At 39.4% G+C, this 231412-nt stretch overlaps 5 protein-coding genes across 10 annotated transcripts; 2 read left to right on the top strand and 3 right to left on the bottom strand.

Moving 5' to 3' along the window:
* Window positions 1–17333: 17333 nt before the first annotated feature.
* LOC120506744 (matrix metalloproteinase-20-like) lies at window positions 17334–26110 on the top strand. Its single transcript, XM_039718704.1, has 5 exons — window positions 17334–17549; window positions 18079–18277; window positions 18862–18987; window positions 24315–24476; window positions 26073–26110. Exons 1-5 carry the CDS (start codon window positions 17433–17435, stop codon window positions 26108–26110), a joined length of 642 nt encoding a protein of 213 aa, XP_039574638.1. The 5' UTR covers window positions 17334–17432.
* Window positions 26111–32932: 6822 nt separating this feature from the next.
* On the top strand, window positions 32933–48667 carry TMEM123 (transmembrane protein 123). 2 transcript variants are annotated; one of them, XR_005628546.1, is made up of 7 exons: window positions 32933–33058; window positions 38037–38105; window positions 40161–40223; window positions 43604–43795; window positions 45192–45345; window positions 46444–47085; window positions 47564–48667. XR_005628546.1 is itself a non-coding variant. In XM_039718283.1 (6 exons), the coding sequence occupies exons 1-6, from the start codon at window positions 32995–32997 to the stop codon at window positions 46466–46468; spliced, it is 567 nt and encodes a 188-aa protein (XP_039574217.1). In that variant the 5' UTR covers window positions 32933–32994; the 3' UTR covers window positions 46469–48667. The 2 variants fall into 2 exon arrangements, 1 of the variants encoding a protein (XP_039574217.1); XM_039718283.1 differs by having other exon boundaries at window positions 46444–48667.
* Window positions 48668–51653: 2986 nt separating this feature from the next.
* On the bottom strand, window positions 51654–61655 carry LOC120506584 (inhibitor of apoptosis protein-like). Its single transcript, XM_039718282.1, has 9 exons — window positions 61448–61655; window positions 58110–60176; window positions 57902–58001; window positions 56623–56701; window positions 56028–56076; window positions 54838–55080; window positions 53429–53683; window positions 53234–53275; window positions 51654–52403 (listed from the first exon to the last, which is right to left on the bottom strand). The coding sequence occupies exons 2-9, from the start codon at window positions 58975–58977 to the stop codon at window positions 52210–52212; spliced, it is 1830 nt and encodes a 609-aa protein (XP_039574216.1). The 5' UTR covers window positions 58978–60176; window positions 61448–61655; the 3' UTR covers window positions 51654–52209.
* A 25635-nt stretch (window positions 61656–87290) lies between these two features.
* On the bottom strand, window positions 87291–183319 carry YAP1 (Yes1 associated transcriptional regulator). 4 transcript variants are annotated; one of them, XM_039718385.1, is made up of 9 exons: window positions 182712–183070; window positions 179554–179801; window positions 132299–132414; window positions 124443–124556; window positions 112087–112280; window positions 110515–110562; window positions 103323–103453; window positions 99317–99429; window positions 87291–98845 (listed from the first exon to the last, which is right to left on the bottom strand). In XM_039718385.1, exons 1-9 carry the CDS (start codon window positions 183033–183035, stop codon window positions 98607–98609), a joined length of 1527 nt encoding a protein of 508 aa, XP_039574319.1. In that variant the 5' UTR covers window positions 183036–183070; the 3' UTR covers window positions 87291–98606. The 4 variants fall into 4 exon arrangements, with proteins under 4 accessions (XP_039574319.1, XP_039574321.1, XP_039574322.1 ...); XM_039718386.1 differs by having other exon boundaries at window positions 98607–98845; window positions 112099–112280; XM_039718387.1 differs by lacking the exon at window positions 110515–110562 and having other exon boundaries at window positions 182712–183319.
* Window positions 183320–183738: 419 nt separating this feature from the next.
* On the bottom strand, window positions 183739–204808 carry CFAP300 (cilia and flagella associated protein 300). 2 transcript variants are annotated; one of them, XM_039718771.1, is made up of 7 exons: window positions 204665–204808; window positions 204032–204113; window positions 202340–202412; window positions 196883–197049; window positions 194512–194684; window positions 189070–189136; window positions 183739–184128 (listed from the first exon to the last, which is right to left on the bottom strand). In XM_039718771.1, exons 1-7 carry the CDS (start codon window positions 204772–204774, stop codon window positions 183997–183999), a joined length of 804 nt encoding a protein of 267 aa, XP_039574705.1. In that variant the 5' UTR covers window positions 204775–204808; the 3' UTR covers window positions 183739–183996. The 2 variants fall into 2 exon arrangements, with proteins under 2 accessions (XP_039574705.1, XP_039574706.1); XM_039718772.1 differs by lacking the exon at window positions 183739–184128 and adding an exon at window positions 184585–184701 and having other exon boundaries at window positions 204665–204782.
* Between the last annotated feature and the right edge of the window lie 26604 nt (window positions 204809–231412).

A 231412-nucleotide genomic window follows, 5' to 3' on the forward strand; every position in this document is an offset into this window, starting at 1 on the left:
GGCTTTTAGGAAGAGTAGAAGATGAAAGGATTGTTGCTCTTCTTCTACTAAATTTGAATTTAAACCCACTAAATTGATGTGCCCCAGTTTCTGTAGATTACATTCTCTTGGCTACAATGCAGAAAGTAGGGAATAAGATTGTTCTCTGTCTGCTGAGTAGAGGAACATTCAAACAAAAGCACTTGTTTGCCATGAAACAAATTGAGCCACATTACGTACATCCAGTACAAATGGTAAATACAAATATTGCCAAAGAAATTCCTATAGAAGAGAAAAGGTGTTGGTGCCTGCATCCAATACACCAAACTGCAGAGAATTCAAGTTAAGGCTGACTGTCCAAAAATTGCCCTTCTGTGTGGTGTTAGTCTTGCATTAACTATCCTTCCTAATGGTTTAAGACAATGCCAGAGGTACATCCTGTTAATGCACAGGAATGACTCTAAAGATCACAAAGAGTTAAGCATTCAAACCATGTTTTGACATAGCTTCTTGAAGTTTTGACATTCACCTTATCTCATTTCAAAGACAAGGAACTGGTTATACAAACCTCAATTTCCAGTCAAAATACCCATTGTCCCAATCAGATCCCTTTAGAAAAATTGTGTACTTTCCTTTTCCAAACATAAAAAAAATATTTGAAGGTACATCTTTATTCCAACAAAAATATTCAAATGTCCAAGAATCAAATCCTACAAATATTTACAGTCAGGGTAGCTGCATTAGTAGTAAGATTACCAGATAGGGTGATCAGCTCTAAGTGTTTGGAGCAATATCTCCCCTTGAGTCTCTCATTAACAGGAATTTGCGTTTGGACATCAGATTACAGGTAAACTGGTTTGCGTCAACACTCAAAAAACCACTTTTGTAGGTCTGCTGATGTTTTGGTCAGACGAAATATTTTGTTTGACCTGAAATATTTTATTTGCTTCTTTTAAAATTTTAGATACTGTAGCTTTGGAATATCATGAGTAGCATAAAACTATTTTATCTCAAAGTCGCAAAATAGCCAAATATTTGGGAAGGGCTAAAATTATTTAATGAATTGGGGCTGAGGTCACAAACTGTTCTGTGCAACATGAAAGTGCATTTTTTAACAGATGGCTCATTTCTCTGGAAGAGTTCAGTCCATTCTGCTCCTTCTGTGATTTGAAATATATTAGCAAAATGCACCCTCTCTGTTTCTGCACTGCAGGTACATTTGCACAAGGTGTATCCACTCATGACCAGTTTTTAGTGACAAGAGACAAAGCGTAAATTTGACTGGACACAATTTTTGTTTGGATTTAGTTATCACCAGTTATGTAGAAGTGTAGAAGAAGACTTCAGTCTTTGAGTACACTCCCAACAACTTTCTTCCTAAAATATTTGATCCATCTATTGTCATACTGCTATCTCCATAACAGTCTTGGGCTCAGAAGTGGACTCCAGCTTACACAAAAAATAAGTAGACATAAATCACTTACAGAAAGATTGAATCACATCCACAGAGCCAGAGAAAGACAGTGGGGGAAACAGGTTGGGAGAAGAAAGTTCTCTCAGAAGGTAAAAAGATAGCAGTTCAGTTTTCCTCATTTTGTTAAACTCTGGACTGTAATTTTGATTAGACTTGCAATACAAAACTGAAGGAATAACTTAATATGATTTTTCCTCAGCAAAAGGAGGTGCAAACTTTCACAACCTGGAAGGCCACCAAAATAAAGAAGGCAGGATCTTTGGGTCCCACAAATGCTATGTGAGGCTCTGAGGACTGCTGCAGACTGTGGGCCAGATCCTGATCTCATTGCCCTGACTAAGCTGCAGGACCAAAAGCAGCCCTAGCCAAGCTAGTGGAAAAGGGTGGAGAAAGAAGTTATTTATTATCAACATGAGTTGATGATATCTATGATGCAGTGCTGTGTTCCTTAGACAGGCAGACCATCTCTTTACGGACAGAGCTGAATAGGCCTACAGTAGATGAAGGGCACTGAATTTACTCCCAGGAATTGGTTTGACTCCAAAGGGTTACTTCAGGTTGATTCACAAGACAGCTGAGGCCCTCATAAGTCAAAATCTGTGGTTATGTTGCAGACATGAAAAAGCAGAACAACATATGCGTCACCATCAGACAGAAATACCACAGTACTTCTGATCATCCTTTTAGATATTTGATTTTGGAATAACCATGGATAAACACTATAGAATTTTATTTTCAAACATAACCTTAGATACTATAGTTTCCTCAGCTGCATTAAAAGCAGAGTAGCCAGCAAGACAAGGGATGTGATTCTCCCATTCCCCTCTGTTCTCATAAAAAGCCACTTGGAGAAGGATGTAAACCTGATGGAGTGAGTCCAGGAGACAGCCATGAGAATGGTCAGAGGGCTGGAGCAGGCTGAGAGAGCTGGGGCTGTTCAACCTGGGGAGGAGAAAGCTCTGGGGAAACCTTCGAGACACCATCAAGTAGCTACAGGGTGGCTGTAGACAGCCGGCTACAAGACAGGTGGAGGGGGACTTCCTGCAAGACCACATAGTGATAGGACATTTAGGAATGGCTTTACACTGAAAGGGAGGCGATTTCAATTAGATATAAGGAAAAAATTATTTGCTATGAGGGAAGTGAAACAATGGAAGAGTTACTCAAAGAAGTAGTGAATGTCCCATCCCTGGAAGTATTCAAGACCAGTTGGATGGGGCTCTGAACATCCTGACTGGGTGGAAGGTGTCCCTGGCCATGGCATGGTGGGCTGGAACTAGGTGATCTTCAAGGTCTCTTCCAACCCCAACCACTCTATGATTCTATAAGTACTTGTGAGGTAGGATTTTCTCTTAATGACTGACTTCCGTGTCCTCTGACCCTAACACATGCCTACTTTCAGGCAGACTGGCTCCTGTCAGTTCCCTGCGGTACTTGCAGTGTCCTTCAGCTCCCTCCAATGCTAATTCTGAACAGCAACTCACATCCAGAAATGGCTTCGTGTCTTTCAACAGGATAGCCTGAGATGTGGGTTGGAGTAGCAAATGTGTGTCTCAGCATGATGTTTCCTCTGTTCCCCAGCCTGCGTTGACAGCAGTTTCACTCATGCTGCCTTCCTTACCCACCACTACTCAGTCACTGTTAATGGAAAATAGAAATGACAAAATTTATATATTTGCTTGTGAATTTGCATTTGACTTTTTTGCCTAAAATACCATTAGTCTTAGGTTTTCTTTCAGAGGCAAGACATATTGCCTCTTGTTTTGACTATCTAGTTCCTGCCATGAACAACCTCTGAATCTGCTGTTTTCAAACAGCAATATCTGCCACAGGTTTAAGGATAGTTCTTCAGGGAGAGCTAAGATCTATGTTCCATGTCTCAGAAATATGACCAAATTAATGCAAACTTTCAGTTTCATATCTCTGGAAAGTTGGATGCTCAGAAACTCACAAAGATAAACAGTTTCACTGTGAAATTTCTGATGTGGAGACATAACAATTTTCTCCCTCTACTTGGTTTCATATGAATGTGACAGCTTGCTCTTTGTCATCCACACGCACTGGCTGCAGAGCTAACACTGGCTTCATTGCTCTAGAGTTGTAGAATTATAACACAGTAGAAAGGTGTGCTCTTTTGGTAATATGTGGAATGCTTTACTCTGATGAAAATTTAATTGACTAAAAATTTTAGAAACAAAAAAAATCTATTCAACAAATAGATTTCTGCACTGTCAGTGTGATTGCCATAGTCATACTCACATAACCTCACATCTTTTGAAATCTCAATGAAACATCAACTAATAAGGGGTCAAAACATACATGGACATTAAATAATGGAAGTGAAAAAGGAAAGAATAACCATGGTGCCCAGCTGAGCACTATGCAGTGTGTCTGTCAGCAGTTTCATGCTGTGATGCCATGGTGTGCTGCTGCACCCCTGGGAGCTCTCTGCTTGGACCTCTCTCATTCCCCAGCCCATTTCCTTCTCCCTGAACTATTTTCTTGGGAATCAACCTGAGCATCACTTCCTGGTCCTGCATTGCAAAAGCACGTGTTCCCATTAGCATTTAATATTTGAATTTTGACCCTCAAAAGGGCTGGTCAGAAGACATCAACAACATCTCTGTTTACTTTGTTATTCTGAAAGCATAAGATGATGACATTACCCCAAACATCCATAAAGTGACACAGACATTTTCCCAGAATTGTCTGAACAATAAAATACCACTGCTTGTAATTCAAAAGCACGAACCCTTTTGCTCTGCCAGCTAGGAAAATGCTGTTATTATCATCCAAAATAAATATTTGAAATAAATCTAACTAAGAATTTTACTTTGACAGAAAGGATAGCAAAAGATAGAGATGCTGAGCATTTTTAGGGGAAAAAAAGCTTTTGACTTTTTTTTTTTAATTCTGAAGCCACATAGTCAGTCAAAATTCATCCTGGGCCAAGCTTCATTGCTCTGAGAAATTAGACCATTAGGCAATGCTCTTTTAGAACACTCCATTTTATGGTCAATATGGTCACTATGGAAGAGATGCAGGCCAAAAAGCTAATTTTTTTAACCTATTACCAGATTGCAACCTTTCCTTTATGATATGTGTAGGCTTTGAGCAGTGCTCTATACCTTTGTCACCTCGATTTGAGATTGTAATGCAGCATTACCTTCAGGCTAATAACTGCATAATAAAATAAATGTAAAGAACACATTTTGTGTCATTCTCTTCAAACAATACCTAAAGGTACATTACAGTAACTCTCCAGGATGTGATGAGCACTGGTGGCTTCCTTATATCAGCAGACAATTTTCCCCACACAAAGGGAAATTGCAGTGACAACAGGTTTGGATGTACTTAGTGCTATTTTTATCAGACTTTAAAAAAAGCAGAACTTCCTAGACTGGATAATAAAATATTTGTATATCAACACAGTTATTTTTTAACTTTCCTTGTATATAGTAATACAGATGTATCAGGAAGAGGTGACAAATAGTCAAAAGGAACTCTAAGGAACTCAAGGCATGTGAGACCTCTAAACTCCTTATAACTGCAAAAGTGAGGACACCAATATCAAAGGAACAGTTTCTAAAGGTATTTTATTTCTCTGTGTTAGTGGTTGTTTGGTTCTTAGGTTTTGGTTTTGGTTTTGTTTTGTTGCAGTTTTTCTTTTGTGTATCAGCTTTCAAAAATAAGGTTTTTTTCTTAGAGAAGTGATGACAATCTTCCTGCTATGTTGATGCCTTAAGTTTTAGCTTTCATATTTTCCAGATTCTCTACTGCATTAGTAGATATCTCTGAACTTCATATAAAGTGTTGGCAAGTTCTCCTCACAGTTCAGTTAGACAAAACAATCCTTTTCCAGCCTGAGAACCAAGGACACCACTGAAGCTTCAAGCCCAAGAAAGTATAAAGAAAAGTGAATTGAAGAGAGCAATCTGGGACTGCAGAAATCTGAAGCTCTAATTGGACAATTAACCTCAATATGTAAATGGACCAAAACTTATAAAAGAGTGAAAATTCATGACTTGGTGTCCAACTTGAGTGTAGCCTCAGCTGGGTTCTGTATTGCCCAAGGTGTATCCTTTGAAAGCCTTTTTTATAAATACCTACTTTATTCTTCAACTCTCTCTAGCCTCTGTTCTGGGTAGCCTCTCCAGGCATCAGTGTCACCTTCCCATGCAAGCACTGCTGAGGAAGGACAACTTATTTTGGTCTTAGCATGTACAGGGGATTTGAAAGTAAGTAAAGTTAACAGGGAAGAAAAATACAAGGATTATTATCCTCTAAATTCAAATTACACTTGTTTCTGGTCGAACTGAGTACAAGAACTGCCAGCTAAAATCCAAAATGCATTTTGCTACAGCAACAAGACAACTTTTTCTTTCCATTTGATGGATGTCCTGTTGTGCTAGCACATGCATAAGGATGTGAAGGAGAGGAAACAGGAGACTATACTCACTGAGATGAAGAAGAACTTTGGACACAGACTATGTCCTACAAAATTTGTCATCTACCTCCTACCAGTAAAACCTTTCTGATGATTTCCACAAGCTCTGGATCCTGACCAGAATGATGAAGTGGCAAACCAGGAAGTGTGAAAATCCAAAGTCACTTGCGTTCAGCAGCTAACAGACCTGTCAGTCAGGTAGGTCCACATTGGCCTTCAGTCAAAACTGGGGGTTTTCCACCATGGGTCTTCTACTGCAATATATGCCAAAGGGTTGAAGACCAATCAGTTCAAAAGAATCAGTGGGTTAAAATAAATATGAAGTTTACCATTTTCTTGGTCATGTCCCCAATATAGAAATTTTTCAGCACAGAGGAAATGCTACCCTTTCTATTGTGTCCTTGGGCCAGAATACACGTCTTGTATGGCAACTTGAACTGAAATGCTCCCTATGCGTAGGGCTAAACTTCTTTTCCCCTCAAGTACATCATAGTATAATAGCATTTATTCTAATCTATGTATGGATTAGTAATTTGCCAAGGCTTGGAAGTAATATAATAATTATAGGTAAATGGAATATGTGAATGTCCTTTAAGAATATTAGTCCTCATTTAAGAAAAAAAAAATAGCAAAAGTCAGCTTGCCTAGTGAGGACTTCCATGTCCTTTGGAAAATTAGCTCAAGAGTACCTTTCACTGCATAACGTTCTGGAACAAATTTAAGTATTTTGGTACATATATAACAGATTGAACAAAAATCCAGAATGCAGAATAATTAATAATTTTTATACAGTTATTTTTGCTGCAACAAGAAAAAAAATCCTGCTGTTATGATTACTTGCACAATGACCTTACTGAAAACCTTTAGATTAAGTTCACATTCCTCTTCACAGTATTATTTTCTTCTGTTTCTTCTACTTCTCCTTTAGGTGAGAATATTTACTATATATTGTTGGGAAAGGATAGTTCAATAAACTGTGGACAAGCAATGTGCCACCTCTGCAAGCTGGATCCAAAATAATAAATCCCTATTCTGCATTTGGTAAAATTGTCTTAGGCTTACAAAGAGATGTGTGAGCTCTGGCCTATTATTTTTATTTTTAAGGCAAATCAGTGTTTTTTCAGTGAGTTTTCATCATTGCTTCAAAGTTTTTCACACCTCTGGGCTCCCACTCTTCAGGTCATCTGTGAATCAACACTCTCAGCAAGCCCCCAGCACTTCTTGACTCTTTCTAACACTACAGGAATGCTCCCAGTAATACGTGAATGAAGGATACAAATGACCTGAGGATCTCTTGGATGATTTTCTAGTAAGAAATACCACGGGAATAGTTACTTGAATATGGGAATAGTTATTTGATTCAGCTTTTTCCATGAGGTTTTGATCCAGTTCTCTCAAGCAAAACTAGATACAGATTTTTTTCATTGTTCTGATGAAATTCACAAAATACTCCAAAGAAATATAGTAATTTTTCTCTGGGATTAGCAGAAAATTCAGGCTTTGAAAGAGGAGTGGTTGTCAAATGTAATGTTGAGAGAAAAGGTGTAAGTGTAGTAGTTTTTTTACATGTACACTTCACTTTGGAGAATAAACCAACTGGCTCCATCAACCAGCTCTCAGTAACCCCTGTCAATTACTTCCAATGTGCTTGGAACAAAACCATGGTTGTTTTATGATGGCTGTAGACTCTTAAAACTACAAACTGAGGCTACTAACATGCTGCAATCATTGCTACAGAACACAGGGAAGGAAAAGCAGATGTTCCGCGTCCATTTACATTGACATCATGATGGTGTGTGGTCCAGAAAATCAATTCTGGCTGTGTTCCAGCACATTTTATTTCCTTGACCTCAACAATGTTCATAGTCTTACATAATTCATAGGAAATATGAGCAAGTAAAAATCAATTAAGGTTTGGTCAGGGATGTTTCTAGATTTCATTTTTTTTTATTCACAACTCTCATGAACATACATACAATTACAAATAGGAAAAAGTCCTGCCTGGATATTAGCATCCAGAGGCATCAAATGGACATCAAATGCATATACTGAGCACTCCTTTACATGCATGCAGCTTCAAGCACTTGTGTAGTTTGCACAGGTTCTTTCAGGATACTACCACCTCTTGTACTGCAAGAAAATGAAACATGCAAAGTACATTTGGTCAGGAAAAATAGTACCTGAAAAAATCACTCATTTTCTTTTGTACTACAGATCTAAAATTCAGACAATGTAGTTCTGGTTATCTTGCTTCTGTTGGCCTTAAACCAAACTGTTCCTTAGGAATGAAGTTCCAGGTCTCCAGAGAGTGGTAGGCAAATGAGTGGTGTCTTTTAACCCACATTTCTTAAAAGCAGCCTCATCAAGCAATCTGCTGCAACCTCAACTATGTTGGTGTTCGAGCATTTGCCCTACCCTACCTGTTAACCTGGATCTATTCACAGCAGACACTTCCTTCCCCTTTGCCAGTATCACTCATGTAGCTGTGGGGTAATTATCACATCTTTCTTCAACCCTTTCTTCTCTAGAACTAGAAAACCCATTGTCTTCATCATTTCCTTGGAAGTTATGTTTAAAATAACATTCCTGTGGCTCAGGGGTCTGCCCCCTTCAGCTGCTTCCCACTTTTTTAGATATATGGTGCACATAACAGTGTGTGAAACTCTCCTCAGAGATGTACCAGCACTTCTTGGAGAGAACAATGACTTCATTTGTTTCACTTCCGGAATAATGTTTACCTTTTTCAAATGAGAAAAACACTCTTTTACTCCCATTCAACTTGTGATCAACTATTAACCAGTTACTCATTATGCCTGGTGATGAGCAATATTTAACCACAATCACAGCACATGATTCTAATTCCTTTTAAAACTGCACTGTTTGACTGGATCTTGGAGGTCAAAGGATAGGTTTCCAACTAAAATGTGTATCACGTATCACTGATTTAAAGTGCGACAGCAGATTCTTCAAGTCTCCACTGTTTCTAACTAAGATACTTGTACTTCACATGAAATTATTAATTTAAAAATTCATTATTCATTCAAATTCTCTACTTGATTTTGATTTGGAACTTGACAACTTCTGATTGTCTTATTTTCTGTTACAGTGACTTCATACCAGCTATCTACTACTGTAGGATTCTCTACCTTCAGTCTTACAGGGATAAATACATTCTATAGTCATTAGAAGCTAATGAAGCTATTGGAAAGGTGCTGGAATCTATGAAGCAGCGGATTAAAGTCCTAGTTCACACCAGACTAAGTACATCAGTGCAGCTCTTGCCTATCTAGTCCAGCTGCAGTGCTTGTCCATCTTCATCCACCCTGCAGCACAGTAAGCATGCTATAACCCTGCTCTGTTTCTAAGGTAAACATAATTTGAGAATAAATAGTTATAAATATTCAGATTGTTGTATTAGAAAAAAACCCAAACAAACTGCTAAGAATCCTAAAAAAACACACCCATTTTGCTCCTGCCTTACCACCAGGCTGCAGCTGCGCTCCCTGTCAAACTAGAGCAGATACGTGGGTTTGAGGTGTCTCGGATTCTGCTTCTACAAATCCACAGACTTTTTCTAATTACCAAGTAATCTCATTCATACATTTGAGATCACCTTTAAGTGCTTGAAACATACATCTGATATCTAGTCACCAACCTCAGTCTAGAAGTTCTCCCATCCATGACAGTGAAACAAAAGCTGTATTTTATTCTCTTTGGTAATGTTCAAAATATGCCAGTGGCAGGAATGTACACTTGCCTAGTAGAGATGAAATAAGTAAACCACTCCTCCTCCCCACAAAGAAATTGCACTGCAATGTCATTGTCTGATAGTGGCTAGAAAACAGCTGAAGAAGATACACACTCATGTGCAAGTGGATTGCCTTCCCAGTTCACTGAGGAAGTGAGGATAGCTTCCTGATCTCTGCAAGGGTGCTTTACATCCCATGTTAGCTCAACAAGTGAAGCATTCACACAGTTCAATTGGTAAGTCAGTAAAGTTGCATGAGGTTGCAACCCTAAAGTGGAAGCTGGCAGAAACTGTTTCAAGCAGATTCATCATTACAGAAATTTTCCTTTTCACAACTCACAAAATTTTTCTGATTAGGCAGAGGCACATTCAGGTCTTTTCTCTCCACAATTTCTTCTCCTGTGTACATCCAACCATAAAATCTCATCATTCAAGTAGCATACTATCCCCTTAGCTGCTCAGTGTATTCATTTCCTCCTTGTTCACCATATGAAGAGTGTATTGCCATCCTGACGTATACTGATGTCACACTTTTTTCCATTCATAGCATTAAAATCTACCCATTTCATTTGCCTTTATGTATAGAGTCCTTAATGACAGAACCTCTTTCTATATTGTATATATTCTTCTATTCTTCCATTACACTTGGCTTGCAAGTTAGGGTTGTGCCACTATAAAATTACATGGTGTGAACTGCCTGCTACCATATATGCACTCTATAAAAAATAAGTAAATAACCATATCTTCTAATTTGTTTCTCCTCAGTTCAAGCTCCTATTACAAGACAAAGCTGCGAAGAAATAAGGCACATACAAATTCATAAAAATATTATGTAGAAATTAAGAATCATGGGAAATGTCTGACTGCAAGAGAGTCAAATTTTGTAGAGGTAAAGAACACACTATAAGCCATAGAATAGGCCAGTTGTTCATCAGGCCAAAAACCGTCAATAACTATAAAAAGAGTTGATCAAACATTAAACCAAATTTGCATCTTGAAGAGCTCTGGTTCAAGCATGTGAACTTTGTTTTTATGCAACAATGCTCACAGCTTTGGCTTGTTAGGCATCTCTAGAGCTGTTTTATGATCAGCTGCAGGTTTTGATTGGGCACGTAGGGTTTAGGGGCTTTTTGAAGCCTGGGGGTAGGTGTTGCAAACCATGGCAGAGCTCTCCAGAAGCCCACTTCTGCTCTTACAATTAATGTAATTGCCCTCAGTGTTTTAGGTCAGATGTCCTGAGTAAAATTAAAGATTTTTATTTCTTTGCAAGGAACAATGATAATAAGGCAAGAAATTAAGTCTATTAATTCTACAAATACTGGTATCACCAAGCACATGATGTGATTGCTCTTTAAGGATCTGTCACTTTTATCTATATTGAGTGGGGGGAAAGTCACTTTGCTTGCCAAAAACATTTACATTTTTTAAATTGTTGCATATTTCTTCTCAGAATTTGGGAAGCTGTCAGAATCCACAGCGCAAAAGGTACAACATCCTATACAGTCCAGTGCTCTGCTCTGACCTGGACAGAGAGCACATCCCTAGGGCAACACTGTTGGTTTTGGTGTACACAAGACATGAATTTCAACTAACTGTAAACTACAGAAAAATAGCTGCATTGCAACTGTGTAAAGCATACTGGATTTGCTTTTTTCCTCCCTCTTTGTCGTGGTACAGCCATGGATTTGTCATTAGTGTGGTGGAGTCAAACTCCTTCCACCATTTGCAGAGTAATAATTGACAACAACCTCCAAAGCAAGGCAGCAGGCTGGAGCAAATTAATTCTGCCTGAAAAGGTGCTGCTCATTTGTAGGAAGAAAAAAAGAAAATAAACCAAAAAAAAAACCAAAAAACAAGCATACACAACCCCCCAAAAACATAAGCAAGTAGGCTAGTTTCCTTCTTTCATAAAAATTTAAACTTGCATTATGTAAAAATGCAAACTTGATTTACAGTAAACTTCTGGGACATAGAATGAGGACTGGAGTGAGTCCTCTTTCAACATGCAATCTCCTCTTGTTACACTTTAATGTAATGGATAATTAAGGATTAACATATACAAAAGCCTATTGTTCCTGACCTGTGATCAGCCATAGTCACCTGGCAGTGAAAATTGCCTCTGGAGAAAATGTAATGATGTCAGTTAGACTTTAAAGGGCCAGGGCACTGGGTGTGCTTCTAAGAGTGTTCCACACCAGACCAGGTGTGTGTTTCCAGCCTTGTAACCATCTGCACTTGTTGCAGTTGGGCTCACACCAGGATCAGCTGAGGATGAGCCAATTGCGACTCTTTCGGATGGTGCTGAGCATTCCACTGAGGATACTCAGCCTGCTGGACCAAACCTGAGCTGGTCTGGGACATTCCCCTCCCACACAGGCACCCAGGCCTCAGCACTCACTGTTTCACCCTCTACAGCCACTTAATGCCTTAGAACAGACAGACACCTTGGTTTACTCAAATGGGGTTTGGTTAAGCAACCACTCAGGCTAGTGAGCAGCTGCATGAAAAAGTTTTCTAAAGTCAGCAAGGCTTCCTTGTGACTCACTCCTCACCATCTCAGTGCTAACAGTCCTTATTTGGTTGTGCACTTTTTAATGGTTGGATTGCTTTTTAATGGTGCCAAAGTAAAAATCCACCATGTTGGAAAACTCAGTGTAATGTGTTTTGTGGGACACAGCGGCTGCAGGAAGGAAAATTTTTGGTGAAAGAGAACGTCAGTGATACAACCAGATTTACCAACAAAGTATTGTCTTTTTTTACTCAGTTACTGGAAACTAGACAGGGCAATAGAAAAGGACCTGTCCCACACGTGGAGTGGTGAGCAGCAAACAGCTTCCAGACATGAATCAGTGCTGGGAATCAGGAATCATTTGAATAGTGACAATAGCATGATGAAACCTGACAACTTCCAAGGAAATGGTGTACAAATTTTTTCACTTGTGTTCACATACAGCTGGTTGTGGTCTTTTGCAATCCTCATGGCTGAATCTCAGTTCTAATACACATGAGATAAATCAAGCTTTTGCACTGATCTTATATTGACTACATTCAAATTCAATCTCACGCCTTCTGTACCAGAGTATAACACCATGGAGCTAAGCCTGTAATTCCTCTGGAATTGCTTTACTGCATGTCAATTTGCAATGAAATCTTGTATCAACTCTTTGGCATTTCAGGGCCTTTGAATTTTTGTATAGAAGTAAGATTTTTCAAATCAGGCTAAAAGCAAAATTTTGGTTAATGTCATCTATACTCCCAGCGCCTTTTCCAGAGACTTATACAAGTCTATGAGGCTCAGCACATGTCAAGTTCTGCAGTGTCTGTCCTCTCTTTCAAACCCTGTTCTTCACAATCACCAAAGCCCAAACTCACCATGCTGTCCCAGCATGTACAGACCCTTGCAGATCATTAGGGTGAGTCAGGAGGAGCTGCAGACATTGGCTGCTCCTCAGTTTGGGTTACAGTCAGTGTGGACAGGCTGAGCCCAGCGTGCCTCCCATGCTGTCACAGCTTCTCTTCCTATCTTTGCAAGCACCACTACAAGCTCACTGTGTCTTAGGTGGGACTCTGCAGCTCATTCACAGGGTTCTGCTTCAGGATTACAGGCAGTCTGAAGTTGCATTAGTGCAAATGCTAAATTGGAGGGCTCCTACACTAAGTAATATGATTTCATCAAGCCAAGATGCATGCAGTGCTCCAGTTTACATCTTGTTTCAGTCATTTAAAGTATTGAGACAGACATACAAATGGATGGGGATAGCCGACTGTAAAAAGTGAATTCATGAATGAAAGATGACTGTGGGAGGTTATGTAACTTTTCCTACCCAAGAAGGTTTCAAATCACGCTGCAGTGAAATGCAGCTGACTGACCTCTGGCACTCTTCCCTTCCCCATGTCCTGTGCATTGCTTCTGGAAGACAGAATGACTAACTGCATACAACTAAAGGTTATGTCTTCTATTAAAATGGAGTAAATTCAATTATTACACTGACATTTTTGAGAGATCCACATGTCTGTTAGCTGGAGGAAAAAGACTACTTGTCATTGACCAAAGGACAATCTAGACAAATCTAATTCAGGGTGTCTGAAGGTCACACAGGTAGGTTACACTTACAGGAAAGCCATTTCCCTTGTGGTTTGTTACTCAAGATTTTTATTGTAAAAACTTATCTCTATAATTGTATCTTTTCCCACAAGATGTCCCAATTAAACTATTGTAAACACAAAGTAATTAGAGAAACAAAGCAAAGCAATTCTAGACACTGTGAGAAGATGGTAAATCCACAAGTTGAGATGTGTTAAGTCTGATTGCTTAACTATTAGTGACATAGATGTGCTAGTTGTCATCACATTGTTTGTGCTGAATCTGAACATCTAATCCCTTCCTCGGGCCTTTCCTTCCCTAAAGCAGTGGGACCTTGCTGAGAAGTATATCAATGCAGCTTGATCCAGCCAAACAGGAGAGAAGAACCGGCTTGTCTTTCTCCTGAGACAAGCTGACGCAATGCCGAGGGGCCCGGGCAGGAATGACTGGAGGGTTTTACCATCACCCAGCCTGCAAAAATGATACACAGCCCTGTATAACAGGTGCCAAGGCACTCCTTTGCAGAGAGCCCCCTTGGGTAAAATCTATGGAAATGATCTGCAGAAGCCAGGAAGATTCTGAATCGGACTGTGCATCACAGGGCTTAGCTTCAGAAATTGCAATGCAAAAAAAAAAAATTTTACTCTGCAAAGATATTTGCTGTGTTTGAATTTTATTTTTAGTTAGTCAAATTGAATAACCAGATAACAGAACAAAACCAATCATGTGTCCTGCAGATCCTAAGAAAACAGGTCTATCCTGTTTGGTAGGACTTTTTAAATACAATATTGCATAATTCACAAGTGACCCAAAACATTTCTCAGGAATTTTTGGCAATACTTTTTTGCTTGATATTCATCATAGTGGGTAGAAAACAGCCAGCATCTGATCATCCATACAGCCACTTGCTCGCTTCCCATGCACGGTGGGAGAGATTAGGAAGTGCACAGTTTAATAAATGAAAGGATGGGATGGAGGTGGAGGGAAGTGTTGCACAGGCTCACCACCTGCTGCAAAAAGATTGATGTCCAACTAGCCTTCAGGCAATAACCACCTTGGAAGACAACCCTCACTCCACTTCCTTCTTCTGCTAGCCCAGTTTTATTGATGAACATGACATTATATCTTATGGAATATTCCTTTGGAGAACTCAGGTGAATTGTCCTGGATGTGTCACTTCCCAGCCACTTTTTCACCCAGCCGCTTCCATACAGTGTGAGAGCTAAGTGTGAGCAGAGAAAGTCTTCACATTGTGGGAACACTCTTCACAATACCCAGAGCATGATGATAGAGCATCATAGATGCTGCTAAGAATAAATTTAATCTATCCCAGATAGATCCAAAACACTCACAAAGATATTTGAGCAGTTCTCGACTTGTATGAACTCTTGTCTGCATTCACACTGGGCAGAATTCAGCTGAGCCTTCTGCCCAAGTCAAATGACCAAGACAGTGATCATTCACTACTGAATCATTCATTTCTACTTCACTTTTTCATCCTAGTCATGGTCAAAGGAGACTCTGGTATTACTTTATACAGAAGTATTTTTCTCTAGAACTCAAAAGGTCTGGTGTCTGTTAATGAGTTCCACATAGTTTTATGCAGCATTCCTGATCAGAGCAGGGTTACTCTCCTCATGGCAATGTTGTAAGTCTCCTTAACAGAATTTACAGCAACTTCTATTATTAAATGTCTCTACAGTGTTACTTCAGATCTCCTTGACCTTTGTTTACACAGGTTATACTCTCCAACACAGACACAGGTTCTCTGCTGAATACGAGTCACATGACTACAATGTCATGTCAAATTATTTTTCCTGACCCATAATATTTTTTATTATTCAAGACAAAGACAAAGCAATAAAGTCTGCAAAATTCACACAGCTAAATCCAAAGAAACAGAATCTGTTCCTTTTTGATATTGATCTTATCAGAATTTGATTTATTCATGCTGATTTTGAGCCCGAAGTAATGAAAATTCTTTTCACTGAATTTTTTAAATTTCTATTCAAGCCTCAAGTTCTTCAAAGTCTTCTCACTTTTTTTTGAAAAAACAATACCAGAAATGGCAAGCTTCCAGCAGAGAATGAAGTACAGCATAGAGCTTGTCCTTTTTCATCTGGATCTTGTCTTTAAACTCTCCTTTTTAGTTTGCTCATAGCCCAGTCAAAGATATATGTAAGTTGCTCAACAGTCCATCAGCTGTGAAGCCCTCAAATTCCTCTTGTGTCTATGAGGAAATAACCAGTCCCACACACTGAAGTCATGGAGTTCAAAGTGTTTTAAACACATCCTCATCTCCTGTAACCCAGAACCTGGTCCAGATCCAACTTTATTACCACAGTCAGACATAAAGGCAGCTGTTGAGGAAGAAGGAGGTGAACCTACTCCTAGCAATAAAATGTTTAGCTTTTTTAAATCAAGCCTTAACATTTGGACATGGATTGATTTTCTGTAAGGTACAAAAACATACAGAAATGATCACATGTTGGTAACTAGGCTGTTTTCAATAGTAGGTGACAGCATCAGTCCTTTAGTAGCTGTTTCAGACATTGTTGTACACTGTAGTCCTCTCCTGCATAATTCAGCTGTGTGAGAGATAGACCATCTTTCTCTGAAATGAAATTTTTTCTGATCACATCAGTCAGAAGTATATTGGATACAAGATAACACTTCCATACACATTCAGCTACACATATAGCCATAAAGAGCTCTCCTAGTGTGAGAAATATCAACCTTCTTTTCCTATTTATGCACATTTCCTTTCAGATTAGAGGTAATATGGTCACAAAACTGCACACCCTGAGGAAAAAAAAATCATAAACCAGTCCATGGACTGGTGCTTCCAGGCCTCAAAAACTATCCAGTGGAATTTAGCAGAGTGAAGCTGGTACCAGTGTTGGCATCAGGGGGCCAGGGAGGTTACAGCTGCCCTGCTCTGTCAGTGCTTCATGCAGCTTTCTCAGGTTGCACTGGTACAGCAGGAGGTTTAAGATAGCTCCACATTTGTTAGGGAAAGCTCCTCTCTTTCCCCTGAGAGCTTTCACCTACTCTTATAAGCTGCTATATTCTATAACAAGTTCTCAAATGTGAAGAGATTCTTCTGATAGGTCATCCCCTTTGGAAAGAAAGGGACAAAGGCACCTGAGGTTCTCCTAGTTCTAGAGGGTGCTTTTAAAGAGCTGTCTTCTGAACTGCAGGAGCTACTGAAAGCTAACAGAAAGGCAGTGCTGTATGGCAGTGGTTTCAGTGAGACACTGCTCGCACCCATCTCCTCTCTGCCTCTACATCAACTGATACAGGCAGGCAGCCAAAGGGCTCTTGCAAAATGCCTTTGTGTATAAGGAACATGGGAAAAGCGCAGGGTGAAGTGATTACACAGTAACTGTACCGATAAAGTTACAGAAAGTGAATTTCCCTATGACCCTGTGGTTTCACTACTGGAATAATATGAAAAGAGAGAGACAAAGCTGGCTGCTAGCTGTGACGTGACATCAACAAGGAAGTTACAGGAAAGATTTGTTTAATATGATTTCATTTACTTCTTAGAGCATTGATGACATTACACTAACAAAACCAAAAAGTGAGTCACATGCGTAATTGCTGCTTGGAGCTATCAGGATCTATATAAGGGTTTTAGCTCTGGTCTTGGGAGACAGAAAGCCAAACCCTTTCTGCACCAGCAAGGTTCCTCATCAAGATGGGCACCGTGCACTACCTCCTGCTTTGTGCTGTCATCTTCCTGCCTGAGACTCCTGCTTTTCCAATACAACTGAGACCAGCATCATGGAGCAGCATAGATCTGGAAAAAGTAAAGGTATGTTACAAGGGGAGAAACAAAACTACATTATGAATAATCTGATTTTTGATTCCATTTCTACATTCCTTTCCGACCTGTTCATATTGTCCCTGTCTCACATTACAACAGTTTTTGCACATGTGATTTAAAACATTTTAAACGTGCTCACTAGGTAAAACCTCTGAAGGCTGACATAAAAAAGAGACCAAGTTCCAGCTGGTAAATAAAGGGGAGCATGTAATTTTAAAAATAAGTCCAATATTTTATGTGTACTGTGTTAGAAGGCTGTAGATTTGAATGCTCAGTAAATGGTGGTTACTTGACAGGGTTTCTTACTTACAGTGTTTCATTGCTGTTACAATTCTTTTTAGATATGCTGATCTCTACTACTGAGAGAGCAGAATTTGGTAAACTGAAGTGGAAAGATACAAGTAAAACTAGATATGGATGATGCAGAATGATGAAACAATTCAAACAAATGTAAAATGCAATTACCAAAACATCACAGATACACGTATTAATCTTTATTTTCCCTCTCTTCCTCTAGAGATATCTTGATACATTCTTTCCAATTTTGTCAAAAACACAACACCTAAGCATAGAAGAAAGGATTAAAGAAATGCAGAAGTTTTTCCACCTGACTGTAACTGGAAAATTAGACAAAGAAACTGAAGAAATAATGACAATGCCCAGATGTGGTATGCCTGATGACATTCATGATGAGGGAGACAGAAATTTCCGAGTTGGTTCAACTCTTATCTAACTCTTACACTTGAGGTAGTAAACATCTGCACTATGACAGAAGTAGATAATAGACCATACCTCAAGGCTGAGAATAAATGAATTTATCTCTTCAGAAACATGGTTATCTATCCCAAATCACCATCCACACTGAAAGCAGTGCAAATGAGAATGTCTGCAACTAATATTGCCCTGCACTTTTTAACATCAAACACATTCAGACATTAACAATAGTGTTGTCAAGCATTAACTACTCATTCTGAAATCATCCCTGAATGCAGCCTCAGGACCACACTTCTGACAAAAGCTCAGGCAAAATATATTCAGCTCTTCCTAAAACATGCAGCAGACCAAACTATCAAAGACAAGATTTGAACTTCAGTCATTAATATGGAGAGTGTTTCCCTAAGCCTCACTTCTCATTTTCACAACCTTGCTGCCATTGTAAGATTTTTTTGAGGACTGGCAACCAACAAAACTAGCACAAACCAACAGCATGATTCTACTTGCTGAAGTTAAATATGACAACCGATCTCATTAAATATGACAACTGATCTCATCTGATTACATTGATTTATTTCAAATGCAGCGCATGGTGATGGATCTCCTTTCGATGGAAGAGGTGGCACGCTGGCCCATGCATTCGCACCTGGAGATGGGATTGGTGGAGATGCTCATTTTGATGATGATGAGAAATGGTCAGATATCAATCAAGGTAAAGCTCACATGTGTAGATGAAAGGGGAAAGCAAATATTGTACATGTTGAAAGAACACAGCCACAGGAACTGCTTTCCATTCCTCTTCATCCTTCAGTGCTACTTCAGTACTAACATTTCTACCCTTTTCAAAGTTACCTTTATAACTATATATATGTAACTATATAACTATATATATATATAACTATACCTTTTAAAGTTACCTTTATAACTACTGGTGCTTCATCACCATAAACACCTACATAATGTCTGTTCTGTCCATCATTTAAAGCACTTTTTGCAGGCTAAACATGGACTGTGAGTCCCTGTTTCCTACATAAATTGTGAACACATAAATTGACTTGCTTCTAGGAATGAGGTCGACCATATGCAAGGACTCAGGAGATGTTTAATAAAATATTACTGTAATATATGAAAGCTTAATGATAATGGATAAAAATTCTGGGGTATCATACCAAGACAGATTGAAATAGATAAATTCTCCTGCACTTTCAATTAATTGTATTTCAAAAAGAAATGCTATACCTTTAACATCTATTTATGTGTTTCTATGCTGCAGATGTCAATTTGTTCCTCGTTGCTGCTCATGAATCTGTTTCAATTCCCATGCCCGTCCTGCCACTTCACAGTATTGACTCCTCAGAATCAGTGAGCTTCCCATATGGCTCTCACATACAGGAGGTCTCCACAGTGCTTCCTTCAGTATGGGCTGGGATGTTTTCCCAAAGGGAAAAGCTTTTCATCATCATGTCCTCCCCAACTCTCCAGAGAAGCAGGTTCGAGAAGCAGTGCACTGGCATTCCCATGATCCTTTGTGCCAAGCTTCCTTGAGTGTTTTTTAATGGATTAAAAAAAATAATAAAAAATAAAAGAAAAAAAAAGAAAGAAAGAAAGAAAGAAAGAAAGAAACAACAACAACAACGAAAAAACCCCAGGGACGCTCCCAAGGACATTCAAAGTCTTCAAAAACCACAAGGTAGACGGTGTATTTATGAATAGTTTCCAACAGATGGCTCCCTGTGCACAGAGATGAGGAGCACAAACACCAGCTCAGTGTCACTCCCAGCATCTTCACCATCTCCTAAACCAGTGTTACCCAGTACAAGGAACGACCTTCAGCCAGCCCCCAGAGGGAATGTGGTGCTCACAGCAGGGAATATGTTGCTCACACTACAAAACTCCGAGAACACACAACACCTCTGAGAGCAAATATATCAACACTCTGACCAGTGACTATTGAACTAATACTGTGGATACTTATAAAAAATTTGGTTTAACATGCTCTGGTCAGATCTGTTTTTATCTCAATCCTTCCTGCCTCATGTTGCGTGGTCCAAAAAGGACTGACACCGTTCAACCCAACAGGTAACCAAGCACCACACTCACTATGCACCCCTCAGTGGGATGTGGAGAGAAATGCAGAAAAGAAGGTAAAATACATGGGTGGAGACAAAGGCAATTCAATAAGACAGAAAAGGAAGGGGAAATAAAAATAAATAGTCAACACAAATAGAAGAAAGCAAAAGAAAGTAGAAGAAATGTCAAGGGAGAAGAATATGAAGAAGAAGAGGAGGATGAAGAAGAAGGAAGAAGAACAAGAACAAGAAGAGGAAGAAGAGGAGGAAGAAGAAGGGGAGAAAGAAGAAGAAGAGAAAGAAAAATAGGAGCAAGAAGCAGAAGATGAAGATGAAGAAGACAAAGATGAAGACAAAGATGACAAAGAAGAAGACAAAGAAGAAGAAGAGGAAGAAGAGGAAGAGAAATAGGAATAGGATATACAAAGCAAATTATGAACAATGCAGTTATTCACCACCCACAGACCAGCACCCAGGCAGTGCACAAGAAGAAACCTCTGGCCAGCTTTCCCTCTAGTTTTTACACCGAATATGACATCCTATGGTATGGAATATCCCTTGGCCAATTTGGGTCCCAGCTGTGTCCCCTTCCAGCTTCTTATGCCCCCCAGCCTGCTCAGGGCTGGGCTGCTGTGAGAAGCTGAAGAGTCCCCACTGAATGTAAAGGCTGCTGAGCAAATACCAAAGGATCAGTGCAATATCAACATTAGTTTGAAAATGCTCCCGTCAGTAATCAGCCATTTCTTCCACACAAAGCTCAAAGATGAAGTAGCTGGTGCTAAGTGTGGATATTATTCTGGGGGCACAGCTGTCTTCAGGTGAGAAAAAACTTGAAGACCCAGAATAGAGAGATAAATAGCCTTAATACAGATCCAATCTGTATTAAAGGCTATGAAGAAGAGCTCTCTAGGCTATGTGGATGCTCAGTCCAAATGGGTTGACCTGGAAAGATGCAAGATTGACAGAAAATACCCTCTGTTCCCTTGGCCAAAGTCCCCACAGGGAACCAAACACAAAACAGAGACACACCATGATCTCTATTAAGCTCAAGTCACTTGCTAAAGCTTTATAAAGAGAAAACAGCCATGGAAAACAGGCTTTATCAAAGACTCTCCAGAAAAAAACACTCCTAAGGCCACACAGAACAATTCATGTACAGTGCTGGAAAAGAGACTCTATCAAATGAAGCCAGGAGAACAAACATTTGACTGAAAGCAGCTGGTTTGTTTTCTAGTGTAAAATTAACATCCTTATGAATTGAGACAAATGCAGTAGAACCCAGAAGTGTATTGCTAGGAATACTATCCTGGCAATGGGATGCATCTGAGAGACAGCTTCCTGCGACCACATGAGGTGACTGGCCTGCAGTAGGGCCAGCACTGGTGGCAGTGAGGCACCCTTGTGTCTTGAAGGATCCATCTCAAGAGAGGCAGCAGCCCCCAGTTAGCATCACCACAGCAAGTGAAATAAAATAGAAGCCAGGAATTTTGACCTTAGAGACAGCCACTGACGAGGCTGCCAGAAGCATTTTACTGCCTGTTGAGCTCCTGTTGCCTTTCCATCCCCATAAGGGACCTCTCCTTTGGGGAAAAGCGCTGCCATCGGCACACCGAACCCTGCTCAGCAGAGGGGAACTGCGCAGCATTTGCCTCCGCCTAGTGGCACCGCTCGGCAAACTGCTCTGGCTTTGCCCCTGGTGTAAAGTGTGCCTTGTCTGCCAGCACACAGCTGGGCAGGCGCTACCACACACACCATCGCTGGGGGAAAGCAGAGACAACAGCAAATCCAGCAACCTTCTTTCTTCCCTTTATCCCACTGCATTCCGTGTCAGCTTTTACATGCTCTCTCAAACACACATCTAGGCACCTTAGGTTACTCAAATAGCAACTTGTCCCTTCTTTTCCATACCAAAGAAGAAATGGCTAACCACAACATATTTTGGTTCGTTGGGAATTTGAATCTTGCTTTCACTACTGTTCTTTTAAATAAAATGATTTTTAAATTCTTCTTTGCTGTTCCAGATAGTACAACAAGCAGCAAATGAATTCTCAAATGTCTTAACATTTCTCATGGGTCCTTTGACCATGCATGTTTAAAGGATAAGCTCTACTCCTGCACTATCTAGAAAAGCTATTTTGGCAACTTACCCAATCACTTACGTACCCTGAGCCCACTCCATCAACATGGACTGATATTCTGAGAGGGCAAAATCAATACCTGCTATACCTGGTATTAACAAGGGAATAAGATCTCAGAAAAAGAAAATTAATTATATCATCAGCCTTAGCAATGCTTATTAAAGCTGCTACACATGAAAAGTTCACAGATATGGGATGGGAAAGACCTGATGAGATGAAAAAATGCAAGTGTGTCCGTCCCCAGTGATATCCTCTTGAATTTTTCTTCACAGTGTAAACTGCAAATTTAATGCCAAATCTTTCATCTTCTAATTTAAAGCATATGAATAGATATTATTCTTTTTTATTTTTTCAAAATTATATCTTCAACAAAACAGAATGCTCTTAATGGCATCATTATGCTTTTTTTCAGTTTCAGCAATGCCTCTATGAAGTGGCTCCATTAACATCAATGGAATTATTTGGGATTCATCTCTTAGAGTAAAAATGTCAGCAAAGGACTAGAGAAAATATTATCTATTTTGGCTATTTTTTACAGCAGGAACCACCACAAGCCAGGTAATCACTCTTTGTTGAAGAAGGCTGAGGAAAATTATTAAGGGGTAAAAATTGTTACTGTTTTCTCTCAGCCCTAAAAGTAAAGTTAACAGACAATAAAACAAAAATCATAGAGAGAAGCAGCAGGCTGCTCAAGTGTACAGAACAATATACACAGGAAAAATATGCACATCAGGAAAACAGAAAACATTAGAGGTCTTCTACTTGGCCACATGAAATGATCTGACAGAGCTGCTGTACTGTGGGCAGCGAGAGAGTCACTATTTCTTGCAACTCAAAAAAAAAGACTATCCCAAGAAAATCTTGCGGAAGATTTTCAAAGAAGAAGGATATATTATCACGTAGCAAGCAAGACAACTCTGAAATTCAATCAAAGCATATTCAATGGAAATGGTGACACAAATTTATACAAGGAATTTAGAAAGTGAGTCACATATAAAATTGCTGATTGGCACTGTCAGGATCTATATAAGGGTTTTAGCGCTGGTCTTGGGAGACAGAAAGTAAAACTCTTTCTTCTCCAGCAAGGCTCCTCATCAAGATGGGCACCGTGCACTACCTCCTGCTTTGTGCTGTCATATTCCAGATCTCCTTTCGATGGAAGAGGTAAAATACTGGCCCATGCATTTCTACCTGGAAAAAGGCGGAGTGGAGATGCTCATTTTGATGATGATGAGAAATGGTCAGATGTCAATCAAGGTAAAGCTCACATGTGTAGATGAAAGGGGAAAGCAAATATTGTACATGTTGGAAGAACACAGCCACAGGAACTGCTTTCCATTCCTCTTCATCCTTCAGTGCTACTTCAGTACTAATATTTCTATCCTTTTCAACTACCTTTATAACTACTAGTGCTTCATTACCATGAACACCTGCATAATGTCTGTTCTGTCCATCATTTAAAGCACTTTTTGCAGGCTAAACACAGACTGTGAGCCCCTGTTTCCTACATAAATTTTGAACAGGTAGATTGACTTGCTTCTAGGAATGAGGTTGACCAAAAGTAGAATCCAAAAGAGACTCAGGGTCTCTAAATACATATGCAAGGAATCAGTAGATTTTTTTTATAAAATATTACAGCTATATGTAAAAGCTCAACAATAATGGATCAAAAGCCTGGGGTCTCATTCCAAGATGGATTGAAATACATAAATTCTCCTGCACTTTCAATTTATTGTATTTTAAAAAGTCATTTGAAGCAATTGTAAAAAGTCAATTGTAAATCAATTGTATTTCATAACTTTAACATCCATTTATGTGTTTCTATGTTGCAGATATCAATTTGTTCCTCGTTGCTGCTCATGAATTTGGCCATTCTTTGGGACTCACCCATTCCAGTGACCGTGGATCTCTCATGTACCCTTACTACTCATATCAGAACCCGAAAACTTTCACACTTCCAGAAGAGGACAAGCGAAGAATTCAGAAGTTATATGGTAAACATAATTAAATTTGATTTTTAACACAAAACCCCCTGAGGTACAGCTTTCACTCTCCCTGATTGCTAGGGCCTCATCAAATTACCAGAAAGAAATACAATCTCAGAAAAATAAAATTAATTATATCAGCAGTCTTAGCAATGTTTATTGAAGGTGTTACATATAAATGTTCATAGATATGTGAGGGGAATGACCTGAAGAACTACAAAAAGTGTAAATATGCTCTACCCCCGTGATGTCCTCTTGAATTTTTCTTCACAGTGTAAACTGCAAATTTAATCCCAAATCTTTCATCTTCAAATTTAAAGCATATGAATATATAATTTTCTTTTTTGTTTTTTTTAATAAAATAATTATCTTCAACAAAACCTGCCTCATACAGGATGCTCTTAATGGCTCTCATTATGGTGTTTTCAGTTTCCAAAATGCCACTATGAAGTAGCACCATTGACATCAATGGAATTATTTGGGATTCACGTTAGAGTAAAAATGTTAGCAAAGGACTATAGAAAATATTTTCTGGTTTGGCTATTTTTACTGCAAGAACCATCACAAGCTACAGGTAATCACTCCTTGTTGGAGAAGGCTGAGGAAAATTATTAAGGGGTGAAAATTGTTACTGTTTTTTCTCAGCCCTAAAGTTTACAGACAATAAAACAGGAATCATAGAGAGAAGCAGCAGGCTGCTCAGGTGTATAGAAAAATATGGAAGTCTATCCACATCAGGAAAACAGAAAACATTAGAGGTCTTCTACTTGGCCACATGAAATGATCTGACAGAGCTGCTGTACTGTGGGCAGTGAGAGAATCACTATTTCTTGCATTTCAAAAAGAAACACACTCCCAGTAAAACATTGTGGAACATTTTAAAAGAAGAATTAGGTACATTTTTACACAGTAAGAAATTCAGTTATGGAATTCATTAACACATAGTATTCAATGACAGTGGTGACCCAAATTCATAAATGGAATTTGGAAGGTTTAGATATATTTTTGTAGCATAACAGCTACTAAGCATGAGGCTATGGTAGGAAGTAGTGCCTCACTGTTTTGCTGAATTACAAAGGAAGGATCCATCTAAATTGACCCGGTTGTGCTAACATTGCAAGACTTTCTATAGGGAAAAGGAAGCACCTTGTCTACTAAGGCTGGTTAAGGAGTGCATCTAACATTTCAGTGACTGCCTCACATTAGAAGATCACCTGGATCTACTTATCTACCAAGATTTCAAATTCTTTTCTTGGAAATGACTTGGGACAGAAACACTGCCCAACACCAAGGCACACCACCCTGTTCCAAAGGCCATAATGAGGCTGAAAGGGATCTGTGGTACTGCTGTGGCCTTTCTCTAGATGAGTTCTTGCCTCAAAGCAGAGATATCTAGGAGCAAAGTAAGGTGGTGCCAAAAAAGCAGTTTGCATTCAACATCAATGGACACAGTTCAGGCATGAGTTACAGAACACAGTATGAGTAAGCATCCTCACAGGAATGCCAAGAGCATCGGAATACCTTTCCATTAGCTGCTGTTTGTGCAAAAATCCTGAAGGTAAAACTGAATCTCTAATGTTAAATATCTTTTGTTTTCAATTACAGGACAGCATGGTAGTGCTCCTGACTGCATACTTCTTTAGACAATAAATTCACTCCAAGTTCAACCAGTACTCTGAAATGAATCGTTCCCCAACTAAAAATCAATTTGTGCATTACAAATATGAGATTCATAAAAGATCAAAAACAATGTTCTTGTCATTTGTGACTGGACATAGGATGAGGAACAGCCTGAATCAGTACAGTCTCATCTTTCCTTAAAGGCAATCACTCTCATTATAATCGTAGTGTTTATGCCTAACAAACCCTTTCTTTCTCAGAATGGTTACAACAACTCACAGCAGTTAATGATGAAAGGCAAAAGTATTGCAAAATACACTAAAAGATTTCCTAGTGTTACTTTAATGCTCCCAATGTGGCTCTATTTTTGAATATTTGGGGGAATATGCAGTATGAACTGACATTGCTTTGAGCTTGAAAAATATACAAAAATGGTGGTGTTGTTGGTAATTTGGCTCAGCAGAGAAATTTTTGCCTCAAAATTCTTGTAAAATTTTCTAGGTGTTCCAAATATGGATGGAAAGAGCAGTAGAAGAGGTGGGAAAAAATCATAATGAGCTGAATTTAACTTTTTCTCTCTGATTATGTTATTTTCTTCATTCCTACCTTCATTGCCAGAAACAGGAATAAGGATTGATTCTTTGCATAAAAATATTAAGGCTTTTACCTCCTGGGAGCAAAAAGTTAGGTAATAATTTGAGAAGAAGTCAAAATGCTGGCACTACTCTAATACTGGCACAATATTCTTTTAAGTGTGCCTTAACTTTGCAAAAGAACCACTGAGTTCTCCTTGAGAATTTTCCAAACCATTAGGTGATCATCCAGTCCTGATTCAAAAATACACAATTTTAATTTAGCAGTGAGTAGAATACTTTATGATAATAAGAAATATGATCAAGGAAAAAAATCACTTTTCTTATTCATGTTTGCTACGGGTATGAAACAGAATGTTTGTATCATATCACTATCAGGCTGCATCCATAGTTCCAACAGCTCAGAGTTCATACACACTGCAAATCACCATCAAAAAGGATGGATGATTAATGGTAAGTACTTCCCACTGAGTACTTCCCACATTTGCTCCCACAATATGACGTCTACAGTGCAGAAATCTGGATGTGGGATGCTCTGTACACACTCCCTCTATGGAAAATAAGGAATGAGACCACCTATTTGGAAGTGTCTGCCAGCTGTGCAGATCTAAGCTGCTTGCCAGGTCAGCTCAATAACTTCTCCATGTTCTCTCATACAACCTTTAGAAAAGTCCACACAAATTCCACCTCCCATTACACTGCCCATCTTCATATCCTGGTTTAACACTGGGTTTCAACAAAAAGGTGCTTAGGATTCCAGCACACCTATCACTTAATGCACTAATCCTAACCTTTGTACGCTGTCAACCTGAAATTTTTATTACCCTACTATCTCTTAGCTCTTATTTCTGTTGTAAATCTTTCGGTTGTTAGCTGTGCTTTCGTCATGTTTATATGGTACCTAAAATGATTTGCCCTCTGTTCTGTTTGTTTGGCCTCCTTGCTATTACAGAAGAGGAAGCAGTAAAAAATAATATTCACCCCTTTCCCACAAATTAATTACATGCTAGAAGTAGTACCTTGGCACTAGTTTATTCCTTGGCACTAGTTTATTTAACAATCTAAAAAATCACCTAGCAAGAACTTCAATGTGAATACCCTGGAAGTGCCTGATCAGACCAAACACTGATTTTAAAAGGATCCTGTATCCAGAGTATTTTTGTCAATCTGATTGACATTCTTCCAGACACCTGTAGCATCTGCACTTCACATGTAAAATGCTGCCACTATATCTATTTGAATAAAATATATTGCAGTGCAATCTACCCATTCATTCTGAGAATACCACAGTTTTTTCACATCTTTAATTCCATTTATTACTCATGAGATCAAAGTTCTATTTTACCAAGCAAACGATGCACTGAACATGCATGAAAGTAACCAGAAGTTTTATAAATCAAGCCTTAAGTGCCTAAATGCTTTTTTTATGTCAAGCAGTAATTTAAAGAGTTGAAAAAGAAACATCACCTGGTAATTTGTGCCATAAGAGAAGTACAAACTGTGAAAGTTACACTATTCCCTGTTGGCACTTCATTTCTAGGTTATGTCTATAAAGCACAGGAAAATCTTTGCAATTACTTCAAATTTAATTTCAGGTATCAGATTATATAAACTGTGCATTCACAAGTTGATGTGCATCATCCACAGCCACAGATGCTTTGAAGTGTACCTGCTCCAGCATTGGCCACAATCCCTTCTATAATCACTGCCAGAGAGGCTTCGAGATATGTTCTGCTGGGCACTTGGCCACGGTCACAGGTGTTTTGGGGTGTCCTGATCTTGAATGGATTCATCCACAGGTCACAGTCCCCTCAATCCGAGTTCCCACTGGAGATCCAGCCCGTCCAGCACAGCCATACAGAGAGCAATGATGCTCAGGCCATCTGCCAGCCCAGACACATTTCCATTGCTGCTATCAAACTGTTCCCAGGCACAGCAGAGCCAGACGACAGCCAGCAAAACACTACAGCAAGTAGCAAAAGTAAAAAGCAGCCATTAATGAGCACTGGGCTCTAATATACAGTCAGGCAAGCCAGCACAGGGGTCTGTCAATCAATAGCTAAATAGCAAGAAGAGCTATTAATTCAATCTCACACATTCCAATGAAATCAGTCGTTATCGCAAACCCTTTGAGCCCCCTCATTAGGTGTCAAAAAAGACTGCTGTCATTTAACCTCAGAGGATTTCCAGGAATTTGTGTCAGCAAAAGACTTAAATGAAAAAAGTGAGAATAAGAGAGGATGGATGTACAGGCAGCCACAGTGAGAAGTTCGGATATTTGGAATAGTTGTCTCAAAGTACCAAGTGTTACTGATGGAAAACAGCTTCTTGTGATACTGATTTTTCCCTTCTTGAGTCCTGCAGCACATTTTTTCAGTTCAGGACCAAAGTCTGATATTTCACCCTGGCTGGTTGAGGAGAATGTGCTTTCCAGCTGCTTTGTGTCATTGCTACAGTATTGGCCATGTGTGCCAATATCAAGGCACTCACAATGAGCAGTGTATCAAAACCCCAAAGGAGTTTGCAGCTCACAAACTGTTAATTCCCTTAAAGGTGACCCAATTTGTCAAACAAAATGATGGCCTGACCAAACTAATTCCAGTATAAATACTTCGTCTTACTATTATGGTAGATTTGAGCAGAAACAGAAGTAAATCCTCTGGAATGTAAAACATTTACAAAATGGAGACTCACATTGCAGCATATTGCAGCAGTGACCTAGATCACTTGCATTTTCATAGCAACAACAGACATATCTGCAGTATTGGCCTAAAATACATCACTCATAATTACTACCTGGAAAAAAGGATTCAGTTGAAGTGGATGAAAGCATTTTAAGACCATCAATACTGAAAGCAAAAATTTAAAAAATCAGTGAGCACAAGCCAGCCTCAGCTCCAGTACAAATACAAGAGGGCAAAATACTCCTTGCAACAGCAGCAGTCATGCATGACCCGCAAAGGCCAGAATTAGGGCTCAGGCTCTTTTTGAGCTGATGAAATTGTCATAATGCAAAGCCAAGCCAACAGATTGGTAAGAAAATCAGGATAGTTTAGCAATGAACACTGTAAGGTACTGATGCTTCATGTGGCCACTGCTTCTTAAAAAAAATACGGCTAATCATGGTTGTGTAAATATAATTTAGAACTTAATTCCTTACTTAAAAAAAAAGGCATGAAGAATCCCAGATTTGCTAACGGTCTGGATTAAGGAGATTGACATTTTGATCAACTTGTGTTCTTATCTCTCCTTCTACAAAGCTCAGGTGTTAATTTTACATTGCAAAGAAGCACGGATTAAAGCTGTTCTTGCTAGTATTTCAGCAAAACCCATTGCATGTTCCTGTCTTTTCCTGATTGAAATACTTTGCTGTAAACTAGCAGTGTTGCTCTAACTCCAACATCTAAGAATATAAAAATTACATGGGATGTGAAGCAAAGTGTCATCTATTATGTTTGGAATAAGACATTTAGGGGTGGAGAATAAAAACTAATTTAAAAGTGGGACCTGTACAGAGCAAACACCAAGCCAAGTACAGCCTGGGAGTGACTGCTCTGGTTGTAACTTAAATTAACATTCCTTCAGAGAGCAAGACAGCTCATCAAGTATGTCAGCTAGGAGAGATGAGAGATTATAGAAGTGAACTTCCATGGCACAACAATGGGATACCAGCTGATGAGATGTACAGAAAACTGCAGTGCTCATAAAACTTTTCCTGATCAAATACTGAGTCCACAGTTTTGAATACTGACTGGAATTGGCATTTTGGGTTCCCAGGTTTGTCTTTGTAGGTCTTTCCTGAGGAGCAGGTTTCACCATGTGAATAAAAATAGTTTTCCTTCTTCAAGCTGGGTGGTCTGAGATGTTTATGTTTAGGGTGTTTAGGTTTTTGATAATGTTGTTGCGAGGCTTTAATTTATAATCCTTGTGTGAATGTCCTAAGAGTTACACATCTACCTCAACAACACAAAAACAACTCTTACCAATCAAGGACATTCCTCTAAGAGGTCAGATTGTACCTCTGAATGAACTGCCTTCAGGCACTTCTGTCAAGGCTCTGAGTGCTCTGACAAGCCTAAACTGGTAACAATGAGCCCTGAGTCCTGACCAGTCTCACCTGTGACCTCCGTGCACATGTCTATGCTCATTCTCTCAGCAGCTCAATTTCAGCTCTTGCCTGAGCCTTCAGTCCCTGCCTAAGCTGCAGTAGTGCCTGTCCCCAGCTGTGCAGATTTAGAGACTGGTTTTGCTAAAGGGACTCCAGACTGACAAAGGTGGTAGCCTTATATCATGTCCCTTGGAATGACATTAGATTTATGACATAGTCCTATTTCTAAGCCCTGTCCTGCTGTTCCTTCCCAACTGGACTCCCAGGATCAGGCTCATCACCTTGACTGGGGATGCTGTTGGACTCTGTCATTATCACCATCCTGCCCTGCTCAGCTCCTGTGGAAATGCACCAGGTGAGCTCCTGTGGTTACCATCAGCACCCATTCTCACTGCTCCCTGCCACTGGATATCATACAAAATTGAGGGGGGAAATTCACCAGTCATGTCTTCATATGGGAATCTGTATGGGAAATCATTATTTACACCATGTACCAAAAGCGTATGATTACTCCTATTAAGTTTTCCCAGAATGTTTCCTTCACAGTGTAGGAACAACTTCCAGCTATCCCAACACTTTGAAATTCAGCTCCCACAAAACAACAAACACCAAAATGAAACAAAACCACACAAAGCAATCAACACAAGAACTTCCAGCACCTCTGCCTTTACGCAGCAAAGATTCTGTGCAACTGTGCCTCAGTGCCTGCTAACTCATCACTTCTAGGTTAGCTACACTCCTATCTCCCACAATCCCATGACTGTTCTTTGTTCCATCTATCTTAACTACTCTTTTCCTGCAGATACGCAAGTTAAGCAATGTTAATTAGGGTATTCCCAAATAAATTGTTTCCAGTCTGGTTAAGCCTGATATTCACCGGAGTTGTGCAAGAGCTGAAAGACTTAGATATGTTAAAGATATGGATATATGTTATATAGAGATATATCCTCTAAATGTATGTTAGTTTATTAAATTACTATTGTTTTTCTCACTCTAATTTTGCCTCTGTAACCAGAGGCCCTTATACTATGTAACAGATGGATTACTAGTATTTCTAAGCTTTTCTGGAATTAGACTAGCTGGAGATACTAGTCCTACAGCCATCATAAAGAAAAGTTTTGGAGGATCATCTCAGAAAATCCACAGTAAAAAGGTGCATACTGATCCTTGGGTACCTTAGTCATGAAAACCACACAGGAAGCTCTGCAGAACAAAGACATAAGAGAATGCTGGAAGTATAATGCATGCAGCTATTTTCTCTGAATGCAGACTGAGGGGCCTGAGGAATAAAATATCTATTCACCACTTTCTTGCTGAGACTTACAGAGTAAATACATGTCTGTCTGCAGGAAAGTGAGCCAGGTTTTACAAAGTACCCAAGTACAGCTTCACAACCTGCCTGTGAGCTCCCAGGTGAGGCACTTCACCCTCTCGACTCTGATATGTGGCTTAACATGGGAACACTGTTGTGCTGCAGTGAACATAAGTGTAGTAGTACATGCAAAATATTCTACTGTGGCTTTGCTGCTGATCCTTAATTATCCACATTAAAAATGGTTATTTCCTCTGATAAATATTTTTCAAGTTGTTTTCACTCTTAAGAACATAGTGACAAATTCCCTTTGAAAAATAAGTTCTCAGCACTACTTTTATGTTAGAAGTTCTCAGGAAAGTTTTGAAAGAACTGAACATAATTGTTCCCTTTTACTTTTCCCTATCGCCTTTGTAGTCGGTTTCACAATTTTCCAAGTACATTGGGAAATTTCAGGCACCTCGGGAAGGCGTGCGCAGTAAATCCAGGTGTTGGTTAGGTGGATACGATTAACAAGGAAGATAAATCCACGGAGTTGAGGCTCTGCCGGCAGATGTTGAATGGCATTTGGAAAACAGCCTGACATCGCCAGCCGTGAGCGCTGCTCGCAGGCGGCGCTCCTGGAGCTCGGCGCTGTTTCCACAGGTGCTCGCAGACCGCTAGAGCGCCGCTCGGGTGTGCCCTCTGTAGCACCTGGTGAAGCACACACATCTCTCCCCTTGGGGGTACCGCAGCCTTTTGCCACCCAGCCCGCCGGAAAACTCTGGGAGAAGGGAGAGAGGGAGAGGAGCCCACCTCGCCGCGCCCACCCCCGCCCCGCGGCCCCGCCCCGGCCCGCCCCTCGCCCGGCAGCATAGACCGCGCCCGGCAAGCTCCGGCGGCCCCTCCGCGGCCATGCGGCTCCTCGGCGGCACCTCCTGCGCTCTGTGGGCGCTGCTGCTGCTCGCCCGCGGCTCCCGTGAGTAGCGCCCGCGGGGCACGGGCCGGGCCGAGGCGCTGGGGTTTCCAACCAAGAGCCGCTCTGCCTGGGGCTGCCGCCACGACTCCCCTGGGCCCACCCAGGCCTCGTCCCGCCGCTGGCGGCCGGAGCGGGGCCGGGGCCGTGCCCTGGCTGCCCCCGAGCGCCCCGGGGAGCGGCAGCGGGACGGGACGGGACGGCGGTCACTGACGCTGTGCTCCCGAGCGGGAGCCGAGGTGGCCCGGCCGGCGTGTCCGGGAGCTGTGACAGAGACAGGGAGGATGAGGGGGAAACATGGGAGGTGTTTGTTAAGCAGAAACAGCAGCGGCAGACCCCCCGAGGCGCGCTGGGGTCGGGGCGCGCACGGCCGCGGGGATGCGCGGCTCGGCTCCGCCCCGGGAGCCCCGGCCGGGCCGGGCCGGGCTGGGCAGGGCCGCTCCCCGCGCCCTCGGGGGCTGTGCTCGGGGCGGGGGGCTTGGGGCTCGTGTGGCGGGGCGGGGGCACGGCCGCTGCGCTCTGTGGCGCTGCTGGCAGGCGCTCGCTGCGGTGCCCCTTTGTAGCGGCCGGTTCTAGCAAATGCGCAGCCTTGTGCTCGGGACACCACAGCCAGGGGATCAGCGTTGACAGGCGCTCAAATAAACACAGAAACATACAGGTCTGAGCTGCCGGAGTTGCCTTTTCGGAAGACTGAAGTGTCCCATACGGTGCCACACAGTTTTCCAAAGTAAAGAAGCCAAAACGTGATGGGTACTGGAATTAACCTGCTGTAAATACTGCCGAGGAATCTCAGTCCAGCAGTGTTAATATGCTGTTGTTTAATCTGGTGAAGTTGTAATATAAATTGATTTTTTATTGTAAACAGCTTTATAGTTACCCTTCCAAAAAGAAGGGCAAGTTCTTTTTAAAAGTTTGAGTTAACACGTAACCTGTTTATTGCTTTGCTAAGATCGTATGGCCTCCCTTTAACAACAATAGCCTGTCATTTCACGTGATATAAGATTGCACTGATCTGTCTTCTGTCATGCTGCTTCCTGAGTGCATGTGGTGATCTAACTCAAAATACAGTCACTTCTGTCTCCTGGGGCAGGGGTGCTCTCATGTAACTCCTCAAACTCAGTTGTAGTCCTTCGTCTGTACGTGAGCTTCCTCTGGAGCTCAATTATGATATGCTGAAAGAAGTTGTGCCCTTTTAAGGCTCAGTTTAATGTATCTGTTGAAATAGCTTTTTTTTTCCCCCTTTGTCCACGTAGAAACTTCCAGAAAGGACTGCTGAGATTTGTGTTGATTTCAGCAGAGATTTGTGATTATCTAATCAACGCTACAGGAGGAAGTGTGAACCCCATAAAACACTCCAATATGCAAAAAGTGAAAGTGGCAGATGTGTCTCACTCCAGTTAATATTTTCGTGTTATTTCAATGTAATCCTGTTCTTTTACTCTGCCAGACAGTTTTATTTCTATTTGTCAAGTCAGTGAAAGAAACGTTATTAACCACAATAATATGGTTTACTAAAAATCCTTCCCACTATTATGTAAAATGCATCTGGATTCCTGGTACCTGAGTAAGGGGAATCCCCTCTCCATGTCAGGAAGTGGCCCCCACCCCTTTCCCGTTGTGTTGAGAAAAGATAACTGGTGACATCTTCCAAGAGCTTACTTGTATACAGAATTACTCACAGTAAAAAAATCAGCAGCAGCAGCCTCCAGGCCTGAAAACAGGCATGATATTTTGATTTTACTGTATCATCTTCTCTTAGAAGAGGTTACATTCATATTGCTCTAAGATCTCTGCTTTAACTGTTCCAGCACCTCAGCTCTTCCTTGTCTGGAGTTCTTAGAGATTACTGAGCAAGTGGGTGATCTTTCTGATGGACTGCACATTGTCAGTGCTTCTGTACTTTTGGGGTTTTAAACCAACAACAGGAGAATGATTTGGGCATGAAACTCCTCTCTGTGCCTGCTATGCATTAAGCTTGAAAAGAGAAAATGCCCAGAGAGAGTTTTATGTATGACTTTTGCCATGTCCCCAAAATGAATACGTAAAGCTGTGCTTAGTAAAAATGAGCGTTTAATATACCAGCATTTTCTGCAGCATGAAGTTTAGCTGCACTAGACATAACATGTGTGAGTCCTTAGAAATAAACTTATCTTTTATGTGGCAGTTGGAGTGAACAAATTGACCTTTGTCACATGCAGGTAGTTAGTTGACTGACTATTGGCAATTGTTTGTGTAGGTCCCTTCTACCGGGGTGCAGCTAAGGAGAATAGTAATTTGGTATGTGTCTAAGCTGGAGACTACAGATTCCAAAGAATCTGTGTTGATTTTCTGTTTGTTGCAGAACCTGGCAAAATCAAATCTGTTTAACATCCTGTCCTTTTCATTCTTCGCAGGTATCAGAGCTATCCCTGTCACTCACCCTCTATGTATTTGTTTAACACACAAGGACAAATCTTCTGTCTCTGCCACTTTAAAAATCCCACTTCCAGCTATGAAACTGGAATAACCAGACTGATTTTGCCCTTTTGAAAGTTTGCATACCCAAATTGTCTCCAGTTTGTGACTTTTGACTCACTAGAGCAGCAAAACCACAAGAGGCCCTGAAAGCCCTCAAAATGCCAGACTCTGACAGGGCCTTTCACAGGAAGCACACTTGCCTTCAGATACACCCAGCCAGCCACAGGTCTGTGTTTTTTTAGCTGTATCTGTGCCTGATCTTAACCAGAGCAGAACGGAGTTGTTGGACAAAAATCATGTTGATCCCACATCTCTGTCCTTTTCTGGTATCCAGTTTTAAGTTGTGATCCAGTTTTAAGTTTGGTATATCCTTGTGCTGGTTCCTTTTAATTGTGAAAAATGAAAAGAAGAGATTCTTTCTGTTCCCTCTCTTCTGGGTCACAGGGAGAGTAGACCTCAGCACAGCGTTTCTCTGCTGAATATTCCTAGGCCTGATGTTGCAGCTGATGCTGTGGCCCAAGAGCTCTGCTTCTGTTCATGAACAGGATGCTGCAGCTGGCTGCTGGCTCTCTCTCCCCCCTTCCTTCCTGTGCTAGCCATGTGTGTCTACACCTGGGTCAGTGTGGAGTTCTGACCCTTGCACTTCTGCTTCCGGGAGAAGGCCAGAACCCCTCCCTGTTTTGCTTTGGGACAGTTGAACTGTGAAGTCTGTGGTCTGGGATGAGAGGTTCTACTTGTGAGAACCAACACTGCATAAAAGCTGTGGTGCTTTTTGCCTTGCTTAACCCAGGAGTCCTTTCTGCCTCTTTTTGAAGTTTCCTTCTTGCCACTGCAGTGATACATGCAGTTTCAAATTCAAAGGCACAGTCTCAGACTAGAGAACACTTTGGGAATAGTATCATTTTAAGGTGTTCTTTTATCTCCCTGTCCCTTTCACTGCCATGTGTTCCACTGTGGAGTATGTTTATGCAAAACCCCATTTAAGGAGTCTTTGTATTCTGGAGCCAATGCACATTATTCAGACTAAGAAACTTAGCAGTGTTTGAGTTTGTTTAAGAAGAAAAAAAAAAAAAAAAAGGAGCATCTTTTAAGCTGGATAAGGTCCGTGACATATTTCAAGGTGTGCAGTCCAAGCTGATCTGAATTAAATTAATATAGTCCTGCCTTTACTTCCACCTCTATTTCCTGCCCCTCTCTTTCAACCAATAATATACTGAGCCCTTTCTACTGGTTAAAAAATTTATCACCGGAAAAATCATTGTGTGCTGTTAAAGAAGGATGTAATGTCAGTTTTGTGGTGGCTTAGCTTTCCCAATCAGATCATTGTTTAATGTGGGGGAACTTGCTGTGATATAGAAGAGTTTTGCAGGATTGGGTCCTCTCTGGGGAAGCTTAGTTTAGCAGTGTCCCATCCTTTGTTTGTCTGTTTTCTCTAATCTCACTAATTAAACAGTGTAACATACTTTGCAGTGCTGCCCTTGGTCTTGATATTGTAGGGATGAGATACAATGAGTTATTTTGCCATTTGTATTTGGAAACTTCACCATTTTGAGACCTTGACTAAGGTTTTGTAAGCATGAAGAAAATGCCCTATTTCTGTGACACTCAGTTCAGGTTATTTGCTTGTCTTTTACACAGTATTAGGTGATCAAAACTAAACTGCTTGTCAAAGGCAGAATCCACAACTTATACACACTCTTGTATGTGTGTGAATGTCAGTCTACGCATCCTCTGTGGTTTGTCTTTAAATTTTATCACTTCTTTGGAGGTGTAGTCATTCTAAGTCCCATTCCCCACCTGCCAAATGCTCAGTGGATGCATTAACATGCTCTTAGTCCCAAACTGGATAATGTAACTTCGTGGTGGAGCTAATTGTGTTATGATGTTGTCCATTTAGGGCCAGAGAAACACGTGTGTGCCTGAAAAGGCCTGGCACACTTCACAGGAAGAGATATAAGTGAGAAGTTCTTTCTCTTCAAGGTGTAGTCATTCTAAGTCCTATTCCCCCACCTGCCAGATGCTCAGTGGATGCATTAACATGCTCTTAGTCCCAAACTGGATAATGTAACTTCGTGGTGGAGCTAATTGTGTTATGATGTTGTCCATTTAGGGCCAGAGAAACATGTGTGTGCCTGAAAAGGCCTGGCACACTTCACAGGAAGAGATATAAGTGAGAAGTTCTTTCTCTTCTGCTGTGGGTGATGTAGGTCAGATGTTATTACTGAAGGAAAGTGCCTCTTTTGGTCTCATTTCATCTAAAGGAAGATGAAAACTTGGGATGGGGATGATGAAGACAGAATGGGAGGAGTTTCAGTTCATTTGGTGGTTGGGTAGTATAAATGATGTCACTTCTGATGCACTCAGAGCAGGCTATTGTGCTAACACGCTTTTATGTCATCATTATGACTGACTCCTGTCCATGGCAAATTAGTCATTTATATGCCCAACGCAAGTGGCAGATGCTGTACCTTTTTTTCTTCTTCCACCTAAAACGATCTTGTTATTCCTGTGTTTTCTGATGTAGGTAATGAATACACAAACAGCTCTAAAGATGTGAACAGCACTATTACGATTCCAGGCGGTAGGTTGCCAGGTAATACTTTTGACATTTCTGTTGCTGTTCCTCAGTAGATTAAGAAAAGCAATATGTATTATTGTGTGTCTTAAACTGTCTTTAATCATTTGCCCTTTATTGTATTTTATTGAATTGTGAGCAGCTGTAGGGCAAAAGGGAGGTACTCTGATTTCCACATCTATTCTGGGACAACTAAAGATGTTTAAGGGGAATGGTAAAACCCAATTAAATTCTCATATCCTTGGGTACCCCAGAGTAACAGAGAGAGGGGAAGTAAAATGGGAAAATATTGTGTATAGAACTAGAAACACCTGACAACGTCAATTTACAGTTAAAAGGAGAACCAAGAAGTCTGCTAGATTAGAATTCAGTGATCTTCAGATAAAGACAAGGCATTTTTTCATTTTAGTCATTTTTGCCCTGTACTACTTCAGTCATCTCATTTGCTGTTGGCCAACAATACTCTGCTCATTAACTTACTCTGTCTTGTGTTATTTGCAATACTGACTCACACCCAAATTCCAGGCAGTAGATGTGGCTTCTTTTTACCTGTATGAACATGCAGTCCACATCCAGAGCTGTCCGAGGGTTGCCAAAGTAAGCACTTAGAACCTGGGGAAAACTGAAAGATGTGTTCTGGTTACAGTGTTGGGCCTGTGTGGAAAAGATGTAACCCCAGGCATATCCATAGCTTATGCTAGGATAAAAGGCAACATATGCAAGAAAGAATGTGTTTGTAATTGTACAATCATAGACCCTTTCTCAAAGGCAGTTAAATCTGCAACTTCATGTCCCAGTTATGTCAGTATGAGGGTTGATTGTGCAGTACACAGTGTGGCTACTTGTGTGTGATTATACCAAAAGCAAAGTAATGCCCTCTTTAATTTCCAACCCCCCTACCATTTTTTGGTATGAAGCTGTAAATTTGGTGCATTTGTTCTTAACCTGACCTTGCTCATAGTGTATTGCAAAGAGTTTTAGACTGGACTTCTCCAGTGGTAAGAACAGCAGATCCATTCAGAGGAAATAGGTGCAGGTCTGCTTCTTGATTGCAGTAGCTCTGTTGCTCTCCTCTTAATCTCTAGGTTAAATGCTTTGTTCTTCAGCCATGCTGAAAAGCAGCAGAGCTGCTGCAAGGCACATAAGCCTGCCAGTGTGGGAAGGTGCTGTAAAAGATGACTTACTTCAGAGAAAAGAATGATCACAGAATGGGCATTCACAATAGTGCAGAATGAAGGGAGGAAGGTATGGGCAGTGACACTCCCAGGAACAGCCCAGTAGATCTTTGCCAGGAGGAAGGGGCACTTAATGCATGAGAAATACAAAAGAGAGATGCAACAATATGGAGAGAAGTGAATGGGAGGGTGCCTGAGAAGCCTAGAAGTAGGAAGGAGGACCATAAGGAGGAAGGAGGGACAAGAAAATGAGAACTGGAAAAGGAGAAGTGAAACTGAGGAGAGAGACACAAAAACACTAAGACTGGGTTGCATTTTATGTCTGGAAACAAGTACATTCTTGGGACTTTTTCTGTGTGGGGAACTGAAGTATGCAGTTAGGTGTTTCTCAAAGTATCTGTCTGCCCCTACTTGACTGCAGTATATTCCCAGTATCATCCCAGTTTGCAGCAGAGATGCAACAAAATGAAAGAAAAGATGAAGGGACAGAAATGGAACTGAAATAGAGGAATAAAAATACAAAGCTGCTTTCCCTCATAGTGAATAAGTAGGTTAAGAAAGTTAGTGACAGTATGGCTATTTTACAGCAAATGGAAGAAAGCATGACATAGAAGTGGAAGGCAACAGAGGATGTGTAGAGAATCAGATGCAAGCCATTTGGGAACTGCTGTGCATACAGTGTTAACTGTGTTCTTGATGCACTGAGATCTGGAAGCATTTTGCAGAGGAGTAAAAACTATCTGCTTTGGGATGGGCTGCTCTCTGCTGTGTTTCCAATTGTAGTTTCCAGGCACAGACACCCTGAGGACAGTATTGTGGTGTGGGTACTTTAATTATAGTATGTTAAAATTAAAATCAAGAATACTGATTTTCTTGTTGCCTTTTTTTTCCCCTGAAGACAATAGCAGTTCACCCAATGCTACTGCATCATCCACACAACCTACAGCAACATCTGCAGGAGGTATGTATCTGTGCATTAACTTCTTCTGTGAACCTAGAAGTTCGTTCCCAACCTAACCCTGATCATACTGAATTCTAAAGAACAGGTCATCAAAAGTGGGTATTTGGGACAGGTGTTACCATTTTAAGGCTGGGAAGCAATATGTAAAACAGCTCTGAAAAGAAGCTATATTGTTTCTCAAATTTAGGTACCATACTTCATCAGTAATTATATTTGTGTTGCCATTTAAACACAGGAATCAAAATTTACCTTTGAGGAAGAATTGCTAGAAGTTGGGGTTTTTTAATGTTTATTTTCATCTTTAAGCAAGCTTCTTCCATTTTCATGAAGTAAAGAGGAATAGGTTGTTATGCAAACAGTGCATATCTGTGTAGTGTTATTTCACAATAAACAGATTTAGGGTATAATGAAATCCTGGGAGCTTGAGTTTCAAGAGTAGGACTCCATTTCCTTTTACATAAGACTCACAAAATCACAGGATCATCAAGGTTGGAGGAGGGCTTCAAGATAGCTGTCCAGCCATCAGTGTAGCACCACCACAATCACCCCTAAACCGTATCCCTATGTGCCACATCCAGGCTTCTGTTATTTTTTCAGGGGAGGTAGGAAGCTCTTCGTGAAGGAAGCAAAAGTCTTTTTCATTCGATCATTTCCATGCAAGAGAAAGTATTTGTTTTAGGAAGGGCATTCCATAATAACCTTGCATGTTAGCACAGTGCTTGCACAGTTTGAGTTTTGTGCTCATTCTTGTTGAGTTAGCAGCACATGCTACTACTCCTTTAGTGCTCTGAGGATTCTTATCTATATGCTATATTTTTTTTTAAATTGATGATTATAGCATAGCTATTTAATACTTGAAGACAGGTGGCAAAATATGTAAAGTACTTGTCTCTTAAAAACAAAGCATCATAAGCCTGAACCGTATTACCGGCATGCATCCTTTTTAAATAATAAAAAATAACTCAGGCAGTCAGGGTTTGTTTAGTGCACTGTTCAATGAAGTCCAGCTGGTCTTTTGGGGGAAAAGTAAGTAGGAAAATAAAATATAAAAGGACAGATGTTGCTAGCAAATATTCTTTCATCTTCACTCTGTTTGTAAAATAGTACAGGTAAGATTTTTCAAAGGTGGAGAAGATCAGATTCGTGCCTGATTGATGTCAGCTTCCCAAATTCTCCAGCTGCCTTAGATAGCCTCCCAGTGATGTTTTGAAATGACTGATGCTAAATACATCATGAAAGATAGGTCTAGAGATTAGACAGATTTTACTGTTAAAGTTACATCACCAAGGGCTGTAATCTTGATTAAGTAAAAAAAAAAAAAAAGGATTGCTACTAGAAAACAGAGGGGGAAAAAGTAATATGCAAATGTGCTGAAATTCCTCATAGATGTTTGGATTTTTTTCATCATGACTCACGTGTTCTGTAGGGTAATGTAATACCCATGGAATGAATACCAACTTTGTGTAACATCTCATTTTATAATGTTACACATCTAACAGTTAGCCATTGTACTGCTCAGAAACAGAAGGCTCTTTCACACTCAGAAATCTCAGTTCAAAAACAACCCACAGAGGACTGCTTGACACTTGCATCCACATTGGTCCTTTTTTGGTATCACTTACGTTAGGAATGTGTTTATATTTACCAGGTGTGGTTTCATGACGTGTAACTGTAGATGGTTTCCATGTAGACATTTCCTTGCTTACTTCCTACAATGAGGAATCATTTGATATTTTTTGATCATTGTGCCTTTGGGGAGTTTTATCTGTCAGTATTAAAACGTGCCCTGAATTTTATCTGATGTATTTTACACATGCTTCATAGAGGAGCTGAATTTTCGTAATTGTAACAAGGTAAGCAAATGAATATAGTGTTCCAATTGTTCCACCTCAATGAATGCTCATTTCAGAAGGTTTTCTGGGTTTATGGCACAACACAGTTACAACATTAAAGAACAGGAAAACAAATAACATTTACAAAGTAGTCTCTATTTTGGTATTTTAGTAGTTTTAATGCTAAATGTCTCAGAAGTGTTTTGTAGGCTAGTTACTTTCTGCATGTTTCCATTGTTATATTGATGAGTTTTTTTAAGTTTTGGTGCTCATATCAGCACTGGAAGCTGTGATACTTAGATTTTAGCAAAGGCACAGTTTTGTATGTAGTTCTTCATGTTTTACACAACAAAAATTTTGTTCTACAGAAGCATTTTAAATGCTGTATAAACAAAAGGCAGGAATTGAGTATCAAGGTTACTCTAGAATTGAGATGAAACTATCCTCCAATTTTTCTAATTTTAGACAATTTCAAGAAAACATGGATATATTTAGATATTTGAAATTCCATGTTGAAAAGCTTTTGAGGTGTGTAAAATGAGCCCAACTTGTGTGAAGCTATAGAAACAATACAGAAGTAGACAGCTGCAAAGGAGCTGTTTCTGTCTAGAATTCTTTCATACATAAAAACTATTTGCATACTGCTGTTTGCTTACAGAAATGTTAGTTGCATAACAGACTCGTGTTTCCTGTTAGTTCCTTCTTAGAAAAATAAGTAATTGTCTTACAATCATTCTATCAGGCTGCCTTCCATGAAAGTTCTAAGAATTTTGCTATAAATAGCAATTTCTATTATTCTTGAGTTTTGTATAATGGTATTTTTATTCTGAACAGTTCATTTGTGTTTTCTGAAGAGGGAAGGGGAAGTGTAAGTTAAAAGTAAAGTAAAAGACACTACGTCAATGAAACTTGAGAAAAAGTATTCCAGCCTTTGTTTTAACCTTGGCAAAACCAAATAAATTACTTAAGCAGTACTTTTACTTCAGTTAAAATTTTATCATGTTTTATCCTTACCACATAAATTCAGAATTCTCTGTGGTATATTTTAATGTATGGAGCCCTATTAATGCTGGTGTTTCATTCAAAAGCAAATGAAAGATCAAATCATTACTAAAATTGGAGGGTGGTGTTTTCATGTAAACCCTGTTCTTATAAGAGCTTTGTTGCCTGAAAATGTAGGCACTTCAAATCAAAAGTAACTCTTGATCCAGAATTTTATTACATTTTAACATCTTGTCAGTTAGGCATGATTCTGTGGAGCTAGATTGTTACCAAAAAAAAAAAAAGCTGACTCACCTAAAAGTCATCATATGTTGTCCAGGTTTTCTTTATAGCCTTTCCTTTAAAGAATTCTTAACCTTGAGGCCCAGAAATCAGAAGTTAGATCTTCCCAAAGGAAAGTCTGTATGCAAGCCTGGATACCATGCAGTGGCATTTTCATTGTTACTCTGTCATTCTGTTTGGGCATGATAAACGTGGTCTTACTCAATGAGTGTACAGTTGTTTATTTTTATTAATTTTTCTGCGTGGTATCCCAAAAATTTCCAGGTGTGTCCAGCAATACTGCTAATCTGACCAGTACCAGTCAGCCCAACACCACCACCACATCTGTGATCCCAACAACTCAGCCCCCCAAAACCAACCAGACAGCAACACCCACCACAGCCTCACCAGTCACATCGCCACAAGGCAACATTACAGTGGTGACCACTTCTAAGACTTCCTCCACTTCTGTAACAGGTGAGTTCGCAGCTCAGGAAGCTCAAAAAGGCTTGGATGGACGTTCACATGGGTTGTGGAACAGTTGGGTTTACAGCAATGTGAAAAAAAAGGAAGAAAGAATGCATTTGCATTCCCACAAGACTAAAGTGAGAATTCCTTACTAAGCTGGATACAATAATGTTGCTCTGAGCACTCCACTTACTTAAAACTCACTTAACCTGAGAGGTCTGACAGATTTAGGGAAAAGGAAAAAAAGTGCAAGTGGTCTTATCCAGCAGCCACCAGCAAGGAGATCAGCAATGCAAAGGAGAGCCTTGGTTTTGAATACAACTTCTGTGTTTGTTCATCTCTCCTTTCTGCAGTTTATTTGAACTCATCTCTGATACTTCCTTTTTCACAGCTGACCTGTATCTCAAAATATGTCTACTGGCTTGTAAAAAGACTGAGTTCTGTTAGCAATGTAATGAATTTTACCCTAAACAGAGAGTAGAGCATGACTGTGCATGAGTCACCCCTTTTGTAAAAGTTGTCAAATACAGTTTAACTGTACATGGTAATACAAAAACAGTGAGTGCAGAATTCAGTATTTCCTTGCACTTGGCTGTGTTCCCATCACTTCATGCTTGCACTTCTGAACACATCAGGAGTGCTCACATATCAGTGGAGCATCATTGGTGAAGGTGTTACCAGAAGAACTTGATCATGTAACACTGTGTGTAGCAAGTACAAATAGAACTGGGCACAGACTGGTCTTTAGGTGGGAGTTTGTAGCAGATGTAACCAGTTCTAGCAGCGAAACAGCTATGGCTTATCTGAGGCCATGTTGTCTGTGTCAATGTTTGTGTTGGGCTGCAGAGCTGATCTCACTTGGGACTGTGAGGGTACAATTCCATGAGACAAGGTAAAGCAATACCAACAGCTCATTGCCACCAGGTTTTCTGCTCCCACTACAGTGATGGACTTGGAGGTTGTTGCAGCCCCTCTTGCAGGATGGCTCAGTATGCTCATCTGAATGAAAGCAGCTTCCTTTTATGCTTGGGTTCATTTCAGGCCACCTTAGTGGCTCGTGGAGGGTATGAGAAACACTAGAAGTGGCCTAAGAAGGGCAGGAGCTCCATGTGTAGAAGGAGGGGAGAGAAAAGGGGAAAAAAGGGATGTGGAGAGAAGGAGCAGTTGGTCTTTCAGAGACAGCAAGTAGTTGGATCAGCTGTGTCCATGTCACCAGGATATGGCACTTAAAACCAGAGCCTTATGTTTATGTGCTTGGCTTGTATCTTGTCAGTTGATCGTGGTTAAATTTGTCTAATTGGATATTTAGGTGATGAATCAGTGGTGAGGGCAGGATGTAGAGTAGTCCCTCCAAACATAATTTTTCAAGCTCTGTAAAATGTGCCTTTTGTTTTCTTCTTTTCAGCCACATCAAAATCCGAGGCTGTTGTAAACACAACCTCCAGATTTGATGTGGGCAGTTTTGTAGGTGGCATTGTGCTGACTCTTGGAGTCCTAGTCATTCTCTACATTGGATGCAAAACTTACCACTCTAGAAGAGGCATTCAGTACAGAACCATGTAAGTTCCCAAGGGGTTGTGCCTTGGCCATTTATTACTTTCTTGAGGGGGAAAAGGAAAACCAAATGGGTAGAATGAACTCTGGTACATTTGTTTAATGTACATTATATTAATATCATTAAGTGATTTAACTCTGATGTTTTGTCTTTCACCACTTCTGCCATTCCTCATTAGTATTATGCCTCTCTTCTGTGTGTTTTTTTCTATGATCTATTATATAAAATAATTCTATTCCTTTTAAAAGGATCTTTGTCTTTTAGCTAGTCCATGAATAGTTAACATTTCATTGAAACTTTCTGCAGTTTGCAAGATTTCTTTTTTCTCCTAGACTCTGTCCTTTCTTTCATGTTTTCCTTTCCCTTGCCATTAATGTATAGCAAATTCTAATAAAAGTTTCTTATCTTTACCAATTTCTTATCTTACCATCTCACGGGCTCTTTATGCTCAGCTCTACTCCGGGCTTCAGGACTCATCTACATTTAGTTTAAGAACTAGGTTGCTTTTCTTTCCCTTTCCCTCTTTAGTGCCATCCATCTCAGTCAAGAAGCTTGTTTTAACTGAGGTGATGTCATTAGACCTGTTGGGATACTGTGTTCAGTATCAGTTTTTTTTTCTCTCCATCTTGACTCCTCTTTACTGGTCATGGAATGAAGCCAGTCCCTGCTGCACCTTTACCCAAAGTGGTGTTTGTGAATAGATATTGTAAAATTCACATCAACAGCATCTTCAAAACAAAGGGGACTTGCTGCTGAGCTTGTGCAGTGGCTTTGATTAACTGTACTACTGGTTATAGGTGAGACAGATACGATAAACAGGCCTGAGCAGCAGCTGATGTAAGAATACACGAATGACACGTGAAAGACAAGGTGTTAATGAGGCAGGTGAAGCTGGAGGAGTGTTGACAAAACAAAACTGTTCAGCTAATGTCAGCCTTGGCTCAGACAGGTCTGTAATGCCCAGATCAGTGTGTCCTTACTCCTTCCCAGCAAGGCGTGCTCTGCTCACAAAATAACCTTCTCAGCAGCATCTGGGTGGCTCTTTCTCATGTGGACTGTTGCTTTGTAGTGCAGAACATTAATTACTGTGTTTCTGTTACAGTGATGAACACGATGCCATCATTTAAAGCAGACTTCAGAGAAGACAGTGTTGGAAACCCACCCTGTCACAGCTGTTGTAACTTCTGAAAGTTTCTTTCATAAAGATTATCTGTCTTGGATGTTATCCTGCAAAATGTTGAGCTTTTAAACATCTTGACTTTTTACATTGGGTCTTGAAAGAGGAACTCAGCACTTTGTAGAGACAGTATTCTCTTTTTCCAGTACTTGTAATCAGATTTAGAGAAAATCACATATTGAGTCATTTTAAGGTACACAGCTCTCTGAAATAGCTAATTACTAGCACAGGCAATTGCATCAGTGCAATTCTAAGTAAGTTCAGGGTTTTTTTTCTAAAATTTTGTATTAAACTGTATTTATTTTGAAGTTTGATGTGAAATTTAGTTTAGAAATTTCAGGTTTTGAACAACTCAGTTAATTTTTAATAGGCTTCAAAGGAGTTGTGGTTAGATAACTGTATAGAAAGTGATAATGAGTACTCTAAATGTCAGTCATTAGCTCGTGAGTGAGCTGCAGATGCTTTCCTTAATAGGCTGTGTAAGGAGAGTAGCTGCAGGAAGCATAGACAGAATGGAAGTATCCATCCATAACCCTTTTCTCTAAAAGCTGCTTTTTTTTCTAGCAGGTTGTAAGGAAGCTCATGCAATTGAAGATTTAATGCAAATGGAGAAAAGTAATTTTGCCATTATAAAATAATTCTAAAATTGGCTTTTAATTTGAAGGTAACAATCACTTAGCTCTTGGTTTTTATTATTACGAAGCTGTCTGCAGTGTTTTAGCAGCATTTTTGATAATCATTCAAAGTTATATAGAGAAGGGAAAATCTATAAGACAGCATTTTAGCAGACTATAAACTGCATTTTTACAGCTGTTTTCAGAACTTGGTCTTGCTGCAAAGATGTACAGAGTTCTGGTCAAAAGCCCAGCCGAAGGCACTGGGGCATCTGAGCACACCTTTAGCTGAAGGCTCAGATGCTCTTGGGGTCCTGTGCAGGATGGCTGGTGCTGTTCCCATGTCACTTCTGCAGGTCCACTCAGGTAAATCTGCTGTCTTCAGTAGCTGGTGTCCTGACTTACACTACTGTAAGGAAAACTAGGACAAGGATCAGGAAACACAGGCCTGTGTCTCTTTAAGTCACTGAATGATTGTTCAGTCTTGCTCAGGCTTCACTTGTAGACCTGTCCCCACTGAGGAGGGTTGGTGTGTGGGGTTTGACTGTCCTGGTTACTGCTGGCACCAGTCGCTCATGCTGGGCACAGGGGAGATGGTGACAGGTGAGGAAAGTCACAGTGGGAGCTGCACACAGGTCTGTTGGGGAACAACCCATCAGGGAAAATGTAACTACTCTGGAACAGATTATTTTCTTAAGCAATAGTTTATTTCGACATGCACTGTTAAAGTGGCTATATGGGGGTTTTTCCATTTTCACATGGAATAAATAAAACTGTTTGCAAGGCACAGGCAACTCCAGCAGACCATGACTAAAGAATCATCTTACTAGCTACTCACCTGAAAAGGGGGTAAAAAGGCTGTTTCATTTTTTTACTGCATTTGAGGGTCAGGGCAGAGAGAGTGATCTGAAGTAACTTTTGTATTTTTTCTTAATTGTTTTGTTTGGTGGAATATTACTGGATTTGACTTGAAGAGTTATGGAAACAATTATTTCATAGAACTGTAATTCCTTACTTTGTAGAAATTAAGATAGTTAAGTGCAACTCAGTTACTGGGATGTCTCACCTCTGCTGTACAAATAAAATTAAATCTTTGGAGTTACTATTAATTTAAGTTGAATTTTTCATTTATTAGCTGGTTTTGTAATTCTCTCAGTCCTTTCCACAGTCATAACCATTTGATAAGAAGGATCCACTATATATACTTTTAAATTCTAGAATACCAAACCTAGTTCATTTTTGCCTAGTTCAATAATTTTTAATTTTTTCTGTAATCCAATTACTACAGTAAAGCAAAAGTATGTGCTTAAGACTTCAGAAGTGTCAGTGCAAACATAAAACCAGACCTCCTTTCAGGTGTTTGGAATCTAGACAAAGGGCAGTGCAATTGATGAATTTTACCTAATCTTTGCTTTCCAACAGGAAGTGAAACTCCAGCTCTGTTACTGATTTATAAAGGGAGCTGATGCTGTGGTCCTTCAGCCCTTCCTTAACTGAGTTTACTAATACTTGTAAAGATTATTCAGTTGTTTCTAGTCTGTCCACTGTGTGTGTGTGTTTTTGTTCAGTGCTGGTGGCTGAGCAATGCAGTTCCTAATTCCATCTGCCTTAGGAGCCCCTCTGCTGACACATCAAGGAATTGCATTTGCAGGGTCACATTTTAAGCCCGTTACCAGCATTCGATTCATTATTGCAGCTCTTCCACACAACCCTTATGCAAACATTCTACCCTTCATATTCATGGTTTGTGCTTCATGTTAAAGTGTTTCTATTTAATATTGCAGTCTGAGTGACAGGAGGAGTCACTCACTGACCAGAACATGGCCAGTTTAAGTTAGCTTTCATAAATGTTACTTTTGCCCTTCAAACATATCAAGATCAACCTTATAGTCATATCTCAGGGCTGCAGCATTCTGCCTTCATCTCACAGGTCTTTCCTTTTCATGCAGCTCCTTTAGCCTGTATGCCAGTACCAAATCATAGCATCATAGCACTTCCAGCTCAATTGATTTGATGGGGCTCTGCATCAGAGGCTTCAAGGCAGTCTGGAAATGCAGTGCTATACTTTTTATTTAAAAAAAAAAAAAGCCCATACTGTTAAAGCAAGAGCATGTTGCTGTGATAATATTCAGTAACTTGAACATTATCCTTTTGTAAATATTTCATACCTTTTTTCATTGTTCAGAGCTCTTACATACTCATGCCACTCCATTTTTGCCCTAAAGAGTTACACAGCATTCTTAACATGCTTTGTTGAAAAAGATGTAAGCAGCAATGTGACAGTATTACCAAAAGCAAAGTGGAAGGCCATCCGAGACTGGAAATTGCTTAGAGAACTCAAGAGGGTAAAAATATAGCTGTGATATGGACGTAGAGGGAATGAGAATGGACCTGTGGAGGAAGTAAATGCATTTCCTAGCCAGTACTGAAGGAGTCCCAGTTGGTGGTCCTCACAGCTGCTGTGTTATTTTCAAAAAATGTTTGTGCTCCAGCTGGGAATACTGCTGTGCTCTGGACATAGGATGTATGCAGTCTATTTGCATACATCCTTCTATCTGCATCCCACAGCAAGTCTGACCACTAAACTCCAGTGATTCTGATGTTCACATCCTCCACACCCTCTAAGCCTTGCAAACACATGCTGTCACCTCATGACAAGCCACAGGGCTGAAACACTGATGTCCAAGAAGTTGAGCTGCTCAGTCAGCAGAGCTGCACAGGATGCTGGGGGTAGGGGCTTTATTTATTGTTTAACCTGGTCAGAGCTCTGGAAAAAGCTTTCAAAGAAGGAAGTTGATGCAGAATGAAGTGTGAGCATGGTCAGCTGGTTCACAAGTGACAGAAGTCACTTGACCCTCTCCCAGTGAAGCACTGGACTGTTACCCATGGTTTAACCTTTTGCCAGGGTTGTTTGCAATGTGCTGCAGACAAGCCTGACTAGAGCTTTCTTGGGATTAGTCCTATGGAGAGTGTAAGTGCTCACATGCACAGCATTATCAATCAGGACACCCAGTCATTACAGCAGGGTGTAGCAGAGTCATAACCTACATCAGCCTTCCGGCCAAAACTAGGTCACAGAGTTTTACCCATTAGTTTCTAGATCAAGTTCTTCCACTTCTCAAAGCAATTCAGGTGTCTAGTGCAGAGACCCAGTTCTGTTTGCAGCTGCTATTTGAAGGGATATTCAAAACATTCAGTGATGGGCTGACTGGTGTTACAGGACCTGAGGGAGATACAGGCATCACAAATGACACTGAACAGTTTTTAAAGCCCTGAATATCCTCTCATCTCATTTATATGTAGTTAATTGCAGTGTCTGAAAAACTCTCACCCCACACAGTTCTGAAGAAAAATTCATTGCTTAAAAAGTCTGCCTGCTAGTATGTTTTTTTCTATCCTCTTCCCTGCTAAGAAATAAGGTGTACCTGCTAGCAACTCCACACTCTTCAGGTGAGCCTGACCTCCTCAGCTCCCCCTGCAGGTTCATCTTAATCTGCAGAAAGTACACTTGGTTCTAATATTACTAATTTCTCACCTGGAACAAATTAATGGAATTTCAAGTCCTGAGCTTTCTTACTTAAAAGTTGTCAAAGGTTGTGAAAACTTCTTAAATTGTTACACAAAAAGCTTTTAGAGGCATTTCAAAACAAGGAAAGGAAAAGCACATGAATCAAAGCTTCAAAGTTTACATAATAGGTTTGAAACATTTACATTTTTAGTAATAAAAATAAATGGAAGACATGTACATGTAATAAAGTTGAACAAAAGTCTGCATTTGAAAGAATTACAGTAAGCCAACCTACACGTAAAGAATCCAGGTCTGGACTGAAGACTCTTAACCACACTCAGGCTCTAAGTGTGAGCAACTGTGGATTGTGGACGACTGGCTCTCACGTAATGTCAGACAAACTGACTCCACCACTGCAGGACCTGTTGCCATTAACCTGGCAATATTCTTCCAGTGACTGACATGAAATCCTTTCAAACTACCTATGAACACCTCTCTTTGGAGGTATCCACCATGCAAGCCAAGGGATATAAAGCTGAAAAAGGTAAAAACCAGTAAGGGAATAGGAGCTCCCAAAATATCAGCTTATTAAACAAAATCCAAAACTTCAGAGGTGCCTGGGAGATCCTATTATTTAATTGTACAATCCCTATGAAGTTCCAAACAGAAAAGTAGCTTTTACATTTAATTCCTAGCACAAACTATAGCTACCCTCTGTCTCGTCTTTAAGGTCACAAGGACCAGAACTTCTGTCATTTGAAAAATCAATTCAGAAGGAAGTAGCAGATGCTGTTGGGGTTTTGGGGGACTACTGTTTGTTTTTAAATAAAGAGGAAATCACCAAACAGCAGAGAAGTTCACTTCCCTGTTCAAAAATGAAAGAAAGATGAATGAAGTTTCCCTGTACTTTTGCAGGCAAACAACCCAAAACTTTTGTCAGGAAAAGACAGCATTCTAATCACTGCAGTCTACAGAGAAAGGCCAACAATGGCAACAGAGTAAACAAGCCCAAGTTTGAGAAGTAGAAATATTTTAATTCAGTCTTCATAAAAACTATTAGTAATATACATTACACATATCAAGACATGAAAAAACTTTAGAAGTCCTGCTGTTCCTGCAACAGTTAGTCTCTTTTCTCCTTAAGTCAAGAAGAAAGCTACACCAGAAGTAGCTGAAGTTAATTAACATTAACTATTAATAACAGCAATTTTAGTATATTTCCTCACATCCACATGGAGGAAACTCATCAGAAGAGTTATGACAAACACCATTTTAGGATCTTAACAAAAAACTTCTTTGAATAAAAGTGACACGAGTGAAACTACTTTCCCTACTCAGAAAGGAACGCCACAAAAACCTCACCCTAATATCGAGTTAGTTTTATGAACGGAGAATCTTCGAAGGCCTTCTATACACACATCACAATTAGGTTACACTTTACTATCACAAAACTTTGTTAGGTAGTTGATTAATCTTCTGTACCACAGTTTTCCATTCTTAAGATACTGCTGTGTTAAGCCTCAGCAGCTGGAGCATGGCAGAACAAAGACATTTTGCAAATTTCCCTCTTTATGAAAGAAATGTCCGGACTGTACCCTTTATTGTCCCCCTGCAAATAGGGCATTTCCTAAGGGATGGTGCACATTCTTTGCACACCACTAAGTGACCACATGGAATAAAAACAATAGAAACTTCTCTGTCCATGCAAACTTTACACGTTCTTTCCTCTTGCAATCTTCTTAATTGTTCTTCCATAGGTAAACCTGGAAAAAATAGTTACATTTTTGTCAGTTGAATATATGTGAATAGATCAAAATGTATTTATTTAGAGTGTAGCCATGTCCCTTTTCACCTTTTTATTTCCCTACCTATATTGACTAAATACAGATAGCAGTGAGCATTCTTCAGAGCTAAGAAAGCAGCATGCAAGGAACTAGTCTGTACTTGCCAGTTCTGTGAGATGATGGACACAGCCCAGGGGTTGGAGGCCAACCAGTGTTTACATTTTAGCAAATGTTGTACTTTTCTAGGTTGGATATCAGAAACACAAACACAGCCTGACTGGTGGAAGTGGGCTATATCCAAGCTTGTATACTTTTCTGCAGTTTATTAACAGATTAAACTGCAGGACCAGAGCAAACTCAATCTCATGTCTGACAAGTTTTTATCTACACATCTGTTGTCAAGCTAGATGTCAGGACATCTACACCCACTCTGGAAAAGCAGAGATAATACCTGTTCTGAAATGCTAACCATTTATTCTCCAGGCTTTACCAAATGCCTGAATGCTTGTATCAGGATCAAGTCCAGCATGTGCTTCTTGAATTGTTGAGCTCCAGAAAGCTCTACATCCTGTGATGTGCAAAAGCATGAGCAAGGCACAGGATACAGATTAGAGCTGATAGACTTACTTCCAAGTATGCACATACACTTAATTTTTGGTTAACTTTTTCAGTCCATATTACTAAAGCAGAATTAGAGAGGGGGTAAAGCACCAAACCTTTTTCTTTTTTTCTTAACCAAAGTAATTTTCTTTTTTATGTTAGCTGTTTGTTCTACAGTCTTTAAGATAAGAAGGTAGAATTTAAGGTACCTGAAACATCTTCTGTGGGAACATACTTGATGGTCTTCTCCACTAGAATAAAAGAAAAAAAACCCTTATCATTTAACTAATCTATGTTCAAACGGCATCTGTTTGTTTCTTTTTCTTTAGACTGTTGTGAGAGCACTGGCAAGACTTCTATAAAAGGATATCCTTTAAAAACAGAAGGAAACCAGAGAGACATACCAAATAAATCCTTGTAAAGCACGGGGTCACAATCTCGTAGACAGTTCCTGAAGATGCTGGCTGCTTCATTTCCTTTCACTAAAATTGTATCTATCAGTTCCCTTGCCTGCAATGGTATCTGAGTCTTCTGCTTAATAACATCATGCTCAAGTTCTGTTATCACTTTAGCTGACAGTAAACTGCCGAGGATTGGGAGTACACATGTTAAACGTTGGAATAAAGCCATTCGATTCTTCTGGATCAGGTACAAATCATCTGGAACATAAGGGGGAATTAGATAAAAGAATTAGGAACACACTACTCCAAGCTGCACTTCTTTTTAACAATAACTGATACATTCTTTAAACTCTACTTGCAATGTTTGCTTATTACACAACATTAATAAACACTAAGCAACTTTCAGTGTTATTTACGTAACGAACAGACTTAAGGAAACCACATACAAGCAGCTTCTGAGCCAAAGCCTGTTCAGCAAGGAAACTTCCTCCTCCCACCTCTAGGTTAAATGATCAGAGAGGATCTTCTGTAATTCCATATTAGTGAGATTTACACTCTCTGGACGATTGCAAAGAAAAAACTAACTCCTCGACATGCCAGAGGTCAACTTTTGGCAGTGCTAGGCTGTATATAAAAGAAAGCTCTTCTACAAAGTGTCCAACACAACTACCTACAAGAAAACCAGAAGTACAGAACAACCAAACTCTGGAGACTATTTTAATGCTCTACCACAAATAAGAACAAGAAAACTTCCAGCAGAATTATAATGCTGATCCATCTATGGTTTTTCGAGAGAAACACAACTAAGAAAGAAGCATCCTTAATTCCATTTATAATTGAGAAGTTTCATTATGCTTCATAATGAAAGAAGACTCAAAATCAAAATTACTTCTTCAGGCTTCAAAACTTACACAGCACTGAAGCAACAGGAAATGTTGAAGACACATCAAATAAACAAGTTGCTGACACACATGGGCTGAGTCAGACAGAAAAGCAGATCTTTGGCCATCTTACAGAATCTGAATTTGTAAAAGTTTATGGCTTGTCCTTAGGAGGTGGATATGGTGGCCTACTGATTCAAGCAGCTTAAAGAGCAGGCAAATTTGTATAAAAATAGTAGTGTACCAAGTGTTTCATTAACAGCAATACAATGGCACACAAATGGAAAATAAAAGGCTTTGGGAAAAAACCTTGGTCTCTGCTATGAATCATTCTCCTAAAAGGGAGTGAAACAATTCTCAGACTGCTGGTTCCATACAGATATCCTGACAAGGCTTTTTTCCTGACAGAAATTAGAGAAGCTGATCCTAGCAGCAATTAAACTAAATCACTTAGTGCATAAAAACAAATATAAAAAGTATACATATTACTAACTGCTGCAGATTTCACTTTTATTTATGCCTGATGCCTACCTGATGCCACTTCTTCCAACTGCTTTTCTTTCTCTTCTTCAATCTTCTCATCTTCAGCCGTGAGCAGATCAGACACCAGATCATTTACAGTCTTGTAGTTTTCTCCAGTGGCCAAGATTTTACTTTGCACTGTTTGCTTTATTAGCCTTCTACTGAATCCCATCTCCAAGGCAGCTTTAACCACAGGTGTGTTCATCATGATTGCATCTTCTGAATGGCTCTCTCCAGGTTCAAAACGAATAACTAATCAAAAAGGAAAATCCTCATGTATAATATAAATAATAAAATATCCATATGACCCCAGAAGTCAGACACAGTCAACAGTACCTACACACATGGACACTGAGCAGTAAAAAGTTTCAAGAAGAATTTTTTAAAGTAGTTTTAAAAATGGAAGCCAGTGACTCAGTCATGGATTGAATCCAAAATAAACATCAATCCATGTCAGGCCTTTGTTAAAACCTATGTTAATCCAGAGAAACCACTGAGAATTCCATTGTGTTCTAGCAGCTTTTTTTATACTTAGTTATTTCTAACTTCAGCCTTGAAAAATGGCCTGGGGGTGTGCCAGCGGTGGGGGAGGGAAGTCAGAGTTTATAGTACAAACAATTGCTCTATTCCAACTTTTGATCAGTAATTTGCATTCAGTTTAGTAAACACCAGACACATGGGATTCTGAGTCATTGTTCTCAGTCAGCAGGGACTAGGACAGCATAACTCCCAGAGGGTGAGTGGGTTTTTCCACCATAACTAGAGTCCAGCCTAGAAAGGCTTCACTGTACCTAGGCTTGTCCTACCATCTTCCTTAGCTGCTGCTGCTCAGCTCAGAGCATTTACCTAGTTGGGTGCCTAGAGATGGAATTGCATAACTGCATAGTCATGACACCCTCTAGCAAATGTCCCACCATGCTCAACACTTGCTTTGCTTAACCCAGCCCTGAAATGAAAAAAAAACAGCAACCAAGTGCGCAAACCCAAAAACTTCAGTATGAGCTGCTAGTATGAAAATAAGGAAAATTAAACACAAGATCTCTCAGAAGCGTTTCCTCGGAGTTTGTCAACACAACATCAAAATTATCAAACTTTTAGGAAACAAATCTAAGAATTGGCTATCCAAAGCTAACTCACTTAGCAATCATCAAGTTTGCAAAATGCTGAGGGAGATTAAAAACATGCTCTAATATACATACTTGGAGGATCAAGGTTTTCATCTACAGGCGGATCAGACGTTGACAAGAGCTGTAGAACACAAGAGAACTACATTAGTATTGAAGTATTGCTCTTCCCTCTATGTACCTTTCTAACATATTGTTCATCACCAATCCTGCTAAGCTTCCTATCCATTAAATATTTCACCTGCAGCTACACAAGTCTGCAAATCTGTGCAACTGTATAATCAATACAAAGCTAGTGCTGACCACTTCCATGAAGAGGAGTCTGGTTACTCTTGCCGTAAGAATACAAATAAAAACAATTCACATTGTCCAGGAGTGATTTCTAAAATAATAATTACTGATCTGCACTATTTAGTGTATAATCAGAATTTCCCTCTGCTAACACAAAGGAGCTCACTGCTTCATACTCTCCATAAGTAATCTGCAGAGGTTAAACTCTACTAGTCCAAGACTAACCATGGTTCAGCACTACCTTCTTTTATGTGCTCATGAAGAGCATTCATGATGTTCGAAACCCAGGAGAAACATACACAGAAATACGGCAGAGAACGAACATAGCACTCACTGTTCAATAAAGGAAAATCAAAGTTACAGGACAGTAAAAGTTTACCTGTTCAAGGAGATGGGGGAATCTGGCCTGAATTTGATTTACAAACTCTCTTCCTTTTACACGAAGCAGATACTCACACCTGAAACATTGACAAAAGTGTATCAAATATACTTTCTACCTGCCAAAGGAAAAAACAAAACATAGAAGAACAAACAAGTTTAAACCCAGTGTAAGTTAAATACATTTCTCTTCCTTCAGAAGAGAAAGAATACTCTTAATTGGAAGCTTGGTGCAGCCTAGTGTCCAGTGACACTTAGATAAAGTTTTTCCATGACATCCAGCTGTCAGTAGGCTTATGTACATAAATGCAGCAGCTTTACATTCTGCTGCCACTTGTGATCAAAATGGCATGTCATGAGAAGAGATACTGTGTCAAAATCACTACAAAGTGCAGTGATGAACTATTTCTATCTTGCACCTCACCATTCTTATCTCCTACTCAAATCATTCAAAAGAAAGAATTTAACAAAATAGAACACAATTATCAAAGCCAGACCTGCTTTAGTAACATAGGTTTATCTCTTATGTAGATATATTGACAGGCTTAACACAGTAAGAAACAGCAGTGACATTTAGCCCTACATACATCATAGAGTCCAGCAGTAGCTGATAAATTGCCCATGAAAGCCTAGCTGGAGATCTACAATGAGAAGAACTATTATTAGCTTTCCTGAAATTAAGTGCAGCTATTTCTGTAATGGAGGTGGTGATTTCCAGGGGCATAGATAGCAATTAGGTATGAAATTGCCATTTAATTATAGGTGACATTAAAAAGTTATTTCTGTCCTTTTTCCAGTAGAGACATGCTAAAGAGCCACTGAAACCTTCTTCACAAGCCCTTCTACATATAGGAAACGAAACTGCACAAGCAGAAAAACTGGTTCAAGAGCATTCAGGGCACAAAACCAGAACCAATGAGTTAAAACATTCCTTCTACTTCCTTTCTCAGCAGCCTTTGCTCCCCTCGATCTGCTACTGACTGCTTCTCTTACACAGAAAAGTATGCTCATTAACAATGCAGTCTCAGTTGCTGTTAGTGATCTGACAGCTTTTAATAATGAAGGAGAAAGCATTATATGCTACGGTTAATGAAGAAATGTTTTAATTACACCCACCCACACTCTCCAGAGCTTTTAGACATACATGCAATACATCCAAATGAAAGAGTGAATCTGTACATCAAATAAAGTTAAACAAAACTATTTAGTGCAGTACATATCTGCCAAAATTAAACCACTTAGGAATATGAACAAATTATGATAAAGATTTTGCAAGTTACCTTGGAAACCACTTTGCATGCTCGATCCATGGATCATCTCCAGATTCCCAGCACCTTAACCCGCCATCACAGCAAAAACACTTCACATCATCATTGCGACCTTAAAAAAAACCAAGGCAAAATATCTAGCAAACCTTGACACAACTTACTTGAAAGTAAATGCTGACATGGCAGTATGAATAAAACTGGAGAAGTCTGGGTTTCTTACCTACATAGTAAAAGCCAGCATCTGCAAGCTGTTCAGGCTGAACTGGAATTCTGGTTGGCCAATTTACGAATGTTTTAACACGTGCTTCATGGGTTTGCATGCTCACATTTGAAACATTGAAACTCTGCTGCTCTCGGATAAGGTTTTCCACAAAGGGGCAGTTGGGATAGTGTCTCCGATGCTCTGACACAGCATTATCTTTTGGTTCCCAATTACACAGCTGACCACCACAGGTAAAACAAGCAACTTTGTCTGCTGTCCCCAGGTAATAAAGTCCAGCCTTTGCCAGATCAGTGGGTGAGAGAAACGTCAGTGGCCATGACTGAAAGGTGCGTAGCCTAGCATCCTCTGTCCTCATAGAAAGATTGTGAAGCTTAGGGCTCAAGAATGGAAGGTCTTCAGCTGCCCTAGTAGTTACTGGGTCTTGAGGAAAACTGGAAAACGAGCCACTGAAATATCCAACCTGTTCTAAACTTGGAGAAAGTGCTATGGAATGTAGAGACGGTGGGAGACTGTTAGAGTGTGAAAAGGCAGAACGAGATGACAGTCCAACGTTGCTACCTGAAAGCATTCTTTGAACAAAACTGCAGCCAGGATACAGCTGCTTATGTTTTTCCATAGCATTATCTCCTGGCTGCCAGTTATCCAATGTCAAGCCACAACTGAAGCACTTAACTTTATCTTGCACACCCGTGTAATAAAACCCAGCCCGGGCAAGGCTGCGCTCTGACACTGGCGTGTTTGTGGGGAAGGTCGAGAACGTTGACATTCTGTAGAGCTCACAGGACAGGTCATACTTCAGCTCATCACACAGAGCACTCTGCCTCATCATGCTAGCCAAGAAAGGGCTATCTTCCACTATGTTCATAATGGACTGTTTTGGGAAAAATGGGACAAGTCTTCCTCTGGGAGGTAGTTGTGTGCATTAAAGGCAATTTGGAACAACCCCAGCCTGTACAAAAGCAATAAATACTTTAAAGTGTAACTTCAAATGTGCATATGAATAGAACTGACCTCATGATTTAACAGCCTATAAACATTTGGCAAGTTCTTGTACCTTAGTTTAGCAACTGCTTTCAGTGCAAAGGCTTCTCCATCCCATTTTAACAATTGAAGAAAGCATGTTGAAAAGCAATTTCCACTGAATCATATAAGCATCACATACTCTACTTGTTCTGTATATCTGGGAGAGCAGTAAAAATTTGTCAGGCTCGTGGAGGTCGGATCAAAAGAGGAAAAACCGCAAATGGGTTTATCAAAATCCTTTGTTAATAAAGAAACTAAATGGAGGGGGGAGAACTAAAACAATATTGTTCTTATCCAAAACATATGTTAGGTGATTTAAGGACAAGATTTCACCCTAGACAGCTGATAAATATATAGCTTATACACACACAAAGATTTTAGTTTGTAAAACCTCACTAAGAGGCTGAAAAGAAGGGTTTATCAAGTTCAAAGAACACACAAAAAATAGACACCCTGAACTGGTGGTACTAAACTGATCTTAGTATATTTGCTACTACTGAACTCCAAAAAAAACACCTGTCAAGTTCTGCATATTGTTGTAACAAGTCTAAAGAAGTTAGTTTATACTCAACTTCACACATACAGAATATTCAGCTATTAGAGAAACAAATCCTATAACTGTCTCAGACAAGGATGAACTCTCTTTATTAACAAACCTGGGACAGATTTGTCTACAAGTCAGCACCAAATTAATAGAGCACTTCAGTTTTAACCTGGTGCCTTAGTTACAAGTACAGAATTATCAAATTTAACATTAATTAATTGCCTTGTGTTGAGACATTCTGATGCTTTATCCTGTTGAATTAAGTTTTTCCTGTATGCCATGTTTATGACATACAGAAGCAAACAGAACTCTCAGATTAAAAAAAAAAAGTATTTGATGCCTTAGTTTCTTTATTTCTGCACAGAACTACCTCCCAGAGGTAAGACTGAAGTCCCTTCTAAGGTGCCTACGCCTCCATACTGGTATTGACTGTCCTCAAGAAGAAACTGTAAGTATCTGTAGTTTCAATCCTTCAAATTTTTGTGGCAGAACAAAACCTGTAAGGAAGAAAAAGTATTTTAAAATACACAATGATGAGGTGCATGCAATCAGGTGATGAGGTCTATGCAAACAGCAATTACACAACTTGAAACAGCACAAAGCTTTTTGCAATTACAGAATGTTAAGGGTTGGAGGAGACCTTAAAGATCATCTAGTCCCAACCCTGCCATGGGTAGGGACATCTTCTAGTAGACCAGGCTGCCCAGAGCCACATCCAACCCAGTCATGAACATTGCCACTATTGGGGTGTCCACAACCTCTCTGGGCAACCTGTTCCAGTTCCTTCCTAATATCTAACATCAACTTCCTCTCTTTCAGTTTGTACCCATTACTGTTTGTCCTGTTACTACAGACAAAGAATCCCTCTCTGGCTTCCCAGCAGACCTCCTCCAGACTCTGGCAGCTTGCTATGAGGTCTCCATGCAACCTTCTCTTCTCCAGGCTGAACGGCCCCAAGTTCCTCTGCCTGCCTAATGTCAGCCGGAAAGTTTCAGGGAATCAACTTCCCACACTGTGATATGGAGTGATTTCACACACTTCATTTCCCTGTTATTGACGCAATGTTTTACCCACAAGGAGAATTTTTTGGCAGATGGATTAATCAGGATCAGGCTGCTTAATCACAAGCTGTATTACTAAAGGTAAGATCCTGTACTAAAGAAATTGCATCCATTTAAATTGGTTTAAGCTTGCAGATTCCCAAACAATGAAGACACAGTTTTATAACACTGACATAAAGAGTACTGGACTTCCTCAAAAATTCAAGGAAGGGCAAACACAAAGTTCAAAGGGTTGTTATGTACGTAGCTATGAATTAATATAAAATTAGATATTTAGTAGTCTGGTCGATCGGTTTTCAAACAGTTTTTCCAGGAAAGACTCAGTCACGATGACACAGCACTGCAGAAACAGTCCCCTGCGCTAAGGGACCAGACCCTGAGCACCAGACCCGCATGGCGGGTCCCGAGCGCGGCCCCAACCCCGGCAGCGGCAGCCCCACGTTCCGCGTCCCCCGCGGCTCCCGGGCCCTCCGCCCCCTCTCCTCCCGCGGGGCCCAGCCCCGCTCCCCGAGCGGCTTCCAGCGGGGCAGCCGCGCTCGCATCCAGCGCCGGGGGCCACAGCCCGGGGCCCCACAGCTCCTTCAGCCCCCGCCGGCGACGCCGGACGGGGCACAGGCACAGAGCGCAGGCGGCCCCCCCGCCCCGACAGCCGCGCCCTCCCGGCGGAGCCCCAGCCCGCTCCCGCCCGCAGCACCCCCCGTACTCACGGCTCCGAGCGGGCCCCCGCCGCGGGCCCCAGCAAGGCCCAGCCTATATGCGGTGCCTGGCAGGGCGCGGGGGGAGCGGAGCCAGCCCCGCCGGCACCGCCCCGCCCAGGAAACTCCGGCCCGGCTCGCCCGGGAGCGCCGGACGGCGAGGGCCGGCCGCAGACAACGCCTGACGGAGCGGGCACAGCGCCGCCTTTCCCCGCGCCCGCCACCGCCCTCGTACGGCTCCGAGGGCCGGGCACCGGGGCTGGGCCGGGCACCGGGGCTGGGCCGGGCACCGGGGCTCCGCCTCTGCGGGGGCGTAGCGCCCTGCCGGCAGCGGGGAGCTTGGGTACTTTCCTCGGCCCTCTTCCTCGGGCGGGGGAATCCCGAATGTGCTTCCCGGTCCGGGGAAACCCGGGTGTGCGTGCCGGGCGGGGATTTCCAGGCCCGGGGCTGGCGAGCAGCCGGGAAGGGAGCGGCCGGAGGGGCGCGGGCCGGCCCCGCGGAGCCCGTGCTGGGCCGTGCGGGGCCGTGCGGGGCCCGGCGGTGCCGGCAGCGAGGCCGGGCTGGCCGCAAGCCCCGCGGTTTCACCCTTGCTCCCCGACACCGCCGTGCATCGCAGTTGGCTCGGCCGCACTTCCTAATATAGGCAGCTCTGCTGCCTGTGAGAGGGGAAACAACATGACCGGTGAAAGCCTTTGGTCACTTGAAAGCACTGGGGAAGAACAAGAGAAAGACAAAATAACACCATAAATTTCCACTGGAGGGGTTTAAGGCCGTATCTCTGCATATCGAAATCTCAAAAATTTCCGTAGCACCTACCAGAACGCTGACCAAAAGCTCAAAATGTCCCAGCAGAGTCATGGTCTGGCATTTCCTATGAACAAACAGCAGATAAGAGATTTTAAAAAGCCCCGTTTTGTGATGACAGATTGGTAGTAGGGTGTTTACACAACTGAGAACAGAAGAGTTAAAACAAGGAAGTGTAACGATGTTATGACACTGGTGGGTAATTCTCTGTATCAGAGTTCCAGTAAGATGAGTTTTAAAGAAACTCATTCATATATTTTCTAAAACTCTTTCAAAATTCCTGCCATATGTGGTGACATTTATCATATATAACAATACTGTCAAATTTGAACTGTGGCATCGACATCTAGTACAGCACAGCTTCTACTGTAACATACTTAACATTATCATATAATGATAGAGAGAAAAACATTTGCTTTGCAGAAGTTGCAGAAAAAAAAAGAAAGTTTAAAACTTCCTTTTAAAGATTAAAATGGTTGTCAGAACCCTGATACATTGTTTTAAGGAAGCTGCTGACACAGGGAAGAGAAGGTTAAAAAATGGAGAGCTGGTCAAATAGCTTATGTGAAGAGTGCTGAGGTGTGGTTTTGTTTGACATCGGGAACTGTTCGGTGTCACACAAGGAGCTGACTCTGGATTTTTGTGTGGCTTTAATTGCAAGTGCTTAAAGATTTACTTTGATTGATTAACCCCTTTGACTGATTAACTGATTACAGTTTCAGAGCTTCAAGCAGGACTCCCCAGATGAAGTTATACTGATCTATTATAACAGATTCTTGACGTTTTACCGTACATTCTCCCAAAACTAGTTAACCCAGTGTTCCTCCTTAACTCTCCTCCCTCCCTCGCTCCACACCCAGCCACTATCTGCCCTTGCCCCTCTGTACCCTTGGCCTCTTGCTAATCTGGCAATAGAAACTGCTATTTCCTTCCCTCCCAGGCCTGGAGGCAGCAGTTTCAGGTTCTCCCTTTGTGCTTGGCAGTTTCATGTCGCAGTGGAGGAAGGGAGGGGAATAAAATAAAAAGCTAAAGGCTAAATAAAAGGCTAAAATTCTTGTGATAGGAGAAAAAGAAGTGCAGCTGCCCTGAGCTGTGGGGTGCTTTCTGCTTGCTTTGCCTCATTCAGTACAGTAGCAGCCACCCATTCCCAGTAATGCCTTAACTTTTCAGAGTGAGAAGTTAAGAGGGAACTTCCCCCACTTAGCTGCAATGATGGACTGTCCTTTACCCAAAGGACATGAAGTAAGAATGTAACTAAAGGGTTCTTCTTAGGGCTGAAATTCCTGAGGAGCAATGCATTATCATTAGTTCTGTGTCCAGCTTCAGCCTGGGGCCAGGATAACTCTCCAGACGCAGAGTAAGAGGACAGCAGTGGTGCTTAAGCCCTACCCAAGCTAAATTCAGACTTTGGCTTTGGTTCTCAGGCTGTGGCATACCACTAGGACTGTTGCTTATTCCAGCCCTTTCATCTACCTTCCAAGATCAGTCTTGACCTGAAAACTAGTGAATGGGTGGGTGAAACAGGACCCTCAGCTCTGGAGAGGGAAGAAGAAGGCGGCTCATTCAGATAAAGCTGTCCTCAGCCAAAGGGAACCACAGAGGTCAAAGTGCTAATAAAAGTGCCACTGCCACATTACCAGGGTTTGTGAAAATAAACCTCCTGGTAGTGTTGACTGAAGTAGCAAAGGTGAGAGAGCAAATTTCTGGAGGTGGAAGGCAGTGACCTGGCAGCATGAGTGCATTGTCACACCAAGTAGCGCAGCCAGCCCTTGAAGTACCTGATGCAACTGCCAGTCAAGTCCAGAAGTCTTCTCTCAAAATCCTGCTGAATGTCAGTCTCTCCATGCTGTCGTCCATCATGTCCTTCTCTGATGCATTCTCCAGCTTACCAGCTTCCACATCATTAAAGTGTCTGGCTTTAATGGTGCCTCTCTAACACACCTCTAAATATCTATGAAGAGGAGAGATGGAGAAAACACACATTGTTATTTGCCTTTCCCTTGCTACTGACTCCTGTTTCCACTCTCCCAAAAATCTAAAACCCTCTGTAAAACCTGTATGAAAAAATAAAACCAGTTATCACTGGGTAGTGCCCACATTTTTCAGCTTTCCAAAGGTATCAAATGCTGCCGTGGGACATGACCTGCTTATTCTGAACTCTGTAGTGCTGGCTTCACTGCAAGCATCACCCCTCGTTCCAGCAGTAAGGTATCCTCTTATAAACTGACCTAACATGGTGATTAGGGATCCACAAAAAAACTTTAGAAGGAATTCTTCAACTCCTTCAGGACATAAGGAGAAGATAATGATGAGAGAAATAAGCAAAAAATATATATTAAGGAAAACTTTGTAAAAGCTGATTTGAGGCAAACAATACCAGCTGTAAAGTTGCATTATCTATTCAATTTACAGATGAAGCCAAGTCCCAAAAGCAGAGTAGCTCTAACATCCTGTAAACATGAGATCAGATAAACTATGTTATAATAATCTATGTGGGTGCAGCTGCCCACTTTGTTTTGACTAAACACAGCAACTTTAATTTTTCTTTAATTTTTTTTTAAACTTTAGTCACAGGTTTGTTCGCCTTTGCCCAGGGGGAGGGGAATTGAAGTTTCTCTTCAAAACCTTTATTCACCTCGAGAGGCCTGATGAGTTTAACATCCACAGATTGGGAGTAGCCAGAAGATGCACAGGAGATAAGAGAACATTAAGGAACATTACCCCTGGTGTAGCCGGAGATAAGAGAGACAAAGTATGAGGACCAGATTAGCAAAGGATCAATAACCAATAGGAGATTGAATACTAAAAGTTGTGTTATTTAAGACCAATGAACATGAATTTCTTTGGGGTTTTTGTATGTAAATATGTGGAAAGTCTGGTAAAGAACCGTGTGAATGATTTTCACTGTACAACCTGGGCAGGTGTCAATGAAATAATTTCTGTTGCACATCCTGGCCAGAATAAAGTAATGCCATGATTCTCTAACACTGAAAAGACGTTGTTGTAGAGTTTCTGTTTTTCCCACAGTTTCAGTGACAAGGGCACCTACATCTATGCCACCAATAATGATTACTTTTTTTCTTTTTTTTTTAATGAAACTTTTAAAATTGCATTTGGTCATATAGCCAAAAAAAAATAAAAAGTCACAAGGGACAAAGATCTAGATATTTAGGGCATCCCTGACTCATTGTGATAACCCTAAATGTTCAAGGAAAAAAAACAACATCTTGTTTCTCCCTTCTGAAGGTCAGTGCGTTCAAAGTCTGAAAAGTTTCCATTCCCTTTGCACACAGACAAGAGTTTTCTTTTTCACATCCTCCTACGCAAAGGATCACGAGTACAAAAGTTTAGGTTTACTTACATCAGTTGTGGGCTTTCTCACATTTAGTGCACAGATAAATTCTCCTGTAAGCCATAAGTAGTCTCAAGAAGATATCAAAGCCACACTGAATAAGTTGAGGCTTCTAAATCCATCAGAAACTCTCATTAATATTTACTTGGAAGATAAAGAATAATCAGAATGAGTTGCAAGAAGATCTTGGTAAATGTTGTGTTCAATTATGTTTTTAGACTGGGGAATTGTCTCACTTTTCAAAGTTTTAATTTCTGCTTCTACGAACACCATTTTGTTCTCCTGGTGGTATAACTAACATATATTCTGCAGGAGATAGGAATGTGAGGAATGCCAAAGCAGAGATGACTTGACTAAAATAAACCACAGTCAGGTGGAAAGAGGATCACTTATATATCAGGGAAATAAAAATGCTTCTATTCAACTGCTTCAAATTGTGTTAATTCAGAGCCCCACATTCCTGGTTTTTTTTCCAAAGGAGTTGTCTTTCTAAACAGCAGGTTGTCTGCTTTGACTCCAAGTTACTTCCTGCTGTCAGAGTAAGAAAATTCCCCTAGATCTGATTTCTCTCATTTATTCCTCATTATCTCTCTGCAGATTTTAAGACCTTCCCAAGGTGTTTAATTTACTTTAGTTGAACCAGCTGTTGTTATTCCTGTTCTCGCGGATTTTTGTTTTTTTGTGTCGATATTCCTTCAACTGAAAGAGTATCAAATGTGGCACTGTTTAATTTCCTGAGGATTATACTGGAGGTTTTCTACCAGGACTGGGCTAGGTCCAGGAAGATACAAGTGATTTGTAAGTCATGCTAAATGTGATTCCATCACACTTTACCTAGACAAAGGGTGATTGCCTTGACAAAGAGTTCAAAGAGTTTAAAAGGCCAAATACCTCAGAAGTCAAATCAGCCATTCAGAGGCTACAGATACAAGATGAAGTTTCCCGAAGTATCTACATCACCGTTTCAACTGGCATATAATAAGCACATGGGAACACACTAACTTCCACAAACCCACATACAAAAAGGAGCTTAAGCCTTCTGTTGCAGCCCGCAAAATAAGTCCCTAATTCTGTAAGCAAAACCAGAAATCTGATCTCTGTTCCTGCCTGAGATCCCAATGCAGCTCATGGGGAACTGATTTCTGATTCACAGCAAAACCAAAAAAAACCCCAAGCCCCTGTGTGCAGACTGAACAAGACATAAATCAGCTCTCCGTGAACAACAATGGCACAAGCAGTCGTAGCAGACACAGGGTTAAATGACAGGAGTGGGGGCTGCTTAGGTTAATCCTGGTGCCAAATGGTAATAAACTGCAGCCTGAGAGAAGCTGACCTTTCCATTTTTGTATTCTGCCACACAGTATAATGTTTTTTAAGAACAGAAGAGAAATAACAGGAATCATAGTTGTACTGAAAATGCTTTCACTTTCATTTCTTAGGACTTACAGGAATAAATAAATTAAAAGTAATGTAGTATGCACTACTGAAAAAAAAGTTTCTTTTAGACATTAAATTGTAATTATAAGAGTATATTAGAGGAAAAACATAGTGAAAAAAAGAGTGATGCATCTGTGATAAGTGGTATTTTTTTACATTGATATATTTTTTATATTTGATTTGATATATTTCGATAAGAGGTACGAGCTTTATAAGCTAGTATTTTTTGGCTACTAGCTACAAATTAATTATTAACTTACATATTATGTTACATGGATACATGTAACAGGGAGGGGATTTGAGTGAGGAACAAGTGCCAATTGAGTGAATATCAACGGCTGTTTATGACAAGGTTAGAAGACTGGGTTTCTAGAAGCTGGAATGTGCTGTGTCAAATTTTGACAGATTTGCTGTTAAATTGTTCAAAGAATTGAAAAGTTATTGGGGTGGTGTGGACAGACAGATACTTTCTTATTTAAAAAAAAATAAAAATTGCATAAATGAGATGCCAAAATCAGGCTAAAATGACACGAGATGCCATGCTGAATACTCACTTGGTGTTTTTTAGTGGACTAGGTAGAAAAACTGCTCTGTTCCTGGTGTACTTATTCTGAAGGACCACCTCAGACTCAGAAATCAAAGAGTATACTGACGGGGCTTAATTCAGCATCAGTAACCAGTGGCTGCCCTGATCTAAAATCCATCTATCCCAGTACCAGCCAGTACCAGACATCTCTGGTATCAGCTAATCTCCTTCTGTAATGAAAACCATCTCAGCCTTTAGTACAATAATCTGGGCCTGTTATCTGAAGGTCAGTGTTACTAATTGTGATAATCCAAAAGATCACTCCAGTCCTTATGAACAAAGATTTTTGGGGGAAAAAGAAGTTTGCATGCAAATTGAAACATTCTCGGGTCAGGAATTCAGAGTGGCAGTGAGCACATCTGGCTTGAGAAACAGGAGTTAGATGCTTTGTTCATTACCCCACAGTGCTGCTGAGACAGAGGGTACAGTAGCCTTAGAGGAGTAAATCTGGAAAATTAAGCTCCAGCCTCTGTGGCTTTAAGTCTCTACTTTAAAAATCATTAATGTCTTAAGTTGACATGAGATGGATTTTATCCTGCTCTGAGAATAAAGTAGATATTTAAAACAGACTAGACCACCAGTGCTGAGACATAAGGTGCTGTGCTCCCTTTAGCCTCTGGAATAGTGGAGATTAAATTACTATCTAAGGGCTGGCACAGAAGAAGTCTCAATATCAAATTGTTGAAGCCTTAGGCACACAGCATGATTTGTAGCACAACCTGCACATTGAGTAGTACAAATGCAAGGGTCTGAATAAAGTACCAGTGTCTTGAGGCTTGATACTGGCCTCTTGCCTCTTCCTTATGACTTCCTTAGTTTGATTTTAAAGAAAACTACCTTTTATCCTGTCTCAAAGCTCTTCCTAATAGAGTTTTGAATGTATATCTAACTAGGAACATCGTTTGTGTCTGATCTTTGTCAAACACACACTGTAGGTCTCCAGAACACTGTCTCTTTCACTTGGCCACACAGTTATAAGCTACTGTGAGAACATTTCCAAAGTTAAGCAGGTTATCTTCCTTTGAAAGTATATACAAAAGTTTGGCATTAGCCCAGGACTGTAGGAGTTTCTTGTTTTTGTGATTCTGTTTTTCTTACTTGGAAACAATAGTTGTATTCATGCCTAGGCAGTTCAGGAGGTTACAGTTTCTGAGGCTGCGTTCTCAATATGCAGCAATCGCTATAAAAGATGCAGCATACTTCAGTGTTACCACAGTGATTTCCCTTCTGCTGGCTTCTGCAGAGTAATTAAAAAATGTATGTGTTTTAAAGTGAAACATTGCTTATACATATGAAGCTACTCAACCCTGCATCCAGACATGTAGACCTGTGGGGCAAGACTTGGTAAACTGGAATACATGTACTTTGTTATTGTGAGTGCTATTCTTTTGTTTCTGTCCTTTCAAATCTCTTCCCCCCTCCAGTCGACTCCTCTCTACCCAATGCTAATCTCCTGCACACAGAGGGCATTTATACAATATCCTGTTTGTCAAACCTTGTTTTGTCCCTTTAGTTATTACACACAAGCACTCTTCAGCTGACAAGTTGTCAGCTGCATTGTTCGCAGGTTGTCAGGCCTCCCACATTACAGTGTACTTGCCCAGCCTCAGAGAGAAAGACTATGGCTTTTTCATAGACAAAAATAAGAAAAAAAATCATTGTAAACCAATTTCTTCTGTTCAGTAAATAGCTGAACAAAAGACAAGTGTCTGCAAAGCGATGTGTGTTTGTCTTCTGTAACATAACACTATGGCAGGCACTGTAGTGAGCTGGAGAAGGCAGGCATGCCACAGCAGCTCCGAAAACAAAAAGAGCTGCTGACCAACAAAGCTCTCATGAAACACCAAAAAAGGGTACAGAATCTGAATGTCAGGAAAGAGAGGGACAAAGGTTACAATGATGCAATTGCCAAGAGAGAATCATCTAGTAAAATATGTAAGGGCTCTGGAATAGATATTTAAATCTGAGCTGGTCAGTCTTTATAGTTGAATGAAAAGAAGAACATGCCTTTAGGATGTGTTTTTGTATTAAATCCTAAAATAGACATTTCAGATGGATTACATGCATTACCCCAAAGTGCATTTTGTCTTTCTATTGATTGCTAAGGAGGTGAGAGTGTTAAGTCACTAGGGAGGTTGTTCCAAGGTCTTGCATTTTTGTAATATCATTAGGAGGCAAACATAACTAAAATCAGAGGACAAGGGAAAATGATAAACTAGTCAATGGTTGTTCCAGATATGTCTTTTAGTGCATGGTTTATGTAGCAAAGGCAGGAACCCAGCAGTTGTTCTCATGAACCAGACTGGCGATGTGCTGCCATTTCTAGGAAACACAGAAAATACGAGAAATTCTATAGCAGGAAATTATGAGTAAACACAGCAGCTCTTCAGATACTTTTTGTTTCTGTCCATTTTTCACTTTTGTTCCATCAGGGACAGAATTTGATTAAAAACTGCAGAAAAACAAAACTAAAATTCTTCCTTTTGGGACATGAGATCAGAACAAGAGGTCGTTTTTCGGTTTCTTTTTTAAAGCACTGTTTTGGAGTGGGTTTTTTTAGAAGATAATCAGGAAAGGGTCATTGTTTTACTGGTGCAATTACATATAATGAGCTATGGCAATAACATATTCCTAGGAGGACACAATCTGTAGGTGTCTTTTGGCAGGCCTCAGCTCATGTAACACCAGCCCAGGAGGCCTAGGCTGGGTAGCCACATGTACTGGTCTCAAAAAGCCTTTTCTGAGCAGCAAGCACCTTCTCTTGGGTTGGCCTGCAGTAAGGGCACTGTCCCCACTGCCACATCTGAACAAGAAAATCCAGGTACTCACCAGCCATGGCAGCTGCATTTCACATTGCAGCAGTTCAGCCATCTCATCCTCATTCTGTATGTTCAGCAGGTAGAATAAAATGCAGGAGGTGTCTGCTGTTGGGGCAGCCAGAGAGAAGAGAGGGGCACAGGGATGAACAGCTCATCAGGAGGGTGGTCCTGCAAAAGAGCACAGCAGTGCATTTCACACATTTCACAGAATTTTGGAAAGCTGAGCAGTCCACAGGCAGGTTCAGGCACACAGAAACTTTTGACATACTTACAAAGTGTGGCATGAGACCAAATTTCACAAACAAGTAGTCAAGATAATCAGAATTATCTGGCTGCTCCCACCAAGGGCAGTGCTTTCCAAAGTATGATCTATCATGCAGTGTGCCAGTGGTATTTTATTGCCAAAGGGGCTTCAGTGGAATCCTCGGTGATGTTTCGGATTGGTTTCTGGGAAATGAACTTTCCAGAGGGCAGGATATTGGACAGCATTACCCTCAAAATTTGTGGGAATTGTCTTTGAGTCTGGAGGGATATGAAAGTTCATGGATTGAATATGGAATTCTCCAGTCCATGGAGCCAAGGACTCAGAGGAGCAATGCACATCACTGCTGCAGGGCTGGGGTGTTTCTGTGGTGACCATCTCCTGTTCCAGCAGAAGTGTATGCAGCAGGCAAAGTCCATCCTTGAGCTTCCTTGGAGTAGCTACAGTCATCCTAAGTGCAGAGCACACACCTCAGTGGGAGGCTGTTGTGAAGAGAGGAAAGCAGCACAGCCAGATGATCTCACCTCCCCCTTGACAATCCCCATTGCCTCCTGCACCCAGCCACTGCTGAGCCACAGGGCCATGCTTCCCCCATCTGTGCCCCAAAAGGGAGCTGCAAACAGCTGTCTCTGTCCCTCAGAGAGAATTTACAGGACCTTGTTGACTTGCAGCACAGGAGAAGCCAGGATTCAGGTAAAATCTGTGTTTCCTGGGAAGCCTGTGAACTGGAAAAGATCCAGTGTGAGCAAAGCACAGACACTGACACTGACTCAGTGTCACCCACATGCATCAGTGTGGTATCCAGTTCAAAGGACAACCAGGGCAGGTCATGTCCTGCCACACGGTCATGTTCCTGGAGCAGGAGGTGGTTCTTGGGCTTTTCACACTGAATTTGGTTAAGAAGCCTATGCAAATCAGCAGGTTTGCTGTGACTTAGGCAATGAACCTCCAAGGCTGCTTCTACTCACAGGAAGTTAATGAGGTAAGAATTAATATAAAGAGAAAGAACAAAGTGCAGCATTGTCTGCAAGGATTTAACCACCCATGTGCCAAGTGCTAAGGACACATAGAATTTTTTCACCATACCAGAGTTTAGAGGTACTATTGCACTTTTCTCTACAGAGTTCTATTACATGAATTCATAGAATTATAGAAAGGCTTAGGCTGGAAGGATCTTAAGATTATTTCATTTCAGCCCCACTACCATGGGGAAGGACATCTTCCACTAGATCGGGTTGCTCAAACCACCACTAACCCAACTTTGAACCCTTCCAAAGTTGTGGAGGGGTCATCCACAACTTTTCTGGGCAACCTGTTTCAGTATCTCACCACACTCACAAGAAAGAATTTCTTCCTAATGTCCAAGCCCACCTTCTACAGTCACATCACATGCTCTAAAGGCTTTTCCTCAATAACTTTAACTTCAGAGAATCCTCTCCTTCAGTCATACTCAGCCACTTGCCATTTTTTGAGTGTTGACTCTGAAAATTAGGGCTAGGAAACATTCCTGACAGTTCAAATGCCAATTCTTCTCATAGAGTGCCACTCTACACAGTGTGCTCTCTGGTGAATGCTGAGATTCAACTCAACTACACGTTAGTGTAAAAGAAATTGAACCTGAAGAGAACTGCATATCAAAGACTAAACTTTGGGAGTTTTAATTTTTTTTTCTTTTGTTTTGATCAGTTGGTTAACAGAAAAATAAAAAATTTGCTCCCCAGTTTTGCCTAGAAGAGTCAATTCTTCTCTGTCAACTCTTTTGGAAATTAGAGTAGTGACCATTCTTCATTCACTTTCTCTAAATTAATACAGAATCAAAAATTAATACAGAATTAATACATAATTAAATTATCATCAACATTAGAAAAAAAGATCATGGATTTGCTAATCTCATCCTATGTAATTAGGCATGACAAGTTTTATCTCTGTTCCATTGGAAACGTAGCAATGGGTACAAAGCAGAGACCCAGGGAGCCAATTTGGTTTCCTGACCCTCAGATTTGCAGAGATAACTTTTTAAGAGCACAGACACTCTGCCTGACACAGGCCGGTGAGGAAATGCCAAAAGAGGGCTGCTGGTGTTTTAGCACCACCGGGTGGACAAATAAGGGAAAAAAAGTCCATTTTTGAGACTGAATGCATGGGTGTCCTGGCAGGCAGCAGTCCCACCTCAGAGCAGGAGCCCTGAGCAGTGTCCCAGCCTCACCCGTGCTGTTCTTCTTATTGGCAATTATCTCAGGAAGTTCTCCCACATCCCTTCACCAAATTAGGCATTTCTGTTACACTGCCTGTGATACCAGAATCTGGAAAGTCTTCTCAGAAAGCATCAGATTTGCAAATACAAACATAGTATCTGTAATAAATAGGACGACAATAGAAAACAAACACTATCTGTAGTTTTTAATTCAGAATTTTAGTTGCCTCAGAAATAGCTCAGATATTGCTGAGACACTTCTCAGTGTTTTCTGCCAGTTTTGTTTCTACCTTGAAATCAGTGCCCTGGTAGGTAAATGAGTGGGTTCCTTAAATCACAGGGAAAAAAAAAACCTGCTTAATGTAGTGTTTCAAAGTGTTTCTTACACCTTGACTGTTATGTGGGTTTTTGGACAGTAATTGTTGTGGGTGGCTGGCCTTGGACAGCTTTTAATGTTGCTCACAGCAGATATATGGAGACATGTAGCAGTTGTAGCTACGTAAGAACTGCTTTCCCCTGGCACCAGATAAGATAGTTTGTTGAATCAAGTGTAAAAGTGCTCTCACCCTCCCACCTATATTCTCTGTGCTTTACTGGCACACTTCTACCGAAAGCTTTGGCCAGCTCTGTGCCCTGTGACTTATCTGTTATGGATCTGTTCTTTGGAGTACACTACAGCCCAGAGAGCCCTTTGTGCTACTCCGGGAAAGCACAAGCTGTCTCTTTACGGAGCACTTACCTTGGGCTGACATAAGCCAGGGAGAAGGTGAAAGCACGGGGCATTCTGGCAGCAGGACCCCCACCTTGGCCCTGTGCCCCCTTACCAAGCTGCTGGAAAGCAGGCAGAGATCGCTCCTTTCCAAGAAGAAATCTTCAGCTCGATGGGGGAGACAGGGAGTGGCAAAGCTCCCAAAATACATCCTACAAAAGGGTAACACTTGGGTGACTGGTGAGTATCCTTTGGGATATCTGACCTCACTGCTGTAGGCAGCAGCTCCAGGGCATACTACACACACCCTTTCTGCAAATTCCACATTCAACAGCACAGTTTGCTGCTTGCTTATCACACACAGCCGGCCTGCTTAAAATAGAAGCATTTGAGCTGACGCCTCAGGTCCTCTCAGCTTTGAATGAAGGAGGAAAAAAATCCCCTTCAGGGATTCAAAGTGTACAAATTGTAGTTCTTGCTAATCTGTGTCATGTACTTTTCCTTTGTCCTGCTCACACAGCTCTGAAGGTCAAGTGAACTGCTCAGTCAGGTCAGGTAGATTTCTCAGCTCTTTTTAAGACATCAGAATACTTGAATCCCAAACAATTCAGCCAAAACAACTAGTCATGTCCCTAAAGAAAATGAGAAGGAGTCTGACTAGTATTTTGCATGTGAAGGTAGTTTGGTGCAAGAAAATCCACTCCCTACCTACCTGCCGCTGTATCATACTAGACATGGCACTTATATCTTCAGACTGAGCACTCTATAATCCTTGGCTGCTTGATAGTCAAAGCATCTGTAGGAAAATTGCTGAATCGTGGCATTATTGCAAGTTATCTATTACCCAGACATGTTGGTTGTACTCATTGAACACTTCGGAGAAAGGAGGAATTCACACAGGTCCTCTGCAGCCTGGGTACATGAGCTGTGCAGCAGGCTACCAGGCCAGGGGGCTCAGCCTGGTGGCCCAGGTGCCAGGGCTGGCTCACCCTCTCAGCTGATGGCACACGAGTGCTGCCACAAGGACACGAGTCCTCACTTGCTCCTGGGCAGTGCACAACCCACAGGGCTGGAGACCTGAACACACTGGGACACTGAAATGACTCAAAATCAGCAGGGATGGGCAATCAGTGTTCTAGACCCTTTGCAATATCCCCTATGACAACAACCTCCACCACTTTCTCTCTTCTAAAACAAGTTGCAAAGATAGCTGGGCCTCTGAACTATGGACTTAAGTAAAGCAAGGCAATGAAATCCCTTTAAGGTAGTATTTTAACAAATGTGTGTCCCTAGAACTTCTTGCTGGTTCATTCCAAGAAGCTTCCCAACTCTTACTTTACTCTTTCTTTAAATGCTGGCATTTTGGATCATTTGAGTTCTTCTAAATGTTGCCTACAGGAAAGGTGGATGCCTAATGCAGGGTCCAACCTGCATCTGGAATAGGAAGATCCTTAAACATCTGGCTCTCAACATCTGGGAGATCTATTATAGAGCTTTTTTAGAAAGCACACTTGATCTTGGTTCTGGCTGGAGCAGAAGGCCTGCATTTTGTCTGTCCTCACTGTGCACTGCCCAGCTGTTTGTGTACCAACTTTCTGTGTAAACAGAGCTGCTGCTGCCAGGTTCATTCAGCAGCTTCACAGGCCAGCATCTGTGACCTTGCAGTTCCCAGGCCTCCCTTGGAACAAGGCTGATTAAAGGAGAGATTGTGGGCTCTCACAGCTGTGCCAGTACCTCACAGAAATAGGAAAATATATGAATGGATCACAAATGCATTTGAATACTATGATGTTCATAGTATTATTATGTTATTGTTCCTTCTCACCCAGCTGTGGCAATGACTTAAGGAAAACAAAGACTTTGTGCCTTGATTTTCATACTAGGAGTACAAGGGCTTTAAAAAGCACAGGTAGAGTACATGACTCAGGTCTCTCTTACTCTTCTTGCCACATGGCTAGCTCAAACCCTCAGGCTCTCTCACCTGCAATTCTGTTCAGAGCTGTAGCAACGTGTTTTATTTCCCAACTGAACTTCCATGGAAATGCAGCCCAGAGACCTGAACCTGTCTGACTTGACAGCACTCACCATTTCCCTGCCTCTTCCCTGCCTGCGGACCAACCAGCTTCTCACCCTGTCCCCTACCCCGACCATCTGATCCTCCCCAGGAGGCACCAATTAAAGTTCTCATTCTGAGCTTGTTTCTCACAAACACCATTCCATAATGGGGTAAGAGAAAACAAACATGGAAAGGAAACAGGACAAGACCCAGCCAGCAGGTCCCCACACCCCACACACAGTGCCACACTGCACAACATCCCTCTAGTTCATGGTGCCACCTACCAAACCACCTGATTGCATGCACCTTTCCCAGAAGACAGTGAAGGAAGAAACCAGAAAAGCAAAGCATGTAAATAGAGGCTAAAGTCATAGAACCCATAAATAAAGAAAACTGGATTCCCTGCAGTTCTGATTTTCTCTCTTGGTCTCCTTTCTGACAACGTCTTCAGAGCAGGATCCAGCAGCTGTGCGAAGCAGTTGCCTTCTCAATGCAGTGTGCTCCCTTTGCTCCAAGTGAGTGGGAAAAGAGATTTGCACTCACAGAAAGCCCAGGTATTTGCATTTATTAGTTTAACAGCAAGTAGTGTAAAAGAACGTGCTACTGAAATGTAATGGGCTATTTTTGAATCAAACATTCCTGTTCCACAATTGCAGCTGATGGAACAGTTCTCATCCCAATGGAGATGTCCATTTGTACTACCACTACCACATTAAACTGCTGGTGTTACATCTCAGGGATTCATCACCATTAAGCAGGCGCCAGCGATTTAGGTAACTCTCAAATTACACCCACAGCTCACCTGAGAGCATTATAGATGCAAAACCTGGGGGCTCATATCTGGGGGCTTGGTGTGAGAAGTACATAGAGCTATATTAAACTGCTGGTGTTACCCAGCAGCTGGGTAACTGCACATCTCAGGGATTCATCACCATTAAGCAGGCGCCAGCGATTTAGGTAACTCTCAAATTACACCCACAGCTCACCTGAGAGCATTATAGATGCAAAACCTGGGGGCTCATATCTGGGGGCTTGGTGTGAGAAGTACATAGAGCTACCATAAAACAGTGCCTGGGTATTGCTTTTTCATTAACATGATGGTCTAATGAGTAAACATCAATCCAGAGAAGCCCCACAGCCTGTGTTATGCTAGATATCAGATTAGATAACAATGAAAATGTCTCCTGGATCTACAGCTGTGAAATGGCTGAAACCTTTCTACAGCTGACTGGGCAGACTCAACCCTCTGAGAATCCAAAGTAGAGCTGGCCAACCAAGTTGTCCTGTAGATAGTTTATCCAGTGCCATTGGTGAACAACAAATCTCCTAAATATAACACTTACATCTGCTATCTTATATTTGAGCTTATATCTGAAGATGATATAAAGGAGATTCAAACAGTGTCTGTAGATGGGTGTTATAGACTATCAAGCTTTTTAGTTGCCTTTGTCTGAAGCTCATTCATGTGCAAAATTTTAAGTCAATATTTCTTCCTTGCTTCTCACATGCAGATTTTTCTCAGCATCAGGAATTTAAAAAATAATTACAAAATAGGTAGGACTGAAATGAAACATCTATTAATATTTTTGATTTTGGGAAGAAATTAGATTTTACTAAGAGTGCCTCATTAAAATGGAGCTACTCTAATCTAAAATGTCCATGGCTTCCTCATTGATTTTTTGCCTTCTTCCTTTAAATAATGGTTCATGATCTGGAAGCAGCTTTACATAAATTGCCAGTGAAACTCAGTATCATAGTTGTTAATATAGTCAGGATCATGTGAATTTGTAGATTTACCTGCTTTTCATAACCCTTTTTTAAAATGTACCACAAATATTCTCAGCTGAGTTGAGCAAAACTTTTCATCTTTTCAGAGATGAATATTAGAAGAATGAGGAGAAAAGAGCAAAAGACAAGAGATCTCAGATACAAATGTCACCCAAAGCTGACATTTGAGAGCTGATAGGAGAACACAAGGACCTGCAAAGGAGGAAGAGCACAGCCACAAGAAGCGATGAAGGGAAGCCAAGACAGATGAAGGAGGATGAGAACCAGACACTCCAAGGCATGCATCCAATTCCTCAGGTTACGTAAAATGATTTTTACCATTTATGCACTTCCCTCCTTTTCTGGGTGATGCACATTGCAGATAGAGCTGGTAGCAGTGCTTGCAATCACCCTGCCTGACAGTTCTTGTTACCAGCTCCTGCTTTCAGTTGCTGCTAAGTTTGTTCGATGTTACTCATCCAGTCTGAAATGTCCTTTGCCAAGGCTTGGCCTCGGGCTGATTCTTTCCCCTTCCATTTTCTTTTGGGAGGAGGAGAGGGGAAGGCAGTTTCAGTAAAAATGGTTCTGAGGTTTCCAGGGCAAGATTAGGCAACTGTTTATTTGAGCAAGAGTTTGAAATTTGGCAAAATGGGGGAAGGTCACCCTGATGCCAGAAGATGTAGCCAAGTTATAAATGTGTTTTCAAAAAGTCTCAGCTCATGTAGTTTAGCAGAGGCTTGTAAGCCTGACAGATTAATTTTCAGAGGGTTGTGTCAGCACAGGGCACAGTGTGTCCCCTGCCAATTTCCAGGCTCTCACAGGACTGTCCCCAGCAGAGATGGATGATGCCTGCCTCCAGTGCTGCCACAGGTCCTGAGCAGGGCAGGAGCTGCCTCTGCCACTGCCACTGCCATGGCACTGTTCAAGATCGGAGGTAGCTGTGAGCAGGGAAGTGGGGCTGAGCTACCAGGGTAAAAAGGCACTTGGATAACAAACCAAGGAGAACCAGACTGTGATGGCACAAGGACTGGAATGGTAACTACTAATGACCCAGCCTAGCAAAGAGCCCAGGACCTGAAGCAGGATGTCTGGTGGGACAAGAGGTGCAGGGTGGGCAGGAGGCTGAAGAAGGAAGGAAAGACATCTTGGTGATAGCTACCCTGTCCATTCCAGAGCCCAGAGCAGAGCTGTGGTCACCTCCAACAGAAATCTGGAAGTCAGCTGGCATGTGTGATCTTTCCTGCTTGCTCACAGGGTCTTCTGCACTGGCTGAAAACCTGTAACTATTTTTCCTTGATTAGGTCTAAAGCTTCAATTCTCCAGCAGAGAGATAGATTAGCACTTCTCATTGGAGCACCTCAGCTTGGGATCAGGGCAAACATCTCTGCCATCTGTCATGCCCGCTCTCCCCTAATGCTGCAGGGGAGATGAGGAGTGAGAGGTGGTGCAGAGCCAGACCAGCTGTCTGTGCTCCCTTCTTTGCTGCTTGGTGAGGAAAGAGGAGCAGCTGTCCCTAGGCTGGGCTGCACAGAGGTGACAAAAGGCCCTAAGGCCAGGCCAGGCATTACGCTTCCAGCCCTGAAACACAGCAGAGCAGTTCTGGATGAAGAGCTGAAGAAAGGCCAGAAGCAATGGCCATTAACCCTTTCCTTACTCCTGGGTCCTAATGTTCTTTTCCTCACCAAGTCCACAGTCAGTGTTCTCTCACAACCTCACTATCTCTTCACCCCAATATTTTAAATCAACATAAACTTAAAACTCTGTCCCCATTATGCCAGCATGTCTTTGTTCTGCACCTCAGCATCTTCCCAATACCACTGGCTCCAGTGACCATTATCCCTCAGGCCTCAGCTCCAGTATCATCTGAATATCCCAGCACCCTCCTGATGACTCAAATCCAGTGACAGCCCTCTGGAGCCCTTCTGGCTCTTGCGTTAAACCTGTTACTCTGTAGCTTCCACGCACTCACACTCCAGTCATCCCCACGTCACCACTGACCCTGCTCCAACAACCCCCCATATCCCTGGTGCTGCCCAAGACTCCAAGGTCTAGTTCCCAGTGTCACCCTGAACACCTTCTCCAGCCACTTTCATGAAGGGGAGGTGGACACAGAGACCTCAGCAGCAAAGCAGCACAACACTCGTCTGACTTCTCTAGATGCAGCCCACTGTCCCCAGGCTTGGGGCTCCTGCCAGCTTACCTTGGACACCTGGATTCAGTCCAGTGGGTGTCTGTTTCCTTCACAGTGATGAATGGAGATAACTGGATGCTTTTAGGGTACCATTGACCTACCTCACTTTAGGTATTTACTTGGAGTGCCCCAAAAGCATCATTACCTCTCTAATCACCCTAGGTGGAGAGAAGAATTGTCTCAGTTTAGTAGTGTCCTTTGCTCATAACACAGCTGGGCACAGAAGTGCCAGGGTGGTAAGTTATTGAAAAGCAGAAATAAGGGAAAGTTCCAGGAATGATTTCTCTACCAAGTCCACCCTTGTTCCTAGAACACACCATTCTCAGTGGGGTGGTTTTCAGAACACATTTAGGTGTTATCTTTTACCAAGGTCAGTATATTCCAGTTTGATCAGCTTGACCAGAAAAGTTGGTTGAAAGTTATGGAGACTGGAGAATGGAGGAAACAACAACATTATGCACTGGACAACTCCTGGTTGGGCTCATGTCTGTAATTCTCTTATCAGTTTTCTCTGTTGAAGAAGATAGTGTAGGAATGGAAAGGCTTCAAGAAGGGATGCAAAGGCTTGGAGGTTTGGGAACAATTTCACACAAGGAGTACTTGAATGAGCAACAGTTTTTCTGCTCAAGAACAGGGAGAACTAAGGAAAAAAAGATGAAATATAAATAGGAATAAAGTGAACAGGAAATTACTCCTCACCCTTTCTCATGCTATAAAAAAAAAACAGACAACATAAAATGAAATTTGTAGAGAACAAGTTCAAGACAAGTAAGATGCAATGGCTATTTTCACCAGAGTTAATCAGGCAAAGAGGTGTGTGACTACTTGCCACACGATGTAGTGAGTACTGAAATGCTCACCATCTGTCAGGACAGCATCGGGGCTCCTATACCACACTCAGAGTGTGCAGTGTGTGACAGTGCTCCTCTACTCTGTGTGTGCCTGCATGACTCCCAGTGCTTCCAGCCTCTCTGCTCTTGGCCACAGCTGGCAAGGGGGTATCTGCCTCTGCAGAGCTTTGCTCTAGGTGTTTCTAGGAGAAAAAGATACAATTTAAACATGAAAGTTCAGAAATGAAAACACAGTGCACAAATTTGTAGATAAATATATCTAAGATTTTTTTTCAGTTGATCTCAAACAGTAGTTTTCAAAGTTTTACAATAGGAATTCAGAATTTTTTGTGTGTGTATTGAAACAAGAAAATCTGAAGTAATATTGTTCTTAAAAAATTAGTCTCAACTCCAAGCTTATTTTGCATAGCATAGGCTGGTTGCTCATTCACTGAATATTTTCATTATGTAGGGAAGTTAATTTGTAGCCATATTTACCTGGAGACTATATTACAATGAATAAGCATAAATAATATATGTTTGAAGGCAAGATAGAATTGCCTGGCAGCCTTCAATCTGTCATTCCTTTGACTGCTAACTTGGCAATTTGTGTGGGACAAGTTCTAAACCAAATAATCCCGAGGTAAGGCTTTCATTGCCTACACAGTGCTGAATGTATTTATTTTTTAATTACATTCAGGTCCCAAGTGCTGTCAGAATGCCAGAGTTTCAGTCAATATGATTTTTCATACTGCACAATCTTCTTTGTTTAGTTTTAAATGGAGCTGTCAAATCTCCTGTGATGACTGGGACAATGTTATTTTACAAAGATATCAAAAACTATTGAAACTTTTCAAGGTCTCCTGAAAGTTTCTGCACAAGATAAAGTTGTTGAGCACATCCAGTCACAGTCTGAAGGCTGACAGAGAACCTTATAATCTCTTGAGGTTTTTATCTCTCTTCTCTTCAGTAGGGTGACATGGTGCCCAGCAAGAGCTGCATGCTCCTTTTGAACACTTTTACTGATGGTGATTCTACCACTTCCCCAGGCAGCCTGTTCCAATGCCTGACCACCCTTTCAGTGGAGAATTTTTCCCTAATATCCAATCCACCCCCCTCCCCCCGAGGCCATTTCCTCTTTTCACTAGGTCCCTGTGAAAAAACATCACCTGAAACTAAAGGCTTTGCAGGTTCCCCTCAAAGTGCCTCTGGAGCAATACTAAGTAGGGAAAACTCTTCATGGCATCTCACCAGTATCCCACTGCCATGGAGGAATGGTATCCTTACTGCACATCACCCCCTTTCCAAGGGACTTGCAAAGTCCTTTATAAAGGGGCAGGCAGTGGTTTGCCTGAGTTGGCTGAGAAGCAAATCTCCTCATGCTCTCCAGCTCATTCCCTCCTTCTTCTTCACATACAAGTGAAAGGGGGAGTGAAGGAGGAAACTGAGCCTGCTTCTGGGGATGAAGCAGCTGAAGATCCACTGAATGCTGCCAGAGAGAGATTTCTTCTTTATTTGCTACTGCAAAGCACAATACAATTGCCAAGGATTCAGTTAATCTATCATCAAAAAATCAGTTTAACTAGAAGGCTGATGCTTTTCTTTATATCACTACAAATGACACATCCTTTTGCTGTTTCAACATTGGTGGCATGAAAGTTTAACAATTAACAAAAAAAGCTAAAGTAACCACATTAAATTTGTAAGTATGCACCATGAACAACATAAAAATAGCTTAGGATGCTTGAATCATTCCAAACCAAACACAACCTAAAAATAATGAAGTTAAATTTAACAGAAATCAAATATATTTAAGATCCAGGAAATGTTAAGCTAAAATAACCCCACTTTGCTCTGACTCTAAAAAGTTATTTCAGGATCATAAACACTATTCAGATTTTTACTGAGCTAGGATTTTTTTGAGATTTCATCTATATATTTTCTTCTGTTTGAGATTCTGACCTTTACAAATGTTTAGCATCAGGCATTCAATAAGCAATTTAGCATTTAGAAATGAACATTCCCAACTGACTATTATGTTTTGAGCATTTTTCAGAAGGTAAAGGATTGAGGACAAAGGAAATTCTTCAGTTTAAGACACAACCATTTCAGAAGTTAAGCACTGCTCTGCATTAGAGAATTTTGGTTGACTAATGACATTTTTAAAGAAAACCAAGAGACATATACTGCAATTTACTTCACACTTTGTGAAAACATCATTCAGTTGCATAATTAATGTAATCTATGATGAGAATATCTTCTGATTTTCAAAACATCAACAAGCTGATATCCAGATTGTATATTCTGGGTCCCTATTATATATCTTACTGTTTTAAAATGAGTGTGGTTCCTATCTACACTTATCCATGAAGCCTCAAAGCTTCTGAATTAGGTAACATTATGGAGGATACATTTCCTTTCTCTTTTTTTTCTTTTATGTAAGCAGCTGGTGCAAACTCCATCTCTTTAAAAATTAGTTGTCAAATATTTTCTTCTTTCTTGGGAAATAGTTTTTATATATCTCAATTTTTCATATAGCTGGGTTGAGTTGCCATTCTGTTTGGGAGAAGGAGGGGAAAGACTGCTGCTTCAGATAGGACTGGCTGTATCAGTTTCAAATTCCTTTGGGTTGGAAAAAGTAGCAGAATTATACCAGAAGAAAAATTGGGAAGGGCCAAAAAGCAAATTTTAAGACATCAGTTATAATTTGTAGACGGCTCATTTATTATGAAGAAGAGATGAAGTCCTAGGTTTCTGTGTCTGTCAGTGAATAACTGAAATTCTCCCGGCTGGTAACACAGCAAAATCCACCCCAAGTTTGATGTTTATGAGCTCTCTCCCTCCCAGAAAACCACAAACTAATCACATAAATGCCACAAAATTCAGAAAGTCAGCTTCAGCTGGAGACCAACAGCCTTCAGGCAGTTTCAACAGCATGAGTGTCACTGCTGGAGTTACTTGGTGGCTTCTCCAAGCTGGTTAAATCAAATCTCAGCACACATTTCCTAAAGCGATATGGCACTGCCACAGAAGCCCAGCTTTTTGACGGGATCCCTGTTGTTAGTGAATTTAATGGGTTAATCCCATCATCACAGGATTTTTTGTGGATGTGTGGACTTTGGAGGACTTGCTCAGGTGAGGATGCTGGTGCCTGAGTCACCGAATCACTGGAGATCCCAGACTTTTATGTATAGCTCCCTGTGGTTTGGGGGGATCTGTGCTGAGAGGAGCACAGTGCACAGAAGGGGCTGTTGGAATACCTGACACACCCTGGCAGGAACACAGATGGTTCAAACCAGATTGGCCATTGCAGCATCTGGATCACTTTTCAATTCCTCCCAGATCTTTTAAAGCAAAGGTGCAATTTACCCTGTAAAGGGAAGGTTAAAATCATGGAAGTATTCATTAGGGAAAACTGGATTCAGTTGTTGTTGAAGGTCCTGCACACAGATCTGTGATTTACTGTAGGCTGGAAGCAACGTTTAGAGTTTCCTGTCACAGCTCTTAATTATGTTGTGCAGAGCCCCAAGCTTATTTAAAGTTGCAGCAGACAAGTATGATTTGTGTGTTTAGGATCAGGGTGATTCACTCAGACACATGAAAACCTGTGGCCTGTACTGGCTGGGGGACAGCCCAAGGACAGCTCAAGGTCTGCTGAGAGTGGGCTCTGCTGGTATCAACTGTAGTTATTCCCTTGCTTTATTTAAAGCCAAAAAGAAGGAGCAATTTGAAGGTAGATTTAAAAAAAATACTATTATAAATCAGGGGGAAAAATCCAGCTAAATGGAGAAATCTCTTTTAGGGGCTGCATCTCCTACTGCCCTGTCAGCTGTGTTCCAATTTTTTTTTCCCCAGACAGAAAAATAAGATAGGACCTAAACCAACAATCCCATTATTAACTTGCAATTTATGGCATAACACAGCTGTCCAAAAGGATGCTGGATTAATGGCTCTGTTTGCTTTTATCTGTCCACATTTTGGAATGATTCACTTAATTCAGTATTTCATAAGTTTTAACTGTGGACATGCTTTGATAATTGAACTACACCCTGGGAATGGGATACATTTCTGACACCTGGCTATCTCACCCTCCACTAAAAAAACACAGCAAAGATGACATCATGATTTTTTTGGTAAATGATGTAGACTCCACATACCTACTGAATGGATGAATCAAGCAATTCACCTTTCATCAAAAACACTTTAAGATAGCTTTAGAGGATTAGTAAACTTCATGGGAAATAACAGATGAAGGGCAAATGTGCTCTCATTTAAGTCAGTTGCACTGGCTATGACTGCATCATTACTGGCACCTTTGAAGAACTTTTGTCAGTCCTGAGACTGCCTACATTTTCCTTTTCCCCTCTCCTGGCCAGACAGAATGGCATTAACAGGTCTGTATCAAACTGTGAAAGCAGTTCAAAACATCCCAGGGAGAATTTTCCAGGGTCCTTGATAACCTGTGGTAACTTGCTTCTACACATGTGATTTGACTTGCAAGCATTTTGATCTTGCTTTTCATAGCGAAATCTGTGCAGTTTCTAAAATATCACAGAGTTCATTAGCCCTCTGGTACAAATGAGAGATGAAAGGCTGGCCACGGCAGTTTTCTGGCATCCCAGGGTTTCACGGCAGGTGTAAGCATTGCTAAGTACAACTAGATGACACTGTGGATGAGCTGGGCTCACAGAGAAGGCACTTGCACTTTCAGAAAATATTTGGGCAGTTCTTCATCATATATATATATATTTTTGTAGATGCCTTTCAAGACTTGTTAGCTTGTAACATGAAAGAAACATTGAAATGCCTTGATAAAGCAAGTTACTTTCACAGTGGTAAATTACCTGTACCCGTTTCACCCATTAATACAGACATGTGAGGGGAGGAGGTTTGCCAGAAGTCTGTGCTCTGTTACAGCTCAGGGTTTGGTTTGTGATCCTGTGTCATACCCCAGCCCATCCACTCACAGTGACTACTTCACTAGTCAGAAGTCTCAAATGACTGGTTTTGCTTGGCCCTTCCACACAAAGCAAACAAGAAGAACTTGCTTGTATAAAACGGCTGTATTATTAATATCTTATTTTCCATATCAGGGAATCAACAGAATTACTGCATTTTGTAGATCAGGCATCCTGATTGCTGGCATCAGCTGCAGTTAATAACCTCAGAAAGACGGTGTGGTGTCTTTTGTGCAAGCTGGACGTGTATGGTGCTAAGGAGGTCTCTGCTAACTGGACTCAAACACTACTTGAAGAGAACAAAGTGTTCCCAACCCTCTTTCCAAAAATAGAAAAGGGAGAGAGAATACTCCTTAAAGCATTTGCCAAAATGATAAGGGAGGTGAACAAAACCACTCCCAGCAATACTTCAAGCTCACCAGAATACTGCTTTATCTCTTCCAGTGCTGACGCTGCCGATCCTGAACTCTCGGAAGTCTCATCCCACCTGTGCGGGGCAGCAAGAAACAGCAACATTATTTATCTTGCCTGAATTTTGAAATAAAATCATTTGAGGGGGAAAAAAAAAAAAGTTAGTGAACTTCTGAAGGAAGTGACAGACTCTTTGATGGTATCACCTACGTTGGCATGCCCGGGCCTGAAACCCCACCTCTCTCATGTTGTTCGCTGTACATTTAGGTCACTGAAGTACATCTCCAGGGAGGGGCTGTCTCCTGAAAGCTTCAAGATACATTGCTTCCTGTCTCCCTAATCAGCTGTGCAATAGGGTAAATTTAGAAACAAAAGGCAGCACAGCAGTGCTGGCAAATGGGTTTAATGCACATTAAAACCTGTTCTGGAGAAGTCAGAACAGGTTGTGCATGTCTTCAACGCAGGCTCTGAGCAAAATAATAAATGACTTGCATACATTTAGCACCTTTCATCCTGAGAGAGCCTGCAGTATTTTACATAATAGGAGTTATCACCTACCCACCCGTGAGCAGGCACCTGTGGAAGGCAGGGCAGGCTGCACGGGCCAGATGGGGCACAAGCGTGGTAAAGAGGCAAGTGAAGATGATCATCTCTATTCAAACACACAGGAGGAATTTAGGTGGGCACTAGCCAGGTTGGAATTTAGCCAGGAAAACAGTGTATGAAACAGTGCTTGCTTGGCAGTAAGTACAGTGAATTATTTAATGACCCTGAGCCAAACACAGCATTTCATCTTAACTTACTGAAATTGCTCCCAAACATGTTTATATTCCACAAAGTTCTCTTTCAAGTCTTCTGAAGCTTATTTATTCAAGGGTAGAAGTGCAAACAGCAGAAAGTCAGCTACGAGGAAGACCTTCCTCAGTAGGGAAAAAAAGAAAAAAAAAATGCTGTAGAGAGAAAGTTTTGAGGTGAAGGGGGTGGGAAATATGCCACTCCCTTAAGGGAAATACATACCAGTAAACAAATGATGTGTAAGTCTGCAGGCCATCATTTTTACCACACTGCTCTACACCAGAGAACGTGCAAAAAAGACTGTTCCATTAGAAAAGACCACACACTTCTTTGGCTGGACTTTTTCCCCTCTTACCCAGTTTGATGCTTTTGTTTTTGCCAAGACTGGTATCTGGGCTTAGCTTCAAGCTCATCAGTACTTCTCCCCTAGAGTTTCAGCCAAAAATACATCTTTTCCACAAAGGCTGGATGATTTTCAGGATGATTTTACTTCTCTGCAGGAGGTTTTTCTCCTACTAAGTGGGAGCTGTGCTCAATCTATTGTATCTTGGCCACACTCGAACTCGTCTTGCTGGTTTAATTCACAGACAAATTGCACACATGCAGTACATTTAGTTAGAAGACAGATAGCAATAAAGCACCCCTTACCACAGTGGAAACATTTTGTCCAGTTTATTAAAGCAGTTGACCTTATTTAAAGCATGCAAATATTTTCAATAGAAGAAAAGAGAAGGTACCAAACAACACCTTAAGCAGAGAAATAATCAAAGCTGGACAAATGGAAAGTTTTAGCAACTTATTTAGCAAATAAGTTTTTATTTAATTTTTTTTTTTGCATTTTACACTCTCAGTATGATTGCAGGAGTGACAGGGGTTACTAGCTGATGTAGGGAAAGGGTCCAGTGATTTGAAAGTCTAGGAACCTGCATTTTCTAACCTAGTCCTTGAGCTCCAGCAGTGGCCCCAGTTCTTTGACTTGGTGCTTAGGAGTGGACCTCAGAGTCAGCTCCATCTTTCAGCCACCCCAAGTCCAGGTCAGCACCATCCCGTTTCTGAGAGATGCTCATCAAACTTGTCCTTTGAATGCTGCCACAATAGAGCTACTACAGCATCCTCAGACACCAGAAGAGTAAAAGAAGGTTTTCCTAACCTAAAGTTTAATTTACTCCAATGTAAATTCTCACCCTTTACACTGTGGATAATAGATTCATAGTAGCACTTGCCTTTTACTTGAAGTTCATCTTTGCCCATTTAGTCAGCTTTTCTGTAGAAAAACAGCCCAGCTACTTTAATCTTCCTCTCTCACATTTTCCTCATGGTCAGTGCTTACCTCTGGACCATGTTCAGTGTCTGTCTTTCATCAAGTGTTGTACCCAAAAGTCTGACCAGCACTCCAACTGCTGATACGAACCAGTGCAGGATTCCCTTGTGCCTGTTCTATTTGCATGTGTGCATCCCATGAGAGCATATATATTTATTTGTCAGTTAAATAACAGAGAAGTCAATTTTGTGTTGAACTCCTGAGCCACAAAAGCAATTTTATCTATTGAGCTAATAGGTCCTAATTGAAGATTCCTGTAGCTGACTACTGAGTACGCACGTGCATATCTGTCTCAATTGGTTTGTCTCCATTTTTTTCTCAAAACACTTCATTGACTGATCTCATCTTCTGGCACACTCAAAGCCCCTCCAAATTTTGTGTATTTCTAAATACAGTTCACAAATATATGCAAAGTATTAGTTCATATAAATGCACAAAATGTAAACATCTCATCTGAGATTGGAGTATTTGGATAACATAGAAAGGATATAATCCATTTCTACAGATGACACAATGAGGAAAAAAAAAAAGAAAAACAAAAGAAAATCCTAAGATACTAGCCACTGGAGTCAGTTCTAGAAGCAGTCAAGAGTACTGTTTGACTATTATGGGATATAAAAATCTCCTGTTTCAGTAGCAGGCTAGGTCCAGTACAAGCACAGCATGGAGTCCAAAGGGATGATTCAAGATTTAGGGTCACATAATCATAGAATCCTTATGGCTGGAAAAGACCTCAAAGTCCAGCCTTTGAGTGAGCACCCCTTTGTCAGCTAGACATGGCACTGAGTGCCATGTCCAGCCATTTCTGGTACAGCTCCATGGATGGTGCCTCCACTGCTTCCCTGGGTGCTGAGGGGGCTCTCCATACCTCATCCAGGTCATTGATAAAGATATTAAACGGGTCTGACCCCAGTACTGAGCCCAGGGGAATCCCACTTGTGACTGGCCCCCAGCTGGATGTAACTCCAGTCACCAGCCCCCTCTGGGCTTGGTCATCCAGCCACTTCTTCAGCACCCAACAAGCAGTGCACCTGTCTGAGCCATGAGCAGCCAGCTTCTCCAGGAGAATGCTGTGGGAAATGGTTCAAAGGCTTTACTGAAGTAGAGGCACACAATATCCATAGCCTTTCCCTCATCCACAGACAGGTCAGGTTATCTGGTCATAAAAGGAGATCAGGTTGATCAAGCAAGACCTGCCTTTCCTAATCCCATACTTACCAGACTTCTGGCTTCAAAAGCATCCTGAGTCCGCTTCAAATTCCTGGACAACTACTAGGCATTTTATATTCCAGTGCTGCTGCTCTAACAAAGACATACCTAGCAACAAAGTCAGAGAACAGAAGTAGCTACACTCAATTGCAGAGTAAATTCATGTTAATACATTTTAAAACAGTCTAGGCCCACCCATGGAGGCATCTTAAATCTTTAAAAGCAAAACAAACCCCAGCAACTGCCATGGGATCTAAGGGATAGGGAAGTAATAATAAAATCTTAATCTCTATTTAAAGAGAACAGCTCGAGTAAGTAGCACAGTATGCGCTGTGTATCAGTGGAACATGGCACTCCATTGTACTAGGCACCCAACAGGGGTTAATTCTTGCTATGAGGAAACTCTTTGCTCTATAAGGTACCAGTTTGTGTCTCAATAGCCACACACACACCTCTCTTTGTGACTGTGCAGTGACAGAATGCACACACACTAAGGTGCAAAGCATGGACTATGCATTAAACGTGAAAGTAGACATCAGTGCAGACAAATCTGACCTGCAGCCAACCTCCCTTCTGTCCCAGCTTAAAAGCAAAACATGCTCTCTCACAGGGAGCAGAGATTGGCAACCCTACTACTCTTACCCCAGCTCTTTGGTTTGGGGTTGTGTGCAAGGTACCTTCAAATCCCCAAAAGCTGACTACTCCAGACTGGTTCTTGAGAGGCAGCACAATGGAGTAACACGTGTGTTCATATTCTCTCATTATTCATTCTGGTTTTCTGATTGAAATTATTCTATGTCACATCTAAAACCCTAAATATTTAAAAATAAGCAACAACCATGCAGACTTTGTAACTGGGATGACACTTTTACCTTTTTTTTTTCCTTGTGAAGCCTAGAACAAATATAATGCGCGTGAGAAACTGAGTTGTGTTTAGGCAGGAAATTAGTGCTTATATATAGAATATCTATATATAGACACACACACAAATGCATGCAACAATACTCTGTGCCTGTATATACGTATAATGATGCAAGACTTCCCCCCTCACATCCATGATCATTTAATGTACTTCCACTAAAGGGTCACTCTGGCTTCCCAGAAGCAGCTCAACAAGAAAGCTCAATCTAAAAAATAACTAAAACCTTAATTATTAAAAACTTAGGCACAGAAGTTTTCAGGGAAGGAAGAACTGGTGCACATTAATGTGTCAGTGCTAACTCTGCACTATTTTCTACCAAACAGAAGGGAACTGGAGCTAACTGGTGTGCAGCACAGGAGGGCTAACTGGAGTTAGTTCACCCTTCCTACTGAGTGTTCACATGCCAGTGAAAACCATCGCTTGGTATGCATGAATATATGACCTTCCTGTAATGCATTTGTGTGTTTAAACTTGCAGAATCAGATGCATACCTTATTGCAAAGATTATATTCATATGTGGTGATGTCACTGAGTAGAAGCCCCAGAATAGCACAGCTTGAGAATGAATTAAGAGGAAGCACTTAATGCTTAACCCTCAAAGCATTTTGCAAACATTAACATTTCAGTGCTCCCAGGACACAAGTAAAACCATGCACACAACTTTCCTGGGAAATGTTAAAATGCCTTATTCAAAGGCTCAGCAGGAAGTCAGATATGCCATTACAAGGCAGGAACTGTCTTTATCCAGGGCAATGTGTATCCAGGTAGAGTATACCTGACTACATTTCAAAAAATATCTTTATCCTGTTTCAGATGTCACCAGTGCAATCACTTCAATAATGTGGTCATGTTAGATGTTAGTGACACTGAAAATAAAATGCAAGCAAATGTGAAGTGCCAAGACCACCAGATGTCTTCAAAGTGAGACATTTCCAAAAGGAGCTAAGAAACGCAGTCCTCATGCTGCAGCAGTACATGTCTGCTTCCTTCCTATTTTCATGAACCTCACCAGGCTCCATTACTTTCTTTTCAAGGTGATGATTAAATCCACATATTGCAATAGCAAGGGTCCCCAGCAGAGATGGCAGTTGTGAGGAACCTGAGCCTTAGGGAAGTGATGGATCTTCATGTAAAACCAGCTTGTTTTCCAAACCATGGCTAGTATATGGATGAGAGGAACTTGGATGCAGATACTACTGTTTGGGTGACAGATTTTCTAGCTTTCTTGCCACTGAGCTGCAAAGATAAATTTCTATTTCTCAGTGATTTATTGGTGCTTATAACATTCATATTAATTAAAAAAATCTATACAGAAAGATTACCAGATCCTGAAAGGCTGTTCGCAGGAACAAGGACCTTTAAAAGGAAAGTCATGTTTTAAGTGAAATACAAACATTTGAAAAATAAAGGAAGTCGCAGTTTTACACACTGTCAAACACAAATCTAAACCCCAGTGCTTTAGAGCTCCTGCAGGCAGGGATGAAGGGGGTAGCAGGTACAGGCTGCATTGATGGGGGGCTTTAATCAGCCCAGCAGTTGCCACCTTCTGTAGCACTGACGATCTCCCCAACTAGTTTGAACCTAACCTGCATGGCAAGAGTCAGGCTGCCCCACAGGCTTTGCTTTTGCCAGCAATTTCCTGGACTATGCAGGCATTGATAACCACTTTCAGGCTGAACCTCACTGGCTGAACCAGATGGTACCTCCCAGCTGTTGCCATTTGCTGTGAGGTATCACCACCTAAGTCACACCATTTCTTAGCACTGTGGGTTTGGGATTTTGTCATACACAAATACAACCAGTTACCTTGTTTTGACTGTAAACTTTGACAGTCCAGGATTGCAGCTGAACCTCTCAGAGGCCTCTGGGTCACACTTCAACAGCAGATGATGAGTATGAAAGGGTTACATCAATGGGCAAAGCCTAAAAATGGCCCCTTGTCCAGTCAGGAGAGCTGAGACAATTGTATTGCAATGAAACTATGAGAGAAAGACTGAATTACTCTCTCAGCTTCAAAAAACCCATCATGGCTAACACCAGGTTAAGTGCTGGGTAGAAGTTCTCCAACAGGAGGACTGTTGTCCCTGCTCCTGCTAGGACAGCTGGCTGCAGAAATCAAAGCAATGACACAGCCAAACTTCTCCAGTCTCAAACAAGAACAGGAATCCACCACAGTTCAAAAAAAATCATGCTTGCCCATAACCACCCTGTACCAGAAGTTGGGCAGCATCAAGTTTGGAGTCAGACTGTAATTCTATGTTATATTACAGACTTGAAACACGATGGCAGCTGGATTTCAGAATGGAGAAACTCTGCTCTCTGGGGACAAACAGCACTTAGTATTACAGTCCAGTCATTAGGTGTTAGGAAAGCAAAACTCACAGATGGTAAATACAACAAATAATTTAAAACACACTAGAGCAGCTCAGAATGGACATATATGAGGGGAGGAGAAAGAGCATTTCAGGTGAGATTGAATGTAGCATTTATATGGAGCTCTAGTTTGCTGTTGCAGGGCATTGTTGCTGCAGGGCTGCTCCCGACCCTTCCCCTTAAAAAACAAACCAAAACAAAACAACCTCCTCCCCCACAGTCACACTTGCTAATAGACAGGAAAATTCCATACAACTACTTTGCCTCCCATATTCTAAGCCAAGCCTATTTAATATAGAAAATTCTATCATGAGTGACCAACTGCATTCCCACATAGAGAAAATAAAACCAGTGTGTGACAGCCTAGATCTACAGCATTCACTATTACAGCCTCTGCATTACAGACAGAGGAGTATGTCCAGAAAAGTAAAAACCATGAGTTTTCCACAAAATCTGTTAGGCAGCTTTGTCAGATGTGCCAGTATTTATATGTTTCTCACTCAACATGCTCCCTTGGTGCCTAGAGAGGAACACATTGGCTGTCTTATTTAAAAGGCATTCAGTACTGGACATGGTAGTTGGTAAAAAGCTCTACCCTCTGTTCTAAAGACAACTTGGTTCTCCAGTTAAGAGTTGGATTCACCCTTTCATGTCAACCAAGATCTCTCATCCTGTACTGACATCTTCCTATATTGATGACACCTAAGTTTAGAGGGTGCAGATAACCCGTTAGCATTAAGAAGTGGTGACAACAAAGGTCAAGAAGCACACTTTACTCTTCAGGAGGAACATATAAACTCCAGATACTGATAGTATAAATAAAACCAGTGGCCCTAGTTTATCTCTGAATGAACCTCCAAAACAGGAGGTGCTATACAGATCATAGCCTGATCTCAAATAATTATTCTGTTGATGATCCAATATGAAAAATGCTTTCTTTGGCTGATAACTGGCACTTGCTTCCTTGGAAGTATATTATTTCTGGCTTACTGAAATGAATACTTTTTGAAATTATTGAAATTATTTGAAAATATTTCAAAGAGAATTGCAAAGGGAGCCTGTAATACCTGGACCAAATATCCTGTTTTGCAGTAATACAGTCTATTTAGGGCTGCCTCAGAAGGTCACTCATACTTCAACTACTGCAATATGTCACCACCTTATAAATGAGAGCGATATCAGCAAACAAAACTGGTACCTTATCATTCCCTGGCACTGGCTGCCTACTCCCAGGTGGAAGGTGTGATGTTACATTTAAATTTAAAGGATGTGGGTGACTAAAGCTGGCTATGAACTCAGAAGTACAAGACAAACTGATAAATCCATCAAGGGCTGTACCCTTAACCAAGAAAACACACAAATTTGCTGAATTCCACAGGGTTGGGGCATTTGGTAGTGAACAGTAACAACTCTGGAACTGCTAAAATGCAAACAGTGTATGACTTTGGCCTTTCCAAATTGCACTACATTAAAAAAAACCCCATCTTTCAGACTGTTATACAGAAGGTCAAAATTAATGAAACCTGTCAAGACATTTTAAACTAAAATCTTCAGGCACTTTCAAGGTATGTCATTACATATTTCACAATTCATAAGTCAGAACTTGGAAATGAAAATAGTGTGTCTTTATTGATAGTCTGCCACAAATTAATGCATAAACTTAAGAGTTAGCCAAAAATGTATCTGCCATCCGAACATGGCAAGCATTATCTGCAAAAAGTGGATGCTTTCTTCTAATAGATACCCAGATGTTCTGTTACCAGGTCTCACTATAGTGCCATTTGCAATTAAAGTATTGTTTTACACAAGCTGCATGATGCTCACCAGAGTCACTGTCTCTTCATTCCTGCAAGCACACAGACATGTACAATTTAATGTTAAGCCTTTACTGAAGCCAGTGGAACTCATTTGCCTCTCAGGTGAGCTTGCACACCATATTTGCAGAACTGGAGTTTACAACTACAAAAGCAATGACAAGGGGGACAAGAACAGACGCACTACAATAGGCATTCCAACAATTCAATGCATCTATCTTACTGAAGGAAATCATATCTTTACATACTATTGAATGTTAAAAATGAACAAAGATGTTTAAGCACAAAGTATATATTTATACCAAATAAAACAACTGAAAAAGTATTACATAAAGAAAAATAATGTAACAGAATGTACTTAAGTACCTAGCTTACAGTCATGCTCATATCTAAAAATAACATTGTTAAGTAATATATATAATTTTGGACATAATTCTCTAACATACAACATGATTCTGTGATTCTAAATGTGGAGAGTACTTTTTCCATGATACAGAACACAAATTATTTTATACAAGCACACCTGCTAATTTGTATAAAAAACATGCTTGTAAGTGAAAAGGTCACTGTAGTACTAATTTACCATGTAGTGTTAATCTTGTTGAAATTGTCTCTTCTCCTTTTGCATTGGTGAACGCCAACACTGAATGGTACAATATTTGATCCATATGGTTCACTGACACTGCAACCTGTTCCCAAGCAGTAGCCCTACCCGGGTGTTAACAGTACAGCTCTGTACAGCCCCATCTGTCTGCATATAGTGTATTTAAAACTAACAGCTATTACAATTATTACAATGATTTCTGTTTCAATATATACATCAGTATAAAATACTACCCAAAACATTTCTGCATTTCAAACAATTTTAACCACTTCATCAAACAATGCATTTGCAGAATTAAAAAAAAAATCCGAATTAATATTGATTGCCAACAGTACAGCATCTCTATGGTATGTTTCCTAGTAAGAGAGAGAACGGAAATGTTTTAATTAAAATAAGTATCACAAAACATAATTAATGTTAGAGCTGTTCAAGGATTCCCAGTTTGTCAGTATCTACCCTAAGATATGCTACCCAAATACAGTATAAGCCATTTAGTGTTTCTACAATGAGAATAAAACATTCAAATATTAAAGCTGTGACAAACACACAAAAGCAAGGAAAGAGAATTTGTTCTGTACTCATTTCTGTTGTAGCGAGGTACAGCATTGTCAGGAGCTTGCACTCAGTGCATCATATCTGGTTGTGTGCATGGACTGGGGAATGAGATGCTGCAGAGCAGTGCTGCAGAGAGGGATCTGGGAGTCCTGGTCTGTGGCAAGCTGAACGCGAGCCAGCAGTGCCCTGGCAGCCAGAAGGGCCAGCCCTGTCCTGGGGGCATCAGGCACAGCATGGCCAGCTGGGCAAGGGAGGGGATTGTCCTGCTCTGCTCTGCTCTGGGGCAGCCTCACCTCCAGTGCTGGGGCAGCTCTGGGTGCCACCATATGAGAAGGATATTCAACCACTGGAGAGTGTCCAAAGGAGGGCAATGAAGGTGGGGAAGGGCCTTGAGGGTAAGCCACTCCTCATGGCTGAGGTCACTTGGTCTGTTCACCTTGGAGGAGACAAGGGGAGACCTCATTGCAGTCTACAGCTTCCTCATGAGAGGAAGAGGAGGGACAGGTAAGATCTCTTCACTATTAAGACAAGTGACAGGACCTAAGGGAATGGCCTGACGATGAGTCATGGGAGGTTTAGGCTGGATATCTGGAAAAGTTTCTTCACCCAGAGGGTGTTTGGGCACTGGAAGAGGCTCCCCTGGGAAGTGCTCACAGCATCAGCCTGACAGAGCTCAAGTGTCTGGACAATGCTCTCAGGGACATGGTGTGAAGCTTGGGGTTTCCTGTGCAGAGCCAGGAGTTGGAATTGATGATCCTGATGGGTCCCTTCCAACTCAGTTTATTCTGTGATTCTCTTTGTGCTATGATATCTGGATACAACTGTGGAAGACAACTGAAACAGAATCTACTCTGAATTTCCTTGCTGTTGTGGTTTTATGTGAGATTGTTCAAGTTAGGAAAACTTAGTGTCTTTTTCTTTTCCTGAAGGGAGGGAGAAAGAGGAATTAATAATGAAATTACAAAAATGCTACTAAAATCCCTATCTTGGACACAATAACACTGCTTTAGGAGCTACTGTGTCATTGCACAATATAAGTGGCCTATTAATCACTGAATTATTGGTGTAGCAGAATATATATCATTGTGAATGTGTTTTAAAAATTATTATTTTAAAATTTGCCTGTATCCCATAACAAACCATAAAATTTTGTGTTTTTCAAACACTAAAACATTTATGTAAAGTAGTAAATGTACATTTATAGTGGCAAATTTCAAATCTCTGCCTCTGCTGCTTCAGTTTTTAAAACAGGATTTGGTTAAAAGAGTTTTCATTCTTTACATCATCCTAAACCAGAATTATTTCTGAAGCATAAAAGAAATCCAAATGGTAACAGTAATATGATGGGGGGGTTTTTGTTGTTTTGCTGATTTGTTCCTAGCTTAAAAAATAATCAATGTCTTGAAAAAAATGCAAAACAGTAAACCCCAAAAAATCTCTCCTCAGGCGAAGTCCCTGCTAACTGAGAGGTTTTTTTCAAAACTAAGTTTCATGCTTACAGTATCTTTACAGTCATGTTATACACCCTTGAAAATAAAGGCTCACTGTTGAAAATGGTGACAGGCCCTTAATTATAGAGGTGTTAACTGGTGACACTATTTTTCATTAGGAAAAAACCCCAAAAGCCCCACAAAAATTCATAGCTTATATTGAAAGTTTGATTCACGCTCATTTTGTTCATTTAAAAATACTCTTTGGAAACTTGTGTCAACTCCTGCAGACAACTTAGTGATACATCTTCTCCTGTTAAAATAAAAATGATTCATATCACCTCTACCCCATGCTAAGCTCTACTACTAATATACACTTCATTACCTGCTCATGTCACCATCTAACACATATCTTTACATTCTTCTACATATAGTGTCCAGGGCTTATTTTTCACCAAACAGAACTTGGTAACTATTACACTTAGAAGTTTTTATTGAGAAGTTTTTTGGTGTTCTAGCCTTTTCATTGCAACATACAGTGATACTAATAGTTAAGAATTTTTATGTGTGTTGACTTAAGAGAAACTTTTAATAAATTTTTTTTTCCCATTAAGGATTTTAAAATCTGTTCTCACTTAGAGATCAAAACTGAAAACCAGAAGAGAGATTAGATGTAATTTTAAAATGGTTCTGCTACTTTAAGATGCATTTAAAATTTGTATACATGACAAAGGACTCTTTTACATTGCTGTAATCAGATTCTAATTCAAAGTCTCGCAAATACACATGAAAAATAAGCCACTGGTCATGAAATCTAATGATTACATTCAAAGCTAGCCTTTAAAAAATAAAAAAGTTACAGGCAAAACATACTGGTTTATGTACTCACTAGCTTATCAGGCTACAATAGGCATGGTTTAAGTATAAAAAAAGCAGACAATTTAGATTTAAATAAGACTGTGTGAAATCAGAAAAAAACCCTTAGATTTCACTATTTAAAAAAAAAACCCAGAACACCTATAATTACTTCCCATCCTACAGCTACAGTTAAACCAACTAACAAAAATAATCAAAGTAATTTTGAAAAATGGAAATTAGGCTAGAGTATGTGGCAACAATCAAAGTTCATATATGTTTCTATGTAAAATGACTCATGATTTACTATAACATAAAATACAAACAAGAGCACTTTGTGGCTAATGCAAGAGCTACTAGTAGGAACACTTAATGCCAAACAGTCTTCAGCCCTCCTTTACGTCGTATCTCCAAATCAGTATTGACTTCTTTTGACCAGATACATCATTTTTGGCTTGTCACCCCAGTATGTCATGTTTTACCACTTGCCACAGGCAGCAGGAGACAACTAGCTGAGCAAACTACAAGCAGTGACATGCAGAAATTAACTCTCAAATCTGAGTACTTAGATAAAATGATACGCAAGCGCACACTAGGACAAAAGGAATGGCATTCGTCATCCAAAATAGGCTCATCATCCCTCCCCACCCCCCTCCAACAGTAGTTGCAACAGCAATAGAAAAAGATCAAGAAGATGTCTGTTCTTCAGAGTCAACTGTGAAAAAAAGTCAGCAATATATAACAGCAGCGATGGACAAGGAAGAGCAAACCCAAACAAACTTGTTGAGTATTTGTTCATTTACTTTTTCTGAACACAAGCCAAAGTGCACCACACTGGCTTGTTCTGAACTTCAGATACAGATGTCCTAATCTCCTTAGATCCTTCACAGATTTAGAATTCAGTCTCCCTGAGGCCCCTATAACCAAGTAAGAAAACTCTCTTTATCTAGCTTGGTGGCTGCCAAGACAGATTCCATGTCATTAAGGATGTCAGAGCTCAAAGCCTCTTGCAGACTTGGCATCAGTTCTTCTCCTTCTATATTCATTCCATCTCCTTCCAGTGTCCCAAGGTCCACATTTGTCCCTGGAATGGCTTCAAGGTAGTCTGGGAAACGGTTCTGATGGGATGGTATGTTACTTTGGCTGATACTGTCACCTAGTTATAACACAAAGATGGGTATTAAGTATACTGTAAGTACCAAACATACAATTTATCAGGACAACTGGTTAATCATGTACCTCTTGCATCATACAACAGTGTGACTCATAGAAATCCATCACAAACCCCAAAGATAACTTGGCTGCAGGCAGATGTACAAAGAACATGCCTTTGTTTCCAACTTTCACCTACTGACCCAAATCTTACAGATCTTTGATGTCATTTAGCATAATTTAATTTTTACATTTGAAGGAAAAAGACAATACTGAGTCAAATATAGTTTTGGAGTAGAATTAACAAATGTAATTTTTTCATAAATCAAATGTTTCTATCAGAGAAACTGGGGAAATAGGGAAAGGTAGAAAATAATGCAGAAAGTGTCAGAGCTTTTCAGAATTGCTTGTTTTCATTGCAAATAGATACAAGTGTATTTGGAAAACATGCGTTAAAAATGTACACAAACCAGACCTGTATCCATCTCATCAACACTGTTCAGGAAGTCATCTGGGGTTCTGGGTACACTGTAACTGCTCATGCTAAGTCCACTATCTGTGCTTTCATCTCTGGAGTGATATGTTCCACTGTAACAGAAGATAAAGAGGAAAAAAAATGAGGGTAGAACACTGAAAAAAATAAAATAGATGCTTGTTTTGAACTAATTTACGGGCTTTGAAAACATTGCTACCATGAGAAATCCCTTATTCTAATAAAAACCTGACACATTTGTTTGCATGAGACACCTGTGTTTTATTTTATGCAGACCTTTTCAAAAAATAAATTTCAAATAAAACCATATTATTTAGATTCAATTTAACTTGATGATAACATACCTAAGCAGCTTTAAGAAACAGCCTACTTGTGTTTTATGTGTTGTGCATAATTTTAATCTTTTCACACCTACCCACAGCTAAAACCTTTCGAAGCATATCAGATAATCCATAATGATTATAAAAATAATAATTACGGTCCACCCTTTTATGCTTCCATATGGATAAAAAATACTTCTAACTAATGTTCCCATGTTTAATCAGCCACTGAAGTGTATTTTTAGGTCACTGCTGTTATAAATAGTTGGAACTCCTTTAGCAATTCTTCAATTGCTTCCCACTACTTGTTCAGTCACACATGTCAAGGCAAGAGAGCACCCAAATATAAATCAAACCCTGGTACAGAAGCCATCCTATAAACAAACCCTGCTCAGAATGATCTTGCTGACAGAACAGTTAACCAAACTGATGGCATGGGGCCTCACATGCCTTCACTTTCTTACTGCCATCTCCTGCCAGTGCAGCAAGCAAGACCAAGAGAGCCACAGTGGAAAATGTGGGAAGGGGAGGGGAAGTAGGGCACTGTATATAGCATGGTTTTGGTAGCAGGGGTCTGCAGGGATCACTGTGTGACATAGCAGGAGGAGCTGACCCCATGTCAGCCAGCTGCTTCCAGCTGTCTCCAAAGTGCTCAAAGCTGAGCCCATCAGTGACAATAGTGGCACCTTTGTCATAACATATTTAAGAAGAGGGGAAAAATGCTGAACAGCAGACGGGAGAGAGGAATGAGAATATGTGAGAGGAACAGCCTGCAGACCCCAAGGTCAGTGCAGCAGGAGGGGCAGGAGGTGCTCCAGGCACCAGAGCAGAAATTCCCCTGCAGCCCGTGGTGCACAGACCACAGTGAGGCAGCTGTGCCCCTGCAGCCCGTGGAGATGCCAGGGAGAGCACAGACCCACCTGGGCCTGTGGAGGATCCATGACAGAGCAGGGGGTGCCTCAAGGAGGCTGTGACCCCACGGGAAGCCTGTGCTGGAGCTGTGGCCTGCATGAGCAGTTGTTGAAGGCCACCACTACCTCCCTCCCCCCTGCATCCTCTAGTATTCAGTCCTCAGAAAATATTTTCAAAATCTGCATTTCTTCAGGTTATGTATCCTAAGAATCACTGACAATCCTTACTGATTTTCCATCTGGCATCCTCAATGAATATGAACATGATTTGCTGTTCAAATTATCATTTGAAGACATACTAATCCTTCTCATTATGTACTTGTGAAGTATATAGTATTTGCCTTTTTGTCAAGTACGAAAAACCAAAACAATTATGAACAGCTATTCAACATCAGATGCCAGCAGAATGCCTTCAGCCATGTATACAAATATATATATTTGATTACATGAGGACACCTTTGCCACACAAGAAAGGAACCTAACATTTCCTTGTAGATAAATCATAAATATTTATCTTTTTTAGACTGATTTAAGAAGAGAATCACCACACATTTGATAGAATCTTAGTAATTAAATTTAAACAATTTAGAACTTCTGTGAATAAAAATCTGGGTTAGTTTATGGGACAAAATACTAAAAACAGAACTTAAGACTATGCTGAACTTAATCACTCCAGTGGAGAGGGCTTTTTGGCTGTTGCTCTCACACATGGAATGTACAGCACTTCTCTTCAAATCACCCCTTAATACACATTTCCTCTTTCTTCAACAAGGATTTGTTCATTTAGCAGTCACACCACCCAAAATTACTACATGCAACTAAACAGCATTACCCAAAATAGAGTGGATTCTTCTTCAAGTAATCATTGTTAAAATATGTGTATACAAAAGAAGAAATACCAATTTAGGAGTTAAACAGAGAACTACCATCACTACCAATATAAATCTAACCGACAAAAAATATATAAACAAGTGTGGCAAATCAAAAGGTGAAATAGTCTAATGAAGTCTGCACTAATGAATATCCCATTTAAAAAAATCAAATATACCATAATGACAGTAAGTACTGAAGACAGGAGGCAGATTTGATTATGCATTTTAAACCACTACTGAGCATTGTCTCAAATTGCTCCAATGTAGTAATTTTCTGAGATTTTTTAATGCTTCTATTATATTGGCAGCAACCTAAACTCTGAATATATAACTCTGTGGCCTAATTCAGTACTGTCTCACCAGGAACTTTATATACACCCTATAAAGATTGAAAAGAGCATTTCTCGAAGTCTGAACTTTAACATAAAGAGTATCAACAAGACCGTTAAGTCAAAACTATTGGACTGCTTTCTGAGACAGCAATGCATATTCACAGATGTCCTTTCTTAAAAATCCCTCTCCCACACCCATATGGCAGAATTAAGTGCGGTGCCACACATACACCAGCCTAGAAGGAGACACATTTTCAGGCCAAAATGCAAATGAAGATAATCTGAACTCAAGTCAAATACAGATTTTCAATATTTTGTATGGGGTAAGGGCTACATTAAAAAAAAAAACAAACCCAAACATATGCAACCAGGCAAGCAGTATCTTTTTGCACTTTGCAGTAAATATCAAACTGCCATAAAATTACAGAATGTAAATTTGCCCTTTCTAGCTTTTTTCTCTGTTTCTAGTTAATGGCAAAGATCCATCACTTTATATTTTATGTGTGTAGATTCACAATGTATAAACCACATCAGTCCACTGCCCGGGCGATTTGAAACCTAAAGATGCATTTCCTTCAGGTCAGAAGACAGGTTTTGAGCATGTGAGGACCTGTATGATGTATGATGGCAACAGCCTTCCAGCAGTTCAAGCCAGAATGTTACTATACCACAGTGATACCATCACCTATCTACAGAGGTTTCCCATATAAGAGCAAGCCAGGTTTAAATTATCTTGTCTCTTTTATTTCATAGGACAAAGCCAGCACAGTTGAGGCTCACACAAGAACACCGTACAGGATGAATTCCATGTAGGATACTCCCTCCAAAAAAAATCAAGTTTTCTAATCATAATTGTCTGTGTAGGGGATAAATCTTCCCAAAGGGATTACCCAGAATACAGATGTCGCTTATCTCAAGCTGCAGCAGAGTCTCTAAAGTTGTAATGTTTGGTAGGAAGCATTTGCAAGCTGAAATTTGAACAGTATTTCCAACAAAATAAACACTTCAAGTCAGAGGGATTTAGGAAAAAGTTTTATGAAAGACTAGTCTATATTTTAAGATTCTAAGTCTTGAATGAAAATGCCCACTTCAAAATAATACAGCATTTAAAATGAAACATGCCAATATTTGTAGACCTAACATTAGCAGAGTAAAAATACTGCTAAATACCTGAAGTGTAAGGGAGGGGTGAATGGAGAAACCTTAAAATGAACCTCAAGCTGTAATCCTAAATGTGCCTCACAGTTCATTTGATCTCACAGTGAGCTATTCACAAATTCAGTCAGTAATTTGAAATGACTGTTAGTCAACAGATTATGCAGAGGCAAACATGTTATGACTTTGAATAAAAACCTTCCTACAAGTCTGAACAGACTACTTCCTCCCACAGGAGACAGCTTTTAATCTTCAGCTTTTACTAGACTTGCCATTTAAGGAAAGATTCATTTACAGCTGTGGCTCTTGGCACAGACAGATGTTCAAAATAAACTATTACATGTACCAAACAGAATTTTAAATCAAATTTCTTTCCTCTAGTAGCTATTCCTACAAACCTGTTAAGAAAGGGATCAGAACTATTTGTAGTCATTGTTCTCAGTTCCTGAGACATTCCAGGAGATGACACGGGGTTTTGAGATCCACCGTCTTGTTCCATTGTTGGAAGCTGGCTACGGAGAGCCAATTCCTAGAACAGCAGGAGAGGGAGAAAGAGATCATGTCAGGCATTTGAGCACTTTTTGGATACATAAACACATGACATTATACATAATTGATGTTTTTTCTGCTTCCAGTTACAAGAGTTAAATGAAATTAAACTCAAGTTTCTAAGGACAAAGCAAGAATCTGTACTGGCTTCAATGAAAATGCAAGTTCCAGCAGCCACGACCACCATTACAGAGAGTGCACTGTAAATGTGTTTATGGATATAAATATCTCTATGCTTACCCAAATATTTTCTAGTTCACTTCAGTATCTTTGTGCTAAGTCTATACTTAAACCAAAACAAGAATTGTTAATACTATCTGACCCCTAATATAACCTGTTTAGCTCTGCTAAATAGCATTTTATCCCCATTTCTTTTAAGTTCTGATTTAGTTCCTGGCTTCCTTTGTACCTTTCTTGTTTCAGTCAACAAACTTTCAAATCTTTCCCTAAAAGTTTCCATTCATGCTTCCTGTTTGAGGCAGGCATTTGAAATTTCTAACTGATCAAATCAGTGATTAGTTCCCTAAGTAAATTTCAAAGCTCCTCAGATTCTGAGTAATTTCTTAGTAAGGCCAAGACACTGCACTTCTGAAGTTACAAACCTAAATTACATATAGATTTTTACACATCTGAATGTTCACCACCTTGAATCAAACCATCCATTAAGCTTGTAATTACTAATTAATGAGAGTGTTAACATAAAATGCATTATATTAAGGGCGGATGGAAATAAGCAACATTTGATGTAATTTCCAGTGACCCCTCTCCCCTTTTTAAACAAGTAATCCATGAGTTGCACATGTAAAAATACAATAATTTTCTTCAAGCAACTCTATTCAAATATCATCAATGTCCCACCAAGACTGAGCTTTGTTATTGCAGAGACTGATAAATCTATTGACTATCCTGTCACCATTACTGGTAGTATGTGACTACTGGGCTGTGTCTGGGAAGATAATCTCAGGAAAAACCAATCCTGTCAGTCTCGACAATACTTAATATTTCTCACTTGTAAAATGAGAGGTCTTCATCCATTTTCAATAATAAGCTTAAGGACTACTATACTGTAGTCTTTTATTATATAAAACTAACTTGCCCCAATTCTTTTTCCAAGTGAAGAAATCTAAGGTTATTTTATTTCCAGCAGGCTGTGTATTCAAGCTTCCCTACTGACAGGTTTTCTTTTCTAATCTGCATATGCTTCACTCCCATTCCTGTGGATTACTATTCTACATATTCCTTTTAAATTTTAGGTCTTGCACTAGAAAATTTTCTCACTACAGCTGATTAGATCTCTCCAGAAAGTGTACAAGCATACCGCTGTTTTTGTGTTCATCACACCCAATTACTGTTTCAAGTAAACCCAGCCCTCTGCTCATCACCACTTATTACTGTTCTAACAAACAGTAATAATACCCCATCCCCATTTTCAGATCACAAGACATTAAACATATTTTAACAATTTCTAAAGGCTTATCCATGACTTTCATTTGCTTATGTAATAAAACCAAATGTAAAACCTACATAATGACATCTTACATCACAGCTAAGTTTGCAACCTTGTATCAGCCACCAATTACCTGATATACAGGTAGACTCATCCATTTGTGAAAAAGAAAGAAAGAAGCCTTCTTTCCTGGAATTTCCCAAACACTGATCTGAAGGCAGAACGTCTTAGACCAGCTATCCCAGAGATAGCTCAAGAAGTGCTCACTCATGTGCTGTGTCCTTTTCCCCTTCCCTCCTGGCTTGATCTGTACTTTACATCTTTATTTCCTTGGGCTGCAGTCCCTGATTTGGATGAAGAGGAGGAGCCAAAAGTGCCAGCAGATTGCAGAAGCAGCTTAATCACACACCAGTGCCACAAAGAGTGGTAACAAAGCAAAATCTACATGGAGTCAATTCTGTATATGAACTAGAGTGACATTTTATATTCTTTGTGTGGCCTTTCCAATTGGAACTGCCTCATGATTCAGTAGTTGTGAGGAAGATAAGAAACCTAGACATCCCCTTTTCAAGAGCTACTGACACCAGGAAAGGAAAAAACAAAAACCCACAACTTTTCTTCTGCTACTGTAAGAAAAAAAGTCAATACAAAGGAATAAAAAATTCAGGAAAACAGGGAAGTTACCTTTGTATTTTTCTAAATCCTCAGTGTGGGAGAGGTTGAAGTTTCATCAATACATGAACTTAAATAGTATGGTAAAAATAAATGTAGCTCAAAACACTAGCCAGCTAAAACAAAAAATCTAATTTCTTTAAAGGCCCATTATAGGGATGTATTAAACCAGGAGAGAGAACTGAACTTTGCCTATTCTTTGGCATGTACTACGTAGTGAAACTAGTATTTTTAAAATTCGTACTACTTTTATCTTTGTTTTAACAACATCGCTAAAAAATGGAAAACTGCAACTATTTTTAACTATTTATAAGTAGCATTACTGCTACTTTTACAGGAGTCAGAAGCACTTTCCCCTCAAAAGAATGTTATTACTCATGTAAGTAATAAATTTGTGTCATTCTGGGAGTCTGAAAGGGAAAGGAATTACCAAAAAAGACAAGCTATTGAGAAACAAATACAGGGCAATTTTTAATCATTTTGTAAGATAAGCAGAGTTTCCTAAAGGCCTAAAGAGTATGTTAAGACTATTTTTCCTAAAAGGTATAAAAAATGGAAGCGGAAGTTGTGTTGCTTGAAGAACAGTCTGCATTTCTACTTCCTTATAAACCTGTTTTGCAATAAAAAAAAGTTGTAGGCTTTCTATACTCAAAAAAATGAGTGTCCAAGTCTCTTCCAGCTCCAAAACAGAGCAATGTGAACTCAAAGCTTTTAATTCATGCTTTAAAATATGCGCTTTATTAGAAGTATTTAAAGTCTGGAGGCAAAAATAAAAGTATGATAAAATCCTGGCTTAGATTTTTATGAATTGATCTCATCCTATTTTTAATGTATGTCATACTCGTTGTTTTAAGTAGCTCTGGGAAAAGAAAAGCTTAGTATTCCTATTGCCAGCACAAAAGCTGAATTTTAGTTATTACACAGAGACCAAAATTATCTGTAATTTCCTTAAATAATTTAAAAAATAAGGTCAGCACTGTGCAATTTATCTGGCTGACCTCATGCAATTTTTTTTTCAAAATTCCAGACAGATTAAGTTTTACATTAAGTTATAGGTCATTCACACCATGTTCAAATTTATAAAACTACCCTTTTAAGAGCATTTTTATCTTCACTGGCCTTTGAGGAAAGGCAGATGACTTGTACAACTCCCTTATATTCTTATTGTATTAAACCTATGATATGCTACTCAATTTTACTTGATATATCCTGAAAATTGATTTTGCAAATTTACTTTAGAAGTGCCAATTGTAATATTTCTGCCCCCAACCATCACTTGACTTTCAAATGATCCACAGGCTTTCCTGGGATGGCAAGGAAGTTTTAGGGGAAAGAGAAGACCACAACACTTATGGGCAGTCTTACAGCACCAGTTGCTTCTTCAGATTAAGTGCTTGCATTTTTGTGAGGGCCAGAAAGTTATAGCACATATACAAAAGAAACAGGGACTGATGGAAGACAAATGAACTCAGCAATGATGAGTTGGGCCATTTGTGAGAACTAAGCAGGAAATGGATCATTCACTGCTTCAGTCACAACCAGCACAGCCAGTGAATGCAGTTCTGATTTACTAGACAGACTTTTAAACAAGGTATTTATCCATAAAGATCTACACACATGAGCAAGCAATACAATTATTTTGATCTGTAAAGCTTAGAAACAAGCTAGAAACAAGCAGCAGATACAAAATGAGCAAGCATATACAGAGGAACTTATCAATTTGTAGTATGCTGATCTTACTAGCAAATACTCTAATATTAGCAGCAAATAAATAAGAAATCTTCCATTCTCAGCACAAGAAAATAGTCTGCACAACATCCAAGAATAATGCCATCAGTACCTCGACATTATTTGCCTCTATTTCTTTCCACAGCACACTGTAAGGGAAGAAATCTGTTACTTAACATCTGTTCAATTTTGTGACATATACAAAACTTGATTGACATCTGCTTTATATTAGAAATTCCTGACAATCAGATGCTAACCACAGGAAAATGGAAAGAGAGCTAGTGGGGATGGAATAAGAGTTAAGTCATGCAATCTCTTCACTAAGACAGACATTTTTAAGGTTTCACAAATAACTGACGATGATAAGCACAAGTAACTGAACAGATGCTTGGTATTTTTAAATTTCCTGGATGTAGTTCTTGCTGATACACACTAAGTCTGAAAGTTGTAATTTTTGCTACAGGTACCTTTGACATTTTTAGAATGTCAGTAAAATACAACCTCATTCAAACAAGAAGAGTTTCTTACAGTGTTTTCTATAAAAATGAAGCTGAGCAATTATTTGCTTTCCAGAAGGTGCTAAGGCTTCCATATGCAACACTTGGAATGTTAGTGTCACCACAGGATACTGCAGTAGCATGGCAGAGAGACCAAAACCTGGCAGGAACACTATGGTTACTCAGTACCAAAAAAAACCTGACTACAGATAGCAATACAACCATGGTACTGTATCCAGGCTACATGGGGAAAAATGTCAAGAAGGATCAGGATGTTGGGCTAGATGACCTCCACCAGTTCCTTCTAACCTAGTGACTGTGTGACATGAAAAGTTCAGAGATCCAGTCAGAAGTTAAGGAACATTTCTCAGATGTTTTTAATCCATCTATACAAGAGATTTCATTAGATGTAAGCTTCAAGAATGCCAGTGTTACATAATTTCTTTACAAACGAAAGACCTTGGCAGTCCCTCTCTAAAACAGACTTAGCCATTCCAGAATTAAGAGCACTGAACATATGAAGATTTAATTTTTATTATTCCTTAAAAGAATATCTAAAATCTAGCAAGAGAAGCAATTACTCTGCCACCAAGCACTGTTTTATCATCAGGGAAGCAGGTAATTCTTCCAAACTTCATTAATTTTATTCAAAAAGAATGAAAGACCTGTCTGAAAGAAAAAGGTTGAACAAAGAATTTTTAATTCTTTCTATACATTTTCCAGATTCACTAGGTCAGCTGTGATCTGATCAGATATACAGACTGGGACTTCAATAGCAGCATCAGCAGAGAAGACAGACTACCTTTGCCTCTACAGTACAAGGCCTCAAGAAGCATTCAGAGAACCAGAACCCAGAAGCAGTTCTTTAAGCACTTTTTTCCACCTGTGGGTATTCATTACATTACTGAGGTGATATGGAAACACAAAAAGTACAATTAGATGGTGTGACACAAATAGTCTAGTATTATAGAACTTTAAAGGTGACATCACTGCCCCTTCTTCTACCCGACAAATCACTCGCACACACACACACCTTGACTCATTAGCAAGTGCAGACTAATAAAACTGATGCCAGGCAGGAGGTATGGTAGGAAGCAAGTTAAAATATAAATGGAATCCTGATTTTTGTATGAATCCTTTCATCAGTTTCCACTCCAAACAGAGCAAAGTGACCACTACATATACATTTAATGAATTATCAGTATAGCCCGAGTTTTCGCTGTTTTTTAGGATTTAAAGCCTTAATTTCAAGAAGTTTCAAAAACCTCATCTTACAGAGTTCAGTATGAAACTGATAACAAACTTCTCCATTTCCTGTAGTTTTTTTTTTTTTTGAGATGGCAACAGGAAGTAGTTAGTGTAAGAGTGAACAATGACAGGGCTTCAGGCATAGAAGAAAACACAGAATACACTTTTGGCATTCTGTAAGAAAAACATCCCCTACGAATGACCTAATTATGCCAGAAGATAAGGTGTTTTACTCCACTACTGTGGAGTAGTTCTCCTTTGTTTATTCTCTTGTATACCCATTATTCTTGAGGACTTTTTTTTCTCCTCCAGAATAGGATCTAATATTGATAAGATCATCATGTGGTTAATGCTTTGTTAATGAATCAAATTACTACATCTCAATTAAAATGCTTCTGTTTAAGAGCTGCTCTGGTATTGCCAAACAAGAAAGTATTTTTTCCAGAGTGTCAGCACTAAGGTCTGAGGTTCCCATATCTCAGAACTAGTAACATACAAGGTTTGTGGTACTCTTCAGAATGCAACAGTACATCAATACTCATGGCTTCCAAACAGAGGACACTTTCTTTCATTCTGTTTTTCTTGCCTAGTGTATACAGAGGTTTTTCTTAAAAGCAAAGTACAGTACAAGCTAATATAAATATTGCGTTAAGAACCAGTAGACTAAAACACTGTTAACAATAGCAAACATGAAGTTCTCTGAATATATCAAAAAATCCACCCTTCTAGAGATTCATTCTATGTTCAACTTCTTTAGCAACTGAAAGAAGACCTCATTAAGCTGTTTATTATGCTTCACATTTTGAACAATTTTATTTTGGTCTGAGCTTTTCATAACTGTTGTTTCCTATACAAAAAATGTATGTGTGCAAGAAGCAGTTAAACATCGAAATGGAAAAATTATATCTGCATAGTAATTATTTTGCTAGGCTAATCTATTAAGTAATTCTTATACTGTTATACTATGCATGCTTAAAAATCATAACTATTTCAAGTGACTTTTCATTAACTGATAACAGATATCCTTCTCTAAGATCATACCTTCTTTAACAAACTGATAACATTCATATGAACAGTACTTAGAAGTCACCAACTACTACCTTAGATAGTTTGCTTCAAATAAACACCTTGATGACATCAGGACTGGAACAGCAGTATCCTCAAGAATGCTATATAAGAAGGTTGTTTTCAATGTAAAAAAAAAGTGCAATGAATTCCTCGTTTGCTCTTAAATATTGATATGAAGTTGTGGTAATGCAGCACTCCTAAAAACAACGTTAGGGCTGTGACCAGAAAAGTGATTCAAAAATGTGCATGGCAGAGGTCGTTTTTTTGTTTGGTTTTTTGTTTTCTTATTTAGAATGTTTTCATGTAGCAAAAAGTTCCCTGCTAGCCTAATTTAATGCTTTAATTTTTCTAATTATGCTGAAACATCAGTTAAGAGCCTACCTGATGTTTTGGAGAATTTGCTGTGCTGGGATTGATATTCCGCAATGCCTAAGAGTAAAAATAAGATGGATAAAAATTACTTTAGCTGCACGGTTTACCTATGCAGGCTATCTTATAAACACCATCTTGTAGTATCAAGCCCCCGAGACAGGCCAGATGAGACAGGATAAGGGAGTTAAGAACTGTGAAAATCATGACACAGTGAAACAAAACTCACAGATTTACCAAGGATGCGTATTTGACAGATAAGCTTAACTTTGACAGATAAGCTTAACGACTAAGGAGAAAAATATGAAGAGAACCGGTTGTCACCTGCTCAAAAGTTAGTCAGGTTCTCAAGGACAACTGAGGCAGGAAGACAATCAGAAGGCCTACCTAGAAGCATGCTAGCACAGGGTAAAATGTCTGTTTGTGGATTAATTGCAAAGCAGGAACAGCAGAAGCCCAGGTGCTTAAGCGGAGAGAAAGTCCTGATGCCACCTTTGCAATGTATTCTTACCTAGAGTACTATAAAAAGTAATGGCTGTAAAGATGACCCATCTTACACCAAGAGATGCTGAAGATTCCTACAAAACAGTCCTTGACTACAAAGGGGATAATGGAAGTCAGATTCCAGGACAGAACACTGCAGGCGATGAAGAAAGAGAAAAGCTGCCTTTGAAGACATTAAGATGTTATCCTCTTCTGATACAAGACCCATCACCCAAAGTGAAAAGGGAAAGATTTTAAAAGGTTTTCCTCAAGGAATAGATTAGTGCTTTTTCTGCCAGTGTCAAAAACCCAAAGAAATACCTCAAATATCTAGCACAGATAGTAGTAACTATTAAAACACTCAGACTGAACAATTGAAGCAGAAGGCTTAGAGTCAAAAGGAGATCAAGCCCGAATTCCAATCCAGAGATTGCGAAGTCCAGCTCTACACTTTAATATTTGCTACAGCCATATCCATATAGTGGATAATACAGCCATATCCATACAGTAGAAAACACTGAAAGGCATATTTTGCAGCCTTATTATGAAGTCTGAAATTCTTTAGCATAAGAAAACCACAGGTTCAAAATGCAGCACAAGTTATTCAGTTGTTTCATGCTCACTCCACTATGGAACAGGTAAGATTTTTCAACAAGGCATCTCCTCAATGTATCTTATAAAAACTTTGAAAACACCTCAAAATCCTACAGACTGCAACAGGTTCTAAAACTGAAGACTTTCCTCCACTTGAAAGGGAGAACTAAAGTAGTTGTGGGAAATAACTTTTTGCATGACTTGGAACACAATGAATATAGGAAGAATATCCAATCACATCAACAGTCCACGCTGTCATCTTTATAGTTTGTGAAGCTGGCTCTTTAAGAGTTTTTTTACAGGGAGGAATGACGGAGGAAAGCAAAATTCTTCAGTCTAAAAAATTAAATACTTTCGCCACTGAGCTGATATCAGTAAGAGAATGAATTCAGACCCTTTTAGATCTCAAAGCTTTTTGTATAGTCACTGGCCTTTAAGACTCACTGAAACAACTTAGAAAAATCAAAACATAACATACAAAAGGAATAGTGGAAGTAGGTGTCTAACCTGTGGCCTCACCTGCCGAAGCAGTTCTTGATGCTTCAGTCTCAGCCTTTCTTTCTCCATCTGTAGTTGCTGGAGTCTCATCTGTTGCTGCTGATTGGAGCTACTCCCTCCCATCACACCACCCTGGGGACTCTGAGGAGCCAGAGGAGGTGGCTGTTTGACTGGAGCACTTTGGCTGATTCGCTGATTCATGGCTAAGGAACCAAAACAATAAAGACTTAAAAAGTAAATTCAAACAAATACATGCAAGGTATTCACGAAAGGTATACATTAAAAAAATATACAAAATTACAAGGCATGACAGTACAAAACATACATTAATATTCAGAGTGTGAAATGTATGCTCATGCATGAGCAATTGATGTGTGCAAAATTAACGCAACAGTCTCATGGTTAAGACCACGTACTTATTCTAAAAGCTTCTAAAAACAGTTTAATGTGCTAACTGGTGCAAAATTCAAAAGTGGTAGTAAAATATTTTAAGTAGAATGAGAAAAATCTCTCTTCTTTCTAATAAACTATTCTCACTGCAGACACAAATAGTAAATAACTTGTTTTATTAATGTGGAATCTTAGGTTCATTTAACTTGAGAACACACAGAATGACAAAATGGATCATTTCACTTTTATTGAAAACTAATAATTAAAGGCTACCTGTTGTGGTGCAAGGTCATGCAACCAGCATTCACATCCTTATTACTATTATAGTGTTAGAGACTTCATTTAGAGCTACCTTGATAGGCAAAAATAGAGTTGGTACAGAAATGGCAGATAAATTATACAGCCATAAATATGGACATCAACACAGAAAACATTTTGCTAGTGCTTCATTTTCTTTTATCCCTCAGAATTATGCATTGCATTTTTCCTGGGGAGTGGAGGCTAAAAATGTAACCTTGAAAGCATAATGCACAATGAGAACCCATCTTCCCTTCCCCTATAAAAATAAGACCTAAGACAATTTTATTTTATAAAATAATACATAACTGGGATGCATCTATTTGATGCACGAGGCGTGATTTCTCCCTCACATTACACCAATACAGTTAAAGTCAACAGAGGCACTAGAGTTTCCAGAGTGAAAGAGAGGATGGGAAAGGCTGACTGTATTTCAAGGGCACTATTTTCAGGGGCTTCAACTTGGAATTAGCTCCCCATCTCCATCGTGATCTCTGTAACAGCCTGAATCTGTTCACACTCACAGGATTCTGCAGAATGCATTTGCTGAAGCAGTGATGGGAGAATGGCAGGGATTTTTTTTTTTTTCTGGGAATGAGGATTATGGTTTACAGAAACTAAAGAAAAAAAAAAGAGAGAGGTTCTTTTCGGATGACAGGATTAAGTGGGGAAAAAAATCATCTGTAGAATTAGTTTGAATTAATGTTTTCGTCATACAGAGGGTTCCGAGAATACTAACATTTCTAACTACCATAAGAAAGGAGAATTCTCTCAAAAAAATCTGTATCATCTTTTCACTAGAAAGCCCTTCAGTCTCCCATGTCCTTTGAGTGGTCAATTTAAAGTACAGTAGTGCTGTTCTGTTCCAAGAAAGCCAACATATATTTACCACATAATACTAAAACAGTTAGAGATCCAACTCTGCAGTCTACCCTTTCAACTAATCCAGCGGTCCAGCACAGACTCAACAGTCTAATGGGAAGAAGGGTCATATCTTCATGAGTCCAGCCAACATAAAATGCTGTAACATAGCTTACAGTAATTTGAAACAGTATTTCATGCAGTTACTAGTTAAAGAGCTTCACACATATCATTGCCAATATGATAAAACTTCCTTTAAGGTAAGTGAACCTGTGAAGTAGGAATAGAAACTGGATCCCAGAACCAAGTAGAAACAACTAGGGCTGCAGTTCAGTTCCAACCTACAAGTCTCATCCTGATGCAGCATGATGAAAAAACCACCAGTGGGAAAATGACATTCCTGTGGATCAAAGCCTAAAATCAAGCAGTTGATGTTACAAGACATGCAGCACCACTTCACCATCAGAACTGAGCTTCAGGACAGAAGGTGACCAGAGTGAGCCAATTAAACATCTTTGCCACACAAGCTGTGGTCTCTAGGCCAGTGACAGGAAGACTGGCCCAAGACACTATCTAGAAACTGTTAAGCAAAAGACCTAACACCATCAATAGCTGTCCTGTAAGGATGTGGGCAATGAACATTTAACTACAAGCACCAGGAGTTCCACTGGGCAATATCTGCTGGAAGCCTGACAGAAATTAATCAACCTTCATTTATCAAAGCTGAAGCAAAGTTGAAGCTAGAGAAAGCAATGCAAAAAGCATTTAGCAGTTTTAGATAAGCTAGACAAGACACGGCTGGAGTGGGGAATAGATCTTCTTTCTCTCTTTTCAAATCTGGAACCAGGACCATGCCTTTTGCTCTATTTATCTTACTCTCTTTCACCTTATAAGCAGAAATGAAGTTAGTAGGGGACAATGGAAAACAGCCTTCTCCTGCTGTTAGTTAATTCTGCAACCCTATCCAAAGTCTGTGCTACTCCTCAGAAGTTCTAGGATCCAAACCCTGCTAATAAACAAGAGAGAAGTCAATTACAGTGCAAAATCAAAAGGGAGAAAAATTCAAAAATTACAATCACCTGAAATGAGCAAAATAATCTAAGTTAAAAGTAAACAAGCTTGTAGAATTTAAGTACCTAAAGCTGAAAAATGTCAATATCTTTTGGTTAAAAAGATTCTCTTTATAGTCTAGTCCCCAGTTATATAATCACGGTTTCAGAGTCCTACCTCAATGCAGTTCACAGCCAAGTCATGTTACAGATAACCTCATAAAAATTTAACAATGTCTAACCTTAGTTAAACACTTCAGTGCAGTATCACTAACATTCCTTCAACACGTTATGAATTTGTTTTTCCTGCATGCACCATACAAGTATCTCTTCCTCAAACAGGCAGCTTTGTATTTCCTGCTCATGCCACATTCTGCTCTTTTTATTTTATATATGTGTATCTTTCTGACAGCTGCTTGTATTATTCCTGTTCTCTCTGACCACTGTTTGCTCCATTCTTCTCATCTACTGACTATGCAATTTTAACTTTAAGAAAGAAATAATGTTTCTCTGATGTTTTTCATTTTATTCCCTCATCCTAGATCCCCAAAATGTCTTCTAATGTCCATTTTGAAAGTAGTATTTCTAAGAAAGAGCACATCTAAAGTAGGAATGTCATAAGATATTGAGACTCTGGCGTACACTTAAAATTCATCAATAAATATTAGGGGATACTTAATGATATGATTTGGTAACTATATGGAAGCTGAATATAAAAATCCAGTTTCTAAATTATTATCATCATCATTATCATCACATCACTGAAAGGATGTTTCTGAACACTTTATTATTTCAGGAATGAAAGTGCAAAATATTTCAAATTGATAAGATTTTAAGCCATCATCAGAACAGATTGTGGAATGTTTTTATATGAGCGTACTCTTTTTAACCATGAAATTAAACTAAAAGTTGGGATATTAGAAGAAGATGCTGCTAAGTGAATTTTACTGACTTAACATATCCAAGTGAAGAACCAGTGAAAAAACCACAACAACAGTATCAATGATTTTCATACACCTTGGTGATTACACAAATGTGCTATCTTCAAGGGAAACTCAAAGAAGAATGTAATTATCTATAGTTTCCAACACAGTATTTAATGAAAAGTGGGGGGGAAACACCTCTTGTTTCAAGTGACAGGAAAAAACAGAGGGTTTTAAAAGCTTTTTGTTGTTAATTTGGGGTTGAGGTACTTTTGCTTGCCTGTTTAGTTGGTAAGTTTTTTCTTTTTACATTCCCAATTCCCCATTACTTACCAGGACATGACTGCAAAAATCTGCACTCTAAAGAATATGGTTATTAATGTGATCTCAGATAGCACATTTTACTTTTTCTACACCTCATGTATTTGTAATGATCCTGACATGCACAGCTCTTTTCAAGTACTTCGAATTCAAAGGTGAAGAGCTTCATTTTATCTGTTAGCTAGGACTTGCCAGTTTCTAATGCATCCTGTTCCTTACCTTCCATGGCTATGGAAAGCATTTAAATAAGGGGCTCTGCACCCACACAGCGGAGGATGCAAAGACCTCACAGGCAGAGCAGGAACAAACAAGTCTTTGTTTCTAGAAGAGGGGGATTTGAGGGAGGAGGAGGGGCAGACAAGTTAAAAAACATGGGCAACTTAAGACAATAAAAAAGATCTTGTCCTAAAGTATGGTTTCACAATCTGCAGGATACAGTCAACTGCAATTGCTGCAATACATTTTTGAGAAAATTACTGGTCTTTAAATGCTACACATTAAATGTTCTACTGTCAACAGCAGAAATGCCTCTTCTGTACTACACCAGACAATACCTGACAATTCCTGAAAAAGGTTTAGACTGCTGTTGATGTACATGAAAAAAACCAAACAACCAAAACCCAAAAAACAAGACCAAGAGAGAGAAGCAATTACCAGGCATTGGTGCTAGAGAGAAAAGGCCAACACATTTTTAACAACTCAAGCATAAAAAGCTAATTTCTCTCCCAAGATCCTGTGTCAGTTGAAAATCCCAAGTCCCAAGGCAGTGACAGCTTGCAGTAACACAGCACCTCTCTCCTATGCAGAATTACATGCAGAGATTGCACCCTTAATGATTAGGAGACACAGCTGAATGTTTGATGTTTCTTTTCTATTTATAATTGCACCCTTCAAAGCTAAACCTAATTTTAATCTGCCAATTTGAAGACACTATTTAGCTGAACAAAGAATAACAAAAAATAGGATGCGAGCATACTATAGCTGACTGTCCTTACTAATAGGAATCAAAGTTTTCATTGGGGGAGCTAAAGAACTTGTCCCCTTCAGCTCCATTTTGAAACTAGACAGCTATTGTGCATTATTTTTGGCTATAGTCAGGTTTTTACCTGGTGCTAGTTTGCAACACTTCAACAAAGGCAAAAATCCTCTTTGATTACATTCAAAAGAGCGGTGAAAAAAAAAATACCAGTAGGATTTGAAAGAGTCTTGGAAGTAATAAAAAACATGTTCCAAGAGGCTTTTAAAGAAAGGCTTGGTGCAACAATTTATTGTTTAATCAGGATGCAAGTTATGTTTCTGGATTGTATTCTTTATAATGTATTGATACATTACTCTAAGGAAATCCCACTCACAGTTTCATAATTCTGCTGTTATGAAACAACCTAAAGATTACCACAATAAAATATTCCATTGATTTCAGTCTCTGATTAATCTGACAATTCTGGATCTTAAGGGTATGGGGGGAAACCACAAATAGTCTGTTCTCAGGGCTCATTTTAAGTGTACAAATCTTAGTGTCTTAGGCAAACAGAAATATTCACAGACTCCTGAGCTGAACTTTTGGTCAAAGCAAGATATATCCAATGAAAATACTATTACAGAATCATGTCCAAACTACAGATTGGTTACTCTGCATTTATCAACTAGTTTCATTCAAATCAAATTAGTATTTTTCATTTTGTTTTAGTACCACTACCGCACCTGCTGGTTAAAACAATATGAATTAAGTTCCTTTTTCTTTGATAAATCTGCAATTTTTTTAAGTCTTTCTGTATTGTCAAATGTAGATATGCAATAGCTGGACTGACTTCAGCACCATTAAGACTCTACAGCATGTACAGACAGACTCTTGAATCACTGGTAACTAAACTGGTGTAAAATGTTGTGTCAGTTCTTTTCCCCCCACAGCAGTAAACAGCAGTATTTATAAACCACTTTCACTCAATGTATGCCAGTTTCAGAAGAACTAAAATATTCTGCCTAGCCAGAAAAGCAAATATCAATTATATTCAGCACTAAAGTAAGTTAAGTAAGTAGCTTTTAGGAACTTCAGTGCACACATATAAACCAAAACTCTTTAAACAATGGGCTCTTAATAAAACTTTCTTTTAACTCTCTACCTAACACTTTTTTTTAAAAAAAAATCAGTTTTAATTTTGGAAAGCTAAACAAGTTTTAAATTACTTGACTTACAGAATGCAAGTGATACTGTAAGTATTAGCACTACAGAACTATATAAGACACAATGCACTGGACAGATTATGAGAAGAAACCTGAACTAATGTTGTTTACATTTCTATTTTATGTATGAAACACTGAAGACTACAGCAAGTGCAGGAATCTGAGCTAACCAAGACCTCGTATGTCTGTGCATTGACTCTCTGGCAAAATATATGTAATGAAAGCTAGTCCACATGTTAGACCAAAGTTTAATCAGCGAAGAGTCTACATAAGGCTATTAGCTGTGAACAGTTTCACTGTTTAATCACCACATAATACTTCCTGGGTTAACTAACCAAAAGACAAGCTTCTTTACAGTCTATTATAAAATAATGAGATAACTTTTTAAAATGCAGGTTTCCTTTAATTTATTTAGTGGAACAAACCCTGAATATATGCATCTTCACATCTTCATATTTTTTAAAAATCTGTCATAAGCCCTTGAGAAATGATTAAACAGAAATTACAAAATCCAGTAAAAACTACTGCAAAAAAATCAGCAGTATACTGTCAAGAAACACTTCTATATATAAGAAACTACCATCATGTTTCAACATGATTGAATTCAAAGGCAAAAACCTGATGTCTTTGAATTTAAGATCATATATGATTAGATATAGACTATATAATTACTGTGTATATATTTTTAGATTACAGATAATGAATCATGTTCACCATGATCCACCTTCAACTTTTCACACAGTATGCTCATTAACAGGAAAGTGCAAACTGCTGTATTAGAAGGATGTGGTGGAAAAAGTGTCCCTGTTAGGAGTGCAGTTTCCTTTCACTATCACAGCTGCTTAGCACAAGGCTGCAAGCATGCATTATTTTTACTGGCACCCAGTCATCATTAGCAATAAATCTCCTTTCCTGAACAGGATTAAATTACTCTGAAAACAGAACAAACCCCAAAACAGGTATAAACTTACATAAACCTACTGTCCTGATAAATTCTTAAAAAAAGTGTGGGTTTCTCTTTCTTTCATAGTCTAGAAATATTCTACCTAAAAGTAGGTAACTGCACCCTGACACAATCCCTGTGGACATATTTAGTGATTTCTTCAGTGAACTTCAGTTAATAGGTATAAATACATCCTGCTTTCAGACAAACCCAGATTTCACTTTCTGATATAATCATACACAAAAAAATAATTATTTACTGTCATTACCATAAGGCAGCACCTGTCTTTTACAAAGGAATGCTTACCAGTGAAATTTCATCTGCCTCTGCAGATTTGCAGCAGGCTTTGACAGAAGTCACTATTTCACTGAAAACTGATGCTGTAAACATCTCTGACACACATACCAAAACACAGAAGTCTTTACCCCACCCTAAGTGATCTCCTGAAACTGTTCTGGAAAAACTGACACAGGTAAGTGAAAAATCTAATACCACTAGACTTTTTAGATGAGTCAAATCCTCCCTTGTTTTACAGAATATGTAAATAAGATATGCCATTGCATTTGCAGACCAAAGCCACTTGTGGCTCATGCTCTGCTTTTTCTGCAAAGAACTGAAGGCAGACCTAGAACTTACGAAATCTTAAATTCTCCTATGATCAGGCACAAAGTCTGGGCTTTTTTTTTTTTTTGACTAGACAAAGGCCAAACACCCCAGTTTTCCAATCTAGAGCTCCAGTTCTATCTTGTTCAAGAATTTGCATCTTGAAAGGCTCCTATAAACTAATCTGGAGGAACAGATATTAAACAAAGTGCTAGATATGTAAGGAATAAGAACGCAATGCTATGGAATATCTCCTTTTAATTTCTGATACTTTAAAATTAGCAGATGCTCCGAAGCTTAAGCTTTAACTGAATGTCAACCTTGTTGTGTGTTTGCTTGCTTTTTCTTTAAACAGAAATGAGAAATATATGTTTCAATGAAATGTACATTTCACTACAGTGTTTCTGAACAAGCTCTTTTCACTTTTTCAAAGGCACAGTGTTTTTATACTACCAAAAAAAGGAAGCAGAAAAACCTGATACATTCTCTGTAATCATACTGTCATCATCAGTTTTATTTCCTTTTCTAATTATGCAGTCAAGCAGCTACTGTACACAGAGCCCCTATGGCACTTTTCATAATGATATTAAACACTGTCTTGCTTTAGCTTCCCCCTCATCCAAAATTCATGCAGAACTTCAAAGAACATTAACATTATCTCTAAGTGGGAATGATAAAGTCATGGCAGCGATTTCAACCTGAGGTCACAAATTTTGCTTCATACCCCATTATTGCACCTCCAAGAATTGGAAGACCAGAAGGAAAGAAACTGGTAGTGTGCAACATTGGTATGACCTTAAGCTACAAGCCTTTAAAACCCAAGGAAACTCAAACAATATCTCGTTTTACTCCAAACCCTACAGACACTTGTCTGACTACTGGAGCAGTAAGGTCTCCACACCAAACTGAAACCAGCAGAGACATGGAAATCAACTCCCAGTTTCCAGTATTTTCCCACTTCAACTTCATATTTGAATTTAATATGTTAAGCACCCTTAAAAGGCAAATTATTTAAGGTTGCATTTCAAAACCAAGTCCCATCACTGGCAAACTTACATAAGAGTTAAAATCCCTTTAATGCTATTTGATACAAAAAGCCAATTCTTGGAAACTTACAGCAAAAAAGCTGAACAATTTTAAACCTCAACTGGTTCTAGGAAATCTGATTTTATAGGAAAAGCAGATGTTCTTCTACTTCACCAACTCCAGCCACTCAAAATGCATAGCTGACCTGCTTCCTATCCAGATGTTTGAGTACCAAGAAACTGCATTATGTTATCTGAAAGGCTCAAAAATCCAGTAGGATCTGTGAAGAATGACCAATGAACAATAGCAAAAAAGACAAAATGGTCCAAAAGACAAGTTCAACCTGACAGTACAATCCCATCAAGGGAAAACACCCTCTCCTAAATAAAACAAAAAAACCAAGGCAATTTGAGTCCTCTCACTATGAGGCCTGCAAAGGCACTGAGAAGGTAGGACAACATGTTTTTACCAGATGCTCCACTAGACAAGAATCCTGCTGACACAGGCCTAAGGACCAACCCCCTCCCATCCCTACTCCTTTGATCCCATGTCATCTTTATGACTGCCTGTGCCTGGCTTATAAGGAGACCCTCCTTTCATACTTAGTTCTTTCCTAAAGTTTGTGAATTGCCCTAACACAAAACTGTTTTAAAGTCATATTTGTAGACTTGGAGGATGAAAGTCTGAGCCACAGGACTTCACTGACACTTAAATAGTGTAGCTGAAGGCCTCGAACCCATTTCAAAGATGTTAGACTTGAGTCTTGGAATGAAGTTCTTATCTTCAACTTGGAGCACTCAGGTTTTAGACCCAGCCTAACCCACAGCTATTCTGACAGAGGCACTTTTCTGATGCATTATTTCTAAAAGCCTGCTCCAAGAAAGAATATATACAAATTACATTCCTTTATTTTCTGTTTAAAAGCATGAATGCTATACCAAAATGCTCCACACCAAGTCAGTTCACCTAAAATAATTTTTCCAACTCTTTTTCTAGTCCCAATAATAGAAAATTCCAAGCACTATTTAAAAAAGAGCTATATCCACACCTACTAGAGAAAATTAAGATGAATGCAAAGCTTCCATCTGATGAGGAACATAGAGGGACATAAAGGCTGTCTCCCTGGAAGCTGGGAATTCAGAAGCAATTAGGGCAAAAACTCTTCATACCTTCTGCGTCTGAATACTGGAACAGAGGAGTATGTTTGCACATACCATTCAATAGCTTTGTTTTCTTCAATGGTTCTTAAGATTAGTGAAAATGGCAGAGAGAGACATTAATTTCGCCTTCATTTTCAACCACTGTAATAACCAAAAGCTTCAACAAGACAAAGATAAATTTATCCTGCTTCTGCAAGTATTAGTAGTCACAAATATTGAAAACCAAGACTTTATATTAAAGCACAGTGATAAAAAAGGGTATGGTCATCCTCAGGGGAAAAATACCAACAGAAGTTTCAACCTATATTAAGCACAGAAAGGTAAACTTCTGAGTCATTCACATGCTATTTAGGGTCACAGCACATATTTGTCGAGGATCTCCACATAGTAAATAAATGCAAGGCTCAGTAATTTAACTCTGTCAAAGAGATTTTTTTTTTCTTCTCGACTGGAATGACTTAAGGAGGTCACAAGTAAGAAAGCAACAGGAATAGAATTTTGTATTTTCTTGGCTCAAATGATAAAAACATAAACCACAATACAATGTGTACAACTCAGGTTTTCAAGGAAAACGCCTTCAAGCTCAAGAGCAGCTAGCAGCTTGTCTCTATTTGCCATCACTCTAGATCAGAAGAGCCCACATGCTTTTTTTTCCTTTCCTGCCCCTTTCAGTTACACTTGAGCTCTTTGACTGAAAAGGTCTGGAACAGATTAAAAGTCCGACCACAAAATAAAGAGCCTTGGCATGTACTCAAGCCTGTCTGGGATACACATACACAGTGGGCCCAAAAAGGGAAGCTATGCAGCAAGAAACCCTTAATCAGTCTTTTGGACATTTCCAACTTCTTTCAGTTTAACTGCACAGCCTTAACATTTGATAGAGTTTCAGTGTGCACAAGACAAGCAGCTTTTGCCCCTTCAGTTGGACCACTCTATTTACAGGAATACAACATAATTGTGAGAAGCAAGATTCATCTCACTCACAACCTCTGTCCATTAAAACATTTTCCACATCCCTTTTTAATTCCAGTTCATCTTTGGAAATGATAAAGTAATGCATGTAAAGAAAAACAGCTACCCTGCAAGATTACCTGAGTAAATGAAATTGCAAAAGGCAACAGTGATTTTCAAAATGACTGCCTCCTTTTCAGCCTTACTCACATACTAAGTAATTGTGAAGTTGCAAATTACCCACACACTCCTCTTGCAACGTGCAAACAAGTCTGTAGCTCTGGCTGGTGTTAAAGCCAGCATGGACATTTGCCAAAGCTGACACCCCACCTTTGGGCTCATGTTGCATAGTGGTTCAACCTGTCTACAAACTGGTGAGCAGTTTGTAAACAAAGTGTGACAATCTCGTGTTCTCCATAAGAGTAAATGGATCTTGTAAGTAGGCACTCAAGCCTACAAACCAAAATGCAGAATTTCTAGCAGACATTTCAGAAAACAAAACAGAAAAGTGACTGTTGAATTTTGTAGCTCTGTATTTATATGGCATTCATGGAGTTAATGCCTCTCCCAGAAGGGGCCCACAGTTGTTGTTAGGTCAACCCCTGTAAAGCTTCAAAGGTTTTGCATCCCCTCAGCCTGACCTACTCAGTGATCTGCACACTGTTTTCATTTAGCTGCACTGAGTCCAAAAGTAAAGCCTGAAAACCACAATGATCTCTTTTTTTTTTTTTTTTTCACTCCTACTGTTAGTCCATGGCTCTGGAAAAATAACTAAAATCCAAAGGAGCTGAAAATAGTAAGTTATTGGGAAAACAAATCAAGGACAAGCTAATAAGGCTGACACCCACAGGTCATGGCTTTAACCAGAAACCAGAATTTTAACACCATACAAAATACATCACTTGGATAATCTATGAAAGTATTTGAGAGTCTTCACATTATATGTGATTTCTATTCATAGTTATCAGTGCCAATTTTTATTGAAAAGTTTGCAGTTCTATGAAAAATATAATTGAAAACAATTGCATAAAAGTTCTGCTTTGTTTAATTTCTCCATCTAGACTTTGTGATCATTAAGTCACTATTTCTATTTCCAATATGACATAGTCTTTATCCAACAAATGTTATTAAAGTAGGAGCAACAAAACTAATAATTTCTCATCATATTGTTTAATATAGAAAATTTTGTCATGATAATCACTGTGACAAGCTGGAATTATAAGCTGGTATATGTTTCAAGTGTATTTAAACAACATGAACTATTATCTGACAATGCCCTCTTAAGATAGCACAAAGGAAAATAAATATTTGTTTAGGAATTAAAATAGTCTTCTGTGGTAAAGTTTTGTTAATTTAAAGGGACGAGTGAGCTTGACTGAAACTGTCTCAATAAGTAATTTCTGAATGTCACTACTTTGGGGAACTGTATGGATCATGTGGCAAAACACCAACCCGTAGCATTAGAAACTTGGGTAATATAAGATCCTGAAGGATACAAACTAATAGTTTTTATAAAAAAAAAAAAAGTTATTTAAATAAGGCCTCTACAACTCAAAATATATTTTAATTGTACTATAAAAAGTTTTCAAAATATGCCTGCAAAATTAAAGCTGAGTGAACTGAAGCAAATCAAGAATTCTGAATTGAGATGAACTTTTACCAAAGCGTGGGTCAAGCCTTGGGTCTAGCCAAGATGTGGTCTTGTTCTTATGGTTTATGTAGTAAATTTCTCCATCCTGGGTCATAGCTTGTTCCCATCCATCGGGGAGTGGGCCTGCAATATAGAAGGAAGGAGTTGATGGCGGGCTCTTGTTTGCTCCTGCTGAAATTGATCTAAAAAATATTTTAACATTCTACATATATAACAATACATGAAACAGAAGAGTTTCAAGCTCTTTTCTGGGATTAAGGGCAAAGAAGTGCTGGGTGAGAAACCAAGGAACAGGAAACACTTCTATAATTTTTATTTAGGATTTGGACTTTAATTTTCAAACTTGTTTGTATCCTTTCATATCCTTTGACACATCATTTTGCTATAGCATTTTAGTATAAAACCAGCAATAAGTCAAGCCTGCCAGAATGAAACCAGCATGTGCACCAGGAAAAAGAAGCAGAGAATAATTCTACCTCTCACAGAAAAGTTCATCTAGTGATTAAGACACAGCAGCAGCAACAAGCTAACACTGAGGAGATCCTGAAATATTCCTGTCTTTCACAAACAATTAAAAACGGAAGTGACAAAACTCATTTCCTCTTTACCTCATACTCTAACTTTCGGTGAAAGCATTCAAGGCTTAAGCAGACAAAAATGCAAACCTGAAGAACAAGGCAGGCAAACAAGCAATGACAGAGCAAAGGTAAAGAAACACCATGAGCAGTCACAAAGACACAGGACTATGAACAGCAGTGCAACACCTCTACAAGCAGAAAGGCACACACAGGAAAAACTACTTCTAGAATATGGTCAAAGGGAGGTATATAATGAAGGTGTGGAGTCCACAGTTGATGTCTGAACATAGCCTGAGGAATGGTTCCCATATGTTCCCATCAGCAGCTTTCAAGAAACTACCTTTCATTCCTATACAGCTCTTAAACCCCTTGTTCCCATCTCTATATGGTCACGTACATTCACCCACACATTTGCTTAGACTGAAAACCATTTCAAAAGATGATATTTATCTCATCTTATCTGGAAGGTGCTTTACAAATATATGGTTTTGAATTTTTATGCTCACATTGACACGGACTTTTAAAAAGGTCTAAATTAGATACAGGAAGACCTTCCCTGTATTTTAGATTTAAGTACAATCCTCAAATTATACAACAAAAGATTCACTACACATGTTAAGAATGTAAAAGAAATTAGAACAAAACCTGCTGTAGCAGCAAGCCATTGTATTTCAAGTTCTTCTACTCTTCCTCAGTGAAATAAAATGATAAAACAGCAGAAGCCATCTGGGTGTTAGACTAACAGATTATTCTGTATAATGTAAGACACACTAAGTATACACAAATATCATTATTTCAAACATGTGATTCAGGTACACCCAAAAATATGTGCCCATCTGATTAATGTCTACAACATCCATCTTCAAACTACATTAGCTCTTGACTGTAACTTTGTCTTGAAGTCATGCTCTTGCTGAAGAATTCAGTCTAAAGCTGGGAGAAGAGGTGGGGAGGATAGATTAGTTTGCTTAATTTCAAAAGATGTTCTTGGAGAAATGTCAAAATTAATAAAAAATAATTGAATTGCATTCCAGTAATATCCCAAGGCATAATCAGGACAAGAATTTCTTACCGTGGTATTTGAAGATCCCTAGTAAACTACATTTCTAATTTAAACTTTCATTTTGGCTCAGAAAACAAAGCCCTTCTCTATTAACTTCACTATTCCATCATTGGTGCTACAGATGAATCTCAACTGAGGAAAAACAGTGAACACCAGGCATTTTCTTCCCACCTGTAATGCTCTAAATGTTGCCTACAAGTAACGCATACCTCAGTTTTATCAGAAGCCGAACAGAACAGGCAAGAAAGAGTGACAATACTGCACAAATGATGCTTAAACCCTAAGATACTCACTTGTACAAAAGGACTTTGATGGAGAAATTAAAGCTCCAGTGCAAAGAACGCAGTACTTTTTTACCATACCCAAAGACCAGCCAGCTAACCAGTGAGATGTTTTTTTACAAAAAAACAGGAGCACAGAGACATGTCCCCCATCATCCAAATGTAGAAGTCAATGAAGAACCAAACTGACTCCTTTACTGCTGAGCCAACATGCTAGCCATGCAGGCAGACCTTCTCACTACAACTCTCCTCAGTCCTGCTAAGCCATACATGCCTTGGAAAAACTCAGCAAGAAATTCTTTGTGAAATTCAAAGCCAGAAAAACCCTCCTTGGCTTTAAGAAAAACAAAATCAGCCTTGCGGTGTCAGTCCTGCTGAACACTGAAATCTGTACTGGTCCAGCATGTTCCTTTGTAGCAAGTAAGAACAAAATGCCTTTGAAGAAGGCTGCCAGGAGCTGATCAGTCCATCCACCCGGTGGAATAATGCTACTTAAAGAGATTCAGTGATCTGATGAGTACTAGCTTACTACTAGAGACAAACCTGGGCAAGGTTCTCTTTCTAAATAAAATGCACAGCTGTGGAACAGGACAAAAAGGTCCATCTGCTCACCTGGCTGTCACAGCAGCAAGCCTTCCTTGCTAAGTGCTTCTGCTAACTGCAGAAGCAGAGCTTTTATCTCTGGAAACTTTTGGCATTAATAATGTAGCTTGCTTCCTTGGACAATAAACTGCTCTCATGTTTCTGTTATCATCATTACATACTGAAAAGGCAGTTCAAAAATTGAAATTATTGTCTTCTGTAATTCCTGTCTGGTTTTGTGAGTAATTGTGAAACTAGAAGACAGGGCTGATTTTCTAAAGGGTCACTTGACAAAGTCTGTATTTGAGGCAACTACCAGAGGAAAGAACTAAACCCATGTTGAAGAATAGGAGACACATTCACCCAGAGCATCTAGGAAAATTCCTTTGCAATTAGAGGCCCATTTCCTCCCAAAAGTCTGAATAGGAACAGAATTTTCAGTGTTAGATAACCTAGGTCACAAAAGCTGAGTCCTATATTGCTGCTACTCAGACCTTCTCACTAAAATTTCCACAGTTACTGTAGCTCATGTTGTATAGAAACAGCAATACTGGGTCTAACCAAAATTCAATTTAGTCCAGGCATCTAGCCTGGGGTGATGGACAGACCTTGTTGGCTCATGAAAGTAGCCCATTTAGTGACTATCACACTCTATAAACTTTTAAATAAAGCACTGAATACATATAGAGGTATAGAGGCTATGAATAGTCACTTGGCCTCCAAGTATGTTGGGCAGTGGAACAGGCTCCTCGGGGGCGTGGACATAGCCCCAGTCCTGACAGAGCTCAAGAAGTGTTTGGACAATGGTCTCAATGGTGTGACTCTTGGGGATGTCCTGCAAGGGCCAGGAGTTGGACTCAATGATCCTTGTAGGTCCCATCCAAATCAGGATATTCTGTGATTTTATTACAAGTTATTCCTTGGGCCAGTTTCTGTCTGCTTACTAAGTGCCAAAGTATCTCTCAAGTATTTCTCCAGTCTCCCCTCCAACTTTTGTAAATATTTAGCATAAACAGTATCCCTGTGACTGGTCCCCATTACTCGTTCTGTTGGGTGCCTCCTACGACAACTGAACACTATCACAACTGTAAGTTTAGAATTCTATGAAATAATTTGCACAGGGAGACACAACCCTTCTAGGCAGGGAACTCAGCTTGCACTGTGGTACTTTTGAGGACAAAGTTACCAAAAAATTAAATTCTAATTTCCAAATGTAAGCCAGCTTTCCAGAACTACTGGTAAGCCATACCTCTGTAACTAAATATTTATATAACGGTGTAACTTCATATAAATAACATGTAATTTTAAAAGCCTGTGTGCATGTCTCTTTGGTGCATGTCTCCACTTTTTGTGAGGTTTTTTTTTTTTTTTAACTTTCTCATATGCCATGGAATCTGGAATGCAAAGCAGAGCTTGCTGCTGGCAGATAGAAAGCAACTGGAAGAGTAACATAAGCAAAAAAGTAGTAGAGATTCACCCTATACTGGGATAAGAAGAGAATCTTGCAAGACTCTACTTATTTTTAAAACTAATGTAAACAAAGCCATATTTTATCAACAGGTTTCTATTCCTTCCTTCCCACCTGTCCCCTGAGAGTTACGAATTCAAGTGTCCATTTTCTTACCAACATCTAAAATGGCACTGCAGCCTTACCTTGAGAGACAATGGAATTGTACTAGGTCTACAAACTTTCACTGGGAAACTCAATTCAAAACTGTCACATAAGAATGAAGACAAAAGAGGACAAAGACACATAATCTGCCCCAAAGCTAATTATCTAAGGTCTATGCGCAAGAGGAAGAGGCTAAAGTATGCAGTGCTGTCAAGCATTATTCAAACATGATTCAGAAAGCAAAAGCATCTGAAGAACAGAAATACATAAATATAATTATCCCATCTCTGTTGTATCAACTGTAATTGTACACAAAACAGCCATTGTTTATTTTTAAATGTATAACTTTACCTCGGTAGGAAATGTATAGGAGATGTTCCTAAGAAGAACAGCATACCATTATTGCTACCTTTTTGTTTGTTTGTTTTAAATCAAGGCAGAAGAAACTATGTTCTTTTTTTCTGTTCTCTCTGTTTTCCTTTAGGGAAAAATTATTAGAAACATAATGTAAAAAAATGAGAAGTCACAATGACTTTTTATATACATGTGGCATATTTGCAAATAACAGGCTTGTTTCCTTTCCACTACTGAAGTGAAGATGCAATCCTATTTCACAGATTAACTAACAAATGCCATCTAACAGAGCACTGTTATACAGCCCAAACTATTTCAGCTGATTACTTGTAGCAACTAAGTTAAGAAAGACAGACAAAAAACCCCTCACTTTTCATACACTGATGACTTCCTATAAAGGATGTAGCTAACTAACACTCACAGAATAACTAGTTCACAAAAGTCACGCCTGGAACAGATAAAATTGGTTCAACTGTTCATTAACTTCCTTGAAGAAATGTAATTTACAGCAAGATACCTAAGTGCCTCAAGAGATGGAATTTCTTAAGACAGATAACCTAAAGATTTCAATCTCATGCTAAACTACATCTTTCCCATTTTTGTATTTTAACAATCTTTTGACTTGCCCTCATCACATCTTTCTTGAGTTCGTCTTTCCCTATTTATCCAAAAAGACAACGGGTTGATCTCCAATACGTACACATCAGCTTTCACAATTCTCTCTGCAGCTTCAGTTTGTTTTACTGTTCGTAATTCTTGCTAATGTCATGAACTTTAATTCTGGCTAAATGGTTAAAGCTTCTAAAGGTTGTCATGTCAGCTCCCAGAAATCTCTCCTATGTTTCAGCACAGTAACTTGACTTACAGGCTCCTGAGGCAGTACAGTAGAACCTAGACAGTAACTTCAAGGGCTAAAATTAATGAGCACCATACAAAGTCTATACAGAAAGGAAAATAGTCTCCTTTGTGGCATCTCAGACACTTTTTTGCAAGTCAGTGATTTCCAGCTGTCACAATACTTACACTCGTTTTTTCCCAATATCTTTCATGAAAGGCTCTCATGCACTAGGGTATGTTTCACTGCCAGTGATATTTCATAACAGGAAACTTCTGTCTTTAAGGTCTCAGCTTGATTTCTCGAGGATGAATGCCCAAATTAGAACATTAAGTAGTCTTAAATCTGAGTGCCAACATCATGACTGTAAGTTCCACTGTGCTGAAGTGGTACATAGTTACTTGACTTTTCCATTTCTCTCAAAGATTATTCAAGAGGCTACCAAGGAAGCATAAGCTACCATGAACTCAGTAATAAAAAGTAACAAAACTAAGTATAAGAGACTTTAGTAAAAACAAATATACAATCATAATTTAAACTTAGTACATAAACATTTGCCAGATCAAGTATCAGAATCACACCCAATAAATGCAGGTTCGGTATTATTTAATTCAAAACAGACTTTTGTTAATAGCAAATAAGGGTAAGCCAGTGCATCCAGACAGTCAGCTCCAAGTCATACTACCTCAATTAACTTAAGCTTAAAAAAACCTAACTCCACAGAACATGTGATGTAATTCAGTATACACAGGAGTTCTGAGTCCTTCATGCACTTTATCAGTCTCAGAGCACTTGGGTGAAAAATGCTTCTCAGGATTTTTAACTGATATTCAACACAGTATCATCTGTGAAATTAAAAATAAATGTTCAATGAACTTGTATCCAAGTGCTTTCTCAAATCACAAGACAACCCACTTGCACATTTCAACTGTTCTTTACTGCACAAACAACAATATCCATGCAGCATCACTCTCTCACACAACTACATCAGGCAATTACATGTCAATTTTCTTTTAAAAATAATCCATGTGTCCAGATTGCTAGCTTCTTTTCTAGTTTGTTACCACCGTGTTACAACTTAAAAGTACATTTTTTTTTGCTAAGGACCCTTCATTTCTAAGTACATAAAGTGATTCCTACTTTACTATCAGTATTTTTTCCTGTCAATTCTTGGTACAACGGCAGGTTTGAGGAGTTATCTTAAAATACAGAATTTATGTCAATATTGAAACAGCAGGCATCTAGTTTTAGCACAAATAAGCCAAAAGGCAGGACAGACCAAGGGAATTGTTTCCTTTCTCCTATTCTCCCTCCTTTAGAAGTGTCCCTACAAAAACATGCCACCTCTATTGCTGCAGGTTTCCTGGGATAAATTTACACAGAAAATAATCACACTGTTTTATTTTCACATCAGGGCCTGAGACCTTAATTGCTGTGAATCACGACTTCCTGAACTTGAACAGGACTCATTTGTTTCAGGATAATCCAGCCTCCTGGCCTAGCCAGCAAAAAGTTTGATTAACTTCCCCTCTAATACTCAGTCATGAACAGCACAGTTTGGTCACGCCTGTTAATCTTTTGGTATTGTCTGCAGCACATGAATTGCAGCATGAAACAAAGCTGTCTAAACAGACCACAAAAAGCAGCACCAGAGAATAACCCTTGGGAAGTACAGGAACAGCAGACACACACAAAATACAGTCAGACTGTGAGAAAATAAATATAACATGAACCTCAGTGACAGACAGGAGGTGACAAAGCAAGGGCAAGACCAAGTACTCAAACAAGCATGGCACCAACTCTATCTGCTTGCTCTCTGCATAATCAGAGATGAGAGAGCTCTGAAAACACACAGCAGATTCTATAGCAAGAACAAGAACTAACTGTTGTCTAGTGAGAGTGGCCCCTGCCGCCAGCTGAAAAACAATTCCATATTCCAGGAAAAGACAACAGACTTCCTCCACCTAGACCAATAATGATCATGATACTGCATTTCACAAGTAACAGAAACACAAGAGGAAAACAAAAAACATCTCTGCTTCTAAACAAGATTTTCAAGGTATTTGCTTGATCCTTTTAGGGAGGACAGGAAAAAATTATATGTTCATATTAAATGTAGGAAATGTAAATAAATAGTAGTATAACATGTCTAGTCAGTGAGCAAATGGAGGCAGAAGAACACTGTGAAGCACAAAAGCTTTAATGAAAATTGATATTAATTGAATGGAAATTCTGGTCTTCATCAATTTAACAGTATTTTGTGGTCAGAAGAAAATAGACAAAAATTCTGGTTCCTTATAACTTTGAACCAATCATTTGAAAAAATAAAAACATAAATCAAAGAACTACAGTGTTCTTTTTATTGACAACGTAAGTATTATACAAATTCTGTTATTTCAACTATCAGCCTCTTGCTTGATGAATCAGGCATCAACAAATGTAAAGTTTCAAACCAGGATAACTAGAAGATCATTTATTAAATCTGGACTCCCTACCCCCTGATTAGAATAGCTTGTGGTTTACTTGTATGATCTTTTTCATAAATACAAATTTTGCTTACCTGATGCTGAGTTCATGATGTTCTGCTGCACAGAAGGACTGGTGGGAGCTGTAACATTCATCTGGGAAAGCATGGCCTTCCTAGGATCTTGCCATGTTGTTGTTTGATCAATGTGACTAGGACAAAACAAAGCAAGAGTTAGGACAGTCATGCATTCACAATGCTAGCACAGGAAGTTTAACAACAAAAGGTTAATAAGCTTGCCAACAACAGCCACATTCAAAACCAAACAAGAACTGTTTGGATTTTCTCCAAGCATCACTGTATGTCAGATTCTCAAACCCTTGCCCTGGCCACCACTAGTTTCCCAACCAACAGCTGCAGCAACCAGAGCTAGAGCAATGGTTAGATAAGGTTCATCATGAATACCATAATCTAAACTGTTGTACCATAACTAGATGTTGTACCCTGGAACAAAGCATTTGCTTCCTTCTCCCTTTGATCACTTACTTGCCATTTTTAAATGTGTCTTCACAGATTTTCAAACCAAGCCAGTTATGTCTGGAATGTCAAACACAGTCCAGTACCTCAGCATGATGAGTTCATATTCAGGGCCTAGGGAGCAGTAATGAACTGGCTAGTATGCAATCATTAGTGTTCCCAAACTTTCTGTGCATAGACCACATCCTCAGATTACCGGAGAGACTACTCTCCTCCCCACTGACACCTGAACAAGCTCTCTGTGGTAGCTGAAGTAACCAGTCACACTAAAGCAGTAATGTGAAAGGAATGTGCAGCTGCCTTTCAACTTCAAGCAAAAAGATGAGGACAGTGGGACTGTCAAGTAATCCGCCCAGCCCTCTGCAAAACTGTGGAAGCTTAGATTTCTCCGTTTTGAAAAAAATGGCAAGTACATTCACGACTGTCATTCATGGAAGTATTCAATTCAACGGGAATACAAAAGTGTAATGAATCATTATTTTACTTTTTGGAGTATGTGATTAGCATGTTTTGCTAATGAGCAACAGATGCAGTCTATTCATAATAAGTATCAACAATATCTTCATGCCATTAAGCAACTCTGCTCTGAGAAGTACATGGGGAAGAAGCTACAACTCCAAATGCACATGAACACTGACAACAAAATCTGTTATCCAATTATTCAAAACTGGTATAAATTAAAAATCATATTCACATAGTATTGTTATAAATTAGAATGCAAGGCACTATTAACTTGGTACCATTCTTTCTTTAAATAAATTATCCTTAAAATTATGCTTTTCTGGATTACATGGAACGCCCATTTTCATATTCTTCAGCAAAATCACAACAAGTAACGAATTCAGAAGAACATAAAATAAAGCAGTAGTCACCAAAATAATTACTTATGTCAAAATACCTATCACATTCTAATTTTGTTACAAGGTATACATACCACAAACTAGCTTTTAAAAAAGTTTTAAGATACGTATATTAACATTCTCTTAACATGCACATAAGCAATTTCAGACCAAAGAGGTACAGACACACTGTAAAAACCAGCACATACTCATTTAATGCAGTATGTACTTGTTTTGTCTGGGGTAAAGGTTATTTAGGTTATTTTCTTCACCATGGCTAGTACTGGGCTATGTTTTGGATGAACCTGACCTCCCTCTGATCATCACACCAATAAATTATGTTTGATAGCTGGTGTTAAACCTCAACAAGATACTATTAAGCACACTGCATCTTTGGTTGCGCAGGTTTTCAAATATTCAGCTTCACTGAAAAACATGCCACATACAGCAAGACTTCTTTATTTCTTTTTAAAGCCTATTTATTTATAAAACATGGTGCAACATAGTAAAGACTGCCCTATATATAAACCTTCATACTGGAGAACAATTTTTCACTTTTCTGCTGGTCAGTTTTGCAAAGCAATGAAAACAGGTAAAGATAATACAGATGTAAAAACACTGCACTGTAATGCTTCACAGACCGTGTGTTTAAATTACTGTACCAGCATGTGCCACTCCTCCCTTACATTTCTGATTTGTTATATTTGCTCAGCTCAGTTCTGGCAATAGTGGAAACTGGGAAAACATGACTGTACCCATAATAACGCATTCACCTATTCCCATTTAACTCTTATGAAAATCCATGTAACACTATGAACTAAAAAAATGCAAGGTACATAATTTATAGCCTTTGTTTTTATATGCTATTTGAGTGCAGAGTAAGAAATAGAAGGAAAAATGTTTTCTGCCTGCATTACATAACCATTTCTACAGTTAACTGTAGGAACGCACTGAAACATTCATCAATTTTTCAAAACACATCTGATCATGGGACAGATGAATGGTCTATGGAAGAAGCAGTTTTAGATGTACCTCCAGTTCTGAGCACAAGGACAGCATTATCAATTCCTCAAGACAGCTTAAGCACACCACGTAATGTACAATGTTCATATGGAGTTGTTAACAAGGATAGCTATTTTAGGCAGTAGCAGCTTCTGGCTTTTCCCTAGCTCAGTATCACTTGAGAAAAGTCAGCATGTTCCTTACGTGACCAGCTGAACTACAATCAGCAGTCTTAGAGCCAAGAGCCATGGAGAAAAAGCTTCTAAGTAAGCAAGCTGATTATATTAATATTATACTGACCATATGACTGGTCCAATAAGGCAAAATTTTTTTCTCTCCTACTCAGCTCAGTGCTTCATGACCTACACATCCATTTCCTCTACACCTTCCCTCAAAACTTTTCTCCTCAACCTCCATCAAATCACAGTCCTCATATCTTGCCTGCTTCATATCCTCAGTGTTTGAATACTGTATACTAAGAAAGCACCCAAAACACTTCACAACAGATCAGTTCTTTCCTATAAATTCCAAATAATGTTCAGCTGATGGAATACAAAGTAGGCAAGCCCTCACTTATATGGATGAAATGTTTAAATAAATCCTAGTACTACATGGAGGAATATAGGAATTAATTTTCTTCCTATTCGCAGCACGTGGAGCAGGATAACTTACTATAAACACCATGTATTTCTAATTATCAACTTAAGTATTGAAACAGGACATTCTCCATAGGTAAAGATCTTTCCCTCTGTTTTGAATAGCAGCACAGAAAACGTCTCAATGGACATAACAAGAACTGACATCAAGACTGTTTTATCTTTCCCTGCATTAAGTAGATTTTTCTCATAGTAGCTGAATTACATGACAACTGCTCCAATCCTTAAAGATCTATTTTACATGAGCTTCACCATATCTCAATAAGCAACTAGTGTCAACACAAATAAAATATTAAAAAATATTAGCAAATGATATGAAATCAATGTCACCTATAAATCACCCACTATATGTAGCTTGTATTATCAAATTAAAACATAAAATTCTACCTACTCAGGAATGAGAAACATAGCCCTGTACTGTGTGAACAGAACAGAGTAAATATTCCTGCAATTGAATCAACATCTCTAGGATAATCAAGCAATGTATGACATTTTCTTTCACATAATGAATTCTCAAATCTAACATATATCTTTCTGGCACTATTTTTTATTGTTCATTTATGTAACAGAGAAGTAAAACTTTAGTAAACTGGACAAACATAGTATAAACTAAGGAAATCAGATTGTACCATAAAGGTAGGTCTGTGGTAACAGGCCTTAGAAAAACAAAACTAAAACACCCACCACATGCTAAGCATTTGTTAGCAAACTTATGTGAATTCTAGTATCAAGAAGAGTGACTGTTCCAAGACACATCACTCACCATCCTCCACCAAAGGACTTTTAAAGTGGTGTGCATTACGAAGAGCACAAGCTGCATCTCCTCACCCATCTCCAAGTTCTACAGCCAAATACAAATTATTGACAAGAACAACTTCAAAGAAAAGAAAAATGTTCTCGTTTTATGTACACAAATAGAATTTCTGCAGTTACTAAGAATCAGAATTTAATTGAAAGAAATCTTCACTGGCATTACACACTATCATCACATGCCTGAAGATGTGTCAGATTCAAATTCTAACCTAATTTTAGAGTTTAAGGTTTGGGTTTGTTGTGGTGCTGGTTTTTTTGGGTTGTTGTTGTTTTTTGGGGTTTTTTTTTGTTTTTTTTTTTTTTGGGGGGGGGTTGAGGGGGAAGGGTGTTGAAGATTTTGTTTTGAGTTTTTGTTTGTGTTTTTTTTTTAATACATTGGAAAAAAAGCAGGAGACTAGAGACCTAAAAAAGAAAAGGAAATTTAGTTTTTATTTTAAGAACCCTTTGGATCCTAGCAGACTAATAAAATAACACAATTTTAAAAACAAAGCCCTTGCACAAAGTGTAATATACCTTCCCATTCATTCTCCAGTTGCTGCACTAAAGACATGTATCATTTTGTTAGAAGCCATGCCAGAAACAAACTAACACAAAAAAGACACTCCAAGAATTACTTAAATTCTTCAAGAAAGGCTTATTAAGGTCTAAGAGGTTTTGTTTTGACATTCTGTAGTATGTATTGTAACTACAGTGTCCCCATTGGCAGGTGCACTTTCCAGGGTATGCTGAGAACTTCATTTGTCTAACAGAAGTCCCAGTCATTACAAAATCATATGTCTTTCTCACTCTTTCTGCCTTTATTAGCATAGAGTCACCTTATATATGCTACATCATTTGCAATTAGAACTTCCCTTTCACAAAAACAGATCTTAGGATAGCCATTATTAACATAAGCAGGTCAGAACTGCAAGACTATTTTACTGAAGTGTGCAATAGAAATGTAATGTTAGTAAGAAAAGCAAATAAGAATGAACAAATATTCTAATCCTCAGTACCAGATGTCATACTGTATGAAATTTCTGCAACCAAAAAAAAAAAGAAAAAAAGAAAAAAAATAAAAGGTCTGATCTACACATAAAAGAATAGATAAAAATAAATAAACTGATGCTTCTCAGTACATTTGGACATGGCTCTTCCTAAAAGGACTTTTCAAAAATTTAGTCTCAAACACACAGAAGGACAAGTTTTTCCTAAGTATAAAAGCATCACTGTAAAAAACTATGCAAACATCCCTCCATAATGTAGTGCTTGTGTTTTAACAATCTAGACAAGACTTTATGTCTGTGAGAAAATTATTTTCAGTCTCAAGTGAACTTGAGATGACTAACCTTGGATTTTGGTTTTCAGATTTTTGGGACTGTTAAGAATTCACTGGAAATCACATTTTATGAAAAGCAAAACAGGAACACATACCACTGACCACATCGTGACAGACCTCCCAAGGGTGTTGACGTGGCATTGAGTACTTTTTGTTCTGGGGATAGCTAGGAAAGTCTTTGTGTAACATAAGCAAGTGCACAAATGAAACTAAACCTAATTATGTTCTATTTTTGGTGTGAAATTTAAACTTTTCACTAAATTCCAAATGTCACTGCTCCACTGACAAGCATGTCACCTGTGATTCTTTTTACATTAAATGAATGAGATATAGATTCTACTCTCATTTTTCCTTTGTCTTCCTAACCAGCTAGCTTCTTTAATCCACATAATGCATCATGTTCTGAAAGGTTTTCTCTTTTTATTTATATTTGTCTATTAACTTTAAGGACTAGTAAAGAGAAAGTGTCTCCTCATAAATGCCAGAATTATTTTAGAGCTCTCACCAGTACATTTCAGCACATCAGGTTTTGATGTATATACTGAAAGTTAGCTTTCCTGGTGATTCAAGGAGAAATGTATTTCTGCTTTTGAAACTATTACAAATTGTCAAAAAAAAATCAACTAACCTCTTTACCAATCTTACACAAACTTGTCCTGTGCACAGACAGTGTAGGGTACCTCCAAGATACCCACTTAGCTATCATTTTAGCAGGTAGGGAAGAAATCAAAATAACTACTTCTGCAAAGGCCTGAGCTCTACAGCAGAATACCAATGTGGTGGTCTGACCGTAGGGCAGCTGTCAAAGTGGCAGTATCCACTAATTCCTAAGAAAGTGGCAATAGCTGGAAGGCCTAGATCAGCTTGGCAGGGCTGATGAGCTAGGAGGATTCCCACAGGTAAATTTTCCATAGCTGCATTTAGAAATGGGATGAAAAGGAGGGTTTTGAGTTTAAGGAGCCTTGACATGAACTGGTCTAATTACCACTCTCACAAACTGGAGTGTAGCATGCAGAGACTTCTGGGTTATGGCTGCTGATGATCTTAGGATATTTACACACAATGGAGTGGATTCAGCTTTGCCTGAGGATAGAAGGCGTGACATTCTTTGTGCATGCACCCTTTTCTATCCTATTCAGGGGATTTCGAGAATTGGAAAGGATTAAAACATGAATCTAAGTCTTCAGATATATGGGCCACTTTTAATTGGTGTAGCTGACTTTGCAGTAATTTTGTAACAAAATTACAGATTTATACTTTAAATACATTATTTGAGTTGATTTCAATTCCAAGCAGCAACAGTACAGAGAAAAGCCTGAAGGGGAGATGAGACAGCTCAGTTTGCAATTACCTTTACCCTTATTTCAGTCCTCCATAAACATTTCTCTGAATTTGCACCATTCTTAGACAAGGATACACCCTTAAACTGACTGTAAACTCTTTAAGGACTTTCCAACTGGCTTTGTAAAGAAAAATAGTTCCAACAACATCCAGCAAAAGAAAAGGCTGGTTACAGAACAATGAAAATCTCATCTGCTGAGAGATTATATTCCACCCATTGCTGGGGAAGACACTGTTTCTCCACTTGTGCTGTCCATTTATATTTGCAAAATATTTCCTTAGGTTTCAGGACTGTTACAGCCTAATTTCTATAAAAGTACATGGCAGTAAAATTCAGAACTTCCCAATCTCCCTGTTTCCCAAAAAGCTCCTAAAATTTGTAACAGTTTATCTCTTAAGGATGCTAATGTCTCCAGGCATGGTCTAATTGCCTGAAACCAATAGAAACGTTGATATAATTTTCTGAATATTCCTGCAATACATAAAATAGCTGTATTTTTGAGTTTTCCTTATTCTTCCTTCTGCTTGGCAGCCTTAATGCATTAACTAAACAAAGCTTATGTTGGACTACTCCATCTACACCACAATCATGTTGTCACCAAACTGCAGCACAGGCATACAGTGCCAGACAGCACACTGGTAAAATGACAATAGACAGTTCTAACCTTCATTCAGCTTGCAAAAGCATACCTTAAAATTGACATGCAAGTGCTCAGTGTGTAATCCTGAGCTTGCAAAAGCATAACTAAAAATTGACACGCTAGTGCTCAGTGTGCAATACTGTGGTGCCACAGCGGTGATTTCGTTAATTTTGAAACAGAACAGAAGCAAAAAGTAAGAGAATGGTGGGCACAAGCATCTTGTTGACCAGGTGGGAAGAGAGCCTGTCAGAACTCAAGTTCCTTAACCTATGTATGAAATAAAACCACATGCTTTCCTATGAAATTACAGTCCTAGGCAGCAGAAATTCTTCCAGCAAATTAATGGTTTGAATCTGAACTAGAACAATGCAATAAGGGAAACTTAAATGCATCTGACAAAAGTATAATTTGTCAAGAAACAGATTTTGCACACAGCATTACTAGTCAGACAAGTTCTTCAACAAATCTCTGGAATTTATTCCTAAGGTGGTTGAATATTGCAAGATGCTAAGAGGTACCAGAAATTCCAGAAAGCATGGCCCACAAAGCTGTGGACACCGATACAAAAAATAAAAAGCTTTTACAGATACACAAAACACAGTATTTAATATTAAGGTGTTCAAAGGCAGTCTTCATTAGCACTGGCCTGCCTCCAGACAGTGCAGAATACATCCACCAAGGACTTAAAATCTAAGCTTCCTGTTCCGATTATAAACACCACACTGTTTTGAAGCTACAGAACTGCACCGCACTTCTTAGGAAAGCATTCACAGAAAGGTCCGCATTTCAGAGTGTGTAATGCTAAAATGGATTTGAGGGCAGTAGGCAGCATGACCACACATGCACGATAAACAGAAAGAGATGAATGCATGATATGATGTCCAAAGGTTTGCCAGGGTAGCAACACTTGTATTATAATGTGCTCTTGAAACAACTACCTTTTGTCAAAGCCAAAATGAAAGAAATAACATGCTTATTTTTGTGTTTATTATTCTTTTTCCTCCCGCCCCTTTTCCTGTCCTGCACTTAAGGACCTCATACAGAAAAGTAGGGCTGGTATCACAATGCTTACAAGTTTTTAAATTGATTCCCAAAAGTATTATTCTTGGATTCTACTGTGGATTTCCCAAATAAAATAATTTTCTGAGTTTCAGGAGCAAGTAAGGAGTACAAGGACATTTTCATTTCCAGAGCTTTTCCCACAACTTTGAAAACTATAAGATTATAGAGACTAAAAAGAAAAGTCCTTGTTTTGCAGTCTTTTTACCAGTTCACTTATTTTCCAAAGTATAAAGGACTAAATGCTGTGATCACATTCTGTGTCACCAGATTTATTTAAACTTCCCCTCTCAGTTTCCCAGCAGAAAAAAAGGGGCTACTTGTAATGGAAACCTCCCTTTGTTTCTACCCTACCCCCAAGGTTAAGAAATTTGCTTTCCATGGCTAAGTCATTCAGCATATGAAGAATTCATCTTTTTTTCTCTCCTTAATTTTCAATGAAAGAGATAAAGATATATCACCAAGGAGGGCAAATTTAAAGGAAGAACTGTCTCTGCTGCTATTTCAAGTGAAATTATTACATTTGTTTGACTTTACAGATTACCTCCTACACTCTTGCTTAGCAAATGCAGAAGACCTGTTCAAGATGCCTTCTGTAACACTCAAGACAAAATTACACAAACACTAGCTTTCACATTTATTAAGGGAAGGCAGATGATTTTCAGAAGTGATGGGCCATGGAATACTTTATAACTTTAGTGTCCTTTTATCTCTGAGATTCTATCTCATTTCTCTCTCTTAAAAGCAGACAAAGAAAGCAAGAAGGGAAATCAAGTGCTTCTTTGCATGGAGAGGAGCCAGGCAATTTTACGCCCCTCTCAAAACACCCTACTTTTGTTGCCTGAAGGTTTTCAAGTCAGAGAGGCTTGCCTAAGCATGCTGCAATAAAAGCTGCTATAGCCAGCTGTCTTAGTATCTAAAGGGGGCTGTTCCTCGCAATCCTGTCGATTAACCCTGAGGCTAACCACCACTAAGGAAAACAAAATATTAAGATAAAAAGATTCTTTAGGTTGTTTCCTTATTGCTCTAAGTAGGAAGTCTCAGAGGGCAGTTCAAACTGGTTGCCTGAGTGTTCAGACAATGATCACTCCCAGATGGCCTTGACAGAATGAGCTGACTCAGGGAACTATTAGGTAGGACCTACTGAAAATGAAGGCACAGCTTTCTGCTACAAAATGAACCTGTTTTCCTTGCCATTAAAATCACTAATATTAACACCTCCTTTTAATTTATATTTCAGAGCTCACACTTCAGGTCTTAATTTTATAATCTGTTCAGATGTTCTCAGTTTTAGTCATACAAATAGTCTTATGGACTATCTTTTCCCTCATTCGAGGCCTGCACTTTATTTCATAAAATACCCAAGTTATCCATTTCCTTCTTATGACTCTGTTTCAGGGACAGCTTTTTATTTTTACAATTCAGACAACCACCATGTGCTGCTGAGGTAGAAGGCAATTATTCCTGTCCCTAAAGACTCTACAGAATGCTAAGTAAAACAAAGAAGAGAATCTTCCAACAGCAAGTTGCTGCCTGAGTCAGTACTTGCAAGATACTGCTCAGTCAACCCTAGGCAATCTTGTATATATTTTTTGCCAGCAGATTATTCTTTTTCCTCCCCCACCCTTCAACCCCCTGAAGACAGATTTCACAAGTTGCAATCCACCAGAGGCAACAGATTTCTTGACCCCAGATACACCATATTGTCTGAAGGCTATGCTTTGAAAAGTTCTTTTAATTTACAAATTTAACCTAGTGTGGCAAAGAAAATACAGAGTAAAAACCTGAGAAGAAACTAAACTACTTCGTGTATAATTTTAATTATCACTCAAATGTACAGTAGACTTAAATGTAATAGCTATTTACCTTTAAAAGTGATCTTAAAATGTTTTTCACCTGAGGCTTTTAAAGTTACAGATTCTATATTTCTCTTCACCAGTCACAAAGAGTTTGAGGAGCATCAATTTAAACAGTATTCAAAGGCCCATTGTAAAATAAGCAGTGGAAAGTAAAACTAATTTTAACCTCAGATTTCACTGCATGTTTCAGAAGTTATCAACTGGAAATATTAATTTATTTTTTGGTTTATTATTAAGAATTTGGGTATTCACAGAAACTGAAAGATTGAAGGGATTACTGGAGGTCATCCAGTTCAACTTCCTTCCTAGTGCAAGTAACAGAGTAATAGCAAAGTCCAGGATCGAACAGAAGCTAAATTATTGACTGTAAAATTATCTTCAGCAAAACAAACCCTAGCTTTCTAGTAACAATTAAAGTATTAAATTATTTCATTAAATCATCATAATAAATACCAATACCTCAGCATTTATACACTTGATTTGTAGTTATTTAATTTACTTTCTAATTATCTTTTGGATCAGAGGGAATTAAAAATATGGATGACAAAATATGCCAAGCACATGATTTTACTTAAAAGCATATCACTTATATATTACTAACAGTTCTTAAAGTATTAACAGTTTAGTCTTTGCCAAAATTAGCAATTACCATGCTTGATCAATAAACATAGTGAAGTACTTGTTTAGAAATTGTTCAACCCTTAGATGCAAAACAGATCACAAAGCAAAACCCACATATCTCCTAATTTCACTGAATTTCAGCAGATTTGTAAGTGTTGAAGTTCCAAATAAATCCTATATAACTTAAAAGTTATCACCTTAACTTAGTATAAATTATAAATTTATAATCTAAATTTATAATCTCTGCAGTCTTCATCTACTAGTTATGAGAATCAGCATTTGTCGTTGGGGGAGTGGGTTGGTGAAGGGACTCTGCTGCTGCCATGAGAGAGGGGGATAAACACTGTATTTAATTATTGTCATACATTTTTAAAAAACATGTACTCACTAGACTCATATGTCTAGTATTTAAAATCATGCTTACTAGTAACAGGCCTCTCTAAAGATATGAATACATCCTACTCACACAGGAGATCAGACTACAGGTCACACACTACTGATTACTACTAACTCGTGTCTCAGAAGACAACTGTGTGGGTTTTTTAATGGCTAACATCATTATAATCAAGCTTTCTTTCTAGCATCATCCCTCCCCACTTTCTAACAGTCAAGTTTAGAGACTTCCCCAGCCCAAACTTCATGCTTGGATAATATAGTTTATTTTTCTTCAGGAAGTGAGATCAGTTCTCAATACAAGAACTCCCCTACAGTGTTTGCTCACCATTAGTCAGCACTTCCCTATGACCCATCCCTTTCCTCCACTCCCTTTCAGTTCCAAAAGCTGCCATTATTGGCTTCCAGCTTTTTGGGATTTTTGCCTACAAATTCACAAACTATTTTAGAAATCCCCTGGAGGGTGAAGCAGCTTTTTTCCCCATGAATATTGCCACTTTGAACTCTTGGACATACTGAGTTCCTTTAATCTCTTCCATAAAATAGACTTCCTATAGACAAGTATTTTATCACCATCCTACAGGATCACTTTTGTCCATCAACTAGGCAGCCAAAATTTTTCTGAAACTTCCAATTCAAACAAAATTCTAACTGCAAGCTCTGGAGGTTGTCTAGGTTTTGTCTATTTGCTTGGGTTTAGCTCATTCAGTAGTTAGCATATAAAATTCCAAAGACAAAATATATTTGTTTCACAACCCATGTTTGGAAAATATAATGCTCCTGATGTCAGAAGAGCCAGTATGCATATCACATATCAGTAATTTCAACACATGAGTAATAAGACACAGCTTTTCTGAAATTTAAGCAGATTAGAGAACATAGTTAATGGAGCCATACTGATGCCAGTTTTATGCCAAGCTCTCAGGAAGCAAGCCTGTATAAAGGTTACCTGATACACACCTGCTGAGGCAAGGCGCCTAAACTGCACATGAACAGTTACAACACTCAGTGATTCACTGTCACTGCAAACTGCAGAATATATCCACTCTTGCCCTTTAAAATCAGTACTCTAAACTGCAATCTTCAGATCACAGGATGTAAACAGTACCTGAAGGCAAAAGATGAAGGATATATGAAGAGGAAATTGAAACTCCCAATATATTTTAAAATTCATAATATTTCTTAGACACCCACACTTAGCTTGCTAAAATTGAACACCGAGCTAATATAATCCTTTTGTTCTGCCCCATTCCAGTAATCTTTGATATTCCTATAAAATGTCTGAACTGTATTTATCAGTGTGAATTGATTGCTTCTAGTCACCATGCAACAAAAGCTTACCTTAACAGATATTTTTTTTTTCCTCCACATCATTTTTACATTCAGGATTATGGAAGAAGGAAACAAACCACTCTGCTCTTCAGCTCCAGGTTTCTTAGTTTTGAACTAAGATGCTTGAATAAACCAAAAAGTAAACATTTACTTGGCTAATGCTTTCTAAGTTGTGGTTTAACACTTCATAGCTCCAGGTACTTACACAGCAACTTCCTTCCAGAATATATCACTCAGAGTTCAGTAGCAAACATTCACTGTTTAGTGTTATCTTAAAATTTATTTTGCAATCACTTCATTATCACCACACAGGTCATAATTTTAAACTTTATCTCAAAACCTTTTAAAAGTAAACTGTACATTAAAAAGAAAAAAATCTATTAGTAGATACTGTGATTCTAGTTGTATAAACTGGGACATTAAACATTCTGGTCACTCTTCTCTGATACCCTGTTATCCTTTAAATACATTTTCAGAAATCTATTCCTTCAGAAAATTGTTACAAAATATTTACGTTCAAATGAGACCAGAAAAGGACTGTGACATGTCTGACAACGTAACTGCTTATTTACAAGAAATCTACTTATGTATATCAAGAACAACAAAATTTAAGAGTATACCAAGAGTAAAGAATATGCTGCAGAAGACATATGAAAGAAAGTCAACCAAGCCCGGGAGTTGACTGGCTGTATTTCAGAGTCCCATTTCTTTGTGCTACATTTCGCCTCACCTCTGACTTGACTACTCATATATGCTGAGCTTGTCAGGATTGCAATCTTAACTAAAGTAGCTTGCAGTAGTCCTGGAATCTTGCAGTCTACCTGGTAACTCTCCTACAGGGAACAGCTGCTTGGACAGCAAGCATCACCCAAGCAGCCAAATCCCACCTTCTGTGCTAGAGCATGCCCCAAGCTGGCTGGAAGCTGCTGCTACCAACACTGCTCCCACATGCAGGAGGAGCAGGGCCTGGGGCACCCTCATCCTGCTCACAGAGCAGCCAAAACTGCTCTTTGCTGATTCTGTCCATGCAATCAGTGGGCGATTTGTGCCTTAAATACAGTAACTGTAGTGAGACCGTATCAGTGTCAGTACACACAAGACAAATTAAATTTGCTGATAAACTCATGCTGCTACCATATACTTCGAATATCATCTGTGATGAGGGATTTCAAATGAATCAACTTCCTGAATATCTTAATGAGATGTTATCTAACGCCTTATCTGAAAATCACTGAATATGTTAGAGTAAAAATGTCCCGCAGGTGAAAGCTGCTGAAGAGCAGTTTGCACTAAAATAAATCACATCCATTAAAAATTAATTTGCATCCTATCTAGAACTGTGCAAGGATCTAATAAACTGTTTAATTACTGAACACCAGTAGCTATTTTGTGAGATAACAACACTCAAGTAATTTCTGCACTTTCATGAAATTGAAGGGGACCACACTTCAAAACAACAGATGTTAAAACATGGTTTACCTGATTCTGTAGCTTCTATTTATTTATTTATTTACTGTCATGTAAAAAACCAACATCACTGTGAACACTTCAGCACAGTGCTGGAGGTGATTAATCAGGGAGTGGCAGAGGAAAGTATGAAACATCAAAAGAAAGTGAATACTGTAAGCGTAAAAGAAGAAACGTCTTGCAGAGGGATCTGGCAATCTTGTAGTATCAACTTGTCCCAAGGAGCCAAGCTGCATGGATGGATGCTGAAGTAGCCAAAACATGCAAATTTACAAACCAGAGGAAGAATTCTTGATGAGAATGAATGAACTGTTGAATCCACTGGACAGAAACATACTGGTCTGGGAGATTAAACTGGGACTTCAGACTTCAGCAGGAAGTACTGAATAAAAACATTATGAACCCTCTCCTACTCTCGGGCAGAGGAAAAACACAGAGCACTTCAGCGCAGGTGGAAGAATGAACCCAATTTGTTGAGCAGAAAACTACCACAGATGAGCAACACAACTTACCAGAATAGCAAGAGTAACAGAAGGACAGAGAGGCATTTGTGTATCAGCAGCAGCAGAACAGTGAAGAACATAATAGAGAAGAAACATTAAAAGCTGATTTAAAATTCTCCCAATGTTAAAAACAGGTTCAATTTTCAATCTGTACAAGCCAAAAACATACTTGCAAAGCAAAACTACACTTTTTTCTTTAAGCATGTATCTGAAATTCACTGTAAGCATCAACTGAGAAATGGAAGGAAAAAATCATCAAAAGCTGCAAAGCTGTAAGTTTTACAGTAAAAATATATGCCAGCTGCATACAAGAAATTATCACTTCCCAAGGCTAGAATTATTTTTTAGCACTGTGCAATCCTCTTTTCAAAATCTTGACCTCCAAGATCACACTCACATTGCAAATTGTTAGATGAAATGCTTTTACTTCACCATAACGGGTAAAAACCAAGATTTTCCCTTAGTTTTGAACTGAAGGGTTTTCTAAATACGCAACAAATATCCCAGTACCCTACAGAATGTGCACATACGCTATGTAAGGTGGTAACAGTGTTCTCAGCACAGAGAATGCCAGTACTGACTTAGCAGTTTTTCACACAAAGCTGCCCATTTGCTCCTTGCTCTCCTTGTTTTTGCTTTGCTGATCAAAGGAGTTGCCAAGTTTTTTCTTTACCATTACAAGGCAGGAAAAATGGCTCTCCTCAGAGAGGCCCCTTGTGAAGGTCACAAAGGTTAGCTCCACAAGCCCTGGAGTCTGCTCTGATGCTGGAGTGATTGGCTGGCTTCCCTGCAGTTAACCTGCATTTCCCCTTCTTCACAATAGCACACTGGTTATGGAAACTAAATATGAAAGAACTTGGTGGGGGAGGAAAGAATTTCTATGGAGACACATTCTAAAACACTCACAAGTTCTACTTGTTTGAGCAGCCTGGAAACCTAGCATTCTAAAATGTTAGATTTCTTTCTGGAAAACTCAAAAATTTCAGCCTGCAAGCCTCTATTTTGAAAGGAAAATCCAAAAAGTTTGCTTTTTTTGGCATACAAATACATAGATATTAGTCTGCCTTGGTCTGGAAAAAGTTTAAGATATTTACTTGCCCTGTCTCTGGACTTAAACAAGTGGAATCTACATGTCACAACACCTTAATGAAGACTAAAATGAAGCCAACTAATCAGGATTCAGATTTGTAGCACTTTCCAGCTCCAGAGCAGTATCACACCCAGAACACTTTTTTACTTTTAGGTCCTAAAGTTAAGGAATGAAGACATTTTGAGATACAGAACAATCACTGTTTTAGACAGCTGATTAAATTCGCTTCCCATTTTTTGTAAATTCAAACCTACCAATCCACAGGTAGCCACAATTATTCAGGTTTTTCTTCTACATAAAAAATTTAACCTACAGTGTATACACTGAAAGCTCTAAGCCACTTCAAAGCATCTACTCCTAGAAAATGGATTCAGTATTGGTCCAAATAGAGGAAAGTAGTATAAATTTTGTATCTTGAAGAATGAACTTTCTGAGGCTTCGTATTTTGGGGATACAATTTCATACCACTTTACAAATAAAACTTTGATTCTCGGCGTTGCTCAAAAAGCTTTCTTACCACCCTGAAAGTCAAGCCAGGCTCTTTCCTCTCTATATAAACTACAGGTGTGAAGTTCTGTCTCCAGTGCCATCATCCATATGTTTGGACAGATGAAGCCAATTAGAATTCAGCCAGTGTGTCTGATGCTGAACCTACCTCTGCAGCTGTTCTGACTTCATTATGTTACCAGGAGTCAAAAGTACTTCTAGAATAGTCAAGATGTATAACCCCACTAACTAGGTATTTCAAGCTGTTTAAGTACTCTTAAGATTTAACAATACCTAGCAAGAGAAAGGCTCATACTACAGTTTTATCTTCCTAGGTGCAATCAACAGGCTTCCTCTTCTTAAACCAGTTGCCTCTGTTTACAAAACTTAAGGAAAGCAAACCCTCTCTATGGGGACACAACAACAAAATACTGATAATGCCAGAATCCTAAGCTGAAAACAATAAAATCAATAATTAGAAATGGAATATTATAGTTCATATAAAAACACAGAAGTGGAAGTGGGATTTTGACCCAGTTACTTGGATTTGTTCACGTGTATAAAGATGTAACAAAAGTAGAGACACCTCATGGGGTCTCCACAACTACTTCAGCAAGTTTAGATGTAGATATAAGGACAAATCCATACAATAGCCATATTGTCATAAAAAGCAAAAAGTATATGTAGGAAAGAAATATCATTAATATTTACTGGAGAAACTTTTTTAAGGTACAAAAACACAAAACCAAATTCCTTTTCTCCCCATTTGCAAGAGAGCTTTTACCACCAACACTTGCCATTTTTTTGTTAGCAGGTATAATGAGGCATACACACAAAAAGCTTTATCAAACTTCTCAAGCCTTTTTAGAGGTGGTCCACAAAGGTCAGCACACCTAACACCTACCAAACCCAAGCCTTCCTCCACTCTTGTACAAATGCTGGGTACACACTGTGCTGGCCAGCAGAAAGCACAGACACCAGATCACCTGAGACATTTGCAACACCAACACATCATTTAACTTTTGAACTTGCCATGCCAATAAAACCCAAGAGGAGAAAGAACTGGGTCAAGAGTCAATAACACATGCTATTTTGCTACCAGGCACATCTCTGACCCCCTCAGTACAGAAAAGAAATTCTTATCCTTCTGGCTGATGTTGCTATGCAGACAAGAAGCCTATCATGGTATATGTTGTGATAACATTAAGGCATTTCTCCTGCTTCTGTCACTCAGGCAATACAAGGCAAAAACCCCTTCTTATACCACCCCCCACCCAAACGACACTAGGGGGCTCTGCTGATGTAATCACATTTTTTGGCAAGTATCTACTTAATGATCATATTAACCCATTCCTATCTAAGGAATTAAATTTATTATCTTAAAAGTGTGGAGCAACATCAGCTTACTGTAGCTCCTGTGCTCGTACAGTCCCCACAGTTAAGAGGAAAGGAAAAGCTTTGGTAGACAGTAGACACTAATAAATGAACAAAAAACCCTCTACATAAGCAGCAGTAAGATAGGGACAGCACTCACATCTGTAACATGGGAAAAGGCTAAAGTTTAGGACTACAGTTTTGTAAGTTTTTATGTTAAAGGTTCAGATTGCTGTAATGCTTTAATAATGACACAACTGGGCCAAGGAATAGATGTACTGTAACCAGCCTCTTTCTGCTGTATGTAATACAGGAAGGACATCCAAGACTGTTTTGGAAAGCAACCCCCTTCAAAAACATACTTTATGAAAATGCTGAGTAATTCCCGGATACAGACTCAACCAATATAGGAATCCTTGGAGTGGTTGTAGAACCAAGAGTCCTACATCAGTCCTGGAACTGTATGGAAGAAATATGTTCAGACCTATTGCCTTTTTTGAGCAAGTTACAGAACAATTACTAAAATCAGCCTGAACACCTATCTTTCTTAAAATTTGAATTGAAAAGAGCTTCATGTATGGCAAAAAGCTGAAATGTTTCATTTCACCTCAGTTTCATTTTATAACTTACAATGTAACCAAGAGGTCAATAAGTTGAATTACTAAAATCAGCCTGAACAACTATCTTAAAATTTGAATTGAAAAGAACTTCATGTTGGCAAAAAGCTGAAATGTTTCATTTCACCTCAGTTTCATTTTATAACTTACAATGTAACCAAGAGGTCAATAAGTTTATAATTTCCAAATTAACAAAAAAACCTCCATAAATTGACATATAACATAAAAGGAAAAGAACACAGACAAAAATGGGGATGAACATCAAAATAATTCAGTTTTATGTTTTCCACTTGAGTAATATCGATGTCTCAATGCATCAATATGACACATGACCTCCAAAGTTAGGGTTTTAGCTTAAAATTTGACAGGCCTTATTTTTTAATTTAGCCTATAAACACCAGTAAACCTAACACTATGTTGCTATTGCAACTTCAAAGATTTTTATACCAAAGCAACTGAACCAAAGCAATCTTTACTATAATTTCATTGTTCATACCAGACATATACCCACAGAGGTAAACCTAATCTACTCAAAAATGAAAACCCCTTTGTTCCTGATATTTTAAATACAAATTTTTAAGAGAATGCAGAGGTTTTCCAATAGGAAAGGGGAGCAGGACAAAGAACACAACAAAAACATACATGTCAAAATGTTTGTTACAAGGTAGCTTAACCCAGTGTCTTCAAACTTCTTTACCACAAACCTTATCAGTAAAGCAATTTTGAGTAAGCACCCACAATCTATGTACATTTACAAATAATACACATGTAATACATGATGTACATTATGAAACATATACAAATACAGGAAGAAGAAAAGGATGTGCTAAAGATGAACTAAGCACTATTTTACTTCTTAATTTTTATTTATCAATGGTCCAAAATATATTTTTGGTGTCTTTTACAGCACTTGGGTTATACACATCCCATGTTGGAGACCACCAGCTTATACTGTTTGAAAGATGAATGTCATCCTTCTGAAATGTACCCAATTTCAAAACTTCCAATTTTAAATGTTAAGTTGAACTATTTGAAATGCTGATGACAGCTATGCTTTAAATCAAGGCTAAAATCATACATGCTTTGATTGTAACAGACTTTTATTTTTAACAGATATTTTTAACAAATATTACATTTGTTACATTCTAACAAAAGTTATTGAGACTTCAAGAATTGTAGGGAGGAGACAAGGCAAAGCTGGCAGCATTTAACAGCACAAAATACTGTTTTGTAAGAGCTTACATAGCTTCACCTTTCCAACTGCGGGATCCATTTAGGCACACTACAAATATTACCTGAAATTACAAGTCTACACTGAAAGCTACTGGAATTTCAGTTGTCTGTTTTCATAAATGCAAAGAGAAATCTGATCTGAGGTTCATGCTGAAGGAGATTCAGTCTGAATTAATTCTCCACCAAGTACAAAAGGATTGGGAGAGGGGGTGAAAGAAGGAAAAAAGATTGTTCTAGTACAAAGCTGAGTCCAAATCCAGAAGACAAAACAAAATTATACGCAGCAATGAAACCAGGCCTGATGTAAAAGGCACCATCCACTACAAAGACAAGGTTCCCCCATTTACTGTTTGCTGCAGACAAGAAACCCTTTAGTTTGCCATGATTTTAACATCAGTTCATATCTAGAAGGTGACCAGGTAGTGACTGATCACCTCTTGAAAACTATTACTTCAGAGGATGATGACTTTAGCTTGAAGGATGATGCTCTATTAAGAAAACAGCAATGATAATTTACAGAAATACTTATTTCTTCTAAATGCTATTACTTTTTGCTACATCAAACAATCAGGTGGTGTATTCAAGCTATTGAGAAGAGGCACAGGTTCAGCAATATTCTTAGGTTTTCTGAGCCATACAACACCAGGAGAAAATCAGCCTTACATTGATCCAACACTCCCCAGGCACGTAGTATTAGCATCCCAAGATAGTCATCAGAAAGACTAAGTTGTCTAAAAAACCCAGATAAAGCGGCAGGGGAAATTATGGCCCACTTACTAAGCTTACATTTGTTATGAGAGAGTGCTATTTACAATGTCACATGCTGTAACTTGTTCCCAAGCTAGCTAAACCTACACGCTTAATTGACTCAATAGACAATGCTGCATTGTTAAGACTAATCTCTTCCTACAGGCTACAGTTTCCAAACCATGACAGTTTTTATACATTTTCAATTTTTTTCAGCAGGTCTGAAATCAGAAAACTTCAAAATACACATGCACATACAGACACACACAGTATGACAGTGACTACCACTAAAATTCACATATCCATATGCAAACTGAGTCATCAGAAAGTCCAAGTACTTTAAAGAACATAGGAGCCAGTGGATTTTTAAAGTTCCTATTTCAGACATCCAAGATGGAAGGGACTAAAGAAGAAAAGCCTGGGAGCGTATCATGTAAGCATGGAGCAGCAGCTCTCACGTCACACTAGATTTTGACTAAGCCACCTTATAAAGTATTTGTTTCAAGTTACTTCCCAAGAGTAAGGTTTTGGGAACTTCTAATTCGTTTAAAGTCTGACAAGTTCACAATTAAAAACCAATTTAAACAAAAATTACGGAATGCTGCAGACAGACTGGATTGCAGACTACCTTAGTTTTGCACAGTAAACAAGTTTCATGAAGTAATTCAGCCATGCAAAGGAACTCAAATTTTTAAACATTTGCATACCAACTAGAAAAATAATTGCTGAAATTTAGGAATTGAAGTGATTCAATTACTATTTATTTGAAACAGCAAATTGGTCCAATCACTTTTATAACCAGCTTCAGAAAGCTGAATTTTGATATCTTAGGTTCCATCAAGCTATTTTGATTTTAAAATACTCCTTCTGACTCACCCTGAAATTGATGAAAAGAAACAACTTAGAGAACAACACTACTAAATCTTAAAATTTCTTGAGTAGCTTTAGGAAAAAATAACAAGTCGAAAAATAATAAAACTATGCCTTCTCAAACTACGGTCAGATGTAACCGATTAACAGAAGTGAAGTCTTCATAACATCACAAGCAACTCTGACAAGAGCACTTGAGTTCTTTAAGTCAATCGTGATCAGCTGCTCTAGATGCCTATAAACACACACCTAACAGTTACCAAAATGCAGAGACTAAAAGTCAAGATAAACATTAAAAGGCATCAGTGTACACATGTACTTATATTTTTCTCTACAGACTTGCTGTTTAATGAGTTTACCTTTGAAATTTTTATAGTTATATAATGAAGATTTGTATTTGAACTCCCCTCTTTTTCTTGCTAGTATCTCAACAGGATAGCACTCAACAACCAAAACAATCATTCTCTTCAAACAATAATGCTTCAGTGAAAACACAGCCTCCAAAGGGATATATTTACATATATGCAATGCTTCTCGAATAACATGACAGCAGGAATGACATGCTGAGCACTGCTGAAAAAACCTGGTTTAGATAGTCTCCCATGTCTCATGTTTCATTGACTCAAGCTGAAAACAGCCTTCTAAAACATTGGAGGCTTAAATTAACAACCATCACAGCTTTCCTCTAGAATGCATCTCCTAATTTTGCCATAACAAGAAGCCATCAGGTTTATACTGCAGAAGGATAAAACAGCTTTGCAAAAACAATGTATGATTCCCTTTAATCTGAAGGGGTTTTTAGGCTGAAGGGCATCTAGTCTCACTTGTTTCACTTTTTTCTGATCTTCAGAAAAACACCATTATTCAAGCTGACTATAAAATTAAAAGAAAAATATGTAGATAGAAAAGTGCTAAATTACTTAAAGCATAAAAAATGGACTCCAAAAAGTCAAACCATGTTGGAAAGACGCTATTTCAATCGCCACAGGGTCTAATGATATTTTGACAAGACTGCAATTATGCTTCTGTTAAAAGAACAGATCTTGTTCTCTACGTCTTGCCAGGATAATACTGCTTTTAATTAATGCTTTTGTTGTGAAGTGTTCCCTCAGGCAGTAATAACTTTTATAATAATTTCAGTATGTAGCATGTATTTCCCCACACCATTTACTCAAAATTTCTCATCATTTGGCCTCACAGATAATGCCCAGGCCCTTGCTTCCCAGAAGGCTTCAAAACATGGCTAACCCCTGCCATGCTGAGCAAGACACTGTTAAAACACGTCTTCATACAATTGTTTTCTTCTGTTTCCCTCAAGAAGAAAGAAACATTATACGCCTATCAGACTGGCACAACCACAAGAGAACCAAATTTCCTTACAAACATAAGTGCCAGTTGCACTTTCAGGAAGCAGCACACGTCTTTCTTCTTTTCAAGTAGTTGATATGTGCTTTTAGTGTACATTTTAAAAAGACTTGCAACCATTGTCAAAGTGTCATAAGATGCTGATCTTCAATTTCATTTACTGATCACAAAAGCTGGGTAAAACAATACAAGTGCAAATTTTCTTCTTCAAATCCACTGTACAACCCACCTCTCAAACTTGTAAAGTTATGCTAAAGGAAGTTCCAAACCAGAGTTTCAGTGAACGGGGCCATTACTGAAGCCGTGGAACTACAGACAAACATTTATCTGAAGCTTGAGATAAGTACAGTAATGGGTGGGAAATATCATGAAATCTCTGTCAGGAAATCTAAGCCTCAATTTAATCCACTTACTGTCTCTTTCTACCACAAACAGCTGTGAAGTAACTAACTAACTTGTTTTTGATTTAAATGCTACTAATTAATAAAACATGACTGTCTAACTCCACGAGAAGGCGGGAAGTTTCAAACTAATTTCTATATGTCAATTAAAATTGGCTTTACAAGGTGTTTTGATAGATTATATTGACTTGTTAAGGCAATAAACACACTGCAGGGACTCATTTTTATCTGTCACATGTTTTCTGACCATTTTCAAGAAAAGAAAATAAAATACTAAATCTCACTTCCACTGAAACATTCAAACTTTGCACCTTTTCTTTCTTTTATTAGTCTCTGTATTTTAGCAGGCTCAGGTCCCCAAAGTTTGAGGAGATAGTATGTTTAAAAGCAACAGTATGTTTATACCTTCAACAGAGGGAAGAATTAATGTTACAATTGCAAACAAAATTACAAACATTATTTCCAATCATTTCTCATTACTTTTTATTTCACTAATAAAACTAATCCAATATTCTGTCTGATCTCTCAAAAGCAAAATTCTTTTCAGAATCCTGTCCCCATTTCAGGCACAAACAGTTTCTCCTGCATGGTCTTTGCAAGACTTCACTGGAAGCCAACAATTAAGTAGACCACTATTTCTTAACAATAAATGTACATATTGTCAATGGTAAAACAGATGGATTACATCATCCTTTGGACTTTATCAAGAAGGTCAAACTAGGTGACAGATGCCTCTAGTGTTTCCAAATTCCCTGGCTGTAGCTGGAAAGTGCACCTATCTAGAAGGGCATCACTTGAAGTTTGTAGCCAGGTTGGATTTGTGTGTTTAGCCTAAAATCTGATGAACTAGCAAATCCAACAAGTTTTGTGATTGTGATTTGCAAAAGCAACCGGTAAAACAGTTCCAAGGCTTTCAAGGTAACAAAAAATGAAAAACTATTTAGTAGGAACTCGATTTAACAGACATAAAATCACTCACACAAAAAATAGAATTGTGATTATGTCATTATTTTTAGACTCAAACATACCACAACATTGAGCTTTTGCAATCTTAACTGCCAATTTCTTTTACACTGCTGACATATTTGCCCAGAAAATAACTACTGACAGACTTAATCAGAGGTCAAATCCAAACCAATAATAAATATGGGCTTTCTTTATAAATCGCTGAATTACCCCAATCAATAGAGACCCACTGGTTGCCTCTGAACAGCAGGCAGCAGCAGTTGCCTCTATAAGCATCGATCTAAGAAATTATCCTTTTGACCCTTCCCCTTTTCTTTCAGAGGAAGCCTTACTGTATTACTCTATTCCCAAAGTTTCTCGTAATAAAGCAAAACATAATCTTGGAATTAAAATGGACTCACCGAACAGAAGCAGACTGAATAAGAGTTGAAATACTTGACCTCTGGCGATCAATACTATTAATACCAAATCGTTCACTAAAGAAGGCAGTATTCAACCTCTAGAAATCTGTAGATTGGCTTCAAATAATCCTACAATCAAAAGGCTTGTACTATGAAACAGAGAAATATTACAAAAGGAAATCAAAGTAATTAATTTTTACTGTCTCTCTCTTGTAGTTAGTGGATGACATTACCATCAATGGCATATCTAGTGCTACGAGAAACAAAAACCAGCTTATAACCAAAGTCTAAAAGAAGTGTGTAACTCACTGATTTTGTCACACTGGCTAAGCTGTATAGTTACTATGTAAAGACTATTAAAAACCACATGAAATCACTTCAAATACGAAAATTTCCAGAATCAGAACTACACCTTTAGATCTCAGGCACCATTGATAATTTCTACTTTGGGAGAAATTTCAGGCTATACGAAGTCCTTGACTGAATTTACACAAAATATTTAACAGTGTTGTGCTTTTTTGTTCCAAGCATGTGTCAGCTATAGAAGTTCTTATTGAGCACTGAGAATTTTAACAGCACTTATTTCTTAAAACATGCTTTTTTGTTACAAGTCTGACTTCTGCTTAAAATCAAATTGCAGGCATTTGATCTATGTATCTGATTATATACATATGGGAGAATAAAAGGTTCACAGATGAGTTGAATATATCTTTCTGTAATGAAACATAACACTGAAACTATTTGCTCTATCCTCATATAGGATGACAGTTAATTAAAGCATTCAAAGTTTACTTTAGTTTTACACAGCACAGCAGTTAAACCAAGCTGGTCAACTGGAAGAACAAGTCACAAACCAAAAAGGAGGCATGCGTAGCAAGGAACATGATAATTTTTTATTCTGATGTTTGAGATGAACTGCAACTGCAGTAACTATTTACATAAGGAACAAGAGATTTTAGAAAAGGATTGAATTTTAGATTTAAAAAATACTACTGTTTACTTACACTTTTAAATGTTTAGTAAAATATCTGAAGACAATGGTACAGGCTTGAATTCTTTGTTAGTATCAGTTCTTCCAAGAATAAACCATGACAAACTCCTTTAGTGCAGCCCTGTACCTATCAGTTTCTCGAGATCAGGATAGAAGGCACTTAAGACGGTAGTTCATGTTTGGACTCAGGTGTTTATTGTTTCTTATCAGTAAAACAGCCTAACATCCACGAGTTCTGCAGCCTTTCATTAGCAAGGCACAAAATGGCTAACTATCTCTTGTTACAAGATCTTTTGAGACTAAACTATCCAATTAAGAACTGACACCCAGATTATTTTCCCTTTTAACCCAATAACTGATTCCTTGAAGCCCGCAATGAGGACTTTTCTGTCCAATTACAAAACATCACCCAAACCCATGAAGAAGAAGGAAGATGAACAGCCTGCCTCTGCCCTAAAACCTCCATCTTGCTTCATATTTAATTCTATATTCTAAACCCCCAAACTCTAGGTTTTCCACTCTGTGATATTACACACTTCAACTACACACCTGTAATCCCAGTGCTATTAATCAATTTTGGAAGCCTTCTCCACAGCCTCAGGTGAAATGCAGTGCTCTCTTGTGGGTCTGTGCCTTTCAGCACAGAAAGTTTAAAATTCTCAGCATCTAGGGTTCCAACATGTACCTACACGTCTCTTGTTTTCTTCTTTCCCTACATCAATTCCTGTTGGTCTGACACTCAGTACACTTTATCACCCTGTTTAGCCTATAGCAAACAAAACAGTAACATGTATTTTCTGGGAAAAAAAAAACTGCAGCAAAAACCCAACTCATCCCTCCTCTTAGGCATCCATATCAAGTCTAACTTTACTATAGGAGTAGCATGCTAATTTTGTCACTAAAAAGCATAACAGATTGTACTGTATAAGCATGCAATTATAATTTCAAACTGTCATTATTACTTAAAAGTGAGCTAAATCATTACCACTCTTATTGCTCGTGTGGAACAACTCTTCTTTAACATGAAAAAGAAACAAATAAATGCCAAAACTGTATTATTTTTAAGTTTCTTTCTATTTCAGTCTCCTTCTAAACCCTCCCCCACATTACCTGCTGTATGAATTTGAACCCTGCCCAATATTTCAATTTTGCTGGTAAGCGTGCTTTCAAGAACTTGTAACATGTTAAGCAACAAAAAAAAAAAACAAAAAAAAAAACAACCAAAAACCCAAAAAACCCGGCATGTTCAGCAACAAAAACACCAGCCAAGAAAGAAGAGTATGGTGTGGATACACATTATGAACAAATTTATGCATTTACCCTTCTTAATAAAGCTTGCATTCTGTGATTTATTCTACTGACACAGACCTTCAGAACATTCAAGACTTTTGCTTGCACAGGTATACTTACAACAAAAAGCTTTCGAGAACAGAAAATACTTGTTCTGATTTTACCTGGACTAGGAGCAGTCAGTTGAGCTGCTAAGCGTTAAATTCCCACTTAGATCTAGTACAACTCACAGTATTTATCAATACTCACTTTAGATCTAAACCACTCGTCCTTTGTAAAAAAACCCACCTTTTCCCCCCTCCATTCTATTTTTAGCACACTTTGATCAAATTATTATTGAGTACAGTTTTATGCCAAGAAGTCAGATACTCTGGAGGGAGTCTGTTATCATCTACCAGGATGAAGAGGCAGATGAAATATTCTGTAAGCAGCTGGGAGAAGCCTCACCATCTCTAGCCCTTATTCTCATGGGAGACTTGACTTACCAGATGTGTGCTGGAAGTACAACACAGCAGAGAGGAAACAGTCCAGGAAACTCCTGGAGACTGCAAAAGAGACTTCCCTTACAGAGCTGGTGAGGGAGCCAACTGGGACCAGCTGTTTGTAAGCAAAGGAGGACTGGTGGATGGTCAGAAGCCATCTTGGTCACAGCACTCACAAAATGAGAGTTTTCAGTTCTCAAAAATAACAATGGGCATCAGCAGTACTGCCACCATGGACCTACAGAAGGCAGATTTTGGCTTGTTTAGGAGCCTGATTGAGAAAGTCACTTGGGAGGCCATCCTAAAGGACAAAGGAATGCAGGAAGGCTGGACATTCTTCAGGAAGGAAGTATGAAAGGTATGGGAACAGGCCATCCCCATGTGGTAAAAAGACAAGCTGTTGAGGAAGACTGGCCTAGCTGAACAGACAGACCTGGCCAGAAGTAATGATAAAAATAAGAGTTTGTGATCTTTGGGAGAAGGAGCAGGCAACTCATGAGGACTACAAAGATGTCATAAGATTATGCAAAGAGAAAAGTATGACCAAAGCACAACTAGAACTTAAATTGATCACTGCTGCTAAAGGCAATAAAAAATGTTTCTATGAACGCATTAGCAACAAAAGGAGAGCTAAGGAGAATCTCCATGCTTTACTAGAAACAGGGAGAAGCATAGTGCCAAAGGATTATGAAAAGGCTGAGGTACTTAATGCCTTGATTGCCTCAGCTCCTCTTAATGGTAAGACCAGTTGTTCTCAGAGTACCCAGCCCCCTAAGCCAGAAGACTGGGATGGGGAGCAGAATGAAACTCCATAATCCAAGAAGAAACAGTCAGCGAGCTGCTACACTACACAGACACATCTCTGTGGGATCAAATGAGATTCAACCAAGAGTCCTGAGGGAGGTGGTGGAAATGCCACTTTCTGTTATTTACCAGCAGCCGTGGGAACTAGTAAGGTCCTAGCTGACTAAAGGTCAGCAAATGCGATTCCCATCTACAAGAAGAGACAGAGGAGCTGCGAGAGTACAGGCCTGTCAGCCTCAGCTCAGTGCTGGGAAGGCCATGGAACAGATCATCTTAAGTGCCAACATTCAGCACACACAGGACAACCAGGGGATCAGGCCCAGCCAGCACAGGTTTGTGAAAAGCAGGTCCTGCTTGACCAACGAGATCTTTTTATGTGAGGTGACCAGGTGACCCTCAGTGAGGACAGAAAGGCTGTGGATTTTGTCTACGTGGATTTTAGTAAAGTCTTTGGCACCATTTCCCACAGCATTCTCCTGGAGAAGCTGGGTGCTTGTGGCTTGCAGGGCTACATCATTCACTGGATAATGACTGCCAGGATGTCTGAGTCCAGAGAGAAGTTGTAAATGGAGTCATGTCCAGCTGGCACAGAGTCACAAGTGGGGTCAGCCCAAGGGCTCAGTATTGGGGCCAGCCCTGTTTAATGTCTCATCTGATGATGTGGATTAGAAGATCAAGGGTCCATTCAGCAAGTTCAGAGATGACACCAAGTTGGGTGGGAGTGTTGATCTGCTGGTGGCTCTGCAGGGCAATCTGGAAAGGCTGGATCGATGGTAAAAGTTGGTCAAGGCCAACTGTATGAGGTTCAGCAAGGCCAAGTGATGGGTCCAGCACCTGGGTCACTGCAACCCCAGGCAGTGCTACAGGCTGGGGACAGTGGCTGGAAAACTGCTCACTAAAAAAGGACCTGGGGATGTTCATCAACAGCAGCTGAACATGATCCAGCATGTGCCCAGGTGGCCAAGAAGGCCGATGGCATCCTGGCCTGGGTCAGCCCTGGTGTGGCAGCAGGAGCAGGGCAGTGACCGTCCCCCTGCACCCAGCACTGCTGAGGCCACAGCTCCAATCCTGTGCTCAGCTCTGGGCCCCTCACTGCAGGAAAGACATTGAGGGGCTGGAGCGTGTCCAGGGAAGGGCAACGGAGCTGGGGAAGGGTCTTGAACAGAGATCCTATGAGGAGTGGCTGAGGGAGCTGGGGGTGTTTAGCCAGGAGAAAAGGCAGCTCACAATTGCCTGGGGGAGTCAGTCTCTTCTCCCAGATAACAAGGGACAGGACAAGATTAAATGGCCACAAGTTGTGCCAGGGAGGTTTATTTGGTATCAGCCCTTCACTGAAAGGGCTGTCAAACATTAGAATGGGCTGAATCACTTTCAGGGAAGTGGTGGAGTCACCATCCCTGGAGGTATTTAAAAAGACATGGACACATAGCACTTTGGGATGGTGAACACAGTGGTGTCAGGTTAGCAGCTGGGCTCCATGACCTCCTCCTTTCCAACTTCAAGGATTCCAGGATTAAAAGTCACTTGTAGATCAGTCATTAATTCAGCTCAATACGTTTCATTTTACAGTAACTTTCTAATACCAGCTGCACAAAGTTTACAGTTAGAAAACTAAAATTTATATTCTCTTCCCTCAATGAAAGTTAACTACAGTAACATTATTCATTTTGTGCAGATTTTGGATCTTGTTAATGGTTTGAACAATCTGAAACTCAGTTGAGCACTTGTAGGCTCAAAAATCAACACTTATATGCAGTGACAAAAACCAAGCTGTCTTCCTCCCAGCACTCCTCCAAAAACCCACACTATTTCAGTTCTTCCAGTTAAGCTAGAAGTTTTGGACTGTGATAAATTACATGGAAACAGAAGATTCTATACAAAGGCAATAAATTTTATTTCAGCTCTATTAGCACATCGTCTTAGCTCACATGATATGTGCTATCAAACAGCTCAATTCCATGTTCAAGTTTTTTAACTAAAGGAAAAGAAAAAAACACAAAACCCAAACCAAAAGCCTCAAAACCACAAACCAAAACAAGAAAAGAAAAAGAAAAAAAATCCAACCACAAAACCACCATACACCCCTTGCTGATTTCAGCTGAATTTAGTTCACACATCAAATCTGTAACTGCAGCAAAGCCAAGTTTATGCATATTGTTAAAATAAAAGCAAGCTCAGATCTCAATGAATTAGCTACAGAACACATACTGGATCACAACAAAGTATAATACTTATCAAGCATCAAAGTATGCTTTTTTTCCTGGATTGTCCTTTTAGATGCCAGTCGTACTTAACTAAGACGTGTATTGATGAGATTGGAAGAACTGTTGTGCCACCCTAGCCCAGTTTCAGTGAAGAAAGGTGGTAACTCTACGCAGATTACTGCAATAAAACCTGAAGTTTACAAGCCAGACAAACATGACTGCTTTTTAATTTTTCTTCTCCATATGACTCACTAAAAACTCCTTTTCCCCATAATTTTTGCTGCTTGCAAAGTTCCTAATAAACTAAATATTAATGCATGAGCTTATTTACTAAAAAGAAACCAAAGCCACCAAGAACGACCCCTAAAAGCCCCATCTAAACCAAAGAATTTTATAAATTTATCTGTACTGTTTCCTCTGTCCCCCACTGATGTACCACATATTTGGACCAGAAGACTAACATTTTCAGTTAGGCACCAAAGTAGACCATCTTACACCATGTTTCAGGCTACTCCATTCAGTGAGACCTGTGGTTCTATAAACACCACAAGAACGCAAATTCCGCAAACAGAAGATTATGATCACATACCTACAGAAGCCTACACAAGGAGGATTGGGGTTTTTTGAACCAAATATCTCAAAATACAATTTAAAAGGTGAAATTTTGTACACTTTTTAAACTCACTTCTTGAGGATTGCAGTCAATCAACTCTCTGGATTTTAGATTAAGGATTGTTATATTTCTTGAGCATCACCATAGCTGATATGATATGCATAAAGATTAAAAGAAAGACCTAAAGGGCCCCTTTTCTGGAGGTTCATAATAGAATGTGGATTCAAGACAGAACAGAATAAACATTATACCTTATTACTCAATTAGTCTTTCAGTGACTGTGTTTAGTATTCACAGTGAACTTATTAGAAAGAAGAGTATCAAAATAATACTGCTTAGAAGTTTTAGTCAAGAAGTAACATTTCAAAAAAGCCTTAAAAAAAATTTATTGATTCTCCAGTACATGCAGGTTTATGTTCAGTCACTATGAAGTTCATGAAAATATTGTTTGATTGCATCACAGGGTGAGAGAGTAAAAACAGCACAGTTGAACCTAAAATATATTTACTGCAGACAAAACAAATGGATCAAATACCCACTAAAGCTGCCCAGAACAAGGCAATACAGAATTCACTAATTTGTCCACAGAAAATGGTAAGTATGCGATTTTGAATTGCAGAGAGTAGTACTGACAGTAAAAGTAAAAAATAAGGAAACTATACAACAAAAAAATAATGCACACTCCCCCCCAAAAAACCCCAAACCAAAATCCATAACCCACCATACAAACAAGAAGTTCCTCTAAACCCCCAATCCCATTCAGTACATCCCAAGTGCAAACAAAATACTTTATGGAACAGAGGCTTGTTTTGACAGAAAAGTACAACTAAATTCTGATGTCAGATGGAAATGATGCCACAAGCATCTCTCTTTAGTGCCATCACCGATTTGCTTAATTAACTCTTAGGAAGCATCTACCTCATTTCCTCCTCTGAGCAGTCACACCATGACCTGGATCAGAGAATGAGTCTAGCTGAAAAAATATAATCACAGAAAAAGCTGATACATGGCTTATAACATAACTACACAATAACTATGCACAATTTCAGCTACAAAACCCAGAGGGGCTGCCTCAAACAAAATCTGTAAACAAAGCTTGCTTTCACTCTTCAAACTCCACCTCTTCTAACATCTTTAACCTCATTAGGCTCTGCTGTCTTCCCATGACTTCACTTACTCACATCCCATCTGCCATGACAAGTTCAACAACCGAAAGAGAAAAACTAAGACTGACTGTAGCGCCAAGAATTGGGGAGTCAGTTGCTGACAAGAGACCATCCCTACGTAGCAGTGTGATGAGCTCACATTACAGCCACACTCTGGAATCAGATGAGAAGTCAGCACTGTAAGACTCCTTTCCAAAATCAAACTACATTATAAGACATGCTTTCCCAAAGGAAATAAGCTTCTCTCTGTTCTATCTAGTTTCCTCTTCTCAGCTCTGGCTTGCTCAGAAACCCATAATTACAGTACACCGAGAGCACAAATATAGAGGATGATTTCATAGACAAGGAGCAATTTTTGCTATTTTGAATAGGATTCCCTGCTATTATGACTTAGCACTCACCATATACATTTAAGAAACCATGTCACATACTGACTGAAATGTAATTACTGTATTACACATCCAGTAACCTGTCAGAGCTTCCTGAAATTTAAAAGAAATTGCATAAATACGATCACAACTGTAAGCAACAACCAAGAAAACTGATATATGTTAACCAGGTATTCCAGTAAGGCAGATCCCTGGATGAATTACTGAATACACACCAGACTGTAGAGTACAGCACAGTCATTTGGAGAACTTACTCAATGTAAGAAGGTCATGAAATGTCACAACACAGGACTAACTTAAGTATATGAAACTACATGCAAAAATGTAGTAGGCTGATCCTGGTGGGCCACCAAGTGCCTACCAAAGCTGATCTCTCCTCTCCCCAGCTGGAGAGAAAATATAACAAAAGGCTCATGGTTTGAGGTAAGGACAGAGAGAGATCACTCACTAATTACAGTCACAGGCAAAACACGTGATGCAGGGAAACAAGTTTAATTTATTGCTAGTCAAATCAGAGTGGGATAATGAGAAATAAAAACAAAATTTAAAAATTGCCTTTACTCCACACTTCCTTCTCCCTGAGCTCAACTTCACTTCTGATTTCTCTACTTTCTCCCCGACAACAGAGCAGCAGGCAGGGAATGGGGTCTGCTGTCAGTTCATCACACACTGTCTACTCAGGGGAAGGGCCCCTGCTCTAGTGTGGGGTCTCCCCCATGGGATGCAGCCCTTCACTAACAGCTCCAACATGAGATCGACCCATAGGCTGCTGACTGCTACTGTGTGGGTCCTCCTCACAGCATGGGGCTCCCTTCAGGAACAGGATGCTACAGTGTGAATGCCCCATGGGCTCACAAGTCCTGCCAGCAAAGTTGCTCCAGTATGGGCTTATTTCTCCATGGTGCCACAGGTCCTGCCAGAAGCCTGTTACAGTGTGGGCTTCCCATGGGGTCCTTCAGGCATCCACTGGTCTGGCATGAGGTTCGACAGGGGATGCAGGTGAATCTGCACCCCCATGGACCTCCAGGGACTGCAGGGGCACAGCTGCCTCACCATGGGCCGCAGCAGGAGCTGCAGGGGAATCTCACCTCCAGAGGCTGGAGCACCTCCTTCTGCACTTTCCTTAAGGTCTACAGGGCTGTTCCTCTCACATACTCCCACTCCTCCCTTCAGCTATTGCTGCTCTGCAGGAGGTTTTTTCCCTTCTTCTTAAATACATTATTCCAGAAGAACTGCCTCTGTCACTGATGGCCTTGGCCTTTGCCAGCTTCTTAGAGCCAGATGGCATTGGCTCTGAGACATGGAGGAAGATCCTAGTAACTTCTCAAAGAAATCATCCCTATAGACCCCCTGCTATCAAAATCCTGCTATGCAAACCCTAGATGGCATTGGTTCTGTGAGACATGGAGGAAGCTTCTAGTAACTTCACAAAGAAATCATCCCTATAGACCCCCTGCTATCAAAATCCTGCTATGCAAACCCAATATAGCAACTTCCTTAATTGCTTTTCTTTTTCTAAATCATAAGAAAATTCCACCCAAAGAATAAACTTTTTTTTTGGCTGGTAGAGAAACTTCAGCCCCTTTACAGAATCACTGTGTCTATCAGGAGCTACTTTTTTAAATCATAAGAAAATTTCACCCAAAGAATAAACTTTTTTTGGCTAGTAGAGAAACTTCAGCCCCTTTACAGAATCACTGTGTCTATCAGGAGCTACATTAGAGATTTTTCTGTTCTGCAGAGAAATCATATTATGAAAGATCATTTTAATAGGAGGAAGGGAGGATGTGGTATCTCCAACTATGGATGTTTTCCAGACTTGGCTCAACAGGTCACTTCTGACCTGATTAAGGTTTAGCTACATTTGTGTGCTTTTAAGTACTAGGTTGGATAGATAATACTAATGACACTAATGGCAACGGTTATGAACTTGAGGGGGAAAACAGAGAAAAAAAACCCAAACCATGTCTAGATCACTTGTTGATTCATGATTCTTTGTACTTCCAGTCAACTTAAGAGCCAAACAATGCTGAGCTGTCTATGCAGAATCAATCAAGCTTTACTGCTGTGAGAAGAAAGCTTCCCCTGAGCTAATTACTCAGGTGTTTCTCAGACTCTGACAACTGTCCCTTATTATCTATTTACTAATTGCTACATTTGAAACAACATATTCAAACATATTTGAATCACAAAATCAGTTACAGATGGTTGACAATCTTTAAAGAATCACAACTCTGAAGAGCCAAATACTTCTCTTTTGGTTACTGAACTGTTGTGCTACGTAGACATACTGCATGACACAGCAAAATATGGTATAAGCATCTGGTATTCAGATACTAGGAAGTAAAGCATGGTATAGGCAGAAGCAGTTTTGTAGCAAAATTTAGCAGAATATCAAATGACAGTTTCAAAGCATTGTTGAGACTGACATTGTTCAGCATCACTGAAACTGAGTACATGTAGAAACATAAGCCATCTTCCAAATACACTGCCACTGCTCACTTCTTTAATCACATTTCCATTCAGTTCAAGACCTACATACATTGAGTAGGTTCAGTAAATCTAGTAGATCATTTAGTATGTGTGTCCTATCATCCACAAAATATTTTGTTCTAGAAATTGATCTTGCTTGGGTATTTTAAAGCACATACACATCATTTTATCAAACCAGAATACTTCCATTTGGTGGAAGCAGCTCCCAAATACCAGCCAGATGCAAGTGTAGATGACCTTTCTTTTTCGAGGTGAATGCACCAACAGAAGTATTTGCATCCCAGTGTTTATACAGAAGGCTCCCCTTCTGCAGACACAGCAATCACAGTAAGCATTAAGCTTCAGAAGCCAGTGACTACACAATCTAATTAGGAACAGCAAGTATTGTTGTTTTTTATTAAAACAAACAAAAGGCAGCTACAGGATGCAGATAGGTCCTGATATGACACAAAGAAACATTTACCAGTAAGACACTATAAAGCAAACACACAGCACTAGGAAGGAGGAATCAGCAGCTCTTGCACCAGCTGTGGGACTCTCACTAACTTCCACAGGGGCCTAATGCACTGCAATCTATCCAAGAGAAAGCAGCAGCAGCACCACAGTTCCCTGATAATACAAATTTACTTTTGGTCAAGTGCTAACTGCAAAGAACTGGAGAGAAAAAACAGGTATATAGAGTAAAAGGACAAGTGGCAGTAAGAATAAATTGAGTACTTTCTAGATGGAAGGTTCAGAATGGTGAATGCTGCAAAACATTCCTAACCCTTCACTTGAAAAACAACAAAAATTGGAAAAACGCATGAGTTTAGGATATGAAAAAAAGCTTCTATTCCAGGAAGATCCAGCAAGTCTTCAAATTTCAAAAGAAGTAGTTTCTAGAGAAAAAGACAGCAATCTTGAATAGAACAAATACGTACCAACTGTTCAGTCACATTAAAAGAAAGAACTGGGCACCAATGAATGCAACTGATGGGGGCCAAGCTTAGTAGAGATGGAAGGATTCTTCATGCAGTGGACAGACAACCAGTGAGACAGACTCCTTGCCAAAGCACGCAGCCAGTGCTACAAGGGGCTTCAGGCACAGATAACACAAGTCTTGGAGGACAGTCAGAAGCCAGTAGAGCTCTCAGAGAAGAATATTTGCTTGAAGAGCGAAGAGATATGCTTGTCCTGCTTAGTCTTTGCAGGAAATTTGCTCCTGACCACTACTAGCAACAAGACAGTTACCTGGATGGGCACCTGGACTCGGTTTGTATAAATGGGGGAAGTTTCAAGATGCTGTTAACAAGCTCTCTTACAAAAGCAATGTTGGCAGAGCCCAGCAGTTGCTAGGTTTTAAAACTGAACATCTTGAACATCTCAAACACCTCAAAAACAGCAAGAGGAGACTTAAGAGAGAATAGTCAGCAAGTCTTCAAATTTCAAAAGAAGGAGTTTCTAGAGGAAAAGACAGCAGTCTTGAATAGAACAAATATGCACCAACTGTTCATTGTCACATTAAAAGTAAGAACTGGGCACCACTGCATGCAACTGATGGGGGCCAAGCTTAGTAGAGATGGAAGGTTTCTTCATGCAGTGGACAGACAACCAGTGAGACAGACTCCTTGCCAAAGCATGCAGCCAGTGCTACAAGGGGCTTCAGGCACAGATAACACAAGTCTTGGAGGACAGTTAAAAGCCATTAGAGTTCTCAGAGAAGAGTATTTGCTTGAAGAGCAAAGAGATATTCTTGTCCTGCTTAGTCTTTGCAGGAAATTTGCTCCTGACCACTACTAGCAACAAGACAGTTACCTGGATGGGCACCTGGACTCGGTTTGTATAAATGGGGGAAGTTTCAAGATGCTGTTAACAAGCTCTCTTACAAAAGCAATGTTGGCAGAGCCCAGCAGTTGCTAGGTTTTAAAACTGAACATCTTGAACATCTCAAACACCTCAAAAACAGCAAGAGGAGACTTAAGAGAGAATAGCATAGCTACTTCTATTGCATCCCTAATGCCAGTATTGCTGGTTTTTGTCTCCACTTCTATGATATATCATCCCCTGATTTTTTTCTTTCACCTGATAATTTTAAGTATACTTTAGATGTGTTACTCAGAAAGGTACCTCTATGACACAACACTTTTTTGTCTCCACTTCTATGATGTATCATCCCCTGATTTTTTTTTCACCTGATAATTTTAAGTATACTTTAGATGTGTTACTCAGAAAGGTCACAACACTATCAACAACACAACACTATCATGTGATTCTGCAGTTCAGCCTTGCTGTAGGATCCACCAGCACTAACCTGAAATGCTGGGCATCAACATGAGCTAAACAGCCTAATAGCTTTGACAAATAAATGTTTTCTTCTTCAGCAGAAATATTGCCTCAAATGGTATGCAAGATTTATACTAACCTAAATGAAAAACCTACTAGTCTTAATGAAGTGCAAATGAAAGGACTGTGGTATAAAGCACAGTGTGACAGCACCAGTTGCTACTGCACTGCATTCTGTATATATTAATTTTATACAATTTTTTGGTGTTTGCTTACAAGAATTTACATCTTCGTTATTCTTCTGCAGCTTGCAGAACAGACAAGATTTTTAGCTGGAAGTCAAGAACTGAACTGCATCCTATACAAGAGAAGAACACCCATAGAATTTTTTGGTGTTTGCTTACAAGAATTTGCATCTTCTTTATTCTGAAGCTTGCAGAACAGACGAGATTTTTAGCTGGAAGTCAAGAACTGAACTGCATCCTATACAAGAGAAGAACACCTTTTATCTAAAGTGTATCTTGCAGTTTGACTAGATGAAGAGAGACAGTACGTGCATAAATACCTGCATATGGTAAGTGAGTCTGCAAAATTTTAATCAACAGTGGGCACATAACTGAATGGTTGCACTCAGCATTTATATACTTCAGTGAAGTATTCTAAGGTCTCATAAGTTCATGTGCCAGCTGCAGGTAAGGGCTACAATGATCAAATATATTTATCAGGAGAAATCAGCAAGAAGTCATACAAGCTAGTTAAGAGGTAAAAGCACCATGTACCAGCAAAATAGTAGGTCTGCTTATACCTTTCACATAAAGAATTTTACAAAGTTATAGGAAAATTATGCAAAAATCCTGACAAAGTAAAAAGCATCAATACCAGGATCTCCTGTATTTCAAATAAATTCCATACAAACATGCATGCACAAAACAAGAGCTCAACTATTTCTTGTGAATAAAAGACTTCTTCCCATAAACTGCTTTAGATAAATTTTATCCATGACAAAAACCAGTGATTTTCACTTTATTGCCACTCCCTCAACTATTTGGTAAGTTAGATGTTACCTTAGCTTGGAAACAACTTAAAATTGTCCCCCTTAGGTTTCAGAGAGCAAGCATTTGAGGCGATTTTAAAACGGTCAAGTTTGCCACAGACAGGAGCCTATAAGTATAGGTACACTTATACTCCAACAAGATTGCAGAGTAAAGGAATCAGTTAAATTTCATTCACAATCTCTGAGTTACTCACCATCACAGCATAAACAGGATTCAAAGTGTAGCTGTCAGCAAAAGCCAAATAGTTGCACCAGAAGAAAACAAAAGCATCCCCCTTCTGCTTCCCTGCTCCCTACTCCAATGCAACATTAAATCTGAAAGTTGGAAAATGGGTACGATAATGATGAAGCTGATTGACTGATTATTTTTTCCTGGATATATTACCACATAAAACTGAAATTTAATTCATTAAGAAAACAATGAACTGTCCAACTTCCTCAACAAATCTGCATAACACAAAGCTGATCATGTCAGGACCTGTCTGACAGAGTAATAAAAAATGGGGACAACTTTGAATTGCAAACAATTTTTAAAAGCATGTAATTAAGACTTCCTTTGACCTTGTTAACAAGGATGCTAAAATGTTAATTCTTAACTAACTGTTTATGCTAAGGTCTGTTTCACATTTTCTCTTCCTTATGCCTAACCAATGTCTAAATTACCAGGATATTGTTAAATATCCAATAGATCTTTTTCCTATTACTATTCATTACAGGAAAAATAAAAAGACAAAGCCAAACCAACACAATCATAATGGTTAACAGTTCTAACACTACAAATCTGAAAGTTTCTGCCTTCTGTTACGTACTAATTATTTGGTTCCAAAATCTTAGGTCTGCTTTGTTTTAGAATCAAAATCTCACAGAAAGTGAAAACCTGAAATACCAGTTATGAAAGAGAATGCTTACTTCACTTATTTATACTCACTGGCCAGAAGTGATATACATGGTCAGAAATTAAGTGTGCATGTGTTTAGAGGCCAAAGGTATAAAAATGAAACACAGGTCCACACTGATGATAACATAATTCTGTTGACAGCAGCATAACAAAAAGCTCTCAAAAATCTATCCACATGAAATATCTATACACATGAACTAGAACACAGGTAATTTTAGCTTAGTCAGGTACTTGTGTAACAAACTCCTGTAACCACAGAATGTTTTCAGTGCAACAGTTAATAGCACAGTGTTTAAAATATTTCAGTTAAATGAGTACAATTCATCATGACCCAAAGACCATCACTGAAGTCAATGACATCTAAAATCCAGTTACAGCACAGTATTACTTTTTTCTGCAAACATGTTTTTCTTATAAAAACAGTCTCTAAAGATGGCATAGAACACACTTCAAAGCAACTTTGTCACAGCCTTTAATACATCAGATTACGCCTTTTTAAGTATGTATATTTCATATCCTTGACTCAAGTAAAGCTGGCTGCTCTGGGAGTGACAAAAATTTTGTAAATAAAAATCACTACTGAATTATTTGTTCATTGACATTTAGGTCTATTAACCATATCAACTACACCAACAGCAACACAGGAAGAAATTTCTCTTTTACTCTATTTTTCACTGTCCTAAAGAGACTACAAGAAATGTTGCAATCAAAGTAATTGCAGAGGACTTGCCAACAAGCTTTTCAAATAAGTACAACAAAGTAGAAAAAATAACTGAGAAGTAAGATTCAAGAAGAAAATATACCTGTGAGTTGCATTTATTTCCTTTAATCAAAGAATTCCATTTTGCCTATAAACCTATGCTTCTTCTTTCCTTTCAGATGCTTTATTCAACCATAGATGTCTAACTTGGTAACATATCCAGTAAAGGCAAAAAAGTTTACTTGCAACAAGGGAATCAAAAAGGGAAAAGCATCCTTGAAGTTGTAACACTGTTTAAAACAAATCTGTGTAGTGCAGACAACAAAGTTCTCAACAAATCAGAACTCACTGGAGATAAACTAGCAGTAGTTAATGACCTTCACTCGACTTTCCTATAAAACAATTCAGCAGAAAAAAACTGGCTTCACAACCTTGGTGTAATAATCAGTAACTACACTGAACCCCTAACACTGATCTAAGTTACCAAACAGCATGTCAGAGACTCAACAAAAGAGATCTGGTCTTTCACTGTGACGCAGCAAAGCCTCGTTAGCAAAATTAAAGCAAAGTCCAAGACTGTTTTCAAGACAGCTTTGTCTCCTTAGCAACTGACATGACCGACAGGCAGCATACTGGTAAAAGTCTTACTTTACAAGGCAGCTTTGTATTATTACTTTGACTTAACCAGCAATTTAGAATACTTGCCTGAAACACAGTCTGAAGTAACTTAGCTAAAAGCCAAATAAAACAGCAACAGAGTGAATCCCAGAAAACAGACTCCAAGAAGCACTTCAGGAGGCCATGAAACAGCGACACAGCTTAGTCACGCCTTACAAAAACTTTTGTTCTCCAAATGAAACTCCACTTTTATTTAGCAAAAAACAGCTAAGAGGTACCGTTTTCTTATTAAAAACAAATTTCCCCCATGCTGTAAATTCCTATTCAAAAGCTTAACAAAAAATACATTTCATCTGGTAAATTCCCCAACAGAGCCTGACATCAAAATCAGGTTCAGCAAACTTTGAGGGGACAGTGTCCAGCCAGTACCTGGCATCTATCTGTTAACATTCCAATACAACATTCCTCCAAGAATTTGTCTCCCATCATGCTAACCCCCATGCTGTTAAATTTCCCCTAGACACAATTCTGTCATTCTCTTGGGCCAACTACATGGTACTTTAGCTGTATCTTAGGGGCACCTACCAGAGGACTGCTACTCACAGAAACCTCCTGTAAATTTCCTGCATTCAACCAAGTGAAATTTTCTTAATAATTTACATGAGAAACTGAGTCAGGTAAATAACAGCATTTACATAATCACTCACAGGTTGTTGCCACAGGGAGAGAAAAAAAAATGAAAAGAAAAAAAAATACCTTAAAAAAAGGAATATTCACTCAAATAGCAAAAGACAGCAAGTTCCACCCACCATTATTGACTTTTACTGCACAGGTATATGAGAAGTGTACAAACAATAAATGGAAGTATGTTGGAATGTATAAAAACACAAGGACAAAATTAATATGAGAACTGAGCAGCTATCAGTTTTAAAAGGTTAAACTAAATCTAATTACATCATCTGAACTTGTTCCCAGCTATGAAGATAAACACATGCAGTGCTCTGGCCACATATAAAAAGAAGACGAACATCCCTGGTTTTGGATGACAGATCTCTTGCTGTCTACCTCATTTTTGTTTATCTTTTCTTTAGCTGGTTGCAGAGGAAAGATGTCTAGTCTTAATCAATATTGCCTGTAACTGAGACTAGTTTTAATAATTAATCTTGTACCTCAGCCCTGAGCAACACCTCTTGCTCTCATGGGCATCACCCCACTAAGTGCTTGTGTCCAGTGCTTACATCCCATATGGGAAAATGAGTCTTTGAAAGCAACAGGAACTCTGCTTTACTTTTACATATGACTTAACTTAGGTCCTGATGTTAAATATTTCAGCACTCCCATTGCTAATAAGTTACTTTCTCTGAGGGTTTAGTCTAAAACCAGACAGAGTGAAAAATCCAATTTGCTTGCTGTGTCAGCTTTTAAAAACTTGCAGCTGTTGTGTCACAATTGCAGGGAGAAACTGAGCAAAGTATAAATGGTGGCTTTACATTTTGAATTTTAAAGCTACTTTTATTTTTTCGTTTCCAGAAGGAGAAAGATAAGAGACTAAGAGATGAATCTTGTAAAATTTGGTATGATTTTACCCAAACATGCCACTGATGAGTTCAACATCATTTACCTATTAGAAGCTTCTTGCAAAAATGTGATGTAGTAGTGCTCAGGCTCATGTTCATGGGAATTCTCCAATTAATATGCTTGTATTATTTTACTGCTTTCTATCAAGCAGGAATTTCCATCATGTGACTAAGGGGTTAAGACTATCCTGTGCTACAATACAGATGACTACTAAAAACTCCACTACTGTAATTCTTTGCCATCTTCCACATAGAGAAAACAAAAAGCAAAAGGATGAAAATCCAGAAGACAATCATCTTGATTTGTATCAAGTTCTTGTTTGTATTTAGAAGACCTCAGAAAACAGAAGTAGTTCCACAGCAGTGCAGTTACACCCATAGAGCTTAATGCTAGAACTCCAACTCAAATATAACCAGATTAAATATTTAATAAGTAGAATTGCAGAAGCATCTTTTTTAAAACATGAAATTCTGATTAAACCTGTATTCAAATACTCTTCTTATTATTATTAATCAGAGATACTTCAGTATTTTAATTATAAAAGACTGGTTAAGACTTAGTCACAGTTACAGCTTTCAACACAATAAAAAATTTTCAGATCACCAGTAAGATAAAACTGTTCTCAAATTTGATCCAGGAGATAGGAAAGCAGTGCTACAAAGCAGTACGAGATACCTAAAGCATATAGACCCAAAATCAGATACTACAATGCACAAAGAATATTTTTATGAGATATGTGAAAGACAAAAACCCATGGGAAGAAGAAATGTTCAGATCAACAACCAATTTAAAAAAATCCTCAGAGAGAATTTAATTATTAACTTCCAACTATGTGCCACATATGCTGTATTTTTCCCAGTTCTAGTTTCTTCTGAAGATAATAAATGTCAATATGCTTATAAATTTAAAAAAAAAACATTTGTGAAAACCATGAGATATGTTCTTGGTTTACCTGAAATCATATCTCAACTGCTTTTTGGAATAGTCTCATAAAATCACCTCAGTACAGCAGGGTACTGAATGCATGGATAACGTTATTTCACCAAACAAATTGTGCCTCTGCTTTCACTGATGCCCAGTCTCAGTGGGGCACAAATGGGGCATATTTGCCCTTATTCTTCCTTGGCCCTTTCAAAGATACTGAAACGTTCAGTAGAACTGCGAATTCAAAAAAATGTGTGTTATTGTCATTTCTTAGGACACTTCAAAGTAAGAGGCAGAAGGAAAAATACACACTTAGTAGTACTGTGACTGTCTTCCCTTAGATTGTCAAAAACATACCACAGCAAGCTTTCCTTTGAAAGTGTTTTAACTAATGTTTTTCCTTCAGCTATGTTCTGAAACTGACAGTGTCCACAGTACCATTTTTTCATGGCTTTTTCTAGGGAGATCTTCGATCTTTTGAGTATTTTCTTAAACAGTCAAATCATTAATGTAAAAATGTAACTAACTTGACATATTACAAATACAATTTAGCAACCAAAGATCTTCAAAAGTGGAGACGCCCATCAAAAGCCCAGCAAGCTTTCCTTTGAAAACTAATGTTTTTCCTTCAGCTATGTTCTGAAACTGACAGTGTCCACAGTACCATTTTTTCATGGCTTTTTCTACGGAGATCTTTGATCTTTTGAGTATTTTCTTAAACAGTCAAATCATTAATGTAAAAATGTAACTAACTTGACATATTACAAATACAATTTAGCAACCAAAGATCTTCAAAAGTGGAGACGCCCATCAAAAGCAGTGGCCACAGTTTTGGCTTTCAACAATACTGCGATTTTACTGACCAGCTTGCTTGAACTATAGAACTATAAACATAAGAAGTGATATTGATGACTCCGAATACACACTTGACTAAATTAAGGTATTCAATAAAATATGCAGCTGTTGCTGCGGCTTTTCCAGTTAACATCTTTTTTCCTTGAAAACTAAGACTACTTTGGTGGGGTGGGGAGACTGAGAAGAGCAGAGGATATTGGCGTAGTGAGTAGTACCACTCAGGGGTAAAAACGGGATGCAAGAGAAATTTAACATCATCACTGGATATTTTTCACGTGTGACATAAGGAAATAAAAAAAATCCAAAACCAAAAATCATAGCAACAAACTTCCCTGTTGCCTTAACACTAGTTGGTTTTGTAACACCCAAAACCATACCTCCGTACGGAGCACATGAGAAATATGGAACAGCAATCTTTTTTTCTCCCAGATGGATAAACACCTCAAACACACCCACAAATACTAATGAAAACCACCTTGGCCTCCTTCAGGAAGTCATTCAACACTTGACAGAAAAAATAGGAAGTTGTTGATAAACTGCTTGCAAGAACTACTTCCTGTAGGAAAAATAATTACAAGACTTGTTTGACAATCAGTTAACTTCTCCTCACACTACAACAAGAGAAGCAGTATTACAAAAGCTCTGTAAGAATTAAAAGCATAACTCTAATTTAGAATTATATAAGGGTAATTCTAAAACTGAGCAAAATTTGTTTATTCTTTCTGCAAGCTGTTGTCTGCTACTCCCATTGCACATTATCTTTTGCCTCGAGAGTGATTCCCTATCTTTCTGCACAGTTCACCGAAATGTCAAGCAGCAGCTGGCTAACAGGAAGCGGTTAAAAAGCAATGCAATTGACATCACCACACAAACCAAGCTCGGCTTTTTTACTGTATGTTTAAGAATGGGCTACACCAGAGAGAGATGACTCAGATGTGACCACTTACTAACCAGCAAGTCTTAACTCATGAGTTCCACTGAAGGATCAGTATCAATAAAAAGTAGTTTTACCAGCTGTACAGTAAGCAGGCCTTAACCCACTGCCCAAAATCATCGCTAAGGGAAAATGAAACTCAGCATTACTACTCATAACAGTGAGATGAATGCTAATAAGTGGAATTCTGGCAAATCATATGTTGGGCATTCATACATAAGGGGGTCTATTTATCCAGATGATAGACTAATTTACAAGAGTAGTTCTGGTTCAAACCCTATAGTACTGCTCTCACCTTTTTTTAATGTGTATGGCTATAGGGGGTGTGCATATAAAATATCTGGCTAAACAACTCTGCATCTATCTCTATAAATACACACACACACACAGATGATTAAGTATTTTCTCTCCCTATTTTCATTTCTTTGCACAAATTACTGTGTTTGCAGTGCTTGACCCATTGATTAGTGGAAGCAACTGTAATTCCAGAGTGTATTAAGTATGGTACTCAATTTTGTATTATTCTCTTTGCACTGTAGCATATTATGATAACTATAACCATAAGGCTTACTGACATCTGGAAAGAATCTAATATTGTTACCTATTCTGCAAAGATCTTTCTAGAGTCTGATTACCAGACTCTTCACAGAGTAGCTACAGAACAGAGCAAGTGGAAACAAGGAGCGATGCAGCCAATGAAGAAAAAAAGCTGAATACTTGAAGAGACACTAAAAATCTGCATATGGTAGAAGGAACCACATTAAAGGTGATTTAGAATCAGAAATCTTAGTACTCAGACTTCAAGCAAATGTTTAAGGTATAACCGGGCAAGATGTGAGCTTTAGCAGACTTGTAGGTGTGAGCTAGAACTTATCACTCACCACTGAAAAAAACCTTTAGTATACAAACTTGCTACTCAAAACTAGTCTTAAATTTCTTTGGGCTTCCTACACATACAGAGCAAACATTGTGCTAGTATTTTAAATGCTTTTTACAAATCTTAAACTCTAATGAAGTTGGTGGATCTCACCTGTATATAGTATTAAGCAACCTTTTTTGAACAAATGCTCTTCAAGTGTGAACAGAGCTGTCCTCATTAGACTCTCCCATACAAGAGCATCACCCAAGGAAAGCCATAAGGAAACAGCCCATTACACTGTTTAAAATCTCCCAAGGTCAGCATGTGACCCAGCAGGGAGAGGTTCAAAAAGCAGAGCCTTTATTTTTTTTCCTAACAACCTGGTTTGTTTCCACTCCTTTCCCCTTCAAGACACATCCTTCACAGCTAGCAGCTCTTTCAATCATTTACTTTGGATGTCTGCTAGAGAACAAACGATCTTGCTCATGCAGATGAGTTTGCCAGACTTGTGTGTACTTTCCAGTCTCAGGCTCTTTATTGTTCTTGCTGAAACCTGACCCTTTGAAATGGATACCAGGACACCAAGAAAGGACAAAAAAACTTGCAAAAGAAAAGGGAAGGATTTTTGTGGTAATAATCAAACTGCAGAAAAAAGCTTTCCAAGGATAAATCTTTCACTCTGATTTCACCTGAATGAGCACAATTAAAAAAATTCATTAGAAGAGCAGGAAGACATTTTTCGTCTCTTAAACTCTTTCATCTTCTGTAAAATTGACAGTGCTATCAAGAACAAACACTTGTGGCAGTAAAACTTTAAAATCAAATATCTATTTTTCATGCTTCATAAGGGGCTCTTTAAGAGCTCTCACTAACACAGTCAAAACAAAAGTTTGCTTTTCATTTCAAAACTCATTCTGTTCTTTCCTCAAGGTTCAATGAGCTACAGTTCTCAAACGGCATAAATTACACAGTTCAAAAAAACCTGCAGGAGAGCTCATATTCTAGAACACACTGATCTGTTAAACTTCACCAAAGAAAATATCACATCTTCAAGATCTACAGCTAATGCTTATTTTCACATTTCTAATAGAGAATGATTGTTCTCAAAAGGGAACCTTCAGGCTCAAATAATTTCAGACAACTACTGCAACCTCTTTTCAGTTGAAAAAGGCTAATTTTTCTGTATGGAAATACCAGAGCTACAGAAGCAAGAAACATTTTTAAGAAGTTCTGCAAGTTCAGTTTTCATTGCAGACAATGTAAATTTGTTATTGTTTTTGAAGCTACAAGCTCAACTACTTCAATCCAATGCAGGTATTAATCATAATATTTGAGTGAGAAAGGTAGTAATAAATAGTTTTTCTTGGGTGAAACAAGTTTTCCATAAGTAACACTGTGTTACCTCTCCCCACCCTGCAAATGACATGTAATGGGTAATTTAGAGACTTGCTGTTAAATAAAGTTAAAATTATAGTCAAAGTATTTGAGGGCAAGTTATGGTCTTGGTGGGCACATTTTCAGAAAGAAGAACAAGTTCCTGCTCTTTTAGAAAACTGCACAGAATAAAAGAAAGTGCTTCCTGATGGATTGGGTGTCAAATGGATGGCATGTCTAACTTTCTTCAGTTATAGAAAAGGTGATACTAATTTCACTGTGTGGAAAAGTTACAGCTCTAGGAACATGAAACAATGTTAGAAATTCTGAAATTTCCTTTTCATTGCCAGGAATGTAGATGAGTTAATTTACAAACACAAATACTGTAATCAAACACATATGTTAATTGCCTCAGGAAGAGAGAGTAGGCAAAAAACATTTTGGTTGTATATTTAAACAATCGTTTTTAATCAAAGCATAAGAAGTCCTGACCTATTATCACTACAATACTCTCTGAAGTTAACTCTGTATTTTTACATCTGTATTATTAAAATAAGGTAAAATGTATCCTGACCGCCATGACAACTCTGACAATAATCAGCAAATCCAGAAGTCTTATGGTTCAAGAATGACTATGCTAATTTCACTGATTTTTTTTTTTTGTACACAATATAATGGATAACATTCTTTAGCTAAGATTAAGATAGGACAAATATTCACAGAGTACCACACAGTTTTCAGAAACAGCAGAGTTGATATGTGAGAAATACAGAAGTGGTATGGTCTTCTACTTAAAATCACAAGCGTGTTTTTAAAAATACATATTTTAAACACAATGAAATTTACTGAAATTCTAAGATGGGAAAAACATATATATCCCCAAAAGAAAAAAAAGCCAGAGATACAGCTATTTGAAAAGAAATTTTACTTACTTAAGAAAGTATCTCTGTCCAGATGGTGTCTTAGCCATCTCCCAGCCTGGTGGCAAAGGTACATCATCAGGGATCTCAAAAGAAGACTGGCGGAGGTGTTGAGAAGATGGAGCTCCAGGTCCAGTCACTACTCCAGAGGGTGTAAGTGTCCCTGGAGAAACAGCTCCCAGCTGCAGTGATGCTGGAGAGGAATGAGCTCGGACATGCTGTGGGGTCAGGGCTCCTGCTGTCCCGGCATCAGTGCTGGCCTGCCAGGAGTGAAATTATTTTCATTAAGATTCCTATATTTCAGTAGAAATGCAGATGTCAGAAGACATTTCACTTTAAATGAATGTTTCAGGAGAAATTCATAGCTCAGTTGTTAAAGTTCTGCTTATTTTCCAGTTGTTACTGTTCAAGCAAGCTTCCATGTAGTTTGGTTAAAAGCCCCTGTGCAAGTCAAGAAATATTAACTGTATGCCCTTAGTTTTATTTTGAAAACTAAACTTCTTACTCCTCAGCACAAGGTTAAGAACAAACTTGCCTGCAGTCAGCAGATCTCATCCCGTGCATTGAGTGGTTTGTAACTGGACTGCACCCACTCCCTACCATCACACCCACTTTCTGCTGGAGGAGTTAACTTCCACTCTCCTTTTCAAGAGGGGGTGTGGGGATCCAAGTAGACACACACACCATCCCCCTGCCACCCCCCAGCCCGTAGGGATTAAAAAGATCACACAAAGAGAAAAGCAATAGTGAAATGCCAAGTGGCAGCAGTGAGCTCCAATGGAGGAAGACTCATGAATTCAACAATTAAAATAATCTAAACAAGAAGACTGAACATAACATTTCCTAATAACTCAAATTTTTAAGGGTATAAAGAGTCTGTCCATGTTTTATCCAAAGCAAAGCTTCAGCAAACGGCTGAACCAGTCAATCAGAAATGACTCACAAACCCATTCACTGGAGTCACCACTCATAAGTACACAGAAAGTCCTTGCCAGTACTAAATATACGTCCAACACGGAACAGAAAAGGCAGCTCTGAAAACCTGGTTAAAGTAAAATTGGCTTTAAAAAATATATTTACCAATTAACTGGTTTTATAGACAGACCAGAACAACACTGACACCTACAATGAGGTGCATGTATGTGTCCCTGTCACAGCTCTCTACACAAGGTATTACACCGTAGGAGGCCCCACTTACACACTCTTACAGTTCTGCTTCACTCCATCTGTATGCAAGCACACATGAAGTTCTATGTGTTCAACTGGAAATAAATCAGTTTGCACTTACATCCAGACAAAAGAAGCAAGTAGTAAATCAAGTGGATTTGCAATATTTAAATTCATGAGAATCACAGAACTATAAAAAAGAGAGACCTTTTCTTTAAGCAGAATGTTTATATGGCACAACTGAACAGAAAGGAAAAATGAAAACAGTCCACAATGAAGCAAATGATTGATTCTCTCTTGCCTTAGCTGGATTTCAAGTTTATGTTTTAGAAACCACTGAGTGGTACAAGGAACAGTGATCCAACTAAATATGCTTTACAGACAAAGATTAACATACACAAGGAATATAAAGGCTAAGCCTAAAAGTATAACCAAAAGTTGTATGACCATCACAAACTTTTAGTGCATTTCAAACACGATAGCTATTTAACTGCAGATACTGTGTTTAACAAGACACAGCACCAAGTGTTAGACTAATGTCTACCCATTCAGATTTGTACACAATGGAACCACGATGAGATACGCACAAGCTGGGAGAACACTATACATAAACCCCTTATTCCTTGCTGTTATGTTATTAAAGGTCTGCAACTCAGAAGCTAGCAAAACGACAGAAGCAGATCAGCTCCACTCCTTCCAATTTTCTTTTCAGTCTTGCTATATGAAGGCCAGACTGCTTTTTTGAGTATTTGGAAAATGAATTAACTCCTAGGCTGGGAGAGTACGTGCCAAGGTTCAGCCTGGAATGAACTTCTGAAGTCAAGTTATAAATCGTTCAAAACAGAAGTTTAATAATGGAAATGTTGACAGACCCTTAACAACACGGGTACCAGGCACCAGTACACAGCGAGTTTCACCCTTACTGGCTACATAGATAAAGTGACAATAGCCAATAATAAAACTTATTTTATAGCTTAGCAACTAAGTTCATTACTTAATAACACTTGACTAGACATGCACAGTCTCCATCCAAAACGTTGGTTAACAGAATTAGCTTTCGCTCGTATTCACACCAGCACTTGGGTCTTGGTAAAAAAGTCCCTCTGCTTAAACACCGAACGCTCCCGGAGGCCGAGCCACGACCCTGCCCCGCACACCCCACCCCGTTCCTCCTCGGCCCTGCCCCCGCATCGCCCCTTCCCCCCGGCCCCGTCCCGCCCCCTTCCCAGCCCTGCCCGCATCCCTCCCCCGCTCCCTGCGCCGCCCTGCCCCGCATCGCCGCCTCCCCCGGGCCGGCACGGCCGCGGCCCCACGGCTCCGAGCCCCGCTCCCAGGCGCTGCCCTGGATGCGGCGCTGCGCCCGGCGGAGCCTGGACGCCGTCGGACCTGGCGTCTGGCTCGGGAATTAACTTCGGATGTGCGTGCGTGTGGATGTGGGGGGGTTAATCCTACTCAACCCAGCGCCGTGCTGAAATGGTGGAAAAGTCACATCCATATTTACTGTCTGACGGGGCGAGGGGGTGTAGGTTTGGCACCACTTCATCGACCCCTTCTACAGAGGGCAGAGAATTGGACCGCAAAGCGACATTCCGAGCGAAGCGCTTTTACGCAAGTTTTAGGGGCTCACCCCCACTGTCGCCCTCCCGGTGAGGCCGACAGAGCCAAGGAGCGGATGTGGAGTTCGAGGCCCCGCTGGAGACCGGGACGGGGCCAGCGCTCGCCCGCCCTCCCGCCGCGGTCCCGGCCCCGTCGGCGTCTCGGGGCGCGGGAGGCGGCCCTGCCCCAGGGGAAGAACAAATAAAGGGGTGTGGGGGCGGCAGAGAGCGCCCCGACAGCCCCGGCCGGGCGCCCCCCGCCCGCTGGGCCCCGTGGATTCCCGCCCCGGCCCCCTCCCCCACACGCCTCCCCCGGGAGGAGCTCGGCGGCGGGGAGGGGGAACACGGCCCGGCCGGGCCGCCCCCCGCCCGCCCGCGGCGCGGGCCCCTTCCTTCCCTCCCCCTCACCTGGCGGGAGTGGGCCTTGGGCTCGGGCGGCTTGAAGAAGGAGTCGGGCAGTTTCCGCAGTCGCATGGGCAGCGTGTGTGGCACGTTGGCGCCCTTGGGGTTCATCACCGCGTTGAACAGCGCCTCCAAGTCGGTCTCCGAGTCGCCCCGCACATGGACGATCTGGTGCCCCGCCGGAGGGGGCCCCGCACCCGGGGGCTGCGCCGCGCCGGCCGGGGCCCCCGACACCGGGCCAGGGGGCTGCGGCGGCGGCTGCTGCTGCTGCGAGGCCGGGGGCTGCGCTGCCTGCGGCGGCTGCTGCGTTTGAGGCTGCCCGGGATCCATGGCTCCGTCGGGACCCCCCGGCGCTTCCCTGGCGGGGCTCGGCGGCTCAGAGCCCGGATTCCCAGTCCCGCATGCCCCGCTCCCCGGGCCGCGGGCTCGTCCTGCTGTCGCCGGTGCTTCTCACCCCTCGGTCGGGAAGCCGACCCGCCCGCGGCAACTGGCAAAACAACTCTGGCCGTGCGGCGTTTCCCCGAGCCCGGCCCAGCCCGGCCGGCGCCTCTGTCCCGGCGGCGGAAACTAACTCACACAACACACCAAACAAAAGTTCGCAGTTACGCCCGCCCGAATCACTCTCCGCCGCCGGCTCCGCCCCTCCTGAGCCCGCCCGCACCGTATCCGACCGAGGGAGCCCGTGCTCGCAGCGCTCCTGCGCACGCCCGCCCGCACCGCCTCCCGCCCGGGGCGCAGCGCGGCCCCCCCGGCCCGGCCCGGCCGCCCCTCGCTCCGCGCCCGCCCGCCTGCTGCCGCCAACCAGAACTTTTTTTCTCCCTAACTTCTATCCCAGTTTCCAGGAGGCCGCTCCGCGAGAGGTGGGGAGGGGCGGCCGCACTTCCCTGCCCGTGGCCCAGGGGGGGCATCGGCCCGGGACCCCTCCCGCCCGTCCCCGCCCGCGCTTTCTCCCGGTTCCGCAGAGCTTTCACCGACTGCAGAGCCTCCCCCGCGTCGCGGGTCTGTAAAGCTGGCTCATACAAATGACGAGACCTCTACAGAAATACTTTTTATTAGATAAAACGGGTGAGGGAAAGGGGGAAACGGCCAAGAAAACAGCTTCAAGAACTGTAAATACCGGAAAACTTTTGTCACTAACCACATAGTAACATCTGAGTACAAGGGGAAGCACTTCCGAGCACGTCATCAAGGAGCAGAGCTTTCCTCGTCAGAAAACTATACAATGTCTACCTGAACCCAACAGAAAGAAGGCAACCTCCATTATAAAACTGGGGACCAGACAGGTTTATAACTAGTTTGTAAATAGGCTTCCACCAAAACAGTGATACAGGACATTCACATGCCGCTTGCAAGGATCCACAATCAAGTAGGCAAAAGTCTGTTGGTGGCTTTTGCTTGAAGGGTAACACAGGCCATTAGCATCCTGAGAGGAAGAAAAAAAACAGAAGAGTATTAGGGACAATAGGGATATCTGCAAGAGAATTAATAAAATCTCAAGTTAATAATTTTGTTCCAGTTGTAACTGTTCATTGCACAGCAAAATAGAACAAATACACTGCAGTTATTTAAATGGTATATGTCCCCATCAGGATCCTAACAATATAAAATGCTCAGTAATTCTGGCCAGATGTATCAAATAACCTTGAGGTAAATGTAATATTAATAAAAAATGTAAAATTAAACATGTAATCATGTGTTTACACAATTAGAGCCTAAAATACAAATGATTAAATATATAACAGCCCATCATGTTTCATTTGAAAGAGAAAAATAATTACTTACTCTATATTAATACATAAAGCTGTTCCATCAGTACTTTTTTTATTTCACTTAACATTTGTTAATGCATCTGTTCAGGTTCCAATATTTGCATTTAAACAAAACGCTTATTATAGATCACATTAACAACTCTGGACTATTATTGGAAACATTTTGTGTGCCAGTTCTCAGAAAAGGTTTGAAGGGATTCTAGACACCTCGCTGCAAAATCCTGGTTCTGAAAAAAATACATTCAGCTGACAATCAGCAGGGGAACTGGGCTCTTCACATTAACATCCTATGTCTGCACATGTCAGTAAAAGCTTCGGTGTTGACAGAGCAGCACAGCTGGACATACTTCAAATCCAGAAGGGATCCAGAAAATAGATGGAGGGATTTTTAAAGTGTTGGGGTTTTTTATTTAGTCAGTGTGGTAACTGAACATGTGAAAGACCAGTAAATATGTAGCTAGAACTTCCTTTCTTTTAAAACTTGTAACAGTTTCCTCCTGCTCCCCAACACCTTTGTACAACAATTGAAGTGATGTGGGTTCTGTTACAATTTTTAGAGAAATTGCTACATTGCATATATCGTTAATTTTCTCCAGGAAAATTTTAAACTCACAGACTACAGACTATTCCAGATTTCATATCTCTCGCATTCTTCTGTTGAAGCTGTCTTCCTTTGCATAAAATAATCTGTGGTTTTTTGGACCAAGGAAACATGAAAACTGTAACCTTTCTCAGTGGTTAAGTCAGTCAGCTGAGAAGGAAAAGAGCTGGGTCCCCATTTCTGCACCAAGGACTATTTGTTAATTTTATCCTTTAGCTTTTTCTGGCACCCCATTTTCTCCTGCTGTTTCAAAGGGAATGAATTCATTATTAGATGTTCTGATGTCTTCCTTTGAGGGATTATTCAAACCCCTAAATCTTAAATTAAACTAAGCACCTCATAAAAGCACTGTTTTAGACAGGTAGAGATTTGATAATGTTTATTCCCAGAATTTTCCAATGGTAGTCAAATGCCACAAGCTAGAAATAGCATTCTATTTTTAAGCAGCACAGCATACAAGCTCTGTATCTCCAATTGTAGGATACCTAGCTTTCTTCAGGTGTTTTCTAAGGATACATGTGTAACAAACACTGGATTCTCAACTGCAGTAAAGAGAGCAAATTTTAAGATTTTATAGTGCTCAGTATCAAAAGGACTTTGGAATTTGATCCAAAATTAACTTAAACTCATGCATGTAACTGAAGAAAAAAAAGTGCGACAACATCAACATCAAGATCTGATTGCTAGTTAAACTCTTTTCCCATTGCTACCAAGGATCCCACTCCTGCAGTCTGTGTGGAATTGATGGATGGCAGTTGAGGTTTTGACTGTTTAGAGGCAGTGTGAGCCCACTAAAAATTTGTTCAACAGCTCAAGAACAAAAACAATGTAAGTTCTGGCAATGAGGCATTTCAAGCAATATACCAAACTCGGTATCAGGAAAATAATCAATATAACCTAATTAAATGAAAAAGTTCTTAATTTTAATTAGCAAAAGAGGTCATAAAACCCCTAAAATGCTTGAGCATAGAGGCTCTGATATTTACATTCATGCATGCACACAAGTTAAGAATCATGCCGATTCCATCTGCAGTGTGGACTTTGGTTCACACATGCAGGGGGTGTAATGATTGATTTACTGATGTTAGAGTAGAATAATTTTATTTTTTTCTTTGTAGCAACACAGCGGATGATTTAAGAATACATATGCATATCATAAAAATACTGCTGAACATTCTCAAAACTGCAAAATGTAATTGACAATTTTTAAAAATACTTATTGAATAAACTTCACATTATTTGGATTTCTAACGCTGCCACAGTTTGGGTTCAGGTAAAGAAAGTTCTGAAATATCAGTGAGCACTCCAATATTTAAGCTGTAAAAGTATCTTCATTATATGCAAAGCTCTAAAGTTCTTAAGGGTAGAGTTCAACAGAGTACTTTGTCACAAGATCCAAAATTATTTCTCTTGTGATGCCCAGGTCTATCAGGTTTTGACGCTCAAGAGCTCTATAGACATTTGTAAGAGAAACCTCAACAAATTACAGGGCTGGACAATCACCATACGGAGTTCAACAAGAGAAAGTGCTGGATTCTGCACCTGGGATGGGGCAGCCCTGGATGTACAGACAGACTGAGGAATGAGATGCTGCAGAGAAGTGCTACATAAAGGGACCAGGGGGTCCTGGTTGATGGCAAGGTGGATATGAGCCGCAGTGCCTTGGCAGCCAGGAGGGCCAACCCTGTCCTGGGGGCATCAGGCACAGCATGGCCAGTGGGCAAGGGAGGGGATTGTCCTGCTCTGCTCTGCTCTGGGGCAGCCTCACCTCCAGTGCTGGGGCAGTTCTGGGTGCCACCATGTAAAAAAGACATTAAACTATGGGAGAGTGTCCAGAGGAGGGCAATGATGATGATGAAGGGCCTTGAGGATAAAATCGTATGAAGAATGGCTGAGGTCACTTGGTCTGTTCAGCCTGGAGAGATTGAGGGGAGACCTCACTGCACTCTGCAGCTTCCTTGTGAGGAGAAGAGGAGGGGCAGGCACTGATCTCTGCTCTGAGGTGACCAGTGAGAGGATCTGAGGCAACAGCATGAACCTGAGTCAGGGGAGGTTTAGGTTAGACAGTAGGAAAAGGCTCTTCACCCAGAGGGTTGTTGGGCACTGGAACAGGCTCCTCAGGGAAGTGGTCAAAGCACCAGCCCTGACAGAGGTCAAGAAGTGTTTGGAAAACACACTCAGGCACATGGTGTGACTCCTGGGGATGGTGTTGTGCAGGGTCAGGAGTTGGACTTGAGCAATCTCGTGGGTCCAGTCTAACTCAGCATATTCTGTGATTGTGTGAGCTATAACTTAGAACTTTGAAATATTTACATTTCTAATAGTGTGCTTTTTTAGATACTGTTTTAAAATTGTGCTCAGCTGTACAAGTCACTTTTACAAGATCAGCTTTTAAAATTTATTTATTGTAAAAATTATTTATCTATTAACATCAGGCTAGGAGGGTATGTCCTCTTCTTCCAGATACAAACCAAGAAAATTTGGCTTAAAAACTGTCAGCTCAACATAAGGATTATAATAACACTCTACAGTTATTTATCAAATGAACTCAGAAATTAAATCCACTGCAGAAATGTAGTTATCTCCTTGAAAGAAACTTTTAATCACAAACATAAGACATTAGTGCTCCAGCAAGTGTCATTCCTGTAAGTACCATGTGGAGTAGTTTTGATCCACATAATCATCAAACAGTCTAGACACACTGTTTAAGCCTTAATGTTTTCTGAGAGAAAATTCTTCAGCATGTTGTTTAATAGAAACTGTAATTTCAGAATTCTTCTCCACCCCACAAATTTTCAGAAAGTGCAGTAATGCCCAATTTTCCTCCAAGGCTACAAGGAGAATAGCCAGCTCTGCATTAACACTGGATCTTCTTTTGTTCATCTATTTTGTTTACAAAACCTGCTAAAGTTTGATTGGGGTTTTGTTTGTTGTTTTTTTATTTGTAGTACTGATGATATTTAATGTATGGCCAACACAGTTAGGGGAGCTCTTTATTGTCCATCTGCCTAAACATAGAAATCTGCAAAGTTCCCATCAATGCGTTTGATTTAGAGGTGTGAAAGGAACAGTAATAACAAGAGAACATCCAGTTACCAGGGTTTTGCCTTTTTATTTTTATTACAGTTTGAAACCCAGCAGAAAGATAAATTTTGGTACACCCATAAAGTGTTTATTTTCAAAAGCCTTTTATGAATCATACATAGTACTTAAAAGATGATGACCAACAAATGAACAACTGGGCTATTGGCAACCTACAGGGAAGTTTGTGAAGTCTGAAATGACATCAGCTACTGCTGTTGAAAGTCGGTACATTATCTGACATTTAATTATCACATATTCTGGTTACTCAAGAAGAATTTGAAGTAGTTCATCCTACTGTAACAACTTAAATGACAGATATGCTGAATCTAGTAAACATGCCAGTTCTCAAACTTATCTTGATGGCAAATGTATGATTTTGCAAGGAAAACAGATAGGAATGAGACTTGACAAGGGAGGGGAAAAGAGGTTAGCAGTCATCTCACCACCCCAGACTTTTTGTGTACTAAACTTCCTTGCAGTCTTTACAGAAACAGACACAATACAAGCTATTCACAAAGCTCTAGCATCATTTCAAGAAACACAACTATAGGAAGTCTAGAGTGCATCTTTGATCCTTACTGTTAACTCAAGTTTTATTATTATCTAAACTTTCCTTTTTTTTTTTTTTTTTTCCATTCACTAGTTTCTGGATGACTATTATGACTTCCACTGTAATTCAGCAAACCTATTTTTAGTGAGCTACCAAATAAAACTTTAGCTGGTGGTTACTAATGAAGAGTTAATAAACAGGATGAGATCAGAGAAAGAGTTCACAAATAAAAAAGTGACAACTATGGAAAAAGAACCCATTACAGTGGAATATTATATTTTCTTTGTGTGAAAGTAAATTCATTATTTTCATGTTATGTATATTACTGTAAAATCCCATATAAAAATTATCAATACTTACATATGCAGACACTCTGAAGACTGTAGAAATAATATGTATCTCTTTTGTTTCAGGGTTCTTTTGAACACTGAAATACAAGGATATAATACATATTTGTTATATATCATAAGTACTGATAATTAGACTTTAATTTATGAAATACATTTAAACATATGTACTGGATCCTTGCTCAAATTTTATGAAGGTCAAATTTATAGCCAAAATTCAACTTATGTCATATTGAGCATGAAAAGTTATGTGGCCATGGTTAGGTAACATGGTTATTATGACATTTTACTAAAATATATTGAATATATCTAGTAATCTGACTTGGTTTCACTGTTCTCAGCTACTAAATCACAGCAATATTACCCAGACCTAGATTATCCCAACTATAGAGTTTTCATTTTGATAGATAGGAAAAATTATGCAGATAAACATTGCATAAAAATCTTTTCACATATTCTTTGATAAAGAAATCTGCAAAGTGAAATACATCATAATACAGACTACAAAAAGCAGCAGCAGTACTGGTGAAGAAACACATTCTTTAGCTAATTTTAATTAGTATATAATTATAGTTTAGGTTTACTTTTTCTCCTCCTTTGGAATTTTGAATATGTAGTCAGCTATGCAACTTGGGATGGGATTAGTTCTGAGCTTTTATATTTCTAGACTGTTTGTTGTAAAGATTGCCATTTCTTTCATCATATTTACTAATAACACTGAATATTATTGCAAAGAATCCAAGCATCTCAACCTATTTAAGGTATTTTAATATATCACTTTTCCTCAAGTCTGCTTTAAGTGATGCTTACATTTATTCAGAAATTAGATCATGCAACTGCTATTCATTTATCTAATTTTGCAGATTCCCACTTACAGTAACTCACTGTGGAACAGCTGAGGCTTAAAACATCCATACTTACATGCTTCCAAGAAATGCATATCTCAAAACCTGCCTTGTCACAAATAGGTTCCACTCCAAAGAAAGGTCCCAGATCTTTCCAAAGAAAGGTCCCAGTATAGACAAGTTACAAGAGGATGTGTGAAACACAGCCCAGCTGAACACCACACCAGGTCCAAGCTGTGACAGCAGCCCCCTCTTACTAGTGCTTTGGGGCAAAGCTTCTTTTGGTAAGAACAAAGGAACCCCAAATCAACCAACAGCACCTCTGCTGATTCAATCTCTGCAGCCAATAAAAGAAATTGACTCTCCAATTAACTGATTTCATCTGTAATGACACAGTCATGTTTGAACCTATACTGTGAGGCTGATCTTCCCTGTGGTCAGTCAGTAATGAGGCTTCCTCGGAACTTTTTGTTGCATCTGACATGTTGACATACTCAACGGTGGATGAAGAGAGCACTGCTGAAATCAGTACTGACCCCAGTTGTGTGCCTTCCCACTCCTCCAGAGAGGATTGCCTTCCCAGCAGGACAGCTCAGCTACCTCATGACTCAGCTTCTGAACCACTGCAGTTTACAGATGAGTGCATTAAGCCAAACCAACCCAGATGTCACTTTATGCTGACAAACCAGGCTGTAACTGCAGCAGTTCAGAAACTCTTCAACCATCTCTGTGGAAAGAGTGGCAACTTTCAGAACAAGACATAGAGGATTAGTGGCATTACTGCCTTCTACCATGTATTACCAGCCCCAAAAGCAACAGTTGTATTTAAGTTACTCTGGCTTCAGATTCTTCTGTCAGAAAACTATGCTATCAATTTCTGGTTTCTTAATTTTCATGTTTTATATATATATATATATATATTTAGGGTACCAAAGTAAGAGTTGACAAAGAATAAGTCTTCCTATTTATTCCATGACCTTGAGAAATTTTCCCCTTGTGGTTAGCTTCCTGTAAGTAATTTTTCAAAATGTTTATTTTCAGTACTTTAGTTATTTTTTAAGGCAAAAAATGGTGTCTGTTAAAATCAGATGAGATTCTTCCTTTGCTGACTTGAAAGAAAACCAAGAGGTTGCCTTTGACAAACTCATTTGCTCTATCTCTTTTTTCCCCCCTGAAAGGTTTTAGAAAAAAAACTATCTTGTCCTTTTGAAGAGGACAGTTATTTCCTCAAAAATAATGTTAATAGCCCCATGTTCTTTCAAATTGTTAACTTCTAAACTATTCATTGGATATGGTAGTTCATCATTTTAATGTGCATCCATTCTCTTTTTATGAAAAGCAAACATCCTCATGGTCTCTCTATTCTCTTTGGGCTTTATTTATATCCTAACCTTACTGGCAATATTTTACTAGGCTTTCCAAACAATAAAAGAACAACTTAATGCTTTCACATACATTCATTCATTATGGAGAAAAGGGCATGGAGATGGAGATTAAGAAAGGAGAAGAAAACAATCACTACAAGATGCTACAGCAGCTGTCACTATGGAGAGACACTGCCAGAAAAATCAGGGGTTAAGTACAGAGGACAAGATTTATCAACAAAGATTCATAGATTATATTTTAATTAGCAAGTTTTTGTTATGTAAATGTATCCTTTAAATCAAAATACTACAACAAGCGATAGGGATTTGAAATTATTTAGGTTATACAGGATATACAACACTAAACACTAGAATTTTGGATGGATTCAACTCATCACAGACTAATTACCGATGGGTTAGTAACAGACTACAAGTTGTGCATTACACTTTTAGTAAGAATATATCACTCTTTTTGCACAGGAAAAAAATGTCTGCTATTTAGTAGCTGTATTTGGGAGTCCCTAGCTTGTAAAATATCGAGAGTTGTTAATTAAAAAAAATTATTTAGTTCTGTCATAATAAAGCAATGCACATAGAAATGCTTTAATAAAATGAAACCTCAAAACTTTTGACACTATTTTGAATGCTAGTGCCTTGGAGTTAGAACTCAGGTATGGCCAGAAAAAGAAAAGCTGTAATAAAGGTAAGTAGGGAAAAGCTCATTAACGGGTCTGCTGCTCCCAGCAGTAAAGACACTTCTGTGGAACTCTTCACGGCGAGGCTCTTGCCCACAAGGAATACTGTAACAGGACTAAACATCAGCAGTTTATACATCCATAACCTCACTGTTATTAGACTGAATTCATCTGTGGGAGCTAATTTTTCAATGCACATCATCAGACAGCAGCTAATAATTATTGAAGTATACATTTGTTTTTCTACCAAGCCTTCTGATACTCAAACATAAAAATTAAACCTTAATGACAGTACAGTTTACAGAATTTTTAATACCATTAAATGCTTTTGATATAACTTTACAAAGGGTAGAAAGTGTTCAATGCAACTGTAATCCAACATACAATGAAAACACACAGGATAGCAGTCTAAAAAAAGAATTTCAACAAACCTTGGTATTCAATAGGCATTTGAGGGTGAACTTTTTGGTACACAGATTTAAGAGATTACTACTATAATCAGTAAACTGTTACTGAAAATAAGAGGCTATGAGCAAGTAATTTTAATTGCTTTATTTTCTGGTGTAATTTGTGCAAGAATGAAGCAACACAGTGCCCAGAAATTAGAAATTAAGTCAAGACTGTCATTAGTGTCCCTATTCAGAGCCTGTCACTGTCTTTTTCTTTCTTAACACATTGGAAATAAAACAGAAGCATCATTTTGGATCAACTGGGAGCAGGGGGAAATGAGACCAAGAAAAAGACAACCGTGATTCGGAAGGGGGAGGAAAGGTCTGAAATGTCAAGATCAAAAGCTTTTCTCATGGGACTGACAAAGAACTCAATACTAAAGGAAAGAGATAAAGGATTCAGTGAAATGGTAAGTTTTGTTTTCAACTGGTAACCAGTGCTAACACCAGCTCCTCTGGCAGTGAGAAACCAGCAGACATTTACAGGCAACAGAGAGACACATGGTAGACAAATTCTGAAGATCAGTTACATCACTTGAAAACTTGGAAGGATAGAAAGCAATCTGCCAACTGGCAAAAAAAACCCAACAAAATCCCCAAACAGCACAGGAATACACACTTGAAATATTTTCTCCTAAATATTTTATAAAGGAAAGAAGCAGCACACAAGAGGAAAATACAAAGGGCTAATAGGGAACAGGTTGAGGATACAGAAAAGGTAACCTTTGAAAACAGGATGAAATTGTGGGAGGATATTGGCAGAGGGGTTTTTTTCTGTTTTAAGTAATAAGAACTATTTCACATCCCTATCAAATTTTACAACATGAAAAGGAAAAAGAATGGAAAGAGGTTTAAGGAGATAGGAAGGTAAAGAAAATGAGTGGCTTAGAACAGAACTTGAACATGTTTAAGATAAAACAACTCAACAGCAAAGGGGAGCAGTAAAGTGAAAGAACTGATAGGATTTGCACTTTGTCCTAGATTAATTCAACAACAGAAGAGCAGAAACAGCTGCAGTCAATGCAGAGTCACCTATGGCCCAGGACTGAAGGAACAAGCAGCTTGATTCAAGTGCAGAATGAACAATATAAAAGAAAAGGGAGGGTAGAGTTAAACATTGATGGATCCTTTTATGTCAGATGCTGTGTTTCTGAAGAACCCACTTGATTCCCATCTATGTATGAGATGAAAATACCAAAACTACTCATACTAACAAAAATTTTAGTAATATCTTTTACAATCTTTATATTCCCACTAGCTTAACTAAGAATGAGTCTGTATAACCAATAACTGCATTCCATTTCCCGGCAACCAGAACATCGGAAGTTTTGTCAATCAGAGAAGTCAGCATATGGATGGATACATGAAAGCAGGGCGAAAGTTGTGGTTTTAGTCTGATTCTAAACCTCTGATCAATTACCTCTAATATCAGTGGGAAAAAACCCCTCACATAAAGTTCCAAACAATTCCATATACCAAACCTGGTAAAATAAATGTGTGTTAGTTCACCCTGTTATAACAGCAGGATTCTATCAACCTTAGCTTTACACTGTGAGAAGTGTATTTGCAGAACTAGGAAGACCAAAATCCAACTGTATTAAAAAAAAAACCAAAACAGCAGGGATAAAAAATATATGGAACTGAAAGTTTCAACTTAATTATTTCAAATTTTAAATCCTAAATTAAAAGCAGTCCAATTGAAAGTAGCTCAAGATCATGCAGGCAAGACTTAATTGTTGATATTTTATCAACGACAGCAGGAACACAGTCTATTTCCAGTACTATTCCATGTTTTCAGCAGATGATTATGGAAAAAAGTATCTTTAAATTGGGAATGAATTATAATATATCAATGTCCATAACTGTAATATAAAAGATGTTCTGATGTAGGACTGATGCAATTAAAATTGCATATATTTTGCCACTGAACTACTGCCATTGTTCCATGGTATTTTGATAGTTGGACACAAATAAGCTTGCAGGTGGATTTAATAACAGCCCCATTTTTGAATCAGTAATGTACAATAAATTTACACAAATCAACACAAAATCTCTATGGATAATACATGTACACATTTGTAAAAAAAGTGAGTAACACTTACCTCACCAAGTCTTTATAAAAAGCTTTTGTAGTTTCTAAGTATGGGTCAACTACATCTTCAAATTGGCAAAGAGTTCCTCCAATGCAAAAATGCTTAAAAAGACAGAACAGAAATTCCTCACGATCCAATTGAGTGAATAAGTCGTAATGGTCTGAATCCTCCAGAAGCAAGACCTTGTGGACCAAGGAAAAAACATGGAAGTTAAATTGATAAAAATTTATTTAAGATTCAGTTTATAAATAATGCAGCTAGCATGCTGTATGGTACACAGAAATTATGTCCATGTAAAATATATGGATGAGGGATGGAAATACATATTTCTAAATCCTTCTTCCAATGATGCAATTAGGTTCAAAATTCTTACATATAATATAAAGCAGAATCAAGCAGATTTATGCCCAAAAGACATAAAGGAATATTTTTAAAGTCTCGTTATTTCATTGGTTATTTCATTGTTTTTTCATCTGTCATGCTAGTGAAACAAGCAATCTGAAAATAATCTACCTATATTCGATATGTCAATTGCTGTTAATCAATGGGGTAACTGTTTTTGGTAACATTTGCTTTTTTAATTTTTAAATCGACAGAGTAATTTCACATTTGTAAAGGAATTGTACGATCTCTAAGAGGATATCACTCAAACTCCCATCATTCTTTATTGCAGACTCCAGTGAGCCCTGATCTGTAGCCTGGATTAGCCAGACATGCATCCAGCTGCCTCCATGCGTGTCACCTGCCTTTTGCTGAGATATGTGAACACAGAGGACTTGCTAGATTAGTGTCAACACTGGTTCATGTAAATGTGGACAGGAATTGTAACTCACAATGGCCATAAGACATTTGAGTCATGTCAGCCAAGCTGCAGATGCCAGCCCAGGCAAACTGGTCAAAGTTAGACATGAGCCCACTGCTCTCTGGCCCTCTTTATAACAATCTGAGTAAAAAGGGCTCAGGGTAACAACTGTTCTGGGTGGCCACCTCATGCATATCCCAACCTCCTTGGCTGAAAGAAGAGAAAAAATGGCAGGTAGGAAAGAAAAGTGGAGTCTTGCAGACAAGGGCTGCAAGACAGTTTGGTGCCCCCTACAGTCTTCTGTCCTAGAGCCCTGACTGATTAATTTCAAATGTTGATGTCATTCCTGGATTTTGACTTATTCTTTCTGCTCTCTTAGGTCTTAGGAGTAGGAATCCCCTTTGTTTCAAACCAATGTTAAACCCTCAACTTGCAAATGCTGACACACACATCACTTCCATGGGAAGGAAAATGGGAAGACACTGAAACCCCAACAATCTCTAATTTTAAATGTTGCCTCTAACCTTCCTACAGACAATATATTTAATTTTCAGAAAACATTTCACATGTACCTGACTTATAAATAAATACATAGTATTTTGAACTGCTAGGCTACAAACTACATCTGAAATTCAAACATGAGCTTGAGTTCTCACCTTTTCCCAGAACTTCACAAGACAGACCAGTATTTCAGGCCACATCCTGTAACCAGTGTCACTGGTTCAAATACATTGCCTTCAAAGGATTTGCCAAGTGCAAATGAGTGCAACTCTATAATTATTTAGTACTTATGTTGATTATATATACAAGGAAGAGCAAAATCCAGTTCTCCCACACTATGCTTTGCTAATGCTACACAAACATAAGTTTAAAAAATGGTTTTAGCTTATGAAGTCAAAAGAAACACAGTAAAGACATACATTGATTAAAAGGGTGCCACTGTTAGAGATTCTTTTTTCAGATAATCTGCTGTCTGACACTTCCACTAGAGTATTAACAAACAGTTTTACATTGCAGGCCTGTTCAGGAGTTGTATTTAGTAATTTTCCAGTATTATACTGAAAAACAATTTCCTCTTCCATAGTTCCTCTTGCTTTAGAGAAAATATATTAAGATGGTTTTCTTTAAACGCCTTCAGATATGCTATGATCAGCATTCCCGTCCAGGAACATTTCAGGATGTAGCTATCAAATACATTCAATTTCATCCACTGCCTGGAAGGCTGGGTGAACCTACAGCTCTGAGTATCACAGCACTTTCTCTTTGGACCTTTTGTTTCCCCCTCCTAAGCACACAAGTGCATTTCCCCACGCATCCCCCAGCACTGACTGCCTGAGACATAGGTGGGGAGAAGAAAGCTTTACCTTTTTCTCCCACCTAAAAATAAAAGAGGGCTCACCTGGAAACAAGTAATTTCTTTTACATATTCAGGCACTGTAGTGCCTCAGTTGTTTGTAAACCACAGCTACTGATGCCTGTTTTTACCACTGCCAGAAAAAAGCCAACCTGAAAAATGTGTCCTTATAGCACCTAATAGAGTAGGAAAAATGATAATAAATTATTCATTACTATACTGACCTTCCTTAATTCATCAGAGATAAGAATATCATCATAATAGTCATCATAACATTTCACAATAGTTCCAGTTTGTCTAACAATTCCTTCAGAGTACAGCCGATCAAAAAATGACATGGAAATCTGTGTACAGGGTACCACTGTAGCTTCAATTTTTGTCACTTTGGAACCTGGAAGATACAGGAAGCTGGTTGCATGTCTCATGTTTTTTAAAAAAAACACACATCATGTAAGTATGACTCAACCACAGAGTCCCTCAAAAAAAAAAAAAAAAGCCAAAGAAATCTAAGAAGGAAACAAGTGTAAAGAAAACATTAAATTAATTTGAATACTACTTTCCATTAAGGCTCATGTGTCTGCTCCCCCTGTTGGTAAATACCATCCACCGAAACTAGGGATAGATGGAACACCGTGTGAACCCAGCACCACATTAGATCACACCCTTAGAAAATCCTATTCCACAGCTTAAGCCTTAAAGCATCTCAGGACATCTGCCAAATTTGGCATGATGAAGTACAGAAGTCAACAGCTGCTAACAGCACCCCACAAAGTAAAAACCAAAATGAACACGGCCTGAAAGAATTTTTGATTTGTTAAGCATTATATTGAACTTTTAAAAAAGTTCTTTCATAGCCACTGTAAGCTTTATTAACCAACTATTTCAGAAGATAAAAAAGGTACCATCAGCACTTCTTGCATGAATCTGGAGTATTACCTCTGTAATCATTAAATGCAGAATATATTTTTCTATAATTTTTTTTCCCTCTGCTTGCAGATCATCCAAGGCTGGATCCTGTTGCTCACAGACATCTAGTGCCATTTGAGATGCCTGCCTTACAGTATTTTCCTTAAAGAGGTATCAGTCCATAAGGGCACATGTCTTCTCTATATACAGTGTTACATCTACAAATCTGTCTGCATGGTGTTGGATAACTTATGGCATCTCAAATAGCATTAGGCCCCACGTTTAAGAAGCTTTGGACTCAGCCCAGTTGTGTCTCTCTCTGCAGTCCAAATGTTCAGCCCAAATGTTAGAACATGTTCTCTACCCATCTCCAGGTCTGCCTGAACAACCTTCAAAGTCCTGAACAGGAGAGGGGAGGAGACCATGAGTGAGCATTCAGCCCAAGGGCAGTGTGTCTCAGCAGAGAGAATATTCACAACATTCCAGCTGTCTATGAGTTTATTCTTATCTCTTCCCCTCTGCAGGTTCCCTTGATGGGAGACTGGCCAGCAACATCACAGCATCTAAAGGCTTTTTACCATACAATTAAAGATAAAATTCAGTGCTGTCCTGCCAAACTGACCTAAAGGATCACTAAGCAGTACTCTTCAGGAAATGTACAAATTTCCCTTTACATGACAGTATTTCAGGACCAGAAACATGCCAAAAAGGGATGCATGAACCATGATGCTTCCAAGAGCACCTATCATTTCACTCCAATCCTACTATTTTCACTCCAATCCTACTATTTGTAAGCACAGCATAAACTAAATTTTCTCTTGCCCACACCTGCAGAAAACCTTGGGATTTCTGCCATATACTATTACCTAGAGACTACTTACTCACAGGTTAAGTAGGGCTGGCATTTTAATACCTAAACCTGGGTAAACTGTACCACCCAACCTATCAATACCAGGAAAAAAATAAAGAGAAATTATAAATTGATAGCTTGAAAATATGCCTACTTAAGGTAAAATACTGACAGAAAATTTAAAACTTATTTTATTGGACCATTGTGATGTCAAGAAAATCTGTTAAAGACAAAAGCACAGCATTTAATTGCTTGGTTATGAAATTGACAATGGTTATGAAAAAGGATACATGTTATTAAAAAATAAAAGGTTTAGTGCATTCTCCTACCTGTACACACAGTGACTATAAAAATAATCATATTACATAATCAAGAACAAGTCAGAAAAATCATGAACTACAGCCTTACAGCCTATGAAAAAAAACCAAATTGATTTATACTTATTTATTTGTACTTCCTCCCACCCCCTCACTTCCAGTTTTTTCTAATTTCTAATTCTCCAGCTCCCTTTCACAGGGATTGAATTTTTATTTTATAAGGGATTTATTACACGACAAATCAGTTTTTATCACATAAATTATTTTAAAAGTAACATTAAAACCTGAGTCAACTAACAAACATCAGATGCTAAATGACTTGAGAAAAGTGAAAGATCCAGTTACTGAGCTAAAAGTATAGGAAATTGAGCTATTTATAGGCTTTCAATTATAGGGATTTTATTGGTGGAAGGGAAGGAGACTTCTGCTCTGAAAAAAGGTTTTATGAAAACTTTAATAATGAAAAAAAATCAAGAGCTTTGTAATTTATTCAGTACTTCAGAAAACCAAATTACACATGGAAAAGTTTAAATACATTGGAAGGTTCTACTCTCTATTTGTGAAGTGAGATTTGAAATTCAAAATTTCCTGGACAAGAATGATAGGTTTTAATAACACTATAAAAGTAAGCAGTGAAAAAAGAAGAAGTGCCTTGACAACTCTACAAGTGGAAAACAAAGAGCTGAGAAATCCTGAAACAGTTTAACCTTATTATAAAAGCCAACTCTGGAATATCTATAATGTGCTGCCAGTATACTTTTAAATTAACACACTGCATATCTAGTGTGGGGTGGATAAACCCTGGATTAGGTATGTTTAGAATTCCTCCAAAATCTAAGTTTTTTATGTAAGAAAAATATCTTGTACTTACTATTTACAAAACAGTTTATATGTAATGAAAGTTCAGTGCTCAGTATTAAAAAATCAGGATATTTCAAAAGCAAAAGGTGCAGATTGATGATTTATGGGTTCACATGACATCTAAAATTCTTTGCAAATTATAACCTGTAACAGTAGCTTAAAAATTGCTGATTTAAGATTACCTTTCAGATTTTAAAACCCCATTCTAAAGGCAGAAATTGTTGAAGATTTAAGCATATATAGCAACCCAAGAATCCTTTTTTAGGCAAATCATAATTTTTTATTTACACAGATAGATGGTAAATTTAACCCTTTGAAGATAAATTTTCAAGTGTTAATTGAGCTTAAGCAGATACAGTCCTGCCTCCCTAAGACTGCTGACAGGTGCAAGGCCAGCAATGTATCCAGGGAAAAATGACTATTTAGTTCTCATCGCAGCTATTTAAAAAACACAAGACTCAATACATAAATGGGTATGCATCAAATAAATTTGCTGCTTTTACTGCTTCTATTTTTGAAATATTAGAGTAACAGATGGATAGGTGGCTTAAAGCACATCAGAAATATCAGATACTCTGCCATGCAGCCAGAAAAAAGTGAAAAAATATCCCTATTAGGGATATTGCCCTACAGGCAAAAAGTTTGGTGTGAGATTAGGTCATTAATTAAGCATCTTTCTGATCAGAGGAAGCAGACTAGTGAATATCCATGTGTATCATTTACCTAAAATGTTTTATTTCAAGCAATGTTGAAGCTAAAGTCCTTGAAACAATGTATTATTGCGGAATTCTACCAGGACAAAAAAACAGAAGTAAAAAGGTGACTGAGGACGACAGCCTTAAAAAAGAAAACAATTATTATGAAAACAAACACTACTGTAATGTTTTATTAATTTCCTTTATAATGCTGACATCTTTCTGTGGGTCCATAAATACTTTCTGCCCAAGCTCATGGAAGACAGGGGAAGGGAGTTTTCTATGGCTCTATCTAAAGCCCACCTATCTTATGCATTCAAACTATCTTCCACATTAAAAAAAACCAAACAAAACTAACATTTTTGTTTGCAACAGAATAAATGCGGTATTTGAATCAACACAGACTATGTATTTTCTTCAGATTTTCTAAAAGGCAAAATAAGCATGTTTCCAGTATTTTTTAACAACAGGAACATTCTTTTAAAGTTACTCCACAGTGATAAGCAAATGGTGTATGTGGATTAATGTATCAACATGCCTGAAGAAGAAAATACTAGAAGATGATTTTTACCTCCTCCCACTCACAGCTAATTCTTACTATATTTTCAAAAAATGCACATGAAGACTAAGTATAGAAAAATGTGCCAACATTCCTCACCAAAAATAGGCAAAGAATGGGAAGATGAAATTTTAAGAGCAAATAGGGCATACCAGCTGTTCAGGATTTAGAAGGGAAACCCTTCCAGTCCTTGGGACAAAATGCTTCACTTCTGTGTGGAGGAAGATTGAGCAGAACCAAGAGTTAAACTGGGTTACTACTTGGCAAGAGACCCTCCACTCTTAACACAAGGTATGTAACCTGCTGACCTCCACTACAGGGACTGTCAAGTTGTAGACTAGACAGATAGCCTAAAACAAATCCTGTCTAAAGCAAGAAAAGGTTTACTACTGGCTTAAAATACATCTATTTTCTTTCTGCTTGTCAGAGAAAGAGGTACCTGAAGGGATACTTGACAGATTTTTTGCATTTTATATATATTTCAATTGTTTTAACAGTTGGGTGAAGTGTTTGGAAAATGGATTTTTGCTGACAAAAAAGTGGCAATGTCTAGTGTCATTGTATATAGTGGGAAAAACCTATGCCAATTCCAGAGAGCTGAAATGGAAAAGTTAGAAAATTCCCAAAGCTCCATTTGCACACAGTAATATTTGCAGACAAACCAAAAGAAACGAGGGCTTCCCACTACCCTGTTTTAAGACATTCCTATTATGGAAAATCACTTTGGCAATATCAGAGATCACATTATGCATAAAACACCATTACATTATCACATGCAATAGCCATGAATTTATGTGTGCCATTTACGTAATAAAAAACGCAATTTCAAAGTGGAGCCATAAATTCGCTGCTTCCTTTTGGCCTTCCTGCTTCAGTGCCTCATCTGCACCTCCAGACCTAATGGAGTGTGTTCAGAAGTTTCTGATATGGCAACAAAGTTGAAGTGACCATCACGGCATGGCTGCAAGCAGAGCAACCTGTCCCATGGGGCTCTGCTGTGCCCCCATCACCACGGCTGTACAGGCAGCAGATTTACACGAGCTCGGGGTGCGCTCTACCAATCCTCTGCTCTCACCTTTAATTAGAACAGGGCAATCACCTCAGACCTGCCCCAAGTCTGGGCATTACCTCTACAGAACAATGCCCTTCTCCAAATGTTATCTGCATATGGTACTACTGTAATCCCACAAATAATGCAGTTGTTTATGTCTGGATATGTGATCAGGTCAACTGGATGCTACAAACCATTTATGAACAGCTTCAGGTGCTTGATTATGGAACATTGCAGGGGTCAAAAGGGCATAAAAGGTGACAATTTAGTTATTTTATTCTAGAAGTAGAATCTCTTCCTATTACTTTACTAAAAGAAGTCATTCTTTAAGATATTTCACCTAGCTGGAAGCACACATATATGAACTGTCATTATGGTAAATTAGAGCAAAATAGTTAAAACACAGACTTTTTTATTTAAGATTAATTTATTCTAAATTTACCCAATGTGGTCCATTGTCCTGAATCTGACAGCAACTTTAAACTGGAGTTCACACTTTGATCATTAAAAAATGCCTATAATATTCAAATAAGAGAATACAAGTTAATGAATTGAAACAGAAAATCATCAATTATAGTGCCTTAGATACTTACAATCAAAATTGTAAGGCTCCAATTAATAAGTAGATTCTGCATAATCTCCTAGTTTGTGTAGTAAATATCACATCACCAAATCCATCAGTTTGTAACTCAGTGTAGCCAGTGTCTTTTATACATAGAAGATCTCTTCAGGTGCATATTTATATATGTAGTATTAATTTTTTATAATAAAACAGTTTTAGTCCAAGAACACATAAATATGTATGAAATTCATGGAGGTACAAAAAAAAGAGGATGAAAGCTCTGTCTCTGCATACAATGCCATTGAAGGTAAAAATGAAATGCCAAGTATGATTTTAAAATTTACTATTTTAAAATAAATTTGAAGCTTGGAGAAGTGTAGAGACACAAGAATTACTAAACAGATACAGAGGAGATTCATAAGTTATTGAAGGGACGGAGGATATATTCCACAGTAAGATTTGAAGAATTCAATCTTATTGATGTATCAATTAAAAGAAGGAGACATCCATAGTAATTTTGATAGCTGACAAGTTTCTATGATAGATAAGCCAACTAAGAAAACCCAGATGTACAGAGTGAACAATCACTGAAGAAACTGCTAAGAAAATGAAATGATGGATCTTTCAATTTCTGTATCACTAAATTTCTTTATCACCCTTCTGGGACACAGAGAGATGAGATATTACATGTAATGGTCCTTTTTTCCCCAATTACTTCACAGCTCTTCAGATTTCATAACTTCACAGCGATATCTTTACATTTTTAATTCAAAAGAGACAAGCATTGAGAGGGTAAATGGGTATTCTGTAAACTTCAATAATTTGAAATGTTTATCTGGCAGATGAAATAAATATTGGTGCATCTCTGTGTAATTTCTTTAAGATAAAAGGAGGCTAAATTCTTTATCTAGGATAACAATATAAAGTAGACATATAAAATATCAGAGTTGTTTTTACAACAAAGATGTAAAAATCACATAGCTCTTAAAACCACAGGTTTGGGTTTTTTTCTGTCTGCAAACAGACAAAGATTTGACTTTGCAGACAGCAGAAATGGAGGACACAAAATCAGCAAGAGATTTGAGTCTCAAAAAGCTGGGAGTTCAAAATGCTGGTATAAAGCAACAGCGTCTAATAAATTTCAAAAGTTATATTTCCAGATATGTGGTGCACATGCACATCTAATTGCACTGTGAATTTACTGTGAGAAATTTACTGATAGCTGTGAGCGTGTACACTGTTTGAAGCCTCACACTAAGTGGACTTCCCAACACGAAACCTTGTGGCCAAGATCAGCATCCAGTTCAGATTTCCATTCTTGGGAATCCTGAAAGGCTAAATTGTTCCTCTTAAAGCAGAGTAACATTAGTACAGACTAAAATATTTTTACTGGACAATACAGTTAACCCACAAAGTCAGAGACTTGAGCACCACACCTAAATCACCTCCTCCCAAGGAGACAGTGAGCAGGCCAATAGCATTCAACACTGCTAATGCTGAATATAATTTCATGGTGGGGGGTGCGGGGAGGCAAAAAAAAATCAACTTAAAATACTAAGGATTTAGAACTACCATAAGAAACTCATCCTTTTGATAAGGCTTAAACTGCTGGTCAAAACTGAACGCTTGTGCTGTGATCCTGCCTTGCATGGACCTGAAATGGAAAAATGAGATTAAATATTCTGAAGACATACATAAAGCCCTATTCTGACCAATTATACTTCGGTAATTCACCCCCATTCTCAGTTATAAGCGGCTCCAAGCCTTCGCTGGAGGGCTGGAGCTGCGCTGGAGCCCCGCTGGGAAGCTGAAATAGATCTGGGCTCACTGTGGGAGGCCAGGACACACGCCTCACACCTCAGAAGGAGCAGTTTGCCTGCCTGGAAAATATCAAGGGGACTTCAAATTAAGTGGCTGGGGGGAATAAATAAAATAAAAAAAAAAAAAAAAAAAAAAAAAAAAAAAAAAAAAAAAAAAAGAGAGACGCGGACCCGCCGCCACCGGACCGGGCGTCCTGTGGGCGCGGCAATGGCTCCAGCCCTCAGCACGGCCCGCCTGTTCCCCCGCCGCCCCAGAGAGACGCGGGCCCGCCGCCACCGGAGCGGGCGTCCTGTGGGCGCGACAATAGCTCCAGCCCTCAGCACGGCCCGCCTGTTCCCCCGCCGCCCAGAGACAGAGGCAGCCCGCAGCGGGCGTTCCCCCCACCATTTGAGGAGTCGGTCCGCGATGTCCCTGTCCTGCAGGCAGGAGAAGGTTTTCTGCGGCAGCGCTCGGAACACGACCCGCGCCGCGTCCCGCCCGCCCTCCGCGGACATCTTCCCGCGGCCCGGCGGTTGCCGTGGAGACGGCGCCGCTCCGGTGCGGGGCCCGGGCCTGCTCCCCAGCGTTCCGCCGCCCGTGAGGGCCGCGGACTCGGCTGTCCCCCTTCTCTTCGTTGTTTCCCTACAAAATCCCTTACTTCAACACCAGCCTTCTCCCCTCTCCCCCTCTTCCTGTCTCTGCGCCGGGAAAACTCAGGCTTGCCCAGCAGGCCGAGGCAGGGGCTGCCATTGCTGCCTTCGCCGAGGCCACCCCAGTGCCGAAACACTAAAACTAACTAGGAAAAGGCCAAAGTTATGAATTATGAGCTTCGAGCGAATCAGGGCTGCTGCTTGCTTCCCAGGATGCAAAGCCATTTGGGAATAGCAAAGCCGTGCTTTCAAACTCTTCCCCAGTCGAAATTAAAGGAAAGACCATTGTTACTTCAGGAAATTATTTCCTCAAGTCTAGTAAAGCAAGGGACACCTTGCACAGGTTGGGGGATTTCCTGTCGTTTGCAGGGAAAGCATTGAGAATTTAAGACTGCTGCACATCTCATGCCATATCCTTTGGCAGCCTACCCCCTCCAAAGCCTGTGCTTGCTTAGCCACAAATTTCCAAAACTATGATTTTCCCATTAATCTATTGCTCAGGCTAAGCAGCATTCCCATGTGTAAGAAGTTTGGCAGTGCTTTCATTGAAAAAAAAAAAATATTTAAAAAATAAAAACGTTTGGCAGTGCTTTCGTTGAAAAAAAAAAAAATTAATTTAAAAAATAAAAAAGCTGGCCCACATCTTTGATTAGAAGTCAAGACTGCCACCACATATCACCTGGTCTCGTCGGCCTCTAAAAGGCTTTCAAAGATTTAACTTTTGAGACATTCATCAAACAGGCCTGTACCAAAGGAATTCAGAAGAAATTGATATCATAAGCCTGTTAAGAAGCCCTGTGTTAACTCAGTTTCAGTAGCATTAATTGCTCACTGCATACTCACTAGATTCTCTAACTGTGCAGTGGGCTGCAGTTCAGCAGACCAAGTTGCTGCATAGCAGCAATGTATGTGAGATTTAAGGAGACATTCCCCTATATTTTCTTCATTCTGTTTTCTCCAAGCATTTTGCAACACACTTCCATGGTATTTTTCCTCAATAAATTTTGCTCACACCTAAGCAATGAGGGAAAATAAAGCTATAGTATACTTCAAGATGTTTAAATAGTTAAAGATTTTTTAATGGTAGCTCAAGAGGGGATACAGAAAAAGTGTGCCTTTCTTCTCAGTGTTTAAATACAATGTAAAATGATAGCATGTGATACAAATTATTATAACCTTCTCAACAACTCTCCACCTACTCCAGCACTACCCCTCTGTTAAATTCCTCTTGCTACTAATATTATTAGCAGGTGATTAAATAGCCAAAGTGAAAGAACTGGTTTGGGCAGGGAGTGATGTGTAGCAACAACTACCAAACGCATAAATTCTTAATTTCAAGTTGTGTGGACTCAAATGCAGGATTTAAAAACCAAACAAACAAAAGACTGAAACTTTAGGTCTTTATGGAAAAAAAAATCCTACTGACTTTAGTGAGGGTTTTATCTGATTAAAGTGTTGAATCAACTAGCATATGCTGAAAACCCCACAGAAATCTAGAGTGTTTAAACACTCCGATGAATCAGGAGTAAGGAAATGAGCAAGGACTTCATGACTGGCCCAGAGGGATCAGGACAGGAAACTCTAAACTATGGAATTAATTTCTTTAATGTTGTGCCATTTACCTATCATAGATTATGATTCAGTAGTTCCAGTTTAAGCAGTACACAATAATAAAAGTTAAATTGGGACTTTCAGTTTAAACACTGACCTCAGTATCCTCTGATGTCATGAACAACAGCCATGTTCATGGCTGTTGAAGAAAGTCAGGCACAGTACTCTTTTAAGCCAGACATTGAAATTGTTTTTTGAAAATGTTGAGGATTTTATCATCTCACAGAAGACATTTGGAGGGTGGAAAATGTATCTTTGTGCTGTAACATGAAGTCTGGTTAGTATATACTGTTAAGCAATAGTAGTCACTCCCTTTTAAGCAGACGAATTTTCAGCACTGTTTGTTTTTCACTTATTTTCTTATGTGTGATCGTGAAGAGTTTTACACTGCTGAATAAACCGCAGGCCTTAAGTGCAAAGCAAACAAACCAGCCTTTCCATGGCAAACAAAAATCAAATTACAGAGGACCAGCCCTGTTGTACCTCTGCAAAGTGCATCAGTCTTTAAGGCAAAGGTCAGCTGGTGACAGAGGAGCAGCCTGTTCCAGTTGGGGTGGTAGTGAAGAACCTGAATGGCAGCACCTCCCTCCTTCCTGCAGAAGTCTTCAGCATTGCTGAGGGATAGTTAAGCCAAGTGAATTAGCCAAATGGAGGAGGAAAGGGGTAATTATCAGTCTATATATTAATCTGTGAAATAAATTAGTCTTTCCAGTGTTAAAATACTGTGGGATAAGTCTGATGGAGAGTGAATTAAAGTTCACATCCTGCATCCAGTCTGTAATGAGGACTAGAAACACCTGACATATTAGATACTGTACATTACAGTGAAGTTCAGCTCCTGCAGAAGATTTGTGGGGTATCAATGTCCAATTCTAGGCACCTGCACTGATAAAAGATTACAGGTACAGGTCTGTGAGACACAGAGGCAAATTAGAAGCCAAATAAAAATATATCTAAAACAATGAATAGAAGTCTGTGGTATATCTGAATTTCTCCCTTTCTCCACCACCACCTCAAGGATTACTCCTCAGTAATTCAAGACTGAAAGGCAGGAGTCATTGTCTTCTCCAGAGTCAGAGTCTGGATCCTCAGTGAGGGCAGGAATTAGCACCTCTGCTTGCTCTGCTTTTTTCTTTTAAAAGATAACCAACTGGAGGCATCACCCAGGAAGGGGAAGATCAGGATTTTACTGTCTTTCAGCCTGAGGAAGTCCAAACTCAAAGCTTTTATATCTGAAGTGCCTCAACTACTAGGGCTGTTGTTACATCCTGAGTTAACCTGCCACTGTCCTAGCAAGTGTATTTCTGGATCAGTTTCAGGACCCTACAGAGACCCAGCAGCCACCTTTTCCTAGTGGTAGGCCTGCTGCACTCAAGGGTAACTCTGCTGTGACCTTGGATCATACAGCTGGGTGGAACAGATTAGGGTGGCACCCTAATCCTCTTGGCTTGGGAGCTGCATTTCAGCCCCAGCTGTTGCCCCAGCTTCTTGTTGGAGCTGCATGGACAGCATGCGTGTGCCTGGCCATAAACCCACCAGTCCTGGGCCTCACCTCAGATTCAACCTGTCTCATCCCTTTAGACTGGTCTGATGATCTGGAGTCATGGTTGAACATGGTCACTGTCACCAGACCTGCTTTGCTGGTTAGGGTGCTGTGGGATGGGGCTGTGTCAGGGAGGGCACTGCCCTACCAACTTCTCGGTCACCCTTGGCTGATTTTACTCTTGCAGCTGCCTGACACTCAGTGTGTGGTTAAAAGGTTGTTATATTTATGGCAGATTTGTCCATATGGTCTGTCTTAGTTTAATCAGCTTCATATATGTGAGTTGCTGCTCCATTAATAACCCTTGCTTCCCAAGGGTGTGTGGTACATTGCTGTCTACATGCACTACAGACTATTATGGGGCTTAATTAAAAAAAAAAGTAATGTATATATTTAACATGTAATGGATATATCTAAAATATGGATATTTTACAATTTGTATCTTAAAATGTATTTAGAAATAAGTAGTAAAGAAAATATGCGAGGTTTAATACCTACAGTAATAGGTATAATAATAGAATATAGTAACGTGAGTTTAGGTGTCAAAGCAACAAGTATTGCAAGGTCTGATTTTCTTTGGTCCTCAAGAAAGAGACATGAGATGCTGAAGATGCACAGTTAGATTTACAGTGAGGCCCAGGAAACTCAACACAGTGTGTGAAACTAGTCCTCCCTCTCCATGAGGGAAAGGAAGAGGATTCACACACTTAAGTCTCGTCTCTCAATTGCAATTTTTATACTCCCTTGGAGATTCACTGCCTTCTTTGAAGGTTGGTGTCTAAACACTTTCTCTGAATCAGATATGGGCTGCTGCTGCTTTTAAAACAAGCAGAAGAAAGAAAGGGTTTCAGAGCTGCTAATCCTCTTTTCAAGCAATACATGAGTTGATCATATACACAACAACTGAGATGCCCAGTTTCAAATTCACCTTATGCTTTGAAAGCTCAGCAGTATACCCCATTTCTTCAAGGCCCACAAGCCAAACATATACTTGTGTACAGTGTTTTCCTGCACAGTTTGCATACAAAAGCTTAAAGGTGTCTGGGTAGTTGTGTCTCAGAAACTGTTTCACTGTGTAGAAAATAATTTTTTACTGTAGTAGTTGGAGAACATAAACATGAATTTGTATCTATAATTTCTTGGTTAAGGACTTTATGAAGGAGGGGACAACTCTGGGGCCTGTTTGAGTTCCAAAAGACTCTTTATTACTTGAATTTAGGCCTGCAAATTCTTCAGAAATCCTGTTTTAAAATGTTTTTAACTTATTCTGGCTGTTTTTTTCCTTATTATTTGTGTAGCCGTACTTCAAGTGTTCTGTTACAAATTCGTTTAAAGCATAACAGTTTATCTCCCTGTATGTGCCTAAGCATAGCAGAACCAGGCTACCAGATGTGCTGTTTTTCTCTGGGCAGTTATCTGGATGTTTGTAGGAGTGACTGAAGGTCTGAGTGCTGGAAGCTTGATTCAGTTGCTTGAGTTTTTTGTCTGCCACTCAAGGAGGCTGGAACATCTTAATGGGGCTGTCAGAAATGACACAACACCTAGAGGAAGCCTGTACTTCTCCAGACTAGTGGCTGGAGGCCAGCTGGGAATTTTAAATGGTAGTAGACTTAGAGGTGAGAGCTGACACCTGGGGGTATGTTTCAGGTTCAGAGACATAATTTTAGGTGTCTACTTGTAGGTCTTTACAGGTCAGATAAGCTTCCATTATCATCAAGGGAGATCAAGATCTCAATTTAATTGCAGAGAGAGGCATTTCAGATGCCCAAGGTAGTTTTCAGATTGCCCCAGATACCTCTTTTCTGGTTTTCTGGAATGGCAGCTAGAGGCTGAGTCTACTCTTAAGTAGTGGTGTATCTGCCAGTTCCAGAAAGGCCATACCCTTCTTTTTCTCAGATGGAACTAGGTGACTGTGTGCAGGCACCGGAACTGAGTTCCAAGTCAGTACTGTGCTTAGACTGAACAGATTTATTCGGCTGATGAGATGAATAAATCTCCATAAGGAGAGCTTAAAACATCCTAAGCTCCATAACTGAACAACAAAATTGAAAGCACACTATCTCTTCTATTGCAAAATTACTTACTATCCCTCTGGGCTCTGTACACCTTACTCTCCACCTATACTTTCAATAAGGCACCTAAGACTACTGCCTTCCCACCAGTATTTTGTACATCTCAGTTTAGCCCCTCTCCTCCATGAGTAAATTACAGCAATCTACAGGATCCCGTCTTTCTCCCTCCCTCCCTTGCTCATATTGTACCCAGCCTTGGGTTACTTTGTTTGTTTTACCCACGCTGACCCTCAGGGTTCTTTGCATCCTCTGTTCCTCTCTATGTTGTGGCTTTCAGGTCTCACTCACATGACCTTCACTTTGTGTACCAAAGCCAGGGAGTTGTTGATTTTCCTTACAATGAGAGGGCAGAAATACCACTACTATCTTTTCCTCACTTTTTCTTCTCTGAATAGGGGACACAGTATTAGTCTTTTATTTAAACATATTCTTTTTGCACATTTTATATCAGACTGCTGAAGTACAGATGGGTTCTAAGCAGTTCACTAATGTATTCTCCTTGAATGCTTATTCTGTTAATTATTCACTTTGATATTTCTTGGCTCTTCTTCTTACTGAATGGGACTTCACAGGGTTTCCATTTTTGGGGTATCAAATACAAAATTCAGTCAGTAACTGAGGGTTTTACAGGGTGTAATACTTCATTTGAGGAGTTTATTAAAGGTTTCAAGGAGGGAAAAGGAAAGCTCCATTTCAGAAGGAAACTGTGTGTAATTATCCATCAGGATATATTTACCAATCATATTGTTGAGGTGACTTTGGAGGTACATGTATTAAAATTAGCAATGAACAAGAAAAAGTTTGCCTGCAATATTGATTTTACATTGAGAGGGATGATCATGACAAATCTAAATGTAGTTTGACACAAATAGTTTGAAGTTAGGATATTTAGGACCCACAGAGACCTTGATTTCCCTCCTACATGTATATGAGCTCTGTGTCGTGTATATGAACTACCCATCAATACTTTTCACTTTGAAATTTTTGCCAAGTGAAAAAGCAGGGTGTCCACAGCTGTGGACTGTAAAAGTCAGGAGCTATGAAGGGTTAAGCCTTACTGTGTGTGGCTTTTTCTCATCCAGGGACTGAAGCTAAGGCAAGGAGGGAAGCTATTAATATGTAAGATTTAGAATTTAGCACTGTTGCCTATCAAGACCTCTGTTTTTGGCATTAAATTCAGTCTTTTTTCAGAGCTGACAGGCAAAGCAAGTTCTGTTGCTCTCCTAGAAGCTGGGTAAGAGATCATGTGACTTTTGCTTTTGTAAAAATAGCTTTTATTGCAAAATCAATTTTTTTTCTTTGTCTGCTGTTTATACTGTTTAAACAAAGCTTATGAAGCCTTGTAAAATAAGGTACCAAAATGTAATCTTCCATTCTGTCTGACAAGCATCCTTCATTGCATAATCATGGATCTTAACCTAGGCCATCTAAGAGACTGGCAATCTAAACCCTGATCCAGTATGGAAGGGTGGAGAAACTGCTCTGGTTTTGGATTTGTGTACTAAATTTATGAGGTTTTTGCTGAACTGCGGTATTTGTTCTTTGACCTTTATAAAATTCCTTCTTTGCTTGTGAACTTATTTTAAACCATTAAACTGGTCTAAAAATCCTATGCAGATTTTTTCTTGCTATTGTTTTCAATCATATAAGGAAATCTAGTCTATCCTATTCTTCCTAGACAGGCGAGGAAAAGGTGGACTCTACTGTGAATTTGCTTCTTTTGGACTTTGCAGAACTGAAGTCAGTTCCCAATGTGACCACAAGCTTCTACTGCAATTTAAGCGAGTGATTTAACACTAGACCACAAAGGGCAGAGAAGGTAATGCTGTTGGGCTGAGGTGACCAAGATCCAGATTCTTAGTTGTATGTCTGAGCTGCCACTTTGGAAAGTCCCACTCTAAGCAGAAAGAAACCTACAGGAAACAATATCTGACAAAAGGACAACTTCCATATGAATGATGAGAATTGAGGCGTGCCCTTGAATTGAAGCGTTCCTGATTTCAATTAAAAACTCTGGCTGCTAATTCTGTAGCAGAGCATTTTTATGCTCTTCAGCTCAACAAGTATGGCACTTTTACCCAAACAGACACTTTCAACAGTGAGGCGCATGTACACGTGTCCTATACTGCCCTCTGATGTGGGGGTTATAAAAGGGAATGCACATTTCCTCTGTGGGTAAAACCCACACAGATTAAAGGAGAAGGGTGACACAGCCACTGTCTCTCTTGTTTTATGCAGGATTCTCTCTACTAGGACACCTCAGGGAATGCTTACTGAATTGAGCTTGGGAAGTCACATCAAAGAGGAAAGGCTACACTTTGAAACCTGATAGGTCTAGGACAGATATTCTCTGAAGTCAAGTTTAAAATTGTTTTAGACTTGTCCATAAAAATAAAGAAAATACCAAGAAAAGTTTTTTTGGGGGGAAAGTTTTCTCCCTTTTAAATTTTCCAGCCAATTATCTTGTTGTTTCCCTTCACAATTATGATTTCTACAGCAGCCAATAGACTATCAGCCAAGACACTTTTTTCTCAAGGTGATGCCAGAACCTCCTGCAATGGAAAAGACAGAGAGATTTCATGCATTTTGACTCAGTTTTGTTCAATATGAGATAAAGATTCTTCCAGAGACCTGGCAATAATGGGTTCCTTGCTAAGCATCAGGTGCTATGACTGTCCTAGCTCACCTCTACAAATTCAACTCTAGGACAGACAAACATGTCTAGGGACGTAAGCATAATAAGTACAGGGGAACAGAATGCACTCATGTAAATGTCTGAAGCAAAAGGTTCTTGTTATTCTACTTAACCTAAGAGACAGGCTGTAGCAATCAGGACTAATTGAAGAGTGAGGGTAGACTTTCAAGGATATCTATTTTAGGAGTACTAAGACAGCACAGCCTGAAGTCAAACATAGGGTCAATTTAGGAAAATGGCATTGTCAAAACAGAAATGTCACTTAGTTTAAATGAAAACTTGACATTTCTACATTTTCTGTGGAAGAAACAGGAAACAGGTAGACTTTTTGGTTAAGTTCCAGGAATTCTGTGGTTAATTCAAATCTATTGGTGGCTCTGCGACTTTTCTTCAGTGTTGCAAAAGACTGCAGGGTTTCCAGAAGACAGGAAAACCCAACGTAGTCTCCCAGGGCAGAGCTGAAAATCTAAAACTTGTGTTCCACAGATTATGATAGAGGTCACCAAGTGTCCAGGCTTCTCCCTCAGTGCAAGACTGAAGTTCTCATTAATGTTAGAAAATTTAGGCTCTGAGGACAACAATATAGAGTTTAGGAATCCAGATCTATTTGCACAATAGAGCTATCTTGAATTCACAGAACAGGGAAGACCCAGGTCCTTATTATTCTACCAAGCAGGAAACTAGGAGGGTTTTTAGCAAGAATTCAGAGTTTTGGTTTTGATTCCTATAAATTGAGATTATATAATGCAAGTCTGCTTCTCCAAAACTTACAGTTACACAACAGAGTAAAATAACATATCAGTGAATGAGATTGCTACGTTATCTTTGCAAACTCCTCCTCCTGGATCAGCTGGTGTTTTTCTTCCCTGCTTTCTATTCTAAACTTCTGTGTGGTTGCTTTATAGTGTTAAATAGTAATCTTCTGACAGCATTGCACTTCGGAATCCACACTGAAGGAGGCAATTCCTCTCCCCAGATGAAGGTTCAAGACTGAAAGAAGAGGTGGAGCTCTTGTTTATGGGCATGAAGTGTGTGGCCCAAATCTTGTGTATGTCCTCCAGTAGGAAACCAAATCAGACATCTCATCACTTTGTCTACAGATACTAGAAGATAAAAGGATATGTACACTAGTTTGCTTCTGTAATTTATCCGGTGAGAATAAATGTGCACCTGCAAATTGAATAACAAGGCTGCTGCCTATCCACAGCAACTAGAGCAGTATAGTATTCTTGCAAGCACAGAAGATTCTTCTAGAATCTTCCTTATATTGTCTTCCCCACAAGGTGTTTGCATCTCCTTTCAGTCCTTGAGTCTTAAAAATCATGCTGTGTAGTTATGACAGCAGCATCAATCTTGGCTTCCCTTCCATTCTGAAAGGATCAGGATGAATGAGAAGAGCATCCTCTTAGCTGTCCAAATGAGTGTGTATGTCTGTTACTAAAACAATACTGTCCCGATGAGGAAATGACAAACTCATTCTAAGATATGAGCCAGGGAAGAGTCTCACTTGTCTTTTGAGCTGCACTGTTTCATTTGAATAAAATAATATGTAAGTGCTTTCTTAAAATGTTTCCAAGAAGATATACCTTCTACCTAGAATAGCAAGAAGCCAAACTGAGACACAAACTATGATACTGAGGAAAGCAATCCATTCCATCCCCTGCAAAAGACACTGAATTGTCCTTTCTGTTCAAATGATGTGATGAAGAATGAATAGCCTGCTTTTACTCCTTAGCAATGAGTTTGAAAGAGAAATGGCATTATTTTTCTCTTGATTTTAATACTTTCTGTATTTCAATGTCTAAATTAAAATTCCCCTTGCTAGAGCTCAAGCTAAGAAGCAATTCTAAAGTTTTTAACTTACAAACTTTATAATCAGAAGTCCTGGCAGAAGGATGTGAGGTTTTTCTTCTGAGGGATGCATGATTTACAGTGCACAATCTGGCGCACAGCAGGAACAATGGGATCATTGCCATTTTCTCTAAAGCTGCAATTCTTTTCCTATTTATGTTGTAGTTCAGCTGAGGAATATTTAGACTAGAGTGGTAAATGTTTGGGTATTAAGACCCTCTTAGGAAAAAAATGCATAAGGGACATTTAGAGAACTAACATTTAAAGAAATTATTTATATAACAATAGACCAAGAGGTCCTTGCCAAAATGTAGACTAATTGTGCCAGACATGTGCATACAATAAAAGAGTTTGTAATCTGGAGGAGAGGTGTAAAGGGTTTTCAGGCTGTATCCAAGACACAGCAAGTAGGGAAAGGTTAACATACTCTTAATAAACCCATAACTTCCTTCAGAGCTGAATCTATTAAATGCTCTCAGAATAGTACACAATCTGACACTTCACAATTCTATTTAGAGATCTCCATACATTTCAGAAAGTGCTACTTAATTTTCTAGAGAGCTTGTAAGCATTTCCTTATTTCATAAGTACAAAGAAATACAATTATTTTTCTGAAAGGCTTGTAAGAGAACTTCATACATTAACATCTCGAAATGCAAAATGATACATTTTGTGGATACTTAGGTGCAATCTTAATACAAAATTTTACATAACATACTTTCTAAAGTTAGATGTAGAACACATTGAAAGTTATTAAGAAAATATCCAAGTGTTCAAAGAATAAACAAGTGATCTCAGGAAGCAACTTTTCATACTGATATATCTTTTTATTTGTCATCAGACAATTAGATCTCCGATGTCAAATATCCTGAGAACTATTCTAGCAAATCATCAGGCTCTAAGATGACATTACTGTTGCCATTACTGAAACTTGGTGGGTCAAATCCCATGACTGGAGTGTGACTGTTGATGGCTGCAGGCTGCCTAGGACAGACAGGCAAGGAAGGAGGATCAAAGAGATTGCCCTCTACACCAAGAGGGGAGTGTGTGATAGAGCACGAAGAGATCTCTCTGAAGAATAACCATGAACAGATTGAAAGCTTGTGGGTAAGAATCAAGATATTGAGACAACAGAGGGAACCTCATGGCTGGCCTCTCCTACACCTCTCCTCATCAAGGGAAGCCCATTGGTGAAGCCTTCTTGCTCCAACTACAGGAGGTATCACACAGGCTCTTGTCCTGTTGGGGTACAGTAACATAGCAGGATCAAGTACACCCCCAGCAAGTTTGCAGATGATACCAAACTGAGTGGCATTGCTGCATGCCTAACTCTGTCCAGAGGGACTCTAACAAGCTCAAGAAGTGGGCCCATATGAACCTCACAAAGATTAACAAGGCCACATGCAATGACCCAGCAATGTGCATTTGCAGCCAAAAAAGCCAATCATATCCTGGGCTGCATCCAAAGCAGTGTGGCCAGCAGGGTGAGGGAGGTGATTCTGCCCCTCTGCTCTGCTCTTGTGAAACTCCACCTGCAGTGCTGCATCCAGCTTAGTAATCCTCAGCACAGGAAAGGTGTGGACCTGTTGGAGTGGGTCCAGAAAATGGTCACAAAACCAATCTCAAAACCACACAGCCACTCACTCCTCCCATCCTAGTGGGATGGGGAGAGAATCAGAGAAATGCAAATGAGAAAACTCATCAGTTGAGACAAAGGCAGTTTAATATGAAAAACAAAAGCCACAAATACAAGCAAAGCAAAACAAGGAATTAATTCACCATTTGCCAAAGACAGACAGGTGTTCAGTCATCTCCAGAAAAGCAGTGCCCCATTGTGTATAACAGTTAGTTGGGAATACAAACAACCTCACTCTGACATTCCACCCCTTCTTTCTTCTTCCCCCCATTTTACATACTGAGCATGATGCCTTTGGTCTGAAATGTCCCTTGGGGCAGTTAAGTCAGCTGTTCTGATTGTGTCCTCTCAACCTCTTGTGCACCCTGAGCTTCCTCACTGGTGGAATGGGGTGGGGAGCAGAAAAGGCCTGGACTCCATAAGCCCTTCTCAGCTATGATGAAAACGTCTCTATATTATCAACAAACTTTTCAGCATAAATCCAAAGCACAGCCCCATTCAAGCCATTATGAAAAAAATAACTCTATCTCAGCCAAAACCAGCACAACAACCTTTAAAGGTCATGTGCAACCCAAACTATTCTATGAACCTGTAGAAGAAATTTGATTACATTGGAGCACTGAAGGCCATCATATATATGTAAAGTGGTCCTTGCATAGAAGTATTCAAATGTTAAGAGAAAAAACTTCAAACTCATTGGCATCAAGTTCCCTAAGGTAATTGAAAACATAGTCAGAATTAGCTTATTCCTGTTCATTATTTGGTTAGCAACCAACTAAAAAGGCTGGCAAGCTACACCTCTTCCTCTCTGGGCAAAAATAAAGTGAATGCCCTTCCTAGGATCGTGTTTATTTTTAGTGTCTTCCTTTATTCCAGACATTTATTTTAGCAAAATCAACATGTTGACTATGTCCTAGTGAAGCCTTGATAGTAAATGTGAACACTCTCTGCAACATTATCAGAACAGACAGATTTCTCAGACTCTCATCCTGTCATTGGACAAAAGCCCTCAGCTAGACAATACAACTGCTTGATTTGTGGGAAAAGCAATGTTAAGAGCCGTAAATTGGCATTAAATGGAATCAGAATTGTTTGCTCCTTTTCATCTCATTGAACATACAGACTGTTTGGCTGTGTTTATTCTGCTGAGTTGATTCAAGCCTTGAAGCTGAATAGCCCTGACTGGCTCGTGTCCACACTCCACAGGGTCAGCTCCCTGTAAACTGGCTTCTCTCAGTGACAGCTGAAGGGCTCCAAAACAGAGTCAAGGAGAGCAGTAAGAATTAAGCCATGTAACAGTAAGTGTGAATGCCTGAGCTCATTACCTGGTCCCCTTTGGTTTGGCAGTATAGATATTCCCTACAGAAAAAATATCCAGTTGCTGTGAAAACTTCTAAGCAAGTGACTGGAGCACCAATGATAATGCGTCCATCTGACCAACTCCTTATCCTGCACAGGACCATTCCCAGGAATCACACCATGTTCCTGAGAGCATTGTCCAAATGCTTCTTAAACTCTGTCAGGCTTGGTGCTGTGACCACTTTCCTGGGAAGCCTGTTCCAGTGAGTCTATAGGAGTAGATGTCACAACCTAGAAAGAAAGCTCCTCCTGGAGACTTTCAGGGATATTAATGTCTAGAGAAGCAAAGCAGGGACCTGCTTCTCAAGATCATCCTCAGAGCAGTCAGGAATCACAAAGAATTCCATTGAAAGCTGGGTTTACAAGGATCACATGTACTTTGGTATAGCCTAGGCAGCTGTGCCTGCCTGAACCCAAGGGTTGGTTACCCCTCCTGCATGTATGTACACACACACACAGCTGGGACACAAAATTAATCTGCATATACATGGACATACAGATAGATCTGTGAAATAAAACTAGCACTAGTCCTGTTTGTATGAAACCAGATTGTGCTATGACACTCAGTGTAATATTAAAATGCTGCTAAGAAATCTTCCCAACAATGGAGACATTGATTTGCTGTGGTCCTTTTAAGATGTTGCCCTGGGCTGCTATTGGGAAGCTGCTTTGCAGGCTGCCAGATATGTCCTTTTGTTGTGTAACACCAAGGGTGGCTTAGGATGTGAGGCCATCTGAAATACTGGTTAGTCTGGGAGAAGCCAAACCCAACATGAGTCACACTCACACTGTATCTTCCCGCAGTGTGGGGGTGGGACCCTGGCACACACTATCTCCTCCTCTCTGCCTAGTTCTTACCAGCCCATAAACAACTAACCTTTCTCCAGATTTAAGTTTGGGGGTGAACTAACACTCAAGTAGCATGAACAATCAGGAGATAACAGGCACAAAAATCCAACAAGATAGTGTAGACGTACTTTGTGTTTACTAAATTTGAAATAACATTTTTCCTTTGTGTTAAATCTTTCATCTAGAATAACTAAGACTTTTGTAGTGGAGTTGGTTAGAGTTCAATTGGAAAAATTATTTAGTTAATATTGAAAACTCTGCCTTGAAAGCTTGAGTCTAGAGACTAGGAAAGTGTAATATTAAAACTCCACTAACAGTAAATATTGAACATGCTACTGCAATATATTGATTTCCCTTGATATGCTTACAAGGTGATATGATATTGAAAATACAGCCAGTTGTCCCTTATTGATGGCCAGATTATCTTTGTGGAGGTTAAACCATGTCCTAGGCACACAGATGTATCATCTGGCTGATGGAAACTGTAATCCACATTCACTGTGCAGAATGTCTGAACCTGTGTATTTTATGAGACTCTAAAACCACCTCTATAGCTTTCCTCTATAGGAAACAAGTGGGATTAGAGGGAATGTGTTTAGGCAGTGACCTATTGATGGTCTGTACACTTTAACTGGTGGCACAGCCCTGGGACTCTTCCCCACTGCCACATTAATAAAGCTACCTGCTCTAGGTGAAAGAATTTAGCTGTGTGGTTGCAAGATGTAGTGTGTCACTTGTTTTTGGGGCCAGAGAATTGTCTCTGATCCATTTTATTTACTGACAAATACAGCCAAACGGAACCATGCAGAGCCAGCTTAGCTTCTGAACACCCAGTGTCCCACTGCACTGGACACAACAGAAATTAGGATGCATATATCTCAAATTTTCTCGTTTTAGGTTTGGCAATACAATTTCTCATTTACTTCTCAAATTCCAACACTTAAGTTACTTGGATGAAGGAGAATTGGCTACAAGTGAACAAAGTTTTGTCTACAGGAAGGTGTTCAGTTTGGACCAAGATATGCCACAGGTGCATATGCATTGGTGATCATCATATTTGCATGTTATATATCCTTTTTTAGCCAAATTTGGTCATCTCAGCTTGAGATCTAGTTTTTTTAAAGCAATATGCCAAGAGGGAAGGTCAAGAAGTCAGTAGACCACTTCTGAGTCTGCCTCCAATGGCATGTGTGTCACCTAACTTCTACACAGTGCTCATGGCTGAGCTCATCTGTGACCTCTCTTTCAAGTCAATAGAAACAAATAAATATTTTTAGGGACTGATTCATCTGACCTATTTCAGATCTATAGGAACAGGTGGATCATACCTTAAAATGGTCTGTTTCTCTCCAGTTGTTATAAAGGATGCATTTGGCAATATTATCATACATAATTTCTTCACATTTACAGGAGATGTACATAGCTTCTCATTCCTCAGTCTACAATGGTGCCATACAATTATTTGTTAATTTTCTTCACCCTTTCTGAATAAATCCATACACAGCACAAGTAATCCCTCAAGGCATAATTTTTGCTCATGTACAGTTCTCCCCATGGTGGTAAGGCAGTGAAGGGTAGGAGCGCAGATCTCAGTGGGGTGTAGGAGACACGTGGTGGCCTGGGGAAGGGGTCAGCTTGGGGGCCCTCCTCAGCACACAGCAAACACAGTGGCCATGAACCTGGTGGGACCTGGGCTCTGCTACAGCTGCAGATTTACAGCGTGGCAAATCTCTGGCTTCTCAGCTGCCAAAGGAAACATGAGCGGCCACAGGAGTCGCGTTCTTTATAGGAAATGAATAAGCACAAAAGGGCCATCTGATACTCCACAGGCTAATGTGTGAGCACTGTCTTATTAAGGACAAAAGAGATCTGAGGAATTGGCAGAGATGTCAAATTTAGTACTCTGGCTTTTTAAAATATGTTAATAACTTCGTCTTCTCTAACCCTTCAGATTTTTTCTTCTCCAGAAGAAACAAGAAAAACCCACCCCAGTAACTTTTAGATTCATTTGGTTTAAAATATCTTGCATTTTATAGTACCAGAAGGATTTAAAATGCTGTATTAATTATGGGCCAGATGTTGTATGCAGGGCCAAGCTAAATTGATAGGACTGTTCAGGGCTGCCACAAAGCTGTGTGTTTGTTGTCAGCTCTCAGGAGAAGGGTAACGTAGCTGACAGCTATGTATCACTGAACAAGAACTTTGACTGAGAAAATGTCTATGATTTTGAGAGTTATATTGTCTTTTAAAGTGTTTTCTGCAAAATTTCTATAAATGATTTATACTTTGGTATTCAGAAACTGAACTAAGCATTGTCATTGGATTATTGGATTCACCTCAATTTGCTGCAATATGCTCTGTGCATTTATTGATCTTTTTCGGTGCCATTTAAATGCTTTTGTGCTTGGTTAATAAATCATACCTGAGATTTAAAAATATTTCCAAAAAATGTGGACACAATTTCCATTAAAATGAGTGGGAACTTTGGACCCTGTCCCTAACTTGGACTATTATAATGTTGTATGAATAATTATTCATCTCAGTATATTGAATACTTTATTTCACCTTCTCTCCTTTCAAAATTAAGAAGAAAAATAGAACAAAATAAGCACTTCTGATATGTATTTAATCGCAACATGTTTGTTTTGAATTTGGACTTTTATCAATTCCACAAAATCCAAATTAAAGTATTTTGCAGACAATAGTCCCACTTTTCAGAATCATCTTGCTTCTACATTCAAAAGAAAAGTAGTCTCCTCCCATGTCTTCCATATTCCTAGCTTCATGCAGCAAGCCACAAAACTCAAGTTTTTCCTTGGCTTGCCATTTTGCAGAAGACCCCATATAAGTGTGCAATGATATTTTTAGCAACATATAATAATAATTATATACAATTTAGTATATATACACTATAATACTTACTACATATCTTGATATAATAATATAAGTATATTGAAAAGTAGCTTTCATAATGCACCCCTCCATGTGGTATACATCCCCCAATGTTTAAAAAACCCGTGAGTAACAGATTCTGAGCTATCAGCATGCCGAATTAGTAGGGAGATCTGACTCCCCAAATGGGATCTGACCTATTTTATCTGACTGTTTTAGAATATAATCATACTTACACAAACTGGATGTAGGGTCTCCTGATAACCTCCTTCATTGAAACTTTAAATCAAGAGATTTTGTCTTGCATATAATTTAATTTACCAACCTTTGGTATGACCAATAGGAAACTTGAAATATGTTTTGGTGGAGATGCCTGTTTGTGCAAATCCTACTAGCCAACAAAGGCCACTTGAAAAGATAGATGAAAGAATTCTAGTATTTACTTCTCTTGGAAAAACTGAGCCCAGATGACAGGACCTGAGAAAACAGAGCTGTTAGGTGTTCTGCAGGAAGATGGTACTGACTTTCTTCATGCTGTGTTGGTGTTGTGTTGAAAGGATGTTTTTCTTTTGTGTGGGGTCTCTGTTCTGCCATTAATGGCAGATTCAGAAAAATTTAGAACTGGTCTCAACATTTTTTATATTGCATGAGGAATGGAAATGAGCCACTCTCAAAACAATTTCAGCACAATTTTCTGTATGATATTCAGGCAAAGTTTATCCTGATGATGTTTTCATCATTTGGGTTGCTACAATGCAAACTATGGAGACTTACAAGCTGTCCAGAGAGGAGCTTTTCACAAGGCTATGCAGCCATAGGCAGTCATAGGAAAAAAAGAAATGGCCTTAAGCTGAAGAGTGCAATGTTTAGGTTAAACATCAGGAAACATATTCTCTACTGTGATGGTGGCGAGGCACTTGCACAGGCTGTCCAGAGCGGTTGTGGACTCCCCATCCCTGGAAGTGTCAAATGCCATTTGGGATGGGACTCTGAGTAATCTGGTCTAGTGGAAGGTTTCCTGCCCATGGCAGGAGGTTTGAAGCTAGGTTGTCCTTAAGGCTTCTTCCAATCCAAACTATTCCATGATTCTTTGATTCTCTGATATTTGTACAGAATCTCTCAAATGACATGTACCCCACAGCATTCTTAGGTGAAAGAAGAGATGAGACTGAGTCTACTACAAGTTCTGATAGAAAGTAAAACAAAATGAGGACCAATATGCTCTCTCCAACTCATATGCACAAAGGACAGTTGCATTGCACCTATATGGTCAATAAAATAATACATTTAGACCACAGCTGTGCTGGAGACATTTCAGGAGATCTTGCTGTTCAAATTACTATGTGTACCCAAATGGCTTTTGGCAAGCTTTGCACCTTGCTGCAGGGTCTCCTGGGGATGGTAATGCCACAGTTAGCTGAGTTTGAAACTCCTTTCCCTTTCCTCTTCTCCTTTGCAGCCTGCCAAAGCTTGGATCCAGAAGCTTCTGACCCTGCAACCATTTTCCTTTGGTATTGATATGGCAGTGGATTTAATGACACAAACGGAGAAAAAAAAATAGGCCTAAATTGAGAAGAAAACAGGAATATTTAGTATTTTAGCTGCAATCATAAAACCTGGAGGTATTAATCTGTGTAGCCAGCATTTATGTATCTGTGTAGCCACTGTCTGACATGCAGTGCCAGGAGCAGTTTCCTTGCTGGAAATGGTCCCTGTGTAGTGTTTATTGTTATAGTGCCGTTTCCTCTCCTTTCCTATCATGTGCTCATGGCCAGAAGAGCATAAAACATCTACCAGATCCCTGAAAACAGGAAAGGTGGGTGAGTACTGAGAGCATACAGAGGGTCTGTCTTTTGCAAGTATGTATTTTCTAACCAATTATTTCTTCTTTGAATGTCCCCTATGTAATAGCCCTTGAGGATAGCCTGGAAAACACTTGTTTTACTTCCAGTGCTGTCCATGACAAGGCTCATGAGTCAGAGCCCTGAGGTGTCTCAGGTCCCAGCCCTGGCTGTTCATTAACATGTTTTGGGGCTGTGAAGTACAGCTGAGCCATGGGGATGCAAATCTCCAGAGAAGGGGAGGATGGACAGATCAGATCTGTGACACCTTAAGTGGCTCAGTGGTTTCACTCAGGAATTTTAACGGTTTTTTTTTAACCTAAATGACCCTGTGATTTTAACATGAGCTATCAGAGCTTGTGAGCAAGGGACCTAATGGGGGATCAATGACACCAAGAGTGGACCATGTGGTTGGACCCTTGCAGAAGCAGGAGACAGATTCAGGACACAGATATTCAAGATATTCATTTATAGTAGAACGTAACCTCAACGGGGTTGGAGAAGTATTTTATATTCCTCTTCTCTGTCCTCATTGAGATAATGAGGCAGCAGAACTGCTATGACTTTTGGTCTATCTATCTTAGAGTGACTAGAAGCCAGAGCTAATGATTTCATTCTCCAAAGGGTCTTAGCCTCTGGAAGATTCAGCATTACATGCATGTACCTTAAGAGGATACATAAGGTAAGGACACAGGTCCAGTACCTAATCCATATCCAAAGTTTAGGTCTCACCCATGAACACAAATGCTACTACCCTACTACCTTGAGCTAACAGACTACCTGGGCATCAGTCATTGGTACAAGGCATTTGAGACTCCAAATATATTTGTACCTGAGTGCTCTGAAAAGTGAGGTACCCATAGAGTACACGTAACAAATGTAGCTAATGTGGAACACACATTTCAGAGCAAAGTAAGGGGTGGAGGAGCTGGTCCTGGTAGCCTATTATATAGGGGGCTAATCCTCAGAGAGTGAGTTTGCCATAATGGTTTGCTCTTACCAATAGAATCCTTTCTGTCAAGTTTACCTTTTTTCAAAATCAAAGTATCTAATAACGTGTGTCTTTTCATATTGACTGAGTGTGTGAATACAAAATGTGATTTAAGAAGACTCACTGTGGAGCTTGTTTCCAAAGCTGAGGACAGAAGCTTTCTCCTAGAGCTCTCCTGCTTGACCTCAGCTTTGCTTTTCTTACTCTGGCGCTAGGCCCCCAGAAACATGGAAAGGGCAATTTTCAGAGGGGAGGCTGGGTGACCCTGCTGTAAGCACTGCATTGGGTGTGAATGGCAATGAGACTAAGAAGGTAAACACAGAAGGCAATTGAAAACTTTTTTATGTAGTGAAAATTTAACATAGGATTCATTGCTTTAAGCACTGCCTTGTCAGATAATTTTCTTTTGGCCTTAATTACTGGAATAAAACAAACTGTTGGGATTGTCTCTCCAGCTCTTCATAATAAAGTAAGCAAAAATGCTAGAAATCAATTGGATAGGAAACTTGCAAAGGAGAACTTTATTTCTAGAAAGTAAGATTTATGGGAAGTGTAGCTTTTGTGGGAGATAAAGAATAGTTAAAACATTTGGAGGAAAAAAAAAAGGAAAAGTTTACCTTTTTCTATCACTTAACACCAAGCATTCAGCCAAAGGAAAAAAGGTATGGATTAAGCAGAAGACTGCCAAAGTTAGTTAAAGCTTATCATTTACATATTGCCTAGAAAATGTCATTCATTCCTATCCTAATTATTTAAAATTTGGCTTGTCTGGCATTCAGTGACAAGTCATTAGCAAGATAGACAAGCTGCTATTGCAGTGCAGTCTGAACTCTTCTGGAAAAACATGCAAAACATTGAAAGGCACAGAAAAAGTGAGCAACATGTTCCTATTTCCCCAGGCTTACCAGAGAGCAAAGATACAGGATAAGAAGCAAAGATCACCTGAATACGTTTCAAGATGTGTTGGAAAAATTAAGGTGAAAAATTCTGTGCAACTCTTCTATAACACTGAGGCCAGGAGTTGATGACAAGATCTTGTACAATTTCATTTAAACTCTACTGGGAGTTCAGGCAGAGGAGACCAAACAGAAGGTCTAGCTACTGTTCCACCAGAGGATTTAAGGATGACTGTTGCTGTTCATTCAACATGCAAAGACTCAGCTGTTGTGCCTTTACTGGGTCTTATTGTCACAAACTGAACACACCAAAGGTGTGCTGTCAGTCTGTACAACATCCACTGTCCTCCATGCCCCTGTACTGCAGAGTGTTTCTCTATGTACAGTCTGGCCAATCCATGTTCTTTGCAACAGGAGATGCTATTTAACTGCAGTTTTCTGTGATGTGGAGCTGGCTGCTGTCTGAAGGTTTGCCTGACATGTTTCTGCTGCCCTGTCTCCTCACCTACTCTTGGGTGCTTAATATGTGGAAACTGGCCATCAAATTTAGGGTTGAGCAGCCTCTCATCTGACATGTGCATCAGCTGTCTGGGAGAACACAGCTCACGAGAGTATTACTACAGCACTTGATATTTGACAGGACCTTGACTAACAGGCTAATAGCGCTGTGTGCTTATTTATACCAGCAACAGCACAGTAGTCAGTGCAGGTGAAATTGGGAAGTCACATGCCGTGATAATGATAAGCTGTCCATGTCTCACATGAGTATGAGAAAGTGGTGATGACAGCTGTGTGGCACTTTGAAGCCAGATGCCTCCTGTATTGCAGATATACAGTGCCCTTTAATCTCCTAAGAGCCATGCTGGATTTTGCTGTGCTCTGCATGGCTTCATGTCTTGCTGTGACACTCCAAGACAGCCTCCTGCTGAGGTTTTCTGAGCAGAATTGGACTGCAGGCTTCAGAGCTGCATTGTGAACACATACAGACAGGGCAGTGGTGAGCATGGAAAAGAACCTCCATTTTCTTTCTATGGGTGATCAGGCCAAATTGCCTGGCAGCATTACTAAGTATTAATTAATGTGCTGTACATCTTCTTCTGGATGCACAAGGACTGCTTGGCTGTCGACAAAGAGCAGGTTCCCAGCTCACAGGCTCTGGGGCAGCAGGAGGAAAAGCAGCTCTCAAGATGTTATTGTTATTTCACCTTCTGCTGGTTCTTCTGCACTGGAAGAATGTTCTTTTGGTGATTATGGATGATTTGCAAATATTAGTTATTTTAGAGTGACTGAACCATCAACAAAAATAAATATATCAAAAGGTATTTTATGCCATCTCCAGAAATCTTAACATATAATAAGCTTGAGCATGATGTTTCAAGTATTCATTGTGAGACTTATTAAGACCAGAAACATAAGCCTTAGCTAAGTGCAGATTTAGACCACTCTGAATGTGACTAGCTATTTTCCTGAGAACTTTCTGACCTAACTGTGTGACAGAAGCTTTCTTTTTTAAATAACCTTATGAATGTTTGCTGGCATGGCAAAGCAAAAGAACAAGATACAATAGCCTCTTGGTATAAATCTCTGTTAATGAGATCAGGACTAGAAACCTCATTGTTCAACTCACATTCTGTCTGAACACAATCTGCTTCTCAAATTATAAATCAGGGGCAAGACACTGTACCATTGTGTAACCCTACACTCTGGCTCTGGAATGTTTCCTAGTCATAAGAGGATTGTCATCATTTCATTTACGAGAGAACTATCAAACAGGCCTGAGCCATATTTGGTCTACAACCCCCCCTCGAAAGAAGACAAATACCCCTGCTTGCAGCAGGGTATTTTTGCAGCAACAGCACAGAAGCATGCATTATAGTGTGCCACATCCTGGAGTCTAAAAACAAAAGAAAAAAGCACTGTCAGAAGCAGTGCTCATTACTAAGAAAACTAATTTGTCTATGCATACCCTATATATCTGTATGCCTCTATAAAACAAACACACATATGTGTAATAAGATCATTGAGTTGGAAGGTTTAGTTCTGTCTGCAAAGGGACATTGTGTGCATGAAGCCTCTGCCATCCCAGGAGACCTTACAGCACATTCTGCTTCAGAAAGAAAGAACAATCCCCTCTGACAATCTCAGACAGACAGAGAGAAGGACTTAGTCACAGGGTGTGGATGGTGCAGTCATTTGAAGAGCTCTGAAGGACATAATTGCTTTCACATTTTCATCCAGCTTTCTAACAATCCAAGAAAATGGGGAAAGATTTACTAATTTTTTACTGGCTTAGAAGCTGTCTAGGAAATCTCAAGCTCACTCATTAGCTCCATCAAATGCAGGTTGTTAAACAATTAACCTAAATGCACAACCTGCCCGCCAAGTCACCTCTAGTCTTTGGTAGGATTCACCCTACAGGAAAGGAAAAAAGTTCACCCTCAGCACTCTGTCTTCTGTCTCCCTAGTTCTGCCTGCTGTTAAGAACAATATCATGAAAGGTCTGTGTAAATATCATCCTATCCCCCATATTCCCACATAGCTCTGTTCTCCAAAGGGAGACTGTGGGCATGGGCTGACTGGACAACACAGAAATCAGAGTTGCACTGTGAATAACCAAGAGAGAACAACACCAGCACTCTGACTGAACGACCTCTGAAGGCCGTATTCCCCAATGCCAAACCCATTGCCTACAGCTGAGAACAGAGTTCAGACTTCTTGAATAGATTGTGTAAGTTTTGCTTTTTATTAGATGGCCAAACTGAAAAATCTGAAAGGGAAATAATTTCCACGGGCAAGAAATGACCAAATATTTAAGTCAACCTGAAACAAAACACTTCATATAGCTTTTGAATAATCTTATTAAGCTAGTCTCAAAACCTTATTTTGAAGTGAAAAGTCAAACTTTTAAATATAAACAAAAATATTTGAACTTTAGTGGTTTTTTTCCTTTGATGAAAACTCTGAATATGAATTATTTTAGCAGTATTTCCTTTTTCGGAAATATGTGTTTTCACTTTTTCAGTTTGCTTAATGACACAACACTTCAATGATCATTCAATAACAGACAGTGGTTCATTCTACTGGCATTTTTACCTAACTACAGGATGGCACAACCTTCAAGAGATTCAGCATCTTTTAGAGTCTCCTCACAGCACAAGTAAGAAGATCAAATAAAAACATTGCTGAAAATGGAATAAAAAACATAGGAAATTGACCTTCCCTTTTCCCTTCCCTTCCCTTCCCTTCCCTTCCCTTCCCTTCCCTTCCCTTCCCTTCCTTCTTTCCTTATTTTTTCGTTTTTGCTTCTCTGAAAGAGCACAAACTACTGGATACAGACTAAATAAAAATGTTAGTAATATAACACATACTAATTTCCCCTTCCCTTTTCCCTTCCCTTCCCTTCTTTCTCCTTTCCATTTTTCTTTCCTTATTTTTTCGTTTTTGCTTCTCTGAAAGAGCACAAACTACTGGATACAGACTAAATAAAAATGTTAAACAATTGCTTTCTTCTCAAAAAAATAACAAAATTAATACATACAATAATAGAAACTTTATATGTAGATTTGTGTCACCCACAGTTACTTTGGTCACCATGGATCACTGCCACCATTGTTGCTGGTTTGGGATTTCTATTCAATATTGAAGGAATTTTGTAGCTATTATTTGAAATATAATTCCAAAAATATTGTGGAGTCATCTCTAGTTATAGGGGGTCAAATTCATTTTGGGTGAATTCTCTCTTACAAAAGCAATGGTATTAGAGAAGGAATCATTGTGAGCCAGATGATTATGAATATTATGATGAGGATGAAAAAAAGATACTACACCTCTTGTATACTTGATGGAGCAGATATGTTTTAGTGTATTTGGTGAGAAGTAATTCTGGTCATTCCCACCCACCACCAGCCATGTTTTAGATGGCACTCTGCCCACCCATTTCTGATTTCTTTTGTGCTTCTTGTCACTGTCATTCCTGTTGTGTCTGCAGAATCTGACACTATCAGTCAGGTTCTCCCAGCAGGGGCTTTACCAAAGACTTGTGTCCTCTATACTGGCCTAACACAGGCAAATGCATATTTTGAGGTAGCCCTTTGGTCTCAAATGCTTTGATGTACCCTCCTAGCATCCTGTGGTTGTATAGCACTAGTGTTCACTGCTGCAGTTTTACACACACATTGGCTGCTCACAAACACTGTCATAAGGGTTTTCTTGTGCCTGTATTGGCTGCAAAACAGAGTGTTCAAAATGCTTGAAAGATCATTTACAGGTGTTAGTAGTAGTAGTTCTGCAAAGGCCTTCCCCTTTCATAGGGCTGCAGTTCTTTTAGTCTGTGAATCTGCTAGCTCAAGAAAATACTTTTTTCCCCATGGAAGCAAATTGACCATGAGCAGTGGCTGGAGGAGGTGGGTCTCTGACTTCTCCCAGTCCCCCTCTTCCCGCCCATTACCACTGCAGCTCTTGTCACTGCCAAGACCTTATCAATGAGCACAGGCAAGGACCCTGCACTCTAATGACTGTGGCTGGAAGAAAGTTCCAGAAGAGAAGGAGAATCATACCCTTGTTTAGAACTCCCAGGTCATTGTGGCAGCTCCAGCTGCAGCCCAGGCAGTCCCTGTCTCGCTGTCTGTCCCTGTCAGCGCTGAGGACTTGTCATAGTCCCCATATGTCTGTAGCTGCACCTGTCCCTCACACCCACAGCACTGTCATGCCTGTCACTTCTGCCTCCACTGCCAATGGCAGGCCTCAGGTACATTGGCTCCTGCCATCCTAAAGCCCAGCTGCAGGTGCTGCAGTGGATGGTGGCTATTTGCTGTGGTGCCCTCCCAGACACAGAGGTAGATAATTTTCTTCCTGGCAGCATTGGAGGCTGCTACACAGGTGATGGAAGAAAAGGTGGACCTTGCTAGGGTAGGGGTGCTTTCACACCCTGTTAAGCACTGATGAAGCGTAAAGCCTGTCTTAACATCAGACCATTTCTTCTAACCCTGGCCTTCTCCTGGCCATGTTTGTGCTCAGGAGGCTGTTTGTCAATGACACCCTCATGAGGCTCAGCTCTGGCTTTTCAAAAGTGCACAGAATCCAGCTGCTGCCCCTGGGCCCCCTCTCATAGTGCACATTCCTGATGCCCAAGGGTCACCCTGTTTAGAACCTAAACAAAAGTTATACTTCACTATTGTCATAAGAGCCAAAATTACCTCAGAAACAAGGTTATAACCTTTGAGTTGAAGCCTGTATTAAACAAAAGTTATACTTTACTATTGTCATAAGAGCAAAGTGACCTCAGAAACAAGGTTATAACCTTTGAGTTGAAGCCTGTAACACTAAATCAAAAAACTAATTTAAAATTATTTTTCTGGAAATGTAAATGCAGACACCTGCTTTTGAAAGAATGTCTTCAGGTAATTGAGGAAGTTGACTCATGGGCTTTACTTTTGCCACCTAAACTGCCACCCAGGAGTAGAAACCTGGTTAAGCTGCTGCTCTGGCTTGCTGACTAGCCACTACCATGGCCTCTGGTATTTGGATTATTTGCTTTCCTCTCTCTTAATCTCTGTTGGGAAACCTTCCCCCGCTATTTAAATATGAAATCCTCACCATACTGGAATGTCACAGGGGACTGCTGACAAACAGAGATGTAAGGGCTCAGTATTTCAGGGCAAACCAATTTTGAGTTCCAACTCAAAATGCTCCTTGTTAGTTTCTTTCATGCCTTTTGCTGGAAATTCTACATTTATTTGAGACCAAAGACCAAGTAAGTACTGACACACATCAAAATCCTTTAGGCACCACTTCAGCTATAGTTTCCCTTTTCTGGCAGAACTGCCAGAACAGATGGCAACAGTGGTCATAAGAAACCAAGTTTCTGCAATTTCGATGTTTAAATGCAGTTTATCTTAACAGTCTCCAGGCTGCATTCAGCCCTTTTAAGCCAGATTTTTCCTCCAAAGATGTAGTAGTGACTAGCTAGAGGAGAAAGGTTATTTATTACTCCATTCTTCAAAATATTTTCTGGGAAAAAATCAATCTTTCCCTAAACCTTCTTTGTAAAATTTAAGCTGCTATTTGCTATGTGTAGTTCACCTTAGTCTTGGCTGACAAAATGCACCAGCAGGTAGCTCTAATCCCTGAGAAACTGTCCATTGTTACGATGGGCACATGTTTTCCTCTTCTCTTTGTCTTACAGGCTGGTTCCTTCCTAAGCAATGGCAGCACTTTTAAAGGACAATGATATGATGACCTTGGTACGATGGGGAACAACAAAGTTTT

The sequence above is a fragment of the Passer montanus genome, unplaced genomic scaffold, assembly GCF_014805655.1.
Source record: "Passer montanus isolate IOZ18808 unplaced genomic scaffold, ASM1480565v1 scaffold4, whole genome shotgun sequence".
Classification (NCBI taxonomy): domain Eukaryota; kingdom Metazoa; phylum Chordata; class Aves; order Passeriformes; family Passeridae; genus Passer; species Passer montanus.

Bases quoted from the DNA above. Each gene is read 5' to 3' on its own strand.
- CFAP300 (XM_039718771.1), bottom strand. From the start codon at position 204,774: ATGTCCGCGGAGGGCGGGCGGGACGCGGCGCGGGTCGTGTTCCGAGCG. The intron at 202,413-204,031 runs GTAGTTCTAAAT...TGAATATTATAG, and splicing joins AAAAGGATGAGTTTCTTATG to GCATTTTTTAATGATCAAAG. The intron at 184,129-189,069 runs GTAAGTATTGAT...TCTTCCTCTCAG, and splicing joins TCTTCAGAGTGTCTGCATAT to GATGCTAATGGCCTGTGTTA.
- TMEM123 (XM_039718283.1), top strand. From the start codon at position 32,995: ATGCGGCTCCTCGGCGGCACCTCCTGCGCTCTGTGGGCGCTGCTGCTG. The intron at 33,059-38,036 runs GTGAGTAGCGCC...TTTCTGATGTAG, and splicing joins GCTGCTCGCCCGCGGCTCCC to GTAATGAATACACAAACAGC. The intron at 45,346-46,443 runs GTAAGTTCCCAA...TTTCTGTTACAG, and splicing joins GGCATTCAGTACAGAACCAT to TGATGAACACGATGCCATCA.
- LOC120506744 (XM_039718704.1), top strand. From the start codon at position 17,433: ATGGGCACCGTGCACTACCTCCTGCTTTGTGCTGTCATCTTCCTGCCT. The intron at 17,550-18,078 runs GTATGTTACAAG...CTCTTCCTCTAG, and splicing joins TAGATCTGGAAAAAGTAAAG to AGATATCTTGATACATTCTT. The intron at 24,477-26,072 runs GTAAACATAATT...TTTCAATTACAG, and splicing joins AAGAATTCAGAAGTTATATG to GACAGCATGGTAGTGCTCCT.
- YAP1 (XM_039718385.1), bottom strand. From the start codon at position 183,035: ATGGATCCCGGGCAGCCTCAAACGCAGCAGCCGCCGCAGGCAGCGCAG. The intron at 103,454-110,514 runs GTAGGCTCTTAA...CTGCTGTTCTAG, and splicing joins CAAATTCTCCAAAACATCAG to GAATTGGCTCTCCGTAGCCA. The intron at 99,430-103,322 runs GTTTGTAGGAAT...CTTCTGTTACAG, and splicing joins TCTGATCCCTTTCTTAACAG to TGGAACATATCACTCCAGAG.
- LOC120506584 (XM_039718282.1), bottom strand. From the start codon at position 58,977: ATGAACATAGTGGAAGATAGCCCTTTCTTGGCTAGCATGATGAGGCAG. The intron at 56,702-57,901 runs GTAACTTGCAAA...TCAATGTTTCAG, and splicing joins CATGCAAAGTGGTTTCCAAG to GTGTGAGTATCTGCTTCGTG. The intron at 53,684-54,837 runs GTAGGCATCAGG...CTTATGTTCCAG, and splicing joins GTTGGAAGAAGTGGCATCAG to ATGATTTGTACCTGATCCAG.